Source organism: Antechinus flavipes, chromosome 3 (genome assembly GCF_016432865.1).
Source record: "Antechinus flavipes isolate AdamAnt ecotype Samford, QLD, Australia chromosome 3, AdamAnt_v2, whole genome shotgun sequence".
Lineage (NCBI taxonomy): Eukaryota > Metazoa > Chordata > Mammalia > Dasyuromorphia > Dasyuridae > Antechinus > Antechinus flavipes.
The window spans coordinates 29,492,142-29,780,499 of NC_067400.1; the positions used below are offsets into that span (position 1 = coordinate 29,492,142).

The following is a 288,358-nucleotide window of genomic DNA, read 5'->3' on the forward strand; positions in this document are numbered from 1 at the left end:
AAGACACATTGTTGCAAAACCCTAAAACTATAATCTCAAGGAAAAAATACTGTAGGCTTCAAGAAAAAACCACAAAAAATAATTCAAGTGTCAAGGAGTGATAGTCAAGATTACATAGCATCTGGCAGCTTCTACAATAAAGGAGCAAGAGCCTGGAATACCATATTCTAGAAGGCAAAAGACTTGGGATTACAACCAAGAATCAACTACCCTGCAAGACTAAGCATCATCTTTCAGGGGAAAAGATGGATCTTCAACTAAGTAGGGGACTTTCAATCATTTGTTTTGAAAAGGCCAGAACTAAACAGGAAATTTGGTCTACAAAAATAGATCTCAAGAGAAGCATAGCAAGGTAAACAGGAAAGGAAAAAAAAATTATTTAAAGGTTAAATTGTTTTTATGCCTAGATGTTTTTTTATGCCTAGATGTTTTATTAGGGCAATTAGAAGGGGCAGACATAAACAGAGGGTGTGGGTATAAACTGATCCTGATATGATGATATTAAAGCAAAAGACATTAAGGGGTGGGAAAAAGATTGTACTGGGAGGAGAGGAAAGGGAAAGTAAAATGTGATAAATTCAATCACATGAAGAGATACAAAAGACCTATTCCAGTAGAGGGAGTGATGGGAGAAGGATAAGCATTGTCTGAAAGTTTGTAGCCTTTTAGAATGCTTCTCAAATTATCTTGCATTTATCAATCTATTAACATGGTGCATCAGCGCACAGTATGTGTGAGATTAGGAACTAGTTTTGTCTTGTATTGTTAACACCTAATTTGATGTCTGGCTCCCTCCAAACATTTCATAAGTGTTTGCCAAATTACCAAATTGAGTTGAAGGTACAAGGCTGATGCTTATTGAAAAAAAATTTTAAAGGATCACATAACTTTATCTTTCCACTGTGCACATGGAAGAAGAGATATGGGGAGGGTCATAGTACAAGGAATGGCAATACCATTCACACTGTCACTTCAACTCATCACACAGAGACAGAAAGAGTTAGAGTCCCCAAAAGTAGGCATCTAGATGCTCACATTAGACCCACTGCACCTCCCTGGCTATAATGATGAGCTATTTCTATTTCTAAATAAAGAACCACTTCATAATCCACCATTTTAATTGTATCATTCATTGATCACCATTTGTACTTAAAAAAATAACAAAACAAAAACAAGATTTCCATAGTCAATCCAGGGGAATGATCAATTGTACAGATTATTTATCAGAGAAGAAAGAACTATTCTTTGCAGAGCCTTCACAAAAAATGGATACTTATTTCTTTGACTTTATGATTGTCATCCCAAATAAAATTATGCATATATAGCCACATTTCTATACTTAGCTCTTGGGAATAAACATTCCTAAGATCTCTTGACATATATACACACATATATTGATATATCTGTGTATGTTTATATATATATATATATATATATATACACATAAATATATATAATATACATGTATGTGTATACATATGTGTTTAGAAATGTATGTATGTGCTTATATACACACACTCAGATACATAGATCCAGAGAAAACAGGCTTTAGATTTAAGTCTGAGCTAGGGCGGAAAGCACTATTAATTTTTTTAAATGCATTTTTATTGATTTTATTTTTACAACGCTTAAATTTCTTTTTGTTTCTATCTTCCTCTCCCTTCCCAGAAAGTCATCCCAAATAACAAATAATTTTGACGCAAAAAAGTGATAAACAAAACAAGTGATAAAAAACAAATTATTTTTGAAACTCTTGTTTGGCCTTAGTCAGATTGCTGAACATAAAGTAGACACATAACTGTGAGCCCCATTTTGGTCCTGGGTTCCTCTGATGAGCCCGTGCTGGCTATTAGAAAGTCTCTCTGCCAGATTGGAAGGAGAGTAGTACTGAGCCCCGAGGATGTTTTTTGCTCCAACATTTTGTCTATCACTTTGCCCTACCCTGAGGTGAGGCTCGGGGCTGAAGTGGAAAAAGCTGAGCACATGATGGATCAGGTTTTCCAATGGTATAGCGGCAGATAGGGCTTTGTCTCGATGCCAACAATTCAAAAGGAACAAGCCGACCGCAGGGAGGAAAAAGAGAAATTATGATACCCCACTTCTTCATACAAGTGGGAAGCTATGAGGTGGAAAAGGTTAGACTTTTTAAAGTTATCCAGGCTAATATAACCTTTAATTTTTTTTTTCACTCATATGAGGCCTGGTTCTCCAGGGATGATGTTTAAGCAAAAGATATCAATGGAAATTGGTTTTTAAAAGTGCTACAGGAGTGTATTGGTGCCAGTGGTCATATCTAGGCCCCTCTTGAATAAGACAATCTAGGCAGAGTACAGAGAACAGGGGCTTTTCGATATATAGTTCCCAAACAGTGTAACTTCAGAACACATGACTAATAGAGGCTGAGTCATCAGAGTTGTGTAAATATTGAAGAGAAAAAGAAAGAAAGGAAGAAAGGGAAGGAAGGGAAGGAAGGAAAGGAGGGAGGAAAGGAAGGAAAGGAAGGAAGGAAAGAAGGAAAGGAAGGGAGGGAAAAGAAGGAAGGAGGGAGAAAGAAAGGAGGAAGGGGAAAAGGGAAGGAGGAAAGAAAAAACTGAGGGAGGAAGGGAGGAAGGCAAGGAAGGAAAGGAGGAAGAGGGAGAAAGAATAAAATTGTACATTTTGCTTGGATTTTGATCAAGAACTTTTCCAATGCCTTTTTCTTAGGATTTAATTAAATTAGGAATTCATAACTTGGACTCCATCTTTATTTTCACTAACCCCTAAGTGAAATTTAATACTTTTTCTTATTGTGTATTCTAAACTGGTACAATAAAGACATTTGGTCAACAGAGTTGAAAATGATCATTCCAGCCTGGTCTTTTCATTTCTCCAACAAATAAACCTTTCATTTAAAGTTAAAAATAAATTTCACATAGAATAATGGAAAAGTCTAAAAGAGTCTTTAAAAAATTAACCTAAAAACATTATTCATATAGTTAAACTTTCTAACCTTAATTGGTATAACCATCATTAGAAACAAGTTATGGCATAAAAAGGCAATAACCAATTTATTCTCCCTTTAGAAAGAGGCCACTGAAATTGCTTCTTGGATGAATTCCAGATCTCTGACCTTCATTTTTCAGGCATGGGACTAGATCGTACCTACCTATACTCTACAAATAATCTCTTGGGAATGGACTTGAGGAGATACTTTAAAAAATTAAAAAAAATTAAATCTATGTTGCTATGACTCATCTAGCCAATCTAAAATGCCCTTTAGCATCCTCTTAATGGCCCCAAGAGATTAGGGGCCAGGGAAGGTGACACACATTTACCAAAATGCCACATGATAGAAGGATTTTTTAAAAAGTTATTTTATTCATTACACAATTCATTGGGATCTCATCCATCTTTTTTTATTTTAACAGTGGAAAATCATTGAGTCCAGTATCTGTGATTCAAATACATACAAAAGAACTAACATTATAAATACACCAGGAATACAGCCCTTAAGAAGTATGTGTTCAGTCAGAGAAATTCCACTGGAGGTACCTTTTTTGGTAGACATGCTGAAATCCTTGCTGGCTTAAAAAAAAAGCATAAGTAGCTGCCTGGGGAGAGAAATATATGTGTGGATGTGTGTGCGCACACACACACATACATCCCTTGAAAATGACTAATTTACTATCTGTATAATGTTGGACAAGATGGCCTCTGAGATCTTCTCCAGCTCTATATCCCTGGGTTAATAATTATGTAATATAAATTTATCCCTCCATTAAGTTATCAAGTTATCTCCCAAACTCTGGTAATGAAACTCAAATTCAAAGATTCCACTTAGATCGGAAAGTATAAGTAGGACCAACTGTGTCAATCACCCAAGGACTAGCACAATTCAGAGGCTCACTCTACCAGAAATTTAGTCACTCTATGAAACATTAACTTTTTTGAAGGGGAGGGAGGGAAAGACAGAAACTAATGAAACCATTTATTAAGTATCAAGGGGATTGTGATCTACATCAATGGAGGGTGTGCCCAAACATTGATGAAATAATGGAGCTTGGAAGTGGAAATGATCTATCCTATTGTCTCTATGCGTAATCTTGGATCTCAGGAGTATAAATTATCTAACTGTTATTTATAATGTCTATCCTTTTGACATGTCTGTAATCGCAAAAATGTTCCTTGGGACTTTTGGAAGACTGGTAATTGATGAAACACTAAAATGATTTAGAAAATCTGAAAGAGATGAATTATCTAGAGACTGAGGCTTAAGGAAAGGATATTGCTCAGGCTATGGTGCTTTAAAAAAATAAACTCTTCATAGTGGTCCTAGGATGTACAAACAAAATATGGTACCCTTTAAGGCAGTACTGTGAGATCAGGTCTTAGGAAGACCTGATGGAGGGTCTGTTGCATTGCAATCTATAGTATCAAATGGGGACAATTACAAATCTTCTGCTCGATCACAATCCATTAAGATTCACCTTTTGGAACTGGTTTGCTCAGGGCCATGTGGTGGCCATAACCATACTCTTACATTTAACTCATCTATTTCTTTAACAACAGGCTCCATCCTTCCTGACAAGAGATGTATTTTTGCACAGAACATCAGAGTTGCAGGTATCTTGCCATACACATCTATTAAGTTTATAGTCCATTCGAAATGTCAAAAAGGTTAATAGTAGCTTTTCAGCACTCTGAATTACTTGCATGCTGAAGATTAAGCCAGATGTTTCCTGGGTATGTATTTTTTAAAGACTGGGCTTTAGGGAAACTTAATTGTTTCTGTTTGGGAAGAACAGTACTGTCACAGAATGATTTAGGCTGATATCCTCCCCCAGCCCTTGCACATGATTAGTGGGGCAGATGCTGAGGGTTGTATGGTTCAAAAGCAATCCTTCAGGATAATATACAAAATGGGATGCAATTCAAAGATACACACACACACACACACACACACACACACCCATGAATATCCCACTTTCTGGGATAAGTGGCACTAACCATTCTTCATTTTTTAGGGTTGTAAACAAGGCAAGTGAAAGAAACTCTAACTGGATGCCAGCAGGAAGAAGGCTGGGCTAAGGCTCAACATTACTCCTTTTTGTTGCTCTCTTTCATCCGTGTGTTGGCATGGGGAGTAGGAGTCAGAAGAATCGGTTTAAGTCCAAATCTGGGGCACTCTGGGAGAGTCAAATGAACATCTCTGGGTTTCAATCACCTCATCAGCATTGGAATATCTACATGTAGTGTATTATCATGGAAAAAGTTCTAGGTTTAGCAGCAGAGAGTCAGAGATCAGATCCCAGATCTAACAGTTACTTTGCTGCACTGTGGTGCAGCAAAATGAGCCCTAACTTTGGAACTATATGATCTGAGTTCAAACCGTATTCTGCTCCTTCCTACCTGCATGTTAATTGGCTTAATTTTCCTAGGTCTCAGTTTCCTCAATTTTGTAAAAGTAGAGAAAAGAAATAGATAATCTCTGAGGTGTCACCTACTGCTAAATCTGTAAGTGACTTTGTCATGTGGATTATGTATTTATAATTATATTTCATTCTCATGTGGTCCCAGTTTATACATGAATCTTTTCCTCCAATTATACCCATTCATGACTTCTTGCTGATTGTGTTTTCCTGAAGAAACCAATTAACCTCTCTGTGACTCAGTTTCCTCATCTGAAAATTAGCAAGCTGGACTTGATAGCGTAGAGGGTCCTCTGCAGCTCTAAATCCATGATCTTGTGATTCTGTGATCTCAATTTGTGTACTGAATCTTTTCTAAGCCACCATTTAAAACTTGGCTTTCCCAGGTCCTCTCCCTCTTTCCTGCTACACAGAACCCAAACCAAATGGCAAATTTGGCTCAGCTCAGAGAACATGGGTTTTATATCTTGATTCTTCTATTTATTATTCTGCAGCATTCTGAGCATCAGTTTCTTTATCTGCAAAATGAGGGGGTTAGTCTGACTTTTCAATCTAAATCTTATGATACCACCTTCAATATGTTATTAGTTATCTCTCTGAGCACACATCCTCAGTTTTATGCTCATTGAGTCAAGGGCAATGTCTTACTGTTTTTTGTGCTTATTTCATAGCACCACATTTGATAAAACCAACGTTAACAATGGGTAAATTGGGGATTTTGGGAATCCATGTAGACTTCTCTTTTGGTGGCAATGGGATGCCCTTTGGGAAATCAGTCCACTCAGAGTTGAAGTGTATGGCATCCTTCTAAAAGCCTTTTGGCCACTCCTCACACCCATGGTGAAGTAAATGAAGGACAGCCGGATGGGGACATGAAGGATCCCCTGGCTAACCTTTATGGAATGTTTCTTCGCTACTCCAAGAGATATACATGGCATGCGGTTCCCTTCTGAATGTTCATGAAGACAGGATGAAGGTGTGAGCCACAACTGTGGTTCTGACTTGTTAACAAAGCACAGATTGTGCAAGGGCTGATTTTCCTTAAAAAAAAAAAATGCTTTTTCTATTTTGATGGCAAACTGTAAAATTTCAAAGGCCAACAATGGTGACAGACAAAGAACTTTTATAGGATTTTAAGAGGCTTCCTCTCCTCCTTGATCTGTGCATAGGACCTCCACGGAGGCTCTAAAGAGCTTTGTTCGCACTCCAGTTTTAAGAATGAATGGAGATAGTATAATGTTTTCAAATTCAGTCGGTCAGCCCACCTTTGTCCCAGTGGCCCACTTTAATAATGCCTGGATTGACAACAACACTGTAGAAATCTATTCTCAGAATTTGGGAGTTGGATCCCGTGCTCCTGGGCCACCTCATCAGCTTATACACCAAAGAACTCCTCACTCCAGTATACTCAATCGGTGGTCCTCCAGTCTCTATTTGGAGATCTCCTTTTCTCTAGATGGTTCATTCGTTCTACTTCTAGCCAGCTCTCATTATTCAAACTTTTTCCTGATAGGAAACCCAGTTTTTTTTTCTCTTTACAACTTCCAATCCTCTCTTATTGGGGCTTTAAGGCCAGACAAACAACAGCAATGTTTGCAGGTTGGGGGGAAGGCAGCACCTAACATGGGATTGCAATAAGAGAAAAAGTCTACTCTGCCCTTTCTTTCCTTGAAAAGGAGAAAGGGCCAACAAGGCTTAACAAAGTGACATGATTGCTAATCCTCTTGCTGGATGAACAATATTACTTTGGGAATGGGTGGCCAAGGACCACTTGTGGGCTGTCAGCAGCAGCAAGCAAACTTGTCTTTGAGTGCAGAATACATCTCCAACTGCACCTTGATGGCTTGTGGGACCTGAGCAGCTCCAGCAGTCACAGAAGAGGAAGCAGGTTCAAGGCCCCTCCGGCCACCCTGCAGCATTTGCAGGCACAACTTCCCTGTCCCCACTTGGGATCATTTACTTCCTCTTGTGGGAATCCCGCTCTCAAATGTCACATCACCAATCAAGTCAATGTCCTAAGATGTGTCTAACACATTCTGTTATTTAAGTCATTGTCTGGTTCTGACTTTTAGTGTCTTCCTAACACTCTAGTTGTGCCTTTTTCTGTCTGGACCATCTAAATACCCGGCATGTTCTTTAAAAATGCCAGGTAGACTGGCAGGGATCTCTTCGGTGGGGAGAGAAAGGAGATGGGGACCAGGGAAGACATCTTCATTCCTCCTAAGTCCAGACCTCCATGGGCACCATGGATTCTTTTGTTCCCACAGAAGGCAGCAAGTTTTCTTCAGACAAGAAATAAAAAGGAAATTGCACGAGGAACCCACGGATCTTTTTTAATTCCTCCTCTGCTCGTCCGGGCTCCTCCTTTGCTAATATTGGCTTGGAAATGAACTCCCGGAGCTGTATGAGATTGTGCACCTCATCGTTGGGAAGGCATCGGAATACCTGGGAGAACCAGACAAATGAATCATCACACGGCGTTTCCAAGGAAATGTCAGCAGACACATTTTATGGCAAATATTCAGTCGGGACAGTCAGCTTTTATGCAGAGCCTATTAGTTTTGTGGGGTACACAGATCTATCAAAACAAAGAACATTCTGAAGAACATTACGAGACGGGTAATGTTGTTCATCTTCCATGCCACGGTGGCTTATGGCTTTTAAAGTGGCAGCTGGAGAGCCCCACTTGATCTATATGACTCATAAGGCTAGGTCTACCTATTCCACACAAAACACAGGGAGAATTTGAAGGCTAGGTTAGCACACTCCATGATTCATGGAACTAGAGGACACCAGAGCAAAAGGGACCCCAAAAGTTATCTAATAACTCTCACTTGGATTAGAAAGGAACTCCCTACAGACGAGGAAACTGAGACTTTCCAGCAGGACTGTGTTAGCAAATGCCTAAGAACCAGCTCTCAATTAAGAAATATTCTTGTAACACATTAGATTTGGAGTCAGGAAGACCTGCCTCGGGAACTTTCTAGCTGTGTATCCCTGGGCAAGCCTCAGTTTCCTCATCTAGAAAATAGAGCTACTTCACAAAATTGTCATAAAGACTAAATAAAATAATATACATAAAGTTTTTATAAACCTTAAAGTCTATGCAAATGTTAGTAATTACTATTATTGCTATTATCATCTAAAGCTCAAATCGGTAATTAAGATGCAGACATCCAGTTTGACAATAAAAAAGCATTAAACCAGAAGCTAAATGTAATGGCCAGCTAAGTAGTAAGGCTTAGTCTTGTTATCTGTTTTTTTTTTTTTTTCTATGCAAAAAAATTCTATAATTCACAAAGAACAGAATTATACCAATGGAAGGGGTCTTAGAGAGAATCAAAAGCCAAGTACCCCGAGCTTGGGTCTTCCTGACAGTAGGACTCATCATTACCATCATCACAAATAAATAAAAATTACACTATATATTTATATATAATAAAAATATGACACAGAATATTGTCATAGATAGATTGACATGGATTCAAGTTCTACTTCAATCTAGACTGGCTGTGTAACTTTGAACAAGTAATTGAACTTCTTAGTGCTCTGAGAAATCTCAAATATCATAAATGGTAAAGAAGGTGCCAAGCTGTACTAGTTGAAATAACTTCCACATCTAAGAGTTTCTTGTGCCAATGAAGTCATAGGTCTGATTCCTATCCAATAGCATTAATAAAAGCAATGATAATTATCCTACAATAGTATATGGTAATGATAATTATTATACAATAGAAGAGGCTATATAAATAATGAGCTCTTTAGGAGCATTTCAATAGGGCTTGCATTCCCATTGATCAAGGACACCACAAAGGAGTTTCCTGTATGTGATGGAAAATTGGACTACAGAATCTCCAAGATTTCTTTGATCAATAAGAAAGGTTTTTTCTTTCAGTCAGCTAAAACTGAAAACTTCATGAAAGCATGTGACTGTTTTGGTTTGAAGACTATTTTTTAAATGAATATTGATTAAATTTTATTTTTTAAAATTTATTTTATTTGAAAAAACAGAGTAAGAAAAAAAGAAAAGGATTATAAAATAAAATAAAGCAAAACAAAAGAGAACATTATCATATGGGTATGTCATATATATGTGTGTGTCATGTGGGTAGCTATATATATATATATATACATATATATATGTTCTTTGGTTTTCTGCTATGCATCTTGTTTACTTTATTTTTCTCCCTTTTACCCCCCCCTCCCCGTGCAAGCTACAGTTAAGAAAAGATATATTTATATTTATATATGTACATATATATATTCTCACACATACATATCCCACATAAATACAAATCTTTCCTATTCCCATTGATTCTTTAATTAAATTATGCTCCATAACTTGCCTTGCTATTACTTAACCTCCCCCTACCTAGGGAACCCTCCCTTGTTTTCTTCCTCCCTTTGCTTCCCCATCTGCCCATCCCTCCCCATTTATTTCTTTATAGATTTTGGAGTGTGCCATATAACCTTCAAGGTATATACATAGTGTTGCCTAGTGAACCCATTTCCGATGTAAATAGATTTTTTTTTAGGCAGCCTCTAATGCCTGTATATCTATTCTTCCTCTGCACCTCATTTATATAATATGATTACTATTAAACCTACTTAAATCTGGAAGGCTGTTTGTTAAAACAAAACAAAAGGTTCTTTTAAAAAAAATGAATAAGTCTGAAGCCAGCAAAAAAACAAATTTTTCTGCCCTTTGGGATCTTTTTCTTTCCATAAGTGGTTTAAAATGGGAAAATGGAAAAATAAAACAAAACAAAAAAAAAAAAAAACAATTTCACCTTGTCATATATGGTAGCATTCCGAGCCGCTGTTGAGATCCAGACCTCCTTGAAGAATTTGTCACTCACAGGATCTAGAATCTCTGAAATTGGCTCTGAGAGATAGCCGAGGACAACCCTGACAGACAAGCAAAACACATGGTAAGCAAGAGGTAGTAAAAAAGAAAAAAAAGAAAACCAAATAATAAAAAGAAAGAAAAAAATCATCATTTTTTTTTCTTTTGAGGAAAACTAAAGTAACCTTTAAAAACAAAAAGTCTAGTTCCAATGATCTTGTGATAAAGAGAGTCATTTAAACCCAGAAAAAGGACTGTGGGAACTGAGTATAGTTTACAACATAGCATTTTCACAAACAAACAAGTAATTGCTTGCATTTTATTTTCTTTCTCATTTTTTCTGGTTTGATTTGATTTTTCTTTTGCAGCAAGATAATTGCAAAAATATGTATGCATATATTGGATTTAACATATATTTCTACTACATTTAATGTATATTGGATTACTTGCCATCTAGGGGAGGGGGAGAAATTGGAACACCAAGTTTTGCAAGGGCTAATGTTGAAGAATTGTCCATGCATATATTTTGAAAAATAAAAAGCTTTCTTAAAAATTAAAAAAAAATGGATGCATGGACGATTCTTCAACATTAACCCTTGCAAAACCTGGTGTTCCAATTTTTCTCCCTTCCCCCACCCCTCCCCTAGATGGCAAGTAGTCCAATATACGTTAAACGTGGTAGAAATATATGTTAAATCTAATATGCATACATAGTTATATAATTATCTTTCCACACAAGTAAAATCAAACCAGAAAAAAGTGAGAAACAAAATAAAATGCAAGCAAAAGACAACAAAAAGGGTGAAAATGCTATGTTGTGAACCACACTCAGTTCCCACAGTCCTCTCTTTGGGTGTAGATGGCTCTCTTCATCATTAAAGCATTGGAATTGATCTGAATCATCTCACTATTGAAGATAGCCATGTCCATCAGAATTGATTATTGTATAATCTTGTTATTGCCATGTGCATCAGTTTATATAAGTCTCTCCAGGCATCTCTAAAATCATCTTGTTGGTCATTTCTTACCAAACAATAATATTCCATCACATTCATATACCATAACTTATTCAGCCATTATCCAACTGATGGGCAGCCACTCAGTTTCCAGTTTCTTGCCACTACAAAAAAAGGCTGCCACAAACATTTTTCATACATAAGTTTTGAAAATAAAAAACTTTAATAAAAAAGAAAGAAAGAAACGGAATAAAGGGCTTAGAGTAAGCAGAATCAGGAGAATAAGATACACCAAGAACATACCAATGTCAGTACCAACAACCCTAAAAGGCAGCAGTGATCTATCTATTGATGTTGAAAGAAGTGAAGAAACACGTTTCCCTCCTATCAGAAGAGACATAGGGGACTATGTGTGCAGAATAGTAGAGTGTGCATATATTCAGTTGTTAAGTCAGTCAATTTAAACTGTTTTTTCTTTGTCACAAGGGAGAATTCAGTGTGTGTATGAGTCAGAAAATAACTGGTATCAAAAAAAAAATCAATAGCATTTTTGATGCTGTCAACATTTTTAATGATTTGTGATGAAACTAATGATTTTTGCTCTATGGGTGTATGGGAAACTGAGAAATCTTAATGGTAAGGTGGCAAATAACATCATATTGGGAAGGAAATTCAGTATTTTGAGTTACTAGGGAGAGTACTTTAGGAAACAGAATCAGAAATTATAACAACCTTGATAAGATGAAAGTGTCACAAAACCTCTGGAGGAAGTTCTAGTTCAGTGTCATATTCTTGGTTCAGGAGGAATTAGCAGGATGGCAGGTTATATTTGTTTAAATGGGATTGGAAATGATCTAGAGGCTTCTGGGTAACAAAGAAAACATGCACTGACAATGCAGTGTTTTTTTTTTTTTAAACTTAGCATAATATTGGGATTTATAAGCAGTGTCTAGTTGGTATGCTGCAAAGAGCCCGCTCTAGAAAGAAGCAAGAGTCTGGCTAACTCATGAGTCCATTGTGCTGTTAATAAGCTTAATCATGTGTTAACTCTTTGCATTTGGGCAGGTTCCTGTCACCAATCTGGGAAGAGCTGCTCAATTAATGGACTGCTAATGACAACAATGACAATGAAAAACTCTTGAGTAAGTGAAAACCAAGAATAGGTAAGGAAATATACTTATCTTTTCTTGGTTGAGAAATGGAAGACAACTAGAGCTGAATGTGGTATATATTGTCAGATAGTGTCAATGTAGCTGGTATTTTCACTGAATTGTTTTTCTTTGTTATTAAAAAAAAAAAAAGAACCAGTTTGGAGGTGGAATTGGGAGAGTAATTCCTGAAATGCCTATGGTATAAAACAAAAGACATCAATAAAATTTATTAAAGAAAAAACTCCCCCAGTCTGTCAAAGTGGAAATAACAAAGAGTAGTGATCTAGTCAGAGTAAAAGCATTAGAATGATTAAAGGAGAGTATATAATAGACCTGGGCCTTTTTTGGAAAAGAAATATGAGGAATCACAGGTTTAGAGCTTGAAGAGATTTTAGAGTTCTCCTAGTGTAAATCCCTCATTTTATAGAGAGAATAACTAGAGTTGGGCAGGGATTTGTTCAAAATCTCCAAAATTGCAAACGGACAGAGCCAAGAGTCAAATTCTGACTCCAAAACTATGCTGAAAGACTGAGTGAAGCAAGAAGAGATGAAGGCACCTCAGTGACAAGGAAGGGGTCTGTAATATTGGGGGGGGGGGAAGTGTAACACTCCAAGTTAATTAAAAAGACAATAAGATCAGAGAGAGAACAAATCCAGTGGAGGAAGATATGGCCTTGGAGTCGGAAGACTTCATTTTAGGTTCTGGCTCTATGTTAGCTAAGTTATAGAAACACCCTCAGTTTTTTTCTTGCCTGAAAAATGGGAATTAGAATCTTGACATTATGTTTCTGTTATTTACAAGATAAAAGTAGACTTTTGAAGGCTAAAGAGATACTGCCACCTAGATAGCTCATAAATTCTGTTAATTTAGAAAATAACCCCATTATATTATTAGTACATGTTTTCGTTATTACTCAGAGACCTCTAGGTCATTTCTGACTCTATTTAAATATAGTCTCCCTGCTAAGAGCCTCTGAACTAAGAATACAACACTAAGCTTTAATTATTTATAATTTTGTGCCTTTTTCACTTTAATCAGGTTTTTATACTTCTGTCTTCCTTAGAACCATAAAGCATCCTATATTATTTCAATTGAGTCCCATGGAAGAAAGAGACTGCAGAATAAATTCCCACCTGAATGGAGGCCCTTCTGATGGTAGCGCCAATAACCCTAAGCATGCTTCCAAATAAATGTACTTTAAGATAAATGGATCCCAAAGGTCTTAGTACAGTTTATACTTGATATTTGTTGTTCACTTGTTTCAATCATGTCTCACCCTCTACCACCCCATTTGGGGCTTTCTTGGCAAGGATACTGAAGTGGTTTGCCGTTTCCTTCTCTGGCTCATTTTATTGATTACAAAACAGAGGCAAACAGAGGTAAGTGACTTGCCCAGGATGACACAGCTGGTGCCTGAGTTCAGATTTAAACTCAAGCTGAGTCTTTCTATCTCCAGACCTACAGATCTGTGGATTGTACCACCCAGCTGTCCACATACCTGGTAAAAGCAAAGCATTATATGAATGTAAGTGTATTATGTTTGTCGGTTGTTTTATCAGTTGCCATTTTTGCCATCATCATCCTTGTTAAGAAACTACCATTTATGGTAAAAGCATTAGATTCTGCATTGTGTTACAAGAATAATCACTTTAAAAACTAGGACCATGGTAAAATTGGAATCCAAAAACTGATTTCCATATTATTTCTCATTTTTTCATGAAAAACAAAAGGATGCTGCTGTTGTTTTCATCCCATTAAATGTTACATTTTAAAATCAATACCTATTGTAAGGGAAGAATTTTGTTTGAATAATTTTTCAGCCCTTAATGAATGTTTCGCATGCATGCTGATTATTCATCAGAATGGACTATTGTCACAGAGTCTATTTAAAGTCACCTTCTGATGGAAATGTGTCTTCCTGCCTGTTCAAAAATGGCCCAGATGGAAGAGGGTTTGAGGTTGTGCTTGTAAGTGAGAAATAGCTATGTTTGGGGCCACATGGCTTATCTTTGGGAACAGTTCTCATTAAAAATTAGAAATTGAAGTTGACACAATGCAGCAGCAGCCTTGTTCTCTGATACATTATCTATGTTTGGCAACATGACAAAGAGAAAAGCTAGTCCGGAATGACTCCTCTTTTCAAATGAGTGAAGAGAATCTGAAGGTATTCATAGTACAAGAAAGGATATGTATGTGTGTATGTGTGTGTGGGTGTGCATGTGCGTGTGTATGAGGAAGCTAGATTGTGTGTATTTTTCTATGGGTAAATTATACGACAGATTAGGAAAAATTAGGAATTTAGGAAAATTATATTTTTGGAATTATATATAAAATTAGGAAAATATATTAAAAAATCTAACCCCCCAAAACTAACAACAAAAAACTCTATCCAAACAAACAAATAAAAAACCCAATTCAGAGCACAATCTACAAAAAGGTTAAATTACCAGTGATAATGGTAGTGAAGAAGATGTTAGACCACATCTGAAGATACTAAAGACAAATTTTAACTTTGAGAACTAGATTTGATGAATCAGATAGCCACAAAAGACAGCAGAATTTTGTCCTTCTCAAATGGGTTCTCAAACCAACAGAGTTCATACTCTTGTGGGCTATGATTGGTCATTCCAATATGCACAAGGCTGATGGGCTCCTTTGCCTGCCTGTTTGCACAAGGACCAGTTTCCAAATATGAACTCTGACAAGGGTTGGAGCATAGTTTAAACTTCTCTAGTCTCATTTGTGCATTCTTTTCCCAAAGAACCACCATCACTTTCATTCAGATTTAACAATGAGACTGGATTATAAGTAGTTTTTCCATTTGCCATTTTCTTTTCAACTTCTATTTTCTGCATTTGAATATGACATTATACTACCCACAGGGCACAGAATAACCATGTGGCCCAATTGGTGACAAATGGTCCTAGAATCACATAGCTGAGTTATGGAGTCTATCCTATTTTCCTTTACAAATCCTCTATTAAAGATAGGGAAACTGAAGCTTAAAGAAATTAAACAATTAAAATCATACAATCAGGGGATGAAGTCAAGATTTATCTCCATCCAACTGCTTTCTAGTAGATGGTCTTCTTCCTGAAGAAATTCTATCCATCAGATCAGGTCAAAAGGTCACATCTCTCATAATCTCTCTGCCTGCCTCCTCTCAGTTCTCAACAATAACCAATGATTTTTTTCTCTATGGATGGCTTTGTTTTGTAGCTCTCCAATTCTCTCCTGTGTCCCATAGTCACTCCTTTCCCAGGCTTCCACTCTAGTATGCAGTATATGTTATCTCTCCTTATTAGAATGTAAACTTCTTGAGGACAGGGCATGTCTCACTCTTGCATTTATAATCCAGTGCTGAGCCCAGTGCCTGAGTCATACTTAAATACATTGATAAATGCTTTTTTGCTTTTTATTTCTTTTTCATTCTAATGAATTCATTATGTATTATACTTATATGCTTATGTTTATATCCCTAGTAGGCTATGAACTCCCTGGAAGTTGTCATTTCCTTATTTTCTATCTTCCCCTTTACCTATTATGGTGTCTACACAAGAAGGCAGTTAATAAATACTTGTTGGCTGAAATTTGATGGATTGGTCTCTTTGTGTAAACAGATTCATGTGCCCAGATCACAAGTAAAAACAAAATCAAATCCAATTAAATCCAACGCTGTTTCCTTTCCCATGAAAGTAGAAATGTTGCCTGCTCAGAATTTAATAGCTTGACCTTGATAACCAGATTGCTGAACTTATCTTAGCCATGTTTTAAGAAACTACATCAGACCTCTTTTCAAAAACATCTGTTCCTGGAATCATAAGACTCAACTCACAGGAAATCAAATAAGGGACATGGGCAGCCCTGAGTTCTCCCAGTGACGTTACCTGAAGCACTGAAGCCGAAGTCCCTGGGCAAATTTTCCTGCTTGGTACTTTTCTCCATTCATTACAGAGGGGATAGTCTCAGTGTCCTGCACGAGGACCGCCATTTCGCTATCACGCTTTCCCAGCATGCTCCTGTCATTTATATTTGCAGATCCTGGGGGAAAATAAAAACGGAAATACTTTCTGTCAACATTAAAACCCCACAACTTTCACCACTAAAAACACCAATCTATTGCATGGCAATTATCTCATTTTTTAAGCCACAGATGATTAGAAACCTTTTATGTGTTTTTCTTAAGGCACAGTTAAATTTAGATATACTGATGAAAGTCATAATCCTTTTTGGTCCCAAATACACATCATGAAGTGAAAAGGATACTCAATTTGGAGTTAAAGAACTTGGCATTGAATCCCAGTTGTTTATTGCCCGTTACTATTGAAAAGGTCATCTCCCAATATAAACTTCCCTTCTCTGCACCCTAGCTCTGGGAAACAATGGCATTGGACAAGATGATCTCCAAGTGCTTTTTCTGCTCCTTGTCTCTTTTTTTGAATTGCTGTTGATTGGTACCCTCCATTCTAGTAGAACGAATCCTTACTGTTCCTTGCACAGTGTCTCACATACAATAAGCACTTAATAAATGTTTATGGAATCAAATCATAACATTCAATATTAATATGATATTAAAAAAATTTTTTTGGAAGAGTAGGGGTGTAGGGTCAGGCATAAATGCTAGGGATACAAATACCAAGTGAGATAATTCTGTTGTTATTAGCTATGTGACCTGGGCAATAACTTCACTCTGTCTCAGTTTCTTTACCTGTCAAATGAACTGGAGAAGGAAATGGTAAGCCACTCCAGTACCTTTGCTAAGAAAACCCTAAGTGGGGCCTCAAAGAGTTGGACATGACTAAAACAAATGAAGAATAACAACAAAAAAAAATTACACAATATTTTCACAGATAAATAAATACAGGGTAATCTTTTAAACTAACTGGACTTTAAATTCCTTGAGGTAAAGGATGATTTTCTTTTTATTTTTGGATCCTTGGCACTTAAAGCAGAGTCTTGGGAATTTTTTAGACTGAATCTGGGTTTTGAGAGTGACGAATTCCTAGTAGTAAAAAATTCCTCCCCTGGTAATACTTTATAAGGAGGAATTGTTATTAGAAAGCTTCCTTGGAGAAGGGAGAGGTGAAGTGACTTATTTGTGTATCAGTCAAAAGCAAGAGTTGAACCCAAATATTCTTTATTCCAAGAACCTTCTTCTGTTTATTGCACCACATTGCCTGCATCCCATTAATAACTCATACTAATTGCCAATTGTCACATAATGTCAAATCTGAGCTACCAGGGATCTCAGAGACCACATGACTCAACTCAAACTGACCAGAAATCCCATCTCCAACCTCTTCAACAAGAGTCATCCAGGCTTTGTTTAAAGACATCCAGTGTGGGATGACTCATTACTTCTTGACATAATCCATTCCACATTGGGAAAGCTTTAATGGTGACATCAAGCTCAAGATAGCTCCTCTATACCTTCTACCCACCATTTTGCATCTGTTTTCTGAGGTCAAACAGAATAATTTTAATTAGTCTTCATTTTAACCCTTCAAACACTTGAAGGTAACTATAATGATCCTCCTCCCAATACCTAAATTAGAACCTTAAGAGTCTTTTCAAATCTTTGTTTCACTAATCTAGCATAAAAACAGACTCCCTTCAAGGTCCAACTCAAGTGCTCACCTGATTCCCCTAGATAACTACCTATTCTCTTGAAACTGAGTTGTATTTACTTGTATCTCTACCTCCTCTCTTCCCACTTCCCATAGAATGTTCATTGCAGATAGAGTTTTTTTTTTAACATTTTTAACAGTGCCCAGCATTAGTAGACATTTACTACAGTAAATGTTCATTAAATGAATGATTATTTCATTTTTTCATTGATTTTAAAAAATATTTTAGAAATAGAAACTTCTCAAAAAAGACCTCTCCCCCCAAAAAACCCAAATTAGCTGCTATCCATCACCTGAATCACCCAGAAAAGTCATTCATTCCCATTCTGTCATTATTTTTCACCTAAGCCCTTAGTTTCTCAAGGGGGAATTCTAGGGTCCTAGAAATATAGATTGAAGTTTTAATGGATCTTGGAAGTCATTGGGATCAATGCCCTCAGAATCTCATAGATGTTGAGACTGAGGATGAGGGGAGTGAAGAGATCTGCCCAAGTTCTCAAAGGGAGCCAATAGCAGAGAAGGGATATGAGCCCATTCTGTTTCCAGACCCTAGAGAAAGTGTTCATTTTTCTAAACCACAAACATTCAATAGTCAGGATATATTCTGGGGTCTATATACCAGTTCTGTGACTCTTGATTCTTGGGGCCTCAATTTTCTTCCCTGCAAAATGAAGGCATTGAGCAACATGATTTAAGGTCCCTTATAGCTGATACTCTGATGGTTCTTTTAAAGACTGATATTCTCTCTTGTAGCTGTTGTTTTTGCTGAGGCAAAGTGATTTTCCCAGAGTCATACAGCCAGAAAGTATTAAGTGTCTGAGACCAAATTTGAACTCAGTTCCTCCTGACTTCAGGGTTGGTGCTCTATCCACTGCGCCACTTAGCTACCCCCTGATAGTCTCTTGTTAAAGGTTAGGGACTGCACTTTTGATTTCATAGGAAGAGAGGACTCCCAGGTGAGCAATGTCCTTCTACCAATGAAAGTCAAGACCTTCTCTGTAACTAATGGTCATAGACAGCTGTAGTGAACACCAAGATGTTAAATAACTTGCTGAGAGTCACAGTTAGAAGGTGTCAGAGGCAGGATTTGAAACCCAGGTCCTCCTGGCTTTTAGACCGGCTTTTCCTCTACGACTCTATGCTGCCTGTTTGGTTTGGGAGGAGAGGAAAGGAGAAAGGGGAGATAGAGGAGAAAGAGAGAGAGACAGTCACAGAGACAGAACCAGAGAGAGACAAATAAAGTCAGAGAAGGGAGATAAAGTCAAAGAGACAGAAAGAAGGGGAAAGAAGAAAAAGAGGAATAAGAGAAAGTAGAGAGAAAAAGAGAGAGGGAGAAGAAGAGGGGAAGAGAGAGAAGGAAGAGGGAGAAGGGAGGAGAAGCAGGAGAAGGAGAGGGACAGAGAAGAGAGAGAGGGTGGGGGAATAGGAGAGAAGAGTAAGAAGGAAGAGGGGGGGGGAGAGAAGGAAAGAGAGAAGGAGAGAGGAGAGAGAGGGAGAGAGGAGAGGAAAGACTCGAGTGAGAGATTGAGAGTCTGTGTTTTTTAAGCAAAAACAGAAAGAAAACTATCAAAACCTCTGGACTAGAGACAATCAGAATCTCAAAAGATTTTTTTTTTTATTACTCAGAAGTAATAAAAAAGAAAGGTTAGTGAGACCATCAGTTAAGCACAGCTTTTTCTGAAGCAATCAGAAGAACTGAAAAACGCTGAAAAATGTTTGCTTTGGGGAGAAGGAAATATGGGCTGCTTTTCAAAGCCTCCTGCGTCAGCTATACAATCTCCTTTATGCCATTTTTTCTGACCAGCGCAGTAGCCAAAGACTTCTGTTTGAAGAGCTCTTGAGAAAGGCTGCCTGAAAAGGAGGAAGTAATTTTCTCTCTGTGTTGGGCTTCCTCCTCCTAGGCACACCTGCTTAATCCAAAGCATTCTCTACCAGATCAAGTCATCATCAGGCAATAATGGCATTTATCACCAACAAACACTTGAAATGGTTTGGGACAAATGAAATCTCTTGCATTCCAAAATTCATCCTAGCAACAGCGAATACCTGTGGTTACAGCAGACATCATGTCTGGGGGAGATGCTGTGGGCCTCTAGCTCCAGATGGGATTTGAAGCAAAGATTCTCCAGGAGGCAAAAGGCAAAAATAATCCTGTCGCTCCTTGGATCACCCAAAGAGACCCCAAGGGAGATCCAGTCTGCCACTGTTTTCTGCCATTTCTCAGTCTGCCTCTTGGGTTACCCTAGATGGGAGTCTGAGCTTGGGGTCCATTTAAATGATGTAAGAGATGACAACAGAAGAGACTTATGGTTATGGAGTAAAGCAAGGACTTTTGGAAATAAATTCAGAAGTAGATGTCATTCAATAGTCTCTTGGGCTTTAATGAATACAGCCACAGCAGGCTGTGAGTCAGCAGCCTGTCAGCCATGTGTCACCCTAGAACCCAGATTTCTTATTACCAGGGGGGTGGCAGGCTCCTTCAATAAAGCAACAAGGGAAATGTGGTGACAGCTGGGATCACTAAACCAGGCTATGGTGGGGCTGAAGGACCTCTGGGGAAGAGGAGCTCTCCTACCCAAAAGAAGAGCTGATTGGAAAAATAATGGTAGTTATAGAAGTAGTAATAATACTAGAAAAGTGGGACTGATTTTGAAGTGAGAGGAACTGAGTTCAAGTCGTTCCTCTGATATTTAGCAATGGCGTAGCTTTGGGTAGTTCACTGGGACCCAGTGATTTCATCTATCATGTGAGAGGGTTGACCTAAATGACCTTCCTATTCTAAATCTGTGACCTAATTATCCTTCTTGATACCTCTTTGAACAGTATTGTGCAATCAATCAGCAAGCATTCATTAAGCATCTACTATGTTCTAGGCACTGTGAGTACTTCAAAAAGAGGAGAACCTGCGACATAATGGACATGATGTTTTATTTCTGGGCAGAGGGTTGCAGGAACCAAGAAGAGTTCATTTCTGATACACACAAACTCAAGCTAAAAACCAAATTCAAGTGAGGAATATGTAATAATATCAAATTGGACTTCAGCACAATTATTATCCTCTCAAGTACCATTTCCCAATAACTTTGCCCTTATGTTCTAAAGAGCATGTTCTACCTCTGATTTAGAACAAGTTTCATATCATTATTGATGACTTTGATTACTTCCTCTGACAACTGCCTTGTTTATATCACTTGACCAATTGTCAGCTGGAAAATGGTTCTTCTTCTTATAGATTTGGCACATTTTCCTATTCTTTTTCTGTCTCTGTTCCAACATTTGTTTCTGAGGTGAATTCTGGGTGTTTACTTTGGTCTGCTATATACTAGGTGGAGAGTATAGGAAATCAGAAGGACCCAGGATCCAATCTTGCCTCAAAAACTTACTGGTTGAGTGGCTTTTACGTCACTTATACTTGTCTATACCTCAATTTGTTCACTTTCAAAATGGGGGGGGGGGTTGGGTTCTTGCCCTTCTAGCATTAAATCTGTGATTAGAACCTCATGGCTTTAATCACAAATACTTTTCTCCTTATGTGTTAAATAATAGCTACAATCAGTAATGTGCTCAGAAACTAAATTCTAAGTTCTAGGAATAGAATTTATTTCCTGTGATTTGTTATCTACAGAAAGGACAACCTAGAGTCAGTTAGGGGCATAACAGAAATAGCCAAATGACCTGGTTTCAAATACCAACTTGAAGAAGTCATTTCCTTTGCTCTGGGCTTCAGTTCCCTCAAAAGTTAGAAAACGAGGCAGTTGGACTAGATTAAGTAGTACTTTTTAACCTTTCTTTGTCGCATGGACTCCTTTCATAGTACAGTTAAAACTAAGGGATCATTAATAATATAATTTTAAATTACTGAAAGAAAAGTCAAATTTTAATTTGAAGTTTTGGTGAAAATAAAAATGTATCTTATTTTTCTCTGTTAGATATTCTGAAATGTATTGATACCATGGACATCAATGGACTCCAAGGTAAGATTTCCCTTGACTCAATGTCCTTCAAGTACTTTTAAGCTCCAAATCCTATCTACTGTCAGGAATTTATCAGAACACATTTTGTCAAATTTGATGCAAAGCTTATGACCTTGGGTCAACCTTTCTTCCCCTTGAATTATTAGAATAGTGAAAATTTGGAATTAGAATTAATGTGGAGGTGTTCTGTTAGTTTTCCAAAACATAATTAAATTAATTCAGTTTTCAGATTTAGTACAGTGATTCCAAGAAAATCAAATTCTCATCTTCCTGGGAGAAAGAACAACAGCATGTTTATTTATTTATTTATTTTTTGGCTATGCTCCTGGCAAACTAAAGCATGTCCCTCCATCCATATCAGGAGGCCACACTGCAGGCAGCTCACAGTTAGTCCTGATTCTCTCAATGACTCTGTGATTCTGAATACATCAAAATCTCCCCCTGCTGCACTTTTCCCTATGTGACACATACATATGAGGGCAAAAGGAAATAATGAACTCATAATTATGTGATCATTTGTCATCACTATTATAGTTCAGTATGACATAATACTTTAATGCAGACCTTCAGGAAGATAGAGAGGATTGATAAGAGGCCAAAATGGGCACATGTCATGATGACATACTGAAGCACTGAATTTTGGAGATAGAAGGGGTCCCCAGTGGCTGTCTCATATAGACCACCCTGGAATAAGAATCCCCACTACAACATGTTCAAAAAATGGTCATCCAGCATTTTTTTTGAAGACTTCCAGGAAGGAAGAACATAGCTCTTCTTGAGAAGAACTGTGTCACATGCACACTACTGTACTCAAATTCTTAGGAAGCTATTTTTTAAAACATTAAATCAATTTTCTTGTACAGCATGATAAATGTGGAAATATGTTTAGAAAATGTGCACAAGTTTAACCTATATTAGATTACTTGCTATCTAGTAGAGAGAGGTAAAGGGAAGGAGAAAAATTTGGAACACAAGGTTTTGAAAAGGTGAATGTTGAAAACTATCTTTGCATGCATTTTGAAAATAAAAAGCTCTTATTAAAAATAATAAAACATAAAATAAAAAAGGAAACCAAGCTTACATTTTCTTTTTTGTATGGCTTAGGGTATTGGACATGGTTTCAAGACACTACTTGTATGACACTGAACCAGACACTTAAGTTCTCTGTGACTTAGTTTTTCCATTTGTAAAATAAGGATTTACACATTGTGTTAAAATATATCCAACTCTATATCTTTGGACCTATAATTCTACTCATTGGCTATGATTCTTCTCTCTGAGGTCAAATAGAACATGTCTAATACTCTTGACATATGGGAGGGAAATTATAATGCTCCTTCAAAGTTCTCTGTTCTAGAATGATACTTTTAAGTTCTTTCCACTAATCCTTACTAGTCATAGAAGTTTTCTTCTGTTGTTCCTTCACCTCTCTAACAGAAAACCTTGATTTTCTAAGGCAGTATAGTATAGTAAAGTGAGCGGTAGCTTGGAAGGCAGAGGCTCTGGATTCAATTTCCCATTTGCTAACAAAATTCTTAATCTCTATTGACAAGAGGTAAGAAACAAGAGGATTGGGCCAGAGGACCTTTAAGTATTTTCTCCTATCTAAGTTTCTGATCCAGTGACCTCTTTATTCTGGATGCTATGCCTAGAGGCACCTCTAATAGAATGTAAGGTCAATGAGAGCTGAGAATGTCTCATTTTTCTCTCTGTATTCTTAGGGCCTACCAACAGTTATGTTTAATAAGTGCTTGATCAATGAAAGAATAATAATAACTGGAATTCATGTGATATTTTGAAGGTGGCATAGCACTTTACAAATTTTATCTCATCTTCATAATAAACTGAAAGGGAGGTATTAATATTATTCCCATTTTATAGATACAGAAGATGAGTCAGATGGAGATTAGTTTAGTGACTTGCTCAGGGTCACTTAACTAGTAAATTATCTAAGGCTGGATTTGAACTCAGGTTTTCCTTATTCTGGGAAAGCTAAGTGTCATGGCAGAAAAGACCCTAGCATAGAGTCAGAAAAATTCATCTTCCTGACTTCAAATCTGGCCTCAGACACTTATTTTCTGTGATCCTGGGCAAAATGATTCAACAACAACTAACTTCCTGACTCAGGGTCCCTCGTTCTATCCACTGTGCCTCACTAGGTGAGTGAACAAATGCTATAACTAAAAAAGACCACATGCAGCTTGAGATCTAGTTTGATCAGGGAACAAGTTCTGCCTCAGTGCCATAAATTACTCATAATGTACCAATGGGTTGGGTTCCATAAGTCCATTGATAAATCCATCGTTTGGGATTGGAGATGTACTTTACCATTATACAACTGGTTAGCTTTGATGGTGAGCCGAAGGAATCCATAATGTCCTTGAAGACGGGACTAAGGACTAAAGACAGCAGGTGATAGGGTGGCAAGAGGATTTGAATTCAAAGAATTTGGCTTGAAATCCTGACTCTGACAGTTACCACCTTATGACCAGGTGGTTTAAAATCCCTTGGGGCCCTAGTTCCTCTTCTATAAAAAGAAGGTATTGAACCAAATGACCTTTAGCTTCTGTTCTAGCTCTAAAGCCTCTCTCATGGCCTCTCCCCTTTACCTCAACACTCTTTACATAATTCCCACGGGACTATGGACCGGCACCACTCATTCCTGATTGATGCAAGCCAATGGGAAAGTTATATTATTGGAGAAATGTGCCTTACCCATAGGGCAGGAGGCACTTTATACATATTCATTGAGTTAGATGGAATGGGAAGAAATATAGTGCCACAAATGTTCAGTGAAGTTGACAAATGCCAAACCATTAGGAGGTGCTGGGTTGGATTAGGTCTGCTCAAAATTAAAATAAGGTATTGACGTGTAGAAATGCCATCCAAATGTTAACTGGGCTTCTTTGTTAATGGGGTATATTAGATTCTGGAGGCCTCATCTATTTTATAGGAAAATCATGGAATATCAGAGGCAAAAGGGACCTTATGTAGCCCTGTGTGAACAATAATCAAGTGAAATAACACGTATGCAAAGTATCTTATAAATTTGAAGTTGCTTTCTCTCTAGCTTTGCCTCTCACACACCATATATATATATATATATATATATATATATATATATTTACACACACACACACAAAAAAATGCGTGTGAATATATGTATGCACATACATGTACAAATATGTACACACATTCATACATATGTGTGTGTGTATCTAACAATACACATCCTAACAGGTTCTTCAGATCTCTGACCTCCAATATAAGGGAGGACCACTCCTAAGCCTATTCATTCTGCTCTTGGACAAGAGTCTTTGTTTAGAAGATTTTCCTAATATCAAAACAAAGTTTGCCTCTTTGCAACTTCCATCTAATAACGCAATAGTTTACTTGGTTTATATAACATGATTAATGATACAATCTCCAAGTCAAGATGTTGGTGAAGTGAAGGAAAAAAAAGTGTCAGAGGGTCTGGATTTGAATCCTGGTATGGTAAATGGCGACCTATGTGATCATGGGCCAGTCACTGAATTTCTGTAATAATTGACAAGTCTTTGGTACTCTAAGATTGCAAAATGATTTGTATATGAAAATATCCCTTTTTATCACCACAATTATCTTGTGAAGTAGGTGCTGCTTTTTCCATTTTACAAATGGGGAAAGTGAGGTTTGGAAAGATTCAATGACCATGTTGCACAGTGGCTAGTAAGCTGGGTATAGAATCAGGAAAGCCTAGATTTGAATCTTGATTTAGATGCTAACTAACTAGCTCATCAGGAGTTGTCTCCTAAATCTCTTTGATCTTCAGTGGGGACGACAAGAGCATCTCCCTTTTGGTGTTATTGTGAGGTTCAAATAGGACCACTTTGTAAAACTTAAAAGTGATATAAAAATATCAACTATTGCTAATATCATTGATTCAATTTTAATTTGGAATTAAGCAAGAAAATTTTTACTAAATTGTTTATTTTCTTTGGTTCAAAGATCCTCTTTGGAGTTTTACCCCAATGGAGCTAACGAAAACAAGAAATAACTCAGTGGTACATAAATGTTCACAGTGATGTCATTTGTAATAGCAACAAGCTAGAGATAAATTCTGTCCAACAATTGTTGACTGTAGGAAGTGTGGTATGAGTAGAGTAATAGCTAGTATAAATATAGCTTGTCAAGATTTGTAAGGGACAGCTAGGTGGTTCCATAGTGCATGGTGCCAGTCTCATCTTTCTGAGTTCAAATCCAACTCCAGACATTTATTAGCTGTGTGATCTTGGGCAAGTCACATAACCCTATTTGCTTCAGTTTCTTCATCTATAAAACGAGCTAGAGAAAGAAATGGCAAACCAGTCCATTATCTTTGCCAAGAACCCCCCCCCCCCAAAAAAAAGGGACCACACAGAATTGGACATAACTGAAAAGTCTGAATGCCAAGTTTGTAAAACTGTACATATATGGTTTCATTTGAACCCCACAACAACCCTCAGAGGTAGGTGATAATATTCTCACTCAGATGTTACAAATGAGAAATGGCAAGTATGAAGAATTCATGGAAACATGGAAAGATATAATAAGTTACAAAGGATAAAGTAATAGAATTTAAAAAAAAAATTCAACAACAATGTAACAATGAGGACAACAATGAAAGGTAACAAGGAAATGGCCAACCACGCTACTATCTTTACCAAGAAAACCCTAAATGGGATCATAAAAAGCTGAAAACAACTAAAAACAACTAAACAATAACAATGTACCATGTTAATGCCTTACTAGAAAAAGGAAAGAAAATCTTCCTTTTTTTCTTATGAAAGAGTAAATTGACTTTTTCCAGGGACTGTACTGATTGAGTTCATTGGAGAATATATGTTAAATCAAAACAGAACAAAGTGAGCAATGGAAGAAACAATGCCCTTGAACCTGATAATCCCTGAGGTCCATTCTAGTTCTAGACTATGCTTGTTGGGTACTTTCCTCATGAGAAAGGATAAAGAAAGATTTGGGGACCCTTTAAAATCTGAAGTCATAATTTGGGAGCTGCTCTAAATCCTTCTAGCATCAATATAGCTTGTTAAGATTCATAGGTGGCAGCTAGGTGGTGCCATAGTACACAGTGCCAGAGTCATATTCCTGAGTTCAAATCCAACCCCAGACATTTATTAGCTGTATCCTGGGCAAGTCACATAACCCTATTTGCCTCAGTTTCTTCATCTATAAAACGAGCTGGAGAAAGAAATGGCAAACCAGTCCATTATCTTTGCCAAGCAAACCTCCAAAAAGGGACCACAAAGAATTGGACATAACTGAAAAGTCTGAATGCTGGAGAATTTAACTACAGGTGTCTTTGACTTCTTTCAGATAAGGTCCTTAAATACTTCCCCAGAGTCTGGAAAACTTTTGAAGATGCCTCTTAATTCCTTGTCCAGATATGACTTATCTGTAGCTATGTGAAAGAGGGCATCTGAAAAAGCTGCTTTGTATTCTTTTCTTCCAAAGGAGACCAACAGACTAACTCAGCTCCCCAGCAGTGTGTCCACTTACTCAGAGCCAGGCCTTCTATTAAGATGAAAAAGAACAAAACACCTCCAGTTTTTTTCTGAGAAAGGAAATAATTTCTATGAGTCATGCTGTTCTTAGGGAGGAAAGCAAAAAAGGAAGCCAAACCTTTAAGTACCGATAAATAATGGCCTGTAGAGACTCTAAGAAACAGTTTTTCCTTGTCTTGAATGAAAAGTTGTTTTGCAAAACTTATCAATTCTGACTAATGCAAATGCAATTTGGCCTTTGGGGATTCAGAGACCAACTTTTTCAAATGCTCCTTCTCTAATCTCTTTTAATTTGGGTTCTGAGGTTGAAATCTATTTTACGTTGGGATATTATGTAAAAGCAAGCAAATGGAGAGACAAAATGACCTTTAAATGACAAACATCCAGAATTGTCATTTTAGGTCTTAGGTAGAGCTCAACAGAATTAGAGACTTTTCTCTTGGCCAATTTTTTTTTTCCTTTTCAGTTTTGCCAGCAGTAACTGTCTTGCCCTCCCTGCTATCACTGCCAAGTTTAATCTAAAAATAAATTCAGGACTCAGGCTTTTGACTAGTTAGCAAAGAGTGTCCTTGAGGGAAGTGAAAAGCAAGTTTCTTGTGTAGCCAGAGAGAAGGTTACATTAAGCTCCTGGAGCTGCATTCTTATACTCTCAAAGAATTTGATAAGCACCTACTATGTGTCAGGCATATTACTAGGCATTGAGGACACAGAGAAAAAAGTGGGACAATTTCTAAAGCTACTTGTTACATTCCCCTATGAAGCAAACGCCAAACATTTCTTAAGCACCTACTATGAGCCAAGCCTGGTTTTAGGTTAAATATAAGGCCTAATCCTTGTTAGTTCTTTTCCTTCTGTTTATCTCTTCCTCCTCTTCCTCTTCCTTCTGATGCTATATTTTGGTGTATTTATCAAATGAGAACATATCTGGACTGCTTAGTGGCTCTGAGCCTAGAAACTCCCTAGAAATTGTTTGGATTAGTTGAGGGACTTGGTCATGCCTTTTGGGGCTTGAATCAAGCCACTGAGATGGTTGGAACCAAAGAGTTGAATGTCTGACAGTGGAAAGGAAATAATTTTATAGCTAAAGCCCTGAGGGAAAAAAAATGACTGGAGAAGCATCCCCATTCTTTATCTTTTCTCCCTACTTCTACCTCCATCTAGACTGGAAAGGCTTCATGAACTCAGTGGGTGCAGAAGATTTTGACTTTTTCCTTTGCTATCTTAGAGGACAGGGTCTTTCTCATGGGCAACGAACAATACATTGGATGAGATAAGGAAAGATCTTTTGAGGTTCTACAAAGAACTCCAGCAGAGAAGTTGTACAAACCCAACATATCTTAGAACATTTAATTTTTTATGTCTTTCAAATTTAGTTAAGAAGCCTGAGTTTAACTTAAAAGAAATTAGTAGAACTCAGTGATAGGACACACTGTGATCATAAAGTGAATCAATACAAAACAAAAACAAAAAATTGGGAAAATTAATAATAACTCATTCTTCTTCTCTATATTTTCATAGAGAATTCTAAAGTGCTAGTGGAATACAGCAGATATAACAAAAATTCAGAATTAGGAAAATGTAGATTTTTCTGCAGATAGAGCATAGACAGCTTATATCAAGTCAAATTGGTATCATCTAGAATGGGGTAACCAAATGGCAGATCCCAATTCCAGCCAATAAGAAAACACTCTGGAGATTGCATTGTATATTTCCTTTACTGAATTATCCCATCATTTCAATTTGCTTTATCAGGGAAAATTTGAGGACATTTTATCTAAGATCATAAAAGTCATTCAGATGTGATCCCTGAAGTCATCCCATACTACTAATTAGATATGTCATCTTAATTTTTTCAATTATACAAAGCAGCTTCATGACACTAAGGGTATATCTGGGTTACATCCATTAGATAAGACCTTGAGCAAAATATCAAATAAATATTTCTCTATTTTGAATTTGTGCAACTATTTATGGGATTGCTAATTTGGCACTGATGTGTGTAAATCATTATTATTTTCTTGCTTATGATACCATGCTTCCCTAACACTTCCTAGGATCTAACTTACTTCATGTACTTGAGATTTTCAGTCACTGAATTTGAGAGTTAGAAAAGAGCTCAGAGGCCCTATAGTCTAACCAGCAAGAAAAGAACTCCTACTTTAACATATATAAATAGAGAGATCAGGTCATTTGGAGACTTAGAGATAGGAAGGACCTTGACTCTCTTAATTTACTCTCACTGTCTCATGTAACATAAGAACATTAAAGAAGAGGGACATAAGGGGATATTTCCAAACTCAAACAATGCCAATATCTTCTACATAAAAATGGCACCTTCCTGTGGAATAGTCAAAATCATTCCAGAAATCACCAGCATAAATAATCCAGATATCATTTGACTCACCAATAATGACAGTGTTATCATCTGCTATAAGCAACTTGCTGTGAACATAAATGAGCTCCGTGACAAGGTTTCCTTCCAGTTCTGCATGTGTTCGAAGTCCACAGAATGATATGTAATTTATCCACTGATTGCCAACTGTAGAGTAAAGATGGTATTAGGTAAATTCTTATTAATATGCCAGGTGTATCAGTTTGCTTTACTTAAAAGTAATTTAATTTAACAGTAAAAGTAAAAGACATAAATCTCGCCAACTGAACCTATCAAATAATATTGATAACAGATTATAATCCAACCCCATTATTTTAGAAGGTGACTGTCTAACTCTGCTAGCCTTAGGATCTTCAGTTGTAAAATGGGAATAAATAACAGCACCTACCTTGCAGAATTATTTTGAGGATTAAGCAAGATCATATTTGCAAAGCACAGTTCTTGGCACACAATAGGCATTTAATAAATGTTAGCTATAATCACAATTATTTTGAATAATAAATTCCTTGAAGTGGTCACATAATTTAAATTAGCACTAAATCTTTCTATTAGGTTAGAACCAATGACCATATCTTATATGATTGCAACTTTGAATAATGAAAATTTAAATATATTCCACCACTTCAGGGGCTTCATAATTTGCCCTAATGGGATCTAGCTTAACTGGCTCAAGAGCAGTTATCTATAAATAGGTAACAGTGGCAATATCACTGCTCCTAATAAAATTATTGTTGGTTCTCCCATTTCTAATATCTCTCCTTCCTTCATTTTGGTGACTGCACGTTTCCAATCAGCCGGATGCAGTTGGCAGAGCACTGGATTCATCTGGAATCAGGGGGACTTGCTAGATCTGATACTTCACTACCATGTAAATTTATCTCTCTGAGTTTCATTTTCCTCAACTACAGAAACAAAGACAAATGAAGGCTCGTTTCTTCCTCCCAATCTAGGATACCATTTGCCATGAGCCTATGACTACTTTTCTTCTCTTGTGATCAAAAATAAATAAAGGTGAATAAGAAGCAAATCACTTACTTTCAGCTTTTAATTGTCCAATGATGGAATTTTCTCCCCTGCACATAGTTCTGGAAATATTGAAGATACAATAACAATCATCAGCTTTTTAAAGTCACCCAATGTCATTTTGGTAGGAATGGTAAAAACTAATTCTTTATAACATTAAACACTAACAGGAGTCTGTTAAAAACATTTTGGTGCTTTAAAGATAACAAGTTTTGCTTGTGAATCATTAAATTAAAATGCTCAAACATTTGAATGATATTACCCATGGTAAATGTTGTTTCTGTAAAACAAGTATGCATATAAGAAAGCTAGGAAGCTGGTGTTTGAATTTAGAAATTTGAAGTTACAAATGGACCTTTTCCTTCTGGGGATTTAGGGGAAATAAAATAACCAAACTATATTCAACTTCCTCAATCATGAAACACATTGCTTCACAGGAAACTAGTTTTCTAGACAAACATAAAGAGTCAACAATTTAGAAAGAGTATTTTAAGCTCTGCCTATGGAATACAAATCAAACTAGCTAAAAGGGTTACAAACCTGCTGCCCCTTCATTGGTAGTTTTGTTTTCCAAGACATTGCCAACTTGGGTTGCCTTGGGTTATCCTCATTGAATATATCATATACTCTCCTGAATCATAGAAGATAGTGGTAGAACTTTCCAAAGACTAGATATATCTCCATACATTTTTCTTCATTCCATATAATAGAAAAAGTGGAGAGGAGAGGGAGAGTTAAAAAGAATTAGACACTGAAGAAGAGAGCTTAGGTACCTATAGGCAAGAGAGCATTTAGAGGATCTAGAGATTTTAGGACTACCATGTTCTATTTTATTTAGATCAGTAGAATACTAGGTTCTAATTACCATGCTCAACTTTGATGATCTTACTGGAAAAAAAAAAATCATGAATTAACTGCATTGACCAAAGCAAGGATTCTATGCTCCATCTGCTTGCTCTATAAATATAATTAAAACATTTAAAAATATAGTCATGTGTAGACTATGCTGATATTATTTTGGATAATGAAGTATATATAAACAAATTTTAACAATACAAGGATTTGGTTTGGATTCTTTCCTACACATTAATCATGTCCATTTCAATTGTTGAAAAAAAATCTGTAGAAAAGAAGTGAGATTTATGGTCTCCCCTAAAATATCTGAAAATGGTAAATCATATAGAAATGACCTAATTTTATAGGATAGTAATGCTTTTGTCATAATAAAAAACTCCTGAAATGGAAATATTTTGACACTGCTATATGGAAACCTCCAAAATAATAATGAAGACTAAGGGAAATTTCAGTAGTTCCTTATCGACTGTGGCTAAGCAGAATCCATTTAAAGGAAAACATGACATCTTTCTCCAAAACTTCAGCAGGTGCAAAGTAGAAAGAGTCAAAAATCAAGAATCCACAAGGAATGACATCAACCTCAGAAATTTCATTTGATTTGCAATAGAAGAAACTAAAGTAAGTTCTGACAAAGAAAACAATCTTAAGATACCTGTGTGAGCGATCAGGCTCTGAGTGGGCAGAGAGAGAGGCATAGAAATGGAAAATTGCCATCAGGTCACTTAGTTGACAGGTTAAGCCTGAAGGCTGAATCATTTCCTCCTGAGATCAAAGCTTAGAAATAAGAAAATTTCAGAAATTCTTGGGAAATGACAAGAAAATGTTCACCTGCTTTTTCCCCTGTTCAGTCTCTGCCTAAGGCTATGTTCTGCTTATGGATGCCTAGCTACTTGAGTAAGAAGGAATTTCAGATTTACATTTCCATCACTTCAACAGGAAACCTGATTTCCACAAATAAGTAATTTTCAACTGCCTCAAAGAATATTCCTTCCTTTTTGCTTTTTCTTGGCTCAAAGTTGTGATTTTGTTAATATGTGGGATTTCTGGTACTGCAAGTTGTTCCACCAATGCAGAATTAATTAATCAATTGATAAACTTTTATAAAGTGACTACTATGTGCTCAGGACTATATTAAGTGCTGAGAATAACAAAGGAGACAAAAACTTCTCCATTCGCCATAACTGATGGTTACACATATGGATGGTATGGTGGTGGCCTGTGGAGCACTTTTTTTTTTAATAGTATTAATTATTAGGTCAAAATTAGCACCAGCAGCAGAGATTCAATCCCTACTTTGTTGCATCTCAGTTTCAGAGATTGCATTATGTGCACATTTATCTGCAGACAAAAAATAATGCATCAACACTCCCTCTATTTTAGTCTGCAGGTCTACAGAGCTATTGTGCCAACCTTATTGTAGTATGTCTGTGAAACCTGGCCAGTCTACCAGTGTCATGGCAGGAAGGTGAATCGTTTCCATGGGAAATATCTTAGGAAGATTCTGAAGATCACTTGACAGGATAAGGTACCAGACACTGAGGTGCCTTCTCAAACTGAAATGCCGAGCTTCCAAACTCTGTGTCAGAGGGCACAATTCTGATGGAATGTCCGCATTGTCCAAATGACAAACATATACTTGCCTAAAAGATTTTTTTTTATGAAGAACTCACACAGGGGCCAGAAGAAGCGATACAAGGACACTCTCAGGGTTTCTCTTAGGAACTTTAGAATTGATTGTTCAACACGGAGGGCACTTAGAAATGTGTACTTTCATTAAAAAACCTCTGTGTTCTATGAATAAAGTAGAATTGAAATAGATCAAAAGAAATTCAAGATGTGTAAATTTAGAGGATCCACCCCAAATGTTCATGTGGACTATTTGTGCCCAACCTGTGCCAAAGCATTCCAAGGATGCATTAGTCTGATCAGCTACAGCTGGACAAACTTTGCCTTGATTCCAATATAGTGATGTCATTTCAGGCCTCTTCAAGAATGGAGGACAGCAATCAACCAAGCACCCATAACAATGCCCATATATTAGCTGATGATATATATAGCTTTAAAGAAAACATTGTAGGGAAGGATTCTGGAAAGATGGTGGAGTAGGTTGGTAAATTTCAAGGTTTCCAGATTTTCCTCCCAAATGGAACTTATTTGCACATCTGAGCTAACATAGACTGGTGAAAAATCAAGAAGATTTGAGGCAGAATAGGGGTGTTTCAGGTACAACCCAGAAAGATCTGAAGAAAGATCCAGGGCTGGGATGAATCCCTATGGAGTGTATCCATCTCCTGGCTAGCTCTAAGAAATGCCAAGTGGCCACCCCTTGGACTAATTGGGTTTGGCTGGAGCCTCAGTGGGAACCCTCACCTCTCAGATTTTTTGTGGATTCTGGGTTTGACTCCAGGCAGATTGAGGGAACCTTGGCTGATCAAGAATGCTAGGCCCAGTTGTGTTGCAGAAGCATGACCCTCAGCAAGAAGGAACCAGCACACTGGGAGTGCCAAGGAAGTGGGTCAGGGATGCTACTGGCTGTGGGCACTTGCTGAAGGGGTGAGTTCTTGGTTTGGGGTTCCAAGTCAGAAGGGAGAGCTCAAGTGAAGCAAGAGGCACCATCCCCTCACCCCACAATTAGAGTTGTTTACACTAATACCTGTTATTGTTTAAAAAAAAAAAAAAGAACCAGCAAATAAGAAAGACCCAACCATAAAAATTTACTATGGGAACAGGGAAGATTGAGGATTCATCTTCAGAGGAGGTCACTGAAGTAAAAGAAAGCTTCTATTCCAAAGAGTAACACGAAGATGCTCCCTACCCAAAGAAAATTTATAGAATTCAAAAAATAATTTAAAACTCAAATGAGAGACATTGAGGAAAAACAAAACAAAACAAAAAAATAAGAAAAAAAAGAAGATTATGAAAAAAGATTAACTAGAAAAAGAGATACAGTCTCAAAGATAAAAATAACTCTTTGAAAATTAGAATTGGCAAGGAAAGCCCAGTAAAGTTATGAGAGACCAATAAATAACAAAATAGATTATTAAAGAATGAAAAAAAATAGAACAGAATGTGAAACATTTAAGAAAAATGAAAAATCTAATGAACAAATCAAGAAGAGACAATATAAGAATTGGACTGCCTGAAAATTGTGACCTAGAAAAAAAAAAAAAACATTGATACAATAATGTAAAAAATAATCCAAGAAAACTGTCTTGGAGAGATAGAATATGAGGGGAAAGTAGAAATAGAAAAAATCCATCCATCACCACCCACCTCAATGAGATCCTTTGTGGAAAACACATAGGAATATCATTGTCAAATTTTGAAACCCCCAGATTAAAGAAAAATTTTACATGAAACAAGAAAAAAACAATATGAATATGTTAGAGCTATGATTAGAATTGTACAGGAGCCACAAGAAAAGATTGTAGATCCTGGAAACTACCATCAATCAAAAGAAATAGGCCTGTGGCCAAAAACATCATATCCAGCAAAACTATAAATATATATATATATATATATATATATATATATATAAAAAACATAAAATTATAATGAGAAAAAATGAACATTCAACAAACTTGCAGATTTTCAGGATGATTCATTAACCAAACCTGAACTTAAGAGTAAATTTAAATATAAAAGCCAGTATCAAAGATCAGATCCAAGGAACTTCACATGGACAAATTGCTTATGCTTTTTTTTTTCTTTTTTGTTTTCCATGGTAAATGTATTTCATATGTTTAAGATTGACATCAGCAATAGGATAGCTCAAAAGATAGATTGGGACAGAGTTAAGGAAAAATAGTAATTATATTATGCAAATAAGGTACAGAGGAAAAATAGACATAGAGGCATTAGAGGAGAGAGGAGGACTCATAATTCTGAAAAACTACTCACGTAGGGAATAAGTTAAATAGGCAGCATTACATATATACTATGAAGGACCTAGCAACCTAGAAAATCTATAAAGAAATAATGGGGGAGGGATAGGTGAATTGGGAAGCAAAGGGTGAGGGAAGAAGACAAGGGATTTTCCTTGGGTGGGAGGAGTTTAAGTAATAGCAAGGCAAGTTATGAAACAGAATTAAAGCAAAAAGTCAGCAGGTATAGGAAAGGAGTGTGTGTGTGTGTGTACATACATAAATATACCTTTTCTTAAGTATAACCTTCTTGGAAGTGGGGGTGGGAGATGAAAGATGAAAGAGGAAAAAAGAATAAAGTACAAAATGCATATAGCAAAGAACAAAAGAACAATTTAAAAGGAAGTAAAGGAAAGCTGGACAATCATGAATATAGTTTCTTATACTAATATCTATCTATATATATATGCTTTCTTAAACTGATAATTTGTTGCTATATATTTTGAATTCTCTAGCATGTTCTGGACATGTGGCAATATATTCTTTTGTTTTGCTTTGTTTTGTATTCCTTTTCTAGTTTTTTCTTATTTTGTTTTTTAAATGAAATATTTAATTTTTTTTAAAAAAAGAAATCATTGCTATCTTTAGTGCTTCAAAAGCCATCCTTAAAACTTCTAATTACACGGAAAACATCATCTGCATCAAGAGAGAGAACTATAGAGACTGAATGTGGATTGAAGCATAGTATTTTCATTTTTTGGTCTGTTTTTTCTTTCTTATGTTTTTTTCCCTTTTTGGTCTGATTTTTCTTGCACAGTATGACAAATACTGAAATATTTTAAAAAGGATTATACATGTTTAACTTATATCAGATAGTTTGCTTTCTTGGGGAGAGGGAAGGTAAAGAAGGGAGGGAGGAAAATTTGGAATACAAAGTTTTACAAAAATGAATGTTAAAAATTATCCTTACATGCATTTGGAAAAATCAAATACTATTTTAAAAAAATCCTTCTATCTTCAGAATAAAATGGTAGAAGACTCACTAACTCTCTAGCAGCTTTCATAGCACTAGCTTGTACATTAAAAAGCATCAAAGGAATTAAATCCAGTGGGGAGCCCTCTTTTCAATTCTTCAGTACCTGCTATGCCCAGGACTAAGCACATGCATTCAGGTCAGTTGGAGCCAGCCTTCTATAGTTCTTGTCACTGGCTATAGTGATTAGAGTTTCTGTGATTTAGTCCAAGGGTCCTTTTCCACAGATAGATTGTAAGACGTCTATGGCTAGGAGATGGTTTTGAACTCTCCATGGTGCAACTCCAGGTTGCAGTCAACCTGGAGATGAGACTGATTGAATTTGGGCAACTCTGGACCTAAAAGACATGTGAACCATCACTAGACCTCTTGATGGAGAACACTGGCAGATAAAAATACAGAGCTGAAGTTGCATGATCTACTGTCACAGCCTCTGAGAACCCAGAGGTAACTCCAGTAATTGCCACAATTGGATTTTGTCGACAATAGCAACATATCCAAGAAGATGATAGAAAAAGACCAATAAGGAAGAAAATATTCAGTACAAGGGCGTCTAAGTAGCAGAATAGATAGGGGGTAGGGCCTGGAGTCAGAAAGATCTGAATTCAAATCTGACCTCAGACCAGCTGTATAACTAGACAAATTGCTTAACTTATGTTTGCCTCAGTTTCCTCAACTAGAAAATGGGAATCATAATAGCACCCACTTCCTAGAATTGTTGTGAGGATCAAAAAAGATATTTATAAAGTGTTTCACATACATTAAATCACTGGATAAATGCTCTCTATTATTTTTTAAATTTTAAAGTAAAATTTGGCTGAATTCTTGTGGAGAGACAATTATTTCTGTTTTACCCATACACACATCATTGGTTAAGAGAGCAAAATGGCAACGACTCTTTTGAACTTGACTACCTGTAGTTGAAATGCATGATGGCCTGGAGTGCATTTCCACCTCCTGTCGAAATGTCTCCTTCAAATCCAGGTAGGAGAGGGATCACCACATACACTCGGTACCTCTGGCTCTCTCTGCAAAAGTCAAATGCAAAAAAACCCAGCAGCATAATAAGCATTTGTTTTGAAATAATATTCAGGCAAGTCAGATGCTTTTCAGAGAGTACAGAGAATAGCCCATAAAACCAATTTTATCATACTTCACGATATTAGGATAGCACAGCACTCAGAGCTGGAAGCAAGGTACATATTAATTACATATTAATAACTTTCTCTCTCTCTCTCTCTTTTTAACTCCTTCTCTTTCTTCCCCTCTTTCTTTTTTTCTCTCTCTTTCTCTCTCCCTTCCTCCTTTCTCTCTCTTCTCTACTTTTCTTTCTCTAAATATAAAAATATCTATAGATAACTCTTTATATAAATGTACATAGATATTAATATGTATTGCATAATAAATAAATCCATATAGAGACAAATACACATACATATAGTCACAGCTATTCACTCAGGTAGGATGTGAAAGCCATCTTTCACCCTGCTGATGGGAAATGTAACTCCTCTAGCTTGAGAGAATGTTGAGCTACAATGCCAAATGAAGGAGATTGGATGTCAGATGGTCAGAGGACTTGAAAAGAGATGTGTTTGAAAGGCAACTGCAAACTTCTGGAAGCCTAATATGAAACCTTAGAGCTGAAGACAGAGAGAGGAAGCTGCTTCTATTCTCACAACATGTCCTGTGACTTCCAATGCTATAATTCTACAAACCAAGCATGATTCCACTCAAGCGAGATCTTTCTTTGGTTGAGCTGACTTGATTTTTAATACACATTGTTTTATGAATCATGTTGGGAGAGAAAAATCAGAACAAAAGGTAAAAACCATGAAAGAGGGGAAAAAACAAACAAACAAAAAGAAGTGAACATAGCATGTGTTGATTTATAATCAATTCCATAGTTCCTTGTCTGATTACAGATGGCATTTTCTAGCCAAAGACTATTGGGGATGCTTTGGATCACTGAATCACTGAGAATTACAGTTGATCACGGCACATTCTTGCTGTTACAGTGTATAATGCATTCCTGGTTCTGCTTGTTTCACTCAGCATCAGTTCATATGTATCTTTCCAGGTCTTTTTATAAGCAGCTTGCTCATCATTTTTGATAAAACAACACTATTCCATTACCTTCATATACAACAACTTGTTCAGCCATTCCCAAATTAATGGGCATCTACTCATTTTCCAATTCTTTGCTACCAGAGTTGGTTGGATTTTTATTTAACTCCCAAGTCAAAAAAAACATATTTACCCTATTACATACCATCAATTCTAATCTGTATAGATTCTCCATTTTTTTTTTTACCACTTATTTTGCTCTAATAGATTTAATAAGTATTCATGATTTTTTTCTGTAACCAGCATTTGGTAAGTAGGAACTACAGAAGATAGAGAGGGAGGAAATATGTATTTATTAAGTGCCTATCATGTGCCAGGCAGTATTTTAGTTTTACTTTTCTTATAACTTTTCTTGTAACAACCTTGGAAGGTTTCTGCTTTTTATTATCCCATTTTATATTTAGGGAAACTGAGGCAAATAACAATTAAGACTTGCCTAGGTCACATGTCTGAGGTTAAATTTGAACTCAGATCTTCCTGTCTCTGGACAGATCTAATGCTTCTCCCACTATGCCACCCAGTTGCCCCTGGCAACAGATGTATATCATACAACCATGTAGATGCCAAGTAATTTTTTTTTCCTATTGCCAAACTTTTATCTGGATCTTCTGTATGTATCTAGAATCCTTAGTTTCCTTCAAGTCTCAGCTGAGATATCACTTTCTACTGGAAGTTTTACTACCCCCACCTATTAGTGCTTTTTTTTATCCCTCAAATTTATCTGTTTCCTGATCTATCTGCCTATACAGTATACATTCATATAGAAAGATAGCAAGATAGATAGATAGGTAGGGAGAAAGAAAGAAAGAAAGAAAGAAAGAAAGAAAGAAAGAAAGAAAGAAAGAAAGAAAGAAAGCAAGAAAGGAAGGAAGGAAGGAAGGAAGGAAGGAAGGAAGGAAGGAAGGAAGGAAGGAAGAAAGATGGATAGATAGAAAGAAATATAGATAGACGGATGGATAGATAGAGATAGCTGGAGAAAGACAGAGACAAAGAGACAGATATAGATTGATGCATAGGTGGTTGGATGGCTGGATGGCTGGACAGATGATAGAGATAGATACATACATAGATGGATGGAGAGATATTGTTGTTGCTGTATCCACCAGCAGAATGCAAACTCCCTGAGGCAGGGGCTATTTTTCTTCTTTGCAATTCCAGCATGGTTCCTTGAACATAATAAGCTTTTTAATAACTACTAAATGGTTTGAATTTCTTTTGCACCCTTATATCGGCAGAAAGCAATTAGGATTGCCAGTGTGGCTCACTTCAATGTATGCATAAATCAAAGAGGCAGTGTGGTCTAATAGTTAGAGAAATTGACTTGGAATTAGGAGACCTCAGTTCAAATCTGCCTCAGACATTTATTGTTGTGTGATTTGGGGCAAATCATTTAAGTTCTGTTCGTCTTCATTTCCTCAAAAGTAAAATAGGGAATGGGGGAGATGATTATGCTATCACTCCTATATCACAGAGAACAATGACTTCCCAACTGGTTTCCCTGACTCTATTCTCTCCTCTCCAATCCATTTTTTATCCAGCTACTGACCAGATGTTCATAAAGCACAGGAGTGAGTAGCCCACATCTCCCCTCTCCCAATTCTAGTGGTTTCCTATTACTTCAAAGATAAAATTCAAACTCCTCCCAATTATTTCTGAATTTACTCAGTGGCGTAGTGGATAGAGTGCCCAGTATAGAGCGAGAAGACTTGAGTTCAAATGTGATCTCAGCCATTTATTAGCTGAATGACCCTAGGTGAGTCAATGAACACTGTTTGCCTCAGTTTCCTCATTTGTAAAATGAGCTGCAGAGGGAAGGGGCAGAGCCTTCCAGTATCTTTGCCAAGATGGGATCGCAAAGAATTAGACACAACTGAAAAAGCCCAGACAACAAATATTCTTGATGGTTTCTATGCCACAAGAAAGATTTCCTTTGGAGGTGCCCTTGCACCACAGGAAGCTGAACCATGTGACGCCTCCTGGACCAGCCAACTCCTTCTTAAGCCTGTTTTTCCATTGCACGGTCAAGGTCGTTGCTATCAGTTGGAGCCGGGTCAGTCTCTACGGCAGAGCAGCTTTATGTGGGAGGGCTTTAAACTAGGTCTTGCAATGCCCACAGCTCGCCACTAGATGGCAAGCACAGTTTGGGCTGAAAAGCATCACTCAAAAAATTACAAATTTTTCTGCCTAGAAACAAGAAAAAATGACTCACGTCTCTAAATGATAAACAGGAGACTGGGGAAGGAGGGTAGAAGAGGAAAACAGAAGGATTGCTTAATATGTTTTCAAATGAGTCTACCAGTTAGAAGTCTAGATAAATTTTAACTCAATGATCACCATTTGAAGGTTAATCTCAAGAATGGCTAGATTTTCTGCCATGATCAAATGTTAAGAAGAATGAAGACTTCCACCAGACTGAAGGGAAGTGCCTACCATGGGGTAGTGGATAGAGAAGGATGCCGGCCTTGAAATGAAAGCTGGGTTTGAGCCCAGATTCTGACATTAGTGCTGTGACTCTGGGTGACTCATGTAACTTCAGTGGCCGGGGCAACTCCGAGAGAGGAATTACCATCTCTATCAATGGAGACCATTTTCATACTAGGAAATTCCACAGTGAAATCATAGTTCCTTAAAGAGAAAGAATAAGGCAGGTTTGGGCCATGACTAATGTGGGAATTTGCTTATCCACACATATTGGTTATGAGAGTTTCCTTTTTTCCTTTTTGTTTAATGAGGAGAGAAAAATAAATGTTTGTTAATTTGAAGAAAATAAATTTAATTAAAACTAGGCTCAGGAAAAAACACCAGAAAGTGTTCTAAGTACTGCATTAAATACTGAAGATACAATGAAAGAGAGAGAGAGAGAGAGAGATCCTCTCTTTAAGAAGCTTATGTTCTCCCTGGCCCATGTCCAAAGGCAAGCATCTAGAGAAGTTCCTGCATCCTTCCAGCAGTTGAGCCGAGTTCCACGAAACCTAGACTATTGTGCATGAAGGCCTCCAATGAGAGGACAAGTTCTAGTCTCCAATTCATCTTCCATTCAGCTTCCAGAACAATATCGCTCAAATCCAAACCTAACCATGTCACCTTTCTCCTCAGAAAGCTCCTAGTGATTCCCTTAGATAAAATACCAAATCCTCTGCTGGGCTCAGTTGGCTTGTAAAAACCTTCCCAATTTTGTTCCCATAGGCCTTTGAAACTTTCTGTACCATTCGTAGGGTCTGCTTTCTGATTAAACTGGTCCTTGTGTGTGTGTGTCCATCTGGCATATTTACATGGATGCTTCCTCCTTTATATCACTCTCACCCTGGAAAATCTCTAGCTTTCTTCAAAGTCTAATTTAGATCCATGTCCTCCAAGCTTGGTCACCCCAATTTTTAGCAATCCCCCTCAATAATAATAGCTAACATTTTTATGTCTCTTTAAAGTTTACTAAGCATTGTACATATTATCTCATTCTATCCTCCTTTTTTTTTTTTTCTGAAGCAATTAGGGTTAAGTGACTCTCCCAGGGTCACACAGCTAGGAAGTGTTAAGTGTCTGAGACCACATTTGAACTCAGATCCTCCTGACTTCAGGGCCAGTGCTTTATCCACCTAACTTCCCCTCATTCCATCCCTCTTGAAACTACTTTGTTTATACTTTATAGATGCTGAGACCTACAGACAAAATGGAAGCTTCCTAAAGACAGAAATTGTTTCCCATCTTTTGTACTCTCCCCCTCTTCTCCTGTGCCTGGGGTATGGTAAATGGATAATGGATTCTTACAGAGTTGTACTTCCCTGAAACTAAACTTCAAATTTCAGCAAGCCTCTGGGGACTTCTCTGTGATACCTGTACTTCTAGGAAGCAAACAGTGAAACACAGATAAATACCACAGTGAGAAGCATGCTACTTGATGAGTCATTTACAGAGCAATTACTCTGAACTGAGAGCTGTGCTGGCCACTGAGGTCCAAAGCCCTGGAATATGTAGTTGCCACCCTCAAGGAGATTACAGTCTACCGAGGCAAAGGCCTATGGGAACTAAATTGGGAAGGATTTTATAGGCCAACTGAGCCCAGCAGAGGATTTGTACAGGGATATATAAATATAGGGATAAATAAATAGGTCATTTGGAAAGAGAAAGAGCACTAACAACCATGATGTTTTATTTTAAAATCATTCTTTCATACTAGATCTCCTCCCCTCCCCCCGTTTTCTGTTTCCTAAGATCCAGAATTTACCAGCTGCTTGAATTTTACAGTTATGTCAAAAACTAGATTCGGACTTTGTCTTTCATTATTCATTCAGTCCCTCCCTGGCTTTGTACAATGATGCAACTGTCCAACAGTTGCAATTACAGGAAGACTTGGTGAAAGGTGGAACTTGGGGGTGTGGATATTTCGATAGAGGTAAAGGAAGGGAGGTTCATTAGATAACAGTCACCAAGAAGTCACCACTCTGATAATCCTTTCAGCTGGGTGCAGGAAGTACTGTGGGCGATGGTGCCAAAAACAACTTCCTAGATCCAAAGCGTGACAGCCTGAAATGTGACTTTTAAAATTTGGAGACAGCACAGTAGAATAATGAATAAAATAAATAGTAAAAGGAAATCAAAATAAATGAAAAAAGGAAATTGAGGAATTATGGTTGTTTGTTTTTCATTTGTTTTGTTTTGTGTAACCCTGCATGATAATTTTACATAGTAAGAAGGAGCCACTGTGCTTTCATGTGTAATAAGGTACTTTTCACATAGATGGAGAGATTTATAAAAATAATTTCCCATTATCAGGTCACAGGAAAAACAGGCTCATAGATCTGGGAGGGACCTTACAGGTCAATAGGCTCCATCTCCCATCTCCATGCCTTTGAAGATGCAAGGTCTCATGCCTGAAATATACTCCCTCTTCACCTGTATCTCCCAGAAAACCTGACTTCCTTCAAAGCCCTGCTCAGGAATGACCTCTTAGAGGAAGCCTTTTTTGCTCCTTCCAGTTCATTGATAGCAGACCTAGGACTAGAAGGAACTTGAGAGTTTAATTAATATAGCATCTTCATTTCACAAATGAGGAAATAAAACTGAGTAAGGTGAAGTTTAAGCAATTTGCTAATGATTAAATGACATATCTGTAAAGCACTTAGCATAGTACCTGGCACACAGTCGGTGCTTACTAGATGCTTGTTCCCTACTCCATCCTTCCTCACCCAAGGCCACAGAAGCCTAAGTATCAGAGGCAGGAAGATATTGCTTTGATATTCCTGATCCCATCCCACCCCCATTTATTATTTTTATTATGATTACATTTACTCTCTATATTTGGTATATATTTATCTGGTAGTGTTGTCTCTCGATAGACTGTAAAGTCCTCGAGGTCAGGGATTATTTTGGTTTTTTTGTCCACCTTCAATAATGCCTGCTGAATTCAATCATTCTATTTTTTCTGTGTTTTCAATGCAAATAAGCCTGAATATTACTGTGGAGAATTTTATGATTACCCTCAATTATTCTGTTACGAGAACCTATGATTATTCTGTATTCTGTTTATATGGGTCGTCGGCACATTGTTTTCCTTACTGGCAAGTGAGCTGCTTTGTCAACACCTAGGATTGTTTTTTTGGCTTGCTTTGCACCCTCAGCTCTTAGCAAAGTACCCGGCATACAGTAAGTGCTTAATAAATGCTTGCTGACTGATGAAAGGAGCTTCTTTCCCATCGGCTTTCCAAATGTTCGCACAGAGACAGAAGCTATGAAAAGCTTCTTTTTTTTTTTTTTTCGCCAGGCCCAGACCTCAGCCATGGGAAATGACTGAGTAGCAGGCAGTGTGCGGAATTAAAACAAACTTTCTGGTCATGTTATCACAACTGCAGTTTAAAATTCTAAAACATACTTGACATGTCCTCTCCACTGGGTACCCACACAGAGATGCAAATAACAGGCTACAGTAATTATAGTATGCAGACAAGCAGCAAGAAGTCATCATCTATCAGGCAACACAATACATTCATTTCTTGTTTGCTTTTAAAACACAAACTTGCCTCGCTCTTATAGGCTTCTGGGAGACCATTTTTTGAGAAACATCTCATATCCTTTCCTGAAATTTATTTGATGTCTAATGAATACGCTTTGGATATTTGGCCTGAAGAAAGACTGGAGTGGGGGGCTGGGGCAGGGAGAGAAAGGAGATAATAGCTGTCTGTGAAGAATACAAATCCTCCCTCCCTCCCTTTCTTTTTTCCTTTTCTCCCTCCCTCCTTTCTTATCTTCCTTTCCTCCTTCCCCCTCTCTCTCTACTCCTTCTCAACCCCTGCCTCCCTTCCCCTTCCCATTCCTCTTCTCTCTCCTTCCCTTCGTCCTTTCCTTTCTGTCTTCCTTCCCTCATTTTCTCCCTAGTCCTTCCAATCTCCCTCTCTTCCTTTCCTTCCCATTCCTCCTCTTTATTTCTCTCCCTCCTTATCTCTTTTCCTCTGGGGTTCTGCTGTCTTGGTAAGAAATAGTGAAGGTACCAGGGGCCTGTAGGGAAAAGCCCCATCAGAAAGAAGAGTTGGATCTAACCAACTAAATAAAAATGGAAGAAATCTGTGAACGACCCTCTTAAGGTGCTCAGACATCTATTTTCAAGTTCTCTCAAAAAGGGGCAGATTCCAAAAGAAGAGTCAGAGACAGATGGCAGGACAGTTGTGCAAGTACAAGAAAAAGAGAGAGAAAAAATGAGAGAGAGATAGAGATGAAGAGAACTAGAGATAGAAGGAGGCAAGGAGATAAAGAGAAATGGAGACGAAGAGAGAGAGAGAGAGACAGAGATGGAGACACAGAGAGAAAGACATAGAGAAAGACATACATGAAGGGAGATAGAGAGACAGAAAGAGACATGGAGACAGAAAGACAGAGGTGAAGAGAGATAGAGAGACAGAGCATGGAGACAGAAAGAAATAGAGATAGGGAGACAAAAAGAGGCATAGAGTCAGAGATAGAGAAAGAGAGGGTGGAGACAGAAAGAAACAGAGATATGGAGACAAAAAGAGACATGGAGTCAGAGAAACAGAGTATGGAGACAGAAAGAAACAGAGATAGGGAGACAAAAAGAGACACGGAGTCAGAGATAGAGAAACAGCATTGAAACAGAAAGAAACAGAGATAGGGAGACAAAAAGAGACATGAAGTCAGAGACAGACAGAGCATGGAGAAAGAAAGAAACAGAGATAGGGAGACAAAAAGAGACATGGCAACAGAGATAGAGAGAAACACGGAAACAGAAAGACAGAGATAAAAAGAGATAGAGATACAGAAAGAGACATGGAGACAGAGACATAGAGACAGAGAAACAGAGATGAAGAGAGACAGATAGGGAGACAGAAAAAGAGACTGTTGAGCAGCAGCAAGGATCCAGCTACACTGGAGAGTGTTCTGGATTCAGTAAGAAGACCAGAATCTAAATCCTGTCTCTACTACCTACAACCCATGAAATCTCAGGGCAACATTTTACCTCCTGAACCTCCATTTTCTCACCTATAAAGGTGTTGACCTAGGTCCAAAATGATGATCCCACAGACCTAAGACTGTTTGCAAGTTGCTCCCTCTCAGTGGACCCCAGTTTGCTCATCATAGAACGAGAAGGCTAGACTAGATCATCTCTGAGGTCTTTTCCAAGTCTAGATCCATAACTCTTTTGAGTGGTAAGACATTCCTCTTTATGAGCCTTAGCTTCCTCATTTATAAAATGAAATGGTTGAACTCAGTTTCTGTGATCACTGCCATTTCTTAATCTATGACCGTGTGATTGATGAATCTGTATAAGCAATGAAATCATCTTGACCCGGACAGTCATAAACTGTGTGATCTTGGACACGTCCCTTCCCCCTTCTGATTTTCAGATTCCTCATATATAAAATGAAGCTAATAATCGCCCCCCACAGAGTTGTTGCAATGGTGCTATATAAGTACCTAATGAATATTTGCTGAATTGTAGGGACAAATGAGATAATATAAATAAAGTACTTTATAAACCGTACCCACAATATTATAAAGACATCACCTATTATGATAGCAACTATAATAGCAGCAAATGGATTTCTTCCCAAAACCCCCCCTTGCCTCTTTGTATTTTATTTGTGTGTGTCAGTTCCCTGATGATAAATGCCCCAAGGAATGGCTCCCGACTGCTCACTGGCTTATCACCTAAGAAACAGGTGCCTGCTTCTCTATTTTCCCCAAATAGCAGGCCTGCAGTGATGCTCAGAAACCTTTCAAAGACCAACTGCACAATAAGTGTCTACAAAAAGTTACCGAGTTGTAAAGTCTGTTTCTTCTTAAAAAGACACACACACACATACAGACACATACACACACACACACACATGTTTACACATACATACATATCCTTGTTGCTCAATCCAGTACTTCTCACACTAGAGACAGTAAAGCTTTCTTGTTGCCCGATAAGATGATCCAGAAGGGGGCTGGGGTAAATTTCCTCAGTTCCCACAAATTTTTCAGTTATCATGAGAATCATGTTTTTTGTTTTTAAATTTTAAATTCTTCAAGCACTTCTTCTTGGAGGATGGAAATGAAGGAAAAATCAAACTCTAACTCATTCTCCAAGCTACTGACTCTTTTAAAAAACCAGTGAATAAAGTGAACGTGGCTGGTTGGAAAGAGGACAAAAGACGATCATCTGGAAGTGAGGGAGCTGAAGAAAAGCCAAGGAGCATTCTTGAATCATGATTAGAGATATGAACTGTGGATAGGGAGGGAATAATCTTTTAAAATCATAGCATCCCTATTCCATCCAAGTCAATCTAACCAAGACTTAGAATCACAGAAATCATAATAAAATAATAAATCATAAGAGCTAGAATTTACTGTAAGAAATTGTGAAGAGAACTTTAGAAAAAACTTGGGACAATTTATATGAACCGATGCAGAGTGAAGTGAGCAGAACCACAATAGCAGCAATTTTGTACAACAATCACCTATGAAACCCTTAGCTACTTTGATCAAGACAGTGATCCAAAGACAATTCCTAAGGACCCAGATGAAAAATTCACATATATACGTATATGTATATATCATTTGTTGTTATTTAGTTGTTTATAGTTATATCTGTCTCTACTTTCATATATGGGCTTTTCTTGGCAAAGATAATGAATTGGTTTTTCATTTCTTTTTCTAACTCATTTTACATTTGAGGAAACTGAGACAAACAGAGTTAAATGGCTTGCCCAGGGTCACATAGCTATTAAGTATCTGAGGCCAGATTTGAACTTAGAAAGATGAGTATGTGCATTGTGGTATTACAAAACAGGGAGAAAGGAGAAGAAAGAGAGAGAAAAAGGAAGAGAAAGGGGAGGGAGAGAAAAGGGGAGGGAGAGGGAGAGGGAGAGAGAGAAAGGAAAGAAGGAAAGGGGAGAGGGAAAAAGAAAGGGAGAGGAAGAGGGAGAGAGAAGGAAGGGAGGGGCAGGGAGAGAGAGACAGAGACAGAGACAGAGACAGAGACAGAGAAATAAAGAGAGAAAGGAAAGAGAGAGAAAGAGAGAATGTATATATACATACACACATGTGTATATACCTATGACTTCATTGCAAAAGAGAACTTCTAGTGAGGAACTGTTCTCCACCAGCACAGATAGGCACCTCTTCTACACCTTGAGCACCTTCTGCACCTTAAACATAATCTAAGGCATCCCCTAGTCAACATGTCAGAGGTTAGATTTGAACTCAGAGCTTTATAATGCTAAAGATAGCCTTCTCTCTGCTCTACTATCTCTCATAAAACAAATAAACACAAAACTACAAGATAACATGGAGCAGAACCACAAGCAGATAAGGGAAAATAGAAAGTGAAGAATGGAGAAGGCAGATTTTAATAAGAATATGTTGAGATCATTCTTGGATGTGGAGAGTTTGAGGTGCTGATGGCCATCCCAGGTGAGAAGTATAGAAGGCAGGTAAAACATGGAGCTTCTGGTGTGGGGAAGAGGTGGGGATGGAAATCCACATCTGGGAGTCAGGTGTCCCAAGGTGGTCCCTGAAGCCATGGAGGTAGCATAGGTCACCAAAGAAGAGAGGAAAGAGAAGAGAGCCCCCAGAGGAAGCTCACACTTCGATTTGTACAAGAATCAGTCCCAGAAAGATAGTCTGACTTCCTTTGATGGGCTTGGCTGTGGGCTAACTCTCCCCATGAGCTTCATTCTTTTTCTAATGGCCATAATCAGAGGCAGCCCTGACCTCCTGACTTTTGGCAGGAAAGCTAGACGTGCTTAGAGGAATAAACAGTGTAGAGATCAGAGCCAAGGAAGAGGTGTAAGCAGGTTAAGGGAAGTAGAAACCCCTTGTTTTCCGGGAGCTAGTGATCAAACTCCCTGTTTTATATTTTAGAAGAGGAAACTCCCCATCAGGTTCCCTATTTTAATTAATTTTTTCTCCTAATCAAAGTACTAATTTTCACTGCGTTAAAGTTAAACATGAATGAAATCTTAATTTACAGCTGATTTGGGAAGTATATGGACACTGGGGATGTCCTGTACCTACAATGAACCATGAACAGAAAAAATGAAAAGAAGAAAACATTTCTTGGCTATATAGGTGCTATCATGTTTTCCCTGAAGATCTAAATATTTTAGAGAAAATAATATACAAAGAAAACAATCCCTCCAAACCCAAATAGCAACATTGATTTAAAAATAGGAGAGATTTTAGAAGTTAACAAATCCAACAATCTTTTTAATGATGAGGTAATTAGGACTTAGAGTGATCAATTCAATCAGTCAGCTAGCATACAATAAGCACCTATTATGTGTCAGACACCATGGTATGTGCTATACCAGAAGCCAAGGGAGAACTAAAAATAGAGTCATCGTGTTTAAAAGGAACTTTTTAAGGATTCCACAAATGGAAGAAAAGGACTTTTAGTGACCAAGATCTATGCATTTCCCCTTTACTGTTTGTTCACTCTAAAACTCAGCCAACTCTTTCTGGATTCTGTATGGGTTTATGGGAGAGTTTGACAGCGTTTCTGCTGAAGGATATCTTATATCAACTTATTTTAGTATACCATCCTTTTCTAAAAACTATTAAGGATGAATGATTAAATTAATTCTAAACATAATATAGGGGAAAGGGGAAGCACACTGGTGGGGGCTCAAGCCTATGTCATGAGAGAATCACTCCTCTACTCCCCTGAAAGAAAGACATAGCCTTGCTCAGAATCCAAGATTTATCTGAGGGGGTCAGAATTGGGCTACATATCCTTGGAGCTCATATGGACTACAATATTATATATAATTGACTAGTATGATCATGATTTTAAAAGAATTATTATACAAAGCAAACAATCTCTATAGCCAAAATAAATCTTTCACATGCTAGCTAGCACACATCTTACAGGACAAAAAGTCACTGATTTATTTACGATGGGTAAGGGATCATTCCATGTGATATGAACTGTTCTCAGACCCAAAACATTTGCTGTGTGTCAGCCCCGATACACAAATTTTGCAATTTTTGTAATTCCTATGATTTTTGCTTCAAGTCCAAGAAAAATCTCAGTGTTTCTTCTTTACCAAATGTGTTCCACAAATGTAATAAAAGTAACTGCAGCATTTCTAAAACACAACAGAGCTTGAAGAAAAGGATTAAGCTCTTCCTTAATGTGGAATACCCTACAGATTCATGAGCCTGGAACAGTCTCCAAGCAGAACTAAACTTCAGCAATTGTAGAAAGAGTCCAAGATGACTTTCTTGAAAAGCTCCAGAAAAAAAAAAAAAAACTATGCTATGACCTAAAGCATTCTATGAAGCAAAAAAGTGGCACTGTAGATATAGCATCAGATAAGGAATCAGGAAAATCTGAATTTGAATCTAGCCTTGGACACTTACTAGCTATGGACAGATCATTGAATCTCTCCCTTAGTTTTTCTCAATTGTACAACAAGGATTATAACAGCATCTCCTTCTTAGAGTTATTACGAAAATGAAATAATATTTGTAAAGTGCTTAATATTGTGCCTGACACATAGTAGGTGCTGTATAAGCATCTGTTAATGTATGCAAAAACCAGATACAAGGCTAGAAATCAACATTCATTCAATTTAACAACATTTATTAAGTCTGCACTATGCATAGCAAAGGAGAGAGCATCATCTGGTTCACAACATGCTGTGCTTGGATGCAGGAGGAGCTTGGTTCAGCTCCTATTTAGGCAGTGTGTCTTTGGGTAAGTCAATTAACTTAGTGTTGCAGGCAACTCCAAGACTGCACATAAATTATGACTAATGTGGAAATGTATTTTGCATGATTTCACATGTATAATCAATCTCATATGGTTGTCTTCTCAATGGGTGAGGAAAGAACAGGCAGGAGGAAGAAAATTTGGAACACAATTAAAAAAGAGAAGAAGCTAAAGATAAATAAATAAAAATCTGAAAAATAAAGATGTTGCAGGGATGTTTTGTCACCACAGAGTTCCCTAAAAGCAATAAAATCCCAGATCCAGTCCAAAAATTAAACAAAAATCCATGCAAACTCCTGGGAATACACACATAAAAACAAAATTACCCCTGACATCCAGGAACTTACCAGCTGCTTAGTCTATATAAGCTATCACATATGGGCATATTTGGTTCTTTCTAAATAGAATGTAAGCTTCTTGATAGTAAAGAGCCTCACAGGTATTTGCATCTCTAGCCCCTACTAGATGCTTAATAAGTGCTTATAGAATGATTAGTAGCCATTTACTGAATGCTCACAGGGTTTATGCTCTCTACTAGAAATGGGAAAAGTTAGTTGAAGCCAAAATTGTCTGCCCAGAAGCTAGCAGCATGGTATGAAGAATAATGTGCAGAATCTGGAGTCAGGAAGATCTGAATTCAGATCCTGATTTTAACACTTACTAGTTGTGACCATATGACCAATTCACTTCCCTGGTTTTTAGTCAATTCTAAGACTATCAGTTATAGATAAAAACAAAAAAAAAATTTATAGGATCTAAGTAGTTCTGTTAGTAGTTTTGTCATCTGGGGCCCCACATTCAACATGAACTAAGAAAATACATCTACTATATGTACAGAAAATACTCTTAAAATCTTAGACCAGCAAATATTTCCCAGAGCCCTTTGAAAGAAATATTGTTGATGTCAACTGCTTTGGTATAAAATTTCCCATTAAATCTAGAATCCCCAGAATGTTGTCACTCTGTCCTTCTTCAGTCAAGAGCAATCTTTATCCAGATATGTGTGTATTTGTGTCTTTATTCAAATGACCTGATATTACCAAAGTAAAGCTTTTTGATGCTTTCACATAGAGATGAAACCATCCATTTGAAGGAAAACACCCATTGCTTGTAAAGAATTAGACTGAAGATGAAAAAAAAAAATCTTAATAGAAAACATGACAGGGACTGGGGTTTCCCCACAGCATAAACACATGCTTGGAAAGCATATCAGAGCTTGGATGTGTTGGACAAGCAGTAAAAATTTAGATGGCCAGCTGGAATTTGAATTCTGTCCAAAAATGCGGTAAAAAAACTTTAACCAATGAGATGAATTGAAGAAGCCAAAGAGCAAATATGAGCAAAAACCATCAATGTTAGGATTTGAAGCTATATTTTCCCAACTGTCTTAGCAGCAGATGTGGAACCCATATTTTCCAAAACCCCCAAGTGCAAAATAGAGCTGAAAATTTACCTGTGAGCTTTGAGTATCCGCTGTGCGATAGTATCACCAATCTTGTTGAAGACAACTTTATCATCAGCACAACTAATAAAGAACTGGTTCTAGAGAAAAGAAATTTGATAATCATTGAAGTCACTCAATTATTTACTAACACAGGGAAGGGGGAAAGAGAAAAAAAAAGAAAAGGGGGAGAGAGAGAAAGGAAAGGAGGGAAGAAGAGCAAGATCAGGGGAGAGCAGGGGATGAAAAAGAGAAGATAGATAGATGGAGGGATAGGGAAAGAAAGCAGGAATGGAAGAGGAAATTTTCTGTGTGTGTGTGTGTGTGTGTGTGTGAGAGAAAGAGAGAGAGAGAGAGAGAGAGAGAGAGAGAGAGAGAGAGAGAGAGAGAGAGAGAGAGAGAGAGAGAGAGAGAGAGAGAGACAGATGGGGGAAGGGAGGGAGAGAAAGAGGGAAAGAGAAAGACAGAGTGACAGAGACAAGGAGAGAGAGGGAGGGAAGGAGAGAGAAAGGAGACAGAGACATAGAGCTTTCACTCTGCAATTACATGAGGCTCAGAAGTTTGGACCAGGACTTAGTAGATGTTGGTCCCATCCAAGCTCAATCACCAAATGGGTCTTGCCCTCTTGAGCAGATCATTTCCTTTCTCTGGGTTTGTCTTGTCACCCATTATATAAGGGAGTCAGGCTGGGTGGTCTCGAAGGTCTCTGAGCTCTAAGATTTTGTGAATCAGTGGATTGGCGTCACTTTGGACAAACAGCCTTTACATCATCTTATATTAAAATGTTATGTTGCACTTCAAGTCAGGAAGACCTGAGGTTCAAATTCTACCATGAACATTTTCTAGCTGTGTGACCCTGAGCAAGTCATTTAACCCTCTGAGTCTGTTTCCTTAAAGGCAAAATAGAGATAAAGATGATTATTATCAAGACTGAAGGAAAGAAGGAATGTAAAGCTCTTTGCAAAATGATAGGGCTATAAATGTCTGTGATTATAATTCACAGCTATGACAAGGAATTATCTCTATGGTTTTCATTAGCATAGAGAACTCTCATTTGAGGATCCTCCCTTATTAACTTAGCACTTTCTCTATAATTTATAGTCTTAGTCAACTATTCAATAAGCATTTATCAAGCACTTACTATATACTAGATACACTGCTAAACACTGGGGATAGAAAAGCAAAAATGTTCCTTTTCCTCAAGGAGCTTACATTCTAAAGGAGAGGACAAGTTATCCCCCAAATAATGAGATGGAATCAAGATATCAGAGCTCTGAGAAATTAGGTATCACACAATCTGTGTGTTAGGGTGAGGACCTGAATCCAAATCTTCCTGGCCCTTAGGCCTGCTTCCCAGCTGTGCCACAAAGTCTCTACTATTGTTAGAAACTTCTGCAGTTCTTAACAAAAATAATTTGATATAATAGAGTCAATTGAATGATGAAAATATTATTCCATAATGACAATTCTCTAGAAGGTAATTTAAGTTAAATTACCTTTGATCAGATCCATAAACTGGGCCAATTATATTTAACAAGATTAAAGAAATGAAAATATCATAATACAGATTCTGAGTTCACAGGGTTCACTTATTGAAATGGGCAGACTTTCATTACTTCTATTTTTTCCCCCTGGAACTCATTAGTTTAAAATATTTTTTTTTCACATACATTGTTTGCAACATGAACACATTGAGCAAAATAAATTTATTGCTACATAAAACATTGTAAAGACATAGCTTGGGAAAGTAGACAAAGGGTATGAGTTAGGAATCTATGGGTTCATGTCCCAAGTGTGACATAGATTGAGTATGGGACTCTGGGAAAGTACCTCATTTCTACTTCTTCCAAGCAAACTCATTACAGCTTTAAGGAGGATAATGGGGACAGATACTCATTGCAAGATGGAGGCTAGAGATCCTCACTGGAAGGTATCTTGAGGGGGGAACATGGAAGAACCCCTCAAACGGAGGTCCCAGTTAAATATTAAATGTTCCATTTAACATATATTGGATTACCTCTCAGCTAGGGGAGGAGGAGGGGGGAAGGAGGGGAAAATTTGGGACAAAAGGTTTTGCAAGGATCAATGTTGGAAAAATTACCCATGCATATGCTTTGTAAATAAAAAGCTCTAATAAAAAAATGTTCAGTGTTCAATGTCAGCAGTTATATAAGCAAATGGAAGCTTCCGACACTTTCATTTCAACCACCCAACTATACTCGATCTCCATCTCTTCTACTCCCCCAACTCCCAGGTTCTCGACTAAACCTTATGACCTAGTAAATGTTGTCTGTTCAGTGTCCTGTTCTCCCAAGCCCCTCTTATAATAAAGCGAGTGAAATCCCGAGCCATATATCTTCCTCCTAGAGCACTATGTCTTTTTAAGAACGACAAACATGGACAAACTGAGTCTTAACCCAAAGCAATGATATTCCAATGGTAGAATTTCAGAAGTCACGGCAGAAGTAACATTTTGGAAAAAAGAAGTTCTTCCCCCACCAACTCTCTTATAATCCAGATGGTTGGCTACCTACAGACAAAGCTGGCACTGAGTTCAGGCGCCACTGTCATGAGAAAGTCTTCCCATCCCTGGGACTTACTTCTATGTAGATGTAGTGTTTGCTGTTCTCTATAACATGCACATACGCAGCATGGATGGACTCTTCATGGTATTTTATGCCAGCTGACCAATCGGCAGCAGAACGGAGTAACTACAAGAGAAAATTAAGAAAGATTAAAACTGGAATTCCAGTTAATTGGATGTAACTCTAATAATAATTATGAGAACTTTACAATTATTATCTCATTTGATTTTCATAACAATCCTGAGAGGTATGTGCCATTATTATCCACATTTCACTGATGAGGAAACTGAGACTCAGAGAGATGTTAGACCTCAGATGGTCTGACCGTAAAACTAAAGCTCTTCCCATTAGAACACATCTCAGTGGTTCCTGGAAATAACAGACAATTCAAACAAGTATTTGTTAAGGAGGGTCAGTAGAGGGCCTTCACAGCGCATAAGACTTCAGTCAACGAGTCAACAGGATTCATCTTCCTGAGTTCAAATCTGGCTTCAGACACTTACTAGCTGTGTGACCCTGGGCAAGTCACTCCACCTGTTTGCCTCAGTTTCCTCATCTGTCAAGTGAGCCAGAGAAAGAAATGGGCAAACCATTCTAGCATCTTTGCCAAGAAAACCCCAAATGGGATCATAAAGAGTTGGATACAACTGAAAAACAATTGAACAGCAATAAATTTGTTAAGAATCTTTTGCATGTTCAAGACATTTTTTAATGTAAAGTCATGGAAAAGTGGGCTGAGTTCCCATCAAGAATGCTTTCATTTCAAATCAAAAACACAAAGATGCGGTTTCTAGGGAAAGTTTCTTTTTATAAATATCATTTCAAAATGTGGCTTCTTCCCTCTCCAAAGAGAACTTTTACTTCACACTAGCAGACACATGTGATGCAGACATAAGTTTCTCTTGACCATGGGCACTTTTTTTTCCCCAGATAAGTTTCTTAAAATGAAAATTTGCATCACTGACAGAAAAAAAAAATTATATATACACATGTGTGTGTGTGTGTGTGTGTGTGTATGTGTATGTGTGTGTGTGTGTGTATCTCATCTTCTGAGCTCAGCCATAGTGGATAGGCTAGATCCAAGCCCACTTGGATCAGAACCCAGCCTCTGTTATCTCAGGCCTGCTTTATGAACTTTCCATTTTCATTCCCATTTCTGGCCTTGGACAGCTCTGAACATATGCTGCAGAAGCCCTCTTTTCCATCTCTCCCTTGCCTCCCAATAAAAGGAGGGTCTCCCCGGAGTTTAGCTTACTAATGACCTTTTATCCAGGTCTAAAACCTAGCCAAAATTTTCCTCCAGCATAAGGATCTCACTGCTTCTTGATCCCCATCCAACTCTGACCTCTAGCCACTCTCTGGAAGACTATTAACCCTGTAGACGCAGAATTCCTGGGATAGACTGGGGACTCTTTGCCCTTCTTATAGAACATGGGGGCTGGAAATGCTGCCTTATTTATATAAAATACTACTCCATGTGTACAGATCTCATTAATTTGCTTTAATAGAGCCATGATCTCTGAAGTATTCTGTCACATGAGATATATTTTTAGCATGATATTTGGCACATAAGAGGTTCTTAATAAATGCTTATTCCTTATTCCTTTCCCAGTGTTAAAAGGCACAACTACCTGGCTATTCTGCGGGACTCTCCTTCATTTCTTCCCTACAGTTCCTTACTGGAGAGGTCCAATCTGTAAGCTAAGGAGACTGTGTCTAGGTCACATTACATTGCATGAGTGAGTGGAGAGCTGAAAGGGACCTGAAAGATCCCTGGGTCAGAACTGAGGTTCAGAGATGTTTAAAGATTTGTCTATAGTCATACACTGAATGGGGGCAGTGGATAGACTCTGAAGTCATGAAGATCTGAATTCAAATTCCATCGCAGACACTTCTAATTGTGTAACCCTGGGCAAGTCACTTAACCCCAATTACTTTTCCCCTACCAAAAAAAAAAAAAAAAAAAAAAAAGAAAAGAAAATTATGGCCATCTTTTCTGTAGGTTCTGAGTCAAGATAAGCACATATACAATGGCATTGTATGGTCATTAAGCAATATTAGATGGGCTTCCAGAAATCTCAGATGAACAGTCTGCAATCTAATTTATTGCATCAAAATGAAAATTAGATGGCTCAGACAAATGTGTGTATTACTTCAGTGAAATATTTTCATCACCACTGAACGCCTATTTTTTCCAGCTGTTCCACTTTTTTTTTTTCTCTGCACAGATTCCATTTCTGGATTAAACCTAAATAATGGTGCCAAGACTGAAATTGATCATAAGTCATGCAGAAATGTGCATAGATCATATTGCCCCAAATAGAGCTGGAGTCTGGTCTAACCTCCACTTTCAAAACCTCAGCATTACAAAATTACAGAATATAGATGAAAAATTCAGGGGTGGTTCTTTAAAAATATGTTTCTTCTCAAAATTACAACTGGAACCCATCATTTTTCCTTTTGCTGTGGCCCCTTTTTAAGCACAAAGAATACCTCCGGCCAAGCACAACTCCCAATCTTCTTGCTATATTGTTTCCAAGCAGAATTCAGAGATTATATAATAGGAGTCTGTTCTTGGAGGAAGAGAGTTCTATTTTTCCTAGAATCTCTCCCAAATTGCATTTTTGTCTCTTGACCTGATGACCCTTTCTAGTTTCAGTCCTTCTTATGAATCCAGTCTGATTTCCCTCATCCCTGCTACCTTGCTCATTCAATCATCAATCATCAGATGCCAATAGATAGAGTACGTGACTTTTCTGAAAAAGGCTGGCAAGTAGCTAGCTTCTCTTTAATATGCTTTAATATTGAGTTTATGGCGAGAAAGAGTAGACAAAGAGCATCACAATGACATCAGTCCAACTTTGAGTGTCAGATCTCAAATATTTAGTAACTTAATAGTACCCCAGGTAATTCCATAACTACCTCAGATCCTTGATTTCCTCATCACTAGAATAGAAATAATAATGCTATCTATCACACAGGGTTTTTCAGAGGCTTTTGGTATTTGAATTCCAGCTATTATTCACAGCATTATTAATCTTGCTGTAAAAAAAAAAAAAAGACTCTAATTTTTTCTGTAAGTTAAAGGTTAATTTGACTTAAAGTTCCTGTAAGAACTTGGAAGTAGTTATGGTGTATGTATTGAAAGTGGACGACTTTTAGAGTCAGAAAGGCTGGATTCAAGTCTTGACTCTCCATCAGTAAAATGAGGATAATAATTATATCATTATTATCCCACTATTATGTGTTAAAGGTATGCAAGCACTAATAACAGAAAATATTATCACTAATACTAATTTTATATAATAATGGATGTTATTATTTAGCAATAGTTATTATTATTATAAATGCTATATTAATAAATGTTATAAATAGCACTTGCATAGCACAAATATTATTTTCTTCTCATGACCATCTTAAAAGGTAAATGCTATTATTTCCCCCATTTTACAGATGAGGAATCTGTAGCAGACAGCAGTCAGGTTACTTAACTTAAGGCACACAGCTAATAAAGATTTCAGAAAAGATTTGAACTCAGTTCATCCTGACTTTCCACTGTACTACTTAGCTGCCATCCTAACTGTATCATTTTAAGGCTATATGAATATTGCTGAGTCATTTTTCAATTGTGTCTGACTCCCCTTTTGGGATTTTCTTGGCAGATAGACTGAACAGTTTGCCCTTTCCTTCTCTAACTCATTTTACAGATAAGGAAACTGAGGCAAGCAAAGTAACCTGCTTAAGGTCACACAGCTAGTAATTATCTGGGGTTGGATTTGAACTGAGGATATTGAGACTTCCTGATTCCAGGCTCAGCACTCTATGCATTGCACCCACCTAGCTTTTGTAGGATTGTTAACAGCATGAAACACAATGTTTATAAAGTTGTAAATTACAACAAACAACAGGTATTGTGATCACTGATACCACTAGTATTAATAGTTTGAGAAGCAAGAGGAGGAATGGTGTGGATGATAATATTGCCTGAAAGAGGAAGATCTGGAGTCAGCTTTCTCCTTTGACAAAGACTGGCTGGTTGATCCCAGATATGGCAAGGAACTCTATTGATAGAATCTTTTTACAGGGATATCCCTACACTGAACAAATCATGGGACTGATAGAACAAAATAAAGAAAATCCTATTTGGGAAAGTGAAACCAGTCGTGGAATATCTCAGCAAGAAACTAATCAGCTTTTGCTTTCTTTCTAACACTTGTTGAGGGAAATGGAGTTGTTTCTGAAGAAGAGAGAGGTGATTTCAAAGCATGGGGCATGTCCCAGTGAGTGGTCAGCATGGACAGGAGAGATAGAGTACAGAAAATGAGGTAGAAAGACACTAAATATATGAAAAGCAAAATGGACAACTTTGATTACATTAAATTTTAAAAGTTTTGCTTAAACAAAACCAAAAGAATAAAGATTAAAAGGGAAGCACAAAGCTGGAAAAAAAATTTACAGTGAGTATTTGTGATAAAGATCCCATTTTTAAAATATATAAAAACTGTGTCAAATTTATAAGAATACAAGTCATTCCCCAATTGATAAATGGTCAAAGGATGTGAACAGACAATTTTCAGATGATGAAACTAAAGCTATCTATGGTCATATTTTTAAAAAATGCTCTAAATCACTATTGATTAGAGAAATGCAAATTAAAACAATTCTGAAATACCACTTCACACCTCTCAGATTGGCTAAGATGACAGGAAAAAATAATGGTGAATGTTGGAGGGGGTGTGGAAAAACTGGGACACTGATGAATTGTGGTTGGAATTGTAAATGATCCAACCATTTTGGAGAGCAATTTGGAACTATGCCCAAAAGACTATAAAACTGTGCCTATTTTTTGACCCAGCAGTGAATTGGAAAGTGAGTAGCTGCCCATCAATTTTGGAATAGTTGAACTAGTTGTGATATATGCAATATTGTTGATCTATAAAAATGATGAACAAGGTGATTTTAGAAAGGCTTGGAAAGATTTACATGAATTGATGCTGAGTGAAACAAGCAGAACCAGGAATACATTGTACATAGTAACAGCAAGAATGTGCAATGATCAACTATGAAAGACTTGGTTCTTCTCAGTGGTCCAGTAATCCAAAGCAATCCTAATAGACTTTGGGCAGAAAATGCCATCTGCATCCAGAAAATGAACTGTGAAAATTGAATGTAAGTCAACACAGGCTATGTTCACCTTTTTTTCTGTTTCATTTTTTCTGATTTTTTTCTCTCCCAACATGATTCATAAAGCAATGTACATTAAAAATATCTAAATATAATTTTTTAAAAAAGATATCAAAGATTGGTTCCATTAGGGAATTTCACCCAGGCCTCTGGTGATGGAAGCTGCTACAGTAACACAGCGAATTTTCTCTCACAAATGAATGAATGAAAACATATTTATTAAGCACTTACTCTGTGCCAAGAACTATACTAAATTTTGGGTAAGGAAATAAAAAAAATAAGGCAGTTCTTGCATCTAAAGGGCTCATACTTTTATTAGGAGAGGCAGCATATCAATAAATATTTATAAAGGACCTATTATTTGTCAGGTATTATGCTAAATTCTGGGGATACAAAAAGAGGCAAAAGACAGTTTCTGCTCTCAAGGATCTTAGAGCAAATAGAAAGTCCCAGAAATCCTAAGAATGCAGCAGGACAATGAAAAGCAAGGCCCAGGGAATCTTGGATTATCATATGATAGTGTCCAGAGATTGCAGGGCAAAAGGTAAGAGTGAGAGGACTTTAAGATGCAGCAGCAGGGCATATGGAAAGGGCTAGTGATTATGTCAGCAGAAAGCATTTGCCTCCATTTCATCTAATTCCAAACCTCATTTAAGCTGTTAATGCCCTGATTACATAGTAATACTTAAAGACCATGGCCATACAGTTAACTGATTAACCAATGACTATTTGCTAAGCACCTACTATGTGCCAGGCACTGTTCTAGGTGCTGAGCATACAAGTACGAAGGAGATAAATTTAACATTCATTATATTTCTTGGAAATGATTCAATTTTTTCTCCTTCAACACCATGTTATCTTACTAGCAGCCATGTATCCCCAAACTTGATGATCTTTCAACAATTAAAGTGGCATTTTATCTCACAATGGCATTACTTGGACACTCGTCACAAATGATAATGAACAACTCATTTACTGTAAACCATGGCAAACTGAATCCTGTGGTGTTTTTTAGCTCTAGTTCAGGCTTGCTCATGAAAGTCTCTGTCTTATGACCTTATCTCCTCTAGAAGAGATAAGACCAAATAACGTCTCAGAATTGAGTTCTGCATAGTTTTGGTTTCTCAGAAGTGGGAAAGAGGAGATACTTCTGCCAGAGGTTATTTTACTGGAAAGAGCTCCTATACTGACACTAAAGTGCTCCAAGATGAATCTAACAGTTCAGAGCAGCCCCATCTGACTTAAGCGTTAAGACTGCTAAGCATTGCTATTGAGCTAATTTTGATACAAGTTCATCATCCATGGACATGCATGGGCCCTTCACACTGTTCGGCAATTCTATTTCTACCCTTATCAGCATCCATATCATTTGTAACAGTAATTGTTCCAAAATTTTCCCTCTCTGCTCAAGCCCCCACCTGACCTAGAGGATCCAAACATCCCCCTTCAATAAATGTTAGACAACTCCCTCATAAGAAATTTAATCTTTCTCAGTTTCTCTTTCCTATTCAGCAAAACTTCCTGGTATTTTTATCTTCTCCCTCTTCCTTCTCCTTTCCCTTTTCTTGTTTCCCAATCACTACCAGAGAAGCAACCGATGCTAATCTTTCTATCTGACCAATTAACATCCCCTACTACTTGCTAGAGGAAATTGCTCCAGCAGTCAACCCTTCTCTTTAAAGCATTTTCAATCTTCCATCTCCTTTCCAACTGAAGACTAAACAAGTTCCTTAAGTCCTTTAAAAAAAAAAAAAAAGCCCTCCCCGACTCATTCACACCATTCTTTACTCTTACTAGCCACTGTTAAACTTTTTGAAAAATTGACCTAGACTCAATGCTCTTAGCTTTCTCCTACCATTTATTTCCATAACTTTGGGGTTTTTTCCTATCACTTCCAGAATCTGACACCCCAAAGTTCACCAACTACAAGGAGAGAAAAGAAAGTTACAGACTGCTGGGTTGCATGGAGAGTCCCATGCCTGGTGAAATCACTGCTTCTTAATGTATTGACATACAAGGATCCCAATAATGCTCAAAGTTCCCATCCGAAAGGACTGGGAACAAAGTAATTTAACAAATTTTATGGACTGAAGAAATGAGATTTGTTATTCAGTCTCCATGAGACAGCTCAAAGGATCATACGATTTGCAGCTGAACACAAACTTGAAGCTACTTGGTCTAAATACCTCATTTCACAGATGAAAATGGAAGCTCATGGAGGGAATGGAATTTCTTAAGGTCAAAAAGGTAGTTAATAGGGGATGGGATCTGAACCCAAATCCTCATATTCCAAATTCAACACACTTTCCAATGCACCAAACTTCCTTTTCAGCCCTGCATAATAATACCCCCTTAGACACAGTTGGTATTCCCATCAAATTGGCCAAGGATTTACTCTCTCTGAAAATATTCTCCATTCGCCCACCTCCTGTCTTTTCTCATGAGGTTCCCTATTCCTGGAAAGTCCTCCCTCTCTATTTTTACCTACAAATGCCCACCTACTCCAGTTTCCATAAGTTCCATGAAGCTTTCTTTATACCAAGTTTGTCCCTCAAATCTGCCTTTGTTTTTCAACTCCATAACATGCTTAATTATAACATGTATCATCACACGATAAGTGTATTTATTTCTTCCCTTCCAACTAGATTGGAATCTCCATGAAGACAGAAATCATGTCTAATATAAACTTTTCTATCTTCTATATTCTAAGTACAGTAGTCTACACTACACAGTAAGCTTGCTGATGGGAATTGCTGCTTGAACAAACCAATAAATGAATGAATAAGCATTTTGTCATAGGTTATCTTAACAATAATCTCTATAGGTTTTAGATTTCTGGTAATGTTATGATGGTAAATATTGAACAACTTGAGCTCTAAAAAAGAAATATATATAAGACATACTTTTAAATTTAAGCTACATAATTATTTTCTCTATTATTTTCTTAAGTCTGGGCAATTGACAAAATAATGAGTCAAGCCTCGGTTTGAAGTGGTTGCCAATTTTCAAGGAGTCAATGCTCATGTGGAAAATTTAACAATCAACTCTAGTGGAAGTTTGAACTGGCTCCAGTACACCTCTGGCTGAGAGGAACTTTAGAGGTCATTTCATCTAGTCTAAAAGCCTCGTTTGACACATGGGGAAAATGAGGTTCAGAGAAATTAAAAGACAGTTCCACATAGGGGATTCCAAATAGCAAGTAAGGGATGATAATGATAGCACTGACATAACAGGGTTTTTGGGAGGATCAAAAAAAAATTTGCTCTTTAGGCTTTTAAGTGCTATAAAAATGCTAGCTATGATGATGATAATGATGATTGGGTATCAGTCAGCATTCAAATCCAGACCCTCAGATTAAAAGTCCAAATACTCCCTTCATTAAGTAGGGCTGATTTTAAATTTAAAAACTTAAAGGAATCTTAACTTTCATCCTTTTGAACCATATCAAAGCAATAGTTATACTGTTGGCTGATATAATTTATTCCTCTTCAAAAACCCCACACCTTGCAATTTTAGATTCTCCGCACCTCAGCAATTTCCTGAGCACTTCCCTCTGTCTCTTTCTGGCTGCCTTCCCTCTGGATTCTTGTGGCAGATTTTGGTTCATGTGCCCAGGGCTAAAGGAAAGCACCCAATCTTATTTGTGAAATGTCTGCTGAAGCTGCTAGAGTGATGTGCCAAGTCTATAAAACCACTTTCGAGAAGCAGAAATCAATTTGGGAAGAGCTAGCCTTTGCCTAAATCTCTCTCTTTCTCTTTCTGTCTGTTTGTCTCTGTCTCTCTGTCTCTGAATATCTATCTCTGTCTGTTTCTCTGTCTCTGTCTCTCAGAATGCAGATGAGAAATGAATGCTAACGCTTAATTATAGTGATTCTCCTTGAGAACAATTCTCTAAAGAAAAAAAAAAAAAAACAAGGATATATGTGTGTGGGATGTGTGTGTGTGGTATATTTGTGTGCGGTAGAGAACTAAGATAGACTGGGCATGTTTGGGAGTAGGGGAGAATTTTATGACCTTAGCATTAGTAGTCTTGATGAGAGTACAGGACAGGACAGGGATCATTCATTGTTTAGGGAACAGGCATCTGGGCAGGGGGCAGCTGAGGGTAGGCTAGAATACCGGGGTTAGCATAGCATGGTAATTTGGGATAGGGAAGGTACCAGTTGGCTCTGGGATATGGAAGACTTCTGACTCTATCACTCAGAGATCAAGCATTTACAAAGCACTCCCTTTGTGTCAGGTATTGCGCCAAGGGTCAGGAGTACAAAGAAAGGCAAAAACACTGTCTCTGTCCTCAAGGATCTCACACCAAAAGAGAGACACAGCAGGCACCCAACTATGGACATGCAAGATAGAGATGTTTATGTCTGTCTGTATCTACACATATATACACTTAATATGCCTACATTATATATGTAATATCATCTATTGTATAATATGCATATTATATAATACACTCACATTTTACATATAAAATACATGTGTATATATTGGTATATATATATACATGTATATGTATACAAAGAGGCCACATATCTATCTATATCTATATCTATTTATAGATATAGATATAGATAAATAGATAGCTATCATCTATCTATGCAGCTGTCCAATCTATCTCTATCATCTATCTGCTTCTATCTATTGATATAACTACCTACATACCTATCTACCTCTATCATTTATCCATCTGTTCATCTATCCAACTATTCATCTATCTATCTAGGTATCTATCTATTTATCTATACCTCTATCATTTATCCATATGTGTATTTATCCAGCTTTCTATGAACCTATTTACTTTTATCATTTATCTATCTGTCCATCTATCCATTCATCTAGCTATCAGCTATCTATGTATCTATCTATCTATCCAGTTATCTACCTTCCTTCCTTTTCTTTTTCTCTCTTTCTCCTTTTCTTCCTTTCTTTTTGATGGATGTGGCTCTTTCCAACAATGAGATGATGCAGATCAATCCCAATAATCTTGTGATGAAGAGAACCATTTACACCCAGAGAGAGGATTGTGAGAACTGAGTGTGGACCACAACATAGCATTTTTACTCTTTCTGTTATTGTTTGCTTGCATTTTTGTTTTCCTTCTCAGGTTTTTTTTTTTTTTCTTTCTAGATCTGATTTTTCTTGTGCAGCAAGATAACTGTATAAATATGAATATATATATGTATATATATATATATATACATATACATATATTGATTTAACATTTATTGTAACATATTTAACATATCTTGGACTACCTGCCAGCTAGGGGAGGGAGTGGGAGGAAGGAAGGGAAAAGTTGGAACAGAAGGTTTTGCAAGAGTCAGTATTGAAAAATTACCCATGCATATGCTTTGTAAATAAAAAGCTTTAATGAAAAATGGAAAAAAAAATAAAAGATAAAATAAAATTTAAAAGTCAAATGAGGAGGCATAATTAGACAATGGTGCATGTAAAAAAAATTGTCAGGTTTTCAGTGGCCTATTAGTTTTGTATGCACCAACAATATATGGCCATCAAAAGAAATTCTCTTAGAGCACTTCGAAAGTGAAGGAGGAGATAGCTCCTCTGCATAGTTCCCTATTTAGAACAAACTGGAATGTTGTGCTTAGTTTGGGATTTAGAAAAGACATTGATAAACTGAGATCTGTCCAGAGAAACAGAACCAGGATAGGGAAACATGCTATGTCAACTAAAAGTCTAGTTGAGAGAAACAGGGATGTTTGGAGTGGAAAGGAAAATGTACGTGTGTGTGTGTGTGTGTGTGTGTGTGTGTGTGTGTGTGTTTGTGAGAATATGAGTGTGTGCGTGCGTGTGTGTGCGTGTGTGTGTGTGTGGAAAGCAGTGAAAGGAAGAGGAGGATATGAGATCTGTTTTTCAGGTACTATTCTATTATCTTTGTTTTCCAGCACTAGAATCTAGTGATAAATTCCTTTTGATTGAGCAGTGATCATTTTGTCAAATGAGCATAGATCTAAAGGCTAAATGAGAATATACAGGTCCCCCAAGTGGTATATGGAAAAGGGAATATCTGGATACAGGGTTGGTTCTAAATTTCACACTCTCCCATCTGTTCTTTGCTATAACCAATATATTTCCCTGAGAGCCACTTTTCTCTTTTAAAATGATAATAACAGCTCACATTTATATGGCGCTTTAAGGTTTATGAAGTACCTTATATACATTATCTCATTGGGTTTGAAAAATGAGTCTTCTTTTTACTCCATTCCCATGGAAGAAACTAATTTGAACAAGCAGATCCCATTAGGCTTTTGGCTATACCTTTTATTGTGACATGATTTATAATTTGCTTGTAACTTATGATTCTTGTGTTGCCTCCAGCATTTTTTCATCAAAAATTCTTGGCTTCTGTACACGACACAGAGATGATCAAATTTCATTATCTCTGGCTATAGCCCCTTGCAAATACTTTGATAGAATTCAGGACCAAACTTATTCCAGACTATCCTATGATGATAACATTTTAGGTTCTAAATATGGCATTATAATGGGGTACAGAAGAAAAGTTGCTCTTGTGGGTACCAGAAGACTTGGATTCAAATATCACCTCTGACATTTCTTAGTTGTGTTCCCCAAGGCAAGTCTCTTAAACTGTTGCTGAGTCTTAGTTTCCTCATCTGTAGAATGAGAATGATGATTAAAAACCTTTACTTTACAAAATTGTTGGGAGGATCAAATGAGATAATATATAAATGTCAGTTGTTGTTATTAATAATCAGTCAGTAAAAACAACCAGGTGGGCACTACTTCTGGGAGCTCCGTCTCTCCTCCATCAATACCCTTCCTGTTCTAGAGGGCTCAGGGCAATAAAGTTTGCAAAAAGCTAAGTTGTCATACCTGTTCTGAACCTTGACTTTTTTTTTTTAAGACAAAACAGTCATGTTATATGTAGGCAATGAACTCCAATCCTAGGTAGAGGGGCTACAACTCAGAAAGACGCACATCTTGATTATAAAGTTAGAAAAATAAATTGTCAAAACCAGTCAGTATGATATGGTAGAGCGAACACTAGCTGCAGTATGAAGGGACCTGGATTTGGATCTACCTCTGATACTTACTGTCTTTTTGACTGTGGGCCTCAGCTATTTCATCTGTAAAATGAGGTGTTGGACTTGGTGACTTTTAGGCTCTTTTCCAGCTCTAAATCTGTGATCCTTCCTTAAATAGTTTCTTAGCTTCTGGTAGGAAGGAGAGAAACTTCTTTTATGCTCCCTACTCAATACTTAGTGCCATATTATGTATATTTGTTGTTCATTCATTCACTCATATTTGACACTTCATAACCCCATGGACTATAGCATGCCAGGTCCTTCTATCTCCAAAAGTCTCTTCAAGCTCATGTTTGTTGCTTCCATGATGGTATCTTTCCATCTCATCCTCTGCCATACCCTTTTCCTTTTGTCTTCGATCTTTGCCAACACCAGGGTCTATTCCAATGAGTCTTATCTTTTCATTACACGGCCAACTAAAGTATTTAAGCTTCAGCTTCAGTGTTGTCCTTCCAATGGACCATATCCCAAAAGTCTTAGTGCTGTTCTAAGCTAAGGGATGCCCTGTATTAGGTACTCAGCACCCATAAGCTCAGTTCAGAATCAATTTCCTTTCTGAAGCTTTTCAGGGACTTTCCTGGTTCCCTGGGCTCTTTTCAAATCAAGATTGTGTCATACTTATGTATGTATTATAGCCCTTGGTAGAATACAAATTCCTTGAGGGCAATAACTATTTTTCAGTTTTTAACTTTGCCTTCTCAGAGCCTATCATGGTGTTTGTCTTATAGTAAACAGCTTTAAAAAGTGCTTGTTGAATTGAATTGAAATAAATTAGATAGGTGAATGAATGCATCTTTAAAAATTTCACTGGGACTCAAGATAGTGAAAAGTTGCAGGAATGTAAGCTAACCCAATATACCAAATGCTCTTCATTTGGAGAATGATTATTTGATCCCATAACTCCAGTTAGTATTCCAAGACATATGGAAAGAGAACGTAATAAGAGTGAAAGCCCCATATGTCCTGAAGGCCACATGGAATGCCAGTGGTCCAGATGGAACCAGAACTCAAATCTCCCAGTTGTATACTCTCTATTCTTCTTCCTTCCATATGAAACAAATAGGATTATTTCATTGAAATGGTTGTATAAGGCATGTATGAGGCAGTCATTAACTGGTTCCATTCATAGCTTAATTAACACAAGAGATGCTCTTGAATACTTCAACAAGTCAAAGATTAATGTGAACTCAGATTTCTTCCTGCCACAGTTCTGTTGTTTTTTTTTTTCCAAAAGAGGTGCTGATTATACCTTAGAATACCTTAGAAAATGGCACTTAGAACATGTGCCATTTTCTTCATTAGGCAACAAGTGGGACAATAAGACTACAACAAAAACTACCAAAATGAATTAATCTATGTCAATGACTATAAACTTAAATCAAGTGTAACTTTACCACATGGAGACAAAGTATTTTCCTTGCCACAGTTAACTTCTCATCGCTCAGGTCTACAATAAACTCCATTCTGATAATTACAAATACCTCTTTTTAAAAATGCTGTATAAAATATTTGACTTTAGGTGTTTGATTTTTGCATTTTTTTTTTTTTTTACTATCTTTATCTTCAATATACCCATCCACGTTGTTATACACTAAATTACTACCATCTCAGATGGCAAGGAAATTTATTTGTTCAGTGTACAATACATTAAGTAAGCTATAATCAATATTATATTTTAATAGCGATGAAAATAATAATGATGAACTAAGCAAAGTATTTTTCTTCCTTAAAAAATAACCCTAAAATGAATTTGTGGTAACAGAATCATGAACCAATTTATTGAGGATAATATAATTGTAAATTTAAAATTGGAAGAGACCATGAAGACCTAACCCCTTAATTTTTACAGAAGATGAAATTGAGGTACAAGGAGATTAAGAAGTGATTTGTCCTTTGGCACATTGTATTTGTGTGAGCAGGATTTGTATTCCATTTTCTTTTTTTGGGGGGGAGCTCCAAAATGAGATCTTATTCTATCCATCCTTCTGTGAATGATTTCTTCTTCTCATCCTTCCCTATTTTTTACCTTGATAAACTTTATTTGATATTTTGATTAAAGGTTAAGATTTTCAAGGGCTAGTCTTAGAGAAAGAGCATGATATGATAGGAAAAAAAGTGGATCAGCATCTTGGGGTGCTCTCTGCTCCAAGTGACCCCATCAGATTACAGCAGCAACACAGGTTCCAGCTCTCTTTTCTATAAAATAAGGGCTTTCAATGGGATATTCTCTAAGGTCCCTTCCAAATTGAAGGTCTTATGATTTCATTTTCTGGTTGGGTGCCAACTGCAACTTTAATCGATTTATCACATCTAATAAAATTTCTAAAAAGAGGAAATGACAGCATATTAAAATAAGAAGTTTTTATTATCACTGACTAAAGAAGTGTTAACTTATTAGAGCCATTAAAATGAGATGGGAAATGATTCATTTCAAGTAAATTTTAAATGGGTCACATAGAAGTACTAGGTATAGAAACAAACTAGAATGAATTTACCCACTAATGTTTTACTGATGACAATGACTATTTTCTACATGCCTCCTTTTGAGAGAGAGGTCATGGATGTCTACAGTTATGTAATACTGCAAATGGTGGCTGACCAGGAGCTCCAGTGAAGATTTTTAACTGACACTTTTTCTTTACTGTGAAAAAGTTTTTTGTGTGTGAGTGTACACATATATACAACATAGAGGGGAATATACATAATGTTGCAAATATAGTGCAAAAAAAAAAAAAAGCACCAATAATATATTTGAAAAGAAAAGAAAATTGTGGCCTTCTTTACTTACCTGTACTGTGGCAGGAACAGAGTCAGGCACCTGATATCGCAACTCATGGGCTGTAGCTTGAGATTTAGGCAGAAGGAATGGATAAGAAAGGGATCGGTATTTTGACTTCATAATCTGTAAGAAGAAAAGAAAAGAAAAACTAAAGAACTGGTAAATATAAATATGTATAGAATTATTTTACATAAATCTATTTATATCTAAGAAATAGATACTTATATCTAAGGTGGGCCATCTCTGGGGGCAGAAAGAAAGGAAGAAAAAAGAGAAATAAAAGAAATTTACACAATCACTTTGTTGTATTTGAAAGGAATAGCAAGTTCTATTTAGTAGATTTACAGTTTTCTGTGCAATCATTTTTTTTTATTATTTATAGAAATCCTGTTTTATTCCATAAATTAAAAAAAAAGCTAGAAGATGACCATGATGGGCTGAAGAAAAAGGTTGTCTTTTTTTTTCTAAAAGAAAATTAATTTAGATTTATGTGTGGAATGTTTTCATTATTTCCAAGAGTTCCTGTTTACTTAAAAAAATGTGTTTACCACCCAGCTTTCCAATGCCAGGGAGAGTAGCTGATGCTAAGCATTACACTATAAATCAAACTCTGCAAATTACCAAGGAAAATAATTACTGTTCACTTGCAAAGAGGGCTGCTATTCCTCAAATTGCAATGACATCTTGATAATATGTATTTAAAGTTATGTGCATGCTACCTTTGATTCCTCTTTCACTGAGAACTCATCTACATTTTTAATTTATAACTTGTGTGCCCTAATTCAGATGGAGTTGTACAATTTGCAAATCTATCACTTCTATAATCTTTAAATAATAGACACCCAACTAAATATTTGATCTCTTTATTGAAGCAAACAAGGAGATGTTTTTGCCTCCTGTAGGCAGAGAATGGAGGAAAAAATTATAACAATTAGATTCTTAACTTTTTTTTTTAAGTAACCTTTTGAATTACCCTTTTTCCCAATAAACATCATCTCCTTAAATGGAGGTAGATCTTGGTATCAATAGACCTCAGTCATTTATATTTGGTTTTGCAATGAATTTGGGGATTATTTTAAGAATGTGGATCTGTCTGACTTTCTTCATTATCATGCAAATAAAACTTAATTTGGGAAGAAAAAGCAAGTCATCCAGTATTCCATCAACTCCAATTTTGTTGTTTATTCTGTACATGCTTCAGTTTCCTTCCTGAGGAGGGCAGCTAGGTAGCCTCACAGTGGAGAGCATGCCAGATCTGAACTCAAGAAGACTCATCTTCCTCAGTTCAAATCTACCTTTAGATACTTAGTAGCTGTGTGATCCTGAGCAAGTTGCTTAATTTTGTTTTCCTCAGTTTCCTCATCTGCAAAATGAGCTGGAGAAGGAAATGGTCAACCATTCTAGTATCTTTGCAAGAAAAACCCAAAGTTTTTGGGCAAAAAGAATTGGACACAACATCCTGGGAAAGGATATCTCTCCCTCATTTTAAATTATAGGCCACTGTCTCCTCCAAAAACAAAAGCAACTGTCCATCATGGAGGAAAAGGACAGGTGGCCCCCAAACCTGATACGTGGGGCAAGGGAAAGCCCTAAAGTGTCAGGACATGTGACTCCAATCCATCAGAGAAAGCTGAAGGATGTATGTGAAGAATGAAAAGGCCAGTGACTACAAACTGAAGGTGCCTGAAGGTCACGAATGGAATGTGAGCCCTAGTACAACTGGACAAGTTACTTTTGATGAATGATTGCAAGAAAATGAATCATTTAAAAAAAAAGACAAAACTAACATTTAGGCCAGAAGAAATTCAGAAGCCATCTCTCTTGTTAATTGCCAGGTAAGTATCTCCCTCCAGACAAAGGCTACCCTGAAAGACAAAGGCTGCTTGGTGCCTATCGTTCCTTTTATAAATATTCATATTGAAATAATGGAAAGCCATCTATTTTGGCAGTGTCATCCATATTTTCAATTTGACACATAAGCTCTGAGATGAGCTCAGAAGATGACTCACTCTAAAGGAAGCTTTCCTTCATCATTGACCGGACAGTTGGCTTCAGGGCTTGCCTGCTGCCACGAGGCACAATATCTTTCTGCCACAGTCACATATTTCAGGAAAACATGAATGTTTCACAGATGAACAGAGCTCTGGACATGGCACTTGTGCCAAAAGGTCATTATAAATGTCTGATTCCACAAATGCACGGACTCTGAGAACGCTTGGATGATGAGAGGATACTTGACCCATTCTCAATTTCTCTCCTCTAATTTTTGAAGTTTGGAGCAGCATAGCCAGGAAATACCATTGCTCCCTATTTCCAGGTTCAGTCAGTCAGTCAGTCAATAATATACCAGGCACTGTACTAACCACCTGGGATACAAAAAGCAGCAAAAGACAGTCCATCATTGTAGGTTACAATCCAATGGAGGAACTCACAGTCTGATGGAGGAGCTCATGACTTAAGGTTCTGGGCCCACTGGTGACAGCCAGAGGGAAAAGACTACAGAGGCACAAGAGAAAACACAAGCGCATATGAAAAATAAAAGGACCAGTGAGTCGACTCCCAGATCTGACACTGACTTTGTACAGGATCCTTTGTAAGAATCAAATGAAATGATGTGTGTGTGTGTGTGTGTGTGTGTGTGTGTGTGTATGTATGAATATGTGTATTTGTATATGTGTGTAAATCAAATGACATATTTCATATACATACATTTATATGAAATATATTATTTGATATATATATTATGTATATTTGTATATAATTGTATACTTGTATATAAATGTATAGTTATATATACATAAATGTATAATTGATGAAATATAATATGTATATATGTATATCTAGAGTTATACATAAATGTTTATATATGAAACATCTCAGTTGGTCATATAAATTTATATATATTTGATTATGTATATAATTTATGTGTATATGTATATATGACACACGAATATTTTAATATAAAAGATTACATCTATAGTTGTATATTTATATGTGAAACATCTCATTTGATCTATATAGATTTGATATATATAAGGTATTCATGCATTTGTATCTATGCACATGCTTAGGACTATTTGTATGACTGTAGTACATCTGTACTTATATTTATATATGAAACATTTCATTTAACCTATATATATATAGATTTGATTATATATAATTTTGTGTGTATATATATTTATATATGCACACACATGAATATATAAAAATATTACATTTATGCTTAAACATAAGCCATATATTCATATATATGAAACATCTAATTTGATCCTCATGATAATTTATAGATAGACAAATATATCTATATCTGTTGTATCTAAGTGTAGCTATGCTTACATATAATTATCTACATATAAAATATATTATATCTATAAACATAGGTTTCTGATATAGTTATATGTCATATATGATGGCGTGTAAATATTCATTTTTCTGACCATTTGACTCCTTGATTCCAGATGCCTAATCTCCTCTCTCCCATTCCTTTGTCTTTGTCCTTCTCTGCTTCCACTTAAGAGATGTCTGAATCAGATCATGGAGCCCTCGCGGCACTCAAAGGGAGAACCCACCTTTGTGAAATTCCATCGCTGGATGAAATGACGGGCAACATCCCTGGCGGCCTTCCCGTGGACCACAGAGGCAATGTCGTGCCATGGCATTCGTGGCGTAGAATATCTGTCGATGAAATCTACCAGGACACACCAGACCGTAAGTAGCCATGCTCAAGTCAGCAGCCCTGACCTAGGATCTTCACCACTGCCTTTCTCTATTTGGAATGCTGTCCCTCCATACCCCCTAGCTCTAGGTGTCTCTAGCCTTCTTTAAGACATAACTGAGATACTTTCTCCTGAGCTGTAGATATTCTTGCCTTTATGAGTTTGTTACTTTGTCACTTCGTTATTTACTTATTTGCAAGTTTGTTCTCCTCCCTCAATAAAATGTAACCTTTTTGAAGGCAGGGGCTATTTTGTTTTGTTTGCATACATATTTATATTCCTGGACTCTGGAGAGCAGCACGTTATTACTGTTCAGTTAAATCTGACTCTTTAGAATCCTATGGGCATGTCCATGAGGATTTTCTTGCCAAAGATGCTGGAGTGGCTTACTATTTCTTTCTCCAGTTTCTTCCCATTTTACAGCTGAGGAACTGAAGCAAATAGGCATCACAGTTACTAAGTATCTGAGGCTGGATGTGAACTCAGATCTTTCTAGTGCTCTTTCTACTGTATCATCTACCTACCTAGGATGCTACATATAGTAGTAGATCCTTAATTAACATTTGTTGAATTTAGTTCCCTGGCTCAGATATACCAATGCTTGGCTTCTACCAGACTGAGTAAATGGCCTTTTAATACTATTCCTTTAAGTATTTCATATTTCCACTTTTCTCCCTTGGATAATAGCAGATAATCACCCACCAAGATATAAAATTGAGCATACTAATTATCTTAGAATTTTGTGCTTGATATATATATATATATATATATTTTTCTTTTATCTTGTTGAAGATAGGTCATTTGTAAAGTGCCATCCATTAGACAGAGAAGTCTGAGATGAACAACAAAGATGACTCATTCCAACAAAAGGAAAATGAAGCTTTTAAAGTCTGAATTAAATAAAAGAGATGATCACTTTAAGAATTCTGTTTTTGGAGACTATGACCCCTAATTTAGGTAGGGCTGCAGAGATCTTAGTAGCCATTGGTCCAAGTCCCTCATCTTATAGATAAGGAAATTGAGGCACAGGAAGATAAGTGTCTTACCCAAGATAATGCAAAATGGGATGAGAAAGCAGATTCTCTAACACTATTGCTAAGGCTCTTTCTATTGTACTGAGGTAGACTGTGATATAAAAACACACCAAGGGAATTTAGTAGAATATCTTTTCAAGTATATGAACCATGTAATGGTCATTCTGGGTTCTAGGTGGCACCATAGTGCACAGAGCACTCAATCTGGAGTCAGGAAGATTCGTCTTTCTGAGCTCAAATCTGGCATCAGATACTTACTAGCTGTATGACCCTGGGCAAGTCACCTACCTCTGTTTTCCTCAGTTTCTTCATCAGTAAAATGAATTGGAGATGAAGGCAACCCATTCCAGTATCTAACAAAACCCCAAAGGGGGTCATAAAAAATTGGACTCAAGTGAAAAAACAACTGAACAACACAATTTCTTAATATCAACATAGAAATTCCATAGGAAGACCTGATTCTACCATAGTAGTAAATATTTAGCAATCAGCTCTTCAGGGAAAATGTGCACATGATACACTTTTAAATTTAACCTACATTATTAACATTTTCTTAAGCTCGGACAATCAATAAAACAACAAGCCAAGTCCTGATTTGTGTGTTTATGGTTTCCAAGGTATAAATGCTCACAATGAAAATGTAATAATTGGGTCTTGTGGATCCAGGAACTTCATTTCAGTTCTGAATTAAGAGACTCAAATTAGAATCTCATTTCATGTATTTACTAGATAGATGATTATGAACAAATCACTTAGCCTCCATGATCCTTATTTTCCCCATCTATAAAATGGGGATAATAACATCTGCACACCCTAAATCACAATTACCATAAAAAGGCATTTTTGCAAAGGTCAGGAGCTATGATATAGAGTTATTTCTATTCTCTTTAGCATAATGCGTCACATCAGAGGTTAAAAAACATTTGTTGAACTGAATAATTTTGAGTTGCTAAATGTGAAGATTTCTTCAGGATATGTGCCTCCCCACCTTTTCTCTACTTCCTCAAATATATTTGTATTTACTTTATCCCTCTTATATTAGCAGCTAGATGATATGGTAGATGGAGGACTGGGCCTGGAATCAAGAAGACCTGAATTCAAATCCAGTTTCAGATACTTACTAACTATGGGTGACCCCTGGCCAAGTCACATAACCTCCATCTGTCTCAGTTTCCTCAACTGTAAAATAGAGATAATAACACTTATCTCCTAAGGTTGCTATTAGAATCACAGCATTCCTGATACATAGTAGGCACTTAATAAATTACCATGGAAAGAATAACTGCTTGGGATTACGAAAACCAGGGTTCAAATCCTTCTGTGATGTCTATTAGCTTGGACATGTCTCTTAATCTTCATTGGTCTGAATTTCTAAATCTGTCAAATGAAGGGGTTGAACTAGATGGCTTCTGAGGTCCCTTCTAGCTATCAGTTTATAGTCTTATTTTTTCTGATGCAGAATATTCTCTATAACATATCTTCTGATAGAATTCACTTTATATATAATAAGTTCCAATGAATATGCTATATATAATATATTCCAGTAAATGTATTTTACATGTAATATATTGTGATTGAATACATTTTCTCTTGATGGAATATAATTTATATAGGATATTTTCTGATTGGATATACATTCCTTGGTAGAATACACTGTAGATCATATATTATATACAGAATATAGTAGATATAATATATTCCATGTAAAATATTTTTCTCTACATATATTTTACATATTCTATATTCTACATGTAATATATTCCTTATAGAATCTCTTCTACATAAAAGTTCTGAGAGAATTAATTTTTGATCATATATTTTATATTTGATTTTATTCTGTAACCATATTCTTCTGAGAGAAGACACTTATATGTACTAAAGTTCAGTCTCTCCCTCTCTCTAGTTAGATATTAAAAGTGAAGCTTTCCCACAGTGGCTGCTAGTTAAAGAAAAACTCTGTTCTCAGTGCTCTCACAAAACATTAGCTCAGCATTTCCTGCAAGGCTTGTAAGATATCCTTGAGAGCCAGGCCAATCTTACCATACCCCATCTTTAACAATTAAGGTGACCTTATCTAACTCCTTAGTCATCTATAAGTCTGCCCTTATCAGAAACCTCAGAATACAGCTAGACCCTGTAAATTTACAAAGGCAATCCTTAGAGATACAAAGAGATGATCCTCATGATATCTTGGAGTTATTCCTGCTTCCTTTGATGCAACTAATAATGATCTTTAATCTCTGATATTGACCAAGATAATTTTGTTCTGTTTTTTGTTTGATTATAAAAAAAGGTATTGTCCCCTCAATTTGAGGTTTCTGATCAGAGTTAAGGTCATTTGAACCTTCTTTTATTATCAGGTCACATGCCTCTGTTGATAATGATCTTGTTCAGAGAACTGCCTCAGTTTATTCTGATAAAAATTTCAATTGTAACAGCTCTATGAAATCAGGGAAGATTTGTTTTTCTTTTTTTTTCTTTGAATCCCATGGGTCCATGTCAGCTAAAAGAAAGCACTGGCCTAGCCTCTTCAAGATGAACTAGATTTAGCATGGGCCTGATGACAGCTTGGGTGGCTGAGGCTCATGAGCAGCTCTGAAAGTCTGGGAAAGCTCACCACTTACAAAATCAATTTAACTAATGTGTGGATGGTGGTACCATCTGCAACAATGCATATTAATAAAATGGCTCTTTCAAAGTTTTCAAGTTAGGTTTATCTCCTTCCATGAGTTCTAAAGGGTGGCTAGGCTTTTGAACATGTAAAATCCAGTGTTAAAAACAACATAACCACAATAGCAAATGTTACATTGGCAGCTGTTCTTTTTATTATACATATAAAAAGGAAAAAAGAAAGCCATAGTTTCAAATTAAGATCTTGACTCCTATTCTAGTTTATACTACGTTCTAGTGACACTCACCAGCAAAGGGTTTATCCAGCTGAACCCAGTCTTTGAAGACAAAATTGCAATAGTCCTTTCCATGCCAGAATCGAGTTTCCCCATGGAGCTCTCCAACACCTGTCTGCAAACTACGGATGGATCCCGTATCTGCAAGATGCAGCAGAAAGCATGCTTTTAGAAACTCACCAAGGTAAGTCTCAGAGATAGAAGTCCTGTCTCTTATCATCAGAGTTTCTCAACTCTTTTTTTTTTTTTTTTTGTCATTGACTCCCCTTCCCTCTTGGCAATCTGGTGAAGCCTATGGACTACTTCTTTGACTTTTTCTAAATTAATTATTTTTATTTTTCTAATTTTTCCCCCTAACTTAATCATTGAAAGAAATACTAAATTTCAGTTAGTCATTAGTGAAAATAAAAATATCATTATTCCTATGTGACTTCATGGAAGCCCTTAAATGTATAAATGGACCCCTTAGGTACCTTTGCATTTGGATCACAAGATAAGAACTCTTGATTCACATAAATGATGCCAGTAAAGGGAGAAGACAGCCCTGGAAATCAGGGACTTGTTAAATTGGAGACAGGAAAGTTTAGTGAAATTAAGACATTTGGAGTACCATAATTTCCAGAATTCATGCAAAGAGTTCAGAAAGGGGCCCTTAGAAGAAGGAGAAGATTTTAGCAGGAAAAGGTGATTCCAGTAATAATAGCTAATGTTAAGATAAGTATATTATGTGCTGTAGCGGAAACAATTCTGGATTGAGTTTCAGTTTCTGCATCTGCCAATTATGAGGAGTGTGACTTTAGATAGGTCATTTATTTTTCTGGAATGAAATTATTATACTTGTAAAATGAGTGGTATAAGGTCACAAGATGACCTGTAAAGTCCTTCTAGCTTTTGATACTATCTCCTTTCCATAAAAAAAGAGGCTGTGAATAAAAATGGAGTTTTGAAACTTTTACAAGCTCATAAAAGCAGAAAAATAATTGCCTCTGAGGAAAAAAAGAGAAAGAGAGAGACTTTCAGTTCTTTACTCAAACTGTGGGACTTGAATTTGATATTCAGTGATTAGTGGAGTATTGACTGAATTCATTCTATTGAATGTGTCAATAAGGCTCCTATTGCCTTTTAGAAGCAACACTTTCCATCACCTTTTTAGTTGCTTATAATCCATTATATACTATTTGGAAACACAGAACTAACTAGAGAATATCAGGAAAGAATAAAGGAAAGTGGGTTAGGAGGGGAAATATTTCAATGGCAATAAGGGAGTTGGTTTTCTCAAAAAAAAAAAAAAAGTATATGAAATGACTGATGAATAAGGCTTGTATTTACACACACGTCAAAGTGTGAGGGTTTCAGACAGCAGAACACTAGATCTGCCTGCCAGTAACCTATGAAAATTTATGGCAACAACAGACAAAAGCATATAGCAGCAGCAGCAGCACATGACAACATGAGGCAAAGTTTTTTTGGTAACACTTCTATTGCAAGGGTTGCCAGGACTAAAGCAGAGTCAATGGGTTGAGATAAAGACCACTGGAAATTTATAGCACATATAGAACAGAAAAAGCAGTCTTAACAGGGAATAGCACACAATTATACACAATAGTCAGGATAATTTGAATTAACCAATGAAGGCATAGATTAAGATAATCACTGTACTTATAATTAGTATTCTCTTTTACATTGATTACTCATATCCTTTAGTATCTCTGTGGACAGACACAGGTTAGTGGAAACCCAAGGCAAAACTGAGAAGCAGAATAACCTTGTGGATACATTTTGACTTCAGAATTAGAAGACCCGGATTAAAATTTTGTTGTCTGATTATTAAGCAAATCATTAACAAACAATGCTCTAACTAAGGTAAACTATAAATTAAAGGCAAGACTTCAATCTGTGTGGAGGGACAAAGTTTCCATACTGGGAATTCCCTATAATAATACAAGTTTAGATTTAAAAAAATCAAAATGGACATTTAAATAAGTTATTTTGTTTATATTATATTTACTATTTCATCATTTCATTTTATTCAAACAGAGAAAATCCTTATGGAATCTAGGAATTTAGGAACATATTATACATATATATACACACACACACATATGTGCATGAATATTAGTTTTAAATGGTTAAATTCAATCAACCAGTTATCTGAAGAGAAGTTTATACAACAAACTCAACAAGCAGATTCTGACTTCAGCTGGAATCATGACTTGTACTACATTAAAGCACATCTAATTTGTCACAATATAGATCTCAAATTCAACATTCAGAACCATGTAATTATCCATTCCAATTTATGGTTTCATGCTTGAATTCTGGAGCAACATGGCACCACATGAGACATACTATGGTGGGGAGACTACCTGAAGGTCCCTCCATGTGAAGGTCCTTCTTTATTCCCATTCCCCAACTTCTTTATTATTTCATATAGTTATGGCAGGAGAGGCTACACCCATGACATTCTTTCTCATCTTTCTACAGCCCTATTAATCAGATATATCTTATTGCTTTATCACACTTCCTCCTGCTCCCCTGTTCAAGGAAGTTCTCATGGATGCTGGGTAATGATGATGTCCACTGTCAACAAAAAGGCCACACCTGGGCTTTGATTCTCATACCACAAAAGCAAAGATAAAATGGAATGAACCCTGAATGGACAGTCAAGGATCCTGAGCTCTGATTCACTGTCTCTGGAATATCCTTGGGCAAGATGGTTTGAACTTCTCTAAATCATTGTTTTCACATCTACCAAGTAAAAAGCTTAGACTAGATGGCCTCAAAGACCTCTTTTATTTCAGTGATTTTATGTACATGTTTAGAGGAAAATTTTTAAGTTCTGAGGGTAAAATCTATTTGTTAAAAAAAATGGTGAAGATGCCAAGGTCAAAAGGTCAAGAAAGGAAAGGATAAAGATGGAGTAGCTATTATTTTTATCTATACACACATAAAAAAGCATGATGATCTAGAATAACTTTTTTTTCTGAACACATTTTCTATTATTCACTACCTCTTCGTTTTTCCTCCTCCTTTCTTCTTCCTTCTACTTCTTCCCATCTTTTCTTTCTTTTTCCTATTCTCTTCCCTCTTCTTCTTTCTTCTTTCTCTCTCATACATATAGGACACATCCCCTTTATCATTTAACAATTATATCTTTCTACCATGATTCCATCAGGGAAAGGATTTGCAAAAGAAAAAAGGAAGGACTCCATTCAAAGTGTACCAGTGCTTTACCCAATGGGGATGCAATAAATTGATGGTTGATATTACACTAAATAATCTTTATCTCTGTAGGAACTTTCCACGAGTGCTGCATATACTGAGAGAAATTAAAATGGTAAAAATTTCAAAGCACAAATATCTTTTAAGGCCAAATTTGCCAGATTAGAATAGGATATCTCAGTGTACCTTTATCAGTAATGGAAAAGCAAAAACTCATGTTCATGTTTCTTAATATTTTCCATTCTAATTAATATGAACAATCCAATTTTAAATCCATGGATGATCTCATCTGACTGCTGCCTACAATCAAGATTACTCATTACCTTCTATAAACACATATAGAAAAAATATCCCCCAGCAATAAAGATCTTAAAGTATGGTACTTTCCCTTAGCTTTTGGAAGGTCATTCTCCTAACTTTTATTTTTTCCTATGCTCCTGCTGACCACAGTTGCTTGTCTTAATCAGGGGCTTCTTTTTCTTCTTCAAGTATTTAAATGGGGATAGCTCTAAAGAGTCCATCTTTGAAGGTCTTTTCTTTTCTTCCTCTATCCCTTACTTCAGTGACTTTATCACCTTAATTTGTCCCAGTGATCCATTCTGTTAGTATCTTTCTAACTATATACCCAGGCCAACTTTTCCACTTCCAACTTTTAATTTTTTCCTGGATGTTACATAGAGCTCTCAGAATATCTATGCCCTAGTTAAGGTACTCTGTCAATAACTATCCACTGAAAACAATAGCTCATGAGCCCCCATCTGTGGGTTGACTTTGTCTTTAGTCAGCCAGAGGAATGAAATCAAACCAGAGAAGAATATGTTTAAGAGTAAAATACAAAGACTAGATAGATGGTGTAGTGGCAGAATGTTAGGTCTATAGTCAGGACTATAGACACTAGAAAGTGTCTGAGACTAGATTTGAATTCAGTCTTCCTGACTTCTCAGACACTTTCTAGTGATGTGACCCTGGGTAATTCACCTTGTCTCAATTCCCCAACCTGTGAAATAAGCTAGAAAAGGAAATGCAAAGCACTCCAGTAACTTTGTCAAGAAAACCCCAAATGGGGTCACAAAGAGTTGGACGTGACTGAAATGCTTCAACAACAACAAAAACTTTGTACAGAGATTCAGTTTGCTGAATAAATGAAGAAATTTCTCAAATCTTCTCTAGTAACAATTTCAGATAGGTAACAGCCTTGTTGTAAAATTTTTTTTTACTAAGAAATTAAACCTCCTGAGCAATAAACTGGGAAAACATTATTATATCCAAATGATCTGATAAAGTGATAAAGGCCTCATTTCTAAAATATATAGAGAATTGACTCAAATTTATAATAGTTCGAGCCATTCTCCAATTGATAAATGGTCAAAGGATATGAACAGACAATTTTCAGATGAAGAAATTCAAACTATTTATAATCACATGAAAAGGTGCTCCAAATCACTATTGATCAGAGAAATGCAAATTAAGACAACTCTGAGATACCACTACACACCTCTCAGATTGGCCAAAATGACAGGAAACAGTAATGACCAATGCTGCAGGGGAAGTGGGAAAATTGGGACACTAATAAATACATTGTTGGTGGATCTGTGAATGGATCCAGCCAATTTGGAGAACAATTTGGACCTATGCTTAAAAAGTTATCAAACTGTGCATACCCTTTGATCCAGCAGTGTTTCTACCAGGATTATATGCCAAAGAGATCTTAAAGAAGGGAGAGGGACCCACATGTGCAAAAATATTTGTGGCAGCCCTCTTTGTAGTGGCAAGAAACTGGTAACTGAATTGATGCCCATCAATTGGAGAATGGCTGAATAAATTATGGTATATGAATGTAATGGGCTATTATTCTGTAAGAAACAACTAGCAGGATGATTTCAGAGAGGTCTGGAAAGGCTGACAGGAACTGATGGTGAGTGAAATGAGTAGAACCAGGAGATCATTGTAAATGGCAACAACAAGACTATACAATGATCAATTCTGATGAACGTGGCTCTCTTCAATAATGAGATGATTCAAACCAGTTCCATTTGTTCAGTGATGAAGAGAGCCATCTACACCCAGAGAGAGAACCATGGGAACAGAGTGTGGACTACAACATAGCATTCTCACTCTCTCTGTGATTATTTGCTTGCATTTTGTTTTCTTTCTCAGTTTTTCTTTTTCTTCCTTCTTGATCTGATTATTTTTTGTGCAGCAAGAGAACTGTATAAATAAGTATACATATATTGGATTTAACATATATATCAACATATTTAACATGTATTGGACTACCTGCCAGCTTGGGAAGGGAGTAGAGAGAAGGAGGGGAAAATTTGGAACAAAAGATTGGGCAAGGGTCAATGTTGGGAAAATTACCCATGCAAGTGTTTTGTAAATAAAAAGCTTTAATATAAAAACTTTAAAAAAGAAATTAAACCTTCTGGCTAAAAGTTGGTAGGGTTTTTTTTTCTTTGGTTTTTTTTTCCTCCCTAGTAAACCAAATGTATTCACTCATTGAAACTAAAAAAAAATAAAATAAAAAATAGTAAATTGTTTCTAAACAAAGGAGTACTCATGAATCAGTTCAGAGACTGAGCTTCTCCCAAAATCTAATAATTCTGGGGGGAAGCAACACATGAAAAATTACAGGAGAAAGATTGATTTTGTTAAATCAGTTTTTGGATTTAGCAGGATTTTTTTTTAACAGGAATCTGCCATGGTCACCAATCATCTATTAGAACTATTTTCTGGGGTTTTCTAAAGTATACTATCATATCTTCCACAAAGAGTGATAATTTGGTTTCCTCATTACCTATTCTAATTCCTTTAATTTCTTTTTCTTCTCTTATTGCTAAAGCTAGCATTTCTAATACAATATCATATGGTAATGGTGATAATGGGCAACGTTGTTTCACCCTTGATATTATTGGGAATGCTTCTTGTTTATCCCCATTACATATAATGCTTGCTGGTGGTTTTTACTGATCATTTTAAGGAAAAATCCATTTATTCCTATGCTCTCTAGTTTTTTTTTTTTTTAATGGAAATGGGTATTGGATTTTGTTAAATGCTACTTCTTGTCTTCTTAGACAACTATCTTCACTGGTATCTGTTGAGTGTAAGAATCAAGCTATCACCACATCAATCCAAACTACCTCTGAGATCCTGATTCCTTCTCATCCTTTTCCAAGCCCAAGCTACTCCTCTTTCCATTAATGTATAACACTGAGCCCTCATTCCAGACTCTAGTACCTGGCCCACTTCATAAGTACCTGGATCATTAATTTCCCTCTGACTCCAGTGATTTCCCACATTCATTTAGTTTGTCATTGATCTACAATTTGTCCTCACATAAATATAAATATATAATATAAAATAAATATAACTTAAAATGCATATTCAAATCTGCTACTAACTAATCATCTCATTATTGAAGAGAGCCACGTTCATCAGAATTGATCATTGTATAGTCTTGTTGTTGCCATTTACAATGATCTCCTGGTTCTACTCATTTTGTTTTTACCCTGAACAAGGCAGTTGCCTTCTCTGATTGATTCAAACAATTCTAAGACTTATCTGTTGCATCACAGATCTACATGGAGGATATTGAGGAAATCATAGATCCTTGATTTTTTTTTTTTTGTTGTTATATTATAAACTTCCAGAGGGCAATTATCACACCACATATATGTTGCTTTCTCTAATAGTAATCAGCAAAGCATTGGGTACATAGCCGCCACTCCACAAAAACATAGTGAACGAATGAATGGATGAACACTGCATGGATAACGTACTGATCCAGAAACACCACACACTCAAGGGGACTAGACAACAGGCAAGAGCAAAAAGCCAAAGCTCACAGAGGACCTTGCCTGCATCCCCCTTCACTTACCACCTCCAGAGCCTGCGAGTCTTTGTTCTGACTCGCTGGAATGGCGCAAGAATTTCAAGTGGGGCCTTAACCCTCGAATTAAATGCTGGCGACTTCTACAGTGATTAAAATAACCTGGAGAAAGTTAAGATGCTCTTTTTTACAAACTCATAGATAGCAAGCATCAGATTAGCAAACTATCACTAAAGATCAATATAAAACAGATTGGGGCTTTTTGTTGGTTGGTTAACTTCAAGAGTTGGCTAGAAATTATAGTATTGATCCATGACATCAGGGAACAGGGAACAGAAACCTTTGGGATATAAATGACTGAGCTCCAGAACAGATAATAAATTGATGAGTTATAGAGAATCTCAAATGAGCTTATGTAAGCATAATGTACCATTGTTACCACACAACTATATGCAAGGACAGATTGAAACTGAACTTTAAAATAAAAAAAATCTAGCAGAGCTTTGTTAATAATTAATAGGTACTAATTATTGTCCTTCCTTTTGCTTATATATGTATCCACAGTATTTAACACAGTTCCTGGCACATCACAAGCATTTAAAAGTGCCAACATTCTTGGCTAAGAGTGGGAAGTTTTCTTGTTACACAATCTAATTTTTTAGTAACTTCATGTTTTGGTATGCTACTCCTGGAATCTGTCCTTCTTTCCTTCCTTCTTCCCCTCTCTTTCCTTCTTTTTCCTTTCTGATCATTTCCTTGCTTCTTTCCCTCCCTTCTCCTTTCCTGTCCTTCCTTCCTTCCTCCTTCCCTCTCTTCTTCCTCTTCCTTTCCCCCTTCTTTCCTAGCAAGAGGTTGTGTGTGTGTGTGTGTGTGTGTGTGTGTGTGTGTGTGTATCTTTTTGTTTTGACCATTTGAGGCTGGAAAAAACTGATATGTTTTAAAATGAAGCATCAATCCTAAGGAATATAATGATGCCAGGAAAGAAGGTACATGATGGGTTGTCAGCAATTTATTATGTTACTCTCCAGGGAAGTGGACAAATAAAAACATAGCCTGTTGCTATAGAAATATGAACAGTCAGAGAGACCATGGAAAGGAGGATCACTGTTCAAACATATAACCTTCCTCTCAACAGTGAGATGGTGGACCATGGGTCTATTGTCTCAGTCATGGTAGCTGTACTGGATGATTGTATTTAAATGTCTTTTCTTTGTCATCTGTTACAAGGAAAGTACCAAAAGGGATGGACTTATTGGAAAAATGAATACTCAAAAGAATCTGTGATTTCGATACTGCAGTTAGTAAATGAATATGGTATTTAAAAAATCATGAACAAAACTGGATTTTTTAAAGGGAAGTTCACAAAATACAAGGACCAGGACTTACTTGAAGCACTATCAAGGCTGCTGATGCTATCGGCATTTTCCATATTGTGCCGATATAGCTGCCGGTAAAGGCTGAATTTTGAGAATTTCCTTCCTTTACCCACACCTTTCATTCTAGAGTCAGACTCATCAGTGCTTTTTGGGAATGGGAGATTGATTTTAAGTTCTCTTTTCCTTTTCTGGTTCAAGTCTTCATTGGATTCCCCTATCTCCCCCTGCAGACAAAAACAAATGAGCAAAAATTTTAAAAAGATGCTCAAAATAGGTTATTGCAACACCCTCCATCACCACCACCACTAAATTAAACCAAGCTATGGTATAACGTTTATAACTTAGTTTGGTTCTCAACAGTTGCCTCAGAGAAGTGCTGAGACCAACTACTGACCAAATAGCTGTACTATTTGAAGGACAGACTGAAGGCTGAACTTTAAAATAAAGAATCTAGTAGAGTTATGTTAATAATCAATAATTACTATTATCACCCTTTCTTTTGCTTGTAAGTATATCCCCAATATTAGCATAGTGTCTAGCACATGATAAACACTTAATAAATCTGTCCTTCTTTCCTTCCTTCCTTCCCTTCTCCCTTCCTTCCCTTCTTTCTTTTTTCCTTTCTTCCTCTTCCTTTTTCTCCTTCTTTCCTCCTCTTCCTTTCTTCACTCTTCTTTCTTTCCTTCCCCCCTCCTTCCTCCCTCTTTCCCCCCCTTTTCCTTCCCCTTCTTCCTTTCCTTCCTCCCTCCTTCATTTCTTCTTTTCTTCCTTCCTTCCTTCCCCTTCCTTTCTCCCTCTTTCCCTTTAATCATTTCTTCCAATTGCATTCACTTGCAAGGTAAAGAACGCTTGCCAAACATTTCTCCCTATCTTACTGTGAGGGAAAACGTTGACTGTCCCACGGTGACTCGTTTGACACTGCCCACGTCAGTCAGCCTGTGTTCATTGTCATCCCATCTTCCATAGGCCAAGTCTATTCCACCAATAAAGGCGACTGACTGGTCTATGATAACAAGTTTCTCATGGTGAGCCCACAAATACACAGTGGAAGAAACATGATCCGGGTGTCTCATCACCTGGAAGGAAAATAAGTCAACAACTGGAAAAAACTTTTCACAAAAAAAAAAAAAGTTGACACTTCTTGGTGTTACAGCTGTAAAATAGATGCATTGTTAATAGATCTAAGCACTGAAATATTAAGTTTATCAAAGAAAATAACTTATAATCAATGTTGAATAATAAGTTGATATTTGTAGAGTATTTTGTGACTTACAAATCCAAATCACATGTGTTCTCATCAATGGAAAGAAATGATTGATACCTACCCTTTTTACATGCTCCCTAGCACTGCAAAAAATTGAGGGATGATCATTCCTTTTGAATCTAAATATATCTTATAAGGAGAATGCCAATTGTATTAATTATAGATTTATTTAATTGAAAAAAAGTTGGGAAACCATTTTCTTAGTGAGTAGTGTTCTTGACTGGGAGTCATGAATACCTGGATTCAACTTCCATTTTCATTTTTATTTTCACTTTTTTTTTTTTTTTTTTTTTTTTTTTTGCTGAGGTAATTAGGGTTAAGCGACTTGCCCAGGGTCACACTGCTAGGACATGTTAAGTGTCTGAGGCTAGATTTGAACTCAAGTCCTCCTGACTTGAGGGCTGGTGCTTTATCTACTTTGCTACCTAGCTGCTCCACAACTCCCATTTTCAATGAAGTCCAAAAGCATTTCTTAAGCACCTACTATGTGCCAGGAACCAGAACAAGGAGCTCACAAACTGATGAGGGAAAAACATGCAAAGAACTTTACATGATATATACAAGATAAATTTAAAGTAATCAGAGCATCTCGATGGTACAGTGTATAGGGTACCAATCCTGCAGTTAGGAAGACCTGAGTTCAAATCCAACCTCAGAAATTTAACACTTAGAACAGAAATTTAACACTTAGTAGCTGTGTGACCCTTGGCAAATCAATTAACAATAATTACTAGAAAGGGACTTCTCTGAGCTATAGTTTCTTCATAGGTATATTGGGATAAAATAAGTATTCTGAAGTTCCATTAAGACAACGTATGAAAAGCACTAGACAAGTGTGAAGTTAGTTTAACTCAAAACCAATTATTCTGGCTATTAATGGACATTGTTCAAGTGACTTATATGTAAAGTATTTTCATTTGTAAAATGAAAGTGTTAGGTTTGATGCCTTAAGCCCAGGCCAGCTATTGATCTTACTATACTTACTTACTATACTATACTTACTATAGACTAACATTTTTATTCTGTCCAACTCTTCATGACCTGAATGGAGTTTTCTTGGCAGAAATACTGAAGTAGTTTGCCATTTCCTTCTCCAGTTCACTTTATAGATGAGGAAACTGAGGCAAACTGTGTTAATGACTTGTACGGGATCACAAGGCTAAATTTGAACTCAGGTCCTCCTGACTTCAGGGCTAACACTCTCTCCATTGTGCCAACTAGCTGCCTAAAATCTAACATAATGGTAGACTGACATGCCAAAATATTACTAGGCTCATTATTTTATGCAACAATAAAGACAGTCTTGCCCTAATAAAGGAAAAGTGAAAGACTGAGGCTCGATAATTTGGCTCCAAACCTTGCCTCCCAAAGTACTTCTGTATAAAATATTCTGATCATTTTCCAAGAGGTTTATTTTTTTAAAGATCTGAATCATCAGGCTATTTGCATTACCCATTCATTTTGACTGGCCTTACACTTGTAGTGTTGGGCCATAAAAATTGCCGAAAGTGCAACGGACATTATAATCATAATTGTCCAGTAGAATGTAAGCATCTCAAGGGCAGGAGGTTCATTCTTGTCTTGGTATGCCCAGTGTGTGGAAAACAGTAGGTGCTTAACATGCTTTTTAAACTAAATTCTGGCAAAATTAATATTTACAAACTTTAAACATCAATATTTAAAAGAAATTAGGTCTTTCCAATTGTTTTTCTCCTTTTATCTTATGAAATATATTTTGATCCTAACTATTTTGATGAGCAGGGAAAATGCCAAATAATTCTAGGAGTCAAGGGGTATTTCAACAACAGCTTCTAATCTTTTGGTACAGAGCCAATGATCACTTGCAATCTCTTATCACATTGACTCTTTGTACCAGGGCGAGCAATAGATGAGATATTATTGATAGGAAGAACAGGGGAAAATGCCAAGAGATTTCTTCATTCTAACGGGGTTCCTCTTTGACCTTCTTTCTGGAGAACCTTCTTTAACTGATGACTTGTTTGCCATGAGAATATCAGCCAGAAGGTACATTTTGATCATCCTAACCACATATGGAGGCTTGTTACTGATATTTAAATTCATCCAGTGGAAAATATATCAAGAATGATTGCCAATGCTAGGAACATATTAGCAATTCCCAAGCCACTCAAGTGGCTTCTTAAAATAGGTGGCAATCATAAAAAGGCACAATAAGGTTTAATATCAAAAAATAATTCTTAACATATTTTTCCTTTACAAGATAGTATGGGCTGCTTTGGGATGTTGTGAGTGACAATCCTACCATTAGTTTTGCCACTTACCCTCAGAGCCTTGGACTCGTACTTAATTTGCAGTTGAAACTTCCTTAAATGTGTTATCTCTCCAATTATAATGTGAGATTCTTGACAGCAGAACTGATTTCAATTTTCTTTTTGCATTCTTAGCATTTAGAACAATGCTTTATACTTAGTAAATGCTTAATAAATGCCTATTTCGAATATCCATTTAATCATTCATTCATCTGTTTCATCCATCCATCCATCCATCCTTTAGTGTAGGTCTTCAAATATAAGCTGGATGATTATTCGTTATATATGAAATGGAGGCAACCTTGTCAGGATACAGTTTGGCCTAAGTGGTCTGTTAAGGCTCCTTCCAGTTTTGAGTTAGCTCCATCAACACTGGGGCATAATATGCGCTCTCTCTTCCTCCCTACTCCACTCCCTCCCTCCCTTCCTCCTTATCTCTCAACTGGAGTTGTGATTTAATTAATCCAGTGAACTCTCGAGGGAGTAAACTTCCACTATTAATGCATGTAAGCATCTTTTTGGCAATTTACACTCTTGGAGACCTTCCTGAGACACTAAGGGATTCAGTCATTTGCCTCGGGTCATTGAGCCAAATAGATATTAGAGGCAAGATTTGAATCTAGGATATCTTGGCTTTTTGGCTGGATCACTCTCCACAGTGTCATGCTGCCTTCCTCTCCTTTTTGAACAAAAATAATTTTCAGGGTTTTGTTTTTTGAACATACACGGTGCTCTTAATAACGCCTGATGCAAAAGGTCCAGAGAAGTGCTTTAGATTCCCGTGTAAGTGTAAAAAGCCCCTCAGTTCCCATTGCAGACCTTTATGTTGGGGTGCAGGCGCATTAAGGTCCTCTTGCTGTATTCACTGTTGATGCCAAGGGCCAGTTCTACCTCTTTGTAGAGCATCACAAATATCCTCACCCCTTGTTGCTGTTAAAGAGAGAAAAGAAAAATACCTGGTGGTTAAATGTTGTCAGTGGAAAGTCTCTTTCTTCAGATCATTTAAAGGCTGTGGCCATCAGAAGCCAACCTCTCTCTCCCCATCCACACTAGTTCCAGGTAAAGTGACAATCTCTTGTTTCCAGTACATGATATTTCATTTCCCACCTCCATGATTTTGCCTAGGCTGTCTACCTGCCTGGGATATTCTCCTTCTTCACTTCAACCTCCCAGAATCTCTACTCCATTCAGTATTCAGCTTAAATGCCATACCCATCTCAAATTTTTTTCCCCACTTCTCCTTATTACTGGCATCCTCCTCACTCACTGCTTGGTTTTTAATTTATCTATATTTTATTATTTATTTATATGTACAAGTCATTTTATTTCTCCAGTAGCACACAAACTACTTGAGGGCAAAGACTGCCTCAATCTTCTTACGTCCCTAGTACCTGGCACCTAGTAGGTGCTTAATAAATGTTGAGTTAAATAACTGAACTGAAGGAAAGAATCTTTTCTACCAGTCTTCATCTAGTTATCCCACTGAGAAGCTGAAGGAAGCAGAGTAACTAATAAAGTCAAGAAGGATGAATACCCAAGCTGAGTGGGCTTCTAGTGCCTGTAGCCATTATTGCCTTTGGTCATTTTGAGGGATATTTACCATTTAAAATTTTACAGAGATTCAGATGACTGGTTTGGGTTTCTTTGTTCACTTAGAACTATATACAGACAAGCTTCAGATTTGCTCTCAAGCATGGCAAAGTGACAGTAAGAGAACCTTTGATGCATTTAATCATGCTCAATATTGCTAGCTTCTCAAGAGAAGTTTTGCATGGAAAGGGAAGGGAAGAAGGGAGGAAGAGAGAAAGGGAGGAAGGGAGGGAAAGAGGCAGAAAGGGAGGAAAAAAGAAAGGAGGGAAGGAAAGAAGGGAGAGAGGAGGGAGGGAAGGAAGGAAGGAAGGAAGGAAGGAAGGAAGGAAGGAAGGAAGGAAGGAAGGAAGAAGGGAAGGAATATGGAAGAAAGGAAAGGAGGGAAGATTCTATGAATAAAAATTAAGAGACTAATTATCCAAAAATAATATATTTACATGGTTAAAACAAAAACTGAACAAAGTAAAACGTCATTTCTTCTTCCATAAAATCTCTTACCTCCAGCTCTTTCTCTTTACCATAGGACCACAAGCTTAGTTCAAGCCCTCCTTGCTTCCTCTTGCCTAGATTACACTGCAAGGACCTCCTAATTGCCCTCCTCGGCTCAAACCTCTCCCCAGTCCAATTCAAAGTGATTTTTTTTACAACTCTAATTTGGTGATGTGGCTCTGTTTCTCAATTAACTGCAGGATTTTCCTATCACATCTAAGAGAAAATAAAAATTCTTCTGTAAAGGCTTTCACAGCCGAACCCCAACCTGTCTTCCCATTCTCAGGAATCATACCACACGACACAAAACAGCCAAACTGTCCTTCTCACTGACCCTCATACTTGAATTCCAACTCCCATCTCCAAGCTTTGGCAAAGGTGGTTGCCTTCCCATAAAAAGAATGCCCTTCCTCTTTCCCTCGGCAGCCATACAGAATTCTTCTTTTTCTTTAGGATCCACTTCAAATATCAGCTTCTGCATGAGACCGTCTTTAAATACTCACAGCTGCTAAGGCACCTCTCCCCTAATTACTTTTAATTTAACTAATTAATTCTCTTGTTCCTTCTCCTCTAAATGAGGGGAAATTCTACTGGTCTTCCAGAAGATATCTCCTAGTTTATGAACTGTTCTCCAAGGGGGTCCTTCTCTCTATGGAGAGGGGTCAGTCTCCCCAAAACTGCATCAGAGTTTTATAGGGACATGTTGTCTCCCCATAGAATGCAAAGTCCTTCTCTTTGTACTGCAACTCCCAGAACCTACCACAGAGCCTGGGACACAGGAGACACTTAAAGGAATACTTGTTAATTGATTGATCCAAGTCTCCTAACTCCAAACTTGGGGATCTGTGGGCTAAATATAGGCTTCCTGGACTTGAGCAACATGAAAACTTGTACCAATCAGAACTAATTTTTGAACAATGAATATTTTTCCCCCCAAATTATAAAATGGTTAGGAATAGCTAGGTGGTGCAGTTGTTAAAGCTTAGCTCTGGAATCAGGAAGAACAAGTTGAAATTTGGCTTCAGATACTCTCTGTGTGACTCTGAGCAAGTCACTTAATCCTATCTGCCTCAATTCCTTATCTATAAAATAAGCTAGACAAGGAATGGCAAAGTATTCCAGGATCTTTGTCAAGAAATCCCCTAAAGGGGCACAAAGGAGACTAAAAAGATTCAACAACAAATAAAATGGTTAAACAGTAAGAAAGCACAAAATCATGAGTCAGCCTGGACATGGTCTATCATGGGACAAAATTCTGGGAGAACTGACTCAATGAATTAATATGCTACCAGCTTCCTGTACTCCCACTTTGGTCAAAAGAATTCACGAGATAAGAAGGAGAATATTCCAATATTCCCAGCATTAGAGGGATTTGGGTTGGCAGAAACTTATTTTATTTTATTTAGGATTGGAAGAAATTTTAGAGAGCAACTAGTCCCCACTCCCTTACTTTACAGATAAGGAAACAGAGGCCCAGAGAGCTTAAGGAATTTAGGCAGGAAGTAGCAGAATCCAGATTCTCATTGAGATAATCTGACTACAAAGCCAGACACTGAAACTATAAACTAAAGTGAAGGATGCTTCGTGCTGTTTCTTTCTTTTTTTTCCATGACATAATCTATGCTGAGGGCTTAATTTAATTTATTATTAACTTATTTGTTTACTTTATTCTCATACATTAAGGATTTTTTGTGAGCACAAAAAATTACAACCTTCCTCCTCCCCTCCCCCCCAGCATTGGAGGATGGGTTATAAGGGGACCAAAGGAGCAAAATAACTTGAATTTTAAATTTCATTATAGAGGAGGAGAAAGAAGGCTGACTCAGGGTTTAGAAACCCTCAGGCTGAATCTCCTTTCGGCCATTTCCTAGCTAAGTCAGTGGAATGACCTTCCTGGTCCTCATCAAAAGGGACTGCACTGGTGAAACCCTTCACAATTTGGTGCCATTCCCTTATATCTACTTCTCATTTAAGTATCTAGAGTCAAATCCTATCTGGCCTTTTTTCTGGGTGGGTCCAATGCTCCCTCATCGCCTCCATGGGGCAGAATCCCTTCCTCCCTTCACTGGGCAGCCCAGTCCCAGTGACTTGCTCATGAAGCCCTTCAAGACTCCTCACCAAGTATGAATTAACAACAAAGACCACTGGGCGGCATCACAGAACCTAGAGCACTGAGCCTGAATTCAGGGAGACAAATTCAAATCTAATCTCAGATCCTTTCCAGTTATGTGACCCTGGGCAAGCTATTTAATCTGCCTGCCTCAGTTTCCTCATCTGTAAAACAGAGGTACTAACACTAGCACCTACTTCTGAGAATTGCTGTGAGGAGCAAATATATGTCAATGGGTTAGGCACCGTGTCTAACACACAGGAGGCATTGACTAAATGCTTATTCCCTTCCTCTTTCTCTTCAATAAAAAGTGGTCAAGCTTGGGCAGCTAGGTGGTACAATGGATAGAGCACCAGCTCTGAAGTCAGGAGGACCTGAGTTCAAATCTGGTCTGACACTTAACACTTCCTGGCTGTGTGACCCTGGGCAGTCACTTAACCCCAATTGCATCAGGGAAAAAATTTGATTAAGCTCTTAGTATGTGCTAAGTACTATGCTAAACCCAAAGGATATAAAGAAAGGTAAAAATAGTTCCTGCTTCCAGGAAGTTTACTTTCAAATGGGAGAGACCTTATGTTACCTTACATTTATTTTTAATTTTTTCTCTATTTGTAAATATACATTTACATTTTTTGTAATTTTCTCAGCTCCCTTCTACTTCTTCCTCCATTCCCATAGATGAAAAATTGTGTAGATTTGATCATGTCACACACTGCTCCCTTCCCCCAGTCCCAGCCCTAACTCAATTAACTGCAGTGTTTTATATTTTAGAATCAAATATTAAATCCTTCATGATGTAGCCCCTTTCTGCCTTTCTCATCTTCTTATACATTATTCCCATCACACAGTCTACAATCCAACTGGCCTGTCTTTTTGCAAGTGTTCAATCACTGTGCAAATTTTAGTTATAATTCTTTTTTTAAATGATTATTATTTGGCTGAGGTAATTGGAGTTAAATGACTTGCCCAGGGTCATACAGCCAGGAAGTGTTAATTGTCTGAGATCAGATTTGAACTCAGGTCTTCCTCACTTCAGGGCTGGTGCTCTATCCACTGCACCACCTAGTAGCCCCTAATTCTCACTCTTATATCTCCATCATGGGCTGAGATCATGGATGGAAAGCACTTGGTGAATCTTAGAGAGCTATAGAAAAGTTGAATTTTATAAATATTATTATATATACTGTGAAATAAGAAGATGATGGGTGCAAAATTAAAGTTCTATGAAATTACTTAAATGAGTGATATGAATTTTATTAATGGCTCACATTCATTTAATGCTTTAAGTATTACCTTCAACTTCACAACTACCAACACTAGAATTGTTATCCCCTTCTTAGAGCTAGAAAGACTGAGGCATGAAAGATTAGGTGACTGCCCAGATGCCTACAGCTTAAGTGTGGCAGAGGCAGATTTGAATCCAGGTCTTTGTAATCCAACAGCCGCTCTCTACCCATTGCACCACATCACCCATACTTTTTTTTTTCCTTTTAAGGCTTAAAAATAAGTGTAATCCAAGGGAACAATGAAAAGGAATAAATCGAAAGTAAATTTCATAAAAGTTATTTAGACGCAAAAATATTTCTGACAAACCTTCACAGTAACAATAACAAAACAGAAGCACAAAGCATCTGAGGCCATATTTGAACATGAGTCTTCTGGACTCCACTTTGCAACCGAGCCTTTCATTTACAAGTCAGCAAATTCAGGCCCAGGAAAACGAATTGATTCTCCCCAAAGTCACATGAGCAGTGATTGTCAAAGGTAGGATTTGAATTCAGGTCCTTGGATTCCAGGGCTCTTCCCCCTGTCCCACTTCCCTATAATTCTGTTTTGATGGTTTTTTCCCCCTTGAAAGGCAGCAGCAATTTCAGTCAAACTTCTGTACTAGCAACCATTGCCCAAACACAGCCCTCCATCTCTCATCTCTATCCCTCTGCCCAAGCAGGACTCCCCTTGATACACACTTAGGATGCCTTCCTTCTTCATGTCTACTTCTTGGAATTCTAGGTCTCTTCAATGCTCTGCTCAAAGGCCACTTTTTCCACTTTTTCCACAGTGACATCCCAGCTACACCCTTCATAGTATATATGTAGTATTACCTATTTAACCCATTCCTGATGTGAATAGGTTTTCAAAACGACAAGTCCTCTTCCCTCCTCTAATGGCTCTGTGTCTCTTCTTCCACACCTCACTTGTATAACATGATTATTACTTTTATCTTAACTCTGTCTTAATCTTTCTTTTGTGCTATCTTATTGTTGATGTCAATCTTAACTATATGATATACATTTCCTTTGTAAAATTTTTTTAAAATTTTTTTCTTTTATTTTTTCCTGACATCCCAGCCATCAGTACTCCTCCTACACTTTATATTACTTTGTATTTACTTTATGTCTTATATTTACTTATCTATCTGTATCCCTTTCTACCCCAATAACTCCCATAGACTGTAAGCTCTCTCTTCCTTTTTGTCTTTGCATCCCCAGTATCTGGCACTAGTAGGTGCTTAATAAATGTTTATTAAACAAAATAGAGTAACTGGAGCTCTAAGTAGATTCTGGATGAGGGAGAAAAACAGACCCGGTGGAACAAACACAGGAATACTGGAAGTTCGAACAAGGCCTTCTGAACTTATCCCATCAAAGACCAGGTCTATTCAGATATCAACGGTTGCCCATATCTATCAGCTTCAGAGACCCTGGGGCCCATTAGCACAAGAATAAATATCCTCCTATGACTGCAGAAGTTCATGGATTTAGTGTTCATGGATTTGACTTTCAGGTGCTAAATTATTTAAATGACGAGTGTTTATGAGTGTATGAAAATGTCAATTCAGTTTTAAAAATTGATGATCCAGATGTTGCCAGGGCCAGGCTAGATGGAAAAAAAAAAAAAAAAAAAAAAGGACAAGGAGACCAAGGCATCACAAGGGAAATTAATCTAATGAAATCACCATTTCCTTGGGAGATTTATGCCATTATCGGCAATTTAATAACAACGAGCTTCAGAGGATATGGATTTACATGAAAAGAATAATAAAGGATGATCAGCATTGGTCACTGTCACTGCCTGAATATCTGCCATAAGGAGCAAAGAGAAGCCATGGTACTGACATAATAGACGTGCCCATGAGTCCACCAACAACGGAAATATACAAACACAAGACCTAGGGAGAGCTGTGGAGAGATGGATATGGTGAACATGGGAGACATCTTATTTTGCTCTTTTCCAATATGTTCCAGCCACATTTCAATCATTTTACTTTATTCTTTCTCTCCCTTTCATTCCTCCACCACCCCAAATGAGTCTATAATTAAGAAAGGGTATTTTTATGTATACATATGTAGATACATACATTCACATACATACACCTTCCCCCCTCAATATACATAGCTATATCTTTCCTGGGCCTGCTGACTCTTTGCTTTAATTATGCTCCTTAACTTGCTTTGCTATTATTTAATATCCCCCTACCCATGGATCCTTCCTTTGTCTTCTTCCCTCACTCTTTGCTTCTCTGTCTGCCCTTCCCCCTTATTTCTTTATAGATTTTGGAGGCAGCTATACCCTTCATAGTATATATGTAGTATTGCCTATTTAACCCGTTCCTGATGTGAATAGGTTTTCAAAACTACAAGTCCTCTTTCCCCCTCTAATGCCTCTGTGTCTATTCTTCTTCCACACCTCACTTGTATAACATGATTATTATTTTTATTTTAACTCTGTCTAATCTTTTTTTTTGAGCTATCTTGTTGTTGATGTCAATCTTAAACATATGATATACATTTCCTTTGTTTAAAAAAAATACACAATTCCTCCATGTTGAGTTCCTTGAAATTGCCATTTGATATTGGCTCTTATATGTTAAATTTTCTATTAAGTTTGGATTTGGTTGAAGAAAAGTCCTGAAAATCTGCAAGTTGGTTGAATGTCCATTTTTTTTTCTTGTTCAATATTATAGATACTTTTGCTGCATCTGACATTTTTGGCAGCAGATCTAGTTGTTTTGATTGTCAGTAGGTATGATTCCAACTGATGGTCTTTTATTATGGCTGCCGATAAGTCCTATACAAATCTAATCAAAGCTCTAGCATGGCTGAATTGTTTTTCTTGTTTCTTGTAAAAGTTTCTCTTTGATCTGGGGGTTTCAAAATTTGACAATAATGTTCCTATGTGTTGTGGTAGTGGTCCGTGAATTTCTTTTCAGGCTTAAAAATAAGTGTGATCCAAGGGAACAATGAAGTAATCAGTTGATTTTTTTCTATTTCTACTTTCCCCTCATGTTCTATCATTCCAAGATAATTTTCTGGGATCCTTTCTTGCATTATTGTGTCCAGGTTCTAATGGATGTGCACCAGGCAGCTCAAGTCAAGTACCAAGGACCTCAGTTTCCTTATCTCTAAAATAGAAAGGGTTGCATAAGAGGTTCCTTAAGGCTTGTTGCAAAGTTTTTCAGTTGGACGAGAAATTTCCATTGTACTTTAGGACTTGGTATTGTAACAACAGCTGACAGGATAAGAGTTGTTAATGGAATGCATTATAAAAGATTCATTCCATAGAGTCAAACATTAATGGAGAAAAATAGCCCTATGAGAATGAGATTGTGAACAAGCAGCATATTGCTTTTTGATAAATTATGAGAAAAATAGGGGGATGATTATATTTCTCTACTAATGCCCTACCCCAATGCTGCCTCACGGCTTAATGGTGACCCTGGCTTCTGGGAGGCCACGTCAGGGGAACATGAACTGTCACAGGTTTTACGAAGCTGAAAAATATTTCAGGGAAGGCTATGGAGATGGAAGATTCAACAGGTGTCTGAAGACCAGCTTAGCTAAATTCAGAGAAGCCTGTTCCCAACAGGCTGGCTACCAGGAAGTGATTTTGTTTTGGTGTGCAAAAAACCTCAGAAAGATGGAGATCTTAGAAAGAGGGGTCACTTGATTTTCCAGGAAGGGGTTCACAGGCAGAAAATATCATAGCACCACAAAGTACTAGGTAAGATTATGTTAAAAAGCAATAGGATATTTTTTTGGTGGGAGGTGGGAACATATCTGTCAAGTACTTACTGCTTTCCGTTTGAGGATGTAATCTAGTCTCCAACGATTTCCTTCCACCACTGGTCGTTTCAGGAAGATTTCTGGGCTCAACCTAAAATCATAAATTATAGTCCCAATGTTATTCAAATGATCTGTAAATTGACTTCTGCTTATGACTCAATAATAAGAGAGAAATTCAAAAGCAAATTCATCCTTATCTTTCCCTTGATTAGTAAATAGTCTGGTCCATATGTAGTAAAAGTAATATATATTTTTTAAAATAGTATAATCAAAAGACATGGCATGAATGACATCCAAATGTACTCATCTAATAGCATGGCACCAAACAAGCATCAGTTGAAATATGTATTTATTTAGGATAAATGTATATATTTATCATGGGAATTCAGGAGCAGGTCTTGGCCAATAGAACTTAGAGAAGGGTTATAAGTTCATGAGGGTTATAAGAAGTCAAATTTATTGAGGAACAAAGATTATGAAAAAAAAATGGTAGAAGCTGTTCAACACATCCTAGTAGGTTGCAAAACATTAAGGAGTTTTTGAATGCCTAGAAAGAAATTAGCCAGAACTGGAATTATATGCTCAAAGCTCTCTACTTTTCATAAACTAACATCCAAGAAATTATACAAATACAAATCCCAAAATACCCTTGAGAATTCAACAAATAATCTTTTCTCAAACTAGGAATTCTTAAAGACAAAAGTGTTGATTATGATTATCTGAACATTCTTCCCTGAGTGTAGGGATTGTTTCATTTTTTGCACTTATATCTACAGTACCTAGCACAGTGTCTGGTTCATAATAAGTAATAATAATAAATTCTAATAGTAATAAATTATTTTTATTGAACTATAAAAATTTATGGATAGCATAATGGCCCAATCTTTGTCCAAAGAGAATTTCATTTATTTAATAAGAAGTATAGGGTATAGCAGAGAAGATTTACCTTGTGTATATTTTTTTTAAAGAGGGGCAGTTAGGTTGAATAAACTCCAGGTCTAGAGTCAGAAAGACTCACATTCATGAGTTCAAGTCTGACCTCAGATACTTACTACTGGTGTGACCTTGAATAAGTCCCTTAACCCTATTTGCCTCAATTTTCTAGAGAAGGAAATAGGAAAGCACTCCAGTATCTTTGCCAAGAAAATCCCAAATGGGATCATAAAGAGTCAGACAGCACTCAACAACAATAAAAAATAACATTGTTACTTCATTGTTAGACCCCATATAACATCCCAAAAAAGGATTTTAGAATAATATGGATGGGTCTATGGTTTCTAGGATAATTGCTATGACCAAGCAGGCTTTTCTCAGCTGACCTGAAGAGGTAATGACCATCATGGATAACAAATGATAGGACCAACAATGATGATGATGCATGTTCATTTCTCTTGTAATAAATCTAGTTTTCACATAAACTTCATGAAGTTATGATTCCCTGTTGACAAATCTGGCAAGCTCTTATTATTAAATCTAGGCAAGGTATGGATTATTTCATTTTTCTTTGAATTCTTGGTATCTAGCAGTGCTTGAGATCTCATATTTGTCTAATACTGAATTGAATTAAACATGTCACTCTCTCTCCCACTCAAGAGTCTCTTATGGTATATGACTCATGGTGGAGAGAATCTTCGAAGAGTTGCATAGGTTATCAGGCTCACTGGATGAGTTATCAGGCTCATTTCCCAATGTTTTGTATCAAGTGCTCTCTAAATGAATTGTTTTGTGTTAAGCACTACCTCAATGCCACTAAAAGGTGAAATACTAGTGTATAACTCACGTTTATTCCAGTCAGGTTTATTGAAGAATATACATTACTTCAAAAAATGAATCACAGTTGGCAGGATCTCAAATGACTCTGGATTTTAGGGAGCTTGAACGCTGCCAAGGCCTCTTGAGGTGCTTCCAGATTGAAGGACATGGCCGCGGGCCTGTTGGGCTCCTTTCCTCCACTGGCTGTCTCTGATAGCAGTATCTCCAGCCACACAAAGGTCAAAAGATGAATCTTTGGCAACCAGAATTTGAATCTGGATTGCTCTGGCTCGTGGAGAACAAGCTCTACTTCTGATATCATTATCTACTAAACCCCTTCTCTCCAAGTGTTCTTGAAGATTTACAAGCACTAATTGATCAGGGCCACACAGATTCATTTCTGAGCACATGGAGTTTCTAAAGACACTGGACCTTACTACATTTCCAAGACCTTCAGCATCCTCAGACACAGATATTGTTGTATGAGGACAGACCTGTGATGGGCTCGTTCCCATAACTAACCTTAAGATGGGACACTGAGAAGTAATGGTTTTCATAGGATGGTCAATCTGCTCAGCTTGGACATTAATACATATTCTGAGAATGACTCTGCCAGGTTACTTGTTATCTTAGAGTGTCAGGGCAGGGGAGTGGAAAGGGAAAAACTGGGGAGTCTTTTACTTAAGTTAAAAGAATAAAAAAATAGATGCCTTTTGACCAGCAAATTCATGAGTATACATATGGTTATGTTTAAAGAAAACAACACATGAGCAAAAAAGGATGATATGAAAACATATAAACATACAAATGTAACTTCCTTTTAAGGAAAGAATCTCCTAAACTCAGGATCACACTTGTGGTACCAATATATAAAAAGTACCATTAATAATGGGGCAGCTGGATAGTACAGTGGGTAGTACTGGGCCTGGAGTCAGGAGGACTCATCTTCATGAGTTCAAATCTGGCCTGAGACATTTATTAATTGTATGTGTCACCTAGACAAGTCATTAGCATTGTGGGCCTCAGTTTCCTCATTATGAAATAAAACAGAGAAGGAAATGGCAATCCCCTCTGGTATCTTTGCAAGAAAACCCCAAATGGAGTTGAACACAACTGAACAATAACAACCCAGCAATATTATTGCTTCATTATTAGACTCCATATTACACTTTATAATGGGATTTTATATAATAGAAGTTGGTCTATAGTGCCTAGAATAATTGCTACTCGACTATTTTAATGACTAGACAGACTTTTAAGAGTGGGGAGCAACTATCATGGATACCAAACAATAGTAACAATCATGCTGCTATTGCTTCTAACAGCCAACATATCACTTTAAGATCTGCAAAGAATTTTCCATATGTTACTTCATTCAATCCTCACAACTCTGGAAATTAATTATCTATTCCCATTTTCTTATCCCCATTTTATAAGTAAGGGAATTGGGAATGAGAAGAGCTGAGTGATTTTCCCCTCAAAAAATGAGGGAAGCAGCTTTTATTTCAGAGTATGTTTTTACCAGATATCAGTCTCAGAGTCATTACTCATTTGAAGGTAGACAGGAGAGAAAACATTTAACACCCTGTCTCTTCAGATACCTAAGAAGCTGAGAATTTAGCCTTTTTTCTGAAGGGTCAAAAAAAGATATTATTCTTTTTCAGAAAGCAAAGAAATGAGTTTTTAATGGCAGCAATTATAGCTAGTGTCTCATTCATGTCTGGATCTTGCTTTTTAAGAAGTATTAAAAAAAAAAAAAAAAAGAATTGGCTCCTAAATATGGAATTCTTTTTTTGTACAGACTTCTGACTTTAAAATTTTATTTTGACAATCAAACAAAAGCCAGAGCTAACCATTTACATACTAGGTGGGGATGTTATGTGGGTGAGGCATGAAGTTAAAAACAATTGAGAAAAAGGGTCCTCCTACTGAAAAGAGGGTCAGATTTGAACCTTCTACTCCTGATACTTGCTGATTATGACCATGTGCAACATATATCCGAATCTTAGGTCTTTTTATCTGTAAGATGAGATAACATTGTCACCTGTAATACAGCTAGGTCCCAATTAGGAGAATAAATAATCCCTTAAAGGGTTAGCATTATTCAAAGTTGTGCTGCATACTGTCATTGGTTTGGAACCAATGACCATATTTTGCAGAATCATATCTTTGAATGATGAAATTTGAATATGTGTGATTTCTACAGGGGATTCATTATAAGCACTGACTGGGACCTAGCTAAACTCGTAAGCCCACAGAAGATAATAAATGAAAAGTAATTTGCAAATCTTAAAGTGCTATATTAATTCTACAATTCAGTCAAATTGACAGATTTGAACTGAGGTCTGTCTCTGCACTGTATCCACCATACAGTGAATGTATTTTATATCATGTATTTTACATACACGTATATTGCATTTACAAAATAGTAAATATTTGTAAACATCGGTTTACATACTTTGTTTTGTCTTCCCTTGACAGCAGGGACTGTTAGAGCTTGCTACATAATAGGCATTTAATAAATGCTTTTTGATTTAATGATTGTTCTTAAAAATCTTCAATATCATTAAGCTAGTTGTTCCTATGTTGTATTACACTGTATTGCTTTGTTTTCAGTTTTCTATGTATGGCATGAGGTTGTATTGTACTGTTCTATATCTGATTGTATTATATTGCCTACATTAAAGTAGCATTTTCCCACTTCATGCATATGGTTTCCCATTGCTTTTAATGTGCTTTTGGAAGAAACAGTCTAAGAGAGACTGCCAGGAAAATGAGTTCTTAGAAGGAAAATAACAACATTTGTTATGTCTGAATAATTCCAAGATGGCTTTTTGATTTGTCCTATGGATTTTGGCTGCAAAGACAGGTAGGAGGGAGCCCAAGTCAAAATATAAAAACTCCAGAACTATATTTTCCTACTTTTTGAATAGGATTTCAATTCAAGATTTCAACCACTAATTTTTATTGGGAATTATCACAGACTTTAAACAGATGTCAGAAAGCCCAAGCTTAATTTAAAGCTAAGGAAGAAAAAAACCCATCCTATTTAGTTCTAGTCCCAATTATTCTAGCTGACATTTCTACTGATGACTCACAAATGTAACTATGGCATCATCCAAGAAACAAGGCTCAGAGGGCTGTGTGTGCTGCAGCTAGCATCAAAGTCCCAAGAAATCAGAGGGAGGGCCAACTGAAGGCTTTGGCAATGAACAATCACACACCCACTGGGCCCTGCCGTCCTCACTGAAGTAAACAGTTGGGCGTCTTTCAACAGAAAAAGAAATCTCCAAGTTGAAGATATTAAGGCCCTGCCTGGATGCCAAGTTTTCTGAAAAGGTCTTTGACTGGAGGCTTGAGCTGTGAGTTGGTTCGGACCCCTGCCAAACCATCTGGTTGCGATGTTAGTTTCCATAGTGTAAGTCTTTTGCACAGGGCTCCACATTGTGGGAAGCATAGAATAGGGAGACCTTTGGACCAGATCCCCACTTGTGATTACTAACCACCAATCCGTGATGAAAATCTCTTCTTTGGCTTCTTCCATGGCATTTGCAATGTCTTCAAAATACCCTTTTGCATTCACATACCTGCAAAAACAAATAAGTATTTTTTTAATTCACCAAAAAGAAAAACAAATCTCTAATTTATTTCTTTCCATTTCAGATCTGTGATTTCATCAGTGTAAAAAAAAATATATTCCCACTATAGAGATCCCTCTACCAGATGTAAATGAACAAATCATGCTCTTGATAGCTTTACATTAACAGATATTGACAACTCTTAAGTCTGGACCTTATAGTCTTAGAGATTTACCCAGAGCACCTAAGTGACTTGACCAGCCATACAGAATCAATCAAAAGAAGAATTTGAATCCCAGTCTCCCTAATTCTAAAATTCAACCCTGTAGCTGCATATTGCTAGGATTAGTGAAAACAACCAACGGTTTGATGTAACCAATAAACATAACTGGAAAATTCCATACTTCTCTCTCTGCCTTAATGAGTGCAGTAAAGTAATCCATTCTCCTTAAATGGTTCAAGGACAGACAACATGAAGAAATAACATTTCTATGTAGCAGGTAGATCTAAAGAGGTCTTTATTTATCCTTATCCTGTCTTATCCTCATAACTGTGGGAGAAGTACTACAGGCTTTTTCATATTCATGTTAAATAAGAAAAAAATTAAATTACTTTCCCCACTGTCAAATTTAGCTAGTTAAATGCTGGAAGAAGGTCTTGGACCTAGGTTGTCCTGCCTGTGTCCTCTCTTTTATTTCTGAGTCCTGAGTTTAAAAATACTGCCTTGATCCTTTTATAAAAAGTGATCATTTAAAATTCATGTAAAATAGAGTATTACTAACAATAATTTTGGGAGACTCCAAGGATGACTTCCTAATGGAGCTGATTGTCTTACAGCTCTGGAGGCAAGTCATTGACCACTAAAGGGGAGGGTCCCAGTTCTCAGCATGAAACCACAGAAAGCTTTTCTTCTAATACTTTACAATAACCATTAATGGCTATTAATGAGTGGGTAAGGAAAACAAATGCAACCTAAATGTGATTTGTTATTAAAGGAAAATTAACTTGCAAGTAAATCCTTTGAATATTTATAGGTTAATAGACTTTGGCCAGGAAGAGGCCATCTAGTCTCTCTCACAGATGAGGAAACCAAGTCTCAAGAGAGTTTGAGGGAATTTATTCAAGATCACTGAGCTAAATGATGCAGGTTTTGAACCTAGGCCCTCTAAGTGTAAATCCTATAATGGTCTTTTTCATCCTACCACACTGATTCCCTAATGTACCAAAGAGGAAAAGTCCTGTTTATTTTCTATATGACTGAAAGTTCAGAGCTCAACTTGCAAGACTGAAAACTCATTATAAACTCATCTACTGGAAAAAAAATTCTTAAGGTACTTAAGAAAACTCATTTCAGCCCATTCTTTCACATGATGGCAATTTTTTTTCAAAAAAAAAAAAGGAAAAAAAAACAGCTCTAAATTTTAAAAGAGCACATTATTTATGTTAATTATTATTTATTATTAATTATAATCATGCATAATTAATTAATATAATATTAATCTATTTCATTATTCTAATTATATTGTAGAATACTAAAGAAAGAAAGCCATAGATTAGAGATTCCTAATCTCTTAGTGTATCTGGGAAAATTTAGGGACCCCTTCTCAGAATAATGTCTTTAATCTCATTAAATAAAATATACAGGATTACAAATGAAACCAATTAGACTGAAATGCAATCTACAGAAAGGAAGACTATGATCATCTGTCATTCAACAGTGGGTCTAATAACTATAGCAATTTCAAAGTAATGACTTGCAACAAATGTAATGCCATATGAAAACATCTGTGATTTCTATTTGTTACAAAGTCAAAAGTTCTACTAATATTGTTGTGGTGTGTTGCCTACATTTATAGTGGAAAAATGTTAATTATAATGAGATTATTCAAAATAAAGATATATTTTCCTCCATTCAAATCTACAGATCCCCCCTGAAATCATGGACTTTGGGTTAAAAATCTCTGCTGTACCTAGAAGGAAAATTCTTTACCATTTGGCCAAGGTATTCTCCTGGATCGCAGCATAAGATCCAAACCTGTGCTCTTTGAGGAAGTTGGCACCGTGTTTCTGAATAAATTCGTCAATGGCTCCACCCCACCATCGTGCATGTCTGTAGCTGTTACATTTCAAAATCAGTGTCCTATAAGTGGAAGAAGAAAGAGAGTTTAGGGGCATAAATGATGACCTATGTCCCATTTCTACAATGGAATTTCTATTCTGAAGATGCAGACTGAGGATTAAACATGTCACACAATATTCCCAAAGTACCTATATTTTAGTGAGATAGCAATGAACCTGTAAATTATTTCACCCACCATCCATGAGGAAATTCTCTCTATTAATGTAGGTCAGAACCTTCTCTGCAACTTAGGGTTTTAGAAAATTTCTTGGGGGTACCAAGAGGTTAAGTTATTTTCCTATGGTAAGTAAATTTCCTAGTGACACATAATGAGGATGAGCCAGAAGTGGGGCATGAAACTGGGTCTTCCTGGCTTTGAGGTGTTCTCTCTCCAACTCCCTATCTCTTTCTCTTTTTGTGTTGTCCATTTTCACTCAAAAATGCATGCTCATGTCATTAAAATACTCCAATTTTTTTAAAATAAAGTCTTTTTATTTTCAAAACATATGCACAGATAACTTGACAACATTGACCCTTGCATAGCCTTGTGTTTCAGATTTTCTCCTCCTTTCCCCCATCTCTTCCCCTAGATGGCAAGCAATCCAGTATATGTTAAGTCCAATTTTGACTTTGTAATTGTTGATATTCCTTTCAGTGAAATCATTACCCATCCATGCCAGCCTGTCTCCAAACTCTTGTATATTTCTTAATATATGATGGATCTCCTATACCTTTGACCTCTTTGAGAAAATCAGTGAGACACATGGATGCTCCTTTGGTCATTCCTGTCTCTAGGTCACCCACTATTTCAATTTTGCATTATTATAATGACATCAATTCATGTAAATGCCATATATTCCTAAGCAGACCAAAACTTTTCAAAATGCAAAGACCAAGTGAGAGATTAATTTTTGGAAATATTGAAAGGAGCCAAAAACTCTCACCTGGAAAGATTATCAATCCGGAGCCCATATTTTGTTTCGGTTTCTTTCTTCCCCATCTTAATGCTGAATTCTTTGTCTACCAAAAGGACAAATGCGATGGCTCCACTGTCGGGCTTCATGTAGAGTAAGAAGGAATCTTTCACTATTAACCACCTGCAAGGATATACAGAAGTTCCATAGAATCAGTCAAGGGAAACAATAACCTGGTGCTTTACTAAAAAGCAAACAAAAGAAATTTCTTAAGTGCCTACTATGTGTTTTAAGGACTTTACAAATACTAACTCATTTGAGGCTCACAACAACCCTGGGAGGTAGGTATTATCATTGTAATTTTACAGTGAAGGAAACTGAGGCAGACAGAGATTAAGTGACTTGCTCAGGGTTACCAAGCTAATAAATGTCTGATAATGCACTTGAACTTAAGTCTTTCTGATTCTGGGAGCAAGGACTTATCCATTTCTCTATCTACCTACTGATAGAGAAACAGCATATAATTCTCCTTTCAATCAATTTAGGAAGCCCATCATTATGTGACCATTCTGCTTTGCACACCCTTGTTGATCACAGATTATGAATTGGTTTCAGAATTCATAAGAAATCATGAAGGTAAATGAAGGTAAAAATGAAAAGTGATTTTAAACAAATAATAAACGCAGACATATTGCATTGTCACCCATCAGGACAAAACTAAAAGCATGGCTGAGAAATACAAATGGTGGAGATGAAAAGGTTGGAAAGGCTGTAATCTCTACCAAAGGGATAGGGTCCACAAAAATAGGATCACAATTGTACAATAACCATCAACATATCCTTATGTTTAATTCAGAGGAGGTGGCAGCAAGGGAACAAATCAATGATTTCAATGGTAAAGAAACTCCCTTTACCAGTACCTGTGACCTTTTTTTTTTTTTTTTGAGGCAATTGGGGTTAAGTGACTTGCTCAGGGTCTCACAATTACTAAGTATCTGAAACTGGATTTAAGCTCAGGTTTTTCAGATATTCCAGAGCCAATACTCTATCCACTGCATCACCCAGCAGCCCCTCATGTGAACTATTTTTAAACCAGTATCTACTCTGCAACTTAAATCCTAGAGAGTTGCTTGGGGGCATTACAAGGTTAGGTGATTCAAGATAGGAACAAGTACCTTTCAGGGGCAGGATTTAAATTCAAGTCTCCATTGACTGCCCCCAACTTTCTAACCAATAAAACGAGTTTCCCATCATCCCCATTTTGCATAAGAAAGCATTGAAGGTCAGGTTAAGTGATCTGTAAATGTTCACATCACTGGTAAGCATCAGAGGCAGTATTTAAACCCAGATTTCTTCTGAATCTAAGTTCAGCAGACTTAACTCTGAGAAGCGATCTTGCATAAATGTCTTTCACTTTAATGGATGAGATGACAAAAATTGAATGTAAACTTTTACTGTGAAAGAATTTAAGTAGGTTAAAGGGTCTGACTAAACGAAAATCATGGTGGAAGTCTTTATAAAGTAGCCATTAACTCCTAAACCTCTCTGTTTTGTCCATTTGGATTTTTTTAATATCTGGCATTTTATTGTTTTTTTTTTAAGTGAAGGTGATGCTTGTAAATTAATTTTTCTCATTCATTCAAGCAACATTTAAAAAGTGCAATTGCACAATGGACTCTAATGCATTGGAGGATGCTCCTTGTGGGGGATTTGCAGGAGGACATGGAGAAATGGTGGATGGGTTGAGAAGATGGGGATGGATTTCAATCTGTGCCACTAGAGGGAGTGATATGTCAATAAGATCCCAGAGCCATCCCAGGGGGAAAATGAGCTCCTTTAGAATTAATATTGTGCCTTTTAAGTTAATAGTAGAAAGAGTTCTGGTTCTGGAGTCACAGGACCTGGGTTCAAATCCCACCTACCTATGCGGTCCTGACCAAATTACCTAATCTCCCTGGGCCTCAGTAGGTAAAGACTAGATGTTGTCTGAGGTCATTTCCAGCTCTTCAGTTTTGCACCAGCACTTAGTTTTGCATACACAGTAACTGGTATGTAGTAGGCATTTAATAAATGCTTCATGGATCAATTGATTTTTGCTCCTTCCCTCTCCCTTACTCTCACACACAATCAATGGCTAAATCTTACTGATTCTTCCCAGCAATATCCCTGACATCTGTTGCCTCCACTAATGCCACAATCATCCTGGCTCACGTCCTCATCACTTCACTTATCACCTGGATTGTTGCACCATTTGGTTGCCCCTCACCTTTCCAAGCTGAGTGCACTTCATTTCTCCTCATGTCCCAGGAAGACTGGCTAGCCCGGTTCTGTCCCCTACACATGACACCCGGTCTCTCACCTCCATCCTCATCCCTGTGTCCACTCTGCCCTCATGTTTAAGACACTCTGCTCCCTCACCTCTTGGAACTCTCCTTTCCTTCAGGGCTCTAGACAATCTCACCTCCTGCTAAAAATCTTTCCTGATTCTCCCACTGGTCACCACAACTTCTCTGTCCCTATTTATGTTTACCACTTTCTTACCTGGAGATATTCCTTCCCCTCAGCAAAATCTAAGCATTTTGGGGGAAAATCTTTTCTTCTTTTCATCTTTGATTTCAAGATCCCCAGTATCTAGCACATATCAGGTAGGTAAGAAATGCTCCTGAATTACTGAATGGAATTACTATACTATCTACTTCCTTTGTGTTTGATCTTAATGGAACTTCACAACAATCTTGTGAGATGCTTAGGATTTGTGCCTGGGAAGGTCCTTGAGGGTAAAGTCCCTCCCTGGATGCTCTCTGCAACTTACAGACTTAATGAATTGTCTAGGAAACTGAGGGATTGCTCGACATAGCCATTAATAACAACAACATATTTATATGTTAAAGTTTGCAAAGCATTTTACAAATAGTATTTCATTTTATCCATTCAACAATCCTAGGATATTGCATTCATTTGACAGATAAGGAAATTGAGGCAAATCACACAACTAATATGTGTCTGAGGCAGAATTTGAACTCAGCTCCAAGTCCAGTGTTCTATCCAGTATGTTTCTTGGTATCTACTACATTTTTGACATTAGGAAATACTCTGTCATGTTGCCACTTTCTATAGTCTTAAGTATCTTCCCTCCTCCCCCATTTAATAGATGAAAGTGACTGCTAAATGGTCAAAATAAATGGGAACATCATGCAAAGCTTTTGCCTCTGAATTTGGTGCGCTTCCTCCTATACCACGACACCTCCCTCAGCCTCGCTTTGTCCTTAGATTTCTGATGATGGCACTATTATTAACACAAGTCCTAACAACAATGACATAAATCACAGGATTGCAATGTTCAAAGAACACTCTCCTGACAAGTATGGATGACTTTGCGATGAATTGTGCGTGACAGAGGCAGTGTTGTTAATGAGTAAATGAGTATCAGCCAGCCAGAAGATAATATTCATTGATCTACTGACACATCCCATAATACTCAATCACTGGGTGAACTCACAGTTCAGTAAAGTAAATGTGCACAATCACATGGCAACAATTACCTCGCCTTGGCTTCTGGGCCAGCATTCAAGCTCTAAGACACTCCTAGATTAAATGGAACACTCTGGTTTTGAAACCCATAAATTCCCATGGAATCGTAACCCAAAGTTATAATTCTCCTTTTAGCTTCCCTGGGAGAAGGTGGAGCAGCCGAAGGAGTCAAACAGTAACTTATGACAAAGAAGAAAAGGAACTGCAAAAGGAGATGCAGAGCTATAAATAATGCACAAGATTCATCTGGGGAGAGAAATTTTGGAGTAACTTGGGAATTTGTAGGAGCAGAAGAGGGACTAAAAATGAAGTAAGAGGAAGAGGAAGACAAGGCTAAAGAAAGGGGCAGTTAAATGGCACAGTGGATAAACAACAGCCTCTGGAGCCAAGAGGACTTGAGTTCGAATTCAGCCTCGGACAGTTACTAGTAGTCATTTAATTCTGATTGTCTCAAAACACACACACACACACACACACACACACACACACACACAAACAATAGTTCTGATGGGTAAGTCAGCCAGAGATTACTTAAGGAAAAAGAAGATAGGTGTGGGGGTCAAGGTGCTGACAAATGATATCTCTGGACTTGAAATCCCCCAGTAGCAATTTACCAGAGTACTCCAAAGAACGAAGAGGGTTTCATTTTCAAGCTATAGGGAAACCATGGATAGAGCATCAACCCTGAAATCAGGAGGACCTGAGGTCAAACCTGGTCTCACACACTTAACACTTCTTAGCTGTGTGACCCTCAGCAAGTCATTTAACCCCAATTGCCTCAGAAAAAAAAAAAAGATATAGGGAAACCAGGACCTTTTTGCAGTTACCCACATGGATGATGCTATATTTGTATTTCTCTCATAGCCAAGTAACTGTTGTTGTCTCTGCTCAAAGATTAATAAGGTCTTCCTCCTAAAAGAGGTGTGAGTGTTTGAAGAAAGCCTTTCTCCTCTCAGTGTTATCAGGGAGAATAAAAGGAAAGAAGGATTAAGTTAAAATTAAAAGTTAAAAGCCAAAGGTGAAAGACAAAGGATATGACAAGGCAAAAAGGAATTCCTACCTGCCAAAAGGTTGGAGGGAAAAGAATGTCAAGCTCAGGAGGAGAAACAGAGATAAATGTTTGGGATAAAGAAAAACAATAATGCTGATAACAGATAACATTTACATAGTGCCCATTCTGTGCCAGGCTCTGTGCTAAGAGTTTTACATATGTTGTCACATTAGAAACTCAAACAACAATTCTGGGAAGTAGGTACTATTATTATCCCCACTTTAAAGTTGAGGAAACTGAGGTAAACAGAGGTTCACAGACTTGCCCAGGATTATATAGCTAAGTATCTGAGGCTGATTTTGAACTCAGGTCTTTCCTGATTCCAGGGTCAGTTTATGTATATAATATGTACTGTGTATGTGTGTGTGTGTGTGTGTGTGTGTGTGTGTATACACACATAAACATTACCCACATGTAAGCTAGAAGCATTCCCAATAAGATTTGAGGTAAAACAAAGATGAACATGATTACTACTATTATTTAATATTGTGCTTGAAATGTTAGGCAATGAGGAGAAAGAGAAATTGAAGGAATTAAATAGGCAATGAGGAAACAAAACTGTCTCTCATTGAAGATGAGTATATTTAGAGAATCAACTAAAAAGTACTGAAAATAATTAACAACTTTAGCAAAGCTGCAGGATATAAAATAAACCCACATAAACCATCTACATCTCTGTATATTAACATTATCCATATATATAAAATGGATAGGGTGAACAAAAATGGAATGACTATCTCAAGCAATAGAAGAAGTAGTGTATCTCTGCCACTGGAGGTCTATAAACTCTAGTGAGATGACCATTTGTCAGGGACAACGCAGATAGGATTAATGCAATGGGAAATGATGGATGAAATGACTAATGAGGATCCCCTCTAATACTGCAATTCTATGATGTTAACTATCCCCCCTGTTTCTAGGTAAAAATGACAATTAAGTCATTTTTGATCAATGAGCACTCAAACACACAGGAAGTTCTTGGTGCTCAGGGAGGAAGGAAAAAAGGAAGGAAAAAAACGAAGGAACTAGACCTTGAGAGGGAGCAGCTGCTGGCCTTGTGATGATGATGATAATAATGGTGATGAGGATGATGATGATAAACTAATACTCTCAGGTGAAGAGAACTCATCTGGTACAGATCAGCTGAGGCAGATATTTGTTGACTTGGTCATAAGAGATCTTCCCGGAGAATGTGCCCAGGAGGTAGCAAAGAATATCCAAAAACCTGTTAAACCGGACGACTGCTTCCCACTTCTAATGATTCATGTGAGAGGTGGAGGTGTGGTAGCAAGAGGAATGTGGGATAAAAAGTCTTGGGCAAGAAATTGAAGAAAGACCTCCAGGGCAGAGAGCGGGTTTTCATTATTGCTATTAGTCAAAGGCCAGAACAGAAGAAATAGTAGATTGGGGAAGTGAACATTATGTTTAAGAAGATGTTTAGTACCAGGACCTGAATTTGGAGAATCACAGCTTTAATTACAAACTAATAGCTTCCTAATTAGGAGTGGCATGTAGCTAACAAGTCTTAATAAAATATATCTATCCTAATAACTAGGTTTATAAAGTACTTTACAAATATTATCTCATTTTATTCTCATGATAACCCTAGATGGGAAGTGCTGTTATTATCTACCTTTTATAGATAGGTAAACCAAAGAAGAAGTTAAGTGTTTTGCATTACGTCTACACATCCAGTAATGAGGCTGAATTTGAATTCAGGTCCTGCTCCATCTAGGTCCAGCTACTGTATTCACTGTACACCTAGTCACGTACTTAGCTAGAGTCTTATACATCTAATCTGATCAGGAAAGAAGACAAAGACAACTGCATTTCAACAGACTGAACATGACAGAATGTGATTATAATATGCGAAGAGCTATCCAAAATAATCAAAAATATCCAGAAGTTTGAAGCAGGCAAAATTCAGGTAAAAGAGTCAAAAACGAGAAGACTTGACAGAATTATATCTCTCTATATAAATACTTAAAGTTACAGGTATCATGAGTTATCTCAATGAAACAAAAAGGACCTCATAGGTATTCACTTAAAATTAGTGGAATGAGACTCATGGTTGCATATAGCTCTGGAAGGATATACTTTATTTGGAAAAAACAAGACAGTAAAAGGGACAGTAAAAGGAGTTGAAATGAATCCACATAGTAAAAATATTTACTGAAATGAAGAAATTCAGGAATTAAAAAATGATAACTAGCATTGAAGGGAAGATCAACTGTGGCAGAGACCAAAGGGATATTGTCAATAGACTGTATTATAGACCACCTGGACAGATAGGAGAAATAGATGAGGAGTTTGGAAAACATATGGCGCATCTGGTTCACGAGCATAATCCAAAATGTGGCTAGTTCCTTCTAACAAAGGCGTATTTCTTCTCCTGTTTTAATGACAGTTTTCATCCTTCAAAACTTAGAAGAAATGGGGCAGGGAGGTGGTGTGTGGGGGGAAAAGGTGAAGAACTTACAGATCAAGCACACATTGATCAGGGACTGTTAACTAAAGCCTTAAAGGCCTCAGTTTAGGAAGCATGTGATTTTAGATAAGGTCTGGACTACATCCCACTGTCCAAAAGAGGATCCGTGGTGAAGAAGCATGTGATTTTAGATAAGGTCTGGACTATATTCTATTTCAAAGAAGGTCACCGGTGAGAAAGCTATACACCTACAACATTCCACTGACCAAATAGGGGAATAAAGACTTATGTGACCAATTATATCATACAGAGAGTGGGATTTTGGGGGTTCTTTGTCTGAAATCTATAAATACTGTGAACATTTCCAAGGGAGTGGCTCTCTATCCTGCTGTGGGCTTTGGCTCATGGACCAGGATGGGGTCTACTTCTTGAGATTCTAATAAATAATTCTGCTTTCTATGAGTGATCTCTGTAGTAGTCAATTTGGATAGGTCTCTTTGTCCCAAACATATGGATGATAAGAGAAGCAGCCTCAGAGCTAGGACTTGAATTTAAATACAACCTCAGACACTTACAAATTGCATATGCCTGGACAAGTCACCTATTTTAGGTGACCTCCCCATTTCTGGATTTTCAACAGAAGAAGCAAAAGCTAGTAGTCATCAAACATGTGATCCAGATTTTTTTGGGGGGTGGTATTTATTCTGTTTTTTTTTTAATAATAAAATTATTTATTTTAAAGGGTTCATAGGATCTCATGGACTAAAATTCTGTAGAGAAGTCAGGCCAGAAGGAATGGGAAGTTCTCAAGAATGAAATTCTAAAGAACCACTCGACATTGACTAGCAATGTGATTTTGGATAGGTCATTTAACCCTGATTGCTTTGGAAGAAGGAGGAGAAGGAAAGGAAGAGGAGAAGGAGGATTCTAAGGGGGAAGAAATGGAGTTGTCTAAAAAAAAATTATCTGGATGTCCTAAAATGAATTCATTATCCTTCCCCCAATCTCTCTCTTCCAAACTTTCCTACTTTTTCCTAAGGCACCTCTATCTTCGGCAGTCCCAGTTTGTAATCTGGACATCAACTCCAACTTTTCTTTCTCACCCCCCCCAAATCTGACCATTTCTAGTTGAATTCACAACATTCCCCATGTTCTTTTCCTTCTCTTCACTTGATTCTAATGTCTATCCCTTTAATTAAAACCCTCATCATCCCATTTTGCTGAGATGATTACAATAGTGTCACAACTGGTTTCCTAGTCACAAGGTTCTCATCAGCGCAGTCCATCTTTCACCCTGCTGCCTAGACAACTTTCCTTAAGCAGAATTCTGACCGCAAGACTCCACAAGTCAATCAGTGTCCCTGGTTTCCTATAATCAATCACAGAGTCCTCAGTTTGACTTTTAAAGTCCTTCCCAACCTGATCCCAATCTATTATTCCAGTCTCACTGGATGTTCTTTACTGCCCTTTTGAAATGCTGTGATTCAGCCACACTGGCTTTCTCTCTATTCCTCCTGGTCTGACAGTCCCCAGGAATAGAAACTACTCATTCTTACTCTTGTGCCCCAGGCAACCCCTTTCTTCCTTCAAGATGCAACTTAGATACCAACTGCTCCCTCCCAGACTGAATCTAAAAGAGTTTGTGCTTACTTACTTTGTATTTATCCAAAGAAACACTTCCTAAATGTTGAATATAAACAGGAACTGTTTGATTCTTGGCACTTCAACCTCCAGTGCCTAGCAAGGTACTTGGCACATAAGTGCTTAATGAATACTGGTTGACTGATTAAACCTCTGCTAACTTGGCTCATTGATTTTTCCAGGTTTCTTTCTTATACCTTGGTCTCTATCACTTACTCTTGGATCCAGTGACTGGCTAGCCTATCTTCCTCATACAAGGTATCCTGTCTCATTTTTTTGTATCTTCACCTTCTCTCCACATACTGTGGTTCCTTTTCCTTCACTTTCTGGGTTCCCTGGCTTTCTTCAAATCTCAACCAAAATTCCTGACCTACCTTAGTGCCTTCCAGTAGTAATTACCTTCCATGTATCTTGTCAATACCTGGTTTACAGGTAGTTATAGGTATGTTCTTCCTTCTGTTTTTTTTTTTTTCCCAATCATAATCCTGTGGGCCATAGCACACCAATATTGTATACAGGGTTTTTGTTTGTTTTGTTTTGTTTTGTTTTTGGCGAAGATATCAGAGTGGTTTGCCATTTCCTTCTTTAGCTCATTTTATAGATAAGGAAACTGAGGCAAACAGGATGAAGTGACTTGCCCAGAATCAAACAGCTAGTAAGTATCTGAAGCAAGATCTGAATTTGAATTTTCTTGACTCCAGGCCCAGGCCAGTGAGCCACCTACTGCTTCCTTATCTCCTTTGCCCAAAAGATTGTGAGCTCCCTCAGTTTTGCCCTTTTTTCATATCTCCAGTACTCGGCACAGAGTAGACATTATGTCTGACAATTCACATTTTGGAGTCTTTTAACAATAGAACCAGTGAGCCAGGCTTTGATTCCTGGCAAAATTCAAGAATATTTTATTAAAGGATGCTGGTGCAAATTCAAAATGCAAAGTGGTAACTCTGAGCCATCACGTGCTCTTCCATAAGAAGTCATACCAGACCAACATCTCCTTCTTGACAGTAAGTAAATTACTAGCCTAAGGGATAGTACACATGAAAGTGTAAAAAAGAACAGACTTATTCAGTTGACCTAGAACTAGGAATAAGGGTAGGAAGGTGCAAAGAGATTGCTGGACTTGATGTCAGTTGGAATAAAAAGTGTCCCACATGGAGACTATTCAAGAGTGGAAAGAGCTTCCTTGAGAAGTGGTTCAGGAACAGAAATGTTCAAGCAGAGGTTGGATGGCCACTTGTTCCATGTTGCAGTGGGGATTCTAAATCATTTACAGTTTTTAGACAAGATAGCTTCTGGGTCTTTTCCTTGTCTGAGATTAGGATGCAGATAGTTATCTCATTTGGCTTGTCTGTTTTGGAGGGAGGGGAGAGAGGAGGTGAAACCTTGAAATAGAAAAAAATAGTGATGGGATTATGAACGCACTAGGCTATTGAGCACCATCCCCCACTCCTTGCTTTTTCACTTCTCTACTCCCATTAGTGTGGAAACTACCTGAGATGAGGAATATTTCTTCCTTTTTGGTGGTTTTCATGTTACCCCAAAGCTTAGTCCAACATGGCATACATTAAAAGCTTAATGAATGCTTACTTCCTGTTTTGTTACATGGGAAAGCAAGGTTCATGACTGAATGAAAAGATGAGTGAAAGCAGAGGAGTTTAGATAGTTATGAGGTAAGTTTTTGGTACTTGTCTCTCAGATATCATTATAATTAGACTTCCTATGGAACGGTCTTCTTGGAGAATGAGGTAGTTTTTGATATGTACAAGACTTCCAACAATGTTTGGAAGATGACAGTCTAGAAGTTGGACACAAGATTTCTCATTCATTCATTAAACAGCCATCCTTCGTAAAGAGAACTCCCAGAGGGGGAAAGGCCTACTATCAATGCGGACTAGCATTTTCTCTGTAATATATAATCCTATAAAACCACCCAGGGATTAAATGGCTTGTTCAGGATCACAAAGTCAATAGGTATCAAAAGTGGGATCTGAACTCAGAGCTTTCTGGCTCTAAGACTGGTCCTTTCTATTATGCTACATTGGCTCTCAAGTATACATAAAATAATTTTAAAATTATTATTTTAAGTCAGTATACCCTATTAACTAGGTTATGAGTAGGATATGGCACCTGAATTGTCCCTTAGAGGAAGTTAAGAATTCAAGAATAGGATAGATTGGTCAGTCAACCAACTGCATTTATTATGTATCTACTATGTGGCAGGTCTCTTGCTAGGTATTGAAGACAAAAATGAAACTTCCTGCCTTCAAAGAGTTTACTTTTGATATTAAACATTTGCCTTTTCTGTCATAACAAGCTCCCTCCATAGTGCAAAGCAACAAAGGCTCAAGAATTTAGTGGAGATGCCAAATTTCTCTGTAACATGATGATGTGCATATACATGCTGTCTCTCTATCTCTGTGTCTCTCCCTCTCTCTACCTCTTTCTGTCTCTGTGTCTGTGTCTCTTTCTGTCTGTCTCTGAATCTCCTCTCCTCTCATTTCTCTTCTCTTTCCTTCTCTTTCTCCCTCACCATATATATATATGTGTGTGTGTGTGTGTGTGTGTGTGTGTGTGTATATATATGTGGTATACAGGTACCCATAAATAATCTTATATATATAATGTAGCCATTGGCAGGGGAAATAAGAGGCCTGTGGGAACCTGCAAGCCCTTGCTACTCTAAAATTCTATTACTCTTGAAAATTTACTAACTGGTTGGTGTTTACTTCTTCTCCTTTTATGGCCATTCTAGGAATAAAGACCAAGGACTCGGGAGGGTTGTCATGGGAGACACAATAAAGGAATGGTCACAGCCAGGTGTCAGATAATTTTCAAAATGACTCTCACCTCTACCAACTAAACCATCTGTTATATGGGAAATGTACTCCCTGAATCTGTCCACATGATGTAATCACTTCTCCCCATTTGATCTTGTTATTATTCTTAATTTATAAAGCACAGTCAGGAGATGCTTAATAATATGGAACCAATCAACTTGAAAATGTGTTCCTTAAAAATGTTAAAGTGAAAGCACATTTCATCCCCAGGTAATTAAATCAGCAGGGGCTCTCTGGCAATGTCATTGAAGCCAAATACAAAGGAGTGGTGAGAAAAGTAATTTCATTTATCCCATAGATTAGTTTATGTGAAGTTAGATTCAAACTTCCCAAAGTAATATTTTTCTCAGAAATTCGTTTCAAGTCAGTTAGATAATCATTTCAATTTGCTGCCATCATTGTTGTTGTTATTTACTAAGCATCTCCTTCATGCAGACATTAGGGAAAGGAAGACAAATAACCCAAGAAGGATTCCCTGCTCTCAAGGAGCTTCCATTCTAAACAAGTGATTTTCTCTAATTTGATTTCCCATGGTTCTCACAGATTGGCTAATATTAGGTCCCAGGTCAAGCCCTACTTGGTCATTGTTTGGGCTCTGATTGACTCAGAATGAATGGAAATAGCAATTGTTTCTGTTCTGGCCAGAAACCTGGAAAATTTCCCCCTCCCAGATTGATTTTTTTTTTTCATTAGGCAAAAGAGGCCATTTTCTGTCTCATTTCTTACTTAGTCTTAATCACTGACAGGGCACTGCCTTGGTTATACTGAGACCTGTTGAAGCCCTTAGCTTAAAAAGTCTCCCACTGCATCCAAAACCATCTCCAGGTGTCCTGATCTGTATCTGACCACTGGAGGGGAGAGTGAAGCATGTGACCGTGGACATCCCTGCCTCACTTAAATCCAATTCAATAGCAAGTCATGACATCAACTCCCAGCTCTCACGGTCCTCTTTGAGATCAAAGGATGAATAACAAGAAGAGTGGAAAGCAATAGAAAAGTCCCAACAATTTGTTGGAGAAAACAAATGATCATGATGATTGTCCAAAGGGCCCTTTTGTTTGGGGTTTTGCTATGAAAAACTCTGAGCATGTTTATAGACATGATTAGAGATGTCTAAATGCTTTCTGATATAATTTCAAGACAGCAAAGTGGAAATGTCCAAGAGGGACCTAGTTTCATAGGATCCATCACTTTCATTTACATAGGACTACCTGATTGCAGGGGGCTCAGACCAGCCATTCCAGACTAGACTCCAGATTTTCTCCACCACACCTATCACCTTTCTCTTCCTTTCCACTCCTTTTATGCATTCTCTTCTCCTATTAAAATGTCAGTTCTGTGAGGACAGACACCATTTTTCTTTCTGTATACAATTGAATTAGACACAACTAAATGACTGAACAAAATAATTGCAAAATGCTTGGAACATAGTAAGAGCTGGATAAATACTTGTTGACTGGCTGCTTCTTGACTAAGAGGTAGAAGAGACCTCAACATTTGATCCAAATTCCTCATATCACAGATGTAGAAACTGAGGCCCAAAAAGTAAGGGCACGAGCTAGGAACTTTCTCTGATTCTGCTTGATTTTTCAAAAACCCAACAACTAAGTCATTTTTTTACAATAAAAGGAAGCCAAGTATGAAATGGACATCAACTTGAACATATTTAAGGGTCTGCTTGATTTGAAGGTATGTGGGGGGGAGAAATATGTTATTTACATTCTCAAACTTCTGCCCCTAAATCAATTTTGTTAGTCAGACATAACTAGAAAGAGCACTAAGTTAATTAAATGCCCAATATGAGAAAGATGGCATGTGTATGACATAGTTCTTTTATGGCAGGAAGCAGATGCTACACCAGTAAGAACAGAAGGGTCACCATTTATTAAAGTATAGAAGAGCTCACAGATCTTACCTCTTGGACCACCGATAGCAAGCTCTTCCGTGGCCACAGCAATTCAGACCAGGTATTCGATGTCCGCCAGATCTTTTCATTATCATGCCCTCTCTGAAATAATTGCAATATTTTACATTTACAAATTTACATTTAAATCTTATCATAACTTTAAAATTGGCAAAGAGTTGCATTTATATATCACCTTACTGGAGTCTCATAACAATCTTGTGAGGGAGATTTTACAGATATTATTATCCCCATTTTAAAATGAATTTCAGAGGAAGGGAAATGATTTAACTGAGCATCTATCTGAGCAATGTCTCAGGTGGGGTTTGATACAACTGATTTGACAGGTTGTGAAGTAGATGGAGAGCACTGGGCATGGAATCCGGAGTGCTTTACTAGCCATGTGACCCCGGGCAAGTCACCTAACTGATGCAGGCTTCAGTAAAATATAAAAGGGAGATAATAGCGCTTAACTCCCAGGGTTGTTGTGAGGATTAAATGTGATAATATTTTGTAAAGGGCTGAAATTCTTGAGTTGATGCACTGAGGTCGGACAACCGAACACTTAAGGCTAATTACTGATTGGACAGTACTCTGTAAGCATATGCTTGGAAAATGGCCTTTCCCACTATCCTGTGCTGGTTCAATCTTTTGGTGTATACAGAGAATTGTGGGAAGGATTAGGGGGTGGAATAAGACAAGGCAGAGTCACTTGGGTGGTGGAGGTAGAAAAAAAAGGTTGTGGAGATCCTGTGTCCATTCCCTTACTTCTATTCCTAAAAACCAAGGACTTTTGCTTATCCTGACTCCGAGTGATTCTAAGGCATCCAGGGTGCTAACTCTGCCTTCATAATATTTGGCAAATGTTTTGCCAGAGTTTTGGATGTTATTATTATTATTACCACCATTATCTTGAAGTCTACCCACTCTGGAGTAAACCTGTCCCAGGAATTTAGACTTGGAAAAGCTTGATTCCTTTATGTCTCTCTTACAGTGCTTTGTACTTCACCTGACTGCTGGGTCATGTATTATTGACACCAGTCATATTTCTTCTTATTAATAGCTTCTCTAGAGCTCTGAGGTTTTCTAGGAGGTAGGTGCTATTACCATCCCCCTATTCCAGATGCAAAAACTGAGGCTGAAGTTAGGTCACTTGAGTCACATAGCTAGTAATGTCGGAGATTAAATTGGAACTTGGGTCTTCCTAACTCTAAACCCAGTCCTCTCAGCACTATGGCACTACCAGCTGGGTAGTGATTCTTGGATTCCTCTAAGGCTGGAAAGTAGATGATCTCTAAAGTCCTCCCTGTTCTCAACCCTTTGTGGCTACTGGATACGGGTCAAACAGACTGATCTTGAGGGTGACACACACATACACAGCATATACCCCACCTACAACATACACAACCTCCCCCCCATGCCCAACAAAGTCAAACTCTTTACACCATGATATTCTCCCAATTCAAGGGAATAAAAGTTGGAGAATTGCATTCACAAAAATAACTTTAAAATACCTAGCCCACTGAGGATTATTGCTCATTCTTGTAAAATGCTCAAAAGGAAAGTACTCCTATTTCATTTCAATCAACCCTCACCCCATCCCACTTCCCCACCCCCACCCCCACATACACTGTCCAGCTGCAACCAACAACTTGCAATGTACTCTGGGATTTAAAAAAGGAAATCTGGGCACCAAGCACATTTGGAGGGCCTGCTACAGCTGTTCACAGCAGCATGATGGGCGAGGTTCCTGTCAGATAATTTCCCACAGTTTCTCTAATCTGTAGGGGGTGAGAGGGAGAAGGGAAGAAACATCTGGCCAGATGAGGACATGGTAGTTTCCATGCCAGAGAAGTCCAACTGTGACACCGACGAACATCCCATGAATCGTTTAAACTGTCACCCACTTGAACTTACATGCCTTTCGGTCCCAAATCATGGATAAAGGACAGTTGACTCACGTCAAGGAACTCAGTCTGCAAAGGGAACAAGAAGTCACATCTTAGGACCTGGCCAACAATGGGCAATCTTTAGTAAGCAGCCCTGGAGTTGCTCACACCAGACTCTTTTAGGATGAGAAAAGCTCTAACAATGTGGCTGTAAAATAATCATAGCAGGAACTCATGTGGAAAACATGCAATGAACCACATCCCAGGTGTTTCAGAATTTACTATGGGTAATATATCCATCTCTTCCTAAGTGGCCATCCCCTTTTACAGGTTTTTTTTTCCTTTAGTACCCAATAATAAATTATACTTCGTTTTCACTCTAGGGACTACTTCCTAGCTCTGTGGACAAATTCCTCTGTGGTTTAGAAATAATACACACACGTGTAAAGAAAATATAATTTTTATTACTTATTTTCCCCTCATGCTCAGTTTTCAGACAACAGATTTTCTCTGCAGAGCAAGTAATGAATGTGTACAGAGAGTGAAAAGCCACACTGTGAACATGGCACATGAATCAGAATAAAAAGACCTGGATTTGAATCCCAGTATTGCAACATTTAGCAGCTGTGAGGCTTTGAATAAGTCATATAACCTGAACCTCACTTTCCCCATTTGTAAAATGGGAGTGATTATATTTGAGTTACTTTTCTTCCTGCAGAGCTGTGAGAACAGTCTTGAGGAACTCTGTAGAGCAGTAAATTTGCAGTTTCATTTGTAATCATCTTTTTTATTGCACTATATTATGGAAATACTTGTTTTATTCTATAATAAAAATTTTTCAAAAGAACTATGTGGAGGTGAGCTGTTATTATTATTACTATCATTATTACTTTATTCTTCTCATCTTTGTTTGGTGGAGTTAAATTGAAATGCGTTTATGACAAGTTGCTCTCTTACTAAGGTTATTTCATCTTTAATATTATTATACAAGTGAGCAAAATTATTAAGAAAAAAATAACATCATCATTATTACCAATGTGTCACATCTATTTCTATTTTTGTTGCTGAGAATGCACTTGGATTTTAACATGTCTTCTGCAAGTGGTTAGCGGGGATGAGCTTTCACACTCACAGTCTGTAGCCATGAACTTTCAAATCAGAAACCTGTACTCCCCATCTCCCCAGGAATCGGAGGAGAAAAACCATCCCCAGCAAGCTGTGAAGGAAACACGGGAATGTCAGCTAACTTATGCCTGGGTGTGGAGATGGGGAAAAAAAGGAAGCAAATAATAAAACTGAGGTTAAACCAATGGAGAAGGAAATGGCAAACCACTCCATTATCTTTGCCAAAAAAAACCCCAAAAAACAAACCAAAAAAGGGGTCACGGAGTCACAAGACTGAAAACTGACTGGACAACAACAATAAAAGGGTAATTCAATTCAAACCATTACATTTTTTCCATTTGAAAATGTCTTTTAAAAAAAGACACATATTCCCTGAAAATGTTCACTAAGTATTATTTTGGGAAACTGGTTTTTTTAGATGCTATATTTGTAGCTTTGATATCCCGAGGAGAGGGAACTCTCTTTGATAGGGAGAAAACCCTATCAAAGCAGATCAACACCTATTATTTGGGGTTATATAAAATGAGTTAGAGGCAGGATTGGAATCCAGGTCTTCTAGACTCTGAGGCAAGCATCCATGATATCACACTATCTCTGTCATTTTAGAGAATAAACATAAAATTGCAATGATATGAGTCTCCTCTGACTAGTCAAATAGCTAGAAGTAGGAATTTATGTATCAATGTTTAACTTCATAGAATACGAGCTAGCATTTATAAATTTCGATTTTGTGTCAGTCACTGTGCTATGTACGAGGTTATAATGGAAGGGAAAATAAAGTCCCTGCCCTCAAGGAGCTTAAAATCAAGCAGGGAGACAACATACAATTATGCACAAGTAAAATATAGACACAATACAAGGGAAGATCAGACCAGACTAGGAGGCTATGCTCAGTTTTGAGATAGGACATTGGTAGCTTGTGCAACATACAAAGGAGAACAATCTGTATGGTGAAGGGCCTTGAGTTGGCCAATTCCAATGAAGGGATTTGGGAGGATTAGTCTGGAGAAGAGAAGAGACTGTGGGGACATGATAGGTATTCTGGAGTATTTATATTTCTTTAGAACTAGAAGAGGAATTGAAATTATTTTACAGAAGTAGGAATAAGAGGCAAAGTTGCAGAAAGGCAGATTTAGACTTGAAATCAAGGAGGGGGAAACAAAAATAACTTAACAATATGAGTTATCCCCAATTGGAATGAACAGCCCAGAAAGATGCAAATAACTCTTGTTTAAGTGATGATGATCTCTCTCTAGCTTTTAAGTATTTAAAGCAAAGCACACTGGGAAAAATCCCTGGCTTTAAATCCTGCCTTTATCACATAATATGTGTGTGACCTTCCCAAAACATGTGAGTACTTTGGGCTTCAATTTAAATTCATTTCTGGCTCTAAGTCGAAACTGTGAGGGCTTCACAAGTGTTATTTCATCTGAGACTCACAACAACCCACCGAGGTAGACGTTATTAGTGCTGGTATCTTCACCTTACATTTGAGGAACTGAATCATGCAGAAGTTAAGCATTTTGCTCATGGTTCTACTGCACAGTCAGTGTCAGAGATGGGATTTTCCAAACAATGAAAATACTCCTTCAAAAATACATTCAAATGTGTTTACGGAGACTCAAGATCCAATGGCCATTATGCAAAACAAATGGATGCTCTGGATAGAAACAATACAAAGTCAAGAGTCAACTCCCCCAAGTCAGGAAGATGTTTCTTCCCAAGTTCAAATCCAGACTTAGATACTTCCTAATTGTGTATCTGGGCAAGTCACTTAATCCTGTTTGCCCTAGTCTCCTCATCTATAATGAGCTGGAGAAGGAAATGGCAAACCATTCCAGTATCTTTGCCAAAAAAAAACCCCAAATAGAGACATAACTGAAAAGTGACAACATGACAACTATTTCTATTACATTCTCAGGTTTACAAAGCACCTTCCTTGCAACAAGTATCATTCTAGCCATTTTAGAGATGGGGAAATGGAAGATTTAAGTTATTTCTTAAGGTCTCCTGGCATATAATCATCAGAGCTGGGATTGGAGTCCACCTCCGCCTTGTCTTAAGTCCAGAGCTCCAGTTATACCCTGTTATGCATCAGGGCTGCACATGAAGAACAGAAACACAAGAACACTGATATACACACACCTGTGCTTTTTGATCTTAAAAGAGAGGGATACTGAGAAAATTATCCTTCTCTTGCAAGTAACAAGAGAAATCTGATAAAAGTCAAAGGGGGCTGATTCAAAAGAAAGAAGACTTTGAAGACACAGAAATAACAATTAGATGATGAGGTAGAGTAAGGAGAGGTTAAACTATCCATGATGATTAGTCATCTTAACTCCTGGAATAAAACATTAACATAATTTGCCACCAGAAATTCCCATCAGTCTTCTACGTTACCTCATTGTCTCTAGAAACTCATCATCTTGCAAAATGGCATCACACCTCCTCAGCACCCTGTGAGTTACTCTCATTAGAGAAGGTGGACACCAGAGAACTCCCACCTGCAAGACTCCATGATGCCTCCATGCAATGAACCCTGTCTCTCCTACCCTTTTAGCTTTCTTTTATATGTTGTCTCTTTCATTATATTGAGAACTCCTTGAGGGCAGGAACTTACTTTTTTTTAACCCCAATATTTAGGAGAGTACCTAACACTTAATATTTATGGATTGACTCACTCTAGCTAAAAGGAGGGCAAGGTATAATAGAGAAAGTGCAAGATTTAGAATCACTGGACTTGGATTCAAATCTCCATTTTTTTCTAACACACTGGACTTGGAATAAACAGACCCGAGTTCAAATCCTGCTTCAGATATTTATTAGTTGTATGACCCTAGACAAGTCAAGTAACCAATCTGCCTCAGTTTCTACATATGGAAAATGAGGGGATTGGTATTGATCTCTTGAATCCTTTTTGGCTGTAAATCTATAACTGGGCTGCAAAGAGCAGTTTAATCCAAGTTAGCAAGTGATAATGATGGCAATGTTTCTTTTCTACTTTTTGTTTTCCAACAAGGTCCGTTGATGTGTTAACATAACATTTATTCTCTACACAGTAAAAATTATAAGCCCTTTGAAACAGGAGAAACCTGAGGTCTGTTCATTCACCAGGTATTTCCTTTGATCTCAAAGTCTCAAGATCATTGCCCTTGTTGGAGATAAGAAATTTGAGCCTGGGAGGTTTAAATGATTAATTGGGAAGTATTTCTCACAACTCCCATGCAAGTTCAGGGAAGTTTTGACTCTGCTTTGAGATTATCATCTTCAATTATATATCTATAAATATATATACACACATTATATACATGTATTTATATATAAACATATATGTGTACATATATAAATGTAGTGGATGGGGGGGAATTTCCTCCTCTTCCTTCTCCCTCTAACCATTAGGCTGTCAAGTCCTTCTGGGTTCCAAGGACAGGAGATGCTAAGAAATGGTTCCCTTTCTATCCAGCTCTGATTCAACTTCAAAAAAATGAAAGGAAGGTTGTTTTAAGCATTTCATAGGATGAAGAATAAATTACTATTGTCATTTTTTGAAATCAGCTGAAAACCCATCAATTTTTTATTATAGGGATCAAGAAGCAAATTCAGTGGATTACTGACAGTCACTGTAGAGCCTCTTTTCTCTCTCCTGGAGTAGAGATAGGATAGTAGAGATAGCCTAGTCGAAAAAAAAATGGTAAAGACATCAATGTTCCAGAAATGGGTGACAGAAAATGATGATGCTTTATAGAGATACAGCAAATTCTAGAACAATCCAATGTTTCTTCCCTCCCTTTCTTTTCAAAGTTACCCTCAATAATAACAAAGTGCCTGCTTATCCTTCTGTTTAGAATGGGGAAAAAAGTGAATAAGAAAATGTATATGGTTCTTTTTGCCATCCAGGATCTGAGAATTCTGAGAACATCTCTTCGCTGATATAAACAAAACTGTAATAATGATGTTTCATATTTACATAGCACTCTTAAAGTTTGATCATAAATATTCTTGTGAGAAAGCTAGACCAAATTTCTTAATCCTTGCTCAAATCAGCAAACATTATTAAGCACCCACTATTTTCACATAAAGCCCAGTCCCTGTATTCAGCAAAGAGGAACAGAATTAAACTTGTTTACTTCCTTTACTTTACTAATATAAAAAATATAATTTATTTCAAACAAATTTTTAGGAAAGGAAGCATCTTGGCTTACCCCCATAATAGTGTAATGCACAAAGGGTTAGACATCTAAAAGATATAAATTATAGGAAATGTAGGAGAAGATAGAAGTTAGAAGAAATTCTTTTCTTTCCCTTTTTTTGGTGGGTGGAGATTGTGGAAAAGAATAACAATTATGGGAATAGGAATTTTACTGCCTTTCCCTTAAGTTTTAAAAGAATAACAACAACAATCAGCTACTTGGCAATATTTTGTTCTTTTATAGTTAACAATGTCACATAAATAACTGTATTAGTCATAGTCTGCTTGATCTCTTCAGTTGAACTGTTTGAATCATTATTTTATATTAACACAAAGCTATTAACTTCCAAGCTTCCATAAAAAAGAAGGTGCTTTGGAGATGAGAGACCCTCTCACTCTCCTATCCAACCAGTTGTTGTTAAATACAGTCATTTCTAGCTTCGTGACATCTTTTGTCCATCCCTTCTTTTCTCTTCTAATGGAGCAATCACTTGAATTCAAGCACCTATCACCTTCCAGCAGGTCTAATTGCCACAAGTCTCTCCTTGAATCCAGTCTATCTTCCACTCAGCTATTAGTGATCTTCCTAAAGTTCATATCTGATCATGTGATCTCTCCTATTCAAACAACTAAACTGGCTGCCTATTACCTCTAAGGATCAAATTCAAAACCCATTGTCTTTTCAAATCCTGCTTAATATAACCCATTCCTACCTTTCCAGTCTACTTACACCTGAATTCTCTCCACATATTCTGGTACTCATTTTCTTATTTCATCATCACCACTTCCTAGCTTTCTGGATTCTTTAAATTTTCAGTCAAAATCTGTTATCTGGAAGCCTGTCCAGTTTCTCCTTATTGTCTTACTAATGTGTTCCTTCTGTAACTGTCCCCAATTTATCTGTATAAAAAACACCTACCTCCCTGGGTTGTTATGAAATTCAAATGAGATAATCAAAAAGTGTTTACTACAGTGCCTTATGCACAGTGGGTGTCTACAAATGTAGCCACTGTATATTTGTACATTGTACTTGACTTGCTGTCATCCCCACTAGATTGTAAGCTCTTTGAGAGCAGAGAATGGTTTTAGTTTTGCCTTTCTTTACATCCACATGCAACTTTAGTACAGTGCCTCCCATATAGTGGATGCTTGATGTTTATTGACTGACTGAGAAAACCATAAATTGAGTAGAATAGGGCCTGAGAAAATCACAGCAGGATTTACTTTTAAAGTCAATTTATCAATATTCCTTCAACTTCTAGAGGAAGAATTAAGATAAGCAAAGTTCAGAAAAAAATGGAGAAATTTGCTCTAGCAAGATTTGTATGTCCAATAGACTAAATTAGATTATGTTTTAGTAATGGAGAAATTGTGAAGTTAAAACAATAGCATAATTTAATTGGATTTTACTCTGAGATTTTTAGCTTTTTCCAACAAATTAATCCAAATGGTCATTTAAAAGGGCGAAATCACTTTGTTGTTAAAAGAACTTTTTGGACTCAGAGTCTCTTTTTGTTTCAAAGAAATATTGGTAAGGTGTTAAGAAAACTCACAAATAAATGAGGTTGAAAATCAGGAAGTTTACTAGATTTAGAGGAGAAATTAAAGCTAAATTTAAAATGAGAGATTTTATTTAAACAATTCAATCAGCATTTATCATATGTTTCCTGAATACACAATCCTATGCTAATAAGTTAGATGTTAGAGCTTCCAACATGAATGCAAAACCAACAGGTGAACTAACCATCTAACCATGTTTTTTAAGCCAAAAGAAATGCTGAAAGTGAAACTTGGGGAAGGGGAAAATTTAATAAGTCCTTTTGGGCTTTCAATGTGAATTGTAAAGAAATTGGTTGAAAGTCTGATTCAGCCTCCTCCCTTCTCTCTCCCCCCTGAGTCCTGAAGGATATAATACCATATTCTGCCACTAGGTGAAGCCATATTGCACATAGTGATGGACCTGAAAGTTAGAAAAACCCTGAATTCAAATCCAGCCTTTGGCTCTTACTACCTATGTAAGCCTAGGCAAGTAACTTAAACTCTGTTTGCCTTAGTTTCCTCAACTATAAAATGGGAATGATAACAACATTTTCCTCCTATGGTTGTTATGAGGATCAAAAATAATGATATTTAAGCATTTAGCACACTACCTGGCATTCAAGAGGTGCTTAATAAATGCTTCTTGATTGGCTAATTGAATAAATGTTAAGTTGAACCATTGAATTGAACTTAAAATTGTGTTGTTTGAAAATGCTGTTGTCATTGCTAGAAGGCAATTGAGTTTTCTAAGCAGCTTTTAAAATCACTGAAAAAGAAATCCATGTCTGATTTTGCTGGCAAAGTGGAGGACTCAGGAATAAAGTACGTTACAGACACAGTCAATGTGTGTGGTTTAATTTTTACCAAAATGTTCCTCTCCCAGCCCTGACCTTTGTTAAAAAAAGAAGGCTTGCCCAAAGGGCTACAAAACAGTGCACATCCTTTGATCCAGCAAATGTACTACTAGGTTTGTGTCCCAAAGAAACCAAAATAACAACAACAACAACAACAAATAGATGAAGGATCCATTTATACAAAAAATATTTATAGTGGTTTTTTGTATGGCAAAGCATTGGAAATTGGGGAGATTCCCACTGGAAATTGGGGAACTTTCCATCAATTGGATGGCAGTTGAACAAATTATGGTATATGATTGTAACAGAATGGAATGTACTATAAGAAATAAGTAGGCAAATTTTTTAAAAACCTGGGAAGAATCACTGTACTGGGAGAGCATTGTACAGAGTAACAGAAACATTGTATGATAATCAACTATGATTGACTTAGCTCTTCTCAGAAATATAATGATCCAAGATAATTCCAAAGGGCCCATGATGAAAAATGTCATCCACCCCTAGAGCGAGAACTGCATACAGATCAAAGCCTATTGTTTTTCATTTTGTGTATTTTTTCAGGATGTTTTTTTTTTCCCCCTTTGGGTCTATATCTTTGTTTACAACTTGACTAATATGGTAATACCTGTTACATGGTTGACCATGTATAACCTATATTAAATTGCTTATTATCTCAAGAAGGGAGGAGGTGAGGGAAGAAGAAGGAAAATTTGGAATACACATTTTTTTTAAAGAATGTTAATTTTTATGTGTAACTGGGGAAAATAAAATGTTAGTTAAAATTAAATTAAAAAAAAAAAGAAGGCTTGGCTGTTGAGGAAGTGTTGGAGGGGTATATGACTATAGTAATGATGTATGGAAACTACAATGATGTCAAAACAAAAGGCATTTACAAGCTGTGTGACCTGGAGTAAATCACTTAACCTAGATTATCTTGAAAGGACAAAAAGGCAACTAATCTGTGAAAATAAATCAATTCATCCCAGAAGCCATACAAAAATTTTGATTAATTGTGCAAAAAGAAAAACAAAACAAAAGCTATTTGTTTGCCTCAGTATCCAAAGAAGCCAACTGGTCATATGGGAACTGGCAAGGCTCGGGATGTATAACTACTTGAATAAGTTATCAATGAGATCCATGCCTGTAAAGGGAAGTGGACAGGTCATATTGGCAGAGCAAGGACTAACAGGTGACACTATAACTCATGTCATCTCCAAAGATCTAGGGGAGAGCCCCCAGCATTTTAGGCTTGCACTCCCATGGAGACCTTTGGGAAGATGTGGCAAAAAGTCACAGGGAGTGGGAGGCATGGAGGGATCAGTCTGTACCAACATCCATGACAACTTGTATCCACTGCAATAGCATTCTGTCACCAATATTTGGATGTCATGTCAGGTCAATTTTCAATTCCATTTTCATTTACTTTGAACCAACAGCTCAATACATAAGAGGATAAAAACATGTGAGTTAATAAACAAAACACCAAGGGAGATTTCATCTTCATGGACTTGAAACTGTCACAAATCAGATTCTCTATTTTCCAATGAAAGATATTTTTCCAAAGTCAAATCACTACACGATACTCACCGTAGCATGATAGTTTCTATACATGGGCATTTTTAATAGCTTTGTCAAGTAATCTTCCAGTTGTTTCTGAAATGCAAATATTAAAGCTTCAGTTATAATGTGCAAATATATGGGGAAATGGAAAGCCATAAAAAAGTGAAAAGTGTTTCTAACCCCAGGGGCCAATTATTATCCTGTGTATTTCATTTGGCAACAATCTTTTAGTATGAAGAGCTATTTAAATTTTTAATTACTATTTAACTCTCTACACCATTCTATTTTCTAGGCCCCAACAAAATTATCATATCATCATCCCACTCTCTTCCTCCCTTCATCTCAACAGCTACAGCAAGGACTGGCTGTTGTTATTTGTCCTCCATTCTCAAAGAGGACCATGAAATCAGGGAAGTGACTCCATGACAATGCAAGTGAGCTGGATTTAAGTGAGGGAGGGCTGTGCAAGGTCACCACCTCACTTTCCCCTCCAGAGCCATCTGGGTCCAGTGGCAAGATATAGACTAAGACCACTGGAGATGACCTGGATGAAATGGGAGCCCTTGGGTTTTTTAAGCCAGCGAGAGCTAGCACATAGTAGATATTCTCCAACTACTTGAAGATGTTGATTTGATCCAAATACAGATGATCAGCTTAGAGAATAAATGGATAAGGATTGGCTCTGTGATTTTATTCTATAGGAATACTGTCTTCCCCATTAGTTGATAAGAATTGGGATTTTTTCATTTTTTTTTTTTATGCCTGACGTTAACTTGTAAATTCTCTGCTGTTGAAGTTCTAACTCTAGCAGTGGACCATTGGCAAAATAGAGAAATGTAAGACTTTCAGAGATTTTTGTTCCTTTTTTTTCACCTTGTAAATTTTTTTGGCATCTGTTCTTTTTTTTTTAACTTGTGATATTCTACCATTTGACAATGAGTTATATATATCTTTAATTTCTTCCAATTTTACCCATAATCTGGCAGGTAAAAACCTAGAGTTACCTGAATTTCAGAGAGGTTATGTCATTTGCATAGGCAGTTATTGTTTGAGGTGGTAGGTATTTCAATCCAGTTATTCCTGATTCCAAGCTCTGTCTACCAAACCAGTTTGCTACCATGTAATTACTTTTCAAATGGAAATGTGATTTTATTGGCCCAGGAAAATCTAAGTAGGGAAACTCTCTCTACTACACACAGATCTACAACTACTCCACAGTGTAGTCTTAGATGGTTAGCTGGGACAGTCAGTGGTGAAGGGAAGTAGTGAAGTTCCTAGATGAGACTAAGACCCAAGTCTTCATGAGTCTGGGCCCCATCCAATATGCCATACTGCCTCTCTCTCTAAATATGGGAGAATATAAGACACACAGATTTCAGAGGACCCACTAAAGATGACAATATTTAAGTCATAATGAGTTTGATTTGTTTTCATTGGTAACAGTTGTGGCAAAGGAAGGTGAGGGACTTACTCTTCTACTGGATAACTGCTCCTCTCTGACCATATTTTCTGATGTCCGAGGTAAGCTCGGCATTGCTCTTGGTTCTTCTCCTTTGACATTTTGTCTTCGAAATGTGTGCCTTGAACACACACAGAAAAGGAACGTTATTGGGGTAGAATAAGCATAGAAGCTGAGGAAACTTGGGAAGAAGACAAACACGGGAAGAAATACAAGGAAACATGGGAAGACTGGTTTTGAGACAAATCAGTAAGAAAACAATTATACAATTACAACAATGAAATGAAAAAAAAAAAGTACGCATTCCCAGAAATGTCTACATCTCTGTATCTTTATCTTGATATTTTGAATTCTGAAATAGATGAAACATTTACCTTTTAGTGGGAATTGGGATTCGAATAAAAGCTTTGTACTTCAGTAGTTCTCTATGAAACTCTTGAAAATGCTTGAATTTCCTTTTTACTTGCCATGTAAATTCACCATGGGTTAATTCAATAGTGTAAAGATTAATACTTGGTACCTGCAGTGACAAATGAAAGTTATTGGCATCTAGATGGCATCTGATGACTGTAAGCCATTTAAATGACTTTTTAAAAATGAGGAACTGAGTCACATCATAAACTTGAAACATGTACAAACTGGAAGTAACTTTATTTTCAGAAAGTTGCTCAATGACTCTTGTAAAATGACTTCAATCCCCACATTTTACAGAAGTAGTTAGGTGATTTTCCTAAAAAATGGTATGAGTATTTCATATGTTCATCACTTCAAGTACATCATCAATAGACTCTCAGGTTCTGAGTTCTTTACATGATGTATTCCTAGAAAGCAGTCATCTAAAACCATATGACTAGAGACATTAAGTCAATTGTCCTCAGCCAACCAAGCACATAGACAATTGGAAAAAACAGTAAATAATGAAAAGGGGAAATAAAGCCAGGAGATTGTAACCAGAGGCAGATAAGAAAGTAGGACTGCTCTGCTCTCTTTCTCATGCCCCAGAAATCATATAGACAGCACAGAAAGGGGGAACTTCCAAGGCCTTAAAGTGGTAGAGTCTTAGGGTTGATGAGAGTTATCACGAATGTCCTTCTATTCAAAAAGATCTCCCTAACTCCCCCCCTCCTTCTTCAGCCCACAAATGAAAGATTCAAGCTTAAAAGATCCTTCATAAAGTAAGTTACCCTAGAAGATTGCACTATGTATTACTATAATTAAATCATCACATTGGCTAAAATGAAACTACATGGGAATAAGAGCTTTAATTTTGGGAGGTGGAAAAGCATAAATCTGCATCATAGGGATCTTAGGTATAGGACTAGCTTATGGAGACCACCATTGTTGGAAGGCCTTGGGTATTCACAGGGTACTGAAAACTTGGAAGGTAAGATGGAGGAGGGGCCAGGAAACAGAAGGAAAAAAAAAACACAGTAAAAGGAGGCAAAGCAAACCTTGCCTACTCTAAAATTTTACATAAGGATGTAGTGGCAATGATGTCCTGTGAGTTGCTGAAAAATCATCTTGGTTCCATCTTTGACAGATTGCTAATGTCCAAAGTTCTCCAGAAATGTGGCAGAGCACCACATGGATATTGTCATATAGATATTCAAAACCCATTCATTAAGTACTTATTATTGGCCAAGCACTTTGCTAGGAGTCATATAAAGATAATTAAAATGTAGTCTGCATGAAAAGAGACAGAACTTTCAGAGCTCCATCTCTCAGTGGAGGTGAGAGAATCAATATAATGTGCCTCGGTTATACCCCAACAGGAATATTATATTCAATTGAGGATACCACATTTTAAAAAAGGATACTGATAAGTTATAAAGCAATGGTGGTCCTATAACCTATAACCATAAGCTAGTCCTATACCTAAGATGTTTATGATGCAGATTTATGTTTTTTTATCTCCCAAAATTAAAACTCTGATTTCCACATAGTTTCATTTTAACCAATCCAATGATCTAACTATAGTACAATCTTATAGGATAATTTACTTTTTAAACTTGAATCTATCATTGTGAGTTGAGGGAATGGGGGAAGAGCTGGGCAGAAAGATGTCCATGATAAATGGCCTTGGGATTATACTACAGGTGGATTGCTAGGAGGAACTAAGGCTGTTTGTCATGAAAGAAAGAACTCATTTGAAGGGTTGTTAAGTGAAAGAGGGATCAGTCTTGGTCAACAGGGTCTCAGTAGTCAGAACTATGATAAGTAGGCAGAATTTGCAAAGATGCAAATTTAGGTTTTATGTAAATTCAAATTCAGGTTCTTCAGCTTCATGCTCTGAGCCCTTCCCACTGTACGGTGATAGCAAGAGGACAAAACAAGAAACAAGAAATGGACTCATTGATCCTAGCTAGGGAATAAGGATATGAAGACAGGGACAAAATGGCAGACCTGAGGAGATAAGAGAATATAACAGAAACAAAATAGAACCTGATTGGGAAATAACCCAAAGAAGAACAGTGTCAAAGAGGAAAGAAAATAGGAAGGCTTTAATGCACTTGGTGGGTTTTTCTTTAAAATCCTGCAGAACCCAGGAGAAGCACAAGTCTTATCCTGTGCTTTATAATTATATGAAGTGATCCTGGAGTCTTAAGCAAAGGGCAGGCTCTGGCAGGTCCTGCCAAGCTGGCAAGAAGTTGGATATAGACCAGATGACAAGATCTATGTTTCTTGGCCAACTGACCAAAATGTCTAAATCCTAAGAGATTCTTCATCAAGTTACTGGCTACCAAGTAAATTCTGGTGGCCAGAAACTTATGAAGGCTCTCCACTCAATTAGCATGGCATAAAAGTTGTTACCTGCACTCCTGTAACATGCTCACATCACTGGGAACAATCTCTTGGATATATAAAAGCAAGTAAATGAATTAGTTATGTAAAAACATGACTGTGGTGACACGTGTACTGACCCTTGTTGTTGAGGTGAATCGCTCCACTTCTAGGACCTGGGCTTTGATGGGACACCCAGTGAGATAGGTGGTTATGTTGGGGTCCTTAAATCCTTGAGTGTGGTAGATAGCCGAGAAGGGGATGCGCACTAAAAATAATCAATTAATGAAAATAAACATAATAATAGCCAACAATCATACAAGTATTTTATACTTTTAAAAGTGCTTTGCATTTGTTACGTCCTTTGATCCTGCCCTATAATTTAGCTACTAGTCTCAGCACATTGAGACTGAGAGAAGTTAACTTACCTAAATGTCACCAATCAGGTTAATTACTTGGAGTCACATGGTTAGAAAACATCTTAAATAGAATTTGAACTCATTTTTTTAAAACTTTTTACTTCCTCTTTCCTCCTTTGTCTCTGGTACTGGCCCCATATCATCTCAAACTTGAACTACTGAGGCAGGCTGCTGGTTGCTCTAACTGCCTCAAGTCTCTCCCAGCTCCAGGCAATTCTCATTGATCATCCTGATATGTCAGTCTAACTGGTCATTCTCTTCTTCAGTAAATGCTGGAAGTTTTCCATAATCTCTAAGTTTAAATATAAAATTACTTCTCTGGATTTTAAAGTTCATCAGAACTTGACCCATTCCTACCTCTCCTGTCTTCCCTCTTTTCAAATACTCCAATCTCTTCCTCAAATAATCATACTCCATCTCTGGACTGATGGTCCTCCAAGCCTAGAGCTCTCTTTCTCTCCATCTCTGCAGCTGAGTTTCCCTGGATTCCTTCAAATCTCCACTAAAACTCTACTTTTTTCAAGAAATCTTTGCCAAAGCACCTGAATCTTTGTGTCTTCCTCCTGGGATGACTTACAATTTTTATTATGTTGTCTCCCTCACTGCAAGGTGAGCTCCTTGAAAGCAGTCTGGTTTTGCCTTTCATTGTAGCCTTAGCACTCAGCTTAGTGTCTAGTACAGAACAGGTGCTTAATTAATGCTTGTAGACTTGACTCCAAGTCCAGCACTTTAGTCATTAGATCATGTTACCTCTATAAGAACAAACTAACTATAAAATGCTTGGTATTGATATTGGGTCTTGGGTAACAAGATCATAGAGTTTGACATGGGAGGATTTTGGAATTCTCAAAAAAAAAAAAGATGACAAAACAGACTGAAAAAGGTGAATTGATTTAACTATGGTAATATGGGTAACAACAGAGGCCTCATTTTTGTTTTGCAAAGTGGTTAGAAAGTTAGCCTGGATTCAAATCCTCCTTCTGGCACATTCTGGCTATGTGATTTTAGACAAGTCACATAACTTTTCAGTGCAACAGGCAACTTTCTAAGAATCTAAATTATAGGGAAAGCGATGATATTCATTATTAGAGGAAACTTCCTCAATCATTCTTCATCCTAATGAAGTCACAAACAAAATGAAATGGAGAAATTTAATAGCTTATAAGCAGCAAAAAAAGAGATTCTGGATTTGGAGTCAGAAGAACTGAATTTTAATCCTAATCCTGCTGCTACTTCGGATAAATCACTTGATCAAGTCTCTGTTTCTTCCTCTGTAAAAGGAGAGTTTTGGAATAGTTGGAAAGAAAAGGAGTAGAAGCACATTTATTGCTTTGTTGTTCAGTGGTTTCAATCCATATCCAACTTTTCTGACCCCATTTGGAATTTTTCTGGCAAAATACTTAAGTGGTTTCTTTCTCCAGATCATTTGACAGAAAGGGAAACTGAGGTAAACAAGATTAAGTGATTTGCCCAGGGTCACACAGTTATTAAGTGGCTTGAGGTTGGATTTGAACTCAAGTAGATGAATTTTCCTGACTCTAGACAAGGTGATCTATGTACTGAACCACTAATTCCCAAATACCATGCTAAGTGCTAGAATAAAAATAGAAAAGCCAGATAGTTCTTGCTTTTAATTAGCTCAGTTTCTATTTGAGGAGACAACACGTATAGGAGAGTTCAGCTGCTGGGAGGATTGAAAAACTTGGTATTCTTTAGGTCACAGGAGCATGGCTGACAGCAAGGTTGGAGGAATCCTTAGGATGTCAATTGTTTGAGTGGCCACATACATTCCCTAGTCAGGATTCTAGAGGGGCCAGGATATTCTTCACTGGGGAGAAGAAATCCTAATAGAGCCTGTGGAGGGTGGGACAGTAAGGATTCTGAGCCAACTCTGCCATCCCTAACTGAGAATCCAGTCAAGTGGAGGTTAACATGGGACCTCTTGTGTGATGATGATCTCAAAAGTCTATTCTAGCTCTATATCTGTCATCCTGTCATTGAGTCCCAGGTCCTCCCAATCCAACGCTCAAAATCATATTCCAAGGGCTCTTCTCAAAGCTCTGACCTTTAATTTACTGCTTTTATAGAACTACAGCTTCATTCATAACTTATAAACCAACCTACTATCCCCTGCACCCGCAAAAGAAGTGTATTCCTCTCTCCCAGCTTAGCAGCCTTTAGGTGCTGAAGGGAAAGGGACTTCTATCTTACCAGGCTTAGAATCCTCTGGGGATAAATCAAAATCCACTTCCTCTCCTTCAAAATGGAGGTCCCTGGTATCCAGGTTTTCTATTAAGTTGCTCATGTCGGCAGCGATCTTCTGCAGTGCAGAGGTGTTTACTCGGGTTTCATTCTTCAGAGACATAGTAAGTTCTGATGGAGTTGAGGCCCAGGAGCTGGGAAAAAGGAAGTGGATTTTAGTGGTATTTAGCTTCCCTATGTTGACAGAGTAAAATTTTACTCATGGCTTAAATCCAAGATAAAATGTACTACACTGAAAATTTAAAAACCACAATCACAAAAACACCATCAATCAACTAGCTGTACGTAGTCCCTAGCCGTCTTAAGTAATTCCATCCGATAAGCACTTATTAAGTACCTACGGTGTACAAAAAAATCCAAAAGCCAACAAAATAATCTTTATGATCTATGAAAACATGATGTATACTTTTAAATGCAATTCATATTTGAGCTATTATGATTACTACGTAATTTCATTAGTGTTGTTCAGTTATTTTTCAGTTGTGTCCAACTCTTCATAAAAAGTTTTCTTGACAAAGACAGTAGAGTGGTTTACCATTTCCTTCTCCAGTTCATTTTACAAATGAGGAACTGAGGCAAAAAGGGTTGACAAGTCCAGGGTCCAGGTGTCTCTCTCTCTCTCTCTCTCTCTCTCTCTCTCTCTCTCTCTCTCTCTCTCTCTCTCACACACACACACACACACACACACACACACACACACACACACGCAAGGTATTTTGAGGAAGGAAAAAAATATTAACCTCTAGGAAGATAAGGAAGGATTTCCTGTTGAAAGTGGGTTCAAACTGAACTAGGGAGTTTAGGACTCCCTAGAGACAAATGAAAAATTCATTGCCTTTGGAGAAAGAGACAAAGGCTTACAGGTATGAGATGGAAAGTTCTGTTAAGAGAATAGCCAATATCCCAGTTTGGATAGTATATTGAATTTGGGAGGGAGAATAATGGGGGAGGGGTGGGAAGTTTAGAAAGCTAAGCTGGAGCCAGACTGGGGGCAGTTTAACAAATAGATTGTTACCTTTCCAGACAACATACTAACAATACTAACTGGCATCTATATAGCACTTTTAAGTCAGCAAAGTACATTGCATAGATTATTTTCTTTGACCTTTACAACAATCCTTTTGAGGCAGGTGCCATAAAAATCTGATATCTGGAATCTATGAGGAACATATACACACAGATACACATATATGGGTATGGATATGTGTATATTGTATACAAATGTGTGCATGTATGCATGTGTGTTGTGAGTATAGATGTATGTGCACATATATACATACATGTACACACACATTTATGAGAGAACATTTATGCTCCCTATTGGAGCATGGTCAAAGAACATGAAGATATAATTATTAAAGGAGGAAATGTAAGCTATCAATAACTACAGAAAGAAAATTCTATTACCTTTGATTGAGAAAGCCAAATCTAGAAAGCCTTAAAATACCAAGTTACACATGCCCCAAAATGATAAAGATACCTCCTCCTCTCCAATGATTGAATGTTGTCAGAGTCATGTGGAAATGGAAGTCGAATAGATTGTTGATAGGACTTTATACTGATAGAAACTGGTAAGAGAGATGTGTGTGAAAGGTAATGTGGTTCAGTGGATAGGGAGGTTTTTTGTGACTGAAGAATACAGGTTTAAATACTGCCAATATTAAACATACTGGTTTTGTGAATCCAGACAAGTCACTTAAACTCTCTCAGTGATCGAGCAGGGAGAGGACTTTTCATACTGCAATGAAATCACAGGTCAAATCACTGTATCTAATGGGACAACATGTAGTAAATGCTGCAGTTTGACCAATAATTTCATTGCTAGATTTTTAGAAAAGTAATAATAATAATATAAAGGGAAAATAATGTAAAATATTCTTTGTATTAAAATAATGAAAATACTGGAAACAATCTATATATGCAATAATTAAAGCCAATAGATTATAGGGTGCTCATGGATTGTTTTTTTTAAGCCTCAAATTCAGTAAGTTTCTATCAAGCACTTAGGCTAAGGTATAAAATTCCTGTCCTAAAATCTATTCTGGAAGCCAATACATACATAAAGAAATATATATAAAGTAAATACTGAGTAATTTTGAGGAGGAAGCACTAACAGTAAAGGTAGAACATTATGGAATTCACTTTGGAGGAAACTTGAGACTCCTTACAATAGTTTTTCATTTCCTATATACTCCTGTTTGTTTCAAGACTTTCCTAGTTGATTAACATTTTGTTTCTAATAAAAATACAAATACACACACACACACATACACATATATGTGTGTGTGTGTGCGTGCATGTGTGTATCTACAGTATATATGTATACAAATCTTATTTTTATATACATGTTGTTTAGTCACTTTTCAGTCATGCCCAAATCTCTGTGACTCCATTTGGGTTTTTCTTGGCAAAGATAGCAAAGTAGTTTGCCATTTCCTTTTCCAGCTTATTTTACCAATGAGAAAATGGAGGTAAACAAAGTTAAATGACTTAACCAGGCTCACACAGCTAGTAAGTGTCTAAGACCCAATTTGAATTCAGGAAGATGAGTCTACCTGACTTCAAGCCTAGCATTTTATTTACTGTGCCTCTAGCTACCCATATATATGTGTATGTGTATATGTACAATATAGATATAGGTATATAATAAAACTTCAAATGAATTTGGAAAGGAACATAGAATAATTCCCTTGTGAAATGCCTTTGATTTCATATTAGATTTTATTTCTTTTATGTTAGTTTATTTGATTATTTTCTTTGTTGTAGGCTATTAAATGCACTATATATACCTATATACATATTGAATTTTTATATATGTGGTATATATATATATATGTATATATTATATGTATATGTAATTATAGACTGTGTATCTTTTAGAAGTCAACTTGGGGAGAAGGGTCTTGCCCTGAAATTGGGTGCTTAGACTTAAAAAGAACAAGGTGATATGAAATGTCCACGAGTCTTTCATCAGTGGGCTGTGGTATATTACTAATAATGAAAGCTGGGCAAAAAGTAATGGAAAATCTTTCATCCAAGAAATGTACACTCACAAAAGAGCAAGACTGGCCAGATTGCAAGAAAGAGGGTTAGTTCCCGCATGTCAGGAGGGAGCTGAGCTACACATCAATTAATTTAAACAGAACCATTATAGAGACATTGACATGTTTCACTGTGATCATTTTTGCCATGGAGAGGCAGATTTTCAAAAAATTAAAATTTATTGTTCGGAAATTTTTCCTTTTAATAAAGCTAAGTTTTCTTTGCCTTGGGAAGAATGTGCTTTAGGAAAATAAACCCCTCAAGAGTGAGGACTATATGCTAGTTACTCCTGGTTATTTTTATTATTGTCATCTTTTGGGGGGAGGGGGATCCCTGATTATAGCACAGTTCCTGGCAGATCATGTTTAACAAATGCTTGGTGAATGTATAAAATTGACTTAATGGATAAATATTCATCAAGAGCATCAGGACAAGGTACTGAGGGATAAAGAAAGGAAAAGGGAAAGAAGCAAGCATTTTTAAAACACCTATTATGTATCAGGCCTTGAGTTATTAAGAATGTTGCAAATATCTCATTTTTATCCTCAGAATAATTTTGAATGATTATCCTTTTACAATTGAAGAAACTGAGGCAGACAAAAGGTAAGTGACTCGAAGTTAAATGACTTTTTCAGGGATTGAATTTGTAAGTGATTGAACTAGAGTTGAGTTTGTCTTCCTGAATCCAAGTCTAGTGCTCTATCCACTCTTATCATGTAGCTGCCCCTTTTTCTCCAGAGAATTTATGGGGTGTAGTGGGGGAAGGGTAGGAGTAAGCTCAAAACAGGGCAAGAAGGCATGGAGGGGTTACAATCCGTTCTAGGAAAAGGGTGATGTACACATCAAGGACACCATGATTCCATTCAAGTGTCCTACAGAGGAAACAGAGAAATGGTGCGAAATTAACTACTCTTGGAACATAATCAACAATAGCAAATGCCATGCTCAGGTAGCAACATACTTCTTCTTGACGGGCTCCCCTAGAAAGAACAATTTCTAAAAGAATATTATGCTATTTCATGGGCATTTGAACATGGAGACATTAAAATACTATTCTCCAGGTATAAAACCATTGTACAGTATCCATAGTAATATAGCATGCCATATGTTATGGGGTATAGGAAACGCACGATACATCTCTTATCAAAGAGTTTGGCTTAACATTAGTTTGACTGAAAAATACATTCTGAATGGAAATTATTCTAACTGATATATACTCAAGGTACAAGAATGAGACGCAGGCTTCTTTAAGAAAAAGGGTTCTATTTCACTCAGACATCTAATCCCACAAGCCGCTGCACATCAGTAACCAAGGTAGTGGGATTTATATAGATTTCATTTTTCATTTCAAATACTGAGTTTTGAGCCTATGGTACTGTCAAGAATGTTAAATAAAAATTCTGTATGTTGCGTATAGAGAGAGCTTCTCAGTTATATACATGAAAATGGAGTCTAAGACTCAGCAACTTTGGTGGGTGAAAGTTATAGGTATGAAATATGAATTATTAATCAAATATATTTTTTATGTTTATAATTATTATATTATAGCATATCAAGCAAAGGCTGGATGACCACTTCCTAGGTATGCCATAAAGGGAACATTTGATTAGGTATGAACTGGGGAAGATGGTTTCCTGTTCCAACTCTGATTCTATCAGGAGGGATGCTAGAACATCAGGGCAATATGGCTAGGGCAAAGAGATTTGGAATCTCAATGCCTGTAACCATTTCTTTTAATCAACAAAAGCCCAGGTTGTAAGTTTATTAAGGTCATGAATGAATATGTTTCTGCCTAAAGAATTGAACCTGAAAATAACTCTAGACAACATTCTTTCCAGTTTCCACATCTATAAACTGAGTCTTTTCAGGGCACTAATGAGTAGATGACTAAGCAAGCTCTTCAAGGTCATTTAAGTACACAAAAAATGACAATTCACTGTACAGTAGCATGTATTTCATCTCCCCAGTTTAGAGATTTGGTGATTCTTTAACTTTCTGAATCCTTGGCTTGCTCCTAGAAATTGATATCTCATATCTCACATCTCTCCTGCCTCACAGTAAGTTATCTGAGAAACATGAAATGAAATTGTGTGACAAAAATAAGCCATAAGCTTGAATGACAACATAATACCGTCTTTGCCCCCAAAGAGCAAATATTAAAAAGCATGGATTCCAAAGTTTCACTCCCCATAGTCACTGTTATCAGAAAGTTTACTCTGATTTTTATTTTGATGCATTTGTGATTTCATCGCTTTTTGTTGCTGTTTAATCATGTCGAATTCTTCATGACCCCATTTGGGGTTTTCTTGGCAAAGATACTGGGGTGGTTTGTCACTTCCTTCTCTAGTTCATTTTACAGATGAGGAAACTGAAGCAAACAGAGTTAAATGACTTGTCTAGAGTCACAGTCTGAGGCTGGATTTGAACTCAAGAAGAAGAGTCTTTCTACCTCCAGACCCCACACTCTATGCATTTTGACACTACCTAGCTGCTCCCCTTCCTCTGATTTCATTAGTACAGATCAATTTTCTGCCAAAGCAATTCACAATTTCACTTCCCCTCACAGACTGTTCGATTCTCATCCTTCCTCCACCCCACCCCAAGTATCCATTCCCGATATAGCATCTCACTCCCTTCACGTGGCTCTTCTAGTGTCTATAATATTACTGGACCACCTCCTTTTCCAAGCTTACTTTTCACCAGTAATGATATTGTATATGACCCTCCAGTTACAGATGACCATAGAGAAACAGTATAGATGACTGCCAAACACAACAGTTTGTTAGAAGATCCAGATCTGCTACTTATTAACTGTGTACCCTTAGATGATTTAATTCAAATTAACTCAATACAATTCACTAATCACTAAGAGACTTATTTTATGTCTATTATATGCTAGGTTCTGGAGATACTAACTGAAACAAATCCCCAACCTCAAGAAGCTTGCATTCTATTGAGTTAAATAGTAAATATTTACATAGTTAAATAAATACAAACTATATACACAAAAAATTACAATGTAATTTGGGGAAGTCTAGTGACTGGGAGAGTTAGTAGAGGCTTGGAGATGCCTTTTTATAAATATAATACTAAAGATTTGCAAAGATGTGTATGTGTTGTATACACTACATAGACAGACAAACAGATAGATAAATATTCATTTGATTCTCACAGCAACTCTGTGTGATAAGTGCTCTTAGGATCCCCATTTTGCAGCTGAAGAAACCATACATTTCATAAGGAGAGGCCGATCTTGAATCCACTCTCTGTGGAACACCAGTCCAAAGCTCTGTCCACCCTCCACTATCCCAAGGGAACATATCTTTGTGGTTGATTTCCTTCTCCATAAAATAGGAAAAATACCATCTGGGACACTTTCCTCACATGGTTGCTTGAGGGAAGGATCAAATGAGGTTAAGGACATAAATAACTTTACTTAAGGAACTAAATAAATGCCAGTTGTTTCCATAAAATTCCCAACATTCTGGTGGGCATATTCACTGCCATGCTGGTTACTTGTCCCTAGTCATTAGTGTTCTCTTCCTCTTCCAATTTACTTCTCTGGGTGCCTGTCATAGCTCCAACTAAGCACCTTGGGGATACATAAGGCTGTTCTTTTCTCTATGATCTCAGACCTTCACAAATTAAGTAATTTATGAATACTTACTGGATTGGATCCAGCTAGTGCTTATATATTACTTTACGTTCAAGTCAAGATTTATTTAATAACCTGAGGTCATATAAGTAGATGGAAGTTGGGGGATGGGGATAGAGTTAATTAAAATTATTCCTTTTTTTTTTTTCTGAATGAGATTCAAGTAACCAAATATTGGATTTAGAATCAGACAACCAGAATTCAACTCCTTCCTGTCTGAGTGACCTTGATAAGCCCTTTCACTTGCCAGAACCTTGATTTCCTCATCCAAAAAAAAATGTGAAAAATGATAAAAAATGATAATTGCCTTTTTGAAAGTATTATTGCTTTGCAAACTTTAAAGCACTGAAGAAATGTGTTATCTCTCCATAGAAGAACAGAAGCAGGGATAGGACTTAGGATTTCCTTAATATAGCTGAGAACATGCCCTCTACCAGTTCAAGTCAGAACTTTCTCTGAAATTTCTGCCAAGATCTCTGAGAAAGAGGCAAAGTGACTCCACCAGAGTCACACAACCAGTATATGAAAGAAATGGGATTTGAATCCAAATCCATTCTCTCTACCCTATTACCACAGTTCATCAGACAATGACTCCTATTTCCTTTGTCCCTGAGTTCTCTCGAACAATGATCATACTCTTCCTTGCCATCATCTTTCCTTTTATCCTTTTCTTGTTTTTCCCATGGGATGCTCCCTCTGCTATTGTCATATTTCTCACCGGAAGTTTTTAGCTTCTGACACTAAAAGGCTGGCCTGCCAGACAGACAGAGGATTTCCTTCTGTTCCAGTAGTGAGGTCACCTAAAGAAACTAGATCTCTCCTTGCCAAAGTCAGCTGATAAATAGTGTTGGGAGATGAGACAGCTTCAATATCTGCCCCAACATACAAAGAAGGCCTTCAGCATTTATAGATATATTATTGATATATTGTCATTACTTTGGCAACAGGCTAAGACTACACCCCCAGATCATCACCTGAAACCACATAACCAGAGTGCCACTGCCAAGGGCAAACAGGTGTCAGAGCTTTCCTGTCCATGGCCAAAAGGAAAATAGGCCCTCCCTAGGGAGGAAGTCAGTCTTAACACATTTTAAGACTTCAAGAAACTATAAAACTGTCTCCGTGGAGGCAGGGAAAGGAGGAAGAGGAAGGGGAAGAGAAGGAGAAGAGGAATAAATAATCATTTATATAATGCCTTGCACATCTTACAATGATCCTATGAACTATATGTAGTTATTATTATTATTAATATTACTATTGTTACCATTTTCATTTTCCAGATGGGGAAACCTAACATTCAGAGAAGTTCATTGTCTTCGGTGGTCACATGATTCCCCCAGGGGTACATAAGTACTAAGCACAGGCAATGGGATTTGGGCTTGGGTTTGACTTCAGAGACAGATAACTCTATCTAGTACCATGCTGAATACCTAAATGACTCGTCCACAGTTTCTCTTTAGCAAATGCCAGAAGTCGATTCAAACAAACTCAGGTTTTCCTTGACCCTTAGACCAGTGTTCTTTCACTGCCCTCCATTGCCTCTTAGAGATAGTATCTTTTCAAAACTTTGTCATTCCCTCAACTCTTACTCCCTGAGTCACCTTCACCCGGGGCAACTAAATAAATATTTTTTGAATAAATGAATTTTACAAATTGTGTTTGAATTTTACAATTTTATTTGGAGATTTGAGAGACAGGATGAAATAGTAGACACTCTCTCTGTGTCTCTCCCTGTCTCCCTCTCCCTCTCCCTCCCTTTCTCCCTCTCTCTCTCTGAGACTTCCAAATGATTAAATAAGTGGTAGCTAGTTTCTCCAGATACTCTCGCTCATCCATGCTGTACCATCACATTGCTCCCGATGGACAATGTTGTCTCAGATCTGGAAACTCCCTTAGCTTGTAGCACAGGCTCTCCACTCAGGGTTGCTAAATAAAAGGACTCTTCACCAGCACTGATGAGCAGAGCATCAACATACATGCAATCATGGACCATTCAAGTTTGAAGATGAATTTAGCAAAATATGGTAGTGCTAAGGATTAGATCTGTGATTTTGTGGATGTTGAGAACTCATTGATAATTCAAACCAGCATTTTCTTTCCAATTTATATTTTAGAGAGTTGCCTAGGACACCCAAAAGGTAAATGAATTGCCCAGAGTTACATAGCCAATATGTGCCAGAAGTGGGACTAGAATACAGATCTTAATCTCTAAGAATATTAATAATAACAGAATTTATAAAAGATTATGGACAACAATCACACAAGATGGGCAGGAGTTCACTTTGCATTGTTGGAGAAGAGATATAGATCAATGGAATTATAGGCCAATAACTCATAATCCTATCAAGATGGGCATTCCTTCAAACAATTCAGACTGACGCTCATCCTGATTGACTATCATATCATACTTGGCAATTCTCTATCACTTAGAGTTGGCCATACAGAGTCTAGTCATTCTGATTTTCCTTAAATTCTCCTGATATTTTATGTTTTCCAATGGAACACATATATTATTGGTAAATAAGGAAAACATAATAAATGTTTTAATAATAAAAAAAATGACCAAAAGAAAATGAGAAATCAGATCTACAAAATGGATCTGATAATTGACGTGTGGAAATAGGAACAAAAGGAAACATGAAAAATTATATCAGGAAATCAAGGGCTATTAATTGATCCTTATTTGTGTGTAAAACTATTTTTTTCTCTGAATATGTACCTAAATTCTTGCCAGGAAAGTTGGTGCCCAAAAGGAGTTTTACAACCTTTCTTCTCACAGTATTTATAGCTCAAGTTATTGAAAATTTTGGAGTAAATAAGACAAGCCAAATTAAAGAAGATATATCATTCCACCTTTTCTTGTTAATTTATAAAGACTTTAGATCCTATTGATTAAATAGGATTATGATTCATTTGGACAATTTTCTTTGTATAGCAAAAGTAGACCCCATGGCTATCTACCAGAGAAGTGATTCTGCCCTCTGGCCAGGAAGTTAATAATTAAAATAAAAGATGATATGATCGATGAAAGAGATTCAGTTGTCAGACTCAAAAGATTAAGTGTAGATAAACTCTTTAAAAGGCTTGGGTATATGTAGATATATGTATGTATATATAGATATAGATATAGATAGATATAGATATAGATATGGGGGAATATATAAATATTTATATAGATGGATTGGTGGATGAATGTGTATCTATAAATATATCTGTGCTTAAGTGTAACCTGCTCAAGGGTGTTGGGGGAGATGAAAGGGGAAAAAAGAAATAAGTAAAAAGTATACACAGAGAACAAAAGGATAACCTGCAAAAAAGCAAAGATGTTTAGTCATGAATATAATGATTATGATTAATATAATGTGTTCTATTATTACATATGCTTTCTTGTAATGGAAATTTATTGTTATAAATTTTGAATCCTTCTAATATTCCCCTGGGCACATGACAATCTTTTGTTTTATTTTGTTTTTTTCCTTTTCTGTCTCTGTTTTTCTATTTTGTTTTTTCTTATTTTGTATCTAGTTTACTAAAAAAAAAAAATTTAAAAAAAGGAGAAAAAGACTTGGGAATAAAATGCATGTCAGAAAGAATGAGTTAAAAGAAGCATATGAATGAAAGAAAAAAGCATTTAGTAAGAGGGGCAACTAAATGGTGCAATGAATAGAGTGCTGTGCCTGAAATCAGGAAAATCTGAATTTTATTTCAAATACTTTCTAGTTATGTGACCCTAGAGAAATCATTCAACTTTTCTCAACCTCAGTTTCTTTGCCTATAAAATAGGGTTAACAGTATCTACTGATGTGAACAATAAGGAAAACTGGACATTTTCTCTTATCCTCATGATTTCTCAATACTCTCCAAGATAGTTATAAACCAGAAGTAATATGATTGCAAGTACCTCCACCGAATACAAAACCAAGATGCCTAAGAGGAAATAATTTGATTAATGAAGTAGAGAAGGCTAATCACTAATGCTTAAGATGTTGTTTAAATATTCTTTTTCCAGCCAGCCCCTCCACTATGACTGGACAGACAAACCCAGGCGAGCCAACAGCCTGGTGTTCTAGGATCCATTCATTTAGCAATTCCCCTGAGCGCTATTGTACTCTCTGCCAGAACACCCCCTTGCCCCTGCTCATTTTCCACCATTCTGTGGCAATAGGCAATGAAACTTAATCCTGCCCTGCTTCCCTGAGAAAGAGCTGAAGGTAGTCAAGTAGAACAATGTTTTGCCTAGACCAATAGCATACTGCAAGCAAGGTTAAACCAGAGAACTAAAGAAGCTGTATCTGGGGCCAGACACTAGTTTATGAATGGAATTGTACTAGACCTGAAGGAAAGGGAATGGCATTCCTCTGGGGTCAATTCTCTCCCCTCAGAAATCATTTGGAGAAGGGATTGAAGCTGGTAAAAAGGGAATTTCCCAATGTGGGAAAAGGCTGAGAAAATTTTAGGGTCCATTCCTTATGAATTGATCATCAAAAGGAAAGAAAAAAAGATAATTAAGGGAATAAGGGAGGAAATAGAAATTAATCAATCAAAAAGTATTTATTAAGCATCTACTATGTACCAGGCACTATGCTAAATGCTGGATATAAAGAAAGAGGCAACAGACAATCTCTACCTTCAAGAAGTTTACACTCTAATTGAGAAGTTTGCCAATGATCTCAAGGAGAAGAAAAACCTGTTAAAAAAATTTTTTTTGAGCTTGAACAGATAAATCAATAGGCAATATATTAATAAGAGAAGGGAAAGATGTCCTACAAGTTATCCAATCTAGTCAAATATCCTGAATAAATATAGCAAGACAAAAGAAAATGAATGAATATCTCTTGATTCTCTGTGAATTCCCTCAAGAAATTCCTACTCTGTCTTGGGTAACTTTGGGTAAACTTCTTAGCCTCAATTTCCTAATCTATAAAATGGGAGCATCAGAATAGCTTAAGCAAGCAATTGATCGATAATTATTAAGCACCTACTATGTGCTTACCACTGGAGTCTACAAAGGGAAAAACCCTAAGGTATTAAAAAAAAAAACTAAGCAAGGGTAAGAAAATATAAAGAAGAGACCATGATATATTCTAAATTCCCTCATATCTACTATATGCCCAGCATGGTGTTAGGTACTCTAGAGCTTAGGATCCAGTCCTGCTTATGTTGACAAATATATGGATTGAGACTGAAAAGGACTTCAGAGGTCATGAAATCAAATGCTTTCTTTTTACAAATGAAGAAACTGAGGCTAGAAGGTAAAGGGATTCATTATAAGTTATATAATGTAGATATTTGTTATATTATATGCATATTATTTATTAATTAAGACTCCAAGTTCACAGGTTTTAGGGTTGAAAAGAGCTTTGAAGATGATCTAGTCCCAACCCCACATTTTACACATTAGGAAACCGAGGCCCAGATAGGGGGAGTGGCTTGTCAAAGGTTAAATGGCAAGAGTTGAGATCTGAAGTTAGGCTGTCAAGATTTCTTTCCAGAATCTCTCTCATAAACAGTAGTACTTGAGTCCTAAATTCTCAGCTCCTCTGCCCTCTGCAGCAAACAGGCCTCCAAACCTTCATTTAGTAACTAATGTGCTCTTTCACCCACAATAATATATAGTGGTGGGTGAGCAGCTGCCAGGGACAGTGATCCTCTTTTTTTGGCTCAGCCAGAGAAAAAGAATGCTTTTAGTGTTTACAGTTCAGATAATGTAATTGGTTTCATTACCTTCCCATGAAATTATGTTCAGAGATCATTATCACACTTAGTACCATGAGGAGAAAGTATCCATGAAGAGCTCACAGCAGCTCTGGGTGATTCGGTTTGCATTTCCATTAGGGGAAGAAATAGGTTCTTCTTTCATTATGAACAGTGGCACTCTCTTCTCAGACAATCTCCAGCTTCAAGTAGAGAAAGCCAGAGCTCTCTTTAGGGGCAGTATGGCACAATATAAAATACACAGAATTATCTACCACCTATATGATCTTGGGCAACTCAGTAGAATGTCTCTAGATCTTGATTTCCTCATCTAAAGATGAGAGCTGAATTAGATGATCCTTGAGAGACTTTTCAGCTTAATATCTCTGGTGCAATAATCTTTTGATATTAGTTAGCATCAAAAGTATACGATCATCTCAATATAAGGGTTAAGGGACCATGTTTTTCGTTTGTTTGTTTTGCTTCTCTTTGTATCTCTAGCACTTAGCACAGGTCTGTGTTTTTCGTTTGTTTGTTTTGCTTCTCTTTGTATCTCCAGCACTTAGCACAGGGTCTGTTCATAAATGCTTATTGACTGAGCCTGGGCAGAAAGCTTCAAGAAATCCAGGACCCTCCTTGCTCAATAGTGAAACTGGCAAATATTGTGTCAATTATACCAAAGTGTGGAGACATCGATGACTTACTTCCTACTTCTATATACTTAGATATTTCTTACTTTTGACTATAAAGTGCCAGGCAGTCTGATATTATGTTTCTTTTATCCACTGACACCAAATTAACAGTGTAGCTCTCTAAGGACCATATTAGGAAGCATCCTTCCCTTCATGGCTTGTTGAATTAATAGAATGAAAGATTCTAGCTTCTGCTTCTTGGTGTTCATACATAATATGTCCCCCCCCCCAAAAAAAAAATCCCTCTTCCTAATTTCCTTCCTTGTACTGCACGGAATGCTTTTCTTCCAACCCTCTACTTATTGAAATCCCCAACTCCTGGAGTTTAGTTCAAATGCCAACTCCCACAGGAAGCCTTTCTTGACTCTCCAATAGTTACAACTTTTATTGTTCTTCCAAAATGACTGTATATAAATTTTGATTTTACTTCTTCTCTCTTAGTAACTATATACCACTTCATCATCTTCCTTATAAATGACTTTATTATGCATATACCTACACATTTAGTCTTGTAAGCTATTAGAGGGCAGGGGTTGTATGGATGTCTATGTATCTCTGACACCTAGAACAGTGTCTTATTTGTTAAGCACATGGGAGATTTTGATACATGTTTATTGATTATTGTATTGATTTTTTTTTATCCCTGATGCTTAAAACAATGTCTGGTGTATAATAGTCATATATAATAGGATGTAAGAAATTGTTATCTAATTCATTTTCAAATTTAATTTTCTTAGTCAATCAGGCTTGAGACTGCATTTATTTGCTTCATGATAAAGGGGACCAAGGGGTACACAAATGTGTGTGTGTGTGTGTGTGTGTGTGTGTGTGTGTGTGTGTGTCTTGGAGGGAAGGAGGGATTGAAGGGATAAAAAGGAATCTGTACATTTCCTAAGCAAAATAACTTTGAGTTCATTAATCAGTGAGCCACATTCCTTAAATCAAAAATCATTGCTATTTGGTTGTTCCAAATAGAAAGATGTTCTTTCTGCATTCATAAGTATAGTTGACAACTCATATTTACATGTACTAGAGAAATAAATGTCCCAGATTTCTCAGTTACCTCCCAAAGAATATAGTTTTCCTCTCAAAACTCATTAAATCCAAACACTGCCCATCAATCTGATGTCCTTGTTTTCTCGTATTTCATTAAAATGAGATTAGTTAGAATTTCTGCTGGATAAACATCCACAGACACATCTAATAGCAAATGAATGCTAGAAACTGTCTTATTCTCCTAAGGTAGACATTGATATATATCCCCACACACATACACACACACATGATATATACACATAATAAAGTAATAAATCCAATTCTTTGTCATCAAGTAGGTCCTTAATACATGACTACTGACCAGAATTGAATTTCTATTGTATAAAGACAAATCTATATGTTAGTTGTAAGATAAATGTTAGAAACTAGTGTTACTCTTCAAATCTTGTTGTTAAATAAATTGCCTTTTTTTTTCCAAAAAGAAACAATTTACTCTATTCAAAAATTTAATTCAATTCACATTTGATAAGAGTTCCTGTTGGATTTAACTCAACCAGGATTTCTTGAGCACCTGCCAAGTACCTTATTCAAATAAAAGTCCTTCCTTTAGCCTCTTCATTGGTCCATCTAAGCCAATTTAAAAACAACAACAACAACAACAACAACAACTTGTGAACATCATCTTGAGAGATTTGTGGTACAGGTGAACAAGTGATAAATTTGGAGTCCCAAGGCTTGGGATCAGATTCTGACTCTGCCACTTACTAATTGTATAATTTCAAATGAATTCCTTATTTCACTGGGTTAGGTACTCTATGTAATGGAGGTTTCGTGAAGGCCCAGTCAAATGAGGGAGTTGAGCTAAATGAACGCCAAAGCACCTTTTTCCAATTCTAATGCTATAATTTCATAATTTCTCCCTTAATCTTGTAAAGGTGTCATCCAATGCTATCTGTTACTAGGATTTCCTGTAATGCTCACTGGCTCTATCTGGTCCTGTCACCTCCATGCTCAGAATGCTCATATTTGACTAGCATTTGAGGCTATATTTATAAACATCACCCAGCACAAACCAAGTACATGGTACATGGAGATAGAGGGGAGATAAAGTGATCTCTACACTTCTGTAACAAAATAATTATAATATCTTTAATTATCATCTCTTATTTCCTGAACTAAAAATCCCATCCCTATGGCCTGAACCAAAAATTTACAAAATCCTATCAAAAGGAGACTTCCTGGAAATGCAACGTTTCCCTTGAATTATCTTTTTTTTTAAACTCATTGTTCCATTTCTAAATATCAGTGTGGTTTCTGAAAAGAAATATTTTGGTTCCCAGGAAATCTAAAGCTTCCATCTCCTGCTTACAAACTGACCTTTGGCTCCCACTACCTAATCTCACCCTACATTCAGCCTTTTGTTTTCTGTCTGGAGATGATGTTTCTATCAGGCCAAGTACTGATGTTGGCATTTTCCCACCTTGGGGCTAGAAATCAGAAGTGATATTGCCAAAAACTAAGTCAGATTTGCAGGCTCCATAGATCAGTAGACAGAAACTATTGTTTTCTTTCTTTCTTTTTTTTTTTTCTCTTGGCTAAAAAATGAAAGCAAATGAACAACTGCTTAAAGCCTTTTTTCCACAGTTCTTACAATGTTCCATAACCCTCTGCCAAATGAGCTGCTCCAAGCAAGTCTAGTGTGTTATTAAGATGCTTTTTGATAATGATACTTCTTAGCTATTTTAAATAAGAATCCAAGGAGAACAGAACAACTTCATCATGTATAGTACACACTGATGCTCCTGGAGGTGGCTGTTTCCAATGGAAACAGTTTGTCAGCTGCAGAGCTACTCCCTACTATTTCAGGGTAGTAAAGAGAGCAATCTTGTCATTGTAACATGGAAACCACTTCTTTATTAGCAATATATATATATGTATGTATATATGTATATATATGTATGTATGTATCCAGATTGCTTTATTCTGATATCCATTTAAATATGTTGGGGGACAGTGAGAATTAGACAGGATGGTACCAACAAGAGAGTATCATGTAAGTTTATAGATGGGCCATCTTTAGCTAAGAAAATATTAAAATGGATATTTTCCCATTCATCAAGACTGAAAACTCTGAACTCCCTCCTCACTCATCAAAGTAGCCATTCAACACAAACCCCATTCAGGAATGTTTTCTAGAGCATCCCAGAAAAAGCATCTCAACATCTTGGAAGTCTCCAACATTGACAAGACTTCTTGAAATGGTCTAGAATTTCCTGGTCCAGATCTTAGGTTCTCACATCAGTTTTGCCAAGTCATTCCATCAAAAACTATTCCCTTTGTTATATGATTCTGCTTATTAGTTTTAAGATAAATATCTGGAGCTAAGATGACCTATCCAAAGTCTTGATATTCCAAAAAAAAAAAAAATGAGGTCTGGTTTTCTAATATTCAATTCAGCCAACATTTGAAAGCCTACACACTCACTGTCAGAGTAATAATGGAGAGCTGGCCTTAGGACCAGAATGATTTGGGTTCAAGTCTCCCTTCTTCTGAATTGGCTGTGTGATCCCTGTGCAAGTTATTTGTCATTTTAGTGATCCACAGCAAAGATATGTGTTTCTTTTTTGTGCTTAAGTGAATCAGATCAATATAAACAAGACCTGGGTCTTGCACCCACTTCAAGGCTAACATTCTAGAATCCCAGAGCCTCAGGCATATCAGTTTAATTTATGCCTGAAAGACAAAATCATCTACAATCTATGTTACAAGTGGCCTTCTAAGCTTTGCTTGAGATCTGGAGTAAAGCTCAATCCCTTGCATCCTGATGAAACCATTTTCCTTTTGGGCTTCTTGAAGAATTAGGACTTTCCCCCTACAGCCGGGGGTTTAGCTGCAGTCAGCTTGACTATAACATTTTTAGTTTAAACATCTCAGAAATTGTCAACTACTACAGGACTTTATTTATTGTTTGAAGACCATATAAACTTTAGAAAGTAATAGAGAAAATATTAAAAGAAAATGAAATATAAAAGTGTATCCTATATACATTTTGAGAGTCAATTATTAAATATTTACCAGCAGGCCATCTGTACCACTAATAAAATATAAGTAGAATTACAAAAGAAATTACATGGAAATATATATACACACACATACATGCACACATATATAAAACACATATATAGACAAGAATTCCTGAGTTAAGTGATTTACATAGTGGTCATAAAGACTGACACAACAGAGACTTAATGTTTACTAAACAGGCAGGGGGACAGTAAAGGGTAGGGGAGAGGTAGGGGAATAGTACTGTTAGGGGTATAAAGATGGAATACAGAAAAAAAAATCTAGATACTGATCAGACTACAAAAACAGACACTAGGTTTTGGCCAACAGTGCCTGTGGGTACTCTCCAGGATACCGCTCAGTAGTCAAAGTCACAGTTGGGTTTTAGTATTTTGAAGGCAATTTGGCATTGGTTGATAGGAATGAGGAAAAGCCCTGGCCACTAGAAATCTTGAGTAAACTACTCAAGCTATGACTTTGCTCATATGTAAATTGAAAATGATAACCTCTTTCAGGGAAGTTGGGAGAACTTCAAGGCTTTAATTACTACCCACGGATTATAAGTCTCATGAAAACAATGAGAAGGAATTGCTTAACCTGGTAAGAAATATCTGATATTAATAAAAACATGTGCAATTGGTGAATTATAAGATCTGAGGGCAGAGGTGATTTACCCCTATAACTTTTCCTTTAGAAAGCTAGGATTTGCTTTGTCCAACTTCTGTTAACAAAGAAAAATGTTTCCCATTTTTACTTTGAGATAAAACTAGAAGAGAGCCATCTTTCCAGATTTGAAAAGTATGTCTTTAACACACATGGATTTGTTTGCTGCTAATATTATTTATCAATTAACAATTTCATTTAGTATTACTAATATGTCTCTAAGTTGTTCACTGTTAAGTTAACATTTGAATAGATTTTAATGAATGAGAATGGTAGGCAAGATTCAAGAATGAAAAGAAAATATATTTTAAGAGAGAAGTTTAAACAAATATATATTGGGGAGGTGAGGATGATGGATAGTCCCAGGAGTCAACATGGGAGGGGAATGGTGGGAAGCGGACATAAGAAAGGCATGAAGGAAAGGTGTACTAATCTAAAAATCATGTCCTTGGGGCAGCTAGATGACACAGTAGATAGAACACTCATTCTAGAGTCAGGAGGATCTGAGTTCAAACCTGAACGCTTAATACTACATGATCCTGGGCAAGTTACTCAACCCCAATTGCCTCATTGAAAACAAACAAATAAATAAATAAAATAAAAACCATGCCCTTACTCTGTGGTTTGCAACCTAACTGCCTTCAGTAAAGGTGGATTTGGAAAAGAGTTAAATCACAGGCTGTAGGGAAGGGAAGTAGGGGTGGCCACCCCTCACCTCCACTTCAGGAGCCACTGCTTTCTTTTCTATTAATGCTCCCCACCCATACACCCCATGAAATGTTTTAGATTAGTGAAAAACAAAATCTCTGCTTGTGCCTAAAAAATAGATCAGCTGAAACAATAAGGGGTTAGTCAAGAAAGCTTTTCTTTCCCCTTATAGTCTGTTCCCCCAGCCCCACAGAGCTAATTGGTATTGTTTAAAATTATGGCCAGGCCTCTAAAAATAGAGCTCTTAAATGTTAGAAGAACAATATATTTTTTTTTTTAAGAGACAAAAAAGGAATGTGCACTCATTGTTCAAAGTCTTTATAAAAAAATGTCAAACTCACTTTTCAGAAACCTGAATTTTTACATGTTCCTTTCTGCCCCTCCCCACTTCGAGCTGTTGGGTTTAATTGGCCAAAGACCACCAGAACTGACATGAGCCTATAATCTGAGTGCTTTCTTTTCTGGAAAAGATTCCTTTGTACTGATCCAATAAATTTATTAATTGGAAGGGAATGATGCATTTTTCCATCTGGCATTTGGTTTGGAATATTAGGAGGGCGTGATTTAAACTTCAGAGAGAAAACCAATTTTTTCTCATAATTTTTGACAGACATTTGGGTAGATTGCAATGTAACAGAAAGACTTCAAGATATTAATTAACCATTTCACTTCCTCCTCTTCCTAAGCATATATGATTATGGAATTATGGCTCAGTATCTGGAAGGGACTTTTGAGACCAACCCTCCAATCCTCTTAGTTTACAGATGAGAAAACTGAAGCCCAATGAAGTTATGTGACTTCCCTGAAAGCACAATAAGCATGAGAGATGGGAGATTTGAACTCTGACTATCTGATTCCAACCCCAATGTTTTCCCCTGTAATAGAGGTAGCAGTAGTGGTAAAATGATAGTAGTAGTAGTAGTAGTGATGGTGGTGGTAGTAATAGTGGTGATAGTAGTAACAGTAATAGTAGTTGTGGCTGACATTGCTCTAAGTATTTACATATTTGACAAATGATTTGCATTTTTGACCTCATATAGGTCTCCCAGTGACCCTCTGAGGGTAATACCATAGGTAGCACTTTTCCCATTCAGTAAATCTAAGTGGTTAAGGAAGGGGTAAAGATGTTTCTTCCCTCCCTCAACTATTCAGAACTCATCCCCCTAGGCCCACTCCCTTCCAGATACATAACCTATTGAGATGATGTGGATGCTCGTGAAATAAATGAGAAGGGAGTTACCAACTACCAACTGACTTTCCGTAAAATAGGGTCTATGGGGTTTTATTATCTGCCCTTCAGCTACCAGACCCCTGGGCATGGCCATCTGACTTGCTAATGTACTAGAGACCATTGGGCCTCTTCTACACCCTTAGGATTTCTGGGTTCTTGACCCATCCTGCAGATGACCCCACTTACATGTGTTGTCTCCCTCAATTCCTTGAGAACAGGAACCATCTTCCTTTTCTATTTGTACCCTCAAGGTTTAATGAAATGCTGAGTCCATAGAAAGAACTGAATAAAGACTTTTCTATTCCATTTATTCATGAACATCCACATTTTACATAGGAAAAAATGGATTCTCAAAAGAGCAAAGTAATTATCCACCTTGCACATCCATGCCTTGACAAGAGGCAATGCCAAAAAAATGCTTTGCCTCTTCACTTTTGTCTCCAGAATCCCTACATTTCTTTAAAACAAACAAACAAACAAGCAAACAGTTCAGAACCTTCTCTAGTTCTTTAACTCAGTACCAGGCAGTTTTAAACATCAGTAGAATGCTTACTGACTGACTAACCTCCCACCTGAAGCCTTTGCCTTTCTTGATGTCCCGGCTGCTTCTGATTATCTCTAAGCACAAAATTCCTTTCCGTTTACTGTGTGTTTTGTATATATTTGTTTACATATTGTTTTTCAGGAACCTCCAGGTTTCTTGAGAACAGGACTGCCCTTTTTTGGTCTTTATTCCTCGGTGAAAAGAGAAAATATATCTGAAATGTAGAATGTAGAGCTGGAAAAGAATCTTTGAAGTCATGTAATCCAATACATTCACCTTATACATAAAGAAACTGAGGCTTTAAGACTAATGATGGAGCTGAAATTTGAACCAAAGTTCTCCCACTCTTAATCCAGCAATCTTTTAACTGAATCATCTCAATAATGTAGTAGTTCTATTGAACTAAATAGTAAAATAAATCTTCAGCACTGGTCACCATGACTGCACAAAGTCAGAACTTAATAGATGCTTATTCAACTGAAATTGAAGTGATGTGTTTGTACTCAGAAATAGGGTCAGAATCCTGGTCTGTCCTGACCTTCAGCACAGGACCAACTGACCCGTATCACAGAGACTAATCAGAGATATTTGCTTCCAAAAAGGAGGCGATGGTCCCTATCTTTATTTCATTGGGGTTCCAATAGTGCACTTAAGGAAAGGATCACAAGATGGAGAGATGTGAAAAGACAATGAAATGTAAGATGTTCTTGTGGTTTGAAGTGCCTGGAATTTCTGCCTCCCTTTTCCCTCCTCCCCGGATCTATCTGGCTTGAGGCCATGTGACTGATGAAACACAAGCTTCAGAGTGTTCTCAGCGGGGTACAAGTAGACTGAAAAGCCAGTTGGGAAATACACTTATAAAATTCCATCGTTCCATTCTTGGAGCAAGACTAACATACGTTGGCTAGCACGCAAGGAAGTGGTTTCTGATAGCCACTAGGACAGGAGACTGTAATCCTTGGGTGACAGATTTAGAGGTGGACAGAACCTTAGCAATGATTGGCTAATCCAGCCCTGCAGTTAAGCTCTTTCTGTATATATTTAACTATAGTATCTTCCCAATGGAGGCTCCTTGAGAGTAAGGACATAGAAAACTACCATAAAAGCCTAGAAAACCTGGGGTTAAGCCCTGTTTCTGAAGCACGTAAGCCATATGATTCTGAGTACATCCTATGTCCTCTCTAGGAATATGTAGAGAAGGTGTCTCTTGGAGTTAGTGTAAAGAATTTCCTCACCAGGAATTCTTAATACTAATGAAATCACAAATGCCTCTTCAATCCTCTTCACTATCCCTCTTCAAATCCTCAGTGCAGCATGCAGTCAGTGGTTAATAAATGCTTGTTATTAATTAACATTTCTGTGGTGCTTTAAGATTTACTTTATAAATGTTTTCACATTTGATCCTCACAAACATCCCTGAAAGGTGGGTATTATTACCCTCATTTTGTTGTTATTGTTTGTTCTTTGTTCTTGAAGAAAATCATAAAACATCAAGGAGGTGATACCATGGCATGCAAATGAATTGGGTTTTAATAAAAAAAAAAAAAAAAAAAGGTAAATAATAAATGAATAAAGGTACAAAATCACCAGCCTCAATTTCTGCTCCAGAGCCATCTGGGTCCAGATATAGATCATCCCCATTTTACAAAGGAAACAGTTTAGAATCATTCCACTTGTGTCTGAAGCTGGATTTAAACTCAGGTCATATTGTCTGGAGATCTAGCACTCTAACAGTTGTACCACCTAGCTGCCCCAAAATGCTTGTTGACTAGGAGAATTTCCCAAAGTCACACAAGTACTAAGTAAGAAAGCGAGGTCCTCTGACTTCAAATATCTCTTTTTCTTTTCATTGTCTTCCCTTCTGGAGCTCATGCTCCCTATCTAGATTTTCTTTTGAAGCTCAAGTGAAATTCTTACAAATTAGCAAAAATTCCTTTGAAAAATACACAATTACCAGTTAACCCTTGACTTTTCATTCAATTTTAGCAGTTACTTATATCTATTTTAGAAATGAATGGGCAGATACATACAAAAAAAGAATGCATGTAAGATTGTAATAGTAAATTCATGGCAGAACTGGACACGGTCGCCATGCAAAAAGTCAAAGATTTTCTGGCTACAAACCAAAGGAAATTATATCAAGATATTGATAGACAAGAGTGCCCCTCACAGACCAAAAAAATACTGCCTGTCTATCTCCCTCGAAGACAATAAGAACATCTCAAGAGGAAGTCAACAGAATGGAGGGATCATTTACAAATGCTGCTGAAGACCATGTAGTCCACTGTTAATATTTTTGAAGATAAGGAAACTGAGTTAAGTGATTTGTCCAGTTTCACACAGGCAAAGCAAGAATTTGAATCCAGGGCCCCTGAGTCTAAATCTGGTTCTCTTTCTATCAGAACAGGCTACAGATCTAAAAGGATAATATTACAGGGGTCCTCAAACTATGACCCACGAGCCAGATGCAGCAGCTGAGGACATTTATCCCCTTTCACCCAGGGCTATGAAGTTTCTTTATTTAAAGGCCCACAAAACAAAGTTTTTGTTTCTACTATAGTCCGGCCCTCCAACAGTCTGAGGGACAGTGAACTGGTCCCCAATTTAAAAAGTTTGAGGACCCCTGAGTCACAATGACCAAAATACTTGAAAGGAAAATAGCGTTAAAAGCTTTGACAAATCACATCTTGAATGTGAGTTGAATTGAATCCAGAGAACCCACTTTGAATGTATATGGATTGAGGCAGACTCATGCAGCTAGTATATAGTGTATCAATTGTCTTCTCTAACTGTACTATTTTGCTACAAGGCAGGGTTCTACTGGGTGGGCTGGTATTGAAGAATGATATCATTGTTTTTCATCAATAAAATATTTTTAAATGATGTTGGAAGCCAAATATTTAGTATTTTCCCCAGATTTTGAGAAGTGAGAACTCATGTAAATTCAAAAGGCAAGCACAGACTTTTCTGAGGAATGTACCCAGCAGGCCAGACTTCAGCAGCAATAGCTCAAGTAGCCACTTCCCTGACCCCGTGGACTGCTAACAAGGCTACCAAGAGAAGCTCGCCAATTCTAAAAGTAATTTGGGTCAGGGCCAGAATTTCAGGCATCTAAAAGTGTCTGGTGGAAGTCTGGGATGGAGTCCTCCTGATCTAATCTATGGGTGCCTCTAGAAGTGTCTATAGAAAATGTATCTACTAAGGGAAGTTACTAAAAATAAGAAAGGTGGGAGGGGAGGAAGAAGTTGTTCATTAATTTGCTCATTTCTCTGAGATAAAGGATGTAGTGGATGGAGGATTAATCTTAATAGGAAGTTCAGGTGCCCTCAGGACACATACTAGTTCTATGACCTTGCATGAGTTCCATCACCTCTCAGGGTCTTAGGCCACTCTGAGAAATTACAAAATAATATTTGGTCTGAGTGTAGGAGAAAAGCATAACTTCATCTTGAAGGGGACCAGATGTTTTAAGAAATGGAGGTGAAGATGAAGATACCAAGAGGAGTTTTGCTACTTTGTGATTTCAGGCAAATCATCTGCCTTCTCCGAGTTTCCCTTCCACACTTGTAAGATGAAAGAACTAGACTCTATGATCCCTTGAGTCTTTTTCTACTCTAGGACTATCTCTGTGATGAGGTTATTCACTGTTGCACTTCCAGATTTCTTTATGTTCTTTGCATGGTCTATCTTAATTTCATGACATCATTTCATTCTTAATGTATTACAATTTGTTTAACCATTCCCCCATAACTTGACTTTCTTCCAGTTCTATTTTTGTTTTTGCAATAGCAACAAATACTGCCAAAGAAATCTTTGAAGGAACGGATGATTTTTCCTAGTTGTTAATAACCTTCTTGATGACTCTTGTTTATTGTTTTTCATCAATAAAATATTTTTTATGTTACTGGAATCACCTATCTAGTATTTTCCCCAGTCCTGCCTACCAGTATACCTGTACTGACCAGTATTTTGAACAAGAAAGAAGAACATTAAAGTCAAAGCCATTCCTTCCTCGGGGAGCACTATTCATTAAAACTGGCTTGCACACCACTTTGAAAATGGCCAAATGTCATCATCCTGGCTCCAAGATGGAGCCTCCACCCTAGAACCCAGTATTTCAAAGTACAAAGAGACTGAGCACTTTCAACATGAACAGCTCATTTCCCCAAACCCCAGAGATGAAAGCTACTATACGGTATTGTTCCAATTGGAACTGAGAAAAACAATATGGAATTTGCAATACTTAGAAAGAGAGCCCAACTGGGTGAATTCTGTTACTTAAAACAAGATGATGCTAAAGAGGTCAAGTTTGGGGAGTTGAGTGTAAAATTTAGTTTATTTGCTTTGTTTTTCTTGAGTAGGGAAAAGAGAACAAGCACTGAGTAAGCGCCAGATGCTGTACTAAGTGCCTTCCAAATAGTGTCTCATTTGAAGGTGATAAATAACTTGGATACTCATGAAATTCTCCTTTAGATTGATTCCTAAACACCTTTAGAAATAGGACTGTTGAAGTGGCTCACAGTAGATATAATAAAAGTGTCTAATGGTTAAAACAAGGGCTGAGTGAATGTTCCATTTTCAAAATTTCTTCTCCCATGCTTCAATCCTATGGCGTTTAGTAAACCAGTATTTTAAATCTTTTTTTTTTCTCTCTCACTGCTCTCTAGCAAACAGTTTTAAAATCAGGTACTTGAGATTTTTCACAGACTCTTTCACAGAATCACAGAATTTAACAGCTAGAAGGGACCCTAGAAGCCTAGCACTACAAATGTCAGAGAAGATATTGATTTGTATTCTGCAGAAGGAATTTTCTCACCTGGGAGTTCCCTAGCCCAATGAAATCACAGGTCCATTCCATGTCCTTATCACTCCTGTAAAATATTCATAGAATACTATTCTTATTCTATATAAAACTTGTCTGTACCCATTTGTTTGCTTGTTCTTTGCACCACTATATCCGGAGCAGGGCCTTGAGGGCAGCATTGCTTTTTGCCTTTTTTTTTTTTTTTTAATCTCCAGAGCTAGGCATATAGTAGGTGTTAGATAAATGTGACTGCCAAAACAAAATTACTTATATTGTAAATTCCCATGCCATATTATGCACTATCATCAATATATAATCTTCAGAGCATTCTCATAAAATCCCACATAATTATAGTAGCTATGTGCAAAAAAAAATCATATTTGTTTTCAATCCTATCACCTCAGAATTGGAAGGAGACTTAGTTGAACAAAAATCCCATCTAAAACATTACTAACAAGTGGTCAATGACTTTTCCTTGAAGATCAACAATTGTACAGAACCCACAACTTCTTCAGGAAGCTCGTTCTTCTTTTAGATCTCCCAAATGGTCAAGAAGCTTTTTCTTCAGGTTATAAAGTCACAGATTTAGATGGGAAAGGGTCCTTAGTAGTTACCATTTTACAGAGGAGGACCCAAAGAAGTTAAGAGATGCAAGCACAGACAGAAAGGGACTAAATCTACCTTCCTACAACTTCTACCCATTATTCCTGTTTTCATCCAATGAGGTCAAACTCAATACATTTAATGCCTTTTTTTTTCCAAATACTAAAATAAAGCTATGCGTGACCCTTGGCAATGTGAACTGTTATCATTTTTTGTTATTGTTAATATTTTAATTGTATTTGTTAACAGTAAAAATAATAGATTTGTTTTATATCCTAGCTTTTTGGACATTTTATTTTTTCTCAATTATGTGTAAAAACAATTTTGACATTTGCTTTTTAAAATTGTGTATTCTAAATTTTCTCCCTTCCTCCTTCCATTTTCTGCCCCTGAGATGTTAGGCATTTTGATATAGGTTATTCATATATTATCTATTATTATTAACAAGAATATTAGTGGAACTTTAAAAATCCAACAATATGACAAATGATTTCTCTCAGTTCTGAATTTGTACACAACTGTCCTAAAGCTATTAGTTGTAAGATACTGCAATAGGTGTGTGTGTGTATATAATTAATTATGAATCTTTGTATATATTTTTGTATAATTTCTCTAATCTGGGCTGTAAACTCTTTAGGGACAGAAAGAAATTCCATTTTTCCCTCCAATGACTAGCAAAGAAAGCAGCCATGTTTAGTGGTTAGTATTAATATCAATCAGGAGTCAGGAAGACAGAGCTTCAAGGCCTGTCTCAGTTCAATCCTTTCTCTCAGTGCTGACTCAGTGTGTGACTCTCAGACAATTGTCTAAGACTTTACATTTGCTGGATTATCCTAAAGTCCCTACACCAATGAGAGCCTAGGAACAGATTTTAAACATTAAATATTATTTATTCATTATTTATATTATATTATTAAATATTATTTAATCAAATCATTAAATAAATGAGAAGATGAAAAGACATATGCTGAAGAATGTAAAACAAAGTAAATATTTTGGTCCATAAGTCCAGTTCTATTATCCTCTCTCTAAAAACACATCTGTATTTGCCATTATTTGGATTTCCCATTCAGCTTTTGAAATGATCGATATATCTTTCTTTCCCCTTTTTAATAAACTCTACTGGCTCCCTATAATGTCTCCAGAATCCAGTAAAAAAAAAAATTCTTTGTCTGATGTTAAAATACCCCTTTGTGACCTGGTCCCCTGTCACCTTTCTGGCTTTCTTTCACCTTCCTCAGCTCCACAGATGATGCAGTCATGAGACTCTGAGCTTGTCACTATTACTCTCTCAAGATACTCCTCGACATCTTACTGGCTATCCCACAGACATCTCCAACTCCTATTTTCCCTGGCTTCCTGAGAGTCTCAAATGAAATCTCACCTTCTAAAAGAAAGCTTTCCTTATTTTCCTTGTGCTACTGCACATGAACCTGAATTCAAGAAAGCAAGAATTCAAATCCCACCTGAGATGCTTAACAGCTGTGTGATGCTGGACAAGCTACTTATTTTCTGCCTCATGTTCATCTTCTATAAAAAGGAATAATAACAATAATATCTAGCTTCCTAGATTGTTGTGTGGGCAAAATGAAATAACATTTGTAAAACATCTTATAAACCTTAAGACATTATATAATATTAACTGTTTCTATCTCCATTCTAATCGTATAAATCTTGTTTATGCATGGTTGTGTTTGTATACTGTCTCCTCTATCAGTCTGAGCTCTGAAAAATAGCAATTAGCTGTTGCTTTTCTTTGCATCCCCAGCACTTGGTGCATAGTAGGTGCTGACTAGCTGTTTATTGACTGACAAGCATTATGTCACTATGAAATCAAACATCATCATCAATGGTTATCTAATGGAGGCTGAACCAATCTCCTTCCAATTCTATAGTGTATAGTATACACTATACTCAGAACCAATCTGAGTCCAATCTCCTCAAAAAATCAATTAGAAAAATTTTAGAATGCACAAAACTTGAAACAATTGAGTGGTTTCTTGGTTAGAACATAGGGTCTAAAGTCAGAAAAGAGCCCCAATTCTGATACTTAATGACTGGGGTGGCTATGGGCAAGCTATTTAACCTTTTTTTGTAAAATAAAATAATAATAACACATCCCTCTTTCAGGATTCTTATGAGTCTGTAATGAAATATTTGTAAAGTGCTTAGCATAAAGTAGGCACCATATGAATGCATACTCCTTTCCCCCTTCTTCCCTATACAGGGTTACAAATATTATGTGATGTGACTGTAAAATTCTGTTCAAAGAAGCATGAATTGACTTGTGAGTAGATCAAGAGTAGAATGGAAAAGCATTTATTAGGTAATCAAGAGTAGAACGGGAAAGCATTTTTAGGCACTTACTGTATGCCAAGCACTGTGTTAAATGCTAAGCACACAGTTATTCGATCAGTAAGCATTTCTACATGCTTACCATTTGCCAAGTACTACAGTAAGCATTAGAAGTCCAAAAAAAAAAAAAAAAGGCAAAATCAGTCTCTGCCCTTAAAAAAACTTGCATCCTAATAGTGGAAACAACATATGGATGAGTAGAAACATTTCAGGCACAAAAAGAAGCCATAAAGATAATTTCAAATGGTAGGCGTTAGAAGCCAGGGGACTGGGAAAGTCTTACTGCAAAAGGTGGGATTTCAGCTCAGTCTTGCAGGAAGTCAAGGAAACTTAGAGACTCCCATGCCGGACATGGGACACAAAGCATGGAAATGGGAAGTGGGAAGACAAGCAAGTCAGTAGAACTAGAATGGAGCATGGAGGAGAGTAAAGGAGACAGGGAAGACAGGAAGAGAGTACATCGTTCAAGGCTTTGGAACCTGTTCTCATGGGGCTAACATTCCAACCGGGCAGACAATATGCAAGGGAAGGGCAAAACAACACAAACATTTTCTCTGGGGAGCATCCATGCCTTAGGTGGGATGGGTGAAGATAGACAGGGAAGCACTTGGACAAACAAACCATCCTCCTTCCCTTAGGGAAGGCAAGGTGCTGAGCATGAGAAAGCAACCAAGCAACCATCCCCTCCAGTGATTGTGAGGCAAAAAAATGGAGCCGTGCCAGATAGATCTGACTTCCATCAACATTCCGCTGCTACTTTAGGTAATTAGAGACGCAGAGATTATATCAATGTTACTGAATAATGGAAAATATAGACCCGGTGTGGCAAAGCTCATCAAGCTGGTGAAAGGCTGTGTCAGCCACTTGCCGATGACTCATCTTCCTGTGAGGCAGAAGGTGAGGTTCCATTGGGTCCAAAGAGTTATGACAGGGAAATTAGCCTTCAGCACTCAAAATTTTCCTAAGTATGTTACTCTAAAAATCACCATGTCAATTCTATCCTTGTGTCCTTAAGAAGGAAAACTGGAAAGCATCCAAGGGTTACAGATGTTTCCATAGAAAAAAGATGATCCTTAAGATGTCTTCCTGTCAAACCCATGTTCTACCAGCTGCTTTCTTTCTTCATGTCTAGCTAAGGACATTTAGTTAAAAGTAAATTGACTCTGATTTGAACAAGACAGAGCAGCTGCGGAGATGGGGAAAATGGGAATGGTGAAGGAGGACAGCATCCTCATCCTCACTGGCTCTCCCTTAATCAGGTGACGTAAGGAAAGGCATGTCAGTCCTTGCCCTCAAGGAGCTCATAACATACAAACAATTATGTACACACAACAGATATACCAAACAAATTGGAGATGGTCTCAAAGGTTAATGAAAGGGGAAGAAAGTCTTGAGAAGCAGTCACCAATCTAGGAATGGATTGGCGAAAATGCCAATCACAAGATGGAATGACATCTGACAGAAGCAGTAAGATGGCCAGCATCAGTGGACTGTGGAGAATATGGAAGAAAGCAAGCCTGATAAGGCCAGAAAGGGAGGACAAGGCTTTAGAAGTCAAAGAGGTGATATTATATTTGATCTTGCGGGCGATATGGAGCCAATGGAGTTGATTAAATGGGTCGGTGACATGATCAGATGTAATATTTATCTTTTGGAAGATCACTCTGACAGTTCAGTGAAGGATGGATTGGAGTGGGGAGGACCTAGTGATAGAGAGAACCATTAGCAGGCTATAAGAGTCCACGAGGGAGGTGATAAGAGCCTGTATTGGGATGGTAAAATTATCAGAGGAGAGAAAGGGATATATAATACAAATCTAATGAAAGTGGAAACAACCAGATTTGACAAGTGATTAGATGTAGGAGATGGGATGAAAGAGAGGGAGAAGATCCTTGGGCAGTGGCCTTGACATTAATAAAGAAGTTTAAAAGATGGGAGCTTTGGAAAAGGATAATGAGAGCTCAGTTTTGTAAATTTTGAGTTAAAGATATTTACAGAACATCCAGTTCTAGATGTCTAACAGGCTGCTAGAGATGTGAGGAGATTTGGAAAGAGGTTAGGATTAAACAAACAGATTTGAGAATCATTTACTTAGAGATAATAATTAAATTCATGGGAGTTGATGAGATCATTGAATGAAACAGAATAGAGAGATGAGAAGAGGTCCCAGAATAGAGTCTTAGGGGACACCATGATTTGCAGGTATGAAAAATGCAGAAAAGGAGACTCAGAAGGAGTTGTCAGAATAAAAATCTAGAGAGAAGTAAGCCTCAAAGAGAAAAGGGTAATGAATAATGTGGGTAAAGGGAAGAAAGTCAGTTACTGTCCCTCAACCAGGCATGATTCCATCCCAAAACCCATTGGGATTGGTGAGTCTCTGTCTAGGACCATCATATTTTGAAAGGTTCTACTCATTCTGTTAACTTCTAGCCCTCTCTGGTCTATTCTTCCTTCACACTGTCTTGCCTCATGTGAGTACTCTTCTTATCTTTCTCTTCTTAACTTTTTCCCCTATGTCTCTCTTTCCAGCTCCCTTTTAAGTTTTGTCTTTCTATTGGATTGTTGATTCTTGAGAATCATGACTTCTTCATTATACTTTTTGTGCTCCTTGGGCTCAACACAATACCATACACAGAGTAAATATTTAATAAATGCATTATCTCATAATTTTTAGTCAATCAACAAGCATTTCCTAAGCACTTCCCATTTCTAGGACAAAAACATGGTTCTTGCTCCCAAGGAATTCTTGTTCTATATAAGATGATCTCAAAGAGAATGCTTTGACATTGAAGGACCTTGGGAAGGACTATTATAGGAGGTAGAATTTGAGCCAGGGAAGCTAGGAGGTAGAAATGAGAGGCATGGGATTACCAGTGCAACTATACCAAGATGGGGGATGGAAAAGTACATATAAAGACTTGACAGTATGAATGACACTCCCACCATTTACTTCTCATCTACTGGCTCAATTAGATTAATAAATCCCCCAGCATTTTTAAAATAAAAACCAGCTTGATAGCACATGGCATTGTTTACCAAGAAGATGGTGATGTTCATTCCTCCCAGTATGGTAGGGAGCAGGATGGATGCACCTTTGTCTTGGATCCCTCATTCTCCCCCAACTCCTACCTTTCCAATCAAGTGCTATCGCTTCCTGTTTCTACCTTCACAACATTTTCCCCCATCAAACTCCTCTCCACTCATGAAACTACCATATTACTACTTCTAGCCTAGATGAATGAAATAGCCTCCACCTCAAATATCTCCTCACTCAGGTTCTTCCTCCACAATGCTGCCAAGTTAATCTCCCTTCATTGCAAATCTGGCCATGTGATTTCCTTACTCACATAAACTCCATTGATTTCCTATTATCTCTAGAATAAAATATAACACCTCTGCCTAATGACCTGATCTCAACCTATCTTTTCAGCCTCATGGGACATTACTCCTTTCCCCTATCGGGGATCCATCTTGTCCATCAGTCTCCCACCTCTGTTTCTTTGCGGAACTTCTCCATCATGCTATGATTTTACTCCATTTCCCTCTCCATAATCATGTTCTTCCTTTACGGGCAGCTCAGGCACCACCTTCTGGTTCAAGTCTTTTGTTAATGTCCTCAGCTACTTGTGTCTTCCCTTCAAAATTACTCATCAGAATTTGTATGTCTTCCCTTGACACAGATGCTCCACATGTACTTGCTGTCTTCCTCATTAGCATATAAGTTCATTGCAAGCTGAGATTGTTTCATCCTTGGTACTTGTATCCCTAGCATTTAGCACAATGCCTGGTATAAAGTAGGAGCTTACTAAATACCTGTTGATATACTCTTTGGAATAAACTAGTGGGTTATACTAGTGATCTAAGCACCAACCATGATCCCCCAAAGTTGATTCACTTAGGACAATTGGTGCTGGGGGTGGGAGAAGCACTTCTTAATAATAATAGTTGACACCAGTCTCTCACCTTTTGCAAATTGCTTTACAAACACTGTCTCATTTAAACTCCTTCTGGGTAGGGATCACATCAGTCTTCACATCTGTATCCCTGCTACTGAGATATAGCTTAATACATGCTTATTGATTGAGGCTCATGACAATCCAGCTTGAATGGAACTAGAGAATCTAATCCATTTCTCTCAAGTTACACAGAGAGAAACTGAGGTTCAATGACCTATAGTTCATAAGTGATAGAGCTGAGGTTCTAACCAAGATCCTGTGATTCCAAATTTAATAATTTCCATTGGGTCATATGTCTTCCTAGTACTTCAGCTCATACTATCCCTATTTTGCAGATGAAGAAACCAACCAAAGTCACCCAACCAATAAGACTCAGAGGCTATATTTGAGTCCAGATTTTCCAATCTACAAGGCTCTCTCCACCACATCCCACCTGTCAGCTGATCCTGAGCTAGAGTAAGGGAAAGGTACCTCACCTTGGAGAGTCTATGCAGAAGTTTCTTTTGGGGGTAGAATTCAAAACACCGAGTTGGGAAAATCAGGATGCTAAGCTCAAGGGTTCAAACCTGACACTAATTTCTATGAAATTAAGTAACTCCTGACTTTTGCCTTCCTTTTCAGTGTTAGAATTTTATCTGCATATTTGAAGAGGGTAGGGTAGGGTTATTAGATTATAAAGGCAAGGGGTGGGGAATGTTTGCCTTGCCAACCAAGGCCAGGGTCATCCCTGTGGCACAGCAGCCAGAAGGCAGGCAGATAGACTCAATCAGTTACAAACTGCTCTCCTAGGTCTCACCCTGCAAAGATGGGAAGCAAAAATGTCATACTTGGATGGAAAGAGCATTGGCCTTAGAATTAGGAGCAATCTGTGCAGAATCCTTTCTCTCAAGCTTCCTACCAGGATGAACCTAAAAGGTTCCTTCCCTCTCTCTATCCTTCTGGGGAGAATGTTATCAATCATACCTACTAGAGAGGGTTATTTATAGCATCATTGGTTTAGAGTTGGAAAGAAACCTTTAAAGTTCTCTAGTCCTTCATTTATATGTGAGGAAACTGAGGCACTTAAAAATTATGTGATTTGCTCAGGATTCCATGGGTAGTATGTAGGGAGACATCATTTTAATTAGGATCTTTCCCCTTTCCCCTAACCATGAGTTGGTATGAGACACAAATGAACTAATGTCAGCAAAGTATATTAAAACTTGGAAATGCTATGTAGTATTAGTTCTGATTATAACCATTATTTCCTCATTGTGAATCTTCCTTTTATAATCTATTTAGCTAGATTTATGTAATGCATAGATAGTGAGAAAGGAAGAAAGGAGGGAGGTAAAAAAAAAGAGGAAGGAAGGGGGAAGGGAGGAAAGAAGAAAAGGAGGGAGGGAGGGAGAAAGGAAGTAAAGAAAGGAGGGAAAGTGGGAAGAAGGGAGGGAAGGAGGGAGAGGGGAGAAAAAGGAGGGAGGAAGGGGAAGGGAAGGAAGGAAGGAGGGAAGAAGAGAGGGTAGGAAGAAGAGAGAAGAGAGGGAGGGAAAAAGAGGGAGAAAGAGACAGATAGAGACAGAGACAGAGAAAAGTACATACAAAAGAGATACAAGATAATTTGAGGAAAGGCACTAGCAGTTAAGGTAAAATGATGGAATCCTGATACAACAACGGTGACCCACAGTTGGGGGTAAAACTGTGAGATGGTTATATCCATCTTATTTAATGCAGGTTATAACATCTGCTGATTCTGGTCGTCATGGCAAGTTTTTTTTTCCTTCTTTCACTCTCAAGAAGCCAATGAAGAAAAACTGCCAGGGGACCTCAGGAACCCTTTGACAATTTAGCAATAGTCTTTAACAGTTGCAGTGGCTAAAAAAAACTCATCACCCTGTGGCGAGACTATCCAAATGTAGCTAGACTGGTCCTTGAATCAAAAACTCACAGTTCATCACTGACCTCTCCATGGTGGGAGGGCCAACTAGTGAGCTTTCCTTCTGCTGGCATATGCTACTCCAAATTTGATTTGTCCAAGTCCAAGTCCAAGTCCAAGATTGACTTTCACAATCATAATATGTATGTAGGATAGGTTTACTCCCATTTTACAGAAGGAAAAACTAAGTCTTAGAGGGATCATATCACTTTCCCAAAGTCACACAGTTGGTATTCCTGTGAGGCCTGAACTTAATAGGATTAGGGGGTAGCCTCCCTATTTTAAGGACTGGCTAAAGTCAGAAGGAAAAGTAATAGTGTTCCCCTTTAATTGACAAGCTACAAATAAAGAAATATGATATATAAGAAAATTATGCTAGATTTAGAGCCAAGAGAGATCTGGGTTCAAATTCTGGTTTTGATACTTACTGCCTATAAATGTTAGCCTCACTTTCCTTATTTTATATTAAATGAATAATTTATGATGCCCTTCCACTTAGAATTGATGCTCCTACACACACACACACACACACACACACACCCCTCCACCTAGTCTGGCTGCTCAGAGACCCCTCCCTGGTAATAAGAACCCTGTGATCTTCTTCGGTGAAATTAATTATCCTTTTTCCCTTTGAAATCTGTTCTTAGTGTCATCCCCACTCATCTATTGGGTGATGGATCCAACACAATGTGATTTGTTCAGGACCTGTATCTCTATCTCAAACAACTTGTGTTAGGGACTCTTTCCTCCCTCACGTCTAGGGTAGCTGAGATTGCCTGGGACAGGCTGAGTTCTAGACTTTACCATTGGGATCATTGTTGATAGACTGAAAGCTAGAAGGCAATTTGAAAGACACCGAGTCCAATTTCTTCATTTTATAAGTGAGGAAACAGAGAGGAAGAGAAGGGGAGAACAAACATTTATGTAGCAGGCACTGTGTCAAGTGCCTTTGACCCTGACAACAACGCTGCAAGGTAGGAGATAGTATTATACCATTTTACAGTTGAGGAAACTGAGCAAACAAGTTAAATGATTTGCCCAGGATCAGATGCCAGTGAACGTCTTAGGATGGATTTAAATTGAGATCTTCCTGAATCCAGGTTCAGTCTTCTATCCCTTATGCCATTAGTTGCCTTGAAAATATACAACTTGTGACCAGAAAGTTTCAGATTCAGAACCTGTCTCTAACATAGATGAATTGTGACCATAAGAAAGTTACAGCTTCTCAGCTTCCCAGGCACCTCTCTCAGGCTATAAGGTTATTGACAAATTATCAGTTAGTACCAATCAAGCTTCCACAGTATTGACTAACAATAATGATGATGCTATTAAATTATTAAGAAGTAAGGTCTGCATTATTAGAAGTGTACATAGTAATGAAACAGGCTACTTCATTAAGTGGGACTAATACTAACATACAATTCCATGACATTCACATATAATCAAAACAATGAAACATTGTTGGACCACAGTTCCCTTTTATTGCCCTGACTCAGTTTTTCTAATTGTCCTGACTCGGTTTCCCTAAATTGTCCTGCCTCAGTTTCCCTAAATTGTCCTGTCTCAGTTTTCCTGAATTGTTCTGCCTCAGTTCCTAATTGTCCTACTCAGTCCTGCAACACCATCATCATGATTCAGATAAGGAGATAGACCTCCTATCTTAGACATCATGACCCCAGACCTTCCCTACTTATCAAAATGTCTAGTATCTCCTCCCATTGTCATTGTTCTTCTTGATCCCAACTTATCAGAATGTCCAGTGCCTCTCCCTACCCTGTCAGAACCTGACTGATAGTCTGTTCCTGCTCCCAATGCTCTGACTCCGCCCTGCCTCCATCTACCACCTGGTAACTTGGATAACTAAGCATTTTATGAATTTAATTTAATTCTCATTTAATTCTTACAACAACCTTGTGAACTAGATGCAATTATCACCCCCATTTTACAGATGAAGAAACTGAGGCAGAGACCCATCCAATGTCAACATGGCTGGGAAGTGTCTGAACTCAAGCATCCCTGGCTCCAAGCCCAGAGTTCTAGCTGTCTCTCTAGAGAGCCCTCTAATCTTATCCCCAATATAATAGTCAGTGGGAAGTTCTAGCCCACTGCCTATAGAGCTTTACTTCCCTTGTGTTTCTCCAGTTTAGCCATATGGCTTTTTTTTTCTTAAACACCCAATAAAAATGGCAATTGCTCTTCCACTGACTGGCCTATCTTGCCACTTCCCGAAGGACCCTTAAAGACCCAGTGCAGCCTCTGCCTGTAACTTAAAGCATTGGGAAATGTGTCAGTAGAAAATCTCTTGCAATTTCTTGTCATCCAAACAGGCAAATGGCTGCCTCATAAAGCAGGGGCTGTGGCCAAGCCAAACAAATAGTGACGTCTCAGGATCTGCATGTGGATGGAATGAATAACATTCGAATACTGCTCCCATTCAGCGAGCCGGCTGCCCAGGCCAGACAATCAGCCCAGGGCACAAACAAGACAGAGACAATGAGAAACGCAGGACAAATCTGGCTTTTGTTTAGTTACAGTCTACATATCTTAAAGAGTTTCTCATTTGTCCCGCCCTCCCCAAAGAAAGTACTTTTCTCGATATCCCCCAATGGGGGGAAAGGGAAGAAGCATTTATAAGTACTATGTGCCAGGCAGAATGCTAAACACTTAGTCTAATGAGCATTCTCTAATGTCTCTAATGGGGCTAATTCCACTAGGCCAGAGAGCAGTAGGTGGAAGTTTCACAGATAAATCTAGATTTGGTATCGGGAAAAACTTCAGGAGGAGGTAGGTTTGCCCTGCTTGGGAATCTCCAAGAAAAATCTAGATGATCATTTGTCAGATATGTTTTAATGGGAAACAACTTAGGCACAATGCCAGGTGAGATGGAAGTCTAAACATCCATGGCATTTTGATTTAATTGCTATAGCATTGTAAAGAGTCATATATAAGAGCGGGGATCTACAATCAATTCTGGATTTGTACATCATAAATCCTACTTTAAGATATGTGTATATTTTCATAAATATGTATATGGATAAATATTTGCAAAAGACAAGTCCCTGTTGTGTCACAGTTCCCTTTTATTGTCCTGCCTCAGTTTCCCTGACTTGTTCTGTCTTAATTCCCCTGGTTGCAACATCCCTCCTAATCATTAGGACTGATATAACTTAGGGCTAGTTTCTCTAAGGTTATAAAATATAAATGTGTAAACTCAAGCTAAGAGGGAGTTCAGACTTCCTGGCTCCTAACTCCTTCTAAGTCATCAGAATGTCCAGTGTCTCCCCACCACCTCAACCTTGTCAGAACCAGATTGATAGTCCATTCCCGATCTCAGTGCCTCTGACTTCACCCCTGCCTCAGTCTACCCCAGTTGCTTGGAGCCATGTGTGTATATATACTTCATGGGAAACACACATTGGCTGCTGGATTCTTGAAGATGATCGTCTCATTCAGCGCTGGGACCAAACCGTGGATCCATTTGGTCTCTCAAATAAAATATTAAAAACTTTCTAATCTCCATCTTGCCTTAGTTGCTCCAGCATTACAGTCCCAAGGTAGATTTCCTAATATCAAGGAATTATCTGTATGTACTTAAAATCTCACTTATATCTTCTTTATCTTCTGCCTTCAGCTAGTTACCAAGAGCTGTTTTTCTGTCTTTACTCCCAGACCAGTATCACTGGAACCCAACCTTCTTCTCTGTTCCAATCCCCACAATGCAGCATGGGTACCCATCCCCATTGCTTGGTCTTTTGCAATAATCTCCTATCAAGTCTTCCTGTCTCCAGCCTCTCCCTTCTCTAATGTAACTACCCTTCATTTGGCTATCCCATCGATCTTTATACACAGATCTGATCATGCTGCTCACAGAATCACAAGATTGCATATGGCTTCAAGTTCAACCCACACCTGAATAAGAGCCTCTCTATAAAATCTCCAATAAGTCACTCAAACTTTGCTTGAAAATCTCCAGAATTAGGAAACTCTGCCTTGGAGAAGATGATCTGCTCTCCTTTTTGAAAGCCCTAATTGTTAGAAATGTTCTCCTAACTGAGTCTTACTGCATAAGGTATTAGCTTTCAAAGTATAGTTTCAGGACCCCTTAAATCCCCCAAATCCTTTCAGGGGATCTATAAAGTCAAAACTATTTTCATATTAATAGTAACACATTTTAATTTCAAATATAGTCAATATCAATAGCTATTACCCATATAAGCAAAAGCAAATTTGGGGAGGCCCTTAATTTTTGAAGGTATAAAGGGGTCCCGAGAACACAAAATTAGAGAGCGACTGATATAGCAGAGAGACAGAGAGAGAGAGAGAGAGAGAGAGAGAGAGAGAGAGAGAGAGAGAGAGAGCTAGTTCTGAAGCTTAGAAGACCTGGGTTCAAGTGCTACCTCCAGTGCATGACCCTAGATAAATGATTTAACCTCGGTGTTCTAGGCAACTTTCTAAGACTAGCTTGCATTGGGGGGGTGGAGTTAACTAACCTGGGAGCTCCCTTTGCTAATGAAATCATGCGTCCAGTCTCTACTATAAATAAATATTCTTTTGAAAAGACCACAATTGTTCTTTTTATAGTTAAACTATTTGTTGCACAATGTAAACACGAGTGGGAAATTTTCTAAATTTAGGATGCCAGTTGGTAGAGGTAAAGTGGATTCCTTTTTCAAATTTTTAATTTGGATTACTGACTTTGGTGTCTATATCACCTTTATTCTAAGTATACCCTTCCCCTTGTATGTAGAAAGCCAACTCTTGTAACAGAAAGAAGCGGGGGAAATCTGTTCTGCAAAATTAACCGGGTCTGACAGTATAGTAGCAGTCCCCACCTATGAGGAGACAATACAAAATCAAGAACATAAGCTTTAGAGGCAGAGGGGTTGAGTTCAGTGACTTCTATTAAAGCAGAGTCTATTTTTTTTGTCTTTCTTTCCATCCCAGCACCTTGCTGGAACAGAGTAGGTGTTTGTTTAATAAATGTTTATGGACTGAGTTAGTGACTTTAAGCAATCATTTCATGCCTCTGAACTTTAGTTTCCTCACCTGTAAAATGAGGAAGTTGGACTAAGTGCCTTGGCTAAACCTAGGCTCCTCTGATCTCAGGAAGACTGTTGCCAAGAAGGGAAAGACATGAAGGTTGTCATCTTTTCTTGGGAGTCAAACTTGAACACTGTAATTACGTGGCATTAAGTGAAGTAGATTCAAAAGATAGAAGTGATTTAAAAATCACAAAGTTGATAAGAGATGTTGTCAAATAAATTTTACTTCCCAGAGACTGATGGAATCTTATAGGAAATAAATTATGTAATTCTCCTTCCATTGGGAATGACCAAATATGTCTTGGGATCATTGATTACATGGAGGGATTACATGATTACACTGATTATAAGAAGGGATCTTGGAAGATACCTCTAGTCCTACTCTTTTATTTCACAGATGAAGAAATTGAGGCACAGAGAGCTTTGCTTAAGGTCACACAATAAGTGACAGAAATGGGTAAGAATATTGGCTCCAGAGCCATTATTTCACACTGTCTCTTCCAGCATGTCTTGTATATAAATAAGTTACATTAGTTTAAGAACATTACCATTGTAGGAGATGCATGGCAGGCAAGTATATACTAGGTCATTCCTCTGGCACAATGCCTATAGAGCTAACTTAATCACCCTCCATAAATTTAGGATTCACAGGGCTAGGTTAATGCAATCTTTCTTACTATGCAGGAGTCAGCCCCTTATCAAAAATCATTTGGTCTTAGTGGAACATTAACCCATTTTAGAGAACATGGGCGACATTAAAAATCAATGGAGTATTGATTTAAGCTGAGCTACTTCATTAACAAAAATGCATTTAAAGTATAACCGCTTAACTGGAAAACAAAATGGTCTAAGTTTAGAGAAAAGGAATTTGAGAAGAACTTTTCCTTCCTAAAATGTTAGCAATAAGAATCAAAAACTAAATATTCCTTTGCTATATTTCCAATTTTTTTAACATTAATAATTTCTAAACAGTAGTGTGAGTCTGTATTATACAATGTGGCAATATATTGTAAAAAAAAAAAAAATGCTTTAATATCTGCAAGTAGAAACATCCTGTTTGCTCTTAATCATCGGTGTTAAATCAAAAAGATTTCACATTTTTGTTTCAAGCCATTCAATCATATCTTTGGTCTATTGTGTCTCCAAGAGGATGACATAAGCACATTAGGTAGAAATTCCTTTTCTGGGTTAGTTCAAGGTCTTTTTATTTTTCATTCCAAATCTACCAGGTGGGGTTCTTCACCCAAGTCCTCTAAATCCCCAGCTTTGTGTATTTCATTCATATTTCCTCCTTCCATTCTTTGCCTTTTCCTAAGAACAATTAGAAGTAGAATGGGTTTGTTTCTCATCGATTGTCTAAATCCTTCCATGCACTACACCTGGCCATCCTTTCAACCAAAATAGAAGCCATAGAAAAAAACATTTAATTGTGTACCTTTGACTCATACCCTGTCTAGAGCAAAAATACAATCATTTGATTTGTGAGGTTTACCATATGTTACATCCAATTGGCTTTTATACCTCAGGAAGTTGGAGGAACCTGGGCAAGTCTGTGAAAGAGGTTTTACATTGTTCCCTTTGGCCCCAGAGGGAAGATCTGGGATTAGTGTATAAATGGCAGAGAAGCTGATGTAGGCTTAAAATTGGGGAAAACTTGCTCCTCCTCAGAGCTATACAAAAAGCAGAATGGGCTGCCTCTATAGGTGAGGCTCCTCAAACCAAGCCCAGAAGCCCACTCCTTGGGTAGGGCATTCACTTGTTTACTGAAGGATCTCTTTTGAGCTTCAATCTCTGGCACCAACTTTTGAATCAGATATCCTGTGGACATTGCAAATTCAATTCAACCAAAACAGAACTTCTTATCCTTTTTGGCCCCTTGTTTTGCCCCAACCTTCCACCCAATCTTCTTTGAAGCTTCAGTCTTTCAGAGAACCACTATCATTGAGATTTATGATCCCATTCTCTCTAATTTCTCATTCTCTCTCACTCATTTCCACAATGAATCAGTTATATTCTCATCAATTCTACCTCCCTAATATTGCTCACATTTGTTCCTTTTTCACCACCCATAGAGATGTCTCGATAGTTCTGACTTTTATCAACTTCAATCTGAGCTAATGCAACCTCTTCCTAAATGGTTCTCTGTGAAGACCGCATTAGCATCCTGGATACCTTAGAATCAGCTGGTGTCAGGATAAGCAAAAGTCCTTGGTCTTTATTCTTGGTCTTTAAGGGTAGAAGTGAACTGGATGGACACAGGATTTCCACGACCTCTCCTCTTTGTCTCCCGCCCCAAAAGTGACTCTGGCTAGTCTTACTCCACCCCCTAATCCCTCCTACAATTCTCTGTATACACCAAAATATCGAGCCAGCACAGAATAATGGGAAGGGCCATTTTCCAAGCATATGTTAATAGAGTATTGTCCAATCGGTAGTTAGCCTTAAGTGCTCGGTTGACCGACCTCAGTGTATCAATTCAAGAATTTCAGCCCTTTACTGTTCTCTGCCTCAAGTTCCTCCTCCCTTCAATCTGCTGCCAAAGTGATTCTCTTAAAGCAGAGATCTCACTATGCTATTGCCTTGTTAAATGAACTCCAGAGGCTCTCCCATCACCTCCAGGATTAAAAAGAAGCTCCTATATTTGATATTTAAAACTCTTCACAATCCAGCCCCAGCATACATTTCCAGCTTACTTTACCAGCCTTCTCATATTCTAGCATAGGGGCCATCTCCAATCATCATAATCTATGTCTGGCCACTAGACCAGATAAGTAACATTCCTGTCTGTTCCCATGCAGATTGACATACTCTTTTCCCCTCATGATCTTAAAGGCTTCAGAGCACTAAGATGCTAAGAGACTTGCTCAGCACCCTAAAGCCAGGGTGGGACTTGGACCTGAGTCTTTCCAGTTTTGAAGCCAGCTCTCTCTCCACTATATGACATGCTATCTCTTTAGCTATTACTATTATATAATATAATCCTATAGATTCTAAATTCTAGGGCAGCAGGTTTTAGCTCAGGAGAAAGAACTTTCTATCAATTACTTTCCAATAGCAGATAGTTTGTGAGGAAGCTTCCTGTTCCAGGAAACATTCAAGAAAGAGTGAGGTGACTACTGCCAGTAATTCTATAGAATAGATTCCTTCTTTGACTAGGAAGTTGAATTAAATGAATTCATATAGTGTCTTCCAACTTTAAAATTTTATTATTCTATAGTTTACTGGGGTTTTCAAGACCAAGGAAATTCACTATCCAAAAAAAGGCTTCCTGGGAAAATTTTAAACCTGGACTTGTTTTGTTGTATCTAGCCTCTCCTCCTCCTGAATCCAATCTGCAGACAACTGTTATATTAATATTCCTAAAGCTCAGATCTAAACATATCAATTTTTTCATCAAGAAACTTATCATTCCCTAATGCCTGTTGAATGTAAACTTTGGCATCAAAAATTTTTCACAATCTGGTAATCCACACATTGCTCCATCTTCCCCCTCATGTGCTCTGGACAAATTGGACTTCTTGCTTTCATGTTGTCCCCAACCTTTCATCTTTACCTCCTTCTACCCAAACCTCCTGTTCCCAATCCCCATTCCTAAAATGTTTGACCTTCTCACCTCATCTCCACCTCCCCTAAAGTCACTTCAAGATTCAGTTCCAATTCCAACTACCACATGGTTGTGTGGATTGTCTGGAACCTCCCAGTTTGTAACCCTTCTCCCCATTACTCTGTGTGTATCCATATGTATGTGTATGTATGTATAAAATGTAAGCTCATTGAGGGCAAGAATTGTAATGCTTTTGTCTTGTATGTTCAGTGTCAAGGATGGATCAGTTACAAATCTACAGGAATTATCATGAAATAGTCTCTATTTCCAAATAGAGAGCTGATGAACTCAGAAGGTATAGTCAAGCATTTTTGATGCAAGGGATATGTTTAACAAAGGAACTGGTTTTATTTCACTATAATATTTGCAATGGCTTTTACTTTTCTTTTCTCAGTGAAAAATACAAGGAAGTAAAAGGGAGTGAATTCAGAAATGAAAGGAAAATAAAACTGAATTTTAAAAATAAATGCTCCAAAAACCTGTTGGAAACAATTCATAACTTTAGCAAGTTGCAGGATATAAAATAAATCCACACAAATCATCAGCTTTTCTATATATTACTAACAAAGCCCATCAACAAAAGGTAGAAAGAGAAATTCCATTTAAAATTACTGGAGACAAAATAAAATACTTGGAGGGTCTACCTGCCCAAGAACTATATGAACACAATTACATAACAATTCTTACACAAATAAAAACAGATCTAAACAATTGGAAAAATATCAATTGTTCATGACTAGGCTGAGCTAATATAATAAAAATGACAATTCTGCCTAAAGTAGTCTAATTGTTCAGTGCCGTACAAATCAAACTGCCAAAAAATTTTTTTAGAGAACTAAAAAAATAACAAAATTCATCTGGAAGAAGAAAAGGTCAAGAATATCAATGGAATTAATGAGAAAAAAATTACAAAAGACAGTAGCTTAACAGTAGCAAAGCTAAAACTATATTATAAAGCAGCAGTAATCACAACCATTTGGTACTAAGAAAGAGTGGTGGATCAGTGGAGTAGATTAGATACATGTGACACAAGGCTTATAGCAATCTAGTATTTGATAAATCCCCAAACTCCAGCTTCTGGAGTAAGAACTTAATATTTGATAAAAATTGCAGAGAAAACTGGAAAAGAATATGTCAGAAAATCACCATAGACTTACACCCCATGCCAAAATAAGGTCAAAATGGATATGTGATTTGGACATAAGGAATGATACCATAAACAAATTAGGAAAATAAGGGATAATCTTGTTTTGGAGAAGAGAGGAATTTATGCCTAAAGAACTATAGAACATTATGAAAGGCAAAATGGACAACTTTGATTACATTAAATTAAAAAGATTTTGCACAAACAAAACCAACAGAAAAGATTAAAAGGGAAATACAAAGTTGGGAAAAAATCTTTATAGACAGCATTTCTGATAAAGGTCTTATTTCTAAAATATATAAAGAACTGTGTCAAATTTATTAGGACACAAATCATTCCCCAAATGCTAAATGGTCAAAGGATATGAACAGATCATTTTCAAATGGTGAAACTAAAGCCATTTATAGTTATATGTAAAAATGCGCTAAATCACTATTGAGTAGAGAAATGTAACTTAAAACAACTCCAAGGTACCACCTCACACCTTTCAGATTGGCTAAGATGAAAGGAAAAGATGATGATAAATGTTGGAGGGGATGTGGGAAAACTGGAACGCTAGTGCATTTTTGGTATTGTTCTCCCATTTTGGACAGCAATCTGGAATTATGCCCAAAGGGTATAAAACTGAGCATACTCTTTGACCCAGCAGTGCTATTACTGGATCTGTATCCTAAGGAAATCATAGAAGGAAAGTGACCCACATATACAAAAATGTTTATAGCAGCTCTTTTTGTGATAGCAAAGAATTGGAAAATGAGTGGATGTCCATCAATTGGGGAATGGCTGAACAAGCATGGAATATGAAAACAATGGAATATTATTGATCTATTAAAAATGATGAACAAGCTGATCATAGAAAAACCTGGAAAGATTTACATGAACTGATGCTGAGTGAAACCAGCAGAACCAGGAATACATTGTATCTGATAACAGCAAGAACATGCGATAATCAACTATAAAAGACTTGGTTTTTCTCAGTAGATCAGTGACCCAAAGCAATCCCAATAGACTTTGGACAGAAAATGCCATCTGCACTCAGAATAAGATCTAAGGAGACAATGTCAATCAACAAATGCTATGTTCACTTCTTCTTTTTTTTTTTTTTTTTTGAATTTTTATCTCCCATGTTTTTTTTTTCCCTTTTGCTCTGATTTTTCTCTCCCAACATAATTCATAAAGCAATGTGTATTAAAAAAAAATAAACTTAACACAATTTAACAAAATGCTTGTTGAATGTTTGCATGACAACAATTGGCCCATGTCAAATTAGTGAGCAATCTCTTTAAGGCTAGGTTACAAATGCTTCAGATGAGTATATTTGATATTTTGCCAATTCACATTTAGGCATATGGGGGAAGAAGAAATCAGGCACTAACTTAAAACTATACAACTCCTCTATGTAAAGAGAAAATCTGGAAAATAGAATCCATTTGTAAATTACTTACTATGTACCAGACTCTGGTCTAAGTACTGGGAATCCAGGGGGGAAAATAGTCCTTGGCTTTAGTCCCTTCCATTCCACTGGGAAATAAATATAAGGGGAAAAAAAAATTGAGGGGTGGGGGGATAGACACACCAATAGACAGAAACAGGAAAAGTCACATGTTTATGTTGACATCTGAGCTGAGCTTTTACAGAAAGCAAAGACATCCAGATAACAAGGAGGAGTTTTTGATAAAGCAAGACAGCTCCAATGGTGTACCCTCATTAGTTTACCCTCAAGGGAAGTCTGGAAGTTATACATCAGAGCATCCAGATATAACATCCAATTTCTTAGCATGGAGGTGCCATGATCCTCTTAAGTCACAGGATCTGCCCTGGATAGACACCCCCCCCCCCCCCAACTAAGTTCATCAATGGGAATTCTAAGAAAATGTAACTTGTAAATCTCATTCACAGTCTACCCCCTTAGTAACACCTAGATTTCTTTCTGTTCCTTTCCATCATTTTATTTCCTTAGGCAACCACTGTTATGAAATGAAACTGTCAGCCTTATTAGGAATGAAAAACTGCAAGGTGTCTTTAGAAAAAGATAGGAAAAAATGACCTTGGGCTGTATGTCTTTATCAGAGTTGATTTGATGATTGTTGGATTTACTGTGACCTTTGTAATCCAATTTCATCAGGAACCCTCTGTCTCCCTGAGCAAAGGTAGCCAGTAGGTAATCGCCATTCATGATAATGCCTTCTTTGTTTCTTCAGTTATTTTACTGTTCAAATCCTAGTGATCCCGTGATTGGAAGCTAAAAGAGACCTTGGAGATCATGGATCATGGAAAAAACTTAAGAAGTTACCTGTGTCCAGCCTCTCACTACACAGATTAACTGAAATCCAAGTGATTCATCCATCTATAGTCACATAGGGTATAGGTAGCATGGGGCAAGATTTGGATCCAGGTACTCTGAATCCAAACCCTGAAGCTCCTATACTGTGATCCCATTGTTTTTATTGAATGTGACCTGAATGAAATATGAAGATTAACCCAAGTTTCAATTAGCCAAAATAATCAGTTGTGGGTAGAGAGACATTTCCCCACCAATCCCAAAGGGAAAGTGGGAAGAAGCACTGGGGAAAACTTAGCCCTATAATTCAATGCATTAAGTACGCATAAATACACAAAGATAAGTAAATGCACATATAAATTTATATAAAAATATATATATGTATGTATATGTGTTTGTATGTGTGTATATACATATAGAGAGAGAGAAAGAGAGAGACAGAAAGAAAGAGGGGGAGAGAGGGAGAGGAGACAGAATGAGAGAGAGAGAGAGTGAGTGTGAATGGAGGGGGAAAGTATGAAGTAACTTTGGGAAGAGGACTAACATCTGAAGGAAACAGGAATGGGCTCTAATAGGAGATGGCCTTTGAGCTGAGCCTAAATGAAGCCGGGGGTTCCAAAGATCAAAGATAAGAAGGAAGGATATTCCAAATATTATAATAGAGATTAAAGATTAGGGAAAAGTAGCTATACAGGAATGGAGGTGGGAGATAAATGATGTTCCTTAGTGTCCAAGGGATCACAACGTTCACTTATATCAGTAGAATACCACCTCCCCTCACCCCCATCTAGAGTTTCTAAATATGCTCCAACATTATCCATCAGTAATCACGTAATCAAGAACTTACATACTCTACCTAATATCAACTCTAAGAGTACAATGTTTATATTTATAATGTAAAGGTTCTTTTAGAATTGCATGGCTTAATAGATTGTTTTGAGATTGCAATCCAGAAGACATGCATTCAAAACCTCTGGCAGAGGCTGTGTAACTTTGAGCAAATCATTGAACTTCTCAGAGGCTTGGCTGCCTTGTTTTATAAAATGGGTATGTTAATTCCTAGAGTACCTAGGAACCTCAGAGCATTACTTTGAGGTTCAAAAGAGACACTATAATTAAAACACTTGGATTGCAAAGCAGTTATTATGATGATTTCATTTTTACTCTTTTGGATGGAATTCAGACAAATTCTGGGGAAAGTGGCTATCCTGTATTTTTCCTTAACATTATTTTTCCTTCTTTTATATTTACTTTTCTTTTTACACTGATGAATCAAGTAATTTCTTTCATAAGAGAATACAAGTATTAGGTTCTGTAGACTCATAAATACATATGCACATAAACATACATACACAAACACAAATTTTATATATATGTGTGTGTGTGTGTGTATACATATATATGTATGTATGTATGTATGTATGTATGTATTTGTGGTGTGCATGCGGTTTTATAGAGCCATGTATATTCTCTCTACAGAGAGACATAGATATGCTCTTCTACCCTTTTGTTGACAAAGTGTTGTTCTATCTATAGTTGACCCTGTATTTTGTTTATATTGCATGCATTTTTGTTAACATACTTTGCAAATCTGGTATAGTCCATTTTATCATTCGAAAAGTGGACATTAAGAATGATATTGCATAAATGTTCATTGTTTTAAACATATTTTATTATTAGTAGTACAACTGATGGATCTAATGTTATTATTAGAGGAAGCTATGTCACAGTTTTGAATTACTTTTCTTCATACCAGATGAGATCTCCCAGCCATATGGCAATTTTCAAAATTCATCTTATTGACTCATATTTCCTTTGTCAGGGACTGGTCTATATCCTATATCTCATCACTTTCAGTAAATGATCTCACTTCCTACTTTACCAATAGATTGATTCCATCTGATGTCATCTTCCTTAACTCTCTTCCACTTTTCTAAACTTCTCTTTGCTTCATTTATCTTCTCCTCCTCTTCGCTAGTCTAGGAAGAGAAACTGCTAACCTCTCCATCTTTATGCCCTTGGAACCTATCATATTGGGAGGAAGGTGGAAGGAAGAACATCGACTTTGGGATCAGAAGACCTGGAGCCAAATCCTAACTCCGACATTGACTTAGTTAACATTTCCTTACCTACAAAATGAACTAGTATGCTAGATGAGCTCAGAGGACACTGCCAGATCTAGATCTACAATCATATGATTTAGTGAACCATCTTCTTCTCTTATCCCTTTTGATGGCTTTTAACTGCCTCTCATATCTTAACTATAACCATCCTCCGAGCTGCCCTCATGTACCTCTTGTACCTGCACTTTCACCTTTGGAGGGTTTATCTAGTCCCATGGTTTCAATGATCATCTTTTAGGAGATAACTCACAAATCTATTTTTCACAGTAACAGAGATTTAGAACTGGAAGGAATGCTGGAATTCAGAAGTTGAGAAAGCAGAGGTCCAGAGAGGTTCAATTACCCTAGATACTACAGATAAATGCAGAAGTTGCATGTGAAAGGAGATCACCTGCCTCCAAAATCCCATTGAACCTTCCCATTCAGTTCTCTCTTCTCCCCCAGATTCTAATCTTATATTTCTGCTGAAGGTCTTGCCCACCAAGCTCAATGTATCATTGGGTACTCGGGCTCAAACACAAACTTGTCCTCAACTTCTCTATTCCCATTGATAGTACTGTCATCTCACCAGTCACCCAAGCTCAAAAACTCATAATTCTCTTGGCTTAATGTTATTTCTTTACCCTTTACCCCCTGATTGCCACTTAAGCCCAATGGAATGGATTGTCCATTCCAACTTTGAAAATCCTTCTTTACTCATCCCCTTTCTTCCATAACCACTTCAAGGATGCTAGTTCAGAATTTCTTCTCACCTGAGATGATCAGAACAGCTTCCTAGTTGGTTTCCATGCCTCCAACCCACATCCTCCCTAATCTATACATCTGACAATGACAAAGATTCTCCTGATATGTGCCACAGATGGAATTACTCCTCTACTTAGAAATCTTGGCTGTCTCCCCATTCACTCAAAGGAAGTATCCTTCACTTCTGTGGTTTCTTTCTCTGGTTGATTGGCTCCTTCCAGAATCTCCTAGTGCCCAGGTTGACTAGGTCTCTTTCTTCTCCATGGATTGTAGCCCAGACTTTCTCTACCACGCCCACTTGCGCAGCTTCCTTTTTTGTGTGTTGACTTCATAATATAAGCTCCTTCATTAATATATTGTTGGTGGAACTGTGAACAGACCCAGCCATTCTGGAGAGCAATTTGGAACTCTGCTCAAAAAGTTATCAAACTGTGCATACCCTTTGACCCAGCAATGTTACTACTGGGCTTATATCCCAAAGAGATCTTAAAGAAGAGAAAGAGATCCACATGTGCAAAAATGTTTGTGGAGGTCTCTTTGTAGTGGCCAGAAACTGGAAACTGAGTGGATGCCCATCAGTTGGAGAATGGCTGAATAAATTGTGGTATATGAATGTTATGGAATATGATTGTTCTGTAAGAAACAATCAGCAGGATGTCAGAGAGATCTGGAGAGACTTATATGAACTGATGCCGAGTGAAATAAGCAGAACCAGGAGATCACTGTACACGGCAACAGCAAGATTATACAACGATCAATTCTGATGGACATGGCTCTTTTCAACAATGAGATGATTGATGAAGAGAGCCATCTACCCCCAGAGAGAGGACTGTGGGAACTGAGTGTAGATCACAACATAACACTCTTACTCTTTTAGTTGTTATTCACTTGCATTTTGTTTTCTTACTCATTTTCTTCCCTTTTTAATCTGATTTTTCTTATGCAGCAAGAGAATTGTATAAATATGTTTACACACATTGGATTTAACATATTTTAACATATAAAACATATAATGAATTGCTTGTCATCTTGGGGTGGGGGGGGAAAGGGGAAAATCTGAAATACAAGGCTATGCAAGGGTCAATGTTCAAAAATTATTCATGCATATGTTTTGAAAATAAAAAGCTTAAAAAATAATAAATAATGTAAGCTTCTTGAGGGCAGGGACTTTCCTTCTGCTTATATTTGCACTCATAATCCTTAGCATAATGCTCAGAACAAAATAAATGTTTTTAAAATGTTAGGTGACTGATTGCTAAATAAATAAATTTCTGATGCTGGCATGTAAGGTCTTTCATAATAGGGCTCCAACCTTCCTTCTAACTTTATCAAATAATACTTCTCCTTCATACTGCATCAAGACCAACCAAGCTCCCCATACTTTCCATGTCTGGAATCATCCTCAATTCAACTCTACCACTTCTCCTTGAAAGGATTTGCCAATCTCGTCCACTATATCTCTATTCAACATACCCATAGTTTTTCCAAACCAACATGTCCTTTTTTGATCATTTGATCAATACTTAAAATAGTAAATATAATAAATCATAAGTAAAAAATCATAGGGCTCTTAACCTTTTTTGTGTCATGGACCCCTTTGGAAGTTTAATGAAGATTTTAGATATGTTCTAAGAATAATATTTTTTTCAATGCACAAAATAAAATGCATGGGATTGCAAATCAAATCACTTATATTGAATAGTTAAAAAACAACAACAACAACATAGGTTTGTCCATTCCTCTTAGATTGGAGAGCAAGAGAAGAAAATAAATGAATACACAGAGATCTCAGATTAAAAATTTCTATTATTAGAGGGTGCTCTGTTCAAGAATTTATTTTGGCCAAGTATTGATTGACCAAGCCTTACTTGGTCATAGTTTGGATTCTAAGGCTCAGAGTGAGTATAAATAGCAATTGTTTTGGTTTTGTTCAGAAAGCCCGAGGGTCTTCCCTTCCATATTGATTTTATTTATTTGACTAGGTAAAAGATGCCATTTTTTGCCTCATTTTCACCTAACCTCATTCACCTAGAGGGTGTTGCCTCAGATAAACTGAGATCTGGGAAAGATCTCCAAGGCCTCTCACTACAGAAGGTCACCTTCAATCATCCAGATAGCTCAGCAGGAGAGAGTGAAATTGGTGACTTTGCACAGCCCTCCCTCACTTAAATCCAATAAACTTGTAAGCCATGACATTTTCCTGACATCACAGTCTCCTTTGAGAACAAAAACCAACAAAAATAAAACAATCATCTGCGGTTTTTAATATGATGCCCAGCAGGAAATAATCTCTTTAGCTTTTTCATTCATTCATTCATCTTGTACCTTTGTAGATAGCATATTCTATTCATCAAATTGACTATCTTTATTTCCCACACCCATTTCTGTCTTTTGAAGCTCAGTGTTTACTGTTTTCAAAAGCATTCCTTAAACTCCATCTGAAATGCCCTCTCTTCCAGCTCAAATATCCCATGGTCCTTTGGAACTTTCCCTGGTACTTACCACACCCATTCATCTAGCATAACTATTGATGGCACATAATTTTCCTGTCTCTTGTTAGAAGGCACATTTTTAAAAGCCAGTCTATATCATTATCAGTCCTGGTGATCAGTACATTTCTGCATATATTTGGAACATAGTTTAGATATATGTTGATAATTTGCATCTGTAACCTCTTAATGTTGACACTGGGACTCTAAGGAACTAGAAGGAAGGCCATCTGTCTGATGAAACAGGTGATAGCCCCGACTACATACAGTTGGCCCGAATCTCATGCTTCAGGAAGTTGTTGGGGAAAAAATTCAGACAATCTATACAGCACTTGCCTCATGCTAGCCTGAGGGGTCTACGTAAAGTTACTTTCATAGCACATGGACAGCTGTCTCCAAGGGCACTCATGAAAAACAGATGTGAGTGAAATGAGGCTCCACACAGGATCAGAATGTTCCAACAACAATGTGGGGAAGGGGTTCACATTGGGAACAAGACTAAATCTGCCCCATGTTTCTTTCCCAAAGGTCAGATGATCACCAGATGAAAGGGCACTGCTAGGTTTGACCAGGAAACTGTAATTCTATTCTATGGATAGCAACACAGATTTAGAACAGAAAGAAATGTCAGAGGCCATCTCTTCCCATTCCTCCATTTTACATATGAGGAAACTGAGGCTGAGAGATATTAAGGGATTTTCCTAACTCCACACAGATATAAAGAAGGTTGAACCTATGATTTCTGATTCAAAATTCAATACTCCTGGTCTGTAACTATATTTGTCTCTACCATTTGAATATAAAATTCTTGAGGATGAGAACTTTTTCTATTTAATTCCAAGGCTTAGCCTGGAACATAATAAGAGCTTAATAAATTGGTTAATAATGCACAGCTTCACTGTGATTAGTAACTTTCTGGATGACCAAGGTCTTTATCTAAAATAAACACTTGCCCTTGAAGTAGTCAAAGGAAATGAACAATTTTCTGAAGAAGAGATTAAAAATATCAGTGATCATGTAAAAATATTCCAGATCATGAATGATATGAAAAAATACAAATTAAAGCCCAATTGAGGTTACATTCATATTCATCAAATTTGGCAAAGATTTTAAAAGATAGAAATAGTCAGTATTGAAAGTGATGTGGGAAGACAGGCACACAAACTCAATAGTGGTTATAAATTGCCCTATTCTTTTTGGGAAACAACTTGGTATCATGCAAGAAAAGTTACTAAAATGGCCAAACACTTTGATTTAACATTACTATAACTTGGGATCTACTCTAAGGATATCAAAGAGGGAGAGGGGTGTGTGTGTGTGTAATTTATCTTTGAATCTCTAGAACCTAATATAGTGCTGACTCATAGTATGTATGGATTTCATTTATATAGGAACCTTCTAATGAGTTAACCCCTTCTCCAGTGCAAGTTGATATCTTCTCGGTGGTTTCTAATCTTAAAGAGTTGCGTACAGCACAGAGGAGTCATGGCTTGCTTAGAGTCAACAGGCATCAAAGGCACTGCTTGAATCCATGTCTCCTTGGATGTGGAATCAGCTCTCTATCTCCTTAGCAACACTGCCTTTCTTGGAAGTATCAACTACTGAGCTCCACAGACAAATATGGAAAAGTTCCTGCCCTCAAATTCCATAGGAGGAGACAACATGTAGACATAGAATTATATGACAGCTTGGTGATGTAGGAAATAGAATGCTGAGCCTAGATTCAAGAAGACCTGACTTCAAATCTGAACTCAAGATACTTCCAAGCTGTGTGACCCCAGGCAAATCACCTAAATTTTGTCTGCATCAGTTTCTTCATCGGTAAAATGGGGATAATAACAACAACTTCCTCCCAGAGCTGTTATGAGGATAGAATGTGATAATATTTGGAAAGTGCTTTTCAAACTTTAAAGAGCCATGTACATACTAACTAGCTATTATGATATGAATGCACAAAATATGTGCAAGATAAATATACAGTAAATTAGTGGGGAGGCCCAGTACTCAGAAGGATGAGGAAGGGTTCTATGTAAAAAGTAATGATTGAACCATGCACTGAAGGAATTGAAAGATTCTGAGAAACAAGAGCCCTAAGGATATAGAGGATGGGCCAGGACAAAGGTACTGAGATGGGAGATGGAGTATTTAGGGGTGAAGAGTAGCCTCCAAATCACAGTTTGACTGTATCACAAAATGCATGTAGGAGAATCATGCATAATAAAGTTGTAAAGGTAAATTGAGGCCAGATTGTGAAGGCCTTGAAATGCCAAACACAGAAGTCTGTATTTGATCCTGGAAGCAAGAGAGCGTCATTGGACTATATTGAGTTGCAGATTGATGTGGCTAGACCCATGTTTTAGGAAGGTCACTTTGTTAACTGAGTGAAGGGAAAATTGAATTAAGGGGAAAGATATGAGGTAGGGAGACTAAGGAATAGTCCAAGAGAAATAAATGATGAGGATGAGTTGTGATAATAGCCATGAGAATGGAGAGAAGAGAATGGATGAGGAACTTGTTGCAGAGGTTAATTGAGCAAGATTGGGCCATTGATTGAATGAATATGTGGGATGAGGGAGAATGAAGGATTAGGGATGACTGATGTTACAAACGAGATAACCAAAAGTATGGTGATATTCTTTAAAAAATTAAAGAACTTGGGAAAAGTATAGTTTTACAGAGAAAGATATTGAATTCTGACAAAAAGATTTTGATCTCCACTAGTAGAAGGAAGAGGGGGAAAATCACTAATCCATCCATTGATCAATTCTACTGAGGAGACAACTTTCTGATAATGTAGCTATAGCTAAGACAAATAAAAAGTAGCTTTAGAGAGCAAAGCACTATCAACCAGAGCTAGGGAAAGAGGCAGAGACCAGAAAGAGGCTCCTAAACAAGATAAGTTGCTTGAGTGCTTAAGAAGCCAATGATCTCAAGAGATGGAGGTAAACAGGAGACTACTCTAGCCTAAACAAAGGTTCAAAGAGTGGAGATGCAAAGTCAGGGGTGAGCAACAGCTAGAAAACTACTTTGACATGGTCCATGGAGAATATGGAATTCAAGAAGTAAAATGCAATGTATGATAAAGCAGAAAAGGTAGTTTGAGGCTAGAGAGTGAAGGGTTTTAAATATCAGACAGGGAAATTTATATTTTGTCTTAGGTTAATATGAGCAAAGGAGCCCATGGAAAGCTGATTGAGTCTCTGATATAAGCTGGCTCTATGACCCTTCTCAAGCCACCAAAGTTTTTCAGTGATTTGAGCAGCTGTCTAAACCTAAATTACAGAAACAATGCAGACCTGCATTGGTAGAGTTCCTTGTATCAATAAAATTAAAGTCTGGTCCCTAGCAACAAAGTTATATGCATTTATTTAAAAACATTAAATATTGTTCTTCATTCTGGTCTACCATGTCCTGTACTCCAGGCAAATGAGCACATGGCCAATCCTTAAATTTGGTTTGGGTAATTTCTCCATAAATATTTGTGAATGCATGGACAAACCAACATTCCCCATGGAGCAAGAAAATATTATCACGAAATCAAGCCAAGAGAAAGAAAATGGAATGTGCATCTCCTTGGAGCAAGTTTTAAAAACAAGAAGGCACCAAGAACCTAGTACAATGTGTGCTTATTAAAAACTACCTCTTCTTTGTGGTTACTATTAGTAATTATATCTTTATCTATTTATATCTCCATATATTAACTAAGTATGGACAGAGATGTAGGTAGTATGCTATAAGGGACTGGCCAATCTGAGTTCTAACTCTGCCTTGGATACTCACTAGCTGTGTGAGCCTAGCAAGTCACTTCACTGCCTCAGTTTCCTCATCTGTAAAATAAAAGCTCTAAATTTCTGATCCTATAATTAAAAAAATCAAAGTGAAAACATATGGCAAAGAGAAGACCACCTTTTAAAAATACTTATAAGTGCACAGAACCAGCCAAATATTATCAATCACAGGTTGATATGTTGGTTAATATTGCCAAACTGTTTTCCTCCCTAATTTTTAACTCCTTCTCTAAGTCAAGTGAACAATCATTTATTAACCATCAAGTATTTGCCATACCAGGGATTATGCTAAGTACTGGGAATACAAAGATAAAATAATTATAAAATAAATAAAATATAAAATAAAATTAAAATTAAAAATGACCCTGCTCTTTAAAGAATTCATAGCCTAAGTGGTTATAAGGAATGGCTCATTATATATGTGAAGGGAGGGGAGGAGGAAGGATATATTTGGAATGGAAGTAATATAAAAACAAATGACATCAATAAATAAGTTTAAAATGAAAAAAAAAAGAAATATATAAATACAATTTGTTGGAGAGTATACTTAAGGAAAGGATGAGAGACAAGTACTGTCCACACAAGGTTTGACCAGTAACAGTATGAATTGTTGTTTAATCGTTTCAGTTCTGTCTGATTCTTTGTAATTTCATTTGAGATTTTCTTGGCAGACTAGAGTACTTTGCCATTTCCTTCTGCAGTTCATCTTACAGATGAGGAAAGTGAGGCAAACAGGACTATCATGCATCTAGGAAATGCCTGAGGTCAGTTTTGAATTGAGGAAGATGAGTCTTCGTGATCCCAGGCTTGTCATTCTACACACTGCACCACCTAGCTGTCCCACCAGTATGGATTACTGTTTTCAAATTCATGTTTTCCCCACAACAATAAAAGGAAAATGGATGTCTCTGACTTATCTTTCAGGCTCAGAGAGTTCTCTGAGATTTCTAAAACACCTTTAAGTTTTCAGTGATTAAGAATGAATAAACTGGGTGATGACAGAATTAAATAATAATAATAACAATAACAATAACTTATTTAGAGATATGGATCAACTCTATAATTGCACTGGTGTGAAGAAATCCCAGGCGAAGGAAGCCTCTCTACCAATGTAGGTCTGATCCTTCTCTCAGAGGGTTGTCCTGAGCATTGAAAGGTGATACACAGCTAGCCAGGAACAGCTCTCTACCCACTATACCACACTTCCCTCTTTTTGTCATTTCCTACCATTGACATAACATTTTCACATTTTAAGTGTCTTCCATTCATCACCTTGTTTTAGACTATGATAACCTTATAAAATAGTTACTACAGGAAGGATTACCTTCATTTTCCAGATGAGGAAATTGAGGCTTGGAAAGATTAAGTGATTTCCCCCTGAGCACATCATTAGTAATGTCTGCACCAGGATTTAGATCTATATCTTCCTGACTACAAAACTAGAATGCTTTCCACTATGCCATGCTGCTGCTATTCTCAACAGGAAGTCCCTTCTGACCAGGAGGAATAAACTGAACACAAATATTGTCCTAATTAAATTCAACATTACAAAAGGTCATGTTTTTAAGTATCTGAATTCATCTCTAACAGCTTCAGTCTTAGCTACTCTTAAGATGAAATCCAGTGATTGGATAACATAAATACAAAACCCTCAGGTTTATAGAGTTTTAGCAGAAAGGGAGTTTAGACACCATATGCATTACCTCATTCTACAAATGAAGCATCTGCCCAAGGTTATACAGTTAGTAATAGCAAAGTCTCCCATTATTCCCTCCCTCAATTGTTGGCCTTCTCCTCAGAACCTTCATTTGAGGAAATGCCCAAGCCAGACATGTTTTTGACTCTGCTTTTGATTCTCCAGACATTGTACCTTTAACCTGGCAGCCACCTCACACTGCAAGATACCAATATTCCATTGGTGAATTTCCTCCTTAGACCCAATATTTGAAAAAAAATGTCTAAGACAGATATGTTCACACTTTTTTCAACTCTACCAAGGGATCTGCTTAAATGTTTAACAATTATCTCTTTCCCAGGGGAAAAAAATGTATACAGAATAAACATTTAAGTTTGTTAGCATTATTAGCATTATTCACATTTTGCTCATCACTTTCTTAAGTCCAGGCAATCAACAAAACATAAATAAGCCAAGCTTGGACATTGGGAAAGTGGTTCCCAATTTCCAAGGCATAAATGCTCACACTGAAAACTTAACATCAATGTCAGGAATTTCCACTGTTCCTTCCTGGCTTGGACCTATTGTAGATGATTTGCCTTAAAAATCGCCTCCTCACTTTGAGATTTATTTTAAAATGAAATGACTATCACATGCTTGATTATTAAGGGCTCTAAGACTTATGGGATACCTAGAATTGCTACCTCGTAACAGAGATGTTCTCAGGAGGGAGGAATCTTTCAGAATTTAGAGAAGAGAAAGAAAGGTGGGCACATAAGGGACAAAGCCAGGAAAAAGCTAAGTCAGAGAGCACCAATCATTGACTTCCCTATTAGCATGACATCTTATGTTCCTGCTACTCCAAACTTACCAAGTTCGGCACCAAGATTTATAAATCTATTCTATTTTGTTATAATAATAATAAAGATGGTAATAGTGACAGCTGACATGTAGAATAGCACATTAAGGTTTGTAAAACACTTTAAACACACTATCTAATTTACATGACAGTCAGGTTCATGCTTTGAGGGAATTTGGAGTCAGGATGTACTGAGTTCAAATTTCTGGCCAAATCACTTACTCTCAATAAGCTTTGGTTGTTAAAAAGGGAATAATAATAGCACCTCTCTTACGGGTTGTCAGGATGGTTAAGTAATATACACTCTATAAAGCACGTTAAAAACTAGGAGGAGCCATGTAAACATGAGCTATTTGTCATGGATGATATCATCTCCATTTTATAGATTAGGATAGTGAAGCTCAACTCAGCTTGCCTATGGTAACACAGCAGATAAGTAATCTTATCTAAGGGATTCAAATCCAGATCTTGCTGACTCCACATTCAGCACTCTGTTCTCTATGCTAAATTGACTCTTGCTGTGCTAGAGTTTCATGTCAGAAAATGTAACTATGGGGAAAAAAACCCCCAAATTTGGTCATTTGGTATTTTCCCTGTCCCACTTCCCCATTGTCACCATCGCTAACAGTTTGAATGGGATCTACTATTATCTACAAGAAAATTGTTGACATTCCTCAAGCGTTATGGAGCTATCTTCATGGAAAGGAGCTCTATGGTCCATAAAAACCGTGAGCTTTATAAGTTTTTGTCAGTTTCCAGAAGACATAACCAGCTCACCGATGTGGAAAACACAAGACATCTTGGTACAAATAGAAAAGGGGGAAAAACTGGAGTCAAAAGACCTGAATTTAAAGTCTACCTCTACCACTTATTCGTAGAACAATAAGCAAGTTATCTACTCCCTGGGAATCTCAGTTTCCTTATCTATAAAATGAGGTGATGGGGTTAGCTGACTTAAAGGGTAGGTTCCAGCTCCAAACTGATGAGCCTCTTCCTTAGGAAGTAGCTGGTGACTGTCCAGGAACATTTTCCTTTAATTTGTTCTTCTAAAAGACTTCCTGAAAGTCTTTTCTCTAATTTATGGGTCACTGTCCTTGCCATTCAAAACACTGGAGGTGCTCTAAATGATGACACGTATCTTGAAGTTTCCTGAAGGCCTAACAGAGTCTGTCTTTGGAAAATACCTCCTGAAACAGGAGCTGACTTAACCACTGTACAATTATATTTGAGGGAGGGGAAGCGTGATTCATTCTGTTCCTGAGACTTTAATTTTCAGGCACCTGAAAAAAAAAAAAAAGGATAGTTCTGAAGGCTCTGACTTGGATGAGAAGTGGCTGCCATGAAGTTTAGCAGATTCATTCTCAAGGTTTCTTTGGAAGAAGCTGATACCAAGCCAGCAAAGGCATTCAGGAGGAAGGAGAACCTAAATAAATAATGGGGAACTCTTTCCAATAACACTGGAAGAAGCAAAATAAAATTCAGTCATCAGCTTTTGCTTAGGTCCCAGTGGGTTGTAGCTAGATCTAAGGTCTACCTGATATAACAGCATTTAATCACTCAACAAGCATTTATTAAGCCCTTACTATATGCCAGGTACTGGGCTAAAAGTTGGTCATGCAAAGAAAAACAAAAGGAGTCCTTGTGTCCAAGAAGCTTTCGTTACTATGGGAGAAATAGCATTTCATTTATTAGGCACAAATGAGATAAGCAGAGAGTAGATGGAAGGTAACCTCAGAGGAGAAAAGCAAGAGAAATTACACTTTAAAAAAATGGTAGAGATCAAACCATCATCTAATTGACCTACAACTTCTTTGTAGTGTCTGGCAAATTTTTTTTTAAAAGATTTGGTCTAACTCTCGAATTTTACAGATGAGGAAAAGTGACATGTCCAGGATCACACAGACTCCATATTCAGCACTCTGCATTATACTATATTGATTTTCACTGCACTATATTTTCATTTTTAAAGAAATATGATTTGACAAAAAAACATACCTATGGAAAAACCCAAAAAATTCATCACTTGAGATTTTCCTAAATCCAGATGTGAGGGGTGGATAAAGAGTTTGATCCCTAGTCCCTGGCAGCACCTTGTAGTACACTAGTCTATCTAAGATCCTTTTATAAAGGAAACATCTATTTCTAGAAACATATATTAAGAAGTCACAGCCTGTTCTTTCTGTACTTTGGCTGATATAATTTATATTTCTTAATAGTATCAAAATTTTATAAGGGCAGCTAGATGGCACAATGGATAGAGATTTATATGCCGGAGTTCACATCTGGCCGTAAGACTCTGGACAAGTCATTTAATCCTGCTTACCTCAATTTCCTCATCTGTAAAATGGACTGGAGAAAGAAATGGCAAACCACTCCCATATCTCTGTCAAGAAAACTCCAGATGGGATCACAGAGTCCCACATGATTGAAATGATTGAACATTCAATCTGCTAATCTGAGAAACTAGGAAGAAACCAATCTAGACTCACTTCAAACGCGTTGCCACTTTTTAAAAACTTTTTTTCTTACTACTTATATATCATTAGACAAGTAATAACTTTTCGGGGCCTCAGTTTCCCCATTTGTAAAATAGACTAGGTGATTTCTCTTTAAAAGAATGAAGTGAAACAAATACAACATCGCAACTGTATCCGATGGTATATGCAACATTACAAGGTCTCTTCCACCTCTGTTTAAAGGAATTAAGTGAAACAAACACAACATAGCAACTGTATCTGAGGGTATATACCACATTACACATCGATAGTCCCCCACCTCCTCCAACGTAAAGGAGGGGGTTACATTTCCCGACTTCTTTTTGTTTAAGGTCAAAGTTGGCTGTGTTCCAAGACACCTGAACTGCCGGGGCCCCGGAGCCAAAGCAGAGCCGCACACTAGGCCCAAACAAGTCTCACACCCATAACACAGCCACACATCTGTCAAGCCCGCCCAGAGTCTGGGCGGATGAGAACAGCAGCAGCTGGCGTGCTCAGTACTGACCATTACTTAATTCTTAAACCGTACTGCCTGGGTCTCAGACCCAGAAATAGCCGCAAGACCTCCTGGGAGGGTCCCAAAGAACAGTGGCCGAGAAAAAGACACCCAGGGGTGCTCGCCGGCCACTGCCACAACCCCCACCACCACCACCACCACCACATCGCCCTCCTCTCCCGGCTTCCTACCTGCCGGGAAAGTTTAGCGAGCGCTCCCATCTTGGGGGCAAAGAAATGGAAAGAGACTCTCTGGAGTGTGGGGCCTAACTCCCTGAATTGTTGACTAGCAGAAAGAAATGGAGCAACACTCTTGTTCCCCTATCTGCTAGCTGCTTATGTGTTCCGTGTCCGTTAGCCCAGAGACACAACTCCAGCCAGAAAGTCCCAAACTTGGTTTGCACTGACCTGGTGCTCCCGGGAAAGTAGTCGCGTCATAATGGCTTTTTAAAGAAAGTCTTTTCTCCCAAACTTGGCCGGACTAGGAAGCTGCCCCTGACAGCCCGCGGGACACGGGGAAAGATCCCTCTCTTTCTCTCTCTCTTTACTGCGCTGAGCCCCAGTTCCACCACTCGGGCTTACTCCCTGGGGCCGTGGGAGCCACGGTCACGCCTACAGGAGCACTCGCCTATCAGCGGCAGCCTTGAACTTGAAACCCCTCCTCCACGTGCGAGGCGGGGGCGGGAGGGGGGCAGCGGAGTCGTGGGGGATTTAAAAAGCCCCATGCAGAACGAGCGGGCCCAGGATTCCTGGGGCTTTGTTTTCCCGTGGCCCACAGAGCTCTGCTTGGTGCCAGGGAGAAGTCCGAAGCAGACTGGGGAACAAAGGGGGCTCTCATGGCCTGTCCTCCGGCGCTCGATGAGAACCACCAATTCATTTTAACAAGGGCCGCACAGTCTCCCCTCCATTGTGGTCGAGAAACTCCTCAAGTGACAAGAAACCGGCTTCTGGGGCCCGGGAAGATGCCCAGCTCCGGCCTGATCTAGTGAGAGAGGGGCGCAGGCAAAGGCTAGAATCGCTGGGAGCTTCCCCTTTTCTCTACATGGCCAAAGTCCAAAGGCTTCTCTCTCACTTGTGATTTTGCTAATCTCTAAAATGGAGGAGGAAGGGAATTTATTAGCAATGTAGCTGCAGGGCACAAGGAGAGTGCTTTTGCACCCGTTAATGCCCATGCGTGTTTAACCATCCACTGGGGGGACGTCCAAGGGGGACGCGTTTGCAAGATATACTTTTACATTTAATTTTGTTTTGTTTTTTTTATTTTTTTTTAAGCTTTTTATTTTCAAAACATGCGTGGATAATTTTTCCACACTGACCCTGGTAAAATCTTGTGTTCATAATTCCCCCCCCCCCCTTCTCCCACCCTCTCCCCTAGATGGCAAGTAATTCGATCTATGTTAAACATGTGCAATTCTTCTGTACATCTTTCTACAGTTATTGTGCTGCACAAGAAAAATCAGATCAAAAAGAAATGGGTGAGGGGAAAAAAAAACCCAAAATGCCAGCAAACAACAACAAAAAGAGTGAAAGTGCTATGTTGTGAACCACACTCAGTTCCCACAGTCCTATTTCTGAGTATAGATGGCTCTGTTCATCATAAGATCTGTGATCTTCAATCATCTCATTGTTGAAAAAAACAAGTCCATTAGAATTGATTATTGTATAATCTTGTTGTTGCCCTGCACAATGATCTGGTTCTGCTCATTTCACTCAGCATCAGTTCAGGTATGTCTCTCCGGGCCTCTCTGAAATCATCCTGCTGATCGTTTCTTACAGAATAATAATATTCCATACATTCAGACACCATAACTTATTCAGCCATTTTCCAGCTGATGGGCATCCACTCAGTTTCCAGTTTCTTGCCACTACAAAAATGGCTGCCATAAATATTTTGGCACATGTGGATCCCTTTTAAATTTAATCTTAATGATCAACATTTTCTTCATCACTTTTAACAAAGTCTAGAAATCAACAAAATAGTAGTATTTGCCAGTAAATTATCACACTGAAAATTTAACAATCAGCTACAACAAGCCTGTAGTCTGCTTCAGCACACTCCTGTTTTGCACATATGGTTGCCAGATTCAATTTCTTTTTTCTAACATGGGGTTGTTTAATTGATTTCCTTTTCTGTTAATCTGGGCAATTAATATTTTTGAAATATTCAATCATTTCAATTAGGTTGTCCTATTTGCTGGCAAACACTTGGGCAAAATAGCTCCTAATTATTGCTTTAATTTCTTTTTCATTTTCCCTTTTCATTTTTGATGCTGGTAATTTTTTTTGTTTGTTTTTGTTTTGTTTTGTTTTGTCTTTTTCTAACCAAATTAACCAAAGATTTATCTATTTTCTTGGTTTTTCTTGTTCCCAGATTCTATACTGAGTCAGCAGGCTGCCCTGAAAAGGGTCCTGGATTTGAAAAATCCTTGCTGTAAATCCTACCGATGCCAACCTTTTTACCTGTGTGACCTTGGGAAGGTCATAAACTCAGAGTATCAGAGTTTTCTACCGTAAAACGAGATGGCTTGATGTAGCTTCCTGCTGTAAACCCATGATCCTCTGCGTCCTTTAACCTCTTTCACTGTTCTCACTTTTCTAAAATTAAGAAATTGCATTAGCTGATGCATTAGATGATGATGGTGAAAGAGGTGATTTGCCTCAATTTCAACCTAGCCTTAATCACTGAATGGATATGGCCTCAAACTCAGACTTGATAAAGAATTTAGCTTAAAAAGACCAAGGTCTCCCATTTCACCCAGGACTATCTCCAGTGGTCCTGATCTATGTCTACCCACTGGAGCTAGAGGGCTCTGAAGAGGAAAATGAGGCAGGTGACCTTGCATAGCCCTCCTTCACTTAATCCAATCCACTTGCATATCATGACATTATTTACCTGAAGTCCTACTCCTCTTAGAGAACTAAGGACAAACAACAACAGTGTCTGATCATCTGATTATATAATGACTTTTTACTTTATCTTTATACTCAGTTGCCTAAAGGAGGAAAAGCTTTGTAATTATAGAACTTGGGCTCAAACCCTCCCTATGATATGTATTGTCTGTCTTTCCCCATCTGAGCCTCAGTTTCCTTATCTGTAAAATGGGTGAGGAAGATTGGACCTGATAGTGTCTGACGTACTTTCCAATTCTTATGCTATAAGTTATGATTTTTAAAAATTATTTTATTTTTAATTTGTGGAATAAAACAAGTATTTCCATGACATAGTATTATTTTAAAAAAAGATGACTGCACATGAAACTGGACATCTATTATGCACAAATGATCACCATGCACGCTCTGTCCCTCTCTCATATTCTACCCTTCCCCCACCAATTGAATGTGAACTTCTTGAGACCAAGGATCATTTTGATATTTATTTTTCTATCTCCAATGCCAAGAACAATTCCCGACACACTGTGTCACAGAAGGTGTGTCATATTTATAACTTAATATGCTTATCATAAAAATAATAATTCTTTTTTGCATTTATATTGTTTTAAGATTTGCAAAGTACTTTATGCTATTTCACTTCATTCTTACTATAGCCCTGGGAAGGAGGTGCTATGATTATCCCCATTTTATAGATGAGGAAACTGAAGTTGATATTTGCCCACGGTTATATAGCTATTATCTGAGGTAGGAATTTGGGTCTTTAGATTTCAAGTCCAGTATTTCAACCCTGGTATTACTTAATTATCTTATTAGATTAATAGATCACATTTAAAATATGTTTAAAGATGTCATCTAGTCGAATCCTTTCATTTTACAGATGAGGAAACTGAGATCTGGAGGGATTAAGCAGTTCATTTATATGGCACACATAAGTAATGATGGCTGGATGAAAAATCCAGAGTTTAAGCTAAAATCAGATTGCTTCTCTAGAACTGAATAGAAATGAAGGTCCCATGGAAGACCTGTTCTATGCACAATTGATTTAAGGCAATGACTTTCATTTATTCACCACATATTCACTGAATTCCTACCCAGATCAGTCTCCTGGGATCTCTCTCTTTCTCTGTCTCTCTGTCTCTGTCTCTATCTCTCTGTCTCTGTGTGTGTGTGTGTGTGTGTGTGTGTGTGTGTGTGTGTGTGTGTGTGTGTGTGTGTCTGTCTGTCTCTCTCTGTTTCGGTGTATGTGTGTGTATGTGTGTGTGTGTCTTTCTCTCTGGGCGTGTCTGTCTCTCTGTTTCTCTCTCTCCCTGTCTCTTTCTCTCTCTCTTTCTCTCTTTTTTTTTGGCAGTCCCATTTTATTCCCAATTTAGCTCTTCCTTACTAATGTTAATTATCTTGAGATCATCCTCCTCAGGCCAAAATGTCACAAGAAAAGCAAGCATGAGTAGATTGCTGCCAAGTTGACTTTCTTGTATTTCTTGTCAAACGGAAGTTACACAAAGCCTGGGAAAGCCTTTCTCCTATTCCTCGTCAGGGAGGAAAGTCTGGAACCAGAACCTGTCCTTGTCCCGCTGCAGGAAGCAATGGTGAAATGGGATTCTCCTTCATGGAAGGAGGACACTATCTTCAAGGAAAAGGGGAAAAGAGAAACAAGTTCCAGGCTCTCCTCTTAGAGAAGAGCACTGCCACCTGGTGGCCAAAGCCAGGGAAGCCTGGCACCTTGGCAGGGTGGCTCAGACTCAGAGATGGAAAGAAGCTCACAGAACATCTACTGGCCCCTCCTTTCATAGTGGAGCTCACCCACGGGATCACAGGGACTTCAGAAGGCAGCTGGTCCAACTCTCTCATTTAACTGATGGGGAAAATGAGCCTTGAAGAGCCTAAGGGCCACATGTTTAAGGTTACACATGGATCTGAAATTTATACTGGAAAGTGTATACTTTGCTACCTCAGGAAGGGAGCTGGGAGGTATTTATTCACCATTGTGACTGGATCTTATAGGGAGAAAAAGCAAGATATCCCATCATTTGTTTTGATCAGGATGGTGTAGTGGAAGGAGCCCACCCCCTCCCACTTTACAGATGTGAGACTTAGACGTTTAGACAGTTTGAGTGCTATGTCTAGATGAGGGAGAGGAGGAAGAAAAAGAAACAGAAAAAAAAAATGTGTTTATGTGGTGGGGAGAGGAGAGAGAACAAGGAAAAGAGAATGATCGCATCTTGCTTAATATGTGAATTTGGGGCATTTTACAACATGCTGCCTGGGGATGGAATGTTCCTCTAGGATATGAAAAGGGCTTGGAAAAGAAGTTAATTACATCCATAGCCACTTCTTTCATGTGGAGTCTGAACGGCTTGCTTAGACAAATATGGGGGATTTGCAAACTCAAACTGACTGCCAAGTTAGAACGCTGTCTTCTGTTGCTCCAGCAAGCTCCCAGAAAAATGCCTTTGAGGTCAACAGAGTCCTTGAAAGGGGATGGATGTGAGGAGGTGGGCTAGTCCTGCAGCCCCCAAAGAGGCCTCCTGCCTAAGTCTTCAAAGAGAGATGGTTATCTCAGCTCTCCAGAGAAGCAAATTCCGTCTCCTCCCTTCTTTCTCATGCCAAAACTGTCAATTGCAGAAGCTTTTAATCCCTTTTGTTTATGGATTCGGAGATTTACATCTGCTTCTGACTTCAGAGGCCATCTAGATCACCCATTTCTTTTGATGGATTCAAAACTGAGGCTCAGGGAGGTCATGAGGAGTGATAGGGTCAGAATTTGAACCCAACTCCTCTGTCTCTAAATCAAGCAAGCTTTCCATGCTAGAGATGCTCATAAAAGAAAATAATCTGGTCTATCATAATTCAGTCAATTGTAGCTTTTGTGATTCCTTCTACCAGTCAGAACATAGGACACCTAAGGAACCTTCCTAGGAATGATATACTCTCATCTATAGCTCCTTAGTTTCTTAGAGATTTACCCACCAGAAACTCTGGCTCAACCTTTCTCCCACAATCCTCAGCACTCTCAGACAGAGGCCCCTGCATTTCTGGCTGGCATTCGGTGCTCCACCCACATCCCCAGGAAATCACTGGCTAGCCAGATATTTCCCCTCCTTCTGCCAAGAGCAGGGAAGGGACACAAAGAATTTTAGACTCTTAGCACTGAGGGGCGGGGGGTGGGGAGAGAAGGGGGGAAAGGGGAGGCATACTTAGGAGTGTATGTCTGAAGCTCTCAACTGGTTTGGTGGGGTAGAATTTCAGACTGATCAGACATATGGGGATGAGAAACTGCCCCTGATCCTGTAAGACTGACCTGCCCCCTGCCTTTTTAGGGGAGATGTGCTAAGCATAACCACAGTATTCAAGGTGGGGATAAGAAGTACAGGAGAACACAAACCCAGCCAGCTCCCCGGGCTGCCCTCCTGAGGCTTGTCAAAATAACAGGTGATTTTTACATATCACTTTAAGATTTGCAGAGTATTTTGACACATCGTCTCATATGACCTTCACAATTAATCAATCAATATGTACTTGTTAAGCACTTACCATGTGCCAGGCACTGTGCTAGCTCTAGGGGCTGCAAAGAGATGAATTAGGTTTAATATAAGGGAAAAACTTGCTAGCAGAGCTATCCAAAAGTTAATAGGCTCCCTCAAGAAGCATTAGGTTCTGTTTGACTTTAGGCATTTATTGGGTATCACTTGGGGGATTCTTTATCTATCATAGATGATAAGACAATAGATTTAGTGCCAGAAAGAAACTTAGAGACCATTTAGTCCCATTCACACATTTTACATATGGGGAAACTGAAACTCAGAGTAATTAAGGATTTGTCACAGCATCACAGGATCATAGATGAGAGGAAGGGAAAACAACCCTGTTGCTTTACAGATGAGGAAACTGGGCCCAAATAGCTCAAGGGCCTTGTCCAAAAACATATAAGTAATACACAACAAAGCTGGAATTTTAAGTCTGACTCCAGAACAGAGCTCTTTCACCTGTGCCACATTACATGCTGAGGTCTTCCCCAACTGGAACACTTGGTTATTCTGTGACTTGCCCATGTTCCTAGTAAGTATCAGCGGCAGAATTTGAATTCAGGTCTCTCCTAAATCCAGTATTTTTCCCCCTTGCTTCTATGTCCTGCTCTAAGCAATGCACCTAAGACCTTCCAGAGTTCCTAGAGTCTCAATGAGGTCTGAATGAAAGGCAGTCCTATTGCTCCAAGGCTCTGAAAGTCAATTATTATAGGCTGTAAGTCTCCCACCTTCCAGACCTCTTGTTATTAAAGCACAACTACCCAAAGTTTGGAGCTGTTTGTTGCTGAACTTTCCATTGTGTATCTATTAGAGGTGCAGGACCACTCTGCCAATAGGAAGAAACTGGAGGTTCAAACCCTACATGTTATATGATATATATATATATGTATGAAAAAACTGAGACCTGGAAAGGGTCAGATCAGAGAGCTAAAAATACATTAAGGCTTATCCTAGAGCCAAGTCTCCTGATGGTTACTGTTAAGAGTTCTGGCTTTAACATTTTAAAAAATCAGATTTTCAGATTGTAATTTCATTCACTGAGAGTTTAATTGGTTTTCCTCATCAACTCAAAAAATCTTGCACTCAAATAATAAGCAAAGGCTAATCTGTCCATTACAAGCAACTTCAATAAGACTTTATCCTTCCCTCTTCCAATCTCTCTCATAAATTTTGTAGAATCACCGAATTTCGAACTTGAAAGGGACTTAGAAATTCAATTTGCCGATTGGCAAAGATGACCAAAATTAAATAAACCAACCAACCTGGAAATAGTTGATGGTGGAGAGACTGTGGGAAGAGAGATACACTATTACATTGTTGATAAAGAATTGGTCCAACTGTACTGCGGGTGGAGTGGGATTGGAATTGTGTGAGAAAAGGAATGATATGATCCATATTCTTTGACCCAGCAACCCCCATCCTTGGACATGTCCCAAAGAGGTCAAAGACAGAGGAAGAAGTCCCTAAATACCAAAACGTTCACAGCACCGCTTTTTGTAGTAACAAACTATTGAAAATAAAAATGGGACTGGCTGAATAGGCCATATGAATGCAGTGAAAGTGATAAGAAATGACAAATAGGAGAAATTCAGAAAAAAATTAAATTAACGGATGCAGAATAAAATGAGTAGCACCAGAAGAACATAATACACAAAAACTAAAATACTATACATGAAGAAGCCATGAAAAAGAAATTGTACTTTGAGTAACTGCTTCAGAAAAGAAATAAGGAAGCCTACCTCTCTCTAGTGTTTGGAGAAGTGGGGATTTACAAAGAAAGATTGTCTCAGACACAGTCCAACCAGATAAAAATATCAATGGCTTTTGCTTATCATGTTTCCTTTGTTAGGAAGAAGAATTCAGAGCCTGGTCAGGAGGACTAGGAGTTATCTCAAAATACTATTGATATAAAAACAAAATGGAGATAGGGAGAAAGAGATGGGGGGGGAGCTTTGAGAAGGAGGGAGAAGGAGAGTGGGAAATGGAAAGAGAGGAAAGGAAGGAAGAAGGGAGGAAGGGAGAAGAGGAGAGAAAGGAAGAGAGAGGGGAGAGAGGAAGGGAGAAGGAAAAAGATAGGGGGAAAAGAAGAGAGGAAGAAAGAAACAGAGAAAAAGGAGTGATCAGTTTTCTATGAAATGTTTAGCTATGGTATAGTAATTAGAGAATAATAAGTAACAAATTATTCAATTGTGGTCTCATTCAGTTTTATATTGACAAAGCTAATTGGACATTTAATTTAAAAATTCTCTTCATCACCCTCAGTTTTGATCACAACAATCAGCACACAGAAATATTTGCTTTGTTTTGCTTTCTAGCCTAAAATGACAGACTTGTTAAATTCAAATAGCTTAATTTACCAAAGGCTATAATCAAGCCAAAAACCTTTACTTACACAATTAGCTTTGACATTAGATGAATGAATAGATGCACAATTGGCTAATTTTCTAATTAGTCTTCTTTTACAGTGGCTAGTCAGTATTTAATCTGTGACTTATGTACTCCAAGAAGGACTGTTTAATTAGAGCTTTTCAGAAATGTATATTCAATTTTTCTCCACATCTGTTATGATGAGTTTTGTTACACAATCAGGAACTCCTATGCCTTCTCTTTAAATGTGGGGATTTTAAGCGGTTTTCTATGTGGTTTCCTCTTGTCCTGGACAATTTCTTTAATTGTTAAATTCATTATGAATTTTATTCTTATCTTCCAAATAGCAACTTTTCAAATCAAGGTCTCCACAATAAAGGGAATGAAGAGATTCCTTATACCTTGTTAAACAGACACAATAATTTATTCAGAATAATGCAAACTCTCTTTAATACTTTAGCAGATCCATGAGCTCTCCAATTTGGGTACATCTTCCATGATGCAGATTATGAGCCTCCCATCATGTACTTCTCTTACTCATGTCTTCCTATAAATCTTTCTGGGGGGAGGGAATCCATCTAAGAATTAAGGAATACTCCTCTAGGAACACAGTCTGGATATCATTGGAAATGACAATAAGAATAATTGCTGATGCAGAGGATGCTGGAAAGAATATTGAATTTGGCATTAAAGAACCTGGGATCAAACTTTCTACTCTGATCCAACCTTTGTGAATTTGAGCAAGTTACGTTAAGTTTTGGTTTCATCACAACTAAATTAAGGGAGTTGGTGTATATTAATTTTAAGATCCCTTATGGTTGTTCAGTCATTTTTTTAGTTGTGTCCAACTCTCAGTAACGATACTAGAGTGGTTTGCCATTGCCTTCTCCAGTTCATTTTACAGATGAGTAAACTGAGGCAAACAGGGTTAAGTAAATGTCTGAGGCCAGATTTGAACTCATAAAGATAAGTCTTCCTGACTACAGGACTGATACTCTGAGATTTTTTATAGGTTCTCTAAATCAATCAATAAATATTTATTAAGCATCTACTATTTATACTATACTTTAAAGATTGGAGGTAAGGGCTATAATCATCCCAATTTTAATTTGCATAGTGGCCCACAGGATGTTCATTGCTTATCCTTCCCTCTTCCTATGCGATGAGCTTGCCTCCTTTCCTGATTCTACCCTATACATGGCTTCTCCAGAATTTTTCATCGGTGTTATACCCCAGTCTACTTCCTGCCTCAATATGCCTTGTGATCCTCACCTCTTGCCCCATGAATGAAGCTGTAGAAGGAAGCACTTATACCGTTTTCTTTCTATAAAAGCTCTGCAGACTTTCACAGGAGGAAAATAAGAACCCACAGTATAACACTTCAGATGCTCACGTAGACTATTATGTATAATGACATATTCATACACGTGGTTTCATCTCCTCCCCCCTCCCTCCCCCAGTATGGACCCAAAATACACTTTCTTCCCAGCCACAAAATCCTAAAAAGTGTGTTCAGTCTGGGAGAGGTGTCCAAATGTGAGTAGTGAAGTAGCAAGTCACAGACTGTGAGAAACGTCAGGACTGGCTTCAGCAGAACTACCAGAACCAAAGAAAGAAAAACTTCCTTCCTGCTGCTTCCAGCTATCTCATGGCTGAACCATAGATTACCATCATTCAATCCTGCTTCTCAGGGATGAGAATCACCAATTGTTTCCTTAAATTCAGCGTGACTATTGACACAGTATCAAAGATTTGGAGGTGAAAGGGACTTAGAAGTTATCAAGTCTGATCTCTTCATCTTATAGATGAGGAAACTGAGACCAGGGAGCTTAAGTGACTCCATAGATCATGAATTCTGACCCCTTCATCTTATATAAGGAAATTGAGTTCCTGAGAAGTAAAAGAATACTAATAAGTATGAGATGCAGGAATTAAATCCATGAATCCATGTCCAAGATTCTAGCCACACCGGCTCTTTAATCAACTGGACACATTTTCTTCATTTTTTTGGACACACCTTTGCTTTTACGGGTAGAGGGAACTCCCAGTAATGAAGCTCCCTCCACTAATGCAGAGCCAACAAGCATTTCTGCACTTCTTGGTCTGAAAAAAGGAAAGTTTCCAGGAGTAATGAGAAATTAAGTGATTACATGTTTAACCTATATTGGATTGCTTGCAATCTATGGAAGGGGGTGATAGGGAAAGAGGAAATAAAATTGGAACACAAGGTTTTTCAAAGGTTGAGAACTATCTTTTCATGTGGGAAAGGCTATTTTTTTTAAAAAGAGGGAACAATTAAATGCTTGCCAAGTGTCACAGAACTAATACATGTCTGGATTAGACCAGAATCCTGGCTCCAAGGACAGCTTTCTAATTACCAATTCCCTGGATTAATAGAAGGAAAGAAATTTTGCTATAGCTTTTGTTTTTTCTCTAAAAAAAAAAAAATTGTGGCCAATTTTATCTCTTTGTCTTTGATATATTCCATCTTTTATAACTTACATTTTCTGACTTCTCCAAAGTTTTATCTTTCCCTATTTCTTGCTCCACCCTATGTGAATTTTCTGCTCCAGAGAAATCAGCTTACTCCCATTCTCCTAAACTTGCCCTAGATTCTTTCTCCCTACCCTTCCCTACAGTTGGCTATCCCAGCAAATACCTACTATTTCTTCAAATCTGAATCATATCCTTCTTCAGGATCTATCCCCAAAAGTCACCTTTTGTGCAAAGACTCTCCAGACCTTAATTTCAAATCCCTTAATTGAGTCTCTGAGTTTCATTTTCCTCATCTAGAAAATGAGGGGATTGAACTCGAGGACCTCTAAGGTCATTTCTAACTCTAAATTTATGATTCCCTGACATGGCTTCTTTCTCCTATTAGCTCCCCAAGGCATGCTTTTCTTTGCCATTCATGTCAGAGATTGCAGGACATCTTCCCTAGAGAATTTCTGGTGAAACATGGATATGAATCACACAAGATGGAAAGTGGGGAGGGACTGTGGTTTGTAAGGTCAGGACTGAGGATGCACAGAATTCACCAAAGTACAATTCACTGGGCAATTAACTGTGTTATTTGTGTTTTGAGTCGCTCCTCAGATCTCTTATTGTTACTTAGTGAAATTCTCTTCTACTCTAACACTTCCTACTGGACTGAGACTGATCCTGGGCTCACTATCAGATATAGGTGACCAGGTATTATTATCCTCAATTTATAGTCAAAGAAACAGAGGCATAGAAGGCAAAGGAACTTTCCTGGGACCACAGAGCTAGTAAGTGTATGAGATGAAATTAAAAAGATCAAAGCATCATATGGACTTTAAAAGTCATCCACTCTACTTTATTACTTAACAGATCTTTAACTTGAGATCTAGCAAAATGGTCACACAGCTCTAAATTTATGATTCCCTGACATGGCTTCTTTCTCCTATTAGCTCCCCAAGGCATGCTTTTCTTTGCCATTCATGTCAGAGATTGCAGGACATCTTCCCTAGAGAATTTCTGGTGAAACATGGATATGAATCACACAAGATGGAAAGTGGGGAGGGACTGTGGTTTGTAAGGTCAGGACAGAGGATGAGTTTGAAATGTAGATCTTTCTTGATTACAACTTGAATACTTTTCATTATATTACACTGACTCTCTATACCAGACCATCTCTCTCCAAACTATTTATTTGTTACATTATGTTTATTGACAGACTAGATTAGGAATTGGAAAATAAATTTTCAGAATTGAAAGGAACATAGCAGGCACAGTTTATAGACCCAGAATAATAAAAAGACAAAACAACATTTAGAGTTGGAAGAGCCTTAGAGGTCACCAAGTTTAAACTTCTTTATTCAGAGATGAAGAAACTGAGGCACAGTTAAGTGTCTTGCTAGAGATCACATAAGTAGTAAGTATCTGATGCAGGATTTGAACTCAGTGCTTCCTGACTCTAAATCAAGAGTGTTATCCACTATACCATGATTTCCACTTTGCACCTGTCCACTTTGCACCTGAGAAAAGACCAGATTATCCTCTACAATATACCCCACGAAAGGTCATCCAGCCTTTCCTTGAAAACAGAAAGTGAAGGAAACCCCACCACTTCCTGAGGCCAATGCAAGCTTTAAATTCACTCCTGGATTCTTGGCAAGATTTCTTTAAGGAAACTTTTCCCATTCCATGGAAGTTGAAAACCAATACTAATAGTGAAAGTGATTTTTCACAGGTCACTGAGGACATTAATAGTAGCCAGGATTAAAAGAAAAGTTTCCTAGTGTGATGAACTTGGATTCACAGGATCTGAGTTCAAATTCTAACTATTAATTACTAACTCAACTACTTGAGCAAGTCACAATTTCTCTGGGTCTCAGAGAGGTTTATGTAAAAGTGAGGAGGTTGGATGCAAGCTCCCACTCAGCTTTACATCTATAATCCTTGTTCCTGTGAATCCACCTTCCAGCATAAGGCTTGAATCATTGATATGTGCCTTGAATGCACTTGCTTCTTACCTCTGCCTTCTAGAGGCCCCTGCTTCCTTTAAGATGCAGCTCAAGTTATCTTTTCTTCATGAAACCTTCTCTGATTTCTCCCAACTATGAGTGCCCTCCTTTCATAACTCATCTGAATTCAATGATCTTTACATATTTGTATTTATCCCTCCATAGGAACCATAGCAACCAGGTCCTTCTATCTTCCACTGTCTCTCAAAGTCTGTTTCAGAGTTTTATTACTTCTATAATACAATCTATCCATTTCATCCTCTACTGTCCCCTTTTCCTTTCTCCCTCAATCTTTCCCAAAATCAAGGTCTTTTCCAATGAGCTTTGTCCTCGTCATGTGGCCAAAATTTTTCTCTTCAATATTTGACCTTCTGGTAAATACAATTAATTTCTTTAAATATTAAATATTCTCATCTTTTTAAAGTATCATCTTTAAAATAATAACCTACATATATCTCAAGTATATATGGTATCTTCGATGAAAAGATGCAAAGGGAAGGGCCACATGTGCAAATGATGTTCTGTAGGAGGCCACATTTTCTCAGTCACAAAATTTATTAAAGGAGGCAGAAAACATAAGTTCCTACTGTGCTTTATTTTTGTTTTAAAAATTATTTTAAAATATGTTGTTTTAGTATGTTTATTTTTAAAATATATTTTTAATATATATTTTTAATTTTTAAAAGATTATTTTAAAAATATATTTGATTTGGGAATGCTGCCAGTAATCCCAGACAAGGGAGAGACTGGGACTGATAGATCACTTGGCACACAGGAGTTCTGAGCTGATTGGATACCTGCATATTGTCTGACATTGATATGGTAAGCTCCCGGAAACAGGACTCTGTCCACAAAGAGATATGGTGGGTCTATCAGTACTGGTAAGAACACTAGGTGGCTCTCACTATAATCTAGAATCATATTCACTTTTTAGGTCTCCATGTCACCTTACTTATTGAGTCTTTAGCTCTCTTTCACCTGAACTATTGATTATCAATTCAACTGAACAAGACTTAACCTAATCCAAACTCCCATATTACATTTTACTTCTAAGTGTTTTAAGTAAGCAGAGCTTCTAGTTCAGCAGGATGGATAAAGCACTGGACATAGAATCAGGAAGAACAAAGTTCAAATCCAGTTTCAGAATTTATAAACTGGGTTTCCCCAGATAATTAACTCTGCCTGCCTCAGTTTCCCCATCTGTGAAATAGCACTAGCTCTCAGGATTGTTTTGAGAATTATGAGCCAATGTTTGTAAAGCACTTGGTAATCTGTAAAATACTATATGAGTACTAGCACTAGAATTGTCTTTAAAGTATTCTACTGTTTCCTCCCCAGGAGGAAAGCTCCCTTTTGCTGATGATATGACTTGAGTGTTGTATGATGGGAATTTCTTTTTAAGAATGGGCTGGAGTAGCAGTGTTTCTACTGGGCTTATACCCCAAAGAGATACTAAAGAAAGGAAAGGGACCTGTATGTGCCAAAATGTTTGTGGCAGCCCTGTTTGTAGTGGCTAGAAGCTGGAAAATGAAAGGATGTCCATCAATTGGAGAATGGTTGAGTAAATTGTGGTATATGAACGTTATGGAATATTATTGTTCTGTAAGGAACGACCAGCAGGATGAATACAGAGAGGACTGGCGAGACTTACATGAACTGATGCTGAGTGAAATGAGCAGAACCAGGAGATCATTATATACCTCAACAATGATACTGTTTGAGGATGTATTCTGATGGAAGTGGACCTCTTTGATAAAGAGAGCCTTAATTGATCAAAGATGGACAGAAGCAGCTACACCCAGAGAAAGAACACTGGAAATGAATATAAACTGCTTGCATTTATGTTTTTCCTCCCAGGTTATTTATACCTTCTGAATTCAATTCTCCCTGTGCAACAAGAAAACTGTTTGGTTCTGCACACATATATTGTATCTAGGATATACTGCAACCCATTGAACATGTAAAGGACTCTTGCCATCTGGGGGAAGGGGTGGAGGGAGGGAGGGGAAAAATCGGAACAGAAATGAATGCAAGGGATAATGCTGTAAAAAATTACCCTGGCATGCATTCTATCAATAAAAAATTATTAAAAAAGAAAAAAAAAGAATGAGCTGGAGTAGATAAAATGCCTTTATCTCTAAGATTCTATGATTCTCCTTAAAGAATTTAAAACAATTTATTCTATTCATGTCAGTGAGGCAAAGGGAGGTAAATAATTTTCCAAAGTCATACAGGTAGAGTCACAAGCAATGGGAAAGGGGTATGTTGGGAAACAAAAATCATGTAAAAGCACATTATATTAACTAATATTGCTAAGCTCCTCCTCAATAGGGATTATTTTTTAAAAAATGTAGCCCTAGAGCCTAGCACAGTGCATGACATATAGTATTTTGTCAATAAAATTGATTGATTTTTTAATGTTAATATTGTTACCTGGAACAGTATTCTTTTTTTTTTTTTAAGGTAGGAAAAAACAAATGTTTGATGACTCAACCAAAGACTGAATAAATTAATACAATCTCATCCTGCCCATCAAATAAAATAGCAGGATCACAGGCTGACTGTGCCAAACCTATCGGCAATCTTTGACCATGTCTACCATTGAGACAAGTATCCACAGGGGCATTTATAGCTAAAATAATCCAAATAAAAACTGCAATATTGTGGATCCAATGGCAAATGAAATCATGACCATGGAAAGCCTTGTAGATCTTAAAGTCAACAAGCAATGGGCTTGTTGATGATCCCATCAACATGATAGGAAAAAATTTCTATTTTAAAGGAGAGAGGAATGGGTTGTTTATTTGGATGTTTGTCTTTTAATTCCAAAAGGAGATTATTTTCTCCTTGGCAGTTTCTAGATTATTCACTAAATAAATACCTGGATGCCCCCAAGTGGCTGTTTCTTTTTTCACATGCCAAGAACTGACTAAAGAAATATATTAAGGCCCTAAGAACCCCGAAGTCCTTGGAAATAAGCAGATCTCACCACTGATATTCTGACCTTGTAGAAAACTCTGAACCTTTGAGGAAATAGAAGAAATATCTGATAAAACAAATGGGTAATATGTACCACATATGATAATAAATCTGTGGCTTTTATAGACCCACTTACAAATAGAACTGGATTTGATGACCTGTTTAAGGTTTTCATTTTGTTTTGTTTTCTGGGTCTCGGGGGACAGATGTTAAAGAGATGGAAAAGGAGATTTTTTTTCCCCCTGAATTTTCTGCCGCTACAGTTACTGGTCATCTATCCAAAATGGATATGCAAATAGAAATACATAAATTAGGGAACATAAGCAGTTTGTTATGCTAAATTAATTTTAATTAAATCTTGAATCTCTGAATTAAAATCATTAGACTGCCACTCAAGTGGGAGAAGGGACCTCAGACACCATCTAATACAGGTCCCTCACTTTACAGGTGAGGAAACTGAGGTACAAAGACACTGAATAAATTCACCAAGGATAGTAAACAGATAGTAAACAGCAAAAGGAGGATGTGGACCTTTTGTCTGTTTTAAGATACTGCTACAATACAATGCAATGGTCTGTCCCTCTGGAAACCTGAGATTACTTGAGTGAATCCATGCTTAAGTGTTTTAAAAAATGTTTTTAAATTTACAAAAAAAATTGTAAAATTAAGCTAAAATTAGAATCTACTAATTTTGAAAAAAAAAGGCACATTTTTGTTGATAATTTAATAAAATCGAGTTAAAATTAGAATTGACCTGTTTTAGGGAAAAGGGATTATTTTTCATGATAATTAGTAAAAATGGGATAAAGTTAGAATTGACCTAGTTTAAAACAAAACAGAACACCCAAGTGCTGTAATGCTCAGTTTTGAGAATAAAGCAAACCTTTGTGTAGCTGCTGAAACAATCTTGCTAGGGAGAATGAGAGACCTGTGGGCCGAGGAACATAGTAATGTGATTGAATAAATGAGAAACACAGTTATCAGTTGGTTGTCAGTTTGTAAATTTGCTAAGATCCAGGCTGGGATGGTCTTTCCTTGTGCCCTAGCCCATCTCCAAACATAGAACTCATCAAATAGAGAGAATCCTTGCAAATCTTCATTCCCTCAGACCACTGCATTTAATTCCTAGTCAGTTGATTAAAAGTGCTGCCTCTATCCCACCCTAATTTTGCTCTTAAATATATTTTATTGCTGATCTCCACCTGATGAAGAAATAAGAAAGCAGTTATTTTTGATGCCAAGTTTGGAACTCTTTTCACAAATATACAAAAACAGGCAGTCATATCCCTTTAAAGACAACGTGGTGAAAATACTATAAGAGACAGTAGGATGGCTTTCACATCCAAGCCTGGCTGAGCCCCTGTCAGTGCTGTAGTAACTCCCCCCACATATATATACTCAGCAACCATGGTTGGTCTTTATAATATCTTTATCCTTAATTGATGATTTTGGATGAGATTTTCAGGGTGGTAAGGGACCTGAGATAGCATGGAGTCCAGCTAATATGTGATTGATCAAGAGTCCCCCATTACAGAACATGTAACAAGTGACCCCCCCAGCCTTTGCTTGAAGATCTCCATGGAAGGGGAATTCTACTACCTGTCAAGGCAGCCAGGGTCACTTCCAAGCAGTTCTCATGGGTGGGAAGGTTTTCTTTACATCAAACTTAAATTTGCCACCTTTCAAATTCTACTCATTGCTTCTGGTTCTCAGTCCTTTCAGTCCAAGTATCATGTCTACTTGAATACTTTTTATTTCATTACAGTCAAAGTCATTTTTCCTCAGCCGCCTCATTAGAATAAACCCATCTATCATTGTAATATTCATTATTCCGGGCAGCTAGGTGGTACAGTGGATAGAGCACCAACCCTGAAGTCAGGAGGACCTGAGTTCAAATCTGGCCTCAGACACTTAACACTCCCTAGATCCTGGGCAAGTCACTTAATCCCAATTGCCACAGCAAGAAAAAAAATAATTGTAATATTCATTATTCTCATTAATTGTTAACCAGAGTCAATTACTGTCTGTTCCACTCTTCCAAAGGCATATAAGCATCAAGAAGCTACCATGATTACTCTTTGAATTAGGGGAGAAAGCCAAATGGCCATATTTTTTTTTTATTAATTGCTTGTTAGAATAATTAATAAAATGATTAACTACCCAGAAATTATGTCTCTCATACTTTCTATATGTCACAATATTATTAAGGAATTTGATCATAGGAAGAGAAGATGAGCTGTTCCCAAAGCAAGGCTAATGCCTTATAGGTGGACAGTCTATTATTCAACTGATATCCTCTTGATGCTGGGAAAAAGTGAAGATGGCCTCCAACATGTGGGGTAAACCTTCCATGGCAACCTTATGGGAAGATATAGACAAGATGGGGCTGTGACCATCGAAGGGAACTTCCAAATCAATGAGATCACAGATTCCTTTGAATATCTTACTCTATCCCTCAGCAGAATGTAAGTTCATTGAGGGCAGGATTATTGTTGTTGTTGTTGTTGTTTTCTCATTTTCATTTCATTTCATCCCTGTCCTTCAGCATCATACCTTGCATGTGGTAGACACAATGTGGGCTGCATTGGACTGAATTTGTTCTCTGGAACTCACTATTACAAAGTTAAGAGTCGATATGTAAGTCAGATGACAGCTGCCAAGGGGAAAAATTGTCAGACAGGATGAGTAATGGCACCAGACCAAGAGGAAAATGGAACGATTAACATGGAACAGACAGCAACAGGCATCAAACAAGCAATGCTGACACTTTTCCACACCTTCAGTTTCAAGTAAATGTATTCGCTTCTCATATTACCTAGGAAAGCAAACAGGGGCAGGCTCAAACAGTCTTGAACAAAAGTCTCACACATTCTAGGAGCAGCATCATTTGGGATGCTGATGATGTAGATTCAGGCTTCCCGACTCCTTTCGGAAAATAACAATCCTAACTCAGAATACAGAGACTTGAAGACCTGTAAGTTTAAAAAAAAAAAAAAACAAAAAAACGAATCTACCTCTAAATCCATCCGACTATCATTTTTACCAGATATGGAAACTAATGACTCCATAAAAGTTTTTTGTTTGGTTTTGTTTTTCACTCTACTAGCTCAGGCAATAAGTGGTTTATTTAGTTTAGTTCCTGAATTGAATTTCAATTTCTCTCAGGGCAATCTCCTGTAGTATAGTTGTTTTCTTACAATGAAAAAAAAATTGAGTTGTCAACAATTTTTTAGGGAGGAAATCTAATGTAACTTTTCATCCGTATTGATACAGAGATGACAGATGCTTCCATGTGACTAACAAGACTGGAGTTTCTGTAGAAACTTTGTGGAGGCTTCAGAGAGCAAGAAAGGCAAATCTGGTAGTGAACTGGAGGGTTTGGAAATGGTGGTATATCTTTCATCTCGGGACCACGGAACATTTCATCCCCCCAAGAGGTTCCTTGAAGGACTATGACATTGTTGTCCTGAAGTTGATGAGAATGTATTAATGAATTGCTAAAGAAAATGGCGAGTTAACTCAAAATGATGACCTCCTCAGAGAAATTATCCTTCTCCCTCTCCTCTGTCTCAAAGAAAGAAACCACCTCCTAATCATCTCTTCCTCACAAAAGGAAAGAAGTCTAAGCATAAAAAATAATTTCCTGTTGATAGTCAAGAATAGCAGTCAGTGTATTTAACAGACCTGAATTCCAGTTCTGCCTCAGATGCTTACTAACTGTGTGACCTTGAGTGTGACATTCCCAGTTTTTATCGATAAAATGGGAATAACAATAGCATTTACCTTACAAAGTTGTTGTGGAGAAATCTTAAAGTTGTCTGTCCACATTATATCCATGCAGCTGTAGTACTTCTTCCCTGTTGTCAGCCTCTTTATCAGTTAGTTGATTCCTCTTTTTAATAAAGGAAAATAGTACTAACTAAATCTTGTCTTATTTTTAATATTAGCTGTGTCTATTGAGATTTGGGAGAATGGGCAGTCTGGGAAATACAGAAGACACAATATACTTCTAGGGCAAGAAACAAAGAGATAGCAGATTGAAGTTGAAGAGCGAGAGTAAATAGAAAAATCAACTATTTCACTTGATGAGCTCATCTGCTCCCACTGACTTAATTACAATCTCTATGCTAATGATTTTCAGATCAACCTCTCCTGCCCCAATCTCTGCTGATCTCCAATCTCACATTTCCAGCTGCTTTTCAGACATTTCAAAATGGATGTTGAGAAGACATCTTAAATTTACCATGTCCAAAATGGAATGCATTATCTTTCCACGTAAACTCTTCCCTCTCTTATTTTCCTTATTACTGTTGAAGACAAAATTATCTTCCCAGTTTCTAGGTATCATCTAACATTAAATGAAAATGAGTAACTGGTTCCAAAAATATAAATAAAATAAAATATAAAAAATCAAATATAAATGGAAGGGAAGTAACCACTACTCTCTGAGAGTTTGTTACCGGAACAAAAAGAAAGCTGGATACAATCAAGTCAAGTCAAGAAGGATTTATTATGCCAGGCATGGTGCTAAGCACAGTTTAAAAAAAAAAAAAAACAACTCATAAAAGCACAAGAAGCAGCACAGAAAAAAAAAAAAAAAGAAAACCAAGTTTATTGAACATTTGGCAAATGACCCAAATAAACATAATCATCCCTATAGCACTTAAATTTGAAACTTGAAGGACAAAGAACAGATGAAAAATAGAGATGATCTGTACAGATACTGAGGCAAATTCACTTCTCCATAAATGAAAGTGGTTTTTTACCACATTTGTACTCTAAGTAAAGCCTCCAAGGTGCTGCTACATGAAGATGCAGAAATGGCAATAAAAATTGGAAAAGAACCAGCTGTTTAGGCCAAACTGCTACACAAAGTTGCCTGTGCTGAAGGCAACACAATTCTGAGCCCATTTAGGGACCATTTCTGAGAAGGCAGGGCACTAAATCCTTGAAAAAGTTATAGATTTTATTACTATCCCTTTCCCACAAAAATAAATAAATAAATAATAATAATAATAAAACTGGTGCCCATGAAAATAGCAGTAATCATGGACTCATGGCTCTCTTATCATATTCACTAAATTTTTAGGAGAATAATCTAAGCTGACATTGAAGGTATATGTGAAAATATATAAAAAGGGAAGAGACAAGCTTAGGTATACAACACTATATAGCTGATCACATTTTGACAGGCATGTACTTAAAGAATGATTTTCATAATCTTTTAGTTCTCTCTTTAATTTCCTCTTTTAGTTGAAGGATGTCCTCTAGTATCAGAGAAAAGAAAATTGCAACTTTGAACTAGCTATTTTTTGTGATAAATTAGTATGTCAATATTATATCAATATAATATATATTATATTGCCAGTCTTTATTAAATACTTACTATGTGCTAGGCACTGTGCTAGGTACTGGGGATATAAAGAAAGGCAAAAAACAGAGACCCTTCCCAAGAGCTTAGGCTCATAGGGAAAACAAAATGCAAATAACCTGATAATAAACTAGATATGGCCAACGGTTCTGATAAAGGCCTCATATCTAAAATATATACAGAATTGACTCAAATTTAGGAAAATTCAAGCCATTCTCCAGTTGATAAATATCAAAGGATGTGAACAGACAATTTTCAGATGAAGAAATGGAAACAATTTCTAGTCATGTGAAAAGGTGCTCCAAATCATTATTGATCAGAGAAATGCAAATGAAGACAACTCTGAGATACCACTACACACTGTCAGATTAGCTAAGATGACAGGAAAAGATAATGCTAAATGTTGGAGAGGATGCAGGAAAACTGGAACACTGATGCATTGTTGGTGGAACTGTGAATTGATCCAACCATTCTGGAGAGCGATTTGGAACTATGCTCAAAAAGTTTGATCTAGCAGTGTTTCTACTGGGCTTGTATTCCAAAGAGATTTTAAAGAAGGGCAAGAGAGCTGTATGTGCATTAATGTTTGTGGCAGCCCTGTTTGTAGTGGCCAGAAACTAGAAACTAAATGGATGCCCATCAATTGGAGAATGGCTGAATAAGTTATGGTGTATGAATGCCATGGAATACTATTGCTCTGTAAGAAACGACCAGCAGGATGATTTCAGAGAAGCCTGGAGAGACTTACATGAACTGATGCTGAGGGAATTGGGCAGGACCAGGAGGTCATTGTACACCACAACATCAAGACTATATGACTATCAATTCTGATGGATAGGACTCTCTTTAACAATGAGATGATTCAGACCACTCCCAATGATCTTGGGATGAAGAGAACCATCTACACCTAGAGAGAGGACTGGGGGAACTGATCTGGATCACAACATAGAATTTTCACTCTTTTTATGGTTTGCTTGCATTTTATTTTCTTTCTCATTTTTTTTTTCTGGTTTGGCTTGATTTTTCTTCTGCTGCACGATAATTGTATAAATCTGTATGCATATGTTGGATTTAACATGTATTTGTACCTTATTTAACATATATTAGACTACTTGCCATCTAGAGGAGGGGTAGAATAAGGCGGAGGGGAGCGGAATTGGAACACAAGGTTTTGCAAGGGTCAATGTTGAGGAATTATCCATGCATGTGTTTTGAAAAATAAAAAGTGGGGCAAGTACTTGGTGTAGTGGATAGAGCACCAGCCCTGATGGAGCATTTAGGAAGACCTGAGTTCAAATCTGGCCTCAGACACTTAACACTTCCTAGCTATGTGACCCTGAGCAAGTCACAACTCCAATTACCTCAGCCAAAAGGAAAAAAAGAAAAAAAAGAAAAAGCTTTAATAAAAATAAATAAATAAAATAGACACGGGATAAGGTGGGGGTAGTATCAGAGGGAAAACACAAAGATTAAGGACTGGAAAAAGCTTCTTACAGAGGGTGGGACTAGGAAGCGCAGTGAAACTAGAAGATAGAGAGGAAGAAGAAAAACTCTCCAGACATGAAGGACAGTCAGGAAAAGCCCTTAAGAGTGAGGAAAATGACATCACTTCCAGGATCAGCAAGGAAGTCAATGTCATTGAACTATCGAGTATATGGAAGGACATAAAGGAATAAGAAAATTGGAAAGATGGGGAGGAACCTAGAGCAGCTAGGTAGCACCATAGAGTGCAGAACACCAAGCCTTGAATCACAAAGACTCACCTTCATGAGTTTAAATCTAACCTTAGACACTTATCAACCATGTGACCTTGAGCAAGTCACTTAACCATGTTTGCCTCAGTTTCCTTATCTGTAAAATAAACTGAAGAAGGAAATAGCAAACAAACTACTGCAGTATCTTTGCCAAAGAAATCCCAAGTGGGGTCACAAAGAGTTGGACAGCTGAAAAACAACGAAGGGGCCAGATTATGGACTTTTAAAACTAAACAGATGGTCTTATATTTGATTCTGCAGATAATAGAGAGCAACTGGAGTTTATTATGGAGTGATATGGTCAGATCTGAATTTTAGGAAGATCACTTGGATAGCTCAGATCTCAAGATCATAAATACTATTGCAACCAAAGTCTAAGAAATATTTCTGAGTTTCAGTGGTTGGCTCTCTTTGCAATTATAATGATGTATACAGCACTTTAAGGTAGAAAAGCATCTGACAGGCTGCATGGTGCAGTGGAAAGCACCCTGGATTCAGGGTCAAATACCCCAAATCCTACCATTTGAGTGATTTTTGGAAAGTTATTTCATTTCCTTGATGCTCAATACTCTCGTTTTTACTAGATTAACCCTTCAGTTTCTTCCAGCCCTAAATTCTGTTTTCATAACCTAAGATCCCATTCTGAAAAGAAGTGTGATCAGGAAGCAAGTGAAAGAGTGGATAAAGCCTTGAGTTAGGCGGCCCTAAATTCAAATCTGACCTCAGACACTTAATAGCTGGTTAAATCACTTAATCCCTATTGTCTTTCCCCCTAAAAGATAAATAGTGATCTCCCTAAATTGGTTGGTTTGCTGTTGTTTTTAAATATCTGATTCAGTGGAGAAAAACAACTCCTTTCAATCAATTCTGCCAAACCAGAAAAAAAAATGAGAAAGAAAATAAAATGTAAGCAAACCATAAAAAGAGTGTTCCATTGAGAAACCTAAATCAATAGTGTATATTTAATATTACATATCTTATATAGTGATATATTATATATCACATATATATTATATTTAATATTATATAATTAATATAATAACTATATTAACTAATAGTAGTTAAATAAACTACTATTTAAGTAGTGTTTAAATAGAGGACGCAAGGTCCCTGCAGACTAAATATTGACTTAATTTTAAAAGTTAATATTATCTATTTTTTCTTATATTTTTATTTACATTCTTAAATATTTCCCAATTACATCTTAATCTGGTTTGGTCCACGCTTGGGAATATAGAGTCAACAGGCCATGTAGTTGACATCTCTGGCTTAATCACAGAAGATTCCTTGAAAGAGACTACTGAACTTTGATGACTGATTTTTATATCAAGCAAGACATAAAACACAGATATGCAGGCGTGCAAAAGATGTCTGGCACAATCACAGAAAATGTTAAGAAGTCCAAATGGAACAGAGATTCCCTAATCTCTGATCAGGTCATCCCAATGTTCTATTTACAGATAATACTATACTGACTAATGAGCAACTAGGCGGTGCAGTGGATAGAGCACTGGGCTTAGAATTAATCAGGAAGACTCATCTTCGTGAGTTCAAATTCAGCCTCGGACATTTACTAGCTGTGTCACCTTGGGCAAATTACTTAATCTCGTTTGCCTCAATTTCTCATGTATAAAATGTGGGAGAGAAAGAAATGGAAAACCTTATAAGGATCATTGCCAAGAAAATCTAAAATGGAGTCACAAAAACTCAGTTTTAACACAGTTTCAGCTATAGTGCTAACAGTTTATGTCTATTTTCTAATGTTTGTATATAGGGTTGACTCCATGGGTGCAACCAATTAATTAGACATAGTACTAGGATCTAGAGAAACAAGGGATGAAACAATCTACCCAAAATGAGCTTTCTGGATTTCTAGGTAGAGAATCTGGATTTGCATTTTAGCTCTGCGAGTTACTAGTGAGAGCAAGTGGATGTAATTTCTCTAGCCTCTACACATCTGTGAAATGAAGGTACTGGATTATATGAACTCTGGGACCCCTTAAGATTAAGGTTGCTCTCTCAATACATGATCCTATGATTGACGTGGAATAGAAATATATGTGTATGTACATACACAAGTATATATAGGAAAAGAGAAAGTATACAAAAATTCCTGCAGATTAAATGTTGACATATATATATGTGTATGTGTGTGTGTGTGTGTGTATATATATATATGTATATGTATACATATATATGCATATATATGTGTATGTAGATAGGTATCTATAAAACAGTTTGGTCATTGAACAGATGTGGTCATTTTCAAATGTTGACTCCAACTAAGATGACTTCAGAGGAGATTAGCTTTCCAGAGCTGGGCAAGACAAGGATTATTCTGTGATTCTTTAATGTCACCTGGCTTTACAGGGAATGGATGAGACCATCGAGCTCCTGGGAGCCCAGAAATTCAAGCTCAATATGCTCAGCAATGTGGTGCAACATGCAAACTCCAAGGGCTGTTTAAAAAACAAAACTAATCTATTCACCATCTGCACTCGCAGGTTATTTTCTTGTTAAAATGTATTTTTTAAAAGATGTCTGGTATAAAGTACAACAACTCCAAATATCTTTGAAGTGTGAAAGAGTTAGTGTTCACTGACGTGTCTGATAAGATTTCTTTTTTAACTTCTCATTTATTTTGGGTTTCTCATTTAAAAAAAAAGGAAAGGAAAAACAGAAAACTTTGACAGAAGTCTGAGAAATGCTTTGGAGTTTTTTTATTTTTATGATAACAGAAATGTTTTTTTTTTTTCTTCTGTTAGCCCAATCTTGTCCTTTTTACTTAGTTCTGTTTTGACATCTGTTATATGGCAAGTCATCATGGATTAGTAGATAAAACAATGGACGTAGCATTGGGAAAATTTGGATTCAAAATTTAGCTCAGACACGTGATGGGTATGTGACCTTTCAGTGCCTCAGGATACTCTCTAAGATTACTATCACCCAGTCTTTGTTTTTTTGTTTTGTTTTGTTTTGTTTTGTTTTGTTTTTAAGATTTGAGGTCTCCCACTGCAGCGGGCCATCTCCAGTCACCTGTTTGATATCTGCTCATTAGACCCAGATGGCTTTGGAGGAAAGAGTGAGTCAGGTGACCTTGTACAGCCCTCCCTCACTTCAATCCTTGCATAGAGCACTGGGCTTAGAATCAGGAAGACTCACCTTCATGAATTCAAATCCAGCCTCAGACATTTACTAGCTGTGTCACCCTGGGCAAATTACTTAGCCTTGTTTGTCTCAGTTTCTCATATATTAAATATGGGAGAAAAAGAAATGGAAAACCATATCAGGATCACTGCCAAGAAGATCACTTTTCTGATGTCATGATCCTCTTTGAGAACAAAGGACAAACACCAAGCAAGTGCAACTTTGCATTGATTGAAAGAGCTTCCTTATCAGCAGGAAAAGCATAACTCTGTTGCCCCTCCTACCTGTGGGGAAAAGGAATGCCTGGAATATAGAGGATATTTAATACATGCCTGCTGATGGAATAATCTGTAATATCAAGTTTATACTACTCTTTCACCCTAAAGTAAGATGTCATTATTGTTACCAATTTGCACTGTCTAGAAAGGTTTCCCAGGAAAGCACCACAAATTCAAATCCTTTGGGTTTCTTTGTAAAATATTATATGTAAACTATGTTGGGAAGCAATATAGAATTATGAAGGAAACCCCACCTCATACAATGCATTGCTCTTAGAGGCAGAAGATTTGGATTTGATTTGATCAAATTTCCTAGCAAAATATCCCTGGGAATGAATTTAAACGAAGGCATCCTAATTTCCTAGCCTATAAAATAAGGGGGAAAACACTTGGGCCTTTTTGTTGGATAAAAAAGAAAATAAATATATGCAAAATACTTTTTGACTCTATTGAGTTACTATAACTATAATTAATTATGAATTGTTATTATTAAATTGAGGAAGATTTTTTGTGAAGAATATATTGAAAATAAGTTATGATGACTTATTCAATTACAAACTCTTCAAGGGCAGGGACAAAATCTTAAACTTTTTGATACTGTCCCAAGCTGAGCACAATCCCTTGCAAAAAGGACATATACTTAAGATTATCTTTTCAACAAACAAATTCATAGTATGATCAAAATAGAAAGAATCTGGACCAAGAATCACAAACCCTGGGTTCTGATTTGAGTTCTTATTGATGCTCAGACATAAAATTTTGGGCAAATAATTTAATTTTTCTGGATCCTACCCCAGGATGTACAACACAGGACTTATAATTAAGAAGACTTGAGTTCAAACCTTGCCTGAGACACTTAAGAGCTGTGTGATTCTGAGCAAGTCACTTAAATTGGTTTCCTTGTTCACAAAAGGGGGAGGGGTAATAATAACCCTTGTCTCACAGTTATTATGAGATTAAAGTGAGATTTTATTTTTAAAGCACTTTGTAAACTTAAAATGTTTATTAATGCTAACTCTTATTATTATTTTTTATTGTTGATTTCTTCATCTATCAAATGAAGGAATTTGTTTAGATGATCTCAGCCCCAAACTTTTTAGCACTGGAGACCCTTTTCTTAACATCAAGGAATTTCAGAGACTCACAGAATCTGAGAATATGAAGATACCTCAGTCACCATCTCATTCAATCTAAGCTGAAAGTCATCCCCCCTACCATGTACTCTGCAAGTGTCTGTTCTGCTCAAAGACCACAGGGAGGGGGCACTGCCATCACCTGCAGCAGCCCAGACTCCTTTAAGACAACTCTCATTATTAAGAAGTTTTCCCTGACATTAAGCTTAGATTTGCCTTATTCTAACTTCCACCTATTGCTCCTCTAGGGTCAAATGGAAAAAGTCTGATCTCTTTCCCACATGTCAACCTTGCAAGTATTTCAAGCAGTGATCACTTCCTTCCAGAGTCTTATCTCCTTCAGGCTAACCATTGTATCTTCTTCATTCAGTCTTAACAAGGCATGAGCTTGAAGTGGCTTGCAATCATGGCTGCCCTCCTTGGGATTATATCCTTCTGAAACTATGGGGCCCAGAATTAACCCCAATACATGCTATGGTCTTTAAAAAGATGAAGTGCAGTGGGACCATAATCTATTAGCCTGAGAGTTATGACTCTTTGATGATAGCCTAAAACTGCATTAGTCTTTTGGGCAACTATATAATATTATGGTATCTCAGAACTGTAGGATTTTCAAAACTGAATAAGACTTCAGGGGCCCTGTGCATAACACATTCCTGGAAGGAATGTTCACTAGTAGATAACCAAACAGCCTCTTTTTGCAGAACTATCTCCAAGGATGGGTAAACAGCTAGCTAGCTAGCTAGAAAGATGGATAGATAGATGAATGGATGGATAAATAGATAGATGATGGATAGATGGAAGGAAGAAAAGGAGAAAGCAAGCAAAGGAAAAAAAGAATATTATATATATGTTATATATATATATATATACACATATATGACATATAAATAGATAAATATAGAGAAATAGACATAAACAAATACATAGAAAGATATCCAGACAGACAGATGGACAGATACATACATATATAGATAAATGGAGACAAGGCAAACAGATAGATGGATGGATAGATAGATGGATGGATAGAAGGAAGGATAGATAGATATAGCTAAATTATTTATTAAATCATTACTATGTACCAGGTACTATAGCAAGTATCAGGAATATAAAAAGAAAATATAATAGAATGGAAGCTTCCATTCTAATAGGGGAAGACAAAACATCAAGGAGAGCATGGTTCCTCATAGTAGGGAGCTACCAGATAAGGTACCTACTACACTAATCACTGAGTTGACTTCAGGACAGAGTTACTTTTAAGGAGCCTAGCAGCTGGTAAGAGGAAGACCCACTATATCTCTAAGTCCAGTGACATTTTAAAATTAATTTTTCCACATGACAATATAATTTTTGTTACTGTTTACAATACTACAAACTAAGAAAAATCTTTATAAACTTAAATGTCCAGGGGTCTCTGGAACTCAGTACAGCACTCACAGAACACAGAAATCTTAGCATGTGTTATTTCTTCCAGCTACAAAGACAAAAGAAAAAGGTTTTAATCTAAAAGAGCTTCCATTCTACTACAGGTGCATGTGGGGAGTGCTCAGTATATGTGAAATATTCTAAAGCAGGATATGGCAGAATAGGGCATTAGGCACTGGAATGGATAGTGAAGATAGTAAGAGGCAGAGACAACCAGAGCTGAGACCCAGGCTTCTACAATTTCAAATGGGGGACAGCTTCTACAATTTCAGCAAGGAAAGAGTTCCAAGAATGTCAAGTTCAGAATATAGTTAGCATCACAATTTGACTAGAAGATAGAGCAGGTGAAAGGTACAAGGAAGTAAGTCTAGAAAGGTCCATCTAGAACCAATAATTATCCATTGAAGTTTCTTGAGTAGAGAAGCACCCATGGTCAGACTTGACAGTTGTGTGGAGAATGGCTTGGAAAGAGGAAAAGCTTGAACCAGATAAAGCAATTATATATCCAGTCTAGAGAGAGATGAGAGCTTGAACTAGAATGAATGGGGTAGAGATCAATGTTGTGGAGGCAGGATCAGAAGCTTGGCACCCAAGTTTATGGGGAGGTGGGAAAAGGAAGAGTGAAGACTGGCTCCAAGGTGACACAACTAAATAATCGGAAAGATAACAGTGCCCTCAACAAAAGTAGGGAGTTTGGGGGAGAAGCTTAGTTCTGTCTAGGTGTGTTGCACTGGAGATGTTGATGGGACATCCAAACAAAGATGGCTCCCTTTTCAGTTTTGTTATTCAATTTCTGCTTCCTCAAACTCTTGTCCATCCAGATCAAAGGAACAGGAAACAATAGCTGGATGTGGCCATTTAGGGACCCATAAAGTGGGGTCAAAGGACACAGGAGAAAACTGATTTAATCAAAGAGCTTGGGCAGAACAATGCTGAGTTTCTGTGCTGAGCATTAGTAGGGGGATATCCAGGGCAAGGAATCTTAAGCTGTCTAAAGTGGAATCTGAGCCATGTGTATATATGTGGGGGTGAGGATGATGATGATGATGATTAAACTGCATGCGGTATTAGGAGGTAACTATTTATAGATATTGGAGAACTACCTAAAATAGGGGAAAATTTAGAAATTTGGTTTGGTTTCTTAAAAGTAAGATTAACTTCCATCATTTATAGGAGCAGTTCATCATTCATCCCCAGTTACCATGAAGAACTGAAACAAATATATTGTGTTTAAAGGGTCACAAGTTTAATTACAACACGAAAAGTTTATTGCCTTTATGTATAGCCTTCTCCATTTGTTGTTCACATGACATAGTTCTCTACTGCTCATGAGCAACAGATAGAGAGATAGATATTCTTCATATATATGAAATGAATAATATATGCATGTATACAGGGGGAGGAAGAGAAGGAAGGAGGGATGGAGAAGGAGGAAGAGAGAGAAAAAGGGGGAGAGGAGGGAGGGAGAAAAAGGGAGGAAAAGAGGAATAGAGAGGGAAGGGGAGAGGGAAGAGAAGGGAGGGAGAGGGAGGAAAAGAGGAAAAAAGAGGGAGAGATGGAGGGAGAGAAGAGTTTTTTAGGTATGGAGTAGTGGCAAGAGAGTTAGTTTCAAAAATTCTAAGACTTGGGTTTAAGTCTCACATCTGATGATACACGCTAGTGATATGACCTTGAAAAAGTCACTTTATTTCTCAGTATTGTAGGTCAGTAGTATCAAACTTAAATAGAAAGATAAAAAGTGCATAGCAGAGAAGAAAAATAACCTACAAGGAAACAAAGGAAAGATGGATACTCATGAATATAATCTTTTATATTATTATATATGCTTTCTTGAAATGGAAATTTATTGTTATATATTGTGCATTCTCCCTGATGGTCTCTTGGGCACATGATGATGTTTTATTTTGTTTTGTTTTTATTTTTCTTCTCTGTCTTTCTTTTTCTATTCTGTTTTTTTCTTATTTTGTATTAAATTCAATAAAAAAAAGTTTTAAAAATCAAATAGAAACAAAGATCACTAATCCATACCTAAGGATCCCTGTCCACATACTGACTTAATTTAAAAATGTAATGTCTTCTATATTTTATTGTATTTATTTATTTGGTTAACTATTTCCCAATTATATTTCAATCTGGTCCAGATACTTAGGAGTGTTGTGGATCAACATGGGGGCCACATGTACTTTTCTTAATTATCTAAGACTAGATATTGCAAAGAAGGTCACCTGCCTTGATAGAGGGCATTTCCTCGCTGGGAGACCAGGCCTCCTTTACCCTATTTAGTACAGAAATAGAGAAACAAAAGCTTGAACACTGCTAGCTTTGAGGGCAAGATGCCAAAGAATGCTAAAAAACGCCAAAGGAATAGGCTATTTTTCTAAATCTACTTCTCTTTCTTAAGTTAGGTCAATAAACATGTCAGAATAACTGCGTGATGTTATCTTAAGAACAGGAAGAAAGAAGGCAAAAGCTCACAGGAAACTTAGTTTTGTGGATTTCCCTTTTTTAAAACCAATTATATACAGGCCAAACTAGAGAGGGCATAGACCAAGCCCTTCCACCTTCCACATTCTCATGTACCTGGGGCCATGATTCTGCCAAGGACTATGATAAAGAGGATTGAATGGGTATGGAGGACAGGGGGAGGAGGCAAGTTAGGGTAGAGGCTGTCAAAAATTCTATTTTCTTCAAAAGGAAGAGAATGCCAATTCTTCCATGTTTAAAATGAACTCCCTTCTTCCCTCCTTGCCTCCTAGCATCCCTCAGTTCTTTCAGAGCACAGATCAGATGCCTCTTTCTGTCTAAAACATTTCTTGAGCTACTTTTATGCTGGTTAATAGAATTCTCTGATTCTCTACCCCTTTATCCCCACAATCACTTTATATGTAGTCATTGTAAGAATCAAAATTTTTCAAAAAAGTATTTTGTTTTATGTGTTGATTGATCAGATTCTGGCATAGCTCCTCGAACATAATAAAGATTTGTGGAATTCAATTGGATTTTGCACTTTCCCATAGACCCAGGCATAGACACCGAGTTAACACTTTTGCCTATTACATTAATCATTGAAGATTCAGTCATGGGAACAAACCAGTGCAATCCCCAAGCCTGGGCTCATATTCTTAATCTTATCATCCTCTTTGGGACTTGTTCTGGAAAAATGATTTCATCCTTAATCAACCATATCCTACGGTCTCTAGTGAAACTCGATGGAAAGGACACACCTTCAGCTGGATTCCCTCCAACATCGGTTTCAAAGATTGCAAAGTCTAACAGAGATAACAAAAGAGGCATTTCTACATTTTTTATTCTCATGGAAAATATAAAAAAAAAAAAAAGAAATTTCCCACAACATTGTCCTCCTGTCATTTAAGAGGCTTACCATATATTAGTTTTGGACTTTTTAATGGAAAGAACCCATCAATGAAATTTGTTCATCACTAACAGACTCTTTCTTGATGAAACTACGAATCGGTCAAATCATTCTGGAAAATAATTAAGAATTATGTCCACCCCTAAATGACTGAAAAAAACCCATATCTTTTGATCCAAAGAGCCCACCCTTAGGCATATAATCTAAAGAGATCAAAGACCAAATGTTCTCCTATTAGAATATACAGAGTACTGGACTTGGATTAAGAAAAAATATGAGTTCAAATCCTGTTCAGAAACCCATATGAGGTATCTCATATTTCAGAAAATGGTGTGATCCTGGGAAAATCACCTAATCTTTTTTTCATCCTCAGTTTCCCTATTTTGGTAATGAACCAAATGAAATAATATATGTAAAGTATTTTGCAGACATTAAAGTGCTATATAAATAAGAAGTCCTATTAATACTGAAACATATTTTGTGAAAACAAAAAAAAAAGAAATAAATTAGAAGCCAATCAAATTTGGAATGGCTAAACAAATTGGGGTACATGAATGTAAAGAATAGTTACTGTCAAATAAGCAATAATGAATCTGAACAATACAGAGAAGCTTGGGTACAGAATGAAGTGAGTAGAGCTAACTATGTGACGATGGGCAAGTCACTTTACCCTATTTGTCTCAAGTTTCCTCATCTGTAAAAATCAATTGGAGAAGAAAATGCCAAGTCATTCCATTATTTTTGCAAAGAAAATATCAAATAGGGCCATGGAAACAATATAAATAGAAAGAATAGAATAAAATATACCAAATGTTGAATGATACATCCAACCTTGTAGGGATAAAGAGGGCAGATATGTAATGCTGCACATATTTTCAGATGTTGGCATTTTTACTAAACTGCCTTTCTCTCTTTTGGAATCTCTGTTGAAAAGAATGGCATGCAAAACAGGAAAGGGTGTGTGCCATATTTGAATATTGTAAAAACAAAACCTATCAATAAATTTTTAAGTGTTTGTATGTACATATAACTTTACATATATTACTTAATTCCTATCTGAACCAAACCATTACCTGAGTTAATAGTTAATTTGGTATCATGAAAAGTCTTAAAGTAGCTTAGCTCCTCCACATATGCTCTATTAATGATAAAAACAAAGAACATTTCAAATAATGACTAAGAAATCAATATATATATATCTATACACACACACACACACACACACACATATATATAGATAGATATTTATATATATATATATATCAATGTTTCTTTATTTGTCCTATAAAAATACAAAAACCAAGATGGAAGCCATGAAGTCTAGAAGAGATGTCTTCCTAGGGAAGCCAAAAGAAGCTCAGAATTGATTTGAAACTTTGATCAACACATCAACTGGGGAGGCCTCTGGAGGACTGAAGCCTTCAGAATTGTCCTGACTGGAGACAGCCTATCACAGACAATCTCTCTGACTATAGACAAAATCTTCCAGTATTCTAAGTTCAGACAAGATAAAAGAGAAAGGAAAAATCAGTGGCAGAGCTTAGGAACCTGAAGCAAGTACCAAACAGGGCCTAACTATCTATTCCATTCAAGAATATGGGAAGGGATAGAATCTAATCCTAGAACAAAATCCCAAATCAGGGACTGAGGTTGAAGATATGAGTAAAAAAGAAAACCCCGGTAAGCATAAAGAAATATTCTATTTCAAGAGTTGCCCATGAGGATAAACCAAGGAAATTAGAATAATTCTACAGCAATCACAAAAAAGGCATAAAGAAAAGACAACAACTGTGATTTGGCCTAAAGTCTACAATAAGAATAGTTGGAAGAATTCTATCAGGAGATAAAAAACAATATTAGTAAAATAAGAGCTCTGAAGGAAAGAATTAGAAGAAAAACCTAGAACAGAGAGCAGAAAATATTTCCCAAATAAGAGGCTCTCTGAAAATTAGAATAAATGAAACAGAATTCAAAAATTTCATAAATCAGCAAGATACATTAATGCAAAATCAAAAAGATTTTTAAAAGAAAATGTAAAGTGTCTGCTGTCAAAATAAAACCAATCTAGAAAACAAATAAAAAATTACTTTAAAAAACCCAGACTACTTAAAAACCACAAATAAAAAACATTATCTATATACTAGTTTATGAAGAATTGTAAATCAAAACTGCCCAGATTTTCTAGAACCGTAACACAAAGTGAAAATAGAATTCATGAGTCACCTCCTGGGGAAAAAAAAAAACACTAAATAAAAACTCACAGACATGTCATAACCAAAATTCAGAATTTCTAAGTCAAAGGAAGAAAAAAATACAGAAGCAAAAATAAATAAACAAGTAGTCAGAAAGAAATAAAGCATCAAAGAAACAGAATCATGTAATACTTTTCCACAACTATTATAAAGAATAGAAAATCTTAGAATATCATATTCTAATTGGAATAATTGGAATAATTATTACAAAATGCAAAAGATAAAGGTTTCCAATAAAAAATTACTTACCTTGGAAAGCTGAGTATGTGTGTGTAGGAAATTGGTCTTTAATGTAATTGAGGACTTAGAAACTTCTAAACACAGGAATCAAGAAAAACCTAGAAAGATAAATACATTTGAATAATTAAAAGAGGCTAAACAAAAATATTGTATTTACATTCTGCAATGGTGTAGTACTTACATTACAGAAGAAAATGTCTTCAAGGTCACAGAGGCAATTACACCAGACAATTAGAGGACTGGAAATAGTTTTATTCTGTTTTTGATGGTCTTAAGAATAGATAGAGAAAGTGGGGGTGGAAGAGGAAGAACATACTAGGGAAGAAAGAGGAAGAAATGACCATGTCTCATAATTCATTTGAGTAAGAAAAATAATATACAAATATACAGGAAGTGAGTAGCATGTGAATGTCACTCTTATCTACAGTGGATAAAAGAGGGTTGAATATGCATCCACTTGCACATAAAAGTTTGTTATATTAATATTAAACTCATTTTGGTGAAATAATCAGGGTTAAATGACTTGCCCTGCTAGGAAATATTAAGTGTCTGAGACCAGCTTTGAACTCAGGTCCTCCTGACTCCGGAGTTAGTTGCTCCATCCATTGAACCATTTACATTAGTAGGGAAATAGGCAAGAATTTAGAGAAAGGAAGACAGGGGTTTTTGAGGAAATGTAAACCCAGGGAAGGAACAGTCATGAAAGAAACAAAACTTGGGGTAGAGGTTAGTCTAATATGTTTCAGGTAAACCCCCAAAATCAGTAGACAAAGTTAAAAAGGATAATCAGGTAAATTACATTATTTTCAAAGATAACACAGATAATGGAAGAATATCAATTGTGTGTGTGTGTGTGTGTGTGTGTGTGTGTGTGTGTGTGTACATACAGACAGATATTGAATCACTAAATGACACAGCAACTGAATACCTGAAGGAAAAGTCAATCAATTATAGAACAAATTGATAGCAAAAGTATAATAGTTGGGGAGCTCATGCACCTAAGACCAGGCAAATATAGCAAAAAAAAAAAAAAGGTAATTGAGGAAAAAAAGTTAATGGTCTAAATGGAAATAGAAAATTAGATGTAATATTTCTGTGGAGATTACTTAATGGAAATAGAACAATACCTTTTTCTCAGATGTGAATAGAAATTTTTACAAAAGTTGAGCATGTGTTAGAGCAAAAGAACCTGATAAAAATGCAGTAAGGCCAAAATTTTAAATATATTCCTTACTGACTATAATGCAATAAAATTGTTATTAATAACGAGTCTTTGATGAAAGGATTGATATTTAAAACCTAAATAACTTTATTCTAAAGAATAGGTAGGGTAAAAGAACAGATCAGAAAAAAATAGATAATATCATCAAAGAATATGAAAATAATAAAATAATCAAGAACATTTAAATTATGAAATACTTTCATTGATAAAAGAAACAATGGATTAATGAACTGGACATGTAGCCAAAAAAAACAAAAAAAACAAAACAAAACAAAAAAAAAAACGACAATATCAACTAGAAAAACAACAAATGAAAATTCTCAAATATCCAACTAGATATACTAAAAATCAAAAAAAAAAAATCAAAAATCAAAAAGATTAAAAACTCAATGCAAGCCACCACTGAATTAATAAAATTATAAACTATTTTAATCTAATAAAATAGAAAAACTTAAATCAACCCAATTAAAATAAAGCAAAAAAAAAAAAATCAAACTACCCATATAAAAATAAAAAGTAAAATTCTTAATAAAGAGGAAAAAAAAGAAAATTATATGCCATAATCATATTGGATTTTTACTGGGAATGGAAAGCTGATTCTATACTGATAAAACTATAAATATAATAGAGCATATTAATAACACAAGAATAAAAAATATTGAATGAAGAAAAATCTCAAAAAATGTATTACCATCCATTTCTGGTAAAAAATAAAATTAAAAGCATATGCTAAATTTAAATGCTATTTAAAATTGAAGAGCCAGCATTATGGATAAATGCTAGAGACTTTCTAATGAAATTAGAATAAAACAAAGAATTCCACCATTATCACTATTATTTGATATAATTTTAGAAATGCTAGTTATAATACTTACTCAAGAAAAGAAAATTGAGGTAGTAAACTTAAGCCAAAAAGAAAATAATCAATATTCTCTTTTGTAGATGATATGATGGTCTTTTTAGAGAGCCCTGCAGTTTTAAAAAAGCAGAATAAAAAAATCAACTCACAAGTCATTACCTATTTCCAACAAAACTAAGTCTGAAGAAATAGAAAGAGAAATTTCATTCAAATAACTAGAGAATGCATATAATATTTGGGAGTCTATTTGTAATATACACAGGAATTATCTGGATAGAATTACAAATTACAGAAATAAGACAACCCTAAATAATTGGAAGGATATGATTTGCTTAGGAGATTATCATCCCAATATATGCTTAAATTACTTTACTAGGAGTACTAGATCTCAAATCATATGACTAATCGATTATTATTAATACTATTTGATATTAGCTAAAAAAATAGAAAACTTTCTCAGAACATAAGATTCAGACACTAAAATGCATCATGTTCAATGCCACAAACACCTTAGCTATCAGGACAAGGGATCACAATTCAACAAAAATTGTAGGAAAAAAAAACAGTTTATCAGAAAATAAGTTTAGACAAATACATCTCACCCTTTACTATAACAAGCTCCAAATCCATAGATGGTCTAATATAAAAGATCATGTCACAAATAAATTAGACAAACAAGTAAAGCAATACCTTTCATAGCTATGGATAGTGGAAGAGGTATTAATCAAGCACAGTATAGACAGGACCAAAGGAGATAACATGGATAATTGATTACAATAAATTTAAAGCTTTTCCACAAGCAACATCCATGCAGCTAAAATTAGAAAGGGAATGGTTAACTGGGGAAAGATCTTTGCAGCAAATTTCTCTGAATACTTATTGCAACCTTTTTTGGAAGCAAAGAACTAAAAAATAAAAAAAAATAAAAAATGACCCTCAATGGATGAAAAAATTATAACAGACATAAAGGACTCTTGTTGCTTTGTAATTAATGATGTAGTCAGGAAGACCTGAGTTCAACTGCAACCTAAGACATCTCCTTGCAGAATAATCCTGGGCAAGTCACAACCTTCAATTGCCTGAGAAAAAGATCTGCTGAAGAAGGAAATGGCAAAATACTTTAATGGCTTTGCCAAGAAAACTCCATGTATAGCATGGACATGCTATGATCCAGTGAATCATGATAAAAGGAAAAGATTCTGGGAATTTTAGGAAGTTTAAATGAACTGATGCAGAATGAGATGGCTAAAATCTGAACAATAATTTCTACAATTGCTTTGATATTTTAAAGAAAAACAACTTTGAATCAGATTTAAGAATTCTGCTCAATATATTGATCATGACTCATGAAGAACCACTGATGAAGCATGTTGCCACCTCCTGATAGAGAGATGATGGACTTGAGGTACCCAATGAGAACCACTTTTTTAAAAACACAGTCATATATGGGCTTATTTTACTTAGCTATGCTAATACATGAAAATGGAGAGGCTTTTTTTCTTTGGGGGGAGTGATTTGTGATAATGGTTTCTTCAAAAAAAGAAGAAATAATAGAGCATCAGTGTAACCCTTAAAGAGATAGAAGTGATGGAAACGAGCTTCAAAGGGCAGTCAGATAAACCAGACAGCACTGGATTTAATGTGTTGATTTGATGAATATATAAATTTATTTTAATATATAATTTGAATTGAAAATGTAAACATTTGAATTTGAATTGAAAATATTTATTGATGTGCTTTATTTTTCTGTTACATATATTTATAGATTAGTTCTGCTTCAGGAGTTGTAAGAGATCTCTTACCATGAGGTAACACAGATAAGGAAAATTAATAATACACCCCCCCCTTAAAATGTGGGTCTCACTAAGCATCTCAAATCCATCATCTTTCCATCAGAAGTTGGCAACATGCTTCATCAATTTTTCTTTATGAGTTGTGATCATTGCATTCAGTAGAATTTTAAAATGTGATTAAAAGTTGTCTTTCTTTAAAATACCAGCAATTATGTAAATTGTTCCTTAAGAAATAAATAAATAGTCCCATTTTAGAAAAAGAAAAATAACAAAACAAAAAAAAAGTGAAAAAATCATTAAAGAACTCTCTAAGAAAAAAATCTGTAGGGCCAGATGCGTTCACAAATGAATCCATCAAACATTTAAAGAACAATTAATTACAATACTATAAAAAACTATCTGGAAAAACAGGTAAAGAAGTACTGCGCCAAATTCCTTCTATGACACAAACATGGCACTGATACCTAAACCAGGAAGAGCCAAAACCGAGGAAGAATATTATAGACCAATTTTCCTAATGAATATTGATACAAAAATTTTAAATAAAATGTTAACAAAGAGATTACTGTAACTTATCAGCTGGATAATACATTGTGACCAAGTAGGAGTTATACCAGGTATGTTGGGCTGGTTCAATATCAGGAAAACTATTACCATCATTGAAAACAAGGGATAATTTACCTATCAGATCTTTGGAGAAAGGAATAATTTATATATAAAGAAGAACCAGAGAACATTGTGAAAGGCAAAATGGACAACTTTGGTTACATTAAATTAAAAAGGTTTTGAACAAACAAAACCAGCAGAAATAAGATTAAAAAAGGAAATAACAAAGTTGGGGAAAAAATCTTTACAGACAGCATTTCTGATAAAGGTCTCATTTCTAAAATATATAAAGAACTATGTCAAATTTATAAGAATACAAGTCATTCCCCAACTGATAAATGGATAAAGAATATGAACAGACAATTTTCAGATGATGAAATTAAAGCCATTTACAGTTATATGTAAAAATTCTCTAAATCACTATTGATTAGAGAAATGCAAATTAAAACAAGTCTGAGATACCATTTCCCACCTTTCAGATTGGCTAAAATGACAGGAAAAGATAATGATAATGTTGGAGGGTATGTGGGAAAACTGGACACATGTATTGTTAGTGGAGCTGTGAAATGATCCAATCCTTCTGGAGAGCAATCTGAACTATGCCCAAAGAGTATAAAATTGCATACCCTTTGATCCAGCAGTGCCATTACTGGATCTGTATCCTAAGGAAATCATAAAGGGCCCACATGTACAAAAATGTTTGTAGCAGCAAAGAATTGAAAAATGAGTGGATGCCCGTCAGTTGGGGAATGGCTGAATAAGCTGTGGAATATGAAGATAATAGAATATTATTGTTCTGTAAAAATGATGAACAAGCTGATTATAGAAAGACCTGGAAAGATTTACATGAACTGATGCTGAGTGAAACAAACAACCAGGAATACAATATACATACAATAACAACAAGAATGTGTGATGATCAATTATGAAAGACTTGGTTCTCAGTGGTTCAGTAATCCAAAGCCATCAACAGACTTTGAACAGAAAATGCCATCTGTATCCAGAAAAAGAGACTCTCTCTTTTTTTTTTTCATTCTGCTCTGATTTTTCCCTCCCAACATGATTCATAAAGCAGTGTTTGTTAAAATAAACAAATAAATAAGCAAATAAATAAATAAAAAGAAAAAAATATTGCTCAGGCTTTGTCTATCTCATTCTGCATCAGTTCATGTGCTGAGGAACACAGCCCAGAGGGATATACCTAGGTTTCTGCTTATAAGTAAACAAATTTTGTTCAAGCTCTATATTAGGGGAAAAAATTCTGAAGGGAAGGGTTCCAATGAGAAAAGTCTAATTCAACATCTAAGAACTTGGAGGAGATGCAGGCCATGGGAGGGGTCTTGTTTGATCTGGAGGTCATGGGAGGAGCTATCTGCTTTGGAGATCATGTATCTTGGGAGCTCTTTCACTTGAGAGAAAGAGATAGCAGATAAAGTGAATATTGGCAACAAATCTAAATGCTGAGGTTCTTTGCCCAGGGCATGGGAGGGACTGTACACTCACATAAGGCTCAGTAGGCACACCTAAATAGAACAGAGAAATTGGGGTGGAGGAGGTTTGGCTGCTGCCAATGTATATATCACCATGGGAAGATTTCTAACCCAACAAAAACATTATCGCAATATATTTATCCCCAAATAGCCACAGTTATAATGTCTTTTACTCAATTAAGAAACTGAAATGCAAAAATTCAATTCAATAAGCATTTATTAATTCAGAACATACTAATTGATAGAGTACCAGATCAAGGGTCAGGAAGACTCATCCTCCTGAGTTTATATCTGGTCACTTACTAGCTATGTGATCCTGGGCAAGTTACTTCACTCTGTTTGCCTCAGTTTCCTCATCTATAAAATGAGCTGGAGAAGGAAATGGCAAAGCACTCTAGTATCTCCGCCACAAAAACCTCAAATGGGGTCACAATGAGTTGGACACAACTTAAAAAACTGAACAACAATAAAAAAAGTTCCTGTAAAATAACAGTTCCTATTAGCTTATAGTCATATTAGAAAATATAGTCATATTAGCTTATAGTCACATGAAACAATAACTCATATTTATATAGAGGCTTCAGGTTGACAAAATACTTCCTTCAAAAAAACCTTGTGACAGAAGTATTACAATTGAAACTCATAGCCCAAGATCCTACAGATAAAATATTTAATGAATGCTCGTTCCCTAATGGATTAACATGGATAGGTTTTCATGTAGGGGCCTGAAACCAAGAGGGTCAATTTTTTGTTTGTTTGTTACATTGCCCCTACCTGAAATTGCCAGGAAAATTTCCAAAAATGTGGGGAACAAGCAGGGCCTCCAGTTCCCGTATGCTCAAGGTTCAAATGCCAATTAGGCATAGAACAGGTTTCATTTTACTTCTCTTTACCTGGGGAATTCCTGAATCAGTTGGGCTACGTATTGGTAGAAAGTGATTGTGATTTGACAAATGTTGAAGATGATGAATTCAGAGAAATGTGGGAAGACAAACCAGGAGAACAATGTGCTCTTTAACTTTAATAAATCAATTAAAAACAACAACAACACTAAAACTGTGATGAACTCAAGTTAATGGCAGTGACCAACAAAGGGACCCAGTAGGCTGATGATACAACAAATCACCCTCTTTAAGGAAAGGAAGCTGGTGGTTGACAGTGTGAAAGATAGAATAAGCCATCAGGATCAATTCCTATGAGGGTGACTTTTGCTTGTTACAGAAAATAGTTTTATGGTGGGGTAGGGGTGTTTGGGGAAGTAATTCTGGTATAAATAATAACTGGCATCAATAAGTTTAAAATGAACAAATAAATGGATGGATGGATGGATGAATAGGTGAATAAATGAATGAATGAATGAATAAATGAAAAAAAAAAAAAGGTTGAGAGACTGATGGTGACAAGTGTAAACACAAATTTTAAGTCATCTTGTCCCTGGATTTTCATGCTGGGTTTGTTCCTTCTGCTCCTCATTCTTGGGTACAAATACTGTCTTACTACCTTGAATAAGACACTATATCTCTCTTGGTCTCAGTTTCTTTATTTGGAAAATGAAGGAAATGGACTACTAAGTTCCAAGGGCTTTCTGAATCCTTAAATGTATGATATGATAAGTGTCTAGAATCAAACAATTTGGGAATAAAAAGAGATCCTAGCAGCTAATTTGTCCAACCCATGTCACGACTGTTTCCTGTTTTACTTTTTCCTAGGGTCACCTAGCTTTTGTCTGAAGTTATCTAATAAGACGGAGCCCGCTATCTTTAAGACTGGTTTCTGCCCCTTTGGGACTGCTCCAATTGTTAGTAAATTCTTCCTATCATTGAACTCAAATCTGCATCTCCACAACTTCCATCATTATCCCTGGCTCTGCTTCCTTGAACTCAGGAGACAGAGTCCCACATATCTGCCACATTATCACAGTTCTTCAAAAATTGGAAGATGATCTATGAATCTCCTTCCCCAGCCTCCCCCCTCCCATCCCTGATTTTCTTCTCTTGGAATAAATCATGGTCTAGAAATTTCTTACCATCTTGGTGAAGACAAATCAAAATAAAAGCAATGGTTCTTACTCATTTGTGCTCTCAGAATGAGACATGAACAATTAGTCATTCTTGCAATTAATGGGTTTTGCCTGAACCAACATGACCCTAGAGTCTGTTTCTCATTGGCCTGTGAGAGGGAATGTAGTATAGGAGACAGAGTGCTACACTTGGGATCAGGAAAACCTGGGCAAGAATTTAGACTCTGAGCCTGTGTATGATGCTGATCAAGTCATTTCCTTTCTCTCAACTGCCATTTTCTCCTCTGGAAATGAGAATGACAAAATCTCTATTCCTTGCCTCATAGGTCTGTAAGAAGATTTAAGTGAATTAATGTGTGCAAAGTACTTTTCAAGCCATAATCACTAGAATGTCAGTTATCATTAATTATCATATCCCACATACTACCACCACTGTCACAACCACTGATTACTACTACTATTATTATTGAAATCACTCCTGCCTCACTCAAAAAACCTCAATCATTTCCTATCATTTACCAAACAAAATTCAATTTTTTTTTTGTTCCAATAAGAGAGACACGATTCTGGTTTCTTACTTTTTCTTATATCTCTAACATGAACAGAAAGATGAGAGTAGTGGAAACTCAAAGTCAGAAGATTTATGCCTAGGCCATCCATTTTACCTTTCTGGGTATCAGTTTCTTCATCTGTAAAATGAGATGCTTGGACTAGGGACATGCATTAATTGGGGAACGACTGAACAGATGATGATCCATGATTGTGATGGAATACTAGAGTGTTATAAGAAATGATGAGCTTGATAAACATAGAAAAACATGGAAAGACTTGCATGAAATGATGAAGAGTGAAATGAATGAGCAGAATTGAGACTTAACAGCTTTTTCTACTTCCTTTCCAGTGAAGAAAATCCTTGCTTTCCTTCTGCTCTGTATGAATTCTGCATGTACTTGGTTATCTGTAACGAGGTAGTTTCTCCTTTCCCCCATCACATTCTGAGTTCCTTGAACAGGGAATGTCTTTTGATTTTCTTTGTATCCCTGGCATAATTAAGCATTTAATAAATGCTTGTTGACTGACTTTTGTAATGGGCTGAGGCTTGAGTTGATGCACTGAGGTCCCAAGCACATGAGGCTAAATAGTAATTGGACCATACTCTATTAATATATAAGCTTGGAGAAAGAATGGCCCCCACCCACTCTTTGTGCAAGTCCTAATGTGTTGTATAGGAAATGACGATTTTGGTGGGTGGAGGCAGGGGAGTGGAAAAGGAAGGAGAGGAGAGACTTTTGGGATTGCCATTGCCACTGTTGGCTCAGCTCACATCTCTCTCTGTTAGCTGATTTGTTTCTCTTCTTCTTTTTGCTTTTGCTGCTTTCGACAACTTTTTCTGTTTGTTAAGTGTCTGAGGCTGGATGGATTTGAACTCAGGTCCTCTTGACTTCAAGGCTGGTGCTCTATCCACTGAGCCATCTCCTCATCAACTCAAGCCTCAGCCCATTACAGACTTTTCTTATGGTCCCTATGTTGATTTATGTATTCTATTTTTTCTCTTATATGAGAAATCTATTTATCTATATGTTTCACCCCCCCCACCCCACCCCGGAAGATCCTAAGTGGGAACCATGGCCTAAGTTTAACATGAGAACAGGCTGTCCTGAAGAGTATCATTTCCCAACAATAAATCTATAATCCAAATCTCACCTTTGGAAAAATGTCGAGGCTGAGCTGTAATAGTGTTAGACTGGCTGCCCTATTAGTCCAAGGCTCCGGTTGAATGAATAGTCCCCTTCCTACCTCCTAATACAATTATATCTAAAATTAGGCTTTGGCAGAATTAGGCAAGGTACATCATAACCCGATTGTCCAAATGATCAAGAACTGTCATAAAATTTGGACTCATCTCTTTTTTTCACTGTTCCCATCATCCCTTTGCATCCTAGACTCAGCCCCTTGAGGCCTTCCCATCAAGAACTGCCTTTAAGTATCAAGCTATGATGCAATTTCCTTCCCTCCTTTCAAGGATCTCCCTAAATCACAAAAGCAGTAGGTGCAGTAGGTGCAGGAGGTGAAATAAGGGCTAAAGTTTACTTAAGGCTTAGCCCAAGAGGTCCTTCCTACCAAGTCTAGAGTTTTGTAGGGAGAGTTTTAAAGAGGAAACAGAAATAGAAAAACAAATTAACCATCATTTTTTAAATTTAAAAAAAATATATATTTAAATAATCAAATGCAATACATGCCTTTTTAAATGTGTCTAACATTTTCAAAGCACCGTGCTAGGTACAAGGATAAAACAAACAAAAATAGTACCCGGCAAGACCCTTCAAGAAACTTATTTTCTTTTAGGAATTATGTCACATAAACCATGAGTATGCTGTTTAAAGTGTAACAATTAGCTCTCTGGAGGGGGAATGTTTGCATGATACATTTTAATTTAATCTGCCTAATGAGCCTTTTCTCTGTTGATTTCTTAAAACTAGAGAATCAACAAAAGAATAAATTAAGCCCAAATTTGTAGCCTTTGCCAATTTCCAAGGTGTAAATGTCTTGAATACTTAACTGTTTGCCTCAGTTTCCTCACCAGCAAAATGAAGTGGTAAAGAAAATAGCAAACCACTCCAATATCTTTGCCAAGAAAACTCCATATGGGGTAATGAAGAGTTGGACAGACTGAAATGACTGAAGAACAATCTACCAAAAAGAATCACAATAATTCTGTCTTTAGCGATTTCTTGGTCTCATTTCTACAGGCAGAAGCCCATACATTAGTAATATTTCAAGCTATGAAATGTCTCATAACAATAAAAAAAGAACCATCCAGAATCATTCTTCAGTGATATTCTCTTGAGTATAGGATAAAATACAAATTTCTCACCTTAATATTTAAAATTTTTCACAGTGTACCTACAAACTACATTTTTAAGCTTATTTCACATTAAACAGAGGCAAACAAAGTTAAATTACTTGCTCACGACCACACACAGAGCTAGTCTGTCTGAGGCCACATTTGAACACATGAAAATGAACTTTCCTAACTCCAGGCCCAGCACTATCCATTGTGCCATACAGCTGCCCCATGATTTATGGTACTTATTATATATTGATATCACAAGTGAGAACCCCCCATTTTAGAAGACTGTTCTTAAGAGGGTGACATTTGTATGTTCATGTTTTCATGTTATTCTTTTTTTGCTTGTGTGTTTGTTGAGTTAGTAATTTTCTCTGAATTTAATTGTCAAAAGTGGTACAGCTTTTCATTCTTTTTTTTTTTTTTAAGCTCCAGGAAAAGCTCATCCCTTCTTGTCCCTTCTCATCCCTTCCCTTGCTACTCCCTCTGCCCCAGTGCTTTAAGATTAACAGCATGATCTGTCAAGGTCATTCTCAGATTATATATTAGTGTCCAAGCTGAGCAGACTGATCAATCTATGAAAACCATCACTTCTTAATATCCCATCTTTAGGTTATGGGAATAAGCCCATCACAGGTCTGTCCCCATGTAACAATACCTGCATCCGAGGATGCTGAAGGTCTTGGATATGTAGCAAGACCCAGTATCGTTAGAAACTGTCCATATGCTCAGAAATGAGCATGAGTGTGGCCCTGATCCATTAGTGCTTGTAAATCTTCAAAAATTCGCTCCACTTGGAGCGAATGGGGTTTAACTTAGAATGACTGATGTCAGAAATAGAGCTTTTTTTCCACATGAGCCAGAGCAATCCAGACTCAAATTGTCTGGTTACCAAAGAATCATCTTTTGACCTTCATATGGTTGGAGAAACTATCCTTCCAGAGACAGCCAGCAGAGGAAAGGAACCCAACAGGCTTAAGGCCATGTCCTTCAATCTGGAAGTACCTCAAGAGGTCTTGGCAATTCTTATGCTCCCTACACTACAGAGTCATTTGAGATCCTGCCAACTATGATTCATCTCTTGAAGTAACATGTATTCTTCAATAAACCTGACTGGAATAAATATCAATGAATACATTGGTCTTTCACTGGGGTAGTGATTATCACAAAACTATTCATTTAGAGAACACTTGATACTGAATATTGAAAAATGAGCCAGTTAACCCATCCAGTTCTTGGAATATTCTTCCCACCATGAACCATATATACCATAGGAAACTCTTGTGTGTGTGTGTGTGTGTGTGTGTGTGTGTGTGTGTGTGTGTGAGAGAGAGAGAGAGAGAGAGAGACAGAGAGACAGAGAGACAGAGAGAGAGGGAGAAAGAGAGGGAGAGAGAGAGAAAGAGAGAGAGGCAGAGAGAGTGACATGGTTAATTTAATTCAATTTAATATTAGGCACATACTAGAAGTCAGATACTGCTAGACACCAAAAATTCAAAGATAAATATGCAACAATCCATACCTTGCATATGTTTAATGAATAAGAGCTTTTTGGATTTGTCAACAGGAGATGACAACTTCATGAAACTTATGTGAAAACCAGGTTTATTACAAATGAATATGCACATGGAACCCCAAAGAGCTCACAATCCAAGTTTAGGGGACCCCTTAGATTCCTTAACAAATTGCACTGAATTGAATACCAACTTCAAATGTAAGCCCATTGAGTATTGCATTATGAACAGTACCTGAAACATTGCAAATAAAATAAGAAAATAAAACAAATGATAAGCTCCAAGTCTCCTTTGAAGTCATACTCTGGTACATCACTGTGACTGGAGACAACTCTCAGTTCTCAAAAGCTATAGCAAGTACAAGCTCTGCCCAGCTTCATCATGATGTATACAAGGTCTCACAAAGGACTACGTGTCTTGTTGTCCAAAGACTACCCTAGATGCTCAACAAAGGGTTGGCTATGGGATGACCATGGTACAGTAGGAAAAACCAAAAAGACCAATGTTCAAATTCCATCTTTGATACGTACATTCTTGAATAAATCATTTCTAAGACTCAGTTTTTTTATCTGTCAAATGGAGATAATATCTGTAGAAATCACAGAGTTATTGGGATACTCAAATGAAATCTTAACTATGGAGCATTATAACAAACTTTGAAACATGATGTAAATATCAGTTATTAGATATTATTGTTATTTTTATTTTCTACCACAGGAACTAGCAAAACCATCTACTAAATTTTACAGGTGCTGATCTGCACTGGAGGGAAGAGTATCCACATCAACAGAATCATAGCTCCTTAAATCATCAAAGGCCTAGATTTCACTCATTGTTCTGATATTTAGTACTAAGGCAAGTCTTTTAATATTTAACCTCCATGACCTCACTTTCCCAATCTGTAAAAAGGAGAAGGATAGACTAAAAGACTTCTGGGTTCTCTTTCACCTCTAATCTTTGTAACTGTGACACTATTAAGGAACAGCAAGATGACTCACACACTGCACAGAATGCTGGACTCATCTTCATGAGCTCAGATATGATCTTAAGACACTTATTTAGTTGTGTGATCCTGGGCAAGTTATTTAATCCTGTTTGCCTCAGTTTCCTCATTAATAAAATTAGTTGGAGAATTACTCCAATATCTTGCCAAGAAAACCCCAAAAAAGATTTTGAAAAAAAAAAAAAACCAGCCAAATCCAGAAAGAAGATTGTGGGAACTGAATGTGGATCCCAACTTTGTGTTTTCATCTTTTTTTGTGGTTGTTTGCTTGCTTTTTTTTTTTCTTTCTCATTTTTTTTCTTTTTGATCTATTTTTTCTTGTGAAGCATACTAAATGTGGAATATGTTTAGAAGAACTACACATTTTTTAATCTATATTGGATTATTCGCTGTCTAGGGCAGAAGACCTAGTTCAAAACCCACTTCTGACACTAACTATATGACCTTGGCAAGGTCAACCTAATCAATGTCCTAGAAATACTTTTTTCTTGGGGTAAATTCTCAATTTCTCTCCTTCCCTTTCTCCTCTCAGTCTCTGTCTTTCTTTCTCTCTCTCTCTCTGTCTGTCTCTGTCTCTCTTCCTCTCTTCTCTCTCTGTCCCTCTCTCCCTCTCTCTCTACCCCTCTCTCTGCCTCTCCCTCCTTCTGTCTCACTTTCAGTCTCTCTCTTTCTTTTTCTGTCTCTGTGTGTCTGTCTCTCTTTCCTCCCCCCTCTGTGTGTGTGTGTGTGTCTCTCTCTCTCCCTTTATCCCTCCTTCCCTCTTTTCCTTCTTTCTTTCTCTCCCTTCCTCCTTCTCTCCCTTCCTCTATCTGTCTCCCCCCTCTCTTTCTCTTTCTGTGTCTCTCTTTCTCTTTCTCCACCTCTCTTCTCTTCTCTCTCCCTTTCTTTCTATCCTTTCCTCTCTCCCTCCTTCTTCCCCTTTCTCTCCTCTCCTACTCTGAACTTGACAAGCATCAACAAAGAAATTTACCACATCAAAGTAACAGAAAAAGAAAATTATATAATGAAAGCCTAGATCACTTTTACAAACAGATTATATTTTTAAAGTATATTAGATTTAGATTGATGGAAACCCCATGACCCTGCCTGATTCTCTCTCCTCCTGAGTTTCCTTCTGCTATCTTCTGTATATATTTTCAACATCTCATTGGTTCATTAGGCTTTTACTAAGTTGTTTTGGAGCATATTGCCTCCCAAGTTTCCAAAGGTACTTGGGAACTTGTGAAAAGTTTTTTCCCAAAAAGCTTATATCCTTGAATTATGATAATTCTAATATTCATCTACCAAAGTTGTTGTGAGAAATTTAGTGCTTCAAAACACTAAATAAATAGTAAATGATAATTTAATAGCTAATATTATTTGTTATAATAGGGAGCCAGAATCCGTTATTAAATTGTCAAACTACCTGGCTAAGAGGTTGAGGGTGGGGCAATGAGCCATTAATACTGATCTGGAGTAATGTCTCCTTTTCAGAGAGAAAACTCTTAAAACATATAGATAACCAACCACTGGAAGAGCTGTGGATAAATGGTTCACCAATTAATTCATATTTCAGCTGGCAATGATGAATGGACAGTCTGAAACTCATAACCTAAAAAGACAGATGTGATAAGAACAAGTTACCAATGCTGCAAAATCCACTGAGCAGCTTCCCAGCCCCTCTCTGGCGTGTCCATCTTGCCCTGTCATTACCCCTCCATCTGCCTTTCCCCTTTTGTCTCTTTCCCTCCCTGTTCCTCTTTTGACTCTTCCTTTCTCTTCATCATTCATTTGTTCCCAAGGTCAAATTGAATTATAATTAAATTGTTTGCTGTTACATGTTAAAATTTCCTGTTCTGAATGAAAACTGAAGTCTGCATAATTAATACTAAGTAGAGATAAGAAAATGAACTTCCTTCTTTGCAGCGGTGGGGGACTATGGAGATTATTGTTGTTATTCAGTCAACTATAACTTCCTTTGATCTCATTTGGGGGTTTTCTTGGCAGAGATCTGGGAGTGGTTCCCCATTTCCTTTCCAAGTATGGAGGCAGAACACAGAATACACTGTTAGACTTGATTGATTGACATGTTATTTAGGTTCACCGAACTGCCATTTTTCTCTTTATTATTCTTTGTCAGAAGGGATGGGGGCCGTGACATATAGGAAAATGGAGGTGATAAACAAAGCATGAATATAATTTTAAATTAAATAAACACACATGTTGCCTACTTATAACTTTAAAAAAAACTGGCCAGATGAAGCTAATAGATATCTTTCTCTCTATATCCATGCCCCTCCACAATGAAATAAAATAAAATAAAATCAGTCTAAATTAACTTATTTTTTACTTCTGTCTGAACCTTGATTGCTTTTCTTTTTTCCACGTGAATAAAACAAGGCTCCTCTTCCTTGTTCTAAATTGCTCAGGAATTACACAGAGATATATACAACATGTGTGCTGTCCAGAAGGAAGTGGGTGGTCACTAGGGCTAGAAACAGCAACGGAAAGAGAAGTGACAGGGGAGTCAGGAGACCCAAGCTCTTGTTTGGAGTTTGTCATGAGCTCACTTCTCTGGAGCTCAGTCTGGGCTTTGAGAAAAATGAGAAAGATGGGTTAGATATCCCTGAAGCCCTTGTTGATCTTAACATTGTATTCTGTAAAATTCTTATAGTTTGTAGTGGTCATCTGATATCATTATGATGGGGGCAGCTAGGTGGCGCCATAGTGCACAGAGCATGGAGTCAATAAGACTCACCTTCCTGAGTTCAAATTTCTCCCCAGACTCTTATCTGGCTGTGTGATCCTAGGGAAATCACCAAAGTTTGCCTCAGTCTACAAAATGAGCTGGAGAAAAAAATGGCAAACCCATTTCTTTGCAAAGAAAATCCCAATGAGAAAGGATTGGACACAATTGAAAAATGATTGAACAGCAACAACATGGAAATGACAGACTTATCCTGCTGATTTTTCTTTAAGTGTCATCACCTAAGCATCCCCAAATGCACTCAACCTACTTTTTTATTATTTACTATACGTGAGATATACAATGACAAAAAAGGAAACCTCTCCTGCACTCAAAGAGTTTACATATGTGGAGAGATATAATGTATACAAAGTAGCATATAAAAAAATAAATACATATTGTTTCAATTACTTGTACTATGACTAGGTAATGTGAGAGCCCTTTTTGAGGGAGGGGTAGCACATTTAAAATATATGCACACAGATGGGATTACTAAGTCTTTCACCATTTTGCCCAATAATGAGGGATGTAGGTGATATTAGCTATTGGGGAACTGAGAAAAATGGAAGCCAGGAGGTGGTACATGAGCTATTTAGAAGACTATTAAGGATTTTAAGAAGTAGAAATGTGAGAGCTTCTGCAAAGACAATATTAGCAGAAGTGTCCATAGTCTTAAAGATTTACATTCATACTGAGCTTCACAGAGACCCTGTATGCACCATGGGCATTATTAGTGTATACATAAGGCTTAGAGACTTAGAGAGATTAGATACTTGCACCATGGTCAAAGAGGAAGTAAGCATCCTGGGGTCTTCCCAACTCCAAATATGCATTGTTTCTCTACTTTGAAAGCCATTTAAGAGTGTGGCTATATTGAAAATGAGGACTTCTAATGGCCAAAGAGAAAAAGGTTCTTTTCACAAGCTTTCAGGGAATTTCACCCATAAATCTACCACTTCACCTGTGACCATATCAGGGAACATCCATCCTAGGTACACTATGTTTGAAGATAAATTTTATCTTTTAGGTTATTAGCAGTGATTCATTTGATCTGCCAAGAAAATCATTCCGTATAATCCTGTAAGTGTTGAAAGATGTAGTTAGTATTTCCATTACTGTGCATATATTTTAAATGTGCCATCCCTCCCTCAAAAAGAGTTATCACATTATCTAGTCACATTACAAGTAATTGAAAAAAATCAAAGCAACCAAGTCATCCAACAATGGGGGCATAGTTTAATAAACTGTGCCACATTCATGTAAATATGAGAATCAGAGAAATATATAAAAAAAAAAACTTTATGAAATCATGTAAAGCCTCCCCCCCAAAAAAAAACAACCCAACAACAACAACCCACAAAACAGAATATACACTAATTATGACCATAGAAGAAGGGAAAAAAAATGAATGGACAAGAAAAATACTTGGTAGTGATTATGTAGAGCTTTATAGTATGCAAAGAGTTTTTCAAAGTCTATCTTATTTGATCCTTACCACCACCCTGTAAAATAGATGTTGTTATCATCCCCATCTTACAGGTGAGAGAATCAAAGATCAAGGGGGTTCCGATGCTCTCTCAGAAACACACAGCTAGTATAGTGTCTGTGGAAGTAATTATTAAGAATCTGAGGCAAAATTTGAATCCATGCCTTCCTGACTTCAAGTCTTGTGTTTTATCTTTCCTGCCACTTGTCACTCTAAGAACAATGATAAGAACTTAATAAAAGCTTGTTGACTTGACTTACGCTTCCTGACATGAATTGGCTTGTAAATAGTTACCAAGTAAATTGCCTGTATTGATGTTAAACACGATTTCCAATAAAACATTTCAGAAAAGTTGAAAGACAAAGGGCTACATTCACAGGTCTGTTAACCTTCTGGTGCCACATAAGAAAATACTATCACAAAAACACAATAATTACAGTTAATTTAATTTCCAGCTTTCATCATTCCACATCTGTCTGGAACAGCAGGCTCAATGAGACATCTTAGTGAATAGGGCCAAAGGGGAGGGGAATCAGCCAACACACACGGAAAAGTCATCAAAATAATGACTGGATAGTTTTTTTAGAGAAGTTGATAAAACAGGTGGGGCAAAATTTGCTTTCATAGTTCAAGGACTTAAATGAGACAGGTGTCCGAGAAAGAAAAAAAAAAAGGAAAGAACAAAGAGAAATATTTTGTTTTAAGATTCTGAGGCAAAGAAACCTGTCATTATATTGGACAGGTGATCTTTCTCCCTTACCTATGTCTTTCTGTCTCTCTTCACTGTGTCTTTCTGTCTTTCTTCCCTCCTTTCCTATTTCTTTCCTTTTTTAAAAAAATTTCATTTTATAACTTTAACATTTTGTTTCTGTAGACCTGGCATGGTACCTGGCTTAATAAATAAATAATCAATTGATTGGTTTAAAAAATTTTCATTTTTATCCTTTACCATCACTTAACTGACCATGATAAAACCTATTGCTCTCTTTAGACAGCTAAAATACCCATCTATATTTGTTATTCAGTCATGTTTGACAGTTCATGACTCTGTATGAAGTTTTTTTTGGCAAAGATACTAGAGTGCTTTGTCATTTTCTTCTCCGGTGGATTAAAGCACACTGTTTAAGGGACTTGCCCAGGCTCATACATGTAGTATCTGAGGTCACATTTGAATTCAGGATTTCCTAATTCCAGGTTCAGCCCTCTATTTATTGAGTCACGTAGCTCCTTCCCAAGTCTACATGCACACTGCTTTTAAGTGAGGAGAAAATATAAAATATCTATTTAAGTATACATCCACGACTTCATTTAACAAACAAGGAAATTGAGGCAGAATGCCTTGCCCAGATCCACATAGCTATTAAGTATCAGAGGAAGGAGACAGAAGTCAGAACATTACAATGAATTGCTGAATAATTTGTGTGCAAATTAACAACTTTCAGTGCATGTTCCCATACCAAATTTTCAAGCACTCTAAATTCTCTGCCTAGATAAAAGGCAACAAGGCAGACTAAACAGGGCTCTTGTACTTCAGATCAGAAACACCAGAATTCAATTTATTCCCCAAGAACTTGCAAGCTATATGTCCCTGAACAAATTATTAATTTTTCTTAACCTCGTCTCCTCATCTGAAAAATGGGGATAATAAGATCATGCAGAGTTTGATGGATCTTTCTGAAAAGATGAAAATTCATTAAGAAAAGGTTAGCTCTTTTTCTAAAGTCCTTACCCTTTGTCTCTTTTAAGTTTGTATTTGTGTGTGTGTGTGTGTGTGTGTGTGTGTGTGTGTGTGTGTGTGTTCCTTCCACTCATATAGCCCCCACCCTGGTTCAGATTCTCATTATCTCAAGCCTCCTAATTGAACTCTTGACTTCTGGCATCTTCACTTTAATAAATCAGTTTATTAATCACAATGCTGCCAAAATAATCTTTTTAAAGCACAGAACTAATTATATCATTCCCCTGATCAAGAGTAGTCCAGTGCTCTTGACTCTAGGAGCAAACACACCCTTTTCTATTCAGCATTTTAAAACCCTCCACATTCTGGTTCCAGCCCTCATTTCCAGAATGACATCACACATTTCCTTCAACTACTCCATCTTGTAAGCAACCTGTACTAGCTGCTTTCCTAACCTTGGTATTCTATCTCCCTCTCCCATGTATTTTTGTAAGTTGGCCTCCCATTCCAAAAATGCATACTCTTCCCTTAAAACTCAATTCATGGGAGATCTGAATAGGTAACTTCTACAATTCCTCCCACTCAAAATTCAACAATCTTTTGAAGCACTTAGAGAATGGAACACAATCATTAACACAGACACAGAATTGTTACCAAGGTCTCAAAGACTTTTTCTTTCTATCCCCATTACCTATGACAGTATGTAGTATATATTAGGTGCTTAATAAATGCTTCTCAAGTTGAAATGAAGACCAGACTTGAGGGTTCCTATTATTCAAAATTAAATAGCCAAGCATTATGGCATATACTTATAGTTCCTGCTATTGGGGAGGCTAAGCCTGGGGAATTACTTGAGCTAAAGAGTTATGACTTGCAATACAGTTATAGCCAAATGATTGTCCATCTTTCTTAAGCCTTTATGATCAGGTACCTTCTCTGTCCTCCCTTTTCAGCTTCCTTCATTGCATTGTCTTCTCCCATTAAAGAGCTCTAGAAGGGCAGGGACTTTTTTTTTTTTTTTTGTACTTATATCCCCAGCACTTAGCAGAATACCTGGCACATAGTAGATATTTAGTAAATGTTTATTCAATGACTGACTGATGCTAAGACACCACTGGAAGCCTTTGGAAGTAGGTGCCCACCAGGTTACCTAAGGAGGGGTGAAACAGCCCAGGTCAGAAATGGAGCTATTCAAAGTGGATTAGCAGGAGAACTTAGTCTCTAAAAATAAAAATAAATCATAGAATAGTGCAAGAATTCTTAACATCTTTGTATCAAAATCCCCTTTGTCAGTCCAATAAAGCTTATAGACTTCTACTTGGAATAATACTTTTAATGTAGAAAATAAAATATATAGGATTATCAAAGAAACAAATCCTACTGAAACAATGATCACAATATATAATTTTTTAAATGTTCACATACTGTCGCCACCCAAACTAAGAATCCCTGGATTTAGACAATTAAAAAAGTTGAATATGGAATCAGGAAGAAATGGGTGAGGTGATTCCTTCAAGTATTTGGGATTTGCTATGGGATCCCAAGCAAGTCCTTTAAGGTTTGGGAGTCTCAGTTTCCTCACATGTAAAAGCTAAGATAATAGTAGTGCTGACCTCCCAAATTTTTGTAAGAATCCAATGAGATAACGAATGCAAAGCTTCACATAACTGTCAATGGCTCCTCCTAAATCAATGAAAATCCTGACTTCCCAAGGCTACTTAGAAGTAAATCCCAGCAGAAGTTCGTCTAGGGAGGAGTAATACAGGTGATGCTGAGGATTAGAGCTAGCATTTATCTAGTGATTTAAGGCTTGGGAAGCACTTTACAAATACCAAGGCAAAGGGAATATTTTCCTGTAAGATATAATTACTCACACATCTTTTGAGGATAATCTGACATTGTTTGAAATAGACATTATGTCTGCTTTGAATAGGAGCCCCAATACCAAGGTTCTATAGACCCAATCCCCTCTCATTTCACAGAAGGGGGAAGGAAGGAGAAAAAGCTCCTAGAAAGTTAATGGTGAGAAAGAGAATGAGATCTCCCAATGAGCTATAAGGAAGCAGGGATAAGACCACCACTGCTAAAGTAGCTTTGAGTGACCTGATGGGTTAGAATGCCAAGAATCAAGAACAAAGAATATAGCTCGGCAAGCAAAAAGCACGTGGGACAGATGCACAGTGGCTAGAGCTATGCAGCCTGCTGAGAACAGAGCCTAGGGTCCCTATTTTCCTGTCCTCTTCTTCAGGCTCAGTCTGGAGCTGTTTCCAGGAGAGTGCTGAGCCACATCTGTAACTCCTGCTTCCTAAGAGTTTGTTTTTGTTTTTGTTCATCATTTGTTTTAAAAGAAATGTGTTTCACTAAAATAACATGGTGTTTCATTGCATTACTGATTTGTGTGTGATCTTGAGTAAATTTGGCCACAAGATCAGACATAATAAAGAAGACTCAGAAGAATTGTAGATTTTAAACTGCAATATTTGTGTGGGGGAGACAGAGACAGAGAGACACAGAGTGAGATAGCAAGACAGAGGCAGAGAGATAGACAGAATGAGAGAAAGAGAGAGAAAAGGGAAGAAAAAAGGGAGAGACAGAGACAGAAAGGCAAAGAGGGAGGGAGGAAGAGAGACAGAGACAGAGAGAGACAGAGAGAGAAGGGAGGGAGAGAGAGAGATTTTATTGTTTTATATTTTTATAGCTTACCCAAAGCAGAAAAGGAGTACATTTGGATTTGACCCTTACTTAGTCCCAAGTGAGTGAATGAGGCAAGCCATTTCCCTTCACTTTGAAATTAAACTTCTGTTTGATTCTTGACTCTCCTATCTCTAGCCTGCTCTGTTCAGCTCTAGCCACCACAGGATAGAAACTGGTTCTATCTGGTAGACATCAATTGCAGCAGTGGGATTGGACATAGAACTGAGCCTGGACTCTCCAGTACCAGTGGGAATGGACTAAGAGTCACCAGATATTTATTTTTCTACAGTCTGACTCTCCCTCATCTGGTCAGTCTTCTGGCCTTGTCCAGCCTTACCTTGGTTGACCTCACCATTCTTTGTGTGAAAAATTTCAGGACTCCTTTGGTGACTCAGTTCATCCCTGAGCCACTCTGGTAAGGATGCCCTTTCTTAACTGCACAGCTCTATTAATTGGCCTTTCTGTGCACCTGTATAAAAAGGTAACTAAGCCTAAAGTTAAAACTCCATGCCTTGGTTACTGGTATACCTGTAGATGGGCTATAACTGTGTGTTTTGTTTAAAATCTTTGTATATGTATCTATCCTGTCATTTTGTCTATGTTTGTGTCTTTGTAAAATGTAAAATACCTGTATCATGTTTGTGTTGTGATCTAGATTCTATAACCTTGAAAGATTTAAAATTATGCCAGTCACAAAAACTTCTAAGAGCTGTATTCAAAGAGTTTAGAACACTGAGAAAGATTAATGAGCTTTCATACTTGAAGTAATTGTCCCAGTAAGTAGGACTAACTTTCAATTTAGGCCTTCTGTGCAAGGTATAAGAAAAGAGAAAAAAAAAACTGTAAGACACTTTTTTCCTGTCACTTCAGATTTTTTTTTTAATCACATCCTTTTAAAAAGTCAATTGATGTGTAATAGCATCCAAATTAAAAAAAAAAGTTTTGTCTATCAGCATTTCTGCTACAATGGTAGATTTAGAATTATAGAAATAAAGTCAGATAATAAAATTGCAGAGTTGCTAAAAATTTTTTAGCAGATTTTGGAGGTTTGGATTAATCATTTTAAGATTGCAGGGGAGAACTTCTGAGACTTTGGGAAATTCTAAGAATTCACTCCCTTCTGAAATCTTTGTAATGTTGGAGGTACCACTCTGAAGAATTTATTTCAAAGAAAAATAAGGATTAAATTTTCTAAAAGTTTTAAAAAGTAAATGGCAGGATAATTAACTTAATTGTTATAGGGCAATGAAGGAAGTCAGCTAGTTTGGAAGTAATCGAGAGATTTCCAATCAGATTTCCAAATAAAGGTGTTGAAAAAATATTGGAAAAATGCAGGGAAACTTGAATTGCATTCCAGTTACATAAATGTATTAGCTATGTAGTCTTAGGCAAGTTATCTTATCTCTGTTTGCCCCAGTTTCCTTATATGTAAAGAGACAAATAATAATGGTGCCCACCTCCCATGCTTATTGTGAGGATCAAAATAAAATGATTGCAAAGTGCTTTAAACACAGTGACTGGCATCTGCTAAGCACTATATTATTATTACTTCTTTAATTTAATGTATTTGTTCCCCACCTGATAACTCTAAGAGTGATTTCAAAATGCCAAAGGTAATAAGATTAATGACTTTTATGTGTGATCATTTGGAAAGACAATTAAATGCAACTGATGTCATCTGAAATTTTTTTCATGTTTTAGATACACAATATTGTTAATGTTATTATTGTATTTCTAAATTCTCTTACACTGTGAAATCTGAGAGAGCTCTGTAATAAAAATGCTATTAAACAAAACAACTTTTTAATTTGGATACAGTTACATGTGGATTGAAATTTTAAAAAAGAATGTAATTTTAAAAATAAGTATTTGAAAACAATATTTAGAGAGATATTGTTACAAAACAGATAATAATGATATAGAATAGCAAATCTTCATTAGAAAAAATTGAGGTCTTATGAAAGTTTATGAGGTGATTTAAAGATGTAGCTTCAAAATATTGATGATGGGTCAACTATCAGATAATTGCTATATGACTGAAACTCCAGAATGTGGATAGTTCTAATTTAAAAGTAAAGGATAAATGGCATATTACCTGTCGAGAAACATAAGGAAATATCTAAGACCTAAGTTATGGTTAGTGAAATCTTGCTACTTAAGATAAAAATTTATGGGATTGTAATTTACTATTGTTTGAGTTCTGATTGCAGGAATGGTTCTCTCCATTGTCATGAAGCCAATGGTAGAAAATGGCATGTGCTACAATGTGAGAACTGCTAAAGATGGATATCTATGCAAGGGAAAAGTTTTGGGGACAACCTGCGCACAGCCTATATAGGATCTACTTAACTTTATTTCCTCAGGGTGCTATTTCCTTCCAAAAAGAAAAATTCCCATCTGAGCCTTGCTTTTAGCATGCTTGACTACATGATTGACTGTCAGATATGACTCATACCTGGAATTCAATAGAGCTAAGGGAGTTTTCCCCTCTATTATGATACATAACATTGTTATAATTATGTCCCTCTTTTTCCTTTTATAACAAATTTATACAATCAAGAAGTTTTGTAAGTAGAGTAATTAGATTGTTACTAGAAAATCTCTGAGTTATTATAATAAGATGCAAATAGGGCATCTTACAATTTAACCTATCTTTATATACTTAACATGGACAAACTTTTTAAACATGGGTAAATTGTTTATGTTTTTTTTTTTAATCTAGGAAATGTATCCCATATGCTTAAGTATGAAATCAAACTTAAATAGGGTAGCTCAAAAGAAAGTTTGGGTAGAATTAATATAAAAATAGTAAATATGTTATACAAATGACATAAAGGATTTAGAGGGAGGAAAAGGGCTCATAGTTCTGAAAACCTACTCGCATTGGAAATGTGTTAAATAGGCAAACACTACGTACATATCATGAAGGTTATAGCACTTTCCAAAATCTATAATTAAAGGAGGAGGGATGGGTAGATGGGGAAGCAAGGGGTGAAGGAAGAAGACAAGGGAGGGATTTATGGGTGGGGAGAGGTTAAGTACTATCAAGACAAGTTAAAGAGCAGGATTAAAGCAAAGAGTCAGCAGGGATAGGAAAGATACGTGTGTGGCGTGGGAGGAGTGTCGTGGGTGTATGTATGTATATAAGTATACATAAATATATCTTTTCTTAACTATAGCTTGCTTGAGGGTGGGGGTGATGAAAGAGGGGAAAAAAGAATAAATTTTTTAAACAGGTGTGCAGCAGAGAACAAAAGAACAATTTAGAAGGAAGTAAAGAAAATATGGACATTCATGAATTTTATTTTTCTTGAAGTAGTAATTTGTTAATATGTGTTTTGAATCCTCCCTGATATTCTGCAGCACACATGACAATGGTCTCTTTTGTTTTGATTTATTTTGTTTTGGTATTCCTTTTCTGTTTTTCTTTTTTCTTATTCTGTTTTTTTTTTAACAATTAAAAAAAAACCTTTTGTTTCAGGTACAGAACTTAGGTAAGGACAGAAAAAGCAAATAGCATATAAACTGAAATTCTCTGAATTTTCATGTTTGAAAAACCAAACATTAAATTATATGAAGTCAGAATTAATTAAGAACCTCTAGATTTGAAACCAGAGAAGCAGAACCCATTTTAGAGCCATCCTGAAAATAAAGCCTATTGTCCAAGAACTACAACAGGATAAATACATGAGACATCTAGGAATCAAAATGGACTGGTTAAATGGATATTGAGAGTGCAGCCCTAGAATATAAGAAGACTTGATATTAGTTATATTTATGTTTTCTAGGTTATCTTGGTGATATATAAATCTCCCTTTTCAGAACTCGTCCATTGTGAGATCCCTAAGTAATTTGATCTCTACCTGTTTTAGTATAATTATGCAATTGTGGAAATAGTGAGAAAAACTGTATTGCATTTTTTTTTTTGTTTGTTTTGTGTGTCTGGAAAACTGGATCATCTCTATGTGTTGTTTAGAGAGCCATAACTAAGGACCTATGTTTTGACCAGAAATTCAGATTCCAAAATTCATGCGAGGAGTTTTTTCTAAGGGTCCCTATCAGGTTTTTCTGGTGGACTCATGGACCACCTGAAGAAAGCTCCTGCTCCCGAGCGGATGACAAAACTCTCCACAGACCTCAAAGTTTATCTAGTACAAATCCAGAGGCAGCTGACATCCAGATGAAACAGCTGCCTCAAAATTCTAGACGAGGGCTGAGTATAACATCCTAATTTTTTTCTCCTCTTTTCATTATGTGCCCAGCCACCAAAGCCTTGGTTTGTGTATTGACATTTTCTCTCTCTGCATCCTTAGCACCTCTTTTTTCTGCTTGCAAGCAAATAATGGCTAGTAGTGATACCTTGGACACACTTCCCTGATAGGTCATTTCAAGGAATGAACTCACTAGGTAACAACTCATCCTGGCCCTACTGGCTTCTTGTGGCATCTTGGCTTATACCTGTCTTTCCTTTATTGGCCAGAAGGGGGGGGTTCTTTCAGATGCCCCTCCTTTTGGCCAAAATGGAGTAATGTCAACATATTAGGAGACCTGCTGTTTCCAGAGCTCAGGCCCACCTTGCAGGCTGTACCCTGAGCTTGGCATGAAAACAATCCCTTGCACTCACCCTCTGGCTGAATTCAGACACAGCAAAATTTCAAAATTGTTTCATATAATCATTGTATTGCTTTGATCAGTACCAGCTATTCAGAGTTCAGACAATTACTTGATGTTTTCATGTTCTGCTCATGAAATCTTGCTGTGAATCAAAGTAGTCACAATTTTCCTGTCACTCCTTCCTCAATGTCAAGGCTATAGCTTTACTTTGTAGCCATTGGTGTAATTATTAAGATCTCCCTACACTACATGGAGTCTATTCCCCCCCAGTAGGGGTGGGGCCCCAGCACATGTGTCCTTGCTTACAAGCCATTTTTTTCACTTTGAAATTAAACTTCTGTTTAATTCCTGACTCTCCTGCCTCTGGCCTGCTCTGTTCGGTTCTGGCCACCCACAGATTAGAGGTCAGTTCTGTTCAACTGACATCTGCAAAGTACTTTCCAGCTCTAAACCTAAAATCTTACCACCATGTGAACTAAACATTTAATATTTTTGTTGTGGTTGTTTTCATTTTCAATTGTCACCAACTCTTCATGATTCCATTTAGGGTTTTCTTGGCAGAGATCTTTGCCATTTTTTTCCTTTTTTTTTTTTTTTAACAGATAAGGAAACTGAAGCAAATTAGGTTAAGTGACTTGCCTAGGGTCACACAGCTAGTAAGCATCTGAAATCAGATTTGAATGGAAAAGATGAATCTTTTTGACTCTAGACCTAATGCTCTAGCCTAGCTTCCCTTTTTATATATTTTTTCCCTTTCAAGTTTTTCTCCTTCTTAACTTCTCCTTCTTCTCCTTCATAACTAAACTAAATGGAGTCATGGATCCTTTCTGTTTCCATTTTCACAACAGTAGTTTATCTAGCAGTGTACAGGTATATGTTTAACAGCTGGTTCTCCAAAAAAAAAATGTTCCCACACTTTTTAGTTTAATTTGCATCATTGATATTTCCTCCATTCCTTTCTTAAACATAAAAAAAGTAAAAGCTAATCAAGCCTTGTTGGGAGGTTGTAGATTTCCAGGTGTATATTTAACAATCAGGTTTCTCAAGGCTCCATAAATTGGCTCCAACAATCACCCCCCCCCCCCCAAGCTTGGGCAATCTGGCTTCTGCCCCTTCCAGATTACTCAAGGTCACTCTCTCTTCCCAAAGTCACTAAGGAACTCATTACTACAGAGCCCAATGACCTGTTTCCCTTCCTAATCTCCTTTGATTCTTTGCTTGTTGATTTATGGACTGAACCAGCCTCTCCCTTGTATCATGACTGGCTGTGTGCTTACTCTCCCATCAGATTCTCTTTCAAAACTCAGCCCAAGCATCAAATCCTTAATGAATTCTTTCCTGATCCCCAAATGTACTATAAGCCCCTCTTCCCTCTTCTCCCAATTACTGGTATTATTATTTACTTGGTAAGTACTATAAATGCACACATTGCTATTTCCAAAAATGTACCCACTCTCATTTTCCTTGTCTTTTCATCCCCAGCATAGTATCAGACACACAGCAGGTCCTGGACAAATGCTTGTTGATTGACTGATTTTATTTGGATTTCAAGGTCTTATATCCTAGCTTGTTGTTTTAGAAAGAACAAAGGATGGAATGGGGGAGCCCTGCATCAGATGCTTATTACCTGTGTGGAATTAGGCAGATTATTCAGCTTCCCAGAGAATTACAGTCTCTTGAAAGGTAAAATGAGGGGGGTGGGATCAAATAGTCTCTGAGGTCCTTAGTTCTATTCAAAGATCTAAGCTACATAGTTCAAGGATCCTGGACTAAATAATTAGTTTTTCATTTTGGCAGAATATCCAAAATCAGGTCATATGTAATTTAGCAGAAAGTATATAAAACTCTTTGGAAACTCTAAAATAGTCCATAAATGTTAGCTATGGTTATTTGGGAGGGGGGTTGGAGGTGGGGCTTTGTACCAGAAATTTTATTGATATTTGCTGGTCTAATAATAGCGCTAGTTATAACAATGGTTTTATAGCATGTTACAATCTTATGCTACTTGATCCTCACAATCTTGTGAAATAGATGCTATCAGTAGCCCCAATTTATGGATGAAAAAAACTTAGGCTGAGAGTTTATTGGCAATTTATGGGTTTAGAGAGTTCTCAAGGGCCTAAGAAAATGAATGACTTGCTCAGGTTAAGCACCTAGTCAGAAGTGAGATTTGAGACTAGCTGCATCATGCTGCTTCTCAGAATGTATCATTATTTCCTACTCTGAAGATGTACTATTTTTCTCCTGGGGTTAGAGGAAAAGGGGAATCAGCCCTAAGCTGTCTCCTAAGCCAGCACAGAGCTTCCTACTTTTCCAAAATCAACCCTCTATCCTCCATCTCTTCTGCTTTGCCCCCTCCTACCTTACCCTCGCCCCCCCCTCCCAGCCCCAAACACACAGAGAAGGAGGGAGGGAAAGGAGAAGGAGGGAGAGAGAGACACACACAGAGAGAGACAGAGAGAGAGAGAGAAGAAAAAGGAGGAGGCGAAGGAGAGAGAGAGAGAGAGAGAGAGAGAGAGAGAGAGAGAGAAAGAGAAGGAGGAGAAGGAAGAGGAGGAGGAGGAGAAGGGGGGGAGGAGGAGGAAGAGACGGAGGGGGAGGAAGAGGAGAAGGAGGAGAGGGAGGAGGAGAGGGAGAAAGAGAAGATAGAGGGAGAAGGGAACCTACTTTCCAAATTGATACTCGGCACTTCCTGGTTTATCTGGGATGCTCGGCCTCCCATCCCTCACTAAACTTAATCATGCAGTCTGCCCGCTTTCGAAAAAACTTCGAAGGGGAGGCCCCTAGCTCCAGCAACAAGTCTCTTATCTTAACTGTTCCAGAGGGAAGGAAAGAGGAAAGGAAGGAGAGAAGGAAAAAAGGAGGGAAGAACGGGGGAAGAAAAGCAAGCAGGAGGGAGAGAAACAAGAAGGGAAGGTGGGGAGGTGCGCTGCCTCCCCCGGCAGCCCCTGACTCACCCTTCTAAGTCCCCCACCCAGCCCCGCGCTGTCTTGCCCCAAGTTGAGCTCAGCCGCGCTGCGCCGCCGCGGACGCCAAGTTCACTGTGGAGCCGGAGGAACGGGGCAGGGGGCCCGGGCTGGGGGGCAGTCCTCGCTTAGCTATCCCCGTCAGGGGGGCGGGGAGAGGTCAGCTGGCCAGGGTGGGGAGAAGTTTAGGAGGGGAAGGGGAGGAGGAAAGCCAGGGCGACTCCCCGCCCTCCGCCGCGGGGAAGCGGGTCTGTTCAGTCAGTCCTGCTCAGCCTCCACCCTGGCAGAGGCTGGCGCGAGTCCCCGCCGCCCTTACCTGTCAGTGCGCGGCGGGCAGAGCGGCCAGCGCCTGTGGCTGCCAATATCTTAGGACAGCTGGGCAACAAGTACGGCGGGAGCCCGGGGCAGGAGGGGATGGAGGAGGAGCCGGGCACTTAGACGCGCCGGGCAGACCGGAACTGGCCCGCGAGCTGGCGAGGCGCTCTGCGGGTAAGGGTGGAGCGAGACAAGGCGAGGCGCGGCGAGGCGAGGCGGTGCCTGCGCCCGGCTGGGTGCAAGCTGGCGAGGGGCAGGCGGGCCGAGCTCCGGGACGAACGGCTGGCCGGGATTCTGCGGCCCTCCTTCCTCACACCGTCCTCGGCCTCCCCAGGCTCTCCTGGGCACCTCCTTTCCTGTCCTCGAAGCTTCCCCTCCTATCCCCGCCCTGGAAAATGGGCAAGCTGCCCGGAGTTAGCGTGACATAAGCAAGGGTCTGGAACAGGAGTCTCTCCTTTCGTGTCATGGACCCTTTTGGCAGTGAAATGGAGCCCCTGGGTACCTTCTTGGAGCAGTGTGGGCCACAAAATATACACCTATTTTTCATAAAACAAAACATGAAATTAAAAAGGAAATTCATATATTGATGTGCAAAAACTTTCAAAGTTTTTTCAAGTTTGTCAGGTTAAAAATCTTTGCTATAAACTCAAGTCTCTAAGTGTCATTTCCATTTGCAATATAAGGAAAGAAGACTCAGGACATATATTTATGAAGTCCCAGAGAGGTGAGATCTGAACCCACATTTTCCTGACCCCCAGCTAAGTATTTTGTCTCCAGCATTCTCCCAACTATCTCATTTAGAGGTGAACTGGACCAGCCTTCTCATTTTTAAAAGTGGGGAAACCGAGTTCCAGGAGGCCCAAAATTATATATGATGTGACAGAAACAGGATTCTCACTGGAGTCTTCTGCTCTAAGTACATCACTATTTCCGCTGCTTTGTGTTTATCAATCCAATGAACATATTGAATTAAATCAAAGCAGGGGTTCTTAAAGATAGGACTTCACAAGGGTAATAACTCCACAACCTTGGTTACCTCCATTCATTTCCTGAGAGAAAGGATTTGGGAAAAGGGGACCAAGGGGACCAGAGTCACCTCACCCTGAGAGGGAGGCCCTGAATAGCTACACCAGGCCCCATAAGGACGAGTTCTCCAGGACTGTGTTTTGAATACAATCCAAATCCATTCTTATTACAATAGCATATCCTGTTAAGAGTAAAAGCAATAAGCCCGGCCACATGCACGCCACCTAAGGATAACCAATTGGAAGCAAACCTCAGATGCTAGTGTATCACGGCTTACCCAATAACATTCTAGAGCAAGCTGAGAGTTCTGCACACAGTCTGGGGCTTGGAAGGGATACAAGTCATTCCCAAAGCAAGAAGAAGTGGGAACTTCCAACTCTTCAGACCAGACTGCAGTAACATAAATTTCCTCAGCCTACTCCCTCTGCTACCCCATCCCTTATCTTTATTATTGCCCCTTAAGCCCATCTTTTTCCTACAATAGAAAAGCATCCTCCCATCATTATTCTCAGTGGAAATCATCAAGCTCTCTAGAATCCTGAGATGTTGACAGATTTTTACAATTGGACATGTGGAGTGCTCTACGAGGACCGAACATTGCCTAAGAAAAGTTTGGCAAGTTGGAGAAAATGTTGCCGAACAACTGACTGCCCATTCTTTCTTCCCCTCTTTCTCAAGTTTTATTAGTCACAGATGACTTGATAACTGTTGTGTGTACTAATAACTGGAATCTTACAGCTGCCTGGGGAGATTACAAGGGCTTTAGTAAATGCAGCAGGATATAAAATTACTCAACGTGACCAAAGTATTGTCGGTTAAACAGTTGGCTCCAATACCTGCAGCCATACATCTTCATTACTAGTCGTAATTAGCAATACCAATCAGTTGATTGTTCCCAGAGGTAATTTAGCTTCTGCTTTCCTGGGCAGGATGGACAAGAGGGGCCCCTGGCATGTGTTAGCTGGCTGAGAGGCCAACCTGACAATCCATAGAATGTAAAGCATCAGCATTCTGCAGCTACTGCTCAGCTTTTCCATTAGGTAAATGATCTTTCTCTATTTCTCAAGATATGGAGAAAAGATGGACAAATAGCCCAAAGAGGCAAGAATGGTACAGTTAGGGAAGCAAAGGCTTTGCTACTTCCTTCCTATTTATGTCTTAAGGCAGAGCATGTCCTCTCTAAAAGCTCCAGTTTCCTCATCCAGAGAGGCTTGGATTGAATGATCTCTAAGAGCTATGAATTTAGTCATTATCATGTAATGCTAGCTCTTTCTCTATAACAGAGAGGTGTTGCTCCCTCTGATTTTGGTCCCTGGGTAACCGGCAGTATTGCACAGAAAAGTGATGCAATGGATAGAACACTGGAACTGAAGTCACAAAGACTCTCCTCCTGAGTTCAGTGTGGCCTCAGATCCTTACTAGATGTGGGAACGTGGACAAGTCACTTAACCCTGTTTGCCTCAGTTTCTTCTTCTGTAAAATGAGCTGGAGAAGGAAATGGCAAACTGCTCCAGTACCATTGTCAGGAAAACACCGAATGAAAATGTGGAGTCACGCACAATTTAATACAACACAACAACAGCAAAATAGAGATAATAATAGCATTTACCTCTCAGGATTGTTATGAGGATCAAATGAGATAATATTTGTAAAAGTTCTAGAGGTATTTAACAAACTCATAACCTTTCCTTTGTATTATCCAAACACATACTACCCAAACATAGGGTGCATACGGTAAAATAATAACGAAAATAACAGTGATGATAGTGGTGGTGATGGCCATCGCTAGTATTTGTATATTGCTTTAATGTTTGTGAGAAACTTTACTTTTGTGACTTCATTTGAACCTCACAGTATTCCTGTGAAATAGATATAGTATCAAGACATGTCCAGATGAAAAGATGATGTCTCCATGATATTAAATAACTTGCCCATGGTTATCAAGTATCACAGGCAGGATAGAAAACCAGCTGTTCCTGACTCCAAACATAGCATTCAACCTCCTCTTACGTCAGGTTTCAGGGGAATGGCATGGTGACTAGAGGCAAGGAGGGTTATATTTCATTATTGTTTAATAATATTGACTATAATTGTTCAATGATATTCATATTAATTAATTAATTCAATGATATCCAATCATACTCAGTTATTCAATAACTAATCATGTTAATGAATCAATTCAATTAATAATTAACTCATTAAAATTAATATTCTGACAATATAATATTAATTATAAGAAGCATTGTATGTTATTTATTTTATTATTTTTAATAATGAAATAATATTAAAATGATTATTACATAGTACTTTAAAGTATGCAAAACACTATACATATATTATCTTTCTTTATCCTCCCCAGTTAAGTAAGATACATCCCAGGAACAGTCTCCCATCATGCAGTATGACATAGTGGAAGAAACATTAGATTTGGGGGCAGAAATCCTGGTTTCAAGTTTCAGCTCTGCTCCCTTGTCACCATAGACAAATCAGTTCACTGCTGAGATTTCCTCATCTATAAAATGAGAAGCTTAGACTCAATGGCCCCTGGAGTCACTCTTGGCTCTAAACCTGAGCTTCTATGATCTAGGTACCACATGGTCTGGTTTTTACTCCTTAGCTAAAATTCTGCTCAATTCCCCCTAAGTCTTTTAACTAAGGCTCTTCCCTGAATACAGAAGGTTCAAATAAATCTCTCCCCAACTATTCCAATGATTTTTTTCTCAAATATTTTTAATGTTTCAATGTGCTTTTTTCTCTGTGTTGATAAAAAATGGATTCATGTACAGCAGAAATAGGAAGCAGTAGAAACAACAGGACTGATCCAAAAACTTGGACTTGAATCCTGTCTTCATCCACAAATCCATATACATTTATTACATGTCTACCTTGTATTAATTTTTTATTATTAATAAATATATACCCAGTATCATATTATATGCTAGAGCTCTAGAGACCAAAAGGAAATAGGATCTTATATTATATTGAGGAAAACAACATGCACACAGGTAAATATATGCAATATACTGGCTATGTAACCCTGGAAAACTCATTAAATTTTTCTGGGTGTCAATTCTTCATCCATTAAGCAGAGATGTTAATATATTCTGCCCCTCTGGGTTGTTCTGGAATTCAAATGAGATAGTGTGTGTAAAAAGCTTTGCAAACCTTAAAAGTCTGTATAAGTGTCAGATATTAAAGCTTATGGATATGTTATGGATAAAACCCATAGAGCAGAAGAGTGTGGAGAGTGGATGAAGGAGCAGACTTGTAGTGAGGAGGACTGATGTTCTAGCACTGTTTTCACACATTGTACCTATATGATCACAGTCAAATCACATTAAGTCTCAGGACCACATGCAATTCTCTAAGTTTGAATGATACTTAACAATCTGTATCAGTGAGAATTTCCATTCCTAAAGTTCCGATCATTGATGATGTCACAGGTCCAGAGCCTCCAAAGAAAAAACCCAGAGCTATTAGACAAATATGTTTTTTGAAGCATCCTGAAAGAGTGGGTGTTCTTAAAATCATTTCCATTTTAATTGTTATTCATTATACCATAGACTAATTAATAATATAATTAACAATGTATATGATATCTCATTATATATTATGTATATTACACATGTAATATAAATTATATTATATCCATCACATATGTGTTATATTACATATATTGTATACATATATAATTATAAATTATGTACATTGCTTATATATTATATTATATAACTAATAATAACAACTTAAAGATTTTAAAGCAATATACAGACCTTATTGACTCTCTCCAATGATCCTGTGAGATAGATACTATTATTATCATCCTATTTGAGGAATGAGGAAACTGCAACTGAAAAGTTTTGTGAATTGTATGACCATGATCTAACAACTAGTATCTGAGGTAGCATTTGAACTCAGACCTTCCTGATTCTAGATCCAATGTTCAAACCATTATATGATTCAGATGCCTATATAAAATGTTGCTGATAAATTAAATGTAAAGGAATAAAGATCTCCAGGATTTGGTTGCTGACTCTAAATACAGTCATTAAAAAAAAATATATCTTTGCAGCCAGAATACATTCTCTAAGTTCATTTAAGGAAGTGTATGTTTTAATGAAGAAGTATATTGTAAATGTAGTAGTGTTAAATGTAACAGATACCCAACATGAGCCAAATAAATTTTATAAAGAGAATTAGCCATTCCCTGGCAAAGTGCATTCATGAATCAAAAATATTCTTCATTGGGGTACTTCAATGGTACATCCTAAAGTTTGACTGCAAAGAGAAGGGAAGTATATAATTCCTCTTGAAATTTAAATCTGATTTATCAGAACATTACTAAAAATAGCAACAGTAGTTCATATAATATTTCTTTTGATAAATTCCATTTGAGATCATAGAAATTTAGAGAAGGAAGGGAATCTTAGAGACCCTATGCATCAGTTTCTATTTGATAACTGAATGGCTATTGTGTATTGTGTATTATGTATCAAAGCCCAATGGGGACAGCAAGCACGACCCACAGTTATACCCAGGAAGAATTGCACAAAATTACACAATTAAAAAGATCAATAGCTGTATGACCCTAGGCAAGTCACTTAACCCTGATTACCTCAAAAATAATACAAGAAATAATAAAAATAAAAAGGCAAAAGATAGGCGCATAGAATCATCAGTTTAGAAAGAACAATACAACCAATCTCTAGTCTTCTCTGCAGATTGGTTTGCTAATCTCGTGCAGATTTCTAGCTCAACCCTGAAATTTCATTACTTGATAGATGTTCTCTTGCAACAACCTGGTCTGGATTTGGAGAGTTTTGCTTGTTTCATTGTTTATTCTGCTCAATGTGGATCAAGATTTGGCCACTTACTCCCTACATCATTCTGGGCAAATCATTTCATCTCTTTGGTCATCTCTTTTGAAAGTTTTCTCTTCTACAAAATGAGATGATTGGATAGTGTGATTTCTAAGTTTTCTTACATCAGCAAATTCTGTGATTCCATGTCTCTCTCTCTTTTTTTTTTTTAATAACTTTTTATTGATAGAATGCATGCCAGGGTAATTTCATGTCTCTCACTTCCAGGTAGAAATCATCTTTCACCTGGACCCTGAGAATCCCCAGCACATCTAATTTGCTTTGGATGGGATATAGCAACTGAATCTCACAGAGCCACCTTGCCCAAAATCCTACATACATCTATTTAATGGGAAGCCAGGGCTAGTACCAGGTTTCTTAATTTGTAACCCACTTATCATGGGTATTTAACATTCCAGAGTCAGATTTATGTTATGCAATACTCCTAGTTATATCTTAGTCTCTATTTAGTTTTTCACACACACATACACACACACACACACACACACACACACAGTCACTTTCACACACACACAACCCATCATCATCACCATACCATTTCACTCTAGATCTGCATTTTGGTTATTTGCTTTGCTAACATTGACATTATCCAATTTCAGACATTATCCATAGCACATGAACATTGACATCTACCCAGGCAAATTTTTTTTTTCTAGCCACAAGGTGTTTTTACAAGCATTCACTTAGTATTACATGCTTATGGCTAAAGCTTGGATTTCTTAAAGCCATGTTTATTTTGTCAGCAAATGTTTTAGAATAGTTGCACTTGTTATAAATGTTTACTTCAATACAGAACAGCCAGATTTAAAATATATATATATATATATATATATATATATATTTGTGGAATAACTGTCCTTCACATCCCTGTGCCTTTGTACTTTCTTGTTATAGCTCATAGATTTCCAGTGGTCTGAGCATTTGTGAAAATATTTGCTTGATGGACTTTTGCTAATAGTCCTTGAAAGCATTTTTTATCTTGCTGGAATGTTTTGTAGCTTCAAGGACACCTGCACTCAACTATTATTAGAATTAACAATTGTATTAGACTGCAAGTTTCTATACCAAAGGGCTATAAAATTGTGCATACCCTTTGATCCAACAATACCATTACTAGGTCCATATAATAAGAAATCACAAAAAGGGAAAAGCATCTACATTTACATAATATTTATAGCAGCTCTTTTTGTGATAGCAAAGAATTGGAAATTAAAGGAATGTCCATCAATTGGGGAATGGCTGGACAAGTTGTGGTATATGAATGTAATGTAATACTATTGTGCTATAAGAAATGATGAGTAAGCTGATTTTTTTAAAATAATTCAAATGTTTTGTTTTTTAAAATAATACCTTTTTTGTTTTCAAAATAAATGCAAAGGTAGTTTCCAACATTTACCTTTGAAAAACCTTGTGTTCCACATATTTCTGCCTTTCTTCTCCCACTCCCTCCCACATACAGCAAGTAATTCAATATATGCTAAACATGTGAAACTCTTCTATGCCTATTTCCACAATTATCATGCTGCACAAGAAAAAATCAGATAAAAAAGGAAAAAAAAATGAGAAAGAAAACAAAAAGCAAGCAAACGACAACAAAAAGGTAAAAATACTATGTTGTGATTAGGAAAAGTTTCATCTGATTTTGTAGAATAAGTATACCTAATTATCATGTTAATTCTTATATCCTGTCTCAATGCAATATCAATTTAAAATAGTCTGTAGATGTAGATGTTATCAAGATGCTTTAATTCAGAATTTGTGAAGACAAAACCATTTTTTTTTCTGAAATATTTTCTTGGAGTCCAGAATATAAATCTATAGGGACCCAGAACGATTGATCATTGAATTAGCTCTGACTTCTTCTAGTTCCCTTATATTTTAAGGGGAGTCAAGAAATCTTACTAGTAGAATCCATTTTCTACTCCTTCTATGAATCTCCAGAAGACCTAGTGCAAAGTTCTGTAGAAGACAATGCTCAAAAAAACAAAAAGATTCTGACCCTCTGATTCCTATCCACTTGTCCTTCACATATTTCTGCCTTTTGATTCATAGATTTTTCTTTATCTTAGACTTTAGTGAAATAGGTAGAAAAATAGGTAAATAAAATTCCACATAAAAAGTTTAGATCTAAATGAATTCTAACAAACAAAAGGTAGAAGTAGAAAAATATAGAGTACATTTTGGATGAAGATAAAAGAAAAAAATACTGAATTGACATCACTGTGGGAGTACACTACAGATTGACCATTCAGATGGAATATATAGATTAGATTTTTTGAGACAAATTGTAAAATAGGTCTAGAAGATTAGGAATGAACACACCCTGAGTCAGACTGCTAGCCCTCCTTTCTCTCTATTTTGAATGTTACTTTTGTTCCCTTCCTTCAGTGATTAACCATCAAGGAATATAGTTTACTTTATATTATATACCCAGAAGTGAGATAAACTTCTTGACTTTCTGACAATTTTACACTTCAAAAAAGTAAAGAAATCATAAAAAAAAAAATCGCTGATATCAGTGAGAAGAAAAAACTCATTGATGAAGCTGAAGTAATGGCATCCCTGATTTAAAATCAAACCAAAAACTCTAATGCTTTTGACCATTGTCATCTTTGAGATTTTCACAATCAAGGAAAATAATTGTGGGCATAATTAGATATTAGACTTAAAGTCAGTTTCAAAAATGTTAGAGTGACAAGGTAGATGTGGTCCTATAATCTGAGAAAGAAGATGGCTCAAGCGCCACAAGAGTGCCTCAAAAAGGAAATTTGGATAATACAGTTACAAGTGATCTCTTCACTAAGAATCCAATCCAAGAAACACTCATTAACTGCTTACTATATGTCAGGTACTAGCATAAATAATGAAGATACAATTAATAAGTAAAAAAAAGAGAGAGAGAAAGAGAGAATCAAAGCCTTCAAGGAGCTGACAGTCTAATGGGGAAGACAATGAATCTGAAGAGATAGGAAATGGGGACGATTACCACAGGAAGCTCTAATGAATTAATGGTTTGTAAGGACTGGTAGAAAATTTGGAAGAAATGTCCTATCATCAAAGAAGTCTACCAAAGACTTACACATATTTGTAGGCAGAACGTCTGAAAGTCTAAAGCCTAAAATGAAAAAAGTCTTGTTCAAGAATTTAAAACAACAACAACAAAAATTAAAAACAAAAAAGTGGTCTTTTAAAGATGGATGTTGAGCAAGAGCTCACTAAGATGAACACAAAAGAGTCCCTTTACCTCAGGGCTTGGAAGATAGGTGGTACATTGAATAGAGTGCTAGTCCTGAGATTCAAGAAGACCTGAGTTCAAATCCATCCTCAGACTCTAACTAGCTGTGTGACCCTGGGCAAGTTCTTTTCCCTTGTTTACCCCAGTTTCCTCATCTATAAAATGAACTAGAAGAAGAAATGACAAAATACTCTATTATCCTTGCCAAGAAAACCTAAATAAGGTCATGAGAAGCTGGACTCAACTGAATTGACTGAAAAAAACCAACAATAAATTTTAGGGATAAGGAGGAGGAGGAGCAGAAGGAAGAGAAGAAAGGAGGAGCAAGCATTTATAAAGGACTTTTGTGTTTATCATGTATTTTGAGGGGAGAAGGGGAAGAGAGGAAAGGGAATAAGCATTTATATAGCACCTACTAAATGCTAAGTACTTTACAAATATTATCTCGTTTGACCCTCACAATAATCCTACAGGGTAGGGGTTATTATTGCCTCCATTTTACTGATGGGGAAATTAAAGCAAAAAAAAAAAAAAAAAAGTGACTTGTTCAGGATCACTTGTAAGCATCCAATGATAGATTTGAATTGAAATCAGTGTGACTTCAGATTCTGAGCTCTTCCTGATGTCCCATCCAGCTGCCTAACCTGTTACAATATGAGGTTAATAAAAGATACAGGGAAAAGCAAAACTAATAATTCCTTTTTGATCCCTTCTTATCTACCAGGAAAGCAAAACTCATAATTTCTATCTGATCCCTTCTTATCTATCAAGAATAATAATCTTCAGAAAATAAAGGGCAGCACCAGCAGAGAGAAAAGGCAATTGAAATCCAATGTGATTAGAGCCATAGTAGTGGGATTCCCACGTTTCCACTTGAAGCACAGATCTCCAGATATCTTCAAAGCACTTTGATGGATGTGGATTTTCAGAACCACCCTCAGTCAAGTTGGGGAAGATATAGAGAATGGAAGACATATTGGCAAACTGAAGAACATAATCCCATTTAATGCAATTTCCAGCAAATCAAAAAAGGCAGGCTTCTGACATTTGTAAATTTGAAGTTGAGCCCTGATAAATGTCTAAATTGGATTATTAAATAGATGGTTCATTGACTCTTGGAAAAATGAAGTGGTAATTGCTGAGACTGAGCATGAGCTCATCAAGAACAAATTACATCAAATTAACCTTTCTTCTTTTAAAAATTGCTAAACATAATAACAATTAAAAAAAAAAAACTCAAGTACCAATATGAATTTTAAAACACCTGGCCCTTTTCCCTGCTTTTTAGTTAACTCACTAGACTAGGTGACAAAGGAATTATGCCAGCAGAAGGCAGTTTGGCCATGGAAAGGACCTTGGCCCTCAAATTCAAATCTGGCATAATCTGCATAATCTTGCAATCTGCATAAACTGAAGGAAATCACCTCTCTCTGGAAGACTCTTCTCAGAAGGCATCTCTGCTACCCCAATGGTCAATTCTTTCCCTATTTTCCAAAATATTTTGTGTTAACTTAGTATGTATATTTTGTGTTTGTTTTTGGTGTACATGTTCCTACACATACCTACACCTATATGCCAATGAAATGGTAGCTCTCCAAGAGTAGGAATTGTTTCATTTATCTTTGTAGACTCAGAGCCTAGCATAATACCTGACACAGAGTTGGTGCTTAATAAATGCTCAGTGAATTACATTCAGTGTTGATAATGAACCAAAGTATTACTTTTGTATGTCTATGTGTTTGTGTATATATATATATATATATATATATTTTTTTTACAAATATGAACACAACCAAAGTTTATCTTTTTTTTGTGGATTTGTTGGTTTGTTTGTTTTTCCTGTTCTTTGGGAATTTGTACATTAAAAAAAACCACTTAGTGAACAAATTTGTACAGGAATTTAAGCCTTGTTTTATAAAAATCTTGAGCAGGATCATTTAAATATCCCCCGAATAGGAAGTGAACCAATAATTTAATCAAATCTCTGGTTTTCATTTTTAGTTGTTTATTACTCTTAGGTAACCTACTCTTCCTGGAATAATATTTTTCTAAAGATCTCTTGATATTTCCACAGGTCCCATCATATTTCAGGTCCATGTAGCCTCATAACTGGACTGTTGGAATAAGTTTCTTTATTGGTCCAACCTTTCAGTAATTCAGATTCGCAAGCTCAGAACCACTCTTCACTCCTCATTTTACATCCCCATCTCCTTTACAATCCACCAGCTTCTTGAAGATAAGGATTATTTCCTTTTTACCTTTGTATGCCTACCAGTGTTTGGCACGTAGTAAGTGCTAAATAAATGCCCATTGCTTGATTCTTTTTATATATTAAGTTGTGTTCATATCTCCTTCCAATATAATTATTGCAGGCAGGGTTCTCTTCTATGATGGTGAGGAGATATTTTGTTTCAGTCATAAATAGCCATTCTAATTTGAGGAAGAAAACAGCACAGAGTCATACCCTCAAGTTGACTTTTAAAAACCAATCTGGCATAGGGAGAGACATTGCAGAAGTCTTGGGACATAAAAAGATTGGGGCCCTAGGATAATGTACCAAGAGGAGAAGACTAAACTTTTTAAGGTGCTATGAGTCCACTCCTGAGGAAGATACCATAAGGAAGGAAGAGAGATGGGTCTAGGGCTGTTAGTAAGAAAACATGCTATCCAATTGATGGTTATTTTATCTAATTATTCTGATATAAAGCATCATTATTTCTAGCTCCTGAAGAATTAGAAGTATAGTCAATAGCATTGAAATGTTAGTATCTTAGGGCAAAACTCTAGTTATTCACCTCTGGTTATGTCTCTGGTTTTGAATCTTCCAAAGAAATGTCAAGTTCTTTCTTGATTAGACACAGGTACAATCATCACATCTCCAAAGTCTGTTTATTTTTCCCTTTTTCATATGACTCACTAAAAATGTCAACCAAGACAATCCCAGAGCTGATGGAGAAGAACTAGTGACCCAAGAGATTTACGGCAGCAAAAGATCAACCACCTTTTCTCCTATTCTCGACTCTCTTTGCAACTTCCTTCTCTAAGAGAGTATTTTCAAAAAACAGTTGCATTTCCTAACAGAGTTGATACTGACCACAAAAGCATTCTTGTGACTCATGTAGGCTTGACAGCTCTATCAGTCGCACACAAACTATGGGCTGCATTCAGATGCCTTCAAATATGGGCTCAATAATATACTCTATGTGTGTGGGGGATGTTATCAGATGATCAGCTGAGCTAAATTGGGAGATTTGTCACCAAATTTGCCATATTTACTGGCCACGGAAAGGGAAGAAGACTATCCTGGCTCTGTCATTTACTCTCTTTGTGATGGTGGACAAATTACTTTACAGGCCCCTGAACCAAAGCCTTTATCACTCCACCTTTGTTATAACTGATTATTATTTGCATGGGTGGGAAGAAATACCTACACAAAATGTGTAGAAACAAAATCTGGAAACAAACAGTTTACAATTTCATTTGTATTCTAGTGCTAAATGAGGATTTGGACTTGATCTCTGAGAGGATGTACATTTCTGGCACCAATCCCATCCTGCATAGCTTAAGAGATGGATTCACACATGGGAAATGTGGCCTCCAGATCTCTTTCAATGGCAGCTACATAGTGGTAGAGGATATCTCATTCGTTCTTAAAAAAAAAAAAAAAAACCTACCCAGTTTTTAGCCCAGTGACATGATCAAAGTAAGCATTTAATTCTTTTGGACCACTTTATGAAAATCCACTTAGTGAAATTAGCCAGAAGGCATCTTGCCCAATTTATGACATGTTATTGGAAGGGCAGCCCAATGAGTTAGCCCATCAATGTGTCTATCTCAGACATTTACTACAGATGGACAATTAACAGGACCCAGAAGTGACTAGGAAGAAAAGACTGGTCATATTTCAGAAACTGTAGTATTCTTTCAGGGAGTCAAGGCCACTCCTTGATACCAAACATGAATGTTTCCTCAGTGATACCATATGGCTCTGAATCATGGATTGCCATAATCTCACAAAAATTATAAATTCCTAAACAAAATTGTAGATTTTTAAGGTGGTTAAAATACCAAAGGCCATTTAGTCCAACACATCCACATGAAGATGAGGAAACTGAGGCACAGAGTGATGAAATTATTTGTAATTATAGGTTTAGAGGTGGAAGAGATTTCAAAGACTATCTAGTTCAACTTCTTTATATTAAAAATGAGGAAATTAACAAGCTATAACATATGATTGTAAGAGAATATTATTGTGCTACAAGAAATAACAAGTAGGATGATTTCAGAAAAGCCTGGAAAGACTGACATGAACTGATGCAAAGTGAAATGAACAGAATCAGGAGATCATTGTGCATAGTAAAAGCAATAGTGTCCAATGAAGACCTGGGAATGATTTAAGTATTCTCAGCAATATAATGAGGAGACTATACTATTAGTCTTCAGAGAAAGAACTGATTTTGATTGGATATAGACTATTTTTCCACTTTCTTTCATTTTTTCTTTGCCATCTTTTCTTTGCTTCCTTGTAGGTTTTCTTTTATTCTCTATTGTGCACTTTTTATTTTATTCTTTTCCCCCCTTTTTCCTCACCCTTTTCCCCAACAAGCATAGATGTAGTCACACACACACACACACAACACACACACACACACACACACACACTTTCTCTTTTATAGATGAATAAACTGAATCCTAGAGTGGGTTTTGCTGATATAGAATTTAAGATAAATCTACTACCTCTAAGCCCTTAGGTTTTTCATGACAACAGGTTGCCTCTACAAATGACTCAAAAAATAGCAGAGAGATGGGCATCAGTAAGCTACCACAGGTTGGTGATGCTGACTTATATGGGAGAAGTGGTACAAACATCATATTCAATAATGTCTATGACCAAAAAAAAAAATGGATGAGTTAACCAATGAATCAATATTTATTAAGCACCTATTATATGCCAGGTATGCTAAGTGCTTAGGACATAGAGGCAAACATCTGCTGCCATTGCTGTACCTTCTAAGGAGACAACCAGGTGCCATGCTTCCTAAACCATTTGGCTCCACACTTCCAAGAGTCATGCTTCCTCTCCTTCACCTTGACCATTTTCCCTCTTCTCTTAACCTCTTGCTCTAAGAACTGTAATCAAATCAATATTACCATTGCCCCTCTTATCCACAACTTATAAATCAACAGAAAATGACATCACATGTATTGAATAATTCCCTGTAGGGGATTTATGGAAAGATATGATCTAGAATTTTGCATAATGACAGCAATAAGGAATTACAATCTGCACTCTTGGAGGAAGTACCCACAGCAATGAGATCATGTAACTACTGAAAGACCAAAGTCGGTGAATATTCTAAATAGGAAATTGCTGTAGCAATTCTCTGATTGCTCCCATGAGGGAGGCAGTGCTATATTTTTACCAGATGAGTTTCTGGTGATCACAAAAACCAGGTTCAGCAATAAAAAGAAAAAGAGTTCAGTTGCCAGAGCTCTTTAGACGTTGATGAATAATTCAGTGAATTTGCCACACATTTGTTAAATGCTTGCTATTTATAAGACACTGTGCTGGGTCTTAGGATCCAAAGAGAAAAACAAATCATTCAATTAATGAATGGATGGATGGATTAATTTGTGAAAAAGTCTTTAGTAATATATATGCTAGATACTATATTAAATGCTGGGAATGAACATGCAAAAGTGAAAGTGCTTCTGCCCTCAAAAAGAAGGTGATACTAGAAATTCAGAAATTATCATATAGCAGGATAGTGTGTGGTGAAGACAGTACAGAAATCAAGCAAAGAATTCTATGAGAGGTTGGAGAAGGAAAGTGAAGTATTTAGATATTTAGATATATCCAGAAAGGCCTCTTGGAGAAAGCAGAGCCTGAACTGAGCCTTGAAAGAAGAAAAAAATATTCTGAAAGGTCAGAGTTGGTGGAGAAGGCAATTGAGGCAAGTGGGGATGGAGTGTGTGTTTGCATAGAATTTAGAGAAAGAATATTGAGTTCAGAGAATAGTACATTGCCTAATTCTCCTCGGAGAGAAGTCTGTGATAGGAACTTCTGTAAAATGAAATTGGAAAAAAAAAAGTTTGGAGCTGTGTCTTGAAGGGCTTTTAAAATGTTAAAGAGAGGGATTTATACTTTATCTTTAAAACAGGAAATGGAGTCATAGAAAGTGGTTGGATGGGGACGATAGGAAAAAGTGGGACAGAGCATAAGCAGACCCATGATTTTGATAGCTCTGTGAATGGATGGATTGGAAAGAGAAGAGAATAAGGTAGGAAGACCAATCAGAATATTACTGTAATAATCAAGGCAAAAGGTGAAGAGGGCCAACATTTTCTTCAGTCTTTATGATATCTCAAAACCTCTTAACTAAAGAAGTATGTGCAAGAAGGAAACTAATTGCAATTGCCTTAATAGGTCAAGACACCAAGAAGTATAATGAGTGATTAACATGAAGAATAACAGTGTAGAAGGCCAATCCCTAATCCTTAATGCCTGGGACTTGGTGGGTGTGTTGGTTCCCTTTACTGAACTCTGTTTTTTCTCCTTTATTCTTTTCTAAAATTTATGACACTGAGAGTAGATGATATGAAAACACAAGATGCCAGTAATTTATTTAATGAACTAAAGTATACAAAATAATGTTGCATCTTCACATCCCTCCAGGCTTTGGGAGTTTGTTTTTGCCCAATTGGAAGTGCAGAATGGTGTTTTGCTCACTATTTTTTTCAAGAAAACCTTTGGCAGACAAAAATGTGGTGTGTGTGTGTGTGTGTGTGTGTGTGTGTGTGTGTGTGCCTAATTTGAATGGGCTTACTTAACTACTGTAGCCCATTTCCTGGCATGAATAAACAAAAGGCAAATACATACTGTTATTCCTTGGAATTTCCTGATTTTACCTGATAAATAAATGGCAATATAATGACATACAGGGTGGGTTTGGAGCTTGTATGGGAAACCCATGGACATAATCTCATCCATTTTTTAGTTTCATTTGGTCTACAGCAAATCTTTCCATAACTATGGATTTATGTTTAACAATTTTTACTTTTCCCAGTAGAACTGAGAAAACATCTCATCCTTCTTATTTGTTCAAAAACATTGGTGATAGTGTCTACAGGGTGGAGTCAGAATCTAGAAACCAAAGATTCAAATCTCCCCTTTGACATTTATTATCATGCAACCATGGGCAGTCCACCCACCTAACATTTCCAATCATTAACTAAGAATAAAAATACTTGAACACCTATCATACAGGGTTATTTTGAGACTCAAAGTAAATAACGTATGTAAAATGCTTTACAAATTTCCAAATGTCTAATACAGTGCCTACTATATATCAGGCATTTAACACGTGACAATTAAAATAAGTGGTAGTCTACCTCTCAGATCTGTGGAGAAGGAAGGAATTTATGGCCAAAGAAGAACTAGAGATCGTTATGAACTACAAAATGGGTCATGTAATTATATTAAATTTAAAAGGTTTTGTTTAAACAAAACCAATGTAGACAAAATTAGAAGGGAAGGAGAAAACTGAGAGAAATTTTACATCCCAGGGTTCTGATAAAGGCCTTATTTCTAAAATATATACAGAACTGATTTAAATCTATAAGAATACAAGTCATTCTCCAAATGATATATAGCCAAAGGATATGAATTAAGGCCATTTCTAGTCATAGGAAAAAATGCTCTAAATCACTATTGATTAGAGAAATGCAAATTAAGACAATTCCGAGGTACACACCTCTTAGATTGGCTAAGATGACAAGAAAAAATAAAGATGAATGTTGGAGGGGATGTGGGAAAACTGGGATATTAAAACATTTTTGGTTGAGTTGTGAAATGATCCCACTCTTCTGGAGAGGAATTTGGAGCTATGTCCAAAGGGCTAGCAAACTGCATATCCTTTGATCCAGCAGTGTCTCTACTGGGCTTGTATCCCAGGGAGATCATAAAAAAGGAAAAAGGATCCACATGTGCAAAAATGTTTGTGGCAGCCCTTTTTGTTGTGGCAAGAAATTGGAAACTGAGTGAATGCCCATCAGTTGGAGAATGGCTGAATAAGTTATGGTACATGAATGTTATGGAATATTATTTTTCTATAAGAAATGATCAACCGGATGATTTCAAAAAGACCTGGAGAGACTTATATGAATTGAAGTTAAGCGAAGCAAATAGAAGCAAGAGAACATTGTACACAGCAATAACAAGAATATGTGATGATCAACTCTGATAGACTTGGCTCTTTTCAACAATGAAGTAATTTAGGTCATTTCCAATAGACTTATGGTGGACAGAGCCATCTGCCAGAAAGAGGACCATGGGCACTGAGTGTGGATCACAACATAGTATTTTCATCCTTTTTTGTTGTTGTTTGCTTGCTATTTTTTCTTTCTCATTTTTTTCCTTTTTGATCTAATTTTTCTTGTAATGATAAATGCATAAATATGTGTAAAAGAATTGCATATGCTTAACATATATTTTGTTACTTGCTAAGTAGAGGAGAGAGTGGGTAGAAGGGAGGAAGAAAATTTTGAAATAAGGTTTTACAAGAATGAATGTAGAAAATGCTCTTGATAAATATATATATATATATATATATATATATATATATATATATATATATATATATATATATAAAATAACTTACAACTATGGATTGTTCAGAAAGAAGGAGGTTTTAAAAATGTATTCCATGTACAAATATGAATCCAGGTATAGAACAAATCATTTATTCTTACATACAAAATACTAAATTCAAAAAATAGACATTAACAGAACAAGTTAAAAAAAGGATTCTGTAACAACTTAAAACTTTTATTATAATCTTCTGAGGAAATGATACTTAGTCATGTCAGAATATAAAGAAACTTTCAGAATTGAACTGCTAATTTTGGCATTTTGCATTTCACTTCAGTTCAGTATTGTCCAAACAATTCTTGTTACATCCGATGGTAAAAAACCGTCAAGATGGCAGAATCTTATTGTTGGAGACCATATTCTCTCCTATTGCTAACCAATTCTTCTCATTGTCTCAATAAATTGTCCTTTTGTGAGACCCAGGACCTTGGTCCTTTTCTCTTGTGCCTTTATATTTTTTTTTGTTTTAGTAATCCACACATATGGATTCAATTAATAATAGCTACCAACAATAATAATAGCTAACATTTACATAGCATTCACTTTGTGCTAGTTCTATGTTAAAAAAACTTTGCAATTATCTCATTTGATTTCCACAAGAATCTTGGGAGATAGGTACTATTGTTATCTCCATTTTACAGATGAGGAGATTGAGTTAAACAGAAATAAAGACTGGATTTGAATTCAGATATCTTTGACTTTAGAGCTAGTACTATATCCACACTGAACCTTAACCCAATTATCATCTCTATGCAGATAACTCTCATATCTATTTATCTAGCCCCAACCTCTCTCATGACTTTCCAACTTATAATTGAACATCTCAAACAAGATGTGCCATAGACATATTAAATTCAGCACATCAGTTCTTCCTGAGTCCATGCTCAGCATTCTATCCACAGCACATACCTTGCTTCTTCTAGGTTAAAAGACTTGTCCTGGGTAATACAACCAATATATGTCAGAGATGGACTTGTATCCATGCTTCTCTGGCTCTTAGCCTAACCTATGTTGCCTGTTCATTCCCTGGCTCTTAGCTTAACCCATATTGCCAGTCCATTTTACAGATTCTGATAGATTAACCTCAGATAGATTAAATGATTTACCCAATATTACATAGTGAGTGAATATTTGAACTGGGATAAAAATCACATAGACTGATTTAATATGTTTAGGAATTGAAATCTATCACACTTAGCACTGATATTGAAGGACTTATTTCCAGAACAAGGCCAGCCCAGCAATTAGATTATGAAGTGTACTTGACATACAATTTTGAACTTTCTAATGAGGTGATGTACAAAATGCATCTGAATTTAAAGAATAAAATAACTGAAGTGCTCTCATGATAATGATAATAATAACTACTTATTCAGTGTTTAAAAGTTTTCCTAGCTCTTTACAGCTGCTATCTCATTTGATATTTATTTAAAACAACCTTTCCAATTAAATTCCCTAAAACAGAGTTCAACCAAAGATTTGTCTTGCTCCCCAAATGCCAAATGCTAGAAATGCCGCTTGTCTCTCCCCAGCTAGCCCTGGCCTTCAAAATAACAGTTAGAATTTGGAAAATACAAGGAAGCTGAACAATATTTCATATCAGTTGCCAGGGTTAAAGCATAATCGTCCCCTGTTGCCATGGGGAAAGCAAGATCTGGGAGCCTTGTCCTTGCTCTTGTTCACTTACTATGTGTGGGAGGACGAAACTCTAAATCGTGTGGGACAAAACTTTCCTTCCTAATTTGTTTTTCTGTAAACAAATTTTATCTATGACCTTGTAGCAGAGACTCAGTTCCTGGAAACAGCCCATAGACAGTGTCATTCCCCTCATATTACAAATAATAGAAAAGCATAGTTCAAGTAAATATTTAAATTAGGACAATTGGGCCACTTTCACTGGGGAGACCCTTTCCCCTGAAAGCTTCTTTGTACTTTTCCAGAAGGGTTGCGCTCAAGAGAAATTCAGCACCTGAGAAAACAGTGGGCTAGAGGCTAACGTGTCAAGGACATTCTAGCAAGACGGTGTCATGCAATGTTAATAAGAAGATTTTGAGCAATGACACTGGGATCGCTGACTGTCAAAGAAAAGGGATGCAGAAGGAGAGCTCCTAGCAACAGCTGCAGAGCAACACCTAGTGCCAGACCGTGATATAGCAGAGAAGTGTGATGGCCCAGCTGAACTTGACCTGAGACCTTTTCCGAGGGAGTTTCTGGAGGATATTAACCATAAGGAAAGGAGACCAAGAGTGGGGAGCTTTTCCTCCTTTATGTTCTAAGCCCGTGGCTTTGTTTACTCTGAGGTTTTGCTCTCTGGATCTGTGGGCAGAGTGAAATTAAAACTGAATATGAAATCAAGATGTATAGAGAGAAAGGATTTGAATCCTATGTCTGAAGCGCCCTAGCTGTGTGACTCTGAGAGAGTCACTGAAAGTGTCTGAGCTTGATTCTCCATCATCAACACCACTGGGATAATAATAGAAAGGCCCCGTTTCCTGGAACAAGGAGGTGATGATCCTTCTGGCCTCTGGCCTGGTCAGAAAACATCTGGCGCATTGTATACAGTTCTGAGGACCAGAACTTAGGAAGGATATTGATAAGCTGGGGACCATCCAGAGGAAAGCAAGGATACCGAGCGGCCTTGAGTTCATGTAGTATGTGAGTCAAATGAATAAATGAGGAATGTTTAGCCTACTAATGTTCTTTCTGTCTCTCTGTCTCTATCTCTATCTCTCCCTCCTTCCCTCCCTCTCTCTTCTTCCCCCCTCCCTCCCTCCCTCTCCCTCACCTCTCATTCTTACTCTCTTACTCTCTCTCTGTCAGTCTTTCCCCATATCCCTGTCTCTCTCCTCTCTGTTTCCTTCTCACTTTCTGTCTCTCTTCCTCCTCCTCCTCCTCCTTCTCCTCCTCCTCCCCCTCCTCCTCCCTGTCCTCCTCCTTCTTCTCCTCCTCCTTCTTCTTCCTCCTTCCTCCTCCTCCTCCTCCTCCCTCCTTCTTCTTCCTCTTCTTCCTCCTCCTCCTCCTCCTCCTCTTCCTTCTCCTCTCTTTCTCCTTCTTCTTCTTCTTCTTCCTGACATATTATACATATTATACTTTGACTCATTGACTCATAGAATCATAGTAAGCTTGCTTCAGATGGCCAGATCTTTTGCAGATGGTGTGATATTTAAGCAAAATATATGCTTGCAAAAAAGACTATTTTATGGAGAATTCACACAGGGCCAGAGCTTACAAGATGATCAGAAAAATTGATACAAGGACACTCTTAAGGTATCTCTTAAGAACCTTAGAATTGATTGTATGGCACTGGGAGATACTGGCAGAAGATCACCCAGTGTGGCATGCTCTCATCAAAGAAGGTGCTCTATGAGCAAAGCAGAATTTAATTAGCCCAGAAGAAATGCAAGATGTGCAAAATTAGAGAAGCCACCTCAAATGTCCATAGGCACCATTTGTGGCAAAGTACTCCAAACTCATATTGGTCTCATCAGCCACAGTCAGACATATTAGAATTTGATTCTAACATAGTGAGGTTATTTGGGTCCTCTTCTAGTGCGAAGGATAACAAACAAACAACCCACAAACAAATGTACCCAAGTCCTTTCTGTGAAAGACCAAAGCATCCTTAGGTCTTACCATCTCAGCCTATATCTCTTTCCTCCTGTTTAACTATACTACTGCGAGGGTGAGCACACCATTCCTTAAGGAAAGAGACAGTTTCATTTTTGTTTTAGTATCTCCAAACCTAGTACAGTGTCTAGCATATAGTGGTGCATAATAAATGTTTGTTGATTAATTGAAATGTAATATAGGCTCTTTGAAGGCAAGAACGTTTTTTGTCTTTGCATTCCCAGAACCTAGTACAATTTCTGGGACATTGTATGTCTATTGAATGATGTAACACTACTGTGCTAGAAAAGAAAGAAAAAAAGGAAAGGAGTTACAACGTAACTTTATTATATAGTTTAAAAGAATAGCAAGTTGCTCATAGTACATTCAAAATTTCAGGTGCAATTGTTTTTTTCTCTAATATACTACAGAAATTCTTGTTTTATTTCTTAAGGTCAGAATAAAATAACATTTTTAGAACACAATTTTCAGATGAAATTAAAAGCATTTCTAGTCACATAAAAAAATGCTCCAAATAACTACTAGAGAAATGCAAATTAAGATAACTGAGGTACCACTACACACCTCGCAGATCGGCTAAAATGACAGGAAAACAAAATGATTTTCCCCAGGAAAACTGGGACACTAAGACATTGTTGGTGGAGTTGAGAACTGATCCAACCATTCCAGAGAGCAATTTGGAACTATGTCCAAAGAACTATAAAACAGTGCATACTCTTTGATTCAGTAGAGTCTTCACTGGGTTTGTATCTCAAAGAGATAGTTAAAAAATTAAAAAGACCCATATGTACAAAACTGTTTGTAGCAGGCCTTTTTGTAGTATAAAGAAACTGGAAACTGAATAGATGGATATTCATCACCTGGAGAATGGTTGAATATGTTATTGTATATGGATGTTATGGAATATTATTGTTCTATAAGAAACAATCAGCAGAATGATTTCAGAAAAGCCTGTACATGAATGGTTGCTAAGTGAAGTAAGCAGAACATTGTACATAGTGGCAACAAGATTGTGTGATCATGAACTTTGATAGATTTGGTTCTTTTCAACAATGAAGTGGTTCAGGCTATTTCCAATGGACTTGTGATGAGAGAGCCATCTGCACCCAGAAAAAGGACCATGTGAACTGAATATGGAACACAACATCATATTTTCACTATTTTTATTATTGTTTGCTTGCTAATTTTTTCTTTCTCATTTTTCCCTTTTTTGATCTGAATTTTCTTGTGTGCATCATGATAAATGTGGGAATATGTAAAGAAGAATTGCACATGCTTATATTATATTATTTATTATTATTTAAATTAATTAATTTTATTTAATTTTTTATTAATAATTAAAATTATTTTAAAACAATATAATATTATATATATAATAAATTATATTAGATTATTTGCCATATAGGGGAGGGGAGTGAGAGAAAGGGAGGGAGAAAAATTTGAAACACAAGGTTTTGCTAAAGTGAATATTGAAAACTATCTTTGCACATATTTTGAAAATAAAAAGCTATTATTAAAAATAAAATAAATTACATTTTAAAAAGAATGGTTTTCCTAGGATATGTCACCATTAATAATTATACATTCTGTTTTTAAGGAAAGTATCCTAGTATGAAGAGATCCCCAAAACCATCTGGTTCAAACCATACACAAAAGGAGTCAAGAGAGTTTCCAGTACAAGTTTTTATGGTTTATTTATTTACCCACAAAAAATGATTTTATCTGTTATATTTTAATTATTTTTGTTATTCAGTAGTTTTTCAGTTGTCTTTGACTCTTTGTGATCTTATTTGGAATTTTCTTGACAAAATTGCTGGAGTGGTCGCCATTTCCTTGTCCAATACTCATTTCACAGGCAAGGAAACTGAGGCAAACAGAGTTAAGTGACCTGCTCAGGTCAGATAGCTAATAAATATATTAGGCCATATTTGAACTCAGGAAGATGAGTCTTCCAGACTTCACATCTGGTACTTTATCCACTGCAGCACCACCTATCTGTCCCTTTAGTAAACTAGAGACTCATAATCAGGAGTCCAAATGGAGTTTCTATTATGTGTGCATAGATGGAGATGATATTAAATAACAAAAGACAGCTAGGAGACACAATGTATGAAACACAAGATTTGAAGTCAGGACGATCTGAGTTGGAATCCTACATCAGACAAGTTTTAGCTATATCACCTTGTGTAAAACATTTAAGTCTGTTAATAAACAGTAGACATTTACTAAGGTCCTACTATGTCCAGGCACTGTGCACTACAAAGAGACAAAACACAATTTAATGGGAGACAATCATCAAGATATATAGATATATAGAATAAAAAGGAAATAATTAAAAGAGGGAAGGTACTAGAATTAAAGCAATTAACAAAGTTTTCTTGTAGAAAATAGAAATCTAACTGAGGCGCAGCTAAGTGGCACAGTAAATAGAGCACCAGCCCTGAAGT

General features: G+C 37.1%; 1 protein-coding gene and 1 long non-coding RNA gene across 2 annotated transcripts; one reads left to right on the forward strand and one right to left on the reverse strand.

Moving 5' to 3' along the window:
* Positions 1–1,587: 1,587 nt before the first annotated feature.
* PLD1 (phospholipase D1) lies at positions 1,588–203,468 on the reverse strand. The gene is made up of 27 exons (XM_051983176.1): positions 199,847–203,468; positions 138,728–138,912; positions 136,238–136,365; positions 133,691–133,836; positions 133,329–133,437; positions 131,885–131,950; positions 122,619–122,677; positions 120,714–120,806; positions 107,341–107,493; positions 106,268–106,417; positions 104,203–104,286; positions 98,957–99,038; positions 90,515–90,625; positions 87,019–87,219; positions 86,154–86,367; positions 84,816–84,929; positions 77,729–77,857; positions 73,630–73,748; positions 70,067–70,180; positions 55,040–55,150; positions 52,452–52,540; positions 37,584–37,697; positions 30,931–30,980; positions 29,908–30,042; positions 16,250–16,403; positions 10,199–10,316; positions 1,588–7,853 (listed from the first exon to the last, which is right to left on the reverse strand). Exons 2-27 carry the CDS (start codon positions 138,879–138,881, stop codon positions 7,629–7,631), a joined length of 3,222 nt encoding a protein of 1,073 aa, XP_051839136.1. The 5' UTR covers positions 138,882–138,912; positions 199,847–203,468; the 3' UTR covers positions 1,588–7,628.
* On the forward strand, positions 103,749–106,374 carry LOC127552876 (uncharacterized). Its single transcript, XR_007951601.1, has 2 exons — positions 103,749–104,117; positions 106,202–106,374. It is a non-coding gene; the product is annotated as an uncharacterized LOC127552876 (long non-coding RNA).
* Positions 203,469–288,358: the final 84,890 nt, after the last annotated feature.

Bases quoted from the DNA above. Each gene is read 5' to 3' on its own strand.
- PLD1 (XM_051983176.1), bottom strand. From the start codon at position 138,881: ATGTCTCTGAAGAATGAAACCCGAGTAAACACCTCTGCACTGCAGAAG. The intron at 90,626-98,956 runs GTAAGTACTTGA...TCTCTTTAACAG, and splicing joins ACATCCTCAAACGGAAAGCA to CAACAAGGGGTGAGGATATT. The intron at 30,043-30,930 runs GTAAGTGATTTG...TTTACTCTACAG, and splicing joins TGGACAATTAAAAGCTGAAA to TTGGCAATCAGTGGATAAAT.